At 38.3% G+C, this 267,497-nt stretch overlaps 5 protein-coding genes across 6 annotated transcripts; 2 read left to right on the forward strand and 3 right to left on the reverse strand.

Annotated features, from left to right (window-relative positions):
* Window positions 1-13,840: 13,840 nt before the first annotated feature.
* Window positions 13,841-16,862, forward strand: ADM (adrenomedullin). The gene is made up of 4 exons (XM_032220672.1): window positions 13,841-13,993; window positions 14,592-14,694; window positions 14,975-15,130; window positions 15,596-16,862. The coding sequence occupies exons 2-4, from the start codon at window positions 14,597-14,599 to the stop codon at window positions 15,786-15,788; spliced, it is 447 nt and encodes a 148-aa protein (XP_032076563.1). The 5' UTR covers window positions 13,841-13,993; window positions 14,592-14,596; the 3' UTR covers window positions 15,789-16,862.
* A 39,399-nt stretch (window positions 16,863-56,261) lies between these two features.
* AMPD3 (adenosine monophosphate deaminase 3) lies at window positions 56,262-117,967 on the forward strand. 2 transcript variants are annotated; one of them, XM_032233701.1, is made up of 16 exons: window positions 56,262-56,520; window positions 57,110-57,201; window positions 61,326-61,551; window positions 62,726-62,921; window positions 65,644-65,809; window positions 67,959-68,178; window positions 68,822-68,951; window positions 80,430-80,624; window positions 81,660-81,791; window positions 85,882-86,045; window positions 101,264-101,390; window positions 104,892-105,055; window positions 106,562-106,682; window positions 108,245-108,418; window positions 114,567-114,677; window positions 115,362-117,967. In XM_032233701.1, the coding sequence occupies exons 2-16, from the start codon at window positions 57,180-57,182 to the stop codon at window positions 115,536-115,538; spliced, it is 2,325 nt and encodes a 774-aa protein (XP_032089592.1). In that variant the 5' UTR covers window positions 56,262-56,520; window positions 57,110-57,179; the 3' UTR covers window positions 115,539-117,967. The 2 variants fall into 2 exon arrangements, with proteins under 2 accessions (XP_032089592.1, XP_032089600.1); XM_032233709.1 differs by having other exon boundaries at window positions 61,329-61,551.
* A 1,362-nt stretch (window positions 117,968-119,329) lies between these two features.
* RNF141 (ring finger protein 141) lies at window positions 119,330-137,868 on the reverse strand. The gene is made up of 6 exons (XM_032223277.1): window positions 137,766-137,868; window positions 130,891-131,093; window positions 129,547-129,655; window positions 125,592-125,773; window positions 124,691-124,798; window positions 119,330-122,422 (listed from the first exon to the last, which is right to left on the reverse strand). Exons 2-6 carry the CDS (start codon window positions 131,031-131,033, stop codon window positions 122,272-122,274), a joined length of 693 nt encoding a protein of 230 aa, XP_032079168.1. The 5' UTR covers window positions 131,034-131,093; window positions 137,766-137,868; the 3' UTR covers window positions 119,330-122,271.
* A 2,380-nt stretch (window positions 137,869-140,248) lies between these two features.
* LYVE1 (lymphatic vessel endothelial hyaluronan receptor 1) lies at window positions 140,249-159,674 on the reverse strand. The gene is made up of 6 exons (XM_032233976.1): window positions 159,278-159,674; window positions 157,478-157,646; window positions 155,440-155,579; window positions 147,340-147,612; window positions 142,511-142,589; window positions 140,249-141,427 (listed from the first exon to the last, which is right to left on the reverse strand). The coding sequence occupies exons 1-6, from the start codon at window positions 159,360-159,362 to the stop codon at window positions 141,250-141,252; spliced, it is 924 nt and encodes a 307-aa protein (XP_032089867.1). The 5' UTR covers window positions 159,363-159,674; the 3' UTR covers window positions 140,249-141,249.
* Window positions 159,675-166,272: 6,598 nt separating this feature from the next.
* Window positions 166,273-211,246, reverse strand: MRVI1 (murine retrovirus integration site 1 homolog). Its single transcript, XM_032209082.1, has 19 exons — window positions 211,085-211,246; window positions 206,144-206,244; window positions 204,197-204,267; window positions 203,339-203,512; window positions 202,450-202,527; window positions 201,588-201,634; window positions 198,437-199,036; window positions 194,817-194,895; window positions 192,683-192,803; window positions 190,764-190,794; window positions 189,331-189,471; window positions 184,393-184,524; window positions 183,108-183,249; window positions 182,138-182,187; window positions 180,613-180,711; window positions 179,953-180,017; window positions 174,975-175,094; window positions 168,926-169,048; window positions 166,273-167,892 (listed from the first exon to the last, which is right to left on the reverse strand). The coding sequence occupies exons 1-19, from the start codon at window positions 211,154-211,156 to the stop codon at window positions 167,652-167,654; spliced, it is 2,487 nt and encodes an 828-aa protein (XP_032064973.1). The 5' UTR covers window positions 211,157-211,246; the 3' UTR covers window positions 166,273-167,651.
* Between the last annotated feature and the right edge of the window lie 56,251 nt (window positions 211,247-267,497).

Below are 267,497 nucleotides of genomic sequence, written 5' to 3' on the forward strand. Positions count from 1 at the left end.
AGAAATTAATGTTTATAAAAAAATCTTACAATAAAGGCTTATCATATTCGAATCCCAAATTATCTTCATATTTTTAAGATTTTCAGTTGCATTGTTCTATTTGATATAAGGAACAAGAAATATAGATCCGTATATTCCTTAAAGTATTTTAAAACACCATTCACCGTTGTAGATAACTGGCATTATCTAAAGCAGCAAGTGCCAATCTTTGCAGCTTGGGGGCCCAGCTGTGGGGGGAGAGAGGGGAACCGGGCCGTGCTATCAGCTGGCCAAGCACGCATACAGATCCATTTGCATGAGAGCGTCACAAGAGCACACTGCTCATACGGTGTTGTGGCTTGTCAGCTGCCGGCCCCTCTAGCAGCCAAATCAGGAGGAAGAGGCATGGGAGTCAGGGTCAGCATCAAGGTAACCTGAGAGCTCCAAGGAGGAAGACAGAATGGAGCTGTAAGAGAGAGAGAGAGACAGACAGAGACAGAGGCGGAGACTGGGCTGTCCATCAGCCCTCAGATGAAGAGTCAACAGCCTCCAGGTTTCGAGATGGTTGATGAGGAGGAGGAATACCTGGGTCCAGTGCATGTGCAGAAGGCAGAGGAGGGGAAAGCAGTGGAAATCTGTGGGCCGATCCTTGGGACGAAAGAGTCACCGCTGCTAGCGAAGCCCCACCCTAGCTCTGGGGATAAAAAGCAGGGGGCAGAGATGAATAGATGTGGCAGACGACGATTCATCTCCCTACCAGAGAGACTTATTAGCCTGCATTGAGAGAGAAACTTTTTGCCAGGGCTGCTGGTGCTCCTAATATAGGAATCATTGATTTAGATAAAGAGGGTTTTTTGTGTTTGGGGAGCTGGGTCATAACATGCAGCCTGCTTTCAAATAGGACATGGCCAAGGGGTTGGGAACATGACCGAAACTAACCAGAATAAATCAAACTGAAAGTATTTAAAATAGTTTAAATAGCAATAGTTGTAGCACAAGCACTGATATACTGCTCCATAGGGCTTTATAGTACTTTCTGGGCGGTTTACAGTGTCAGCATATTGCCCCCAAATATTTTGGGTCCTCATTTTACTGACCTCTTAAGGATGGAAGGTTCAGTCAACCTTGAGACAGTCAAGATCGAGCTCTAGGCTGCGGACAGAGTTAGCTCGCAATACTGCATTCTAACCAGTGCACCACCATGGACTTTCATAGAAAGGCAAGCAGTATTTAGAGTATCTAGGTAAAACTCAGATCTTTTCATCTTGGGTTTAAAGATTTGTACTGACATTTGTAATGTGTATATGGTATGTCACAGTGCCAATACATATATTGTATACATTAGTTGAAATTACAAATGACTACTCCCATGAATTAAAGTTTTACAAAACTTTGTGGAAACACACTTATACAAGATCTCGAAATAATATTTATATGGATGTGTCTGGAACATACTCATTTTTTAAATCAGATCATTATGAACTTAGAACTATTAATACAAAAGTACTGATTTTGCCTAATGTAATCTTTGGAAGGCATATATTTATAAGTGTTTATAATATGTGTGCATCATTGCAATCTGTTTTTGCCTACAGATAGTAAAAAAAAGAAGAAGAGGTTTTTCCAGCCATGTGATTTATTTATTTTTATGGGGTTTAAGGGCTAAAAAATTTTTAGTGGGGAACTTAAAGACTCTAAGTTCAACAATTACCACAGAGCAATCTGTAATTATCATTTGGTTGAAACAGAAAGGATTGAGTAACACAAATTACAAATTATACAATACAGTTTCCCAGCAAAGAAGACAATGAACATTTTCTCCTCCGTTAAAATGTGGGCACTATGTGGGAATTTTTTCCCCAAACTGGCATAGCAAGGACACACTGTAATAGAATGGAAAATACAAGTGGCACTTAAGTAGGTAATGCATATTTATCACATTTAGCATCTGACCATGTCAGGCGGAATGGGAGAGTAAAGATTTAGCAAGGTCAAATGGCTCATAATAAAGTCCTTCATTTAATACATCTATGGAATGTACCAAAACCTATGCAATTTACCAACTTCCTATTATTTTTCAGAAGATGAAATATCTTTTCAACTCAAAACTAGCAGGATACAACTAATATTAGACCTTTTAACAGCCTTGTAAAGAACACATTGTTGGTATTTTGCATCTACATTCCTTTACAGTAGTTATGTATACCCAGTTTCACATTTTCAACTCACTGGAAAAAATGGCACCATTCTGACTACAGGAATAAAATAAAATTTGCTTCAGTTGTCTTAGCAAGAAACGCATTGCTTTGAAAATAAACTTCACTTCTGAATAGAATATATGTCCCTGAACATAGATACATGATAAAATAGCATTAATAACCACATTATGCCTGGCTGAAAAACTGATCACATCCCATTCATCATCATCTCCTTACTTATCAATCTATGGATTTGGAATTCTGGTCTTTATGGTCTTGGACTTCAGACCTGCAGTTCCATACTGGCTGCAGCAACAGGAAGAATTAACATTTTCCTTGCTTTTCTCTTCCTTACCTGCTCCCCACGATCCCAGCTCCAGAAACGTCCTCTTTTTCTCCTTTCTTATAGTCAACTATCTTAGTGATATTGTTTATATTCACTTGTTCAGTCACTAAGTAATGTCTGACTCTTCACAATTGCAATCCCATGGACCGGGGTAGGTTGCTGTGAGCATTACTGTCAGTTCGGTGCACACAGAAATTTTGTGCGCACTCCATGCACGTGCACATTTGCACATAAAAAGGTATGTGCATGAGCAAAATGTTAATTTTTTAAAAAAAAATTACATTTGTGCAATGAAAATTGTTCTGTTCATGCATAGAACCAAAAATCAAGATGGTGCCGCTGTAGGAAAACCGGGTCAGGGGTGTGGCAGGCTGGCGGTTCCAGAGACCCAGGCCGCCAAACCACAACCAGCTTGGCTGAACCAGTCTGAACCAGTAGGAACCCACCACTGCCATGGACCATAACATCCCAAACTCCCCAATCTTCCACTATCTCCCAGTTTGCTCAAATTCATGTTCATTGCATCAATGACACTCTAACCATCTCATCCTCTGCCATCGCCTTCTCCTTTTGCCTTCAATCTTTCAGAACACTGAGGTTTTTTCCAATGAGTTTTCTCTTTTGTTACATGACCAAAGTTCTTGAGCTTCATTTACATTCATACATCATGATAAACAAGAGTTTTAAAATCCTGTATGCTTTTTACTAAGCTATAACTTTTAGCTTTTTTACCCAATGAACCCAACCAAAAATGAACAAATCATGTTTTAGCCAAGGCTTCTATGGGCATGAGAGGACAAAAATTCTCAGTTATTTTTAGATACCACAATGACCATTCCCCAGAAGTAATTATTTCCTGGGACTTGACCAAACAAAGTGACACTAAACCCAGAAAAAATGGAAATTATATTGGTAAAAATTCCAGTTCTCCACATTTCAGCAGAATTTGAAAAAGTAGGATTTCTTCAAAAAATAGGACTTCTTTCATAAGTTCACTATTCGTTTTTAAAAGAAGTGTACTAAGCATGTACTAAACTAGTATTGGAAGTTACATCCAATGGTTTTTGTTCATTGATATCATAAAAATTAGTAAACTCCTCCTCTCTCTTGATGTACCCCCAGCCCAGGGGTGAAATCAACTTACCTTCACTACGCAAATGTGTGTGCACCCACCGGCTGAATTGCACCACTGCCCCAGCCCCACACTCTCTCTGTAGAGCTGGCAAATCCTCTGGTTCTAATTTGAAGACTATGGCAGGGAGAGTAGTGGCTAGTGTTAATAAGGCATCTCTTTAAGAGAGTTTGACAATGCTCATTGATCAAAATACAAAATCTGTCAAGAACTAAACAGTGTCTCATAATTCTTAGCTCAGCTGATAAATATTACCCCATTTTTTAAAAAAAAAATTAATTTAAGGGAATCCAAAATATGCTCCTCTTTCCTTTTATCTCCATGAGGTTTAAGAAAGAACTTTTATTTATAACGTTCTTCTTACTCCTCTCCTCTATTGACCAACAAATGCTGTTGCCATCCCAATAAACTTTCAAATTAACTCATAAAATTTATGAAATGTTTGGTGGCTGATTGTGGAGAAAACATTTTCTTCCTTATAAGTAAAAACAAAACAATATTTTGTATTAAGAATTACATAGTTAACACCAGTCATGTATTTGATACTCTATTTGAGCTACTCCACCTCCTTTTAGCAATAATATAGTAATTTTATTTTTATGTTTGTTTATTAAATTTATTGGCTGCCCATCTTACCACATGTTAACTTTTATATATCCATCTGGTGACGTCATTGTATTGAGGCATTGTTTTAGTTCTTTGAAGTCAGTGCTAGCTATGAAGAAATCGCTGGAAGAATGGTGGGATAGAATTTGTTAAGTCAGTCTCCTGTTTTATTTTGGTTTCCTAAGCCTTACAAGCCAACTATATTTCCTTCTTTCATTTTTCTAACTTTGTCACCAATGACAAGCAGCACATCTTCCTTGCATGTTCTATCGATTTCATATTGAATTTGATCACAGAAGTCATCAATCTCCTTTTTTTCTGTATCAATTGTTGAAGCACAGATTTACCAATCATCGTATTAAAAGAGTTTTCCATCCAGTCTAACTCATATTATTTTGGTGACTTGATTTCTCTGCAGCCAAGCACTGTACTCAATACTAAGAATTACAATGACAAGTTTTAGTTTTCCTCTGAGCTACTTCTGCATCATCTGTGTGATAAATGTATGTAAACCAGTAATTTAGTCTGAATGGTTAGACTGTTAGCGTACTGTAGGCGGTAAGAAAGATTAGATTGGTGAAGATATGCAAGGAATAATTTTTTAGGCAAAAGGGACTGAACATCTTTTCAAGTCTTGTGCCTTTCAAGTCCAGACCCACAAAATAACATTTCGAAATGTTAAATGCTAACCCTAATTCTTAATTCTCTAGAGTATAAAAAGAAGGATAATGTACAGAACAATCAGACTTATAAGATTCTTTTGTTATAATTAATTTTATTCAGAATAGATTTAGCTTTTCCCAGAGTTAATTTCCTGACCTTGTCTACCTAATGAAGATGACACCTATTAAGGTTCTATGGACACTTAAATATTTTGATTGGGCATGCATGACCAACAGCATGCATATATATATATATATATATATATATATATATATATATATATATATATATATATATATATATATATATATATATATATATATATATAAAATTTATGGGTTTTTTTTAATTAACCCAATGTTCTGTGTTGGCACAACTATACAGAACTATGAAAAAATCATTTAATATACAGTAGTTGTCCCAACAGAAGAGGACTATAATATACTTAGCTTGCATGATTCAGTGTGCAGTCCAAATAGTACAAAGGCTTATAATGGCACAGCAACAAAAGAGGAAACGATAGCTATCAGAAAACCTCTACACAGCCTGGGATATAACAGGTAGCTAAAATGACAATATCATCTTTAAAGTTTATTGAGGTAATGGAAATATGGTTTCCTATTGCCTTTTTCTAGAATATTTTTAATCTACCAATGTAGCTTAACACTTCATAAGCATTAACCATTTCCAACCTCTGCTTAGCTTTTCTAAGGTCAGCCAAGGTTGGCTAAATAGGGTTGCACACAACACACAGTGACTTGGACCAATTACATCTATGTATGCTTACTTTCAAGTCCTGTTTGATATATTAGTATTTAATATGGAGCTGAGATCCAGTTTGATGTAATGGTTAAGGCATCAGGCTAGAAACTAGGAGAACATGAGTCCTCGTCCCACTTTGGGCACAAAGCCAGTTGAGGGATGTTGGGCCAGTTGGTTCCTTTTAGTCTTTGGCAGGAGACAATGGAAATCACTTCCAAAAAACCTTGTCAAGGAAACTTCAGGGACTTTTGCCAGCCAGTTCTGAGAACTGGACATGATTGAATGAGGAAAAAAATGGAGCTAGGTCGTTCTAGATGCTGGTTAAAATTCTGGTAGAAGTTGGGGGTTTGCAAGCATTTGCGAGAATCTCTAGCTAAGATTCTGTGCAGTTCAGAGAACCCCCAAATCCCACTGCTGGCTGGCTTCATCCATGCGGCCCATTTTAGATGCAGATAAGTGCATAATGCAAGCAGAAGCTTGGGGAAGACAAAAACGGGCCTCCTGGAAGTTCAGGAAGGCCGGAAATGGGCCCATTTCTGGCCTCCACAGGGCCTCCAGAGCCTGGGGAAGCTGTTTTCACCCCCCCCTGAGGTTCAAGAGCCCCAGGAGGGCAAAAATGCCCCCCCTGTGGTGCAGGAGACTGACTAGGCCACACCCACCATGGTCACACCCACCCAGTAATCGGGCAGAGAACACCTCGCTAAAATGTTTGAAGCCCACCCTTGCACAGCTCCAACACACCAGGGGATACTATCAGGTTAGGAATTCCATTCATTAATTCCATTGGGTATCTTTGGATCAATCATCAATTTGAAGCAGAAACTACTTCACAAAATAATTGTGACTGTAAGAAGGCAGAATCATATGCACTGCCTTGTACATCTTTGCATAAGGCTGCGTAGAAATGTAAAATAGCAAATATTAATTGTTGTTTTGATTTTTAATATAGTTAAAAGAAATTAGGATTAGGATTAGGATTTATTTCATTTATATGCTGCCCTTTTCCCCGAAGGGGACTCAGGGCGGCTCACAACTCGGTCAAGGAAAGGAGGTACAAACAGGGGATAAAAAGACAAACAAACAATACACAATTTAAAACACACAACAACCATACCATTCGAGAAGGGGGGCAGAAGCTCTTTAGCCCCAGGCCTGCCGGAATAGCCAGGTTTTAAGGGCTTTGCGGAAGGCCTGGAGGGTGGTGAGAGTTCGAATCTCCACGGGGAGTTCGTTCCAGAGGGTTGGAGCAGCCACAGAGAAGGCTCTCCTCCGGGTAGTCGCCAGTCGGCATTGGCCGGCAGATGGAATTCGGAGGAGGCCTAATCTGTGGGATCTGATCGGTCTATTGGAGGTGATTGGCAGCAGGCGGTCTCTCAAGTACCCAGGTCCAATACCATGAAGGGCTTTATAAGTGACGACTAGCGCCTTGAAGAGTATCCGAAGACCAATAGGCAGCCAGTGCAGCTCGCGGAGGATAGGTGTTACGTGGGTGAACCGAGGTGCACCCACGATCACTGCATTCTGGACAAGCTGAAGTCTCCGAATGCTCTTCAAGGGCTGCCCCATGTAGAGCACGTTGCAGTAGTCCAGTCTAGAGGTCACAAGGGCAGATAACCGATGGTTAAAACATCCTCTTAAAAAGGGGGTATTCCTGGACAGAGAATTCTAACTTTATCTACTTGACAATATCATTTCTCTTCCTTTTATCCCTACGTGTGATGTGGCACACCTGCCCACACCCACATTAAGTGTAGTTTCTGGTAAGCAAACAATTGCTTTCCTCTGATGTAAAGCAAACCAACACTGCTTTGTCATAAAAGTTAATTAAGGTTTTATAATCCTGCACTTTTACAAGCTGATCAATGTTCCACCAGAGGCAGAAATGTCACGTTGTCTCACCTACCTTTCCTGCTTATTTCCTTCTTTTCCCACTTTCCCCACATTTTAGATTGTACAAAAATACCAACTAAAGTCTAAGTCCAGAATAAACATTCAGAAATGGGAAAAGTGTAGCAGTTATAGTTCCAAATTAAGTTAAATTTAAAATATCTGAAATCTGCCAAGTGTGTTCTGCTGGATGCACTGAAAATAGCATCAATAATTTGTACAATTCTTTAATTTATCTGGATAGTTCCTATTTATTGGAAACAGTGGGGATATTTCATTATAGTTTCGGTCCAGAAATTCATAGGTACTTTCCTGGATTTAGAGGAACATACTTCTTAACGGGAAGTTGGGGGTTTCCCCTTAAAAACTGCAAATATTCTGCTTCTGTAAGAATCGAATCTACATCTGCCTAGTTACAATAATACTAGAGTGCCTGATACTGCCAGGGATTTTCTCACTGGAAGTAACATTTATCTTGTTCAGTCACAAAGTGCATCTTCAAACTAAGGATTAGCTATTTTTCCATCTAATCATTGGAGTCCTCAAATGGAGACTGCCTGCTGCCAATTACCTCCACTAGACCGATTAGATCCCACAGATTAGGCCTCCTCCGAATTCCATCCGCCGGCCAGTGTCGACTGGCGACTACTTGGAGGAGAGCCTTCTCTGTGGCTGCTCCGACCCTCTGGAACGAACTCCCCGTGGAGATTCGAACCCTCACCACCCTCCAGGCCTTCCGCAAAGCCCTTAAAACCTGGCTGTTCCGACAGGCCTGGGGCTAAAGAACTGTTGCCCCCGTCTCAAATTGGTATGACTGTTGTGTTTTAATCATGCATTGTTTTTTTTATGTCGTTTTAAATTCTTGTTTGTATCCCCCTTCCCTGGTTGAGTTGTGAGACGCCCTGAGTCCCCTTTGGGGGGAAAGGGCAGCATATAAATAAAATCAACGTTCAACATACATTCAAATGTGTGTAATTTCTTTTTTATTATTATTACTGCATTTGCCATCAAGTTGATGTTGTTAAAGTCGTAGTTAGAACGGCTAACTACCTTGCCACTGGTCATCCTTTTCTTCTCTTTCCTTCCAGCATTAGAGTCCTTTCCAGAGACCGAAGTCTTTGCATAATGTGTTCAATAGACCCTGATCATTTGTGCTTCAAGTGAGAACTCTGGGTTATGATCCTTCGATTTATTCTCTTGATTGTCCACAGTATTCTCGTAAGTCTTCTCCAATACCAAAGTTCAAAGGTATCAATATTCTTCCTAATCTGCTTCCTGGAAGTCCAACTTTTACATCCATAGAGCATCACAGCCTTTGTGTCACACATGGTTTGTACAATTCTGTTCTTTGTATATACATATATTACAGTGTTTGATTCTGTTTTCCACTCTACCAAGTGCTGGTCTGCATGTATCTCTTCATTGCTGGTTTCTTTACTGTTCATAGTTGATCCTAAAAAGAGGGAGCTATCTACCCCTTTGGTATCTTCTTTGTCAACTGGCTAGTTGTTCTAACCCTAGTCCTAACACACACATACTTTTTTTGCATGTCTTGTTCTTCTTTGGTTTTCTTTATGTTTAATTTTAGCTCCATTTTTCACTGGGCTTCTTGATTTTTATTACTATAGCTTGTGGCTCCTTTGCATTGTTGGCAATTGGGACAGTGTTATCAGCATAACATATTATTGATGTTTCTTCCTCCAATTTTAAAACCATTCTCATCTTCTTCCAATCCAGCTTCTCTGAATATATATTGAGGTTGAACAAATACAAGTTGAGGAGCTTGTCTCATTCCTTTGCCAACCTGGAGCAATCTGTTTCACCCATAGTCTGACCATATTGTGGCTTCCTGACTTATGTTGGTTTCCCATGAGAACAATGAGATGTTCTGAGGTTCCATTTTTTCTGAACATTTTCCACAGCTTGACATGATTAAGATAATTGAAGGCCTTTCTATAATCAATATCAAGTATATATTTGCCACTTCTTTTTCCATTTGAGCTCTAAACTGTGTTGGATTACTCTAAGCGTTATTTTTCTAACATGAAATGAAGACTATTATACAATATTTGCACATTCTGTTAAATCTTTTTTTCAAGGTAGAGTGATCTCTTCCAATCCAATGTCCACTGTTCCTGTTTCATTTTGGTTTTCCTAGCAATACAAGGCAACTACAACTTCTTTCATTTTTCTAACTTTGGCATTCCACTCACCAATGACAAGCAGTACATCTTGCTCGTATGTTCTGTCAATTTGAATATGATTATTTATTTATTTAGTGTATGGCATCTATAGAAGCCATGAAATCATTGATATACAAATTTAGTTTAAATAAAGTGTTAGCATATGCAATTCTATGGCTCCACATGATTATGATATTATTAGAGTTTATCTTAATTTGATATTTGTCTGTCTGTATTTATATGTATATGTAAAATAAAATTGCAAAGGGATAGATGCTATAATTCAATATCTAAGGAAGCTAACCATCTGTTTCTGATTTGGCTGCGCCAATATCATGCCAAGTGCCTTGAAATTTCCTGAGAAGACATTCTTGAACCTTATGTGTTAATTTTGTTTCAGAGCATCACAGTCACATTATGGGCTCTCAGCCGTTCCCTACTTAAAAGAACTTTGTCTTAGTTTCTGGCATGGCCTGTCCCAATTCTATTCTGGTGATGCCATCTTTCAGGGCAACAGCATTCCTGGAAGTGGTTTTATTAGATAGGTGTGGTTTGTTTGGTTGTGATGATTAAAGGTCACTCATCCTAATTGCCATTCTTCATCTAGATCCTAAGACTGTGGTATGTTATCCCAAATTGGTTTTCTAGACTTGAATTTGATCGAATAAGTTATCAGTCTCCTCTTCTTTTGTATCAGTGATTAGAGCACAAATTTGATCATCATATTAAAGAGATTTCCATGTGGTCTGATATTATTTGTTCACTTTTTTTATTATATTCTTCCTAATTGTAAAAGCTGTTCGGTGTTTTTTTTCCAAGTCCTAAGTAATAAATGGTGGTATCTTCTGGTTGGAAGTATCCAGTCCATCTCAATTAGCAATGTCAATTATCAGTTCATTTCATCTTTCACTACATTGAGTGTTCCCATGCTCATGCTTCTTACATCCAGTGTTCCTATTGTGATTCTATTTTTGCAGCTTTGTTTTTCTTTTTCTGTACAGCACAATCAGTAACCAGACATCCTAAACACTTTAATCTGGCCATGTCATAAACAGCACTGGTACTCTGGAGGAACCACAGTTCTTCCTCAGTAGAATATTTATTTATATCCTATATTGATTTTATAAATAACTCAAGGCACCCACAATACTCCTTCATATTGCTTTCCTCACAATAAGAATCTTGTGAAGTGGGTTGGGCTGGGAAAGAGTGACTGGCCAAAGTCCCTGCCATCTTTCATGCATAAGGCAAGACTAGAACTCATAGTCTCGTAGCTTCCGACCTAGTGCCTACTAGACCAGATCTGGGCATTTTATAGCCTGTGGGTCATATCGAACCCTGTCTGGTGCACAGTGTGGTATCAGTGCATTGTCAGGAGAGGGGAGGCATGGGGGCCATTCACATCAGTTCAAGTTTCTCATGTGGTCCCTTGAAAAAATTAATTGCCCATCCCTCCACTAGACCAAACTGGTGCTCATTGATGTTGAGTGCTCTCCAGTCTAAAGGGACCATCATCTGGCACAATATCATCCATCATTTTATAGCTTCTACAGGTAGTCCTCAACGCACAACCACAATTGAGCCCAAAATGCATGTTGCTAAGCGAGACATTTGTTAAGTGAGTTTTACCCTATTTTACAATCCTTCTTGCCAGTTGTTGAATGAATCGTTGCAATTGTTCAATTAGCAACACGTTTGTTAAGTGAGTCTGGTTTAGCCATTGACTTTGCTGTCAGGTCGCAAAAGATGATGATCCCAGGACACTGCAACCATCATAAATATGAGTCAGTTGCCAAGCATCTGAATTTTGATCATGTGACCATGGAGATGCTGCAACAGTAGAATGGAAAATGGTCACTTTTTCGGTGATGTTGTAACTTTGAATAATAATTAAATGAAGTTTGTAAGTTGACAACTATCTGTATTGATATGGTTTCCTTAGTGAAAATTAGGTTTCCCACTGTCTTCTCCCACACAGTATAAGGCGGTGCCCTTGCCATTGTCAGTAAAGTAATTTCCTCCTCTGGCATCTTCCTACATCACTGCAGCCCAATATAGATGTCTGCTTGCTTTAGCTGGGCAGTGGGAATGACCTTCTCGCCTGGGGTGACCCTGCTGGGAATATATATTCATGGCATACACTCCTGAGGTTATTCGGTCATCTCACTCTGGAACACATATACACACCCAACTTGAAGCAACACAGCAGGATTTGGGGAGGGACAAATGTGTGTAGGTGCTCTCTCTCTCTCCTCCTCTATAGTGTGTGTGTGTATCTAATATACCTGTGTGTCCGTACATACCTACATGGTGTGTGTGTGTGTGTGTAGGTGTGTGTATGTATGTACACGCTCAAAAGCTGCTTCCCTAGAACCAGTCTCAGCCCTGAAAACTTCAGACTGCAGTTAATAGAAAACCCTGCTTGAAATTTTGCAATGCGGTCACCTCTCCCAGGCTTGACTGACGCCGGCAGACAGGCAAGAATGATTTAACCTCTACTGAATAAACTACCTTCTGCTGCGTTGGGCCAGCAAAACACTCCCTAGAGAACAACCCCCTTACAAACTCCAATGATCCGATCCGGGCAATCTCTTAAGCTCCAAGTAAAGGCACTTCATTTGAGTAGTTTTGCAAATTCCCAGAACTGGGGGGGGGGGGGGGGGGGAGAGGATTGATTCAGTTTGGGGCAAGCAAAAGTAACCCCTACAGGAGGAACCCAGATTCCTAAATCGGCGAGCGGTAAGCAGATACCGTGCGAGCGTATTCCTGCGGCTGCAGGATTTCTTCCCGACGGCTGCTGTCAATGGGACGCCCTCCCTTTTCTGCCCGAGTCACCCACTCGGCAGTCAAGGCAAGATTCGGTCGTTCCTCGCGCCTGCAAACCTCCGTTCCCGGCGCCAAATCGGCAACCGGCTCTTCTCTCGGCGCGCGGCTACTTTTTTCGCAGCCAGCCCAAGAGCGATCTCGGGAGAGAAAAAAAAAAAAAAGTCCCCGGGAATTTTAAATCTATTTTCGGTTCTTTGCAAAAGTCCTGGAAAACGGGGGATGGGTAGAGGGAGGGAAGGACGGGAGCCAGATAGAAGCCGCCGGCTCTTCTGATTTGCATAGCTTTGCACGTTCCCAGGAGGAGAGCCAGCTGGCGGAGAGGCTGCTCCGGCAGGCTACGTGTGCGAAAGAACGTAAGCTGGCGGCTGGAAAAGAGATCCCGCCGGGCGGGCGAAGGAGGTGCAGAGATAGCGGTTAAAAGGAAAGCTCACATGCAGCTGAGTAATGCGCTCTGGATTCCTCGCGGTGCATCAACTGCCCAGCACAAATAAATTGGTCCACGGTTTTTTTCCCTACATGCACACATATACATACGCTCACACCCATGTGCGCCTACACGCGCACGTACACACCCAGCCCTTCTTATTTTTCCCTTTTTTCAATTCCCAAGCTTTTAAGGTTTGTTGCAACAACTGCTGCGCGCCCTTCACGGTTGCGCGAGGTTTTCCCTTGAAATGGGGTTTGGGCTTTTTTTTTTTTTTTTTTTTTGCTAAACATCCTTTTCTCCTTTTGGCGTGAAGGCGCAGGCAGGAAGAAATGTAACCGCATCCAAGAGCGCTTTGCCCCCAATCAACCCACTTTTGAGTACATCGGGTTGATAAGCAAATGCCATTCCCCGCAATATTTTCCAAACGAGAGGGACCCTGCTAGCTGCAAAGGGAAGAGTGGTTAGCGGTCGGCGCGTTCCTAGACCCCGGATCGTTAGAATCCTGATTCCCAGGTCCTGGAGGGCCCGCGGCGGAAAAAAAAAGCCCGGCCGCTTTTCCAGGAGCCAAATCGTCTTTAAAAAAAAGAATCTGATCTGAATCTGATCTTCCCGGACCAGATTTACCTATATAGTTAAAGTTAGGAAGGCTCTCCTTAGGAGGTAAGCCCTGGAAGTTTCCTGACTTTCCTCAGGTCCATTAGATCTAATTTCAAATAGAGTTAAATAAAAATACTCCCTATTTTTCAACAGCCTGCCCCCCCTTCCCCTGTGACCTTAGTAAATAGCCCCGCCCCTTCCCCCCCCTTTTCCTCCTGCTGCTCTATAAAAAGGGCGAGCGGAGCGTGGAGAAGAGACAGTGGTAACTTCAGTGGCGCAAGCGAGGTAGACGCGGAGCCGAGCAGCTGTCGGGGTTATATTTTTTTTCCGCATTTATCTTACAGGAGGATTTGTGGGAACCCTCGGTTGGATTATCCTCGTTATCAGGTCTGCATTTTCTTCTTCTGAAGTGGGAAGTTTAAGGCGCGGGCGGGGGGGGGGCGAGGGAAAATAAAGGAGAAAGGGAGTCCTTCAACTGGAGCGCGTATGCACCGTGTGTAGCGCGGATTGTCAGGTGGCGGCGGCGGGTCTGAAAACGGGCGAGAGACGCTTGCTCCAGAGGCTGCCGGTCCTTAGGATCGGGGCTTCTTTTAGAAGTTCAAGGGAGGAGGCGAGCCTAAAAGTAGCGATGGACAGCATTCAGTTGCCTTGTGCAAAAGTGGGAGAGGGGAAAAGCAGAGATAGGAGGCAACGGGAGCCTGGCTTTAAAATGCTTTTACCTGGGGGGGCGGGTTGGGAGGGGGGGCTTTAACCTTCAGCCTTTCTAAGCAAACGGAAAGTGTGTCAGATGGGAGCCCTTGGACGCTGGGTATTGATCTTGCTGTAATGAATGATTAAGCGGACTCTTAGCGTTGCCTGGAAAGGTCCTCACTCACTTAGGAATGGGGAGAATGAGAGAAGACAGAGAAGGAGAAGAGGAGGGAGCCGCCAAGAAACTCTTGGAGAAGATCAGTCTTGTGTTGACCCTTTGCCCTTCTCTCCACAGACAAGATGAAAGCTCTTTCGCTTACCCTTCTCTACCTGGGTTCGGTGTTGTTCTTCGGAGTAGACGCAACCAAGCTGGATATTGCATCAAACTTCAAAAGGAAGTAAGTAGGCACCAACAGCACTTAGAATTGCGGTTAAGACTGGTGATCGAGAAAGACAGTCTTCCTATGGGATCTTCCCACCACCGGTGTTGTTTCCAAGTTTGGGGGGTCTTTGAAGAAGAACTCTAGGTCCCCCTTTGGCACCTCTTATTCCTCCTGCCAAAGGCAGACTGTCCTTCAACGGATCACTCCTTTCTCAAAGGAAAGGCAACTCGCTAGTTCTATACCACCAACGTAACACAGCATTGATCGCTTTTTCCTCTTTTGCCTCATTATCCAGGTGGGTCACAAAGTTGCTGAGCCGAGCCAGGCGGGACCTGCCAGCTCAGGTGGCTGCTGAAAGCTTGCATTGGAACCTGCCAAGGCAAGTGGCTGATCCAAGGGTGCCTTCTTTCATCCGCACCCAGGATGTGAAAGACATCCTGCAGCAGCCCAGGTAATTAACTCTTCTCACCTGAATGTTGTGACGCTCAGAACATTTGCAGGCAAAGGAGGGTGGGGGAATGGAAGGATGGGAGGTTTGAGCAAGAAAAGGAGAGAGCAAGAAAGGAGCCAGAGTTGGACTTGGCTCCAGCAAGGGAGGCACACACACTCCCCTTAGAGATGCCTCCCCATGATAGTTGAAAGTGGGCTCCTCTGGCACGTTGCGGTGAACTCTGTTAAGAAGATAAATGTCAGGTCTGCAGGTGCCAAAAGGAGATCAAAGTGCCTAAAGCTGGGGGGGGGGGTCATTCCCCAAAGGGCTCAAAACTGGACTCTTTGGGTAAAGAACCCTTCTTGGTTTGTTGCAGCTCTGCTCTGCACCTTGGTTACTTCCCTGGATTCTTGCCGGGGATTTGCGGATTCTCTGTCATCCTTCACTCACAACTTCTTTTGTCACTTTCCTTTTCCTCCATCTCAGCCTGGAGAGCAGACGCATCCGTGCGAAGAGAGAACCGGCTTGCAAGTTGTCGACATGTGTCACTCAGGACTTAGTCAAGCGGCTCAACCAGTGGACTGACAGTTCCAAGGACCTCTCTGCTCCTCCCAGGAAGCTCACCATCTCGGGCTACGGGCGCAGGCGGCGTTCTTTTGCTTTCTTCCTCCAAGGGTAGGAGTTCACGGCCAGTTTGATTGAGTCAGAGTCCACTTTGATGCAAATCTATGTGCTCCCAACCTTGGAGAGGATCAAAAGAGTTGCTGCAGCCCCCTGATGGCGAAAAGGGGGAACGGGCATATGCCCTCCAAGGACTCAGGCTTTAGGCTACGGCAGGAACAGGTGACCAAACTTTGCACCCCTCCCTAAGTATCTTGTGGAATAAAGACTGGATGGAAGCTACAGAAGGCACTCTTTCGTCAAGTTTTGGTGGTGATGGTGCTGCTGGTGGCTGGCTCTTCTCTACTTCGGGGTGACTGCCCTCCCTTTCTTCCCCACATGGCATGGAATTGGCAGGCCCTTCTCTCAGGAGGGGCGTCTTGATACTTGAATGATCCGGCCTGGCAAAGTGCAATGGACTATACAATGTGTGTGAGGTTATTTCTGCCTGTAATCAAATAAGGATGAGTGAGCGAGTGATTGCCGATGAGAGAAATCGATCCTATTTAAACAAGTGGTGTTCTGTTCTTGTATTCTTTTTAATGACAGAGATATTTTTATATTATATGTATAGACATAGATTATATTGCTTATGGGCATTATTTTTTTAATTCCCAAAAATTTCGTTTCCAACTTTTAGGATTTCATTGGTGGGATCGCCCGCTATAAAACAGTTTTAGGGGAGGAAAAGTGCTTTTTTAAAGAATTGGCAAGATGCGTTAAATTTCACAATGAAGAACTCTTTAAAATATTTCACATCCACAATGTTTAACCTAAGCATCTTTCCTCTAAATTAACCCCTCTTGCATTTTGGTGGAGGTGGCTTTCCTGCAAGGATCTGTAGGACTACAAGCCTTCGTTGTAATGTGTAGTTTTATGATTCAGTTATACTTTCTGTATGAAAAGTGCATTTTGTAAGCATCAAGGAGACCGATGGAAAACAAGCTACTTGTCAGGAGTGCATTGAAATGTGCATCCTGTAGTTTTCATTGTATTTATATTAGTCTGTTTGCCCCATTTGATGAAGTTATATTGCCAATCTCTCCAAGACCAATATGTGAAAGAAATAATAAATCTTATTGCAAAAAAATAATTCTCGGTTGATGTTTTAAGACAAGATGGGAAGACACGATGTTTCATGCTTAGCTTTAGAATTACATGGATCCTAACCTCCTCAGTTGCCATAGTTTTGTCATTGGCCAAAAAGCCAGCGTTGAGGCCAAAAGCCCTATAAACTTCAAGGTCCCGTTTCCTCACACATGTTTCTAAGTGAAGCTATAACATGCCAGAATTTGGTCTGTCTATTTATTTTATTGTATTTCTATTACTATTTTTGGCTGCAATTAATCATAGAACTGTCCTGTTCACGTTGCACAACTAAATTCAGAGATTTATGTAGGAGAAGAACATATTCTTAGAAAAAGGAAAATGGCCAAAATAGCTTCCAAGGTTAAAGGATTTCCTGGACCACAGTTCAGGTTTAATCCAGAGGATTGTTGTGGGCAAAAACACATTACAGCCAGTGACCAAAACACACATTTCATCAGTTTCTAGTCATAATGTCATTTAATGTAACAACAGCACCGGCTAGTGGCATAATTTATCATTATTCTGGTGCTGCTATTTGGTTTCTCAAGAATAGCCCCAAGACAGCGTGGCATATTTTTATTCCCAAGTAATGTTTTGGAATGCAGTACATGGATTTTTAAGAAACTTGAAAATAAAGTATTTTTTGCAGATCCTAGAATAATGTTTTTAAATTAAACTATTACGTTGGCTGGAAAATTCTCAAGGTGTACATTAGCTCAATTGCAATACTGATTTAAAACTAGTGAATTAATATGACCTGAAGACAAAGGATTGGCTAATACTAGGCAATAGTAACAATAACCAGAATAAAATAAAAAGGTTTATTTTTCTAGACATCAAAGCCATACTCTTGGGAAATACTTAGTCTAGTAAGACACTAGTCAAGTCAAGTTACCACATTGGTAGTTGTAACAACCAGATTAGAGTAACAGGGTCAGAAGTTGCATTTGGAATATGGTCTTCCTGCCCTCTTCCATAAATCAGGAAAGTCCTCGTAAGGTTTCATTGCCAGCCCTTTGCCTGTTGCCTGAGCAGATACCCCATTCCCTATGGCTTGGCCATTACAGCAACATTTGAAAGCATGTCCTTGCTGCTGATCTTGGCAGAGAGATCTCTAATAGAGAGGATGGCTTTCTCATCCTTTCCACAGCTGTTCCAGGCTGCGTGACCCAATGGGCAAAGTGGGGCAGTTGATGGCTCTGGCATTTTGGTGACCTGGATGAAACAGAGTTGGTTTAACTTTGTGCACAGCTGAGTCAGCTTCCCACAGCCTTAAGTGCTGTGGAATAGCATCCCTGTACATGAACATCTTTAACTCAATGTTCCTTATAGATAAGAATTTTAGATCCCAAAACCTAAAAAATGGGATTCAGCTTATCCACAGATGGGCTTATCTGCCAGTACATATAATAATACATTTTAAAAGTACCTGTATTTTCCATGTATGCATGTAGATAAAGCCATCCATAAATAATCTTACCTCAAATTTTCAACCAAAATAGCCACCTATGGGTGGCACATTGTCATGGTATTTTGGTTGAAAATTTGGTTGAAAAGTTTATATGCAGGTCTGTGTGTGTGTGTGTGTGTGTGTGTGTGTGTTTGATAATCTGATGGAGGGAGTATACAGTTCATGAAAGCAAGATTTTTGTTTTAGCACCAGCTGCCATAAAGCATTTTTCTGTTAAGTTTGGAATTGTTCATTCTTGATGGTCTCAGAGCTCTCCTCCATAAGTCCCTGAACAGCATCCTACACTGTGCTGGCTGGAGATACTGGAAATAATACCATACATTGGCCCTATATTTGATACTTTTACAAATAAAAATTCCAAGAATGTAAACTAATATTTTGCAAGTAAAATTGTATTCAGTTATTTTTATCCCCTCTTCATCATACAATAATATTCTAATTTTTTTGCATTAGCAATCTTACTGTAATCATAGACAGATTTACATGGTCCACAGACAGAGAATGAATGATGATGTTCATTAGTGTAAGTAAGTGTACTGTAAAATTACAAAACAATAATCTGGAACAAATTTGCTACCATGAATTTATTATAGAGAGCCTCATCTTTTAAGAGACAGTTTAGACTATCTGTGGACTGTCACTCTCATAACATACCTTTCCAGTCTTTAAAATATACCTGAGAGGACTTCCTGAAGGGATCTTGTTTATCAGTTATTAGGTGTGCAGGAGAGGGACTTTTCTTGTTTCATTTCCAGGCTGTGCCATATGAGGAATTGACAATTCTTGACACTTGGCTTCTAAACACGCATCTCTCAATTTCAAGCTCAAGCCCAAAGATGAGTCAGAGAGATCCAAGCAAGTCTGCACATAATGGGCAGAATACTTTGGCCACCTAATGAGAAGGATGGACTCACTGGAGAAGAGCCTAATGCTGGGAAACATTGAGGGCAAAAGAAAAAGGGGATGACAGGGGATGAGGTGGCTGGATGGAGTCACTGAAGCAGTAGGCGAGAGCTTAAATGGACACCAAAGGATGGTAGAGAACAGGAAGACCTGGAAGAACGTTGTCCATGGGGTCGCAATGGGTTGGATACGACTTCACAACTAACAACAACAACAATGGGCAGAATCTTGCCAAACTAAATCTATAATTTTCTAAACTACTAGATATATCCTCAAAGATTCTAAGGTGTAGCCAGCATGATCCTCTTCTCTTTCCTCTATCCAGCTTGGGGTTGCAAAGTCTCTTGAATGGGGCCTATTACCGGGAAAGCTGAGTTGGTAAAATCCTCCCCCTCTACTGCCACAGGTGCACATTCCATCACACTCATTAGGCTTTTAATGGTTATTATGTTTTGTGTTACTTTTAATTTATTTTTTCTTTAAAAAGTTGCTTCTGAATTCAATTATAGTTATCCATCTAGACAATTCATTTAAGTAGTAAGGTGGAATATAGCTGGAACAAACAAACAAACAAATAAATATTTTCAATCTAGTGATTTTATTTTTCAGAAAGCCAGTAAAGAAGGTATTGTATTGTATTGTATTATTTGTATGCCACCCTTCTCCGGGAGGACTCAGGGCGGCGAACAATTCAAGGTGGAAAAAGGGGGACATAAAAAGACAAAATACAAATAATAAAAGTAGACAACAGTCGCACAACCATACATGTCGAGAGGGGAGGGAACTCATCACTCCCAGGCCTGCTGGCAAAGCCAGGTTTTGACGGCTTTTCGGAAAGCCTGGAGAGAGGTGAGGGTCCGAATCCCTGCGGGGAGTTCGTTCCAGAGGGCCAGAGCTGCCACAGAGAAGGCCCTCCCCCAGGTAATAGCCAGGTGGCATTGGTTGGTAGATGGCACATGGAGGAGGTCAACCCTGTGAGATCTAATGGGTCTGTGGGAGGTAATTGGCAGCAGGCGGTCTCTCAAGGTCAGTTCAGAAGAATAATGGACAGCAAGTAAGGCAAAATAGGCTTCTCTATTCGTCTGCTAGGAGTTAGTTGTGATTTAGGTTGACACTTTTTTCTTGGAATACACAAGCGAGTTCTCATCTCATTTTAAGATCCCTACAATGCTAATGTTGCAACTTCTGTGGTATAGGATGTACTTATTCAAATATAACTGCTTGCCAAACACTCATTTGTCAGTTGTATTTATTGACTAATTTTGCATGTTTTACCAGAACTATTTATTATGTTGTCAGCAAGAGCTATACTTTGAGGTCTGGAATCACAATGATTGGAAAAGGATGATTTCCAGTTGCAATGCATTTAATTGTCAAACAATATACTCTTAGAGCTCTATATATTTAATGAAGAGATGTGTATTTTAATATATTGTTTATAACACTGTGAGACTGTAATAGCAGGATGTGGCAGGATTTGTAAATATCTATAAGGAATCCCGATTTTTCATTCTTTAGGGATTATCAGCTGAAATGTACTTCAAAGCAGGGCTAAAGTGTGCTTGTTTGCATACCAGCCACATGTAAAGGTTTTGCAAGCATTAGTTAACATTTCCTAACATGCTTAAAGCATTTTGCCTTTTTTGGCTGTATAGGACTATTTTGTCTCATAAAAAAAGAATGGTTAGCAGCAAATTGTTGTTTTTTAAAACAAAGATATTAGAAAGTAATCAGGAGTGACAAGGCCTTAGTTTGCACAATCAAATACTCTTAAGTGTGCTATGGAAGGCAATAAGAGATATTCCAGGAAAATAATATTAAGTGGGATTATATATATATTTTCCATTCAGGTTTTGCTGATTCCACACTCCACTATTTTTAGTTCTTTTCTTAGGTTGCTTCTAAATATTGCTATATTTCTGCAAACCTTGGAGTTTGAGGACTTGGTATCTCCCTCTTGAGCCAGAGTAAGCCTGGATAGAATAAGCCTCATAAAATGACTGGAGGAAATTAAAGAAACAATAAGGGGTACAATAAAAGGCAACTTCTGCAATCACACAACCAAAAACCAATGTTAGTGTTTGGAAGTGGCTATTTACTTAAAAGTGGACAACTGCTTCGGATAATGACATTCCAGCTCCCTGTTTTTTCCTTTTATTTACTCTTCTCATCTGTTTGCCAAATTCCTTTGATTTGAAACGATTTACGTCTTTGCCCTTGTGATTTCATTGCCCAGAATGTCAAAACTCAGAACACTTAAATTTCTGGCCTATTTGAATACAACTAGGAAAAGAAGGAAAAACTATAACTGTTGATGGTACTCTTGATTCTGGAGTTAGGGATGGAACTGGGGCAGACGTCAGTAAAAAGAAGAGGCAAGAGCACCATCTACTGAAATGAAAGTGACCAGCAGAAAGGCAACAGATTATGCTCTTCTCATTTCAATACAGATATGAAGTAAAACTAGGATGCATTTTTCCTCCCATGTGTTAGAAATCAACCAGAAATTATATGCAGACATATCTCAGCATCTCCTTTCCATGGATCAGCTGATATTTGATGAATACCAGAAGAGTGGGCCATTCTAAAAACATCTTGGAAGATACAAGGATGATTTTGTATTTTTGTCAATCCAAAGGAAATTTGCATTAGAACTGGTCATGTGTGTAGCAATGAAGGAATATGGCGTATTTTCCTACTTTTAATATCTCAGCTTCCTAACATTTTTCACTGCAGAAACTCACTAGGAAATTTGGAACTAGCTGGTCTCTCTCAACCAAACCTCACAGAATTGTTTGTTGGGGACAAAAATAAGAGGAGGGAGTTTAATGTGTGCCATCTTGAGCTCCAAAATTAAAGGTAGGATGTAAATCAAATAAGCAAAATAATGGGCAGAGTTTGTTTTCAAAGAGACTACTACCATTGCTTCTATGAATCCTGGAGTAATCTTCGGGATAGAAAAGGAAGGAATGGAGATTTTACAGCATCCTTCCCCTGCCATGCCCACCAACCCACACACCCACAGAACCAGTAGTAAAAAAAATTGAATCCCACCACTGAGTGAGGCCCATAGCTATAACTAAACTTGCATTTAGTAACCCTCCTTCATCCCCCTATCCAAACTGGGGGGGAAATCCTCTCAACTATGTTCTCAATTGAGGCTAATCCATGTAAAACAGGGATTTTTCAGCTGGGTTCCAAAACCAGTAGTTAAAAAATGTTTTAGAATGTCGGGACGTCCTACGCATGCATGGAGGTGGCATGCACGAGTGAATCGAGTGCACATGCTCTCACATTACTACCAAACCTGTAGCAGAGGTAAGTGGATTTCACCCCTGGATGAAGGGCAAAAAAGTGAAGGCTGCTTCAAATTCAACCAATCACCTTCTTTACCACTAGAGCTTCATCTCTTGATCAGAGGTTCCAATTTTTTTAACAAGTTTCCTTAAAAAAAAAGTTTGAAAACTCCTCTTGTAGAACTCTTATTAAGAATTAAGCCAGTCACTCACATCAGTCTGAGTGTAAATAGTGCATTTATTTTTTGTTTCTTAAAGACTAAGGAGATGGAGGCAAGCTGTAAGAAGGAACAGCTAATTCTGTCTCACTATCAATAACTTCAGTTACTTTTTCCAATGTACTCTTTACACACTGCTTAAGCAGTTAAGGGAAAGGGTGTGCTTCAGTCAGTGTTTCTCAATTTTGGCAACTTTACAATGCATGGACTTCAACTTCAGAATTCTTCTAGCTAGCTAGATGTGGGAGTTGATGTAAGGGAGTCCTTACATCTGGACTATGACTGCCCAGTGGATTGATTATCAGAAGAAGCTGAAGCAGCATGTTTTTATGATGTACGAACAAGAAAAGGGGGGCTAGAGGCAAAACAATTGTTTCATATCACAAAAACTAGAACTACTGTGTTAATACAGAACAGCTGGAAGGAACCTTGGAGTTTTTCTAGTTCAACCCTCTGCTCAAGCAGGAAACCCTATATACCATTTCAGACAAATAGTTTTCCAATCTTTTCTGAGAAACCTCTGGGGTTGGAGCATTCACAACTTCTGGAGGCAAGTCATTCCACTGATTAATTGTTGTAACTGTCAGGAAATGTCTCCTTAATTCAGGTTGCTTCTCTTTTTGACTAGTTTCCATGCATTGCTTCTTCTCCTGCCTTCAGGTGCCTTGGTGAATCACTTGACTCCCTCTTCTTTTTTGGCCCCTTAGATATTGGAACACTGCTATCATGTCACTGTATCCAGATCTGGGCTGTAAAAATAATGAATAACCCAACTCCATGATACGGATTCTCTAGATTTTTGCAGACTGCATCTAGTAGCCTAGATGCATACCAATGGTGGGTTGTAGGCAGTACGCCCCAGTACAGGTGTACCAGTGCCTGCTGGGAGCACCAGGTACCGTTCCGGTAGGGTGCTCCGGAGGGCCCGCCCACCCGCCCACCCACCTGCCCACCCTCCTTACCTGTATTTGAGCTCTTTGGTGCTTTCATGCACACGCATGGTGTGTATGGCGCCTGCGCAATGCTCCGCCGAGCAGCTGGAGCATCACGGACACATCGCAAGAGATAAGGACCCATGGGCGCGCTGCGCGTGTGCATGTGGGAGACACTGGGCTCTATTGCACCGTACCGGTTGAAACAGGATCCGGAACCCACCACTGATAAAGGCGACTTTCAATCTATGACTGGCATTGATTTTATACATGTGAGGCCATTTTAATGGCTTTATTAATTCTTCGTTTTCATCTGGAACAAGTAAGGGGAAGAAGAGACAGCAATCAACCTTAGCAAAACATATACAGATACATGCAAAGGGGAAAAATAATTCTAATTCCCCTTTGAATATTTACTTATGAGAAAATGACACTAAAAAGCTTTTTGATGGTCATGCTTTCCTGCAACTTTGGGCTTCCCAAGTGTCTGCCTTTCTGGGTATCTGATAAGCTAAAAGCTAAGTGGCAGTTTTGTCAGCAGTTCAAGGACAGCATGTGTCTCTGGGTGACAGATGACCTATGAAAATATTCAGTCACATGCTTCAAAACAAACTAGCAGCATCTGTTCATTAAATTCTTCAATTAAAATCAGAATATCATTTTCAAAGGCCTGTTCTGAGCCTGGTAGAACAAGAGATGTAAGCATACAGCTAAAAATGAAAAATGACTAGACTTTCCAGACCAAAGGGCTAAGACAAGTTAAAATTATAACAGAGACAAAAATGAAAAGAAAAACAAGAATTTCACAGAAAGGAAGTCATTCTTGTTCGCTGATCCATCCGAAAATATACTTTAAGGAAGGATTGCTTTCCAAACTGGTATGTGGCTGGTGATAGGCTGAAAGGCTTTGGCTTAACTAAAGAATCTGTTTTGGTTAAAAACATTTTTCCTTTCTTTGTTTGGCTTTGTTTTTGCTAAAAGACGTTGCTCAAAGGAATAGGGATGGAGCACATTAAGTTCTTGCAAGTCAATTTTATTATTCTTTAATAAAACTAAAGAATTGTTTATTTCCATCAGTTAATTTCTGAGCCTGAAATAACATGGGGAGTTTAGAGACACACTTCCTGCTTCCGTGCTTCTTGGATTTACTTATTCACCAGAACTGATGAATTTATCCAGAGATAGCAGCTTTTCCCATGAGTTGATTGTCACAATGTTAAACTGAAAGATGAAAAGATGGAGAAGGAAGAAAAAACAAAGTAAAGCGATACCTGGGCATGAATATATGTGCATGTTCAACAGTCATTTTTCATGCAGGAGCAATCTTCTAAGTAACTTGGAACCATTAGGGATTGTGATTGGTGTCACTGATTCTTTTTTTTTTCAATTAAATTTTAATTTGTTTATAATCTTTATGAAAATCAGTGCATGAATGGTGTGGTAATTGGGTAACATACATTTCAGTACACATAACTATAGTCTTATTATTCCTAAATATTACATTTCATTTCCATTATTTCATATTATTTATACATGCCTTTTATTATTACTTTTCACTTCTAAATGATCTTTCCGTCTTTTTGTATAACTGATTTAACTAAGGAAATATGAACAACAAAATAGGTGGAAAATATGTCTTTGAATATTATAGTGATATGAAAGTGGGGGAAGTTAAATAAGGATAGAAAATAGTGGGGAATAATTATAATTATATATTAATAGGTTAAGATATGCAAAAGGACAGAAAGTTGGTGTCACTGATTCTTGTGTGTCACTGACAAATGGAGATGTATTGAATCATTTGATCAATCCATGTTAGGCTATAAAGAATGTCCTAGTTTTTTCCCCTCCAAAATAACTGATCAAATAGCTATTATCAACTCCCTCCTGGATACTAATGTCCATTAACTCACACTTTAATCACTTATTACTAGGTCAAATTATCTAGTAATCGCAGAATTTCCAACCTTCTTTCTATTCCTGCTTGTGATCATCTGAGACACTCTTTCCCAGCTTCAATATCTCCAGATATATGGTCTTCAACTCCTAGAATTTCCCACCAGCATGGCTGACACTGAGAGTTCTTAGAGTTGTCCACACTTCTGGAAGTTGTCATAGTTGTAAACACTGACTTTTTTCTCTCTATGACAGAGACCCAAATGCCAAGTGAAACACAGGGTATGATTTTCAGATCCATCAGACTTTTTTTTTTTTAACAAAAATGATTACCTTCTTTTGACTGGTCTATTGAGTAAGAAATTTAGGAACCAGTGCTTTAAATCAGGGGAAATGATTTTTGTTTTAAGTTTTGAGAGACATATTTTCTTTCACATGTACATCTATAACAATCTCTCACATATATATCTACCAATACACATACTGTAGATATCTACTTTGTCCTATATAGATAATTTCTCCCTTTCCCCCACATATCCTTTCATACAATATACTGTACACATATGCACAGATATATTTTCCCTCTTCCTATGCATACTAAATCTTATAATATCACTTTGAGAAATGAGGGAAACATGAGCTTTATCCCTTCTTTCCTGAAAAATATAAGCCCAAAGCCAATGGATTTCAGGGCAGAGATGCTGGTTAATAACTGATTAGCTTCAAGGCCATGAAATACAAGTCAAAGCACTCATTGAACTGTAGGAAGGTAGTAAAAATAAGCAATGGATTTAAACTTCAGAAGTATAAGAGAGAAACTGCACCCTCACTGTGACAGAGGACAGTAACTTGTTCAATGAGAATTTATTGAAGTCTGAGAGTCCAAACACAACAGCCATGTTAGGCAGTGGTGGGATTCAAATAATTTAACAACCGGTTCTCTGTCGTAATGATTTCTTCCAACAACCAGTTCACCAAACTGCTCAGAAATCTAACAACCAGTTCTCCCGAAGTGGTGCGAACTGGCTGAATCCCACCACTGATGTTAAGAAGATTCAGATATAGTGTCAAGTCCTGATCCAGAGTCCTGATCCAGCTATGCAACTTGTGGAGTTGTTTTGCTAAGACTGAAAGAGCTCAGTATACTTGCTGCCAGTAGCAGAGGGGTGAATATAAAGGTTTCCCTCTCCCTCCATCAAAGGAAGTTAGCATTCTTGCCCAAAATAAATGGGTGAATGCTCATCTATGGGATGGCTTCACTCGGAGAAAAGGTGAAAGCCAAAGAGATCCAGTAGAAGAAATTATCTGTAGCACATCAGTCAATTGAGTATAATGGGCTATCTGGAATCATATGTGGCTAACAGTAGGGTTGGTGACATGCTTCACAAAGGAGTTTTGTGACCACAAGTGGCTCACAGATCATGGACTTTCTTTACAGCTTTATTCAATAAAGCCATATATGGAAGAATTGATATTTGTGATAGTGTAGGCTTTAAAGTAGAGGTGAACCATCTGCAGGGATCTATGGAATCCCCATTTTCTGATCCTGAAATATGACATCCCATTTTCCCACATTTTATGAAGGTAAGAAAACTGTGGAATAAATCCTTAAATTCATCCATCAGAGAGGAAGAGGAGGAAGAGGAGAAGAAGAAGAAGGAAGAAGAAGGAAGGAGAAGGAGGAGGAGGAGGAGGAGGAGGAGGAGGAGAAGAAGAAGAAGAAGAAGAAGAAGAAGAAGAAGAAGAAGAAGAAGAAGAAGAAGAAGAAGAAGAAGAAAACAAGTTGCAAAAGCTAATCTTGAAGCCCACTTTAAAGGAATCATTCTGTTTTGTAAGATACACTTTCTGAAAGTGAATAACCCATGTTTCCTTTCTTTTTCAGTCTGAGAGAGGATGTTTGCTTATTTCTTCTAAGAAGGTGGCTGTGATTTCTTCTATTTGGAGTCCCTCCCCCCAATAGGTCCCCTTAAACGGGACTGCAAAATGCCTTCCTTTTGTACAGGTATGGTTCCACAGAAATAGAAATCCTTCTCCTGAAGAACTAATTCTTTGCTCTCTTCCCAGTCAGCTGGCTTCCTTCCCCCTGAGTTTGGCTGTCAAAATAGGGCTATTTGTGGATGGTGCTGAGCTCATGCCGAGTACACTCACTCTGTGGAGGGCAGAGCAGTATTGGCCAGGTTGTATTTATAAGTGCTGTAGGAAGATTGATGTCATAGAAAGTTCACCGTTAACATATCAGAAAGAGTTCCTGATGCAGCGCTATTACTGTAGAAAGCTAGCACCTACCCCTCTCCTAGAAGAATATTTTGAGAAATATTAAAAAGGCAGAATATTATATTTCCTTACAGGAGAAATATGCTCTTGGAAAGTAGCCTCCCCTCTTTCTTAATAGCTAGGGCCAGCCTATCTACAAGACAAAAGACCTTCAGTTCCAAGGTGATGGGATTAAGACGTGGCCCTTCAGAACATAATAGGACCATTTAGCAGAAGACACAGAGCTCACTGCATTACACAATCTCCCAAGGACATTGCATCACTCAGCAAACTTCAACCAAACCAGGGGGCTCAGAAAAACATGACCCCATAGGAATCTGACAACAACCAATAGAATACATGTTCTTGCAAAGGAACAGGAAGCTCTAGTGCAAAGCCCAAGAGGTGGTGTTAAAAACCTATTCTCAACTCCATGTGTTCAGTTGCACCAGAACCACAAATATTACTTCTGTTCATCAATAAATGGACCCTCTTTCCAATCAGCCTCCATTTTGTCTCCAGTGCCTTTCCCCCAGCTTGGAATGGAACCAGATGGATATTTCTCTCAGCACTATATAGTAGCAACAGCCATATGCCTTCTCTGTCTTGGTCAATATCAGCAGCATTGCCATAAATATTGATCAGTGACTGTGGTGTTGCTATATTTTTCATTGTTTAAAATGTTTTGAGAATACAGCTATCATTTTCCCTCCACATTAACTATACAACTATGTTGGTGGTCGTACTTCAATTGTCTGGAGGGCTTCAGAAAACTTGGCCCCCTGAAGTAGCTGCCTGTGAAGCAAAAGTCAATGTTGTTCCTTTTTTCTTAGGAGTGATGTCTCAGAGTTATCTTGAGTCGGGTGGGTTCCAGCAGGCACTACTGCCAGTTTGCTTGTGTGTGCTTTGCACATGTGCACTTGATGTGCTCTGCACATGCATGCACAGTGCAATTAAAATTGTTCTGTGCATGCGCAGAACTGAAAAACAAGATGGCGCCACTGACAGCACCACCCGGGGAACGAGTTCAGAGACATGGCAGGCCTGTGTTGCTGCGGGTTCTAGCAAACCCAGGTGGCCAAACCAGTTTGGCCCAGTTAGGCTAAACTGAGACAAAGTGGTAGGGACCCACCACTGCCTTGAGTGGTGTGGTGGCCTAGAGATGGAGCTCTCGCCTCACAATCAGGAGGCTGTGAGTTCGATCCTAGGTAGAGGCAGATATTTTTCTCTCTGGGCACAATGAGACTATATATGCTGGGGGAAAAACTCCACTTTGGCGACAGGAAGGGCATCCGGCCAGTAAACACTCAGCTCCATTCAGTTGCCCAGATTCCACCCTGCAAGGGATTATGGGGTCATTAAAAGAAGAAGATGTCTCAGACCTACCTTCCCAGAGTTTAGACTCCTTCTGAGATGCCGCTTAGCTGATCCCTAATTCAGTCTGGGAAAGGTCAGTTCAAACTTAAGGTGTGGACAAATGAAGGGAAAATTAGGATTTCTTGTGGTCATGTCTACATTTCTTATAACTATGATATTTGGGAGTGCTCAGACTTAAAAATCTTCCTACCCACTCATTGTAGAGAACATATTTTTATATATCAACTTTCTGTGGGTTGGCCATGCTTTAGTCCTGCTATGCTACTGGCCTCTCTCGGCTAGATCTTAGATTTCACTTGGAACCCGATTCTAGTCCCTGCCACATGGTGGGACTCCCTGTGCTTGATGCTGCACTTAATTTTGGACTTTATTTCTTCTGTCCCAGTGGAGTTTCATGACAGTCCAGCCAGGACTGTTATGATGCCATTGGGCGGCTCTGCCTGTTCTTTCCATTCACTTGGCAAATCTCAGAGAACATAAGACTCTAAACAAGGCAGTCATTTACAGAAGCAGTCTGACCAAATGGTTTTGACATTATGCCTTTGTTTCTTAGCAGTGGGATATTTTGTCTCATTAATGCCCCAGTTACAAACCAAAAGACAAATGCAGATAATGTAGTTAATAATAGGTGACCACAATCTAATTTTGCCTGCTGAAAATTTATCCCAGATGATGAAGTACTTGTTACTTTTTAAAACTCTGCATTCTACCTAATCTGCACCAACCTGCATTGCCTTATCCATGTGTTGTCTGTCTTATATTTATGATGACCGTCCATTCTGTATTCAGTTTTGACCATCTGACTTCACTCTTGGTATATGTACAATATCCACAAAGCAAAGCATATGATTACATGATGCAGCATAAGCCTAAATTAGAAAAATTGCTGGTCACAGCCAACAGTGGCATTTTCTGACTCTTGGAGAACAGCCAGATAAGTTCTTTATTTACCAGTGCTGCTGACTGACAGACATTCTGCAGTGCTTAGGATAAAATATGAAAGACAATATTATTGCAGAAGGATGCCTAAAAGGTTTTCATCACATTGAGAGAGGAAAAAAAAACTGAGGAAGGGGGAAATTCTAATGGATATTTTTCTTTCTGGGTCAAATTCCAAAAGATTGGATGTCATAAGTAAACAATGGTTTATAAATATGTCTCTTCCAATGCATTTTCCATTTAGCATTACTTAACATTGTTCTTGCACATGAATATATGCAAAAAAGCAATACAAATCACTAACACCAGCTCTAAATCAGTTGTGTTTATTATATTAGAACATTTAATAAGGTTTTTATTCCCTAAATATTTTTAGAAGAGCTATTTGTTTCAGGAAATGATTAGTTTTAACTTTGAAGTAATTTCAACTTTTTGAACACACAAATACTTGGAACTGGGTCATACGTCCTGGAGTGAAGGGGGAAAAAAAGGTAATTATTTCATGAGTTGAAAGAACCTTGTTATATAAAGTTGTTTAAAAACATGAACTCTATCCTTTGACAGTGGTTTGTATCTGAGACAAAAAAGCAGTTATTAATTGGTGATTTCTTTTTCACTAATTGAATTTTTTTGTAGTTTTTGGTTTTAATTTTTTTTCTTCACAGCTCACAGTCTCAATATTGAGATGGACAGCCATATAAATTGAATATAAAAAATACTGTAGAATTGTTAATATAGGCTAACTACTTTTGGTTCAAAAGTTTAGATGACCACTAGAATGCTGCCTTCCAATGGCTATCCAGATTTGTACAGCCCAGATAAGGGAGTTGTATTTCATTGATTGATTGATTGATTGATTATATGCCATCAAGTCATTTTCATCTTGTAGAGATCGCACAGATAGATCCACCACCCCCATGATGATCTGTCCCTAACCTGGTTTTTCAGATCTTCCAATAGTAAACCCATCACTACTGTAACTGAGTCTGTCCATCTTGCTGCTGGTCATCCTCTACTTTCTTTTCCTTGCAACTTTTCCAGAATTATAACCTTTCCCAGAGGATTAGATCTTCACATAATGTGTCCAAGTAGGGTAATTTAAACCTGGTCATTTGTGAGCTTAGTGAGAACTTGATGCTGCTCAATGATTGGGTTGAGTTGCTCAATGATTCATGGGTTTGTTTTCCTGACAGTCCACAGTATTCTCAGAATTCTTCTCCAACACCAAAGTTTAAAAAACATCAATACTGTTCCTATTCTCTTCTTCAAAGTCCAACTTTTGCTTCCAGAGAGTGTCACGTGGAATACTGTAACTTGCACAATTCTGATCTTTATGGTTCTTTGGAGGTATCAAGCCATCGCAGCCTTTGAATATCTTTTCTAAGACTTTCAGGCTGCTCTACCAAGTACTAGTCTCTCACATATTTCTTAAGTGCTTGTTTCTTTTAGTATTAATAAAGGGAAGAAATTGTCTATCTTTATTATCAATTCGAAGGCTGGTTGTTCTAGCTGTTGTCATTAGTTTGGTCTTTTTTATATTTAATTTTAGTCCCATTTTTCATTGTGCTCTTGGACTTTCATTACTATAGCTTCCAGATCTATGCATTTTCAGCTATCATTTTCTTCCTCCCATTTTAAAGTCCTCCTCCTCCTCCTCCTCCACCTCTTCTTCTTCTTCTTCTTTTTCTTCTTCTTCTTCCTCTTCTTCATCTTCTTTGCATCCTCCCCCTCCTCCTTCTTCCAACCTTAGTATATATTCAGCATTGGTTGAATAAATAAGGGAAGAATACACAGTCTTGTAGTCCTTTGCCAATTTGCCTGAACGGTAAGTTCTTCACAGATAAAATGATATTTGACATGTGGATCATTTGTCGATGGCCATCATTCTGTGCACTAAACAGTCTTTCCCTACTTTATGACTTCTACTTGTGTTGCACTATGAATAGTGGGAAATATTATCCAAGAGATACAGAAGGCATCCAACCTGGACCGATTGCCTCTACTAGGCCTTTTCTTGGATCTGGTTTTCTGAATTAGGGTATCTGCATAGACAAAAAGCATAATATGGCACTCATATTTTTTTTGTTCTTTCTAGCATTTTTCCTAAAAATGCAGGAAAGGGGGTTTGCTTTTTTGGGGGGAGGGGGGGGAATCAACCAAGTGTTTGTTCCTTGGTTTTTCTAGATAGGTGCCTTACTACTAGACCAAACTGCTCTATACTCATAAATGTAACAAATACCTATACCTATATGCTTTTAAATGCTTGGCAATATAAATAAAAGTCAGGCAATCATCATAATTCAAGGGAATGTCTTATTATTATAATCATCATTTTAGAATACAGAAGCAGATGGAATGGTAATCCTGCTTATACAATAGATTATTGTGTGGAATTAATCATAGAAAAAAGAGTGGTATTTTCCCCCCCCTCCCCAGTGCATCCAAATCACATTGTGATGGCAGTCATCAGATACCATAGGACTATCCATGAAAGCTCCCAATACTAACAACTGCTCTCTACTCATAGAGAAGGAACCCTTTGTTGTGACCTAGAGAGCAAAAGTTAGACATAAGTGGCTCCCCACTTCTCGCATATTGAATTGGAAATAGATGACAGAACAGGACTAGAATTTACATGAATTGTTAGACTTCAATGATTCTTTTCCTTTTTCTACCAATGAATCCTTACCACTCTCAACATACCATCTCCCATTGCCACAATAGTAACAAGAGCTTGGCAATTGTGATCCAGATATAATTGAAGCCATCTGAAGGTTCATTCACAACTTTCCTTATGAAGAAAATGACATATTTTCTTCATGATTTTTTTTTATGTCTCAACATCTCTATTTTTAAAGACATAGTGCCAACAATAAAAACTTTAAAAAAAGAAAGGCTATACATAGCTGCTGTCAGACAAGAATGGAAACCTTGGTGAAAAGCATTATTTATGTCCTGACATTAGAGTCCTCACCTTTGTTATCTATTCCAAACACATTATAATTAAATTGCTATTTTTTGTCCCAATTTCAAGGGTGAACCAATATTATACAGACGAATTAAACCACAAACAGATAAATAAATCGCTATGGAAAATTAAATTTTCAGTGAAACTATAAATGTAAAAACTTTAATGAACAGTTGAAGGATAGAACAAATGTAATACAAATATTTTACTCATTTGAAAAAGTAAAGTCTGAAATGATTCATAGAAATATGAAATATTTTTCTTGGTTAAAAGGAAGGTATGTTTTTTTGCTATGGGATTTTGCTTGTTTAATTCCAGAGGTCAGTTCCACTAACTGCAGTAGGATTTATGGTAATCAAAGATAAAAACAGTTATGAGGTTTATATTTTTTTCCTTCATTAATATCAAATACCCAATTCATTCCTTTAAAGAAGTTTACAATGTTGGGTGTAACTCATAGATTTGAACAATAGATCATTAGTTTCTACATTGTGCATTGGAGAAAAAAATAATCCAATAATCTATTGTCCTGAGCTGTTCAGCTTAGAAATAAATCTTAACTGGGATTCTTTAGAATTCTATTTTCATCTGCCATGTGCTTTTTTTAATCTACATGTATTTAATGGCACAGATTAAATAGAGGGTGGAAGCTGATTTATCACCAACATACCACTTCTCCTTTTCATGTAATACAGGTTAAGATGTTGCTGTTTTGAATCAGGGCTTGAGAAAAGTCATAGACAGATGAAAGCTAATAAACTGGGACAGGATGGAGATACTGTTTGGGGGATGATTGTCTGAGTTGTAGATATTCTAAAGATGTGTTGAAGAAATAAGATTCTTAGTGGAAAGACAAGGCACATATTTGCACCCATCTTTTTCTAAAGGGTCAAATGAGTGGCCTCAGTAGCCTTTATTTTTACATTAGGTTGACATACTAGGACAAGATAAAGCCGCTTAGAATTATCTCAGCAAAGAGCATCACAATGTGGAGGAGACAGGATACTCTTCACACTTTGCATAGAGAAAGCACTTTCCATCACTTTCTTCTCTTCCACTCTGTCAATCAGAGGTGGCTCTGTGAAGGCGATGGAAGATTTAAAAGGGTGCTGTGGAAGAGAGTGTTGCTTCACAGCTTCCCTCAAGGTCTCCCACAGGGACAGCCAGAAGATTTTTTCCAGATCTTGCAACAGGCAGAAAGGGGTTGAGGAGGGGCTACATAAAACTGTAAAGCAATGAACTGTGTCTGCTTCAGAGGTGGGTTGCTGCTGGTTCAGCCCAGATCGGCTGAACTGGTACTGGCGGCAGAAGGCTCCTCCCACCTGCCCGGATATTTCTGCACATGCAAAGAAGTGTCGTGCACACGCGGGAGCATGCCCGAACTGGTAGTAAAAAAATTGGCACCCCACCTCTGATTTGCTTCTCCAAAATTCTTCATGAAACTGCTTCAGAGGAGTGTTTCATTGAAAATTTGCTTGAAGCAAGAGTCCTCAAGGATTTGCCCAGTTGTATAATATTTTAGCTGCAATTCTAGTTGAAGAAAAATAGCCTTGCAAAACTCATTTATACGCTGGCAACCTCTCTTTGAATAAGTGCAAGGTCTCATGTGCAATTTTTAAAAAGAAAATATTCATATAAATATAATTTAACTCAGCATAAGGCAGCTAACCGAAGATATTTCCACACAGCACTGTTTCCAGTTCCCTATTTCTTCAAAAAGGATTGAAGCTGGCTGTACAATGTGTTTGCCACATTACAGTAGATGGAGAACACTATGATCCAATCCATGCTACATACAACAGATAGGAGAGTAATAAAATTAGGAAGTCCATTATTTTTTTAACTACATAGCTAATGGAATAACACATGTACTCACTCTCAAGCCTCTCTCTGTAGAAAAGAAATAGAATGATCACCATCACTTCATACATTTTCAGTACATGATGAAAGTCTTGTAAATATTTAATACATATAATACATATCTGGTTGTTTTGCAAAACATTTGAGCTGTTGGTATAAGGAGTAATCTGTTGGCTGATAAAATGTTATTCTTTTTGCATATAATTCCTATTGAAAACCGTGACGAAGGGATGATATTGAAGTTTTGCATTCAGTTTTGTTACTTTCTCTAGCAGCTACAGTCATGGTTGTAAGATGTGTGGATAAGCTATGTGTATGTATTTTTATGAAGCAGTAATGATTTTTGCTTGGAGGACGGAAATAGGATGGGGTAGGAATTTAGTGCAAATTGCTTAGATAAGCAAGGACAATCAAACCTGTTGTTTCTCGCTGTGTGTGATTACAGGGCTTGTGAAATTGATCAAAAGGATTAAAATCAAGTCTATTGATGAAGCTGTGTATGAAATCTTTTAAGGAGCTTTGGATTCAGCTGCTGATAGGTAACATGACATGGGATTCCTGCAAATGGAAAAACAGTTCACCCACAAGATCCATAGAGTTCCAGCATAGCATATCACAAAATAGAAATTTTGCTATTTGTTCTATGCCACCACAGATTCAGAATAATCTGGCAATCAAAGAGGACAACATCTTAAGAACATAGTTCATAGGGCGCTAATGTCAAATTGATACATATACTGCTAAGGTGACTCACGACTCTGTTATATAATCTTATTGTGATCCTGCTTTAGAATCTACACTTACTGCTAGGGTTTTCAGCTGTTTTTCACTTTTAAAATTCTAAGCTATTAACAATGAAGCTCTTTTCATATTTACTAATCTAGATTACCTTGAAGAAGTTTCCCACTCCCTCCCTTTTATACTATGTGGTAGATAATTCTTTTGGCTCAGTGGCCGTGCTATTAATTTTGTAACCTTCTTCGGGATAGTGGGGCTACTGATCTCATGATCTCATCAGAGAGAATAGGATCACATTTGGGAACTGGAATGGGGAATGTTTTAAGGGATGAACTTGGTTCAATTTGCAACACACACACACGGTCATAGTTGTCCCACAGGTGCTTTTTCAAGAGGCAACTGGACTGGATGGTGGGGATGGTGGGGAATCGGAAAAGTTCAGGAGGATCTTCAGTCAACATAACATACACGCACACTTCAAACCCAAGAATACACTAAGGCAGAAGCTTGTCTAACCCAAGGATAAAACACCCAGACAGAAACTGAGCGATGTGGTACGTGCATTACAATGCAGTGAGCCATGTGCAGATCTGTGCATTGGGGAAACGAAACAACCACTTCATAAACGCATGGCACAACATAGGAGAACAAATACATCAGGACTAGATTCAGCCATCCATCTGCCACTTTTTTGAAGACAACAAAGTCCATATTTTTGATAAAGGATTTGCTGCTTTGAAAAAGGGCTTTAAAAGGCCATCTACATCATAATTGAACAGCAGAAGGAGAGGGATACAACATCATCTATCTCCAGTCTACAACACAGTCCTTTCAACATCGCATAGATTAGGATACGATCGCATAGATTAGGCCTCCTCCGAATTCCATCATCTAGCCAGTGTAGACTGGCAACTACCCGGAGGAGAGCCTTCTCGGTGGCTGCTCCGACCCTCTGGAATGAACTCCCCATGGAGATTCGGACCCTCACCACCCTCCAGTCCTTCCACGCCGCCCTAAAGATCTGGCTGTCCCGGCTGGCCTGGGGTTAAGACTCTAACCCCACTCGAATTGTGTGGCTGTTGTGTTTTTTAATATGTTGTATTGTCTGTATGTTGGAAACTGTTTGTCCTCCCCCCCCTTTTTTTGAACTGTGAGCCGCCCTGAGTCCCCCCAGGGAAAAGGGCGGCATACAAATAAAGGGAAAATGAAAAAAAAAATGAAATGAAACAGTTCCAAGAAGGCTCCACGCCAATTTGCACCACTCAGGTGACTATGACAACACAGTTAAATATCCAGGTAGCCTTAACAACCCGCTAAAAGAATGCAAATGACCAGCTGTCTGCAAGGAGTATAAATCCTTCCATTCCCCACCGCCCAGTCAGAGCTGAAGAAGCTTCTTGGATGAGAAGTGAAATGTGTTCAAAGAAAAACCAGGAAGTCACGTTGCCTCTTGAAAAAAGCACCTTTGGGACACAAACACACACACACACACACACACACACACACACACACACACACAGAAAGAGAGAGTGGGGGGGGAGAGAGAGAGAGAACAGGGGAAAAATCTTAAGTGCCTTATGTTTGGAATGTTGGAATGTTTATTTAATTTGTATGCCGCCCCACTCCCGAGGGACTCGGAGCGGCTAACAACCAAAGGTGGGAAGGAGGTACAAATAAGACAAACAGATTAAAAAACAACAACAGTAACAACATTTCAAGTGGGGCTGGAAATCCATCAGCCCCAGGCCTGCCGGAACAACCAGATCTTTGTGGCTTTGCGGAAAGCCTGGAAGGTGGTGAGGGTCCGATCTCCACGGGGAGATTGTTCCAGAGGGCCGGAGCAGCCACAGAGAAGGCCCACCCCCGGGGGTTTGCCAGTCGGCACTGGCTGGCAGATGGAATTCGGAGGAGGCCTAATCTGTGGGATCTAATCGGTCTTAGGGAGGTAATTGGCAGGAGGCGGTCTCTCAAATACCCAGGTCCGATACCATGTAGGGCTTTAAAAGTAACAACTAGCACCTTGATATGTCTCTATATCCCTGTAACATTTTAACATATTTTGATCTGTTTCACTTTAGAAGACTCCAAAGGCAGGAAACGAAGTCCCTGCGGAGGAGAAATGCAGTCAGCAGGATGTTGATTGCCACCCCTTTTCCAGAAGACGTGTAATATGGAATGTTCTTCTTTAACAGACTATCCAACATATAATGAAAAAAGACATATTATTTTAATCTTTCTCAAATTCAAATACTTTGGCTCATGTGCTGACTACTTTTGAAGGGATTCCAGCTTTCCAGTAGAAGTGGGGGTGTTGCATTATTTTTCTTTCTGAAAAAACTCAACCCAATGACAATGCCAAAGATAAGCATCACATGATCGGACACTTATGAAATTGTTTAAAGATGCCCTCCCGGCTAATTACTTGGCATGACTCAGATTTAACCATATTATACAATGAATGGAAAGAATAGTTATGTAATGTACCAAAACAAAAACATTAAAACTAGAGAAACCTAACACATCAGATTAATAATGAAGTCTCCAAGTTTCCTTTTTTATTTCATCTTTTTTCCTCTCATACAATGCTAATCAATATGACAGACAAAATACTTTATTAACTGAATTATCTTGTCATTATCTGAAACCTATAATTTTTAAAATTAGATCTACTTTAATACAATACTTTAAAAAAAGAAATGTATTAGGAATGCATGCCTTTTTAAAATTGTATTATTATTTTTTTAAATTGTTGATCATTTCTTAATTTTATTGTTATCAGTTTTTTATTCTGCACTGTTCAGTGTTCAATACATTTTGTGATATGGGAGGTTATATAAATGTAATGAATAAATAAACAAAAAACAAGCAGGTTAATGGGATTTTGGAATAAATGTTCATGAGATCTTGGAAAGCTAATGTCAGGTAGATAGAAATGGCAGGCCATTGGTAGCTGGAATGTAATAGAGGAAACTGAACAAAAAAGAAGGAAAAGATGGATTTGTGAGTTCTTCTATTTAAGAAGATGCTGATCCAAAATAACTTAAGTTGGGTAAAAATAGGAGGCAAGGCAAGGCGAGGAAAAGGTAAAAATGAGCATTGATTAAGAGCCAAGGTGGCGCAGTGGTTAAATGCAGCACTGCAGGCTACTGCTAGATCAGCAGGTTAGCGGTTCAAATCTCACCGGCTCAGGGTTGACTCAGCCTTCCATCCCTCCGAGGTGGGTAAAATGAGGACCCAGATTGTTGGGGGCAATATGCTGACTCTCTGTAAACCGCTTAGAGAGGCCTGAAAGGCCTATGAAGCGGTATATAAGTCTACTGCTATTGCTATTGCTATTATTTATTCTTCAATTTATTCTTCAAGATACAACAGGAATAGGAAATATTTGGGACTTCAACAGTTGGATGGCATTCCCATACAGCTCTCATTATTAACTATGGTAACTGGAGTTAGGTCAGTTGAAAGATAAGAATCTAATCTTTGGAAAGCCACAAGTGTTCCAATCTATATAGAAATGCAGTGGGAGTCTTAATAAAGAAATGCAAGATTTGTTAAGAGAACTGGTAAGAGAAAAGAAATAATAATTCAGTTCTGGGTGGAAAAGGAGTACAAAAAAAGAAGCTCAAAAGAACCCCATCTTAATTCTACTTTCTGTAAGGAGGGAAGCCACAGCAGGCTTTCAAGATTCTGTTCTTACATCTTACATCAATAAGGTCACATTTTTCTCTTTGGACTGTTCATACAGTATTAGATATCCTTGCAGCATTCAGTAACATCAACCATGGTGTTCTTCTAGACAACTATGAGGACAGGATGTGGGGGCATTGTTTACCATATTTCTACTCCCATCCATGTAGATGGCTCTAGTTGGTAGTAATGGGACATAAACCACTGAACATGTAACTACTCTAGCATGGAATGACACAAGGCTTGATTAGCATCTACATGAAATGCTGGAAAAGTGTCAAATACATCTTAAAGATACACACTTATATATCATTAACCTGAGATGCAGTGAATATTGGACGCAGTAAAGAATTGGATGGGGGAGAATAACTTGAAAGTGAATCATAGGAAGTTTAAGTTACCATTTGTCAAATAATGTCAGTTTTAGTGTTGGCCTGTATGGTAGTTCTCACTGAAAGAGCACAGTTATCATATACGATTTCTTTGAAATTCATGGCTTCTGCTTGAACATCACTTGGAATCTTCGGCCAATTGCAATTTTTCCCAAACTGAAAAAGATCAGCCATCCCACTCCTTAACTATGGACATAGAAAACCTGCCAGTATGGGTGCCAGCATTAACCTGTGGCTAATAGGGCTTGTATGTCATCTATAAGATGATCAATCCTGAAAAGGAAGGATTTGCAGCCTATAGACACAGCCCTTGTGCCATTTCCCTACGTGCAGCTTCCTTTTTGGGATATGATCCAAGGACTCCTCAGTGGCTTCAGAACAGATTGTGAAGGAGCTTCTTTACTACACCAAAACCTCTCCTTTGGCACGTTTTTGGGAAGCCCCCACATAATAGCCTACACAGTGACCTTCTTGGATTTCATTGACCTCATGGAAAATGCCCTTGTCAAAGATAAATTGCAAAGCCACTTGTGCCGGGGGGAGGGGGGTAAATAACAAGTTTTTTTTTAAAAAAGTAATTGCAACCTCTTTTAGTGTTTCAAAAGTAAACGTGGCCATCAGTCCATGCATTTGCTATATCCAAAGCAACACAGTTCAGAGCTGTGAAGGATGCATTCACACAATTCAGAGAAATAAAGAGCAGCCAGTTTGCCAAATTTCTAGCAACAAGTGCAGGCATTGGCAATGATTCCTGAAAAAAAGTTTGAAGAAACATTTCATTTGGATGAGTACATATTTTCAATTCCTGGCCAATCTACAATCTGTAAAAGGATAAAAACAGAGCCAGAATAAATACAGTCCTTCACAACATTTCCACAATTCTCATCTGTCCAACAAGTTTGCCAGTATCCTTGGCCCTTAAAAAAATACAGGCAATACATATAAATTATGTGAATAAACCTTTGGTGACCTTATTCTGATATGAAGATAAATTTTCTCTTTTAGTTTAGACATAGTCCATGAACTTATTTGATCTGACTCAATTTTTTATAATGAGAAATACATTGTGCTACAGAATCATTTTACTAAAATAAGTTTATGTCAAGAATAAAACAATATGGATGAGACCATTTGGAAGGTAATTCTCTCAATTCTGCGTGCACCATGAAAGCCTCATTACTGAAACATGTGATAATACAGAAACCTTTTAATACTCCTTTATTGCTAGGAATACCTACCCTATTGTTGAACCCAGCTAATCTGAAGTATTGTGGTAACACAAAAATATTATTTATGTATTATTAAATATTATTGGGTGGAAACTAATCAAGGAGAGAAGCAACTTAGAACTGAGGAGAAATTTCCTGACAGTTAGAACAATTAATCAATGGAACAGCTTGCTTCCAGAAGTTGTGAATGCCCCAACACTGGAAGTCTTTAAGAAGATGTTGGATAGATATTTGTCTGAAATGGTATAGAGTTTCCTGCCTAGGCAGGGGGTTGGACTAGAAGACCTCCAAGGTCCCTTCCAACTCTGCTATTATATTGTATTGTGTATGTGTGTGTGTGTGTGTGTGTATTCTATCCTCTTTCTTTGCAGAAAGTCAGGAACATTCATGGAGGCATCAACCCCCTGCTCCCTGAAGTCAACTATGAGCCTGCAATACGGTGCTCCGTCCCTTTCATACACTTTAATCACACTGTTAGGGTTCCAAGTTCTGACATACACATTTATGGCCCGCCTCTTCATTATTATTTTTTTGGCCTGCTCCTTGCCAACACCTCTGAAGATAGCAAAAACAATGAGAATGAACTACTGGGAACTAATGTCTACTGAGAGGACCTCTGTCACGCTCTGACTAAGGTTGAAGGAGAAATGGCTGACTGACTTCTATATTTCCACAAAGCCCTCTAACAATCTCCACGTTCCTGTATTGGACCAGCTAAAGGTCCTGCCTCAAAAAGGACTTATGGCTGTTATGAAAGTCATAAGAATCTACTCACATGGATTACCACTCCTGTTCGTTTTGTCCTAAATTGCTTTGATAGCATGGATATAAAGTTGCAAACTTTTGAATGACAATATTATGTCACAATTCTCTTGAAGCAACCCTCTTTTGAAGATGAACTCAAACAACCAACTGTGGGATCAGAATTCAAGAGTCCGGAACTCACACAATAGAGTTTTGATAATCAGAACTGGCAGTGGTGTCAAACTGGCAGCCAAATGCATCATCTGCAGGCCACGCCCACCCCAGCTGCCTAAGAGGAAAAAAAAACATTGATACGTACCGTGATGGCAACATGACGCCACAAGTTTGACACTCATGCTCTAGAGATTGCAAGTGGCAATGGGTTTAAGCTTAGTGATACAACTTACAACCATTTGTTTGAAGTTACAATGTCAGTGAAAAAAGTAACTTATAACTAACTAATTCTTACACCTACAACTGTCTCAGCATCTACACAATCACATCATCAAAACTTGGGTGCATGGAAACCAGAAATTTTGGTCCCAATTGTGATTGTAAGTTGAGGACTACCTAAGAAATGGATCTAACTATGAGAACAAACATAGGAATAGAAGTTAATGGTAGGAAGTTTAAGACTGGTCCTAAGAGCTTACAATCTCCCAATTTTTATCAGTTGAAATTGAAATAATATTTAGCTGTTAACTTTAGAATAATTAATTTGATTTCATCAATCAAATGTTGACTCCATCCCAGTTTCTGTAACTCCATATTCTGCTTTCAACAGCCTGTGAATTGCTAAATTTCTATGTTCTAGTCCCTCATCTTTGCAGCTTTTGTGTTTGGCTTGGAGAATAAATTGACTTTAGAATTTATAGCAGTATGACGCAGAATCCAATATGGAGTCCACAGTATAGTTTGATTTTTCCGAAGTCATGTTCCCCAAACCTGCCATCCTCCTCCTTCTTCTACTATTTCATCAGGTTAGAATACCTGATGAAAAGCTGACCATAGTTGTTTAGAAAATTATACGTGTTAAGTCCTCGGAGTTACAACGACGTCTGAAGCCTTGTCGGCTGCAAGAGTCTCCTGATTGGCTATGATGCAAACAGCCTTTCAGTGGGAAAACACAGCCTTCTGATTCGTCCACCCATCTGACAGTTCCTATATAAAAAGCTGTCAGATAGCCAATGTTGTTGTTTGGGAGTTGCCTTGCAATTTGCATTGTTAAGATGTTAGAATAAAGGTTGTTTTATTGCACAACCTGCCTTGCCTCAGTTCCTGCCTGCCTAGTTCTTCATACAGAGCAATAGGCAACAATAATGACTTGAATTGTTATTGTTATTATTTTTAGCCAGCAGTCAATATGCAGCCCTCCAACCTAACCGAGAGTAGTTTTCACTCATGCAACAATTGCTTATCTTTATAGCCACATTTCTGAATATAGTGCAGAGATTTTAGTGAAGCTTCAAGCACCCCAAGTAAGATATATCTTTCCTTTTTCTTCCTGATATATTTTCATCAATCCAGTCCCTACGTGAATCCTCTGATGCATCTGGAACTTAACCTATGACCTTGGTAAGAAAAGAAGAGAATGTCATCAGAAGGGCCATGCCCCGGTTCTTTTTGTAATAACTCTCTTGGCCATTGGATGCACTCTCAAAGCAAACAGAAAGGCCACTTTTGTAACTGAATCAAACTCAAATTTGGTCTGACAGCCAATTTTCCAGGCTTACTACTATTTGAAAAGGGCTGGAAACGTGGCAGAACACCAGCAGAGAGTATTCCAAGGGTTAGAAACCATCTCTCTGAGGGCCATGTTGTGACTCTGTTTCTCGGCAGCAGGGACAAACAGAAATTGAGGAAATGTTGTTATATACTTTTGGAGCTGAAGATCAACATCTGGAATAATACTGTCTGGAAAATAAAACAGATCCCAGGACAGTTGCTAGGGCATAATGTGATTATGACGCATCATTTCCTCTTTCTTACAGCAGTTAACCTCCATGAATGAATCCTTGGCATTATGAAATATGGAATATTCTTCCAGGTGTTGTTTTTTTAATCTTGATCTTATGTGGAATCCTAGTGTAGTAGCTCTTCTTCTCTTCTCTCTCCTCTCCATCAAAGGAGAATGCACACCTATACTTATTTTCCTGTGACTTATATACATGCTTTGTGTTGATTAATATCACTAGCTCATCTAGTACAATCCAGGTAGTCCTTGACTTTCAATAATTTGTTTCAAGTTACAAGGGCAGTGAAAAAGTGACTTATGGCCTGCAGTACACTTAAGACTGTCATAGCATCCCCATGGTCATGTGATCAAAATTTGGACACATGGAAACCAGTATATATTTAGGATGGTTGCAGCATCCTAAACCATCCTAGATGGTTGAGTCATGTGGTCACCATTTGTGACTTTCCCAATCAGCTTCCAACAAGTAAAGTCAATGGGGGTAGCTGGATTCACTTAATAACCATGTGATTCACTTAACTGCAGTGATTCACTTAACAATTGTGGCAAGAATGTCTGTAAAATTGGGTGCAACTCATTTAACATCCATCTTACTAAGCACAGAAATTATGGTCCCAATGGTCTTATGTCAAGGACTACTTGTAATGCTGTTTGGCCAGTGATAATTCTCCAAGGACTACAGCAAGACTTGCTTTTTCTCCAGCTTTGCTAGTGCCCAGGGGAGAAAAGATGGGACAAGGGACAGTGTTCAAAGAAGGTGATTCATCTGGATTCCTTCACCTCTGACAGACTGGAAAAGGAAAGGAAGTTTGTGTAAGAAAAGAACAATAAGCTTCCTTTTTTACAAAATAAGGCAGAGATAGGTAAGTTTAGGTATTGTATGAGCTATTGGCTCCCAATCCGGTTTTGCCTCAGGCCATATATAAATACACGTGTGGATTTAAATGTGGGATGAGGAATGTGTAGAATGGGGATGTGAAGAGCAAAAGGAACGATACTTTCAAACCTCTTTCTATTTACTTCAATGGTAATGGTGCCCCATTCTTCCTCTTATGTATTGTCCAGTTTTAGTTTTAATTTTTTGAAAATCAGCTGTAGCTGAGAATAGATTTTGGAGTGAACAAAATGCCTTGCAAATAATTTATAGTTATTAATAATAGTTATTTACAAAATGCAAATAACCTACGACCATACTGTAAAATTTACATTGTAAACAACCCACCAGTCTCTTCATGGAGGAGCTCATTATTGAGACCTAAAACCTGCTAAATGCTGCCTAGAGCTTTTCTTCATTCCATATTGCAATACAGTTAATTGCTTTCCTCTGGTTTCCCAGATTTATTATCTTTCCTGCTAAAGGCTTCTATTAACGTTGGCTGACCTGAGTGCTTCATTTGAACTGAAAAGTCATGTTATAAATGTCCTAGCAGTAGATTAAACAGTAATAGAAAAATGCTAAGTATGCTTGGGGTTGATTAGTGGTCAATGTATATTGACTGTTGGAAATCAAGATTCTGTTTTCTATCCATTCTGTTATTCTTGCTACCAAACACACCCCAAAGTCTTAATTTAATATTACATTGATCAACATATATGTGTTCCTTTAAAACCATTCAATCCAACAAAGAAAGGTGGTCATTTTTAGCAGCCCCATTTCTCTGCCTCTGTTTCAGTATCATTCCCTTTTTGTTACATTTAGCATAGCTGAAGTTGTAGGGAAAAATGTTTGATTTGGATTAATAACACAAATAGATCTTCATTTTGAAAATGTTCAGCCATCAGGTATAGAATGAAGGAAGAAACTGATGAAGGTAGATTAAAGATGGACAATGTAAGCCAATACTATTTGGTTTCATGCACGGAATTATACAATAACCATACCATTAAAAGTACACACACATAAAGAACTGCCTTCCTGGATTCATTTTCTATGCACAAAATGACCGTGTAAAGTCATTTTTAATTTGACCGCTAGGTGGCTCTATATACATGTTATTTATTGCACTTGAAGTCTTTCTATTCTCCCATGTAAGTGAAGTAATCACAAATATCCATTACATGCAGGTATAAAAAATTGATAAATTTATGCATAATCTAAATCCTGTTGCTTTAAAACCTGCCCAAGGTTACCCAGCTGGCTTTCATGCCTAAAACAGTAGACCAAACTACCCAAATAAAACATACAAACCTTAAAAAATGTATTTATGTGACCCTGAAATAAGTAAGAGATGGGTGTAAATCAACAGCTAATCTCAATACTCTGACACTAGCAAATAAACCTCATGTAAAGGGATCATTGACACACTACACACCATCAAAATAACAATGGTGGAGGCTGCCAGAAGTGCCACAACCAGAACTTTGTATCTCCTGTGACATCCAAAGCAGTAAAAGAGGAGGAGGAGGAGGGAGGAGGAGGAGGAATAATTACAATTCAGACAAAATGATGCCCAACATATAGTAGCTTTCATTCTTTGATCTTAGTAGAGCACATTAAGAGCTCTACTAAGGCAGGAAGTTGGAAATACATTTTCTCTGTTATTTTCATGGGAATTTCAACTTACTTCTGTCCCTTAACTTTTACTTAGGTTTCTTAATCAGCACATTGCTTGCGACTTCTGATACTGACATGGGGAATTTCCAATATGCTGGTCTTTTTTCTATATGAATGTGGTGCCTTTATACTAGGGGTGTCAAACTGAAGGCACGGGGGCCAGATCCGGCCAGTGAGGTGCTTAGATCTGGCCCGTGGCACTGCCCTGGAAACAGCAAAGGACCCCCCCCCCCGTGGTGTCCCCCCCAAGCTCTGTTTTCACTGGCAGCCCAAAACAGAGCTCAGGAATCCATTTTCACTGGCAGATTGCATAGACCAGGGGTGGGTTCCGGCAGTCATTACTGCTGGTTTGCTTGTGGCTATGCCACACATGCTTGATGTGCACTGCGTGCACTTTCACAGAACAAGAAATATTGTTCTGCGCATGCGCAGAAGCAAAAAACAAGATGGCAGCATTTATGGCGCTGCCCAGAAAGCCAGTTTGGGGGCAGGCCTGGGTCGCTGCAAGTTCCAGCGACCCAGGCCGCCAAACCACTACAGTTCGTCTGAACTGGTCCGAACTGGTAGAAACCCACCACTGGCATAGACCTATTTTAAGAGTATTAATTATGCTTATAACTCAGAATATTACCAGAGGATGTAGTTTATGATTAAAAATAACTATGTAACAAAGGTCTTTTAACTCATGCAATCATGGGCATTCAGACTTTTGTAGCACAAGTTACAACTCTGTTGCAGAGTGAGGAAATTTTGGTAAATACCCATTACTGGCATTTTTGAAACTTGGCATTATTGTTCTTCATCACAGCTAAAATTTCTCCTAAAATCAAATGAATTATCCTGGTGTTTTGATCCTGCTCATGGCATCAAATAATAGTTACAACAGTTAAGGAATTGTATTTTTTCTCCTTAGTGACACTAGATATTTGAACAACGCTGATTTGTTCTTCTCAGCATATTAGCATCATTGAAGGATATTCGGTGGAAAAGGACTAGAGTATCAACCCAAACATATAGTGAGCCAATTTGGTATACAGGTAGTCCTCGAGTTATAACAGTTCATTTAATGACCAAAGTTACAATGGCACTGAAAAAAGCGACTTATGGCCATTTTTTAGACTTACAACCATTGTAGTATTTGATCATGGCGACATGATCAAAATTTGGATGCTTGGCAACTGAGTCATATTTATGATGGTCCCAGGTAGCTTATAATCAAAAGAACCAGCCTGCTAATTTAGAATGTATAAATGATTATGTGCTTTTCCTCTTGCAATATTCCTGAGAGATAGCTCAGGAATAATGCTAGGAATGGAAAAAAGTATTTTTCCTCTTCTCTTGAGTCTGATGACATGAACTATACCCACCCAAAGCTTATACCTTTTTTAAAAAAAAAAAAATTGTTAGCCTGAAAAAAAGGCTACTAGATTCCTTCTGATTTACCTTCCCCTTTCATTCTTTTTTTTTGGCATTGGACTGCCAATAGCTCATTTTGCTTACTTGTTTCATATTAAAGAAGCCATACCATTCTTATAGAATATAAGCTTTCAACATAAATATTCAGGACTGGTTTGCTTTGTCCTTAAGCAGAAAAAGAGAAGTCACCCGGACCAGGGGTGTTAAACTCAGGTAGTCACATGACATTTCCCTCTTCGCTAAACCGGTGTAGCCAGTGAGTGACACATCCAGGCCGCAGGCCAGCAGTTTGACAGCCCTGCCCTAGCACACCTAGGGGCAGTCTGTTCTATGTGATTAAAACTAGTTGGCTATTTCTAGAAAGAGCAGGAAAATATCTTGCACTGCCTGCATTCCTGTTCCTTTTGCAGACGGTGTTGAGAAAGGAGCTCTCTCGTCCTTCACTACAAGAAGCGAAATGTTTCAGCTAGATCTCTCAGCTAAAAGTCTGGTGACAACCCTTTTGACTGCTGCTGACTAGATCCTCTTATGCAGAAGGAAGTCTCTTGTAAGGAAAGGGCAGGAAAGGAGAACTAGGAATGTATTGGTTTATTTCTTGAGGCTATTTCAGAGTTTTCAGCCAAGAATGGTCCTCCAAATTAATTTACAAACAAAGCATTACATTATATGAAGTTTGAAGTATAAAATTGCAAAAGTATAAGAGTATGAGGAAACCAAACTGCCAGTGAAAAATGAATAACAGAGTATGACATGTTGGAAAGTTAATGGAGAAGCCGCCCTGAGTCTCTCGAGAGTGGGCGGCATACAAATCCTAATAAACCGTAAACCGTAAGAAGTCTCTTTTAATAAAACAAGTTTCCATCATTGATCCATAACCCAAAACAATAGAGTAATATCTCTAACACTTAAAGCACACAGACCTTATTTGGAACTATATGCTGATATAATTTGCACTTTTGATTCTTTCTTGCCATTTACATGAACAGAAGCATTGGTGGGTTCCTACCAGTTCAGACCGGTTTGGCCAAACCAGAAGTGGTTTGGCGGCCAGCACCCCAGGCCTGCCACGCCCCCAAACTGGTTCCCTGGTGCCTTTGGTGCCGCCATCTTGTTTTTCAGTTCTGCACATGCGCAGAACAATTTTAATTGCACTGTGCATGCACGCACGCACGCAGCACACACACGCACACACATGAAGCCCGCATACACACACAAAACATGCACATGAGCGAACCAGCAGTAGTGCCAGCCAGAACCCACCCCTGAACAGAAGCCTCTGCCCCCAACTCTCTGTAATAAGAGTGAACATTAAAAGAAATCAAAGCAAGGCCAGGACAAAACCTGGCAGAAGAAGAAGGTTTAGAAATACAGTATCATCACACACACACAGTGTTCTCACCATTTTCTTTGAAGTCCCCTAACAAAAGTGATTACTGAAATTTTATTAAATGCATGTGCAAGATACAGTTTTGCTTTCTGACTGATGTTCATGTGATGAATTGATGTATATGTGTGTGTGCATGTGTGGAGGGGAGAAGCCCTATACTTTTATGCTGAAACTTGTGCCCAAAAGTTTCTAACCACATTGGCAGGAAGGTTTTATTGGCTGTTTGTACTTCCAGCCCTCACAAAGAGTTTGAAGCTGGCCAGCAGTTGTCTTCTTGAAAGACTTGAGAAGGATGAGCCAATCCAGAGAATTCCAAGAGATTCCATGGAAGAGATGCTGAAGCTCTGTGGGGAAGAAAAAAGCCAAGGGGGCAGGATGAAACAAGTTGCTGCCAATGAAAGAACAGACCACCCAAAAGCTTGGCAAAACTGCCTGGGGGAAAAAAGAGGTTTGCTCCCATGACAAATAACCTGGCACAGACCCAGACATAAGTTGACTTAGCTCCCCAGATCTGACAACACCGAGTAGTCAGGCAAGTCTAGAACAATTTCTGAAGTCCTACAAAGATAGGTAGCTGTGCTATCATTCAGGATCTGAGCTTGCTAAATGTATACCTCCAGAAACTGCTTTATCTTCCATATATGCTGGGGCTGCAATTATTATTCTTATTATATATAAAAAAACATAAAATTATAGCTATCAAGTACTATCTTTGTTCCCCCCCACCATATTTGTCTACTTCCATTTTGTCTGTTTAATTTCAAAGAGCACTTTAGCATCTCTCTTTTCTATTGCTTACTATTTTATAGTTCCACCAGTTTTTGCTTGTGGGTCAATGGTATTTCTTGTGAATATTCCAAGGCACCATTGTTATGTTTGTTCTTTATAGTCAGTCTGTGCAATCTTCTTGCAGTCGCTAACTATTATGCATTCATTTAATCCCAACTTTTTAATATGTAACTCAAAGCAATTGATGTACCTAATGTTCCTGCCACTTTATTTATCCTATAACTACTCTGTGTGTGGGTTTGGCTACTATTGCTAGTCCTAGCTTTATCATTCACCAGGCTCTTGGGTCATAAATAAATCCAGCAAGAACTAGAGAGAGATGAGAGCAAGAGATTGTGCATCGGCAAAGGACAGAATTATACAACTAAATATTCTGCCTTACCATTGCCATAGTGTTAAGCAGAAAACCAACTTAAGTTACAGTTTGATCCATAGGGTTGAACTGATTACATTGTTAACGGTAGAGTTTAATCCAAAAGCCAACTTTGCAAAGAAAGTAGGAAATCAGGAATTTGTTTAGACATTTGTAGAAGTGGTTCAGCATGCAAGTGAGGTATTTATAGCAACCTAGGCTTTCAAAGTCTACTATGTACGTGCTGACTTGAGTTGAATGCACTTAAAAGTCTGATGTCCAGATAGGGAAAAATAAAAAGTTGCCAACAAACAAGGGATGGTTGTAGAATACTTACAGTACTGTCCCAGGCAATATATTAGTATTCTGAAGAAAATACAAGGAGAAATCCTGAGTTTGTCTGATTGTTAATGTATACTAATCTAAAGTCCATCACATTACAGCCAATTTGACAGCGGAAGGAACTGTTTTCCGTTTTTTGTTTAGCAAACTGCTGAACTCCTCCTCCTTTAAGAGTAGTAACGGTAGCTTGTGGTAAAAAATCTTAAGACACTGCTGGAAATGAACATGGCAATCCCACTGAGACCTCAGAACATTTGTGTAATTACTGGCACTTCAATTCCCCAATCCATCAAAAGCATTGATCTGCAATTGTCTTCACACCTCTGCTAATCTGCAAACTGAGCAAAAGAAACAAAAAAACAACAACACACCTCTGCCCCAGTCACCCTTACTTTCTATAAAAATTAAATTTAACAACTGGTTCCAAAGACATTCCAGCCCACATATGTACAGTAGCTAATATTCAAGGCAAAACAAACTAATAAAAGTTTTAGCTGAAGGCAAATCAAACTAATGAAGTCCCAGTAGTTCTTGTGGGTGGGGAACTGAAACAGCTTCAAGCCATCTTGCCTCTGGAAAGATGTGAAGACCAGGAAATGATAAGAGCAAGACAGCGAGGGTTCCTGCAATTAGTGGAATGGATCACGCCACATCCACACTGCAGCATGTTTTGTTATTTATGAGTTTACTGCAGCTTCAAAGACATTGCAGCTGAGGCAGAAGGGTTTGAACATAGACAGTCTCATGGGATTAGAGAGGTTTCAGGTGGATGTTGAATTGGTGCAGCAAATATTCCCATAGACAATAATACAACCCTCTCTCCAGAGTGATGAGGCTGAATTCATTGTTTTTACTTTCTCCGGCCTTAGAACATGAGAAAGCAGTTTGCGGGTAGAACTTAGTAGGTAGGGAAAGCTTGTTTAGACTTCCTCAGTTGCAAACTACTTTAGCACACAAGTAGAGTTCTTCGTGGCACGACAAAACCACGGTCCACTAAAGTGCGCCCGATTAAAGCGCGTCGCTGACGTCATCAGCAGCGCGACAAATACGACCGTGGAGAAAAAAGGGCGCTTTAAAAAGCGCTTTTAAAGCAAGCCGATTCACGTAAAGGTAAGGGTTAGGTTTAGGTTTAGGTTAAGGGTTAGGATTAGGTTTAGGGTTACATTAAGCGTTAGGGTTAGGTTAAGGGTTAGGGTTAGGTTTAGCATTAGGTTAAGGGTTAGGTTTAGGTTTAGGGTTAGGTTTGGGGGGGGTTAGGTTTAGGTTTACGCATTAATTTCAGCTTTACCGCTCACAGCGTGCTTTTTTCGTCGCACTGTGATGACGTCATGTACGCGGTTTCGTCAAGCGCGCTTTAGTCCACCGCGGTTTTGTGGTGGAACCGAGTTCTTAAGCATTGTGTTTAAGAACTTACCTTATCTGAAGTGTTGTTTTTGGTGGGTTGCCCATTTGCAATTGTAAAAAAAAAAGTTTACAATATCTAAGAAAATCCTGAATTTGTAATTTTCTTTAGTGAACAGGAACAGTGGAGAACAGCTTTTCATACAAGGGCTATTTGGTGTAAAAATGGAGCTTTTTTTTTGCTTTCTTCCTTTCTTCAAACTCTGGAATATAGCAAATACAAGGAAATCTCTGAGATTTAAAACTAATAATTTAAAATCTATATGATTGCACAGATTTTATCCCATGCATGCCTGCTGTTTACATATTATTAGCAAGGTCATGGCAAATACGATGACAGCAAAATAAATGTTTTGGTTAAAATAAACGCGGGGCCATACATGTTTTAAACAAATGTGACATGAGAAATGTAGCCTTTTGACTAGTTTACACGGCTTGTGACTTTTGTCTACAATTCTTATATGACCTGTTTATATAAAGTTTATGACCTATCAGAAGTAGAGAGCATGGTGCCTATTGAATAATATTTATTAAGTGCATGAGTTCTCCAGATATACTGTCAATAAGGGTATAGCACAGCTAGAGAATGTTTAGCTCAGAGGAAGTCAGCTACAGTAAAATGATAAGGGGGATGGGGATAATGGAGCAGCTTCCCTTGAGGAAAGATGAAGACATTTGAGGTTTTTTAGTCTAAAGAAAAGGTGTAATGGGTTGTGAAAATAACCTTGGGAGACAGGAAGTGGAGGAGCTGCCCACAAGAGAGAAGAGGGGCAACCGAAAGGACCCTCTATAGTTTTCTGCAAAGTCAAAATAAAGGAGGGGAGAAATACTTTCGTACTTGCAAGATTTTGTTACTATAACCTTGCAATAAAGGTAGTATAACCTTGCAATAAAGGTAGACTTAATACTTATGGTTTCTGAGTATTTTTTTCTAGACTATTTTCAAGGGCTGACAGGATGCAACTGAGAGGAGACAAGCTTGAGGTGCACAAAATTACGCATGGTGTGAACAAGTTATTTTCCCCTTCCCATCACCCAATGAAACTGATCCTGAATCAGGCCATAGAAAAGGTTTTTTTTAAACAACAACAACAACATGTAATTAAAGTTTGGAATTTGCTCTCCTTGAGAGTGGATGGAGGCTACCAGCTGGCTGGCTTCAAGACAGGGGTCAATTTGTAGAAGTCATGGAGATCAATGCTGTTAAACTTAATGATAGGGAAGGATATCTGCTGGAAGATCTATTAGATTTCCTTATGCAGTCAGTTGGCCATTTTGGGAACAAATTCCTTGACTAAATGGGTGAGAGTACTGATCAGATTACTGCTTACGTGCTTATTCTATGTTATGATGGAAATTATTGAGTTTTGGTTTTCTTGCTATTGAAGCATTTTTTTTTTTTAAAAATGGACCAGAATCCAAGTTACTTTCACCAATCAAGAGAGATTTCAATGCAAGATTCCTGGCAAGCTTCTTTTAATGTGAGTTTCCAAAATAGTTTGCAATATGACACTGGGGCCAGCTTTTCAAATGGGGAAAAGGCTCCTGAATGAACTTCTGTTTGGGTCCTGGCCATACTCTAGAGTGGGGAAATATAAGATTAGTTGGTGATGAAAAGGAGGTATGTTCAGCATGTTATAGCAAGTAAATCTTCAATATATTTTCCATTTATATATAAAACTTACTTACTGATTTAAAATAAAATGATTTATTCTATTTTCATCAGGGGGAAATCAATCTAAGTAGTACAATATTGAACCTTGTCCCAGATTGATATAGAAATATTGGCAGGTTATGTAGTTTGGTTAACATCAACCTGGAAACCAAGGATGAAGTTTTAAAATTAAAACTTTTATTCACAGAAAGGAGAGTCACTCTTTTTAGGAAATATAGTTTTGTGGGATTTAGTAGGAGAGAGTAGACTGGGACAGCAGTTTGTTACAAGTTATTCAATCTTATATAAAATTACTTCATTTTATTAGTTTATTTTTGCTTTTTTATATTTTAGTCAAGGTTATTTTAGTTAACCATATGTTTTTTTTAAAAAAACTATGGCCTTTGCAAGAATCCAACCTAGTTTTTTACATTGTACTAAGCAGTGATTTATTTAATGTTGGCCACTGAATAAATAAAATGATTGTATTCATATATATATATCACATATTAAATCAAACAAAACAAAAAAAATTATCTGTCAAATTGATCTGTGACTCCAGTAAGTCTCACATTTGCTGTTTCTGTTCTAATATGTGCCAATGCCATCACTCTGTTCCTACGGGATTTATTTTACATATTCAGCGAGCATTTATGTTGACTCATTAATTTATTTTTTCAATTTGACAATACTGATGCTAGCGTGGCGAATCCCTTTGGCATAAAGAGGTGGTGTAATAAAACTATAAAATATATTTCTTTGGGACTGATGAGCAGAGGGATAAATTAGCTTGGATGAAATACAGAATGAGAAAAAACAATAATTTAGAATGAATATATTAATCTTACTGAAGCAGATATCTGCCCATTTTGCCCAGATATCTTCACATTAAGTTTTCTCCTAATAACATTGTTATTCAGGATCTCACATCCTTTTAAAGATCTTTTGGTCCATTGGGATGCAATTCACATCAGAATACAATGGATACATTCTTTCTTTCTCTCTCATCCCACATCACAATATCTCAACTGTGGCTTCCTTCCACGGAGTTGGAAGTTGTACTTTATTTCTAAATAGGGATTCTTAAATGCTTAAATACTGCAATTTTTAAACGCGACAAGGCAATTGTATAAAAAGTCCAATTAACTGTCTTGCCATTTATAGAACTATAGAACTCTAAGACCTTAGGCTTCAATATGTTTATTGATTGATTAAATGTATAGGTCATCTATAAATGACCTATACTCACCAGTGGTGGGTTGCCAAATTTTTTAGTACTGGTTTGGGTGCGCTCGCCCACAACACTTCTGCACATGTGCAGAAGCATCCGGACAGAGCCTCCCGCTGCCGCAACTACCAGTTTGCCTGATCCGGGCCGAACCGGGAGCAACTCACCTCTGATACTCACTCTCCAAAATGCTCAGGGAAGTTTTCAATACATGTTATTAAACTTTGGGCCTTACTATTTTGGGTTTGGATTGGAATACCCAGATAGAACAATCCTTTGTCTCTCTGTAGTACAGAATTAGTTTTCTTTGTCTTCAGATCCTGGTAATTGGTATCACATTATCTTCACATAGAGGTAGCCCTTGACTTATAACAGTTCATTTAATGACCGTTCAAAGTTACTGAAAAATGTGACTTAGGACCATTTTTCACTGTTACGACTCCCCGTGATCATGTGATCAAAATTCAGAGGCTTGGCCATTGGTCTATATTTATGGCCACTGCTTGTATCCCAGAGTCATGGGATCATCTTTTGTGACAAAGTCAATGGGGAAGCCAGATTCACTTAACAACTAGATTACTAACTTATCAACTGCAGTGATTCACTTAATAAGTGTGGCAAGAAAGGTCGTAAAATGGAACAACATTTATTAAACAAAAATGTCACCTAAGAACAGAAATGTTGGGCTCAATTGTGGTCCTAAGCTGAGGACTGTTGCATCCATACCACAAATTAATCTTCTTGTCCTTGATCACCTTCCTCACAGCAAAAACCATGGAGCATAATGGACCATCCTAGCATAGTGGCACAACCTTAAGTGCCACTGATTTCATCTGGAGAGATGCCAATGGCTGCATAGCTCTTCCCTTCCTCAATGTCTATAGAGATTCTCAGTCATCCAAGGCTGTCCCAAAGGTGCTTTTTCAAAAAGGCAACTGGATTTTCTGGTTTTTCTTTGAAGAAGTTTAGTTTTGCTTCTCATTCAAGAAGCTTCTTCAGTTCTGATCATCCAGTCAGAGCTGAAGAAGCTTCTTGGACAAGAAGAGAAACGTCTTCAGAGAAAAACCAGAAAGTCCAGTTGCTTCTTGAAAAAATCACCTTTGGGGCATCCTTCACTGTAAGTCCCCCCCCCCTAACTTTTCTTTAAGCAACTTGTCCTACCGCAGTCTCCACTTTATTGTGGCAAGAACACCCCTCAGACTCCGGATGCGGTCCGAAGACTTCCCTCCGAGAGCTGCTTTTAGTCCAGGAACCCCCTCTCCACACACACACAGCCTTTCCCCCTTTCCCTACATCTCGCGTGAGAGGGAAGCTTTCCCGCCGCTGGCCCCCGTCGTTCTTCAAGGGCCGTTGCGAAGCGCGCACTAGCCTGGCCTCCCAGCGATCACCTGCAGCCGGCCTGCGCTTTAACTCCAGCCAGGAGGCGCCCTCAGCCTTGGCCAAGACTCTTTCCTGCAAGGCGTGTCGCCGCCGCCGCGCCTCTCTTTTGCCTTTTCACCAGGGGGACCGAGCCGGCTTCGGTTCTTCGAAGTTTCCTCTTCAACGCGCCGGATTCAAGGAGAAGAGCTCCGGCTGGCGTCGCAGGGGAAGACGAGCCAGCCATCTCCCCCTCCAGACGCGGTCGCCCGAGAGAGAACCCGCCGAGAGGAACGCCGGCTGAGGTTAGAGGCTGCGGTACTCTCGTCCTTCCGCATTGTTACCCTGGAGAAAGAGAAACAGAGAGCGAGCGAGCGAGGGCTTGGTGGACTTTCAACGCCGGCAGAGGCGGTCCAGCCGGGCAGAGCAACGAGGGTGGAGGGAGACAAGGTAGCGTGGACAGAGGAGGAGAAGGGAAGCCGAGAGTCGGGCTTAACCCTCGCAGCGTTTGAGGTGGTGGTGGTGGATGTTGGGGGAAAGCATCTTGTAGGGGTCGCACGCACGTCCTCCAGAGGAGCGCGCGCGCATCTTTGGTGTCCGCCAGCATTCGGCGGTGCATGGGACGAGCCTCTCCGCATCCGGAAAGACTCGCAATGTTTGCATGGGAGACCTCTCCGGCCTGGCCTGTTGCCAAGCCCTTGGGAGAAGAAGAGAGGGTGGGGGCTGCAGCGGGAGGTTGGGGGGGGAGCGTCTTGACGGAGCAGGCGTCGTTGCTCCCGCTCCGGCCAACTGCTACGCTTTCTAGCCGGCCGCGGCAGCTGCGGCATCCGGGCGAGATGTATGCGGCAGCTTCTGACCGCGGCGGCTCCTCCCCCTTCTGCCTCCTTCCCACAGCAGGCCGACCGGCTGGTGTGAAACCTCCTTGCCCAGCAGCCAAAAGCAGCCCGGTGCCTCGAGCTCCAACATGACTGCCCCTGGGACGCTAGGTAAGTCTCTGCTGCGTCACTGCTCAAAGTAAGGCGGCTGGGCTTAAAGCGCAGAGCTGATTGGGGAAGGGCGGGAAGGGGCTGCGGCCACGCCGCTGTCCCCGGGACGGATGCAAACCGTGCTCGAGCACCTGCAGAACTGTTTAGCCGGACTGGGAGGTGGGTGGGAAGGTGGGATGGGATGGGAATCCCCTTCCCGGGCTGGGGCTCCCATCGCTTGGCTTGCGTTCTCCCAGTTGGTCTCCCCGCGCTCTCTCTGCACACCATCTTCCCCGCTTTTCTCCCTTTAATGGCTTGTAATATAAAATATTCAAGCCCTAGTATATCTCACTCCATAAATGGTCTCGACGTCTGGAAAGGAGAAAGGAGCCCGCCGACTCCGAAGAGATTAAACGAAGGACCAGCTCATCATCTTAACTTTGAAGGGGGAGAAAAAAGGCAAAAAATACAGCATATGCAGGCATTGTTTCTTAAAGGACAAGAGAAAAAGTAATTTGCGGCAAGCAGTTGGTTACATACTGTAATTTCAGGGCTCTTCCAGCATCTTGGCTTTCATTCCTTTTCACCTGCTATTATTAAGCAACTCCTTTCACTCCTGTTTTGAAGATTATACTTTGCAGATCATGAATTTGGTAAGCATATATAGGAGGAAGCAGATGCAGTGACATCATCTGATTTAGGCAGCTTCAGTGGTTCATGAGTACTGCACATCACAGCATGTCCTGAATTTCTCAGGGTTCACCAAATTTAATCTTGGAAATTGATTTGTGTGTAACAAAGTGTGTGGCCTGGAAATACCAGCTTCCTTCTTATTTTTTTTTTTAGCTAATAATAAGCCCAGTTATAGTGTTAGGGATATATATGTATGTGTACACATACACATACGTGATATAACTGCAGCAATAAAATCTCTTGTAACTGTGTAATGAAGTTTCTGTTCATTTAGTAAATAGAATGTATATGTATAATTCTATAGAGAACAAAGGATTGTACTTAAAGCTTGCATTGCTTGTACAGGATATTACTTTGAATGAGTGCTATTGGAAACTTTTTACAGAGATAAGAAACAGGAAATAAAATACAATAGGCCCATTATAAAGAAATATGAACGTTAAAATGCTTTCCTTCTTTACAAAGTATCAGAATATTTAATGTTAGGAACTGTTATTAGGATGAAATTAACCAAATTTCATGAATTTAATAAAATGCCCTTTGGCATTGTTAAACTCCAACTAAGGAAAAAAAATATCAGATCAAAACTATATTTGATTTTGCTTTTGTTTCCTTCTGAACAGATGACTCGAAGAATAATCCAATCAATGTTTAAAATCTATTTTAAAAATTCTATTGTCATTAGTCAGGGAAATTAAAAATCTCATTTAACTCTTTCATTGAAATGAATGAGACTTTCAATTCCTATTTTACATTCATTTAAGCCAAAGTAATCACTTTCGCTTAATATAATTTGAATATAATTCATTCATTATAATTAAATTGGATTGTAATCAAATTGAGTTATTGGTATTTGTTTCACCTGTTTCTTGCAACTCTTGAAGTATGGTGCTTGGCATATCAGTTCAAGTCCAAATGTTATATTTGACTCAAATAAGTTTGCATAGTTCTACTTTAGTAACAAGATGCTTTCATTCAGAACAAACTAAAGCCAGTCCTTGTGATAGTTGTTTGACATAATGAATACAATGAAAAAGAGTAGAAAAAAAAGATGGGCCTAGATTGCTAAATTTATGCTGCATCTTTCCTTCAGAGTTTGAGGTATTATTCTTACAACATAATACCTCTTTAAATTATGCTGGGTTAAGAACAATGGCTAAGCAAAAAGTAAGCATATGATTTTTTAGTTCTATTGTGTGTTCATTATATGGGTAAAGAAATCTCCTGGGGAGCAAGAGGGAATTAGGATTAATGATTAAAAATGCATGTCACGATGCAAACGTCATTCCTTAGGATATTGTGTGTGATATTGTGATGTTGAAGCTTGCGTAGTGATGTCATGATAAGTTTCATCATTTCATCATTGTGATAAGGAATGGATGCCTATGCATATTAGGTTGTTTATCCCAGGTCTTACAGCGTTTGAAGCACTGAACTAGAAACCAGGAGTTTGGGATTCCTAAATCTGCCTTGGATGCAAAGCCAGTCAATAACTCCTTTTCAAACTTTGAAGAAGATAATAACAAGCCAGTTCTGAAAAAAATATTGCCAACAATTGTGACTTTTTCACATTTGAAACACATCACCCCACTGACTTAAAAATACATCCTAACTGACTTAAAAATACATCTTCCCCAATTCCAAATCTTATTCTTGTCTATAGCCAAGTGGCTGCTGATGGGGTTTAAAGACAATAGAATTTCAAATCTGTAGCAAACTAATTCCAAATGTTAATGTCTCTTAAGTGCAAAATCGCAGTTGTTCTGGGATTACTAACCAAAGTGGTAAACCTAATTCAAGAACTGTACATGACAGCAGGTTAAAGTAATAGCTTGCAAATTGCTAATTGCATTGCTAATTGCAATTTTTGTCTTGTATGTCTTGGAGACATACACTTTGAATGACCCAAAATGCCCACTCAGTTTTTCAGCTGAGTTTAGCTTTGGGTTTTTGGTCCAAGGCAAATAGCCTTGAGTACGTTACCTTTAAAGTACTCTAATGGATTTTGTGCTGTGTCCTGATTCTTACTGCATATGGGTGTAAAACAAAGAAAACTAAATATACTTTATGCTGTTAAATATTTCATTGCATAAATATTTTATTAACTGTAGAAACAATGAAGCATTGAAATACTGAAATATCCATTGCAAATGTATGTAGAGTAATAAGGCGTCCTGGTTAAGATGTTGAGCTGGGACTTTACAATGTTGCGGTGGGGAAAAGTGGAAGACAGTATGTCAAATACATTGTCTGGAACTCCTGAAGGAAAGAGACAATACTATCAAACAAATAATTTATGTTGGATAGCCACCAAGATGTATTATTAATGCTGGTTTCAGTTTTTGAATCAAATTCTTAAGAAAAGTTGATTCACCAGAATAGTATGGCAGCACATAAAGTCAGCACTGAATTGTGGTTATTCAATGTAAATCTACATTCTTCTCAGTTGTTACATTTGGTATGGAAAAGGTCAATTGTATTAACTTTAATCACACACTGATTATGTTTCCACAGCATTGTTAATTTAGTCATGTCCTTTTTTTGAGTCTCTCTCTCTCTATATCTATCTATCTATCTATCTATCTATCTATCTATCTATCTATCTATCTAATCTTGCATACACACACACCCTGTGTGCAAACAGTACAGGGTTGGGGACAATTGAAACAGTTTTAAATTGCTTACTTTCTCAGCACTCCTCCCTGCTGCAATTTCCTGTTGTAATTTACCAATTCACAGTAGTGCAATCAGTATTGGCACCATCGTTCAGTGTTTGGGCATGATGGCAGCATTGGGAGGGGTTATCCACGCCCACTTGTCTGAGACCTTTTCCCATCCTCTTTTTGGTTTCATGGGAAGAATAAAGATTACAACAGACTAAGTCAGAGTTCACACAAGGGACACATTTTCCCAGGGACATTTTAAGGCTTTGAATTTGTCCAAGTATCAAGAAGGTACAGTTAAGCTTCTGGTAAGCAGCTTGCATGATAGAGTTGTTGGTGACAGAAGGTTACCTTAGTCCCAAATGGAGGCCTGTTTTGGACCTAGGATGGTCACATGACATGCTAACACCTCCCAGACCTAGATAAGCAGATCATACAAACAGGCATTCATCCTTTTTACATAACTGCAGAGGCTTTTTGAATTGCACCTAATACATTTAGGACTAAGAAATGAATATGGAAACTGGAAAGAAAACATTTCATTAGAAAATCTTTCACACGTATCGCACAGGAATATTTGAAGCTCACCTAATTTTAGCAATTCCTGCTGAGCTATTCAAGTCTTTAAAACTGGTTTACCCATATAAGAAAAGCTTGCTAGGATGACTAGAAAATGGAAGAATTTAAGGTAAAATGTGCTTTTTGTAAATTACTAGAGTGGTGTGAATTTATTACATTTTATATTAATAAAAGGAATAGCAGAATTAACACATTATGTGTTTTTCATAGCAGAGATGCCCAGACAATTCCCAAAGTTAAACATGTCTGAAGTTGACGAGTCAGTGCGAATCTTGGCTGAAAAAGTTTTTGCCAAGGTTCTTCGAGAAGAAGATAGCAAAGATGCCTTGTCCCTTTTCACTGTGCCTGAAGATTGTCCTATTGGGCAACAAGAGGCCAAAGAAAGAGAACTTCAGAAGGAATTGGCAGAACAGCAGTCTTTGGAAACTACCAAAAGGTAGGTTTGACAGAGTGGAAGAATTTTTAGTAAGGAGATTTGAGGTCTGCTAAGAACAGTTGTTTGATACCATCAGATATAATATGAAGTGTTGTAACTCTCTAATCCTGCCATTGGCTTTTATATGATTTTAGTCTTTTTGATGATGTATTCTTGATTGACTCATAATATGCCATCAAGTTGCAAATCCTATAAATATATTTTCTCCATGATGAAAGACCTTACACTGGTCTTTCAGATCTTTTTGACAGTACATCCATTGCCACGGTAACTGAGTTTATCCACTTTGATCCTGGTTGATCTGTTTTCTGTTAATTCTTCTTATTTATATGGATTCAGTGCCACCCACCTCTGATTTATTCAGTTAAACTGGAGGTAGGGAATGCCATTTAGAAATGAAATCAATTTATACAGAAATTTTTTAAAGTGAGTGAATCAGGAGTCCAGTTCATCTTACTACTTATACAGCTTATGTGCAAGTATGAGCCTACATAAAACCCAAGTTCATTCCCTGCAGATACCCATTTGGTAAATGCATATTCAGTTTTTTTTAATTGTTCACCCTTTGACTATTGTTGAAGTTCATACTTGTCCCTATGATTCTCTATCTTTCTCACCAGGAACAGAGGACAAGTAATCAATGAACAGCTGTAAATAGATGGCTGAGACATTTATACAAAAGATGTTTATGGGCATCACATAATCAGTTAAATGGTCCCTTCTAGTTATGTTCTCTTCTGTCAAAATATTTAGCAAGTTAATTAAACAAAAGTATTGCTTTTTAATATGGGGAAATAACTTCTAAATTCATTCAAACAACAGTGAAAAGGTTTACATTCTAATACTGTGAATCTTGAAATAAGTTTACAAATATTGCTCATTTGATAAACATTGTAAAATGAAGCATTTGTACTGAAGTCTCAAGAGACCATTTGTCTAACACTTTTTCAGGAGTCTGTATAGTACCATATTTTACAATCCTTAATATTTTTCATAAATACCTGTTTTGAATATTTCTAATGAGATTTCTACATGAGACAGAAGTAACATAGTGGATTCATGAAGTAGAAAAAAAGCCTTTTGAATAAAGAAATGTGTGTATTATTCTTTAGAAGAATTGTTGCCTTAAATTGATGTCTTGTTGACTTTATATTTGTGTGTTACGTATACTTAGGAAGAAAAGTTTCAAAATGATTCGATCCCAGTCCTTGTCATTACAAATTCCATTGCAAGACTGGAAGCCTCCATCAGCTACTCCTGCTGTGTCTCCTCCTACTCCAGTTCTTCCAGGTGCCTTTCAACCTATCCAAGGGACATATGATGTTCCAGAATTTCAAAGAGTTACAATTAGTGGGGATTACTGTGCTGGGGTAAGCAAACAGATAGATAATGGCAATGGGGTTTTTCCCCTTATAAATTAAATATTGTATATATAACATGACATTGAATTATTTGCTTATGCTTGTGTAGAATTGTGTAAGCAGCCATGGGAATTTTGTCATGGCCAATAGCTTTGTTGTACTGAAGAAAGATGTAATATACTGCTATAGAAATACAATATTCCAAATGATACATTTGGAGTACACAATTTGTCCTGTGGTATTCCTGTAGTAGTTAAAGACAATCATTAACTTCACTCTCTTCTTCATGTTAATCCTCAACTGGAGGCACGTACTGCTAAACAACATAACTAGACATTACCTAAAATAGGAAGTCGAAGCATATTTTCCATAGTGACATATATTGGCCTCATTCCATTTGCAGGATATTATTAGTAGGAATATGAATAGGTATGAAGTTGGAGTCAAATAACTTTGAGGGAAATGTCCAGTTGACCCTAGTTTCAGGTAACAAATAGGATATTACATCTTCACTTGTATGATGTGTTGATATGAAGTAATAGTGTTCATTAAACTGAAAGGATCCTTTCTAACAAGTCCTTTGAAATCAGATACAAGCCTAGATCTGAATATAATTTCTTGAACCATTAATTTCCAAAGCTCTGGAAATGTGTTTTGAATTTACTGAATTAGCTGAGGTCTTAATCACATTGTTTTACAAAGTTATATTTTAAATCATCTCTGATTTAAAATTTAAATATCTGGTCTCTATCTCTGATTCTCACTGAAGTGATAAATCTTAGCCAGACTGCAGATAGAAGTGGATAATTAAATACCCATCTGTACAACAATTTCACACAAGATACTTAATAAGGCATTAGTGAGAAGCATTCTGTCACAATTTTCTAGCTTTTTATATGCAGGGAATTCCTTTGAATGAAGGAGCATTCTGTGAATTGACTCCCACCTGCATTCTTGAATAATATAGGCTGCATGCAGACAGCTGCTTTCCCACCCCAGAGCTGGCAGGAAATCATGCCCACTCTAAATATTTATATCCCCTACAGTTGCACCCTTATTATGTGTCCCCAATATGACTGCGCTGCACTGTGTTCATTCAACTTTCACATGCAGTATTCTTTTTTAAATAAGCATTTTATTGTATTTCATGAACAAACATTAATATACAAACTAACAAAAAGGGAAAATAGCGAGGGGAATAATGGGACAAATTAAAAGTTGACAAAAATACATCAAATATTTTTAAAAAGTGACTTCCGACTTATTTCAGTACAAAGATAACAACTATTCTCTAATTGAAATGAATATTCAATATTTAAACTGCCTTAGAATGCTAATTATCACTAATCTAGAAAACTTCTCATAATTTTAATCTAACATATAATAAATGATCCAATATGTATAACCATATATTTAAGAAACTCATTAATGGCTGAAGGTTGGCCACCTCAATTGAAATTCCAGTCTTGCCTAATGTCATCCAGTATGTGAATTTATTTATTTGTTGTTCCCATTTATTGGTGTTGGCAGGTACAAATTGGTTACTTCATACACTGCAGGTTTTTTTTTTTACATTTTCTGTTCTACTGTTGACCAATTTAACTTTAAAGCATGTTTTGAAACTGTGAGTTGACTGATTAACTGGTTGGTTATGAATCACTAATTGGCAGGGGGAGTTTGGCTTTTTCCAAGATGGAAACAGATGGAATTTGAGAATTGGTTAGCTGTAAGGATAAGCATAGGAAGTATAAAGTATTCTTAGAATGTAAGAAGATGAAGCAATGAATCAGGAATAACTTGAGACCGCACAGAAAGGCAAGTCCCAACCCCACAGGCTACAGAAGTTCAAGAACTGAGCCTTTATACTGTCCACTAATGCTGTAAACTAGGATTTTGCACTCAGTTAATTGGTTGAAAAACATTTTTTTTTAAAAAAAAAAGGTAGATGCAAAAGTTCTGGTCTCTCTTGCTGCCAAAAGAGAAGTGGAACATGGGGAAGGCGTTCAGGGATGAAATGGGAAGGGATTATTCCATAGAAAACAGCAGAACTATTTGGAATCAGATCTAAAACAATTCACTATGGTCAACTCACCACAGCCAACTTGCCATGGCCAACTTAATGCAGGACAACTCCCTGCAGGACAAGAAATACACCAATATTAAAGAAATAATGGAATAGAATCATTAAAGAAAGAAGGGACGGAATGAAATGTGAATGGAAAAGAATTAAAATATTTTTAAATTTGTTTTAAATAATTAAATAGAATTGTTAAATTGTTCAGCAGTGAGTTGTCCCACAGTGAGTTCACTGTGGCAAGTTGTCTTGCAGTGAGTTGGCCACGGCAAATTGGCTGTAGCAAGTTGTCACATTCCGGTTGGAGTGACAATATTGCCGACCCAGAGCATGTAACTTCAGGCTACTTTTATGAAGTCCATCAACACTCTTTACGTTGTGTAGAAAGAGTGTCTTGAAGAGGGATGTTAGGGAAACACCACTTATAGAACATTTAGCTTAAGCCACTGTCCCCTGTGGGAAGATGGTGAGCTAGACACTCTGGTATGTCTTTGGAAAATGGTTAGAGGGCTGTTCTAGTCACTAGGCAAGGAGGCTATTGGGATTTTCCTATAGCCTGGCAGAGGTGTATTGCTTCAAAGAGAAACATTTCCAAGTACATTCATTTTGGATTAGGATTATACTTTTAATTAATAACTGTATAACCTCTCCCTTCAGGTTACAGTTGATGATTATGAACAAGCTGCTAGAAATTTAGCAAAAGCTTTACTTATTCGAGAGAAGTATTGCCGCTTTGCTTACCATCGTTTTCCAAGGACGACAGCACAATATTTGTGCAGTATGAAAAATGAAAAATGGAAAACTGAAGATGAAGTGCTCCCAGGTAAATTAGCTCTAATTATAAAAAAAATAATGCTTTGATTTCTGGCCAAGTCCCACCATTGAGCTAAGTTATGGCTTCCCTAAACTTGATTTGTTAAACTAAATGTCATGATCCAAATTGTATTTAACTTTTTAAAGCATGTCATTTCTTAAAACCATAATTGTACTCAATGACAACAAATGAAACTATTGATTTTTTTTTGCAGCATGTAAATCTAGCCAGAAGTATTTATTTACTTCTTTAAGTAAAATAAGCACTTAAAAAGTGGTAGAAGTTCTAAAAAAACACATGCTCATGTACAGTATTCTGAGTATATAAATTATAATACAGCAATCTGAAATCTGTCTCCATTACAATATTTAGTCCATGAAATAGCCATGATATATATGCAAAGCTTGTTCATTAAGTTGCAGTTGGATTACTGATTGTTTAAAGCTGTCAACTTTTTTATAGCCCACAGTCATGCAACAAGCTGAGCAAAAAGAAAACTAACAGATAATGGCTTAAAAAAGAAATAAAATGGTAACCTGGAATCAATTAAGTTTTTAAAATGTACCGTATTCAGTCTGATTTACACATGAAGACGACCGGTTGTATATTTTCTTCCTTTCAAATAGAATGAATTACAGGTTTCTAATTAACAATCACTCATCCATACAATTCCCTTTTAATTGATACTCACATAAAAATGCATGCTGATTTCTAAGCACATGGACACAGACCAATATAAATATTATATTTCAGTAAATATTCTATAGACAGCTATAGGCAATTGCTGTGCACTACATTTTTAGGTAATGCAGGAATTTCCTACAACAAAAATCAGTTTACTTGCTTTTAGTTTTTTTCCCTATGCATTAAGAAAGAGTTTGACATGCCAAAATAAAAGAATTAATGGTAGTTAATGTAAGCAAGAAAACCATCACCTGCTATATTAATGTGGAGATGCAATTGAAAGTATTAAAATAGGATATAAAGAAAAGATAGTTATCATTAACTGAGAGCATAACTCCCCTTTTAAAATCTTTGGAATAGTGAATAGTTTTTCTATATCCTAACCAGATCTGGTTGTTTGCCCATTCTTGGACTAAAAGGTGAAAAAGAATCTTAATTATTAGAAGTGTGTGTAGGCTGGGTCAAGTGAAAAGCACAAGCTCTGCTTTTACCATGTATCTGCCATGATGTCACACACATGTAGGAAAGGGTGGGGTTTATGTTACTAACATGTTGCTATCATTTTGCTACAAGTGCCAATGCCTCTTTAATTACTTTAAAAATTGCTCCTAAAATTGATTTGGGTTTAAAAAATATAGAGAAAATGGCTGTTTCATAGCTAACCCCCCCCCCCCCGAGATGTGTGCTTTTTGTCTTCCTTTCAATATATAAATACACTTTGTTGCATGGTAGAGTGTAGATAATAATAAACCAAATAAATGGCTTATGTACCTGCTGGGTGGTGGTACTACATATATTTTAATAAATATCCTTGCATCGCTTGGTGTGGAAGCAGAGTTACTCCCAAAGGTATAACCCGTATCAACCATTAGCACCAGTCAATGGTATTTGTGACACATCTTTAAATGTTCAATTGACTAAGTTTCATATTTAATGAATAAAGTTTATAATAATAATAGCCATGGTACCAAGTGCCCCGATTTCAAAACACATCAATAAATTGCAGCTTCCTGCAATAACACCAGTGGAACTGCAAAAAACTTCTGCTACTCCTGACATCATGTATTTGAAGAAGATACTTGATTGGTACCTAGGACGCTGGCAGCAACCCGTATCAACCATTAGCACCAGTCAATAGTATTTGTGACACATTTTTAAATGTTCACTTGGCTGAGTTTCATGTTTAATGAATAAAAGATAATCATCATGGATAAGAAGAGAAACGTCTTCAAAAGAAAAAACAGGATAGTCCAGTTGCCTCCTGAAAAAGCCCCTTTGGGACATCCATGACCTGGAGGACTGAGAATTTCTACCTACTTTAAACGGAGTTACTATTTCACAATAAGACCAGTATGAAATAGCATACAGGGTTTTTTAGAAAAACTGTTGTTTACTAACAATTTAATTTCCAGCTATGATAGAATGAGTCTGTATTTTAAATGATGCTAGAATGTCTGACATTGATATTTTACAGATTTCCACCCACCACTGAAAGAACTGCAGGATCCTTACAATCTTGATGATTCTCCAGGGAACTTGGACTATGTTGTAAAGATGAAGGATGGCATCTTCTTAGTTTTTGAAAACGAAGAAAAGATGGAACTTAATGAACCACAAAGTTTGCCTTATCCTGATCGGCATACCTACACCCTTGACCTCAGCCATGTGTTGGCTCTTATTGCCAATGGCCCAACGTATGGTTCTTTTTAACTTTAAGAATTCTATAAGGCTAGGATATTAAATGCTTTATTAATCATAATGCTATAGTTGTTCTTCAGCCACTTCTGTTTGATGAAGTTCTAGAATCCTAATCCTATACAAGTTTATTTAGAAATAGATTTTGTCTGAAAATACAGATAAAGACAGTGGCAGAATAGTATGTTTATGAGTTGTAGTGGCTTAGGTTAACTCCCCGCATTTTCTGAAAATTATGGTAATATAAATAGATATTCCTTAATCAGAAGAATGGAAATGACCCATTGAATTAGAAACAGTTGTTTTAGTGTGAAATAGTACATTTTAATCTGAAATGGAATGCTTCACATTTAAAACCGTTCTAGTTCAAAGTTATTTGTACCAGGGTTCCTTGGGGTATGTCAAAAAGATAAGATGCTTCACACAACTGTGAGATCAGTCCTGCCCCTTTTTTACATACAAGTGACACATATTAAAAAGGACTTGTGTGCTCACAACTGTCTTATTTACATTTTGACCTCCCTAATGCAGAGGTCCCTGGCCAGTAATAATGCCCAGCAGGTATCTGTTATTTAACGTAAAACAATTCTTTTCTATATAGTATAAAAGTATAATTAACCAATGATGATTCATTTTTCACAGAAAAACATATTGCCACAAGCGGCTTAATTTTCTAGGATCTAAGTTTGGTTTACATGAAATGCTAAATGAGATGTCTGAATTAAAAGAACTGAAAAGTAACCCTCATCGAGATTTTTATAATGTAAGAAAGGTAAGTGAAAGCAATTATTCTTCATTTTTTTACACCTAGTCTCCCCAATCATTCAAACCGTCTTATTGTATATTGAAAATTTGAAATGTCAAAATTTTTCAACTTTCAATTTCCAATCATTACGGGTGCTCAAAAATTGTGACATGCCTTGGGGATTGTAAAGATTTTGGTTACTTTAATATAATGTAGATGTGCTTTGTAAGTAACTACATAAATATGATAACTTTTTAACATTTTGTTCTTTCAGTGGTATGTCTTGTAATCAATCTCACTTCTTAAAGCCATTTGGTGTATGGATAACCATATCTAAAGTTTGAATCTGGTGGCAGGAACACAGATTGTGAACACTGAAGGAATAGAACACTAAGGGCTTATCGCTTCAATTATTTTTCAGCTAGTTTAAGAGTGTAACTGACGTGGAAGTATGGAATATGTAGCAGCAAAACATTGAAAGCAAATGTGCTTATCTAAAGATCTGTAGAAAGAGGCTGTAATACAGATCTTTGCATGTGAGAGATCTAAAGTGAGCAGTTGATACTTTAATTTTTATTCCAATTTTACTTTTATGTAATGCAAAAGTCATAACTACTAGTATATTTAGGATAAGGTGGAAATTGTTATTGTTCTTATTCAGTACAGTGTAATATATATTTGGACATCTTAAACATCTTTTTTCAATTTATTTTCTCATCTTATTTACTTAGACGACTTTCTTTCAATTTATTCAAAATTTTATAGCTCAAACAATTTACACTTTTTGTAGAGAATGAATTTATTATATAAATAAATCCGGCCTAGTGCATATTAAGATGTGAAATTGAATAATAAATAAACCAGTGAATAGAATGTTAGAATAGCAATAGCAATAGCAGTAGACTTATATACCGCTTCATAGGCCTTTCAGGCCTCTCTAAGCGGTTTACAGAGAGTCAGCATATTGCCCCCAACAATCTGGGTCCTCATTTTACCCACCTCGGAAGGATGGAAGGCTGAGTCAACCCTGAGCCGGTGAGATTTGAACCGCTGACCTGCTGATCTAGCAGTAGCCTGCAGTGCTGCATTTAACCACTGCGCCACCTTGGCTCTTAAAAAATCTGGAAAAACCAGATTCAAATTCTTGTTTAACCAGTAGCTTTTGGCAAATTGCATAATATATGGACTCAAAAGGAAACACAATCCAATAAAATCCAGAAAAGTCTGAGGATTTATAAATACACTCCCAATTCATTCTCTTCCTAGTTTTTAGCTGATCATTGGTTGCGGCTGGGCATTTTCTCATCTACTGGATACTCTCAGAATTGTTTTCTAGTAATAATGTCTTCTAGTAATCTAACAGATTCCTCACTGGGTCTAATACTCAGGGAAGAGAATGGGAGATCATAGAAAGGCTCCTATATATGATTGAAAGGGTTGTGGGGAGAGGGGATGTGAAAAGAGTTGTTGTTGTTAGTTGCGACAATGTGTCTGACCTATCATGACCTCATGGACAAATTTCCTCAGGACTTCCTGTCCTCTACCATCCTCTGGACTCCATTTAAGCTCACGCCTACTGCTTCAGTGACTCCATCCAGCCACCTCATTCCCTGTCACTCCCTTCTTCTTTTGCCCTCAATCATTCCCAGAATTAGGCTCTTCTCCAGTGAGTCCTTCCTTCTCATTAGGTGGCCAAAATATTTGAGTTTCAACTTCAGGTTCTGGCCTTTAAAAGAGCAGTCAGGGTTGATCTCCTCTAGGACTGACCGGTTTGATAGCCTTGTAGTCAAAGGGACTCGCAGGAGTCTTCTCTAGCATCATAATTCAAAGGCCTCAATTCTTTGGCACTCAACCTTTCTTACAGTCCAATCTTCACAGTCATACAGTGCAACTGGAAAAAAATATAGCCTTGACTATGCACACTTTTGTTGGCATGGTGATGTCTCTGCTTTTTAGTATGCTGTCTAGATTTGCTATTTGAAAAGAGTTAGTCTCTGTTTTACTTATATCGGTTCCTTCAGATCTTCTGTGAAAGAGGCAGAAACTCTCCTCATGAGCTTTTTCAGGTTCCCTCTTATATACAATTTGGACAGTGAATTAGAGAACTAACAACAGGTTTGCCTAATTTTTCTTCCTCCAGTCATTTCCCCATTTGACAGACTTCAGTAACTCAGGCCAAATGTAGAAATCTAAAAAAAAAAAAAAAAGTCACGAGAAATAGTTGATATCAGTGGAGAAAGGGGGAGGTGCAAAGATAAGTAAAATAAAGCATTTTATGTAATATTTTTTATGCTTAATGTATTTTTATATTTTATTTTATTTACATCAGGTGAACAGAATTGCTGATTGTAGTGAGGAGAATTAAAGACTAAGAATAAGGGAAATAGGCAAAAGCATTTTCCCCCTTCCAACAAAACAGTATGGAATAGTGAATTCTGCAGGCACTAAAAGAGATTCTTATATCTTAAAATATCTCTGTTAAGCCTCTTTCAGGGCTGGCCCAGATGGTGTGCAGTTTCATGTTTATTGACTATCACAAGAGGCTAATAATGTTTAGCACAAGCATTGCATATGAGCAGAAAGGACAGTGTGACCTTGCTTGGGAAGGAATGATATAAACATAGCCCTCATAAAATTACTCTGAATTCTATGAAGTCCTTATTGTGACTGATGTACAAGCAAGTTATAAGAAAAGTGCAGAATAAACTATCCATAAAACATCCAATAATAAACTGCTCATCAAGTATTTCAGATTGCTGTATTGATTTAGACTATGTAGATGTAACAATTCCCCCCCCCCCGAGTTGAAAGCAAAATAATACATCTAAAAATGTGTTATGGATTGAAATGCTATTGTAGATAACTTTCAGATTTCAAAACAAATTATTATAACATACAACAAGTACAAAATACAGGTAGTCCTCAATTTACAACCAGTTGTTTAGTGAGTGTTTAATGACAGCATTGAAAAATGTGACTTATGACCGTTTTTCACATTTATGACCACTATAGCATCCCTTTGGTCACATAATCAGTTTTCAGGCAGTTGTTAACTGGCATGTGCTTATGACAGTTGCACTGTCATGTGATCATGTGATCTTCCCAGTTGGCTTGTGACAAAGTCAATTTGGGGAAGCCAGATTCACTTAACGACCACATAGTTCACTTAACTGCAGTGATTCAGTTAGCAACTGTGACAAAAAGGTTATACAATGGAGGAACATTCACTTAATATCTGCCTTGCTTAGCAATGGAAATTTTGGACTCAGTTGTGGTCATAAATTGAGGATTACCTATAAAATAGTCCTCAGTTAAACCAATAATTAAGCAACTCTGAACCTGGAAAAGAGAAATCTTTTGTTTTCTTTTGCTTCTGTTGCTAACCTGACAATATATGTCAAATGTGAAATGAATGGACATCTTCAGTCTTCAGAATCCTGCTATGAAGGATTAGAAGACCTTTTAATAATAATAAGAAGAAGAATGTGATAGTTTTGTTATATGGACCAATTGAAAGCTTTCACCATAGCTTGCTTCCTCCCTCCCTCCTCCTTAAATTTTTATGCTGTCCATTTCACTGATATTAACTCTGGGCACCTTACAAATATAATGAAAAATTAAAAAGTGTCATACAAGGAAATTAAAATTAGGAGAGTAAAATAAGAAAGCTAAAAACCCAGACAGTAGGCGACCTGGGAGTAGGGATCTTCCCTACCCTCCACCCTCAATACATGGCTCTGTTGGGCATCCCAAGCCAGATAGCAGAGCCAAATGTGTCCTTTGGAAGGCCAGGAGTGTGGGAGTAGACCTCACATCCAATGGGAGAATAATCGAGAGAGCAGGAGTCACAGCAGAAAGACTCTTCTCTTAGACCCCCACTCCAACCATCTTCCACCCAAAATTCCTTGGTTGATGGGATCCGAAGTAGATCTATTTCAGTGACATGAGTGGGGACCCATGCAATAAAGAGCTTTAAAGGTAATGACCAAAACTTTGAGTTGGACATGGAAGGAAATTGGTAACCAGTACAACTTGTGTAACAGCGTTGTCACATGTGCTACATGAAGGACCTCCAGAACCTTCTGCACCACTGCATTCTGTACCAGTTGTAGTTTCAAGGGTAGCCCGATGTAGAGCACATTGCAGTAATCCAACAGAGAAATGGCCAGGGCATGAGTGACTATGCAGAGCCTCATGATCCAGGAAAGGGCAAAATTGGCACACAACACAAAGTTGTGCAAAGACTTTCCTACTCACAGCTGCCACCTGCTCTTTGAACAGGAGTCGCGAGCCTAGGAGAATTCCCAGATCCGGGGTAATGCAACCTTATCCAGAATTTAAAATGATAAACCAACAGATCCCCAGGCCACATAAACCCACAGCCACTCTGTCTTACAGGATTCAACTAAAGAGCCGAGGTGGCGCAGTGGTTAAATGCAGCACTGCAGGCTACTGCTAGATCAGCAGTTCAGCGGTTCAAATCTCACCGGCTCAGGGTTGACTCAGCCTTCCATCCTTCCGAGGTGGGTAAAATGAGGACCCGGATTGTTGGGGGCAATATGCTGACTCTCTGTAAACCGCTTAGAGAGGGCTGAAAGCCCTATGAAGCGGTATATAAGTCTACTGCTATAAAGTCTGCTGTTCTCCATCCAGACCACCACAGCTTCCAGGCACTGTGAGAGGGTAGCTATATAATCACTTGGATCACCAGGAATGGAGATAAAAAGTTGGGATAAGGTATTTCTGATACCTTATCCCATGGTGTTGGATGATCTCACCCAGAGGTTTCGTGTAGATGTTATAAAGGAATGGATAAAGCACCAATTCTTGCGGCACACCAGAAAGAAACAATCATGTAGAGGACTTCCATTCCCTATCAACACTGATTGGGATTGTTCTTGAAGAAAGGAGCTGAACCAGTGTAACACTGCACCACCCAGCCCAAACCCCATAGCTTGCTAAAAGTTTACCATACTTTTTCCATCATCTTCTTCCTCCCTTCCTCCCTGTATAATGCTGGCACTGTATAATCTTTTAGAAGTGATTGATTGTGTCATGACCCCAAAAGCACAGTTCCTAAGCAGTGTTGCCAGTAACCATAATGCTAGGATTCATTATACAAAATGAGGGAGACTAGGGGAACTGGGATTGTTTAGTCCTGAGAATACAATACCACCCACAAATATCCCAAAAAGATGTATTATTCAGAAGAAAAAAGAATAATCTCCAGGTACAGGAAGACACATTTTAATTGAATCTTAAAAAAAGAAAAATGGGAGCAAATCAGCAAGAAACGAATGATTGACAAGATGGTGAGCTTCTCTTTGCTGAATATTTTCAGTTCAATTTGGATTCCTGCTGTGACAGGTTGTTGGACTTGATAACTTAAAGCTCTGTGATTCAGTGACATTTGGAGAGCACTTGATTGCTTCCACCTATCCTGAAGTGTAGTTGATGAAATGAAATTACATGATTTTCATTTTGCTCAGGGGATATTAGCTTAGTTGGAGGGAAAATTAGTCTGAGCAAGCAATCAGTTAAATATGAGTTTCTATACTTTGGTTTTTCTTTGTATAGCAACTATTGTTATCCAACCCAAGAATTTGAATATTCAGTATTGTTATTTATTTATGAATTATATTGATTTTAAGGTAAAGGTTCCCCTCGCACCTACGTGCTAGTTGTTCCCAACTCTAAGGGGCGGTGTTCATCTCTCTTTCAAAGCTGAAGAGCCATCACTGTCCGAAGACGTCTCGATGGTCATGTGGCTGGCCTGAGTAAATGCCAAAGATGCATGGAACGCTGTTTCCTTCCCACCAAAGGTGGTTCCTATTTTTCTACTTGCATTTTTATATGCTTTCCCACTGCTAGGTTGGCAGAAGCTGAGACAAAGAACAGGAGCTCACTCCGTTATGCGGTACTAGGGATTTGAACCGCCGAACTGCCGACCTTTCTGATCGACGCACTCAGAGTCTTAGCCACTGAACCACCGCTTCTCCAATATATTGATTATATAGCCACCTATTTCACAATTGCGCCTCTGAGAGTGAAAAGATTTCCAACCAACCAACAAATAAAAAAACAAGTAACAATTAAGCAACCATAATTCAGAAATATTAAATAAATTATGGGCAATATGTTCAAATCAAAGCTATATTTATTAGGGTCTCTGCCATGGTTATTCAACCTTCTATGAAAACTAGTAGTATTAACAGAATTGATATTATATTTTGGGACACCTCGGGTAACCTTGACTGAAGCACCAGAAAGTCATCTATCACTACTATGTACATAAACTGCTGGAGACAATGATAGAATTACCGACTCTTCTAAATATAGAATATTTATCTATCTTGATGACAGATTTAATACATGTGTGTACATAAAACTCTCAAGAGCCACCTCCCTCATCAGAATGTTGGAGGGTGTCAGAATTGTTTAGTATTCTGTAAACTTAGCAGTGCCTTCAATGACCCCGTTGATGGAAGAGGCCAAAAAGAAGGATAGTTGGGTGCCAAGGATAAGAAAGTAAGAGGAAAAAGGAGAGAAATAATAGTGTATCAGATATGTTTACCATGTTTCCCCGAAAATACGACATGTCCTGATAATAAGGCCATGTCACATTTTTCTGGTGGGCAAAAATATAACCTGTACCTCCACAAATTAAATTTTATTCTGATTTAGTAGACCTTGATTTAAAAAAAAACATATGTGATGGACCAGATTTGCACAGCAATATACATATATATTTTTGCTGTGCTAATTATGTAAATAATACAAATGGATGAAAATTATGTAATTTTTTATTTAGCAGATATTCATGAATAACTGACATCCCTTGCCCAATTAGTTTATTAAAATGAGGTTTCACTGTATCCTTAACAATAAATCAGTCTAGTACTAAAATCTAGTAGATTTTCTGATTAGTACAAACTGGCTATTATTGCTTCCCAAAAAGTGTCCTAACACAATAAATAGCAAAGGAAAATGTACGCTCCAAACAAATACTTTTGGCTTTTTATATTCTGTTAATTTTTGCCAGATATCTTTTCTTTTTAGCATCTCTATATGGCAGTGTTTTGTATTGTTTTTAGTCTGTATGCGGTCAGAATGATAATGGAGTCAGGCAGCTTATAAGCAAAATAAATACATAAATAAATTGTGCATTCTAACTGAAGAACATAAAACATTTTAACTGTGTGCTAAAGTCATGGGAATTCATAGGAAGTATGTAAAGACTTTGCTGTTTATTGAGAAAAGAAAATCTTACTGTGAGGGATTTTTCTCAGACATTTAAAAATCTTTAATAAATTAAAGTGGTCTTTCTACCACAAGTAGGAAAGGGTTATAATCATAAATAAACAAAGAGTAAAGACAAGTAAAGAGTAAATAAATACAAAAGACTTCAGCATCGTCCATCTAAGATCATTTTGTTTTTTGAAGCCTTCAGTGAAAAGAAGGTGATGGAAGTTAGATTCCATGAATCCTTCTGTCCTGCATGATTCCCTGTGATCTCCTAATATTTTTTTTATTATATGGTGAGGAAAAATATATTCTAACTGAATTCCCTTTTCAAAGAATATTATGCATATAGAAGAATAGTAGTGGATTATATCTTCATAGATAGATGTGCTCAATAGGTCATTGCTGGATGACTCAATAGAATATACATTCATATACATGTAGCCTTTGTTTATATGTAATTGACTGTAATATTCATGCTGTAAATCAGTGTAATCTATCACCACAATTATGGAGTGGTTCACATACTTTTATGTTTTGATTATAGAACCTGTGGTTGTTAATTGCCCTGAAACCTCTCTTTTGCTTCATCTGAATGGTCCATTTTCCCATGCAGCCATAAATTGATGACCACATGAATGGCATCAGCACTATTTGTGGCTCTTTTTCAACCAGTGCAATAAATACTTCTGAATAACATTTTTAAAAAATGAACTTTCTTCTTTACCTTATTACTGTGCTGTGCTGATTTCAAACATGATTTCAAAGAACTGTGTTGTATCAACAGTAACATCTTTTTTCCAGCATCATCTGCTCAAAAAAGAAAAAAAAAAGCTGCTTTAATGAATCCTTAAAGCAACATAATCATTTTTCAGGTTTTCAATAGTCTGAAAGAGGACTTGGCTGACTTAATCTGTAGCAGAGAAGTGCTGAGTTCACATGAGATCTGAAGCATCTTTCTGAATCATGATTGAAAGATGCCCAGCCTTACAGACTAGTGGGCAATCTGAAACCACAGGGACCATTTATAACATCCTCAAACCTTCCCACAGCTTTTGTGAAAATTGTTACCAGCCCATAATTTTTAATGTAAACAAAGGGAACATGAAATGCATAGAGGGTAATAATATTATGTTTAATTAATTGAATTATTAGTTATTAAATTTACACCCCCCCCCCCATTTTAACCCCTTGTTATATTGTAAGATGCCTTGACCTACCTTTGGCCAAAATAGATTGCATCCTGAGCAATTCAAGAATGACTCAGCTTTCCATCTTTTCAAGAATAGTAAAATGTGGACCTAGATTGTTAGGTCACTCTGCAAACTACTTACAGAGTAAGTGCTGTAATGCACAATGAAGCGGCATATAGGTGCTATTGATATTGCTACGTTTAAGAGATAATTGCTGCTATTTTCTATCTTAGGACCTGATTTATATATGCAAAATAAGTATCTTTTTCAATAGCAGTATTTTGAAGAAGCAATGGAGGGTATCATAGACACAAAAATCTATTTGTGTTTCCAAAACATCTTTTTGAATCAGGATGTGACTTACTAAATGTACTTTTGTCATTTTGACTTTGACTGAGTTGATTAGTCAATGGAACAATCAAGACACTCCTTGTTGAGTATACTAGAATCTTCTGCTTGCCTCTTAACAAATTTCTAAATAGTTGGATAGGCATACAGTATATGGTCAACTGAAATTCATTTCGTTCTCTCTTGCCATGTTCATTAAATAATGTTCCTCAGGTCTAAAAGAGCCATACTGAAAATTCTCATTTTGCTGAATTGAAGCATTATTTTGTTTCATCATGATTATGGAAAATAAAATAGACAGCATCTTAAATAAATACCTCTTGATTAAGCTTCAGTAGTTATGATTAAAGACCACAGAAAAAGCATGGAGGATTGAATGAAGTTGAAGGATATTTTTTAATCATTGCGGAGGCTGAATTATTTTTGCAACTGAAATGAAATTAATAAGGATTGTTCAACTTCATCTATTCAGTGAAGAGCTTATCCACCCTGATCTCCCTTGATAGGAGCAGTATATCATATCACCTTAAATTCTTAATAACAATATTTGTGAGCTGAAATAAAATGTGGTCTGTTGCTTGATCTAAAAAAAGACATTTCCATTCGCTTCTGCAAATAGTCAGAAGTGCAATTGCTTTGGAGAAGAATCTGATAATAATTTGGACTCTGCAGGCATAAAACCTCTTTTCTATTTCAGTCGTCTCTTTTCTAGCTTGTACTCAGTTCTCAAATCCGAAAGAAAGTTTACAGATCTAACTGTATTTTTCTTTGTGACAGTAGCATAAAAGTGTTGGTTCATTTAGATAAGGGGTGTCAAACTCACATCATCATGACATATTTGGACTTTTCTCCCCTTTGCTAAACTGGGCAGGGCCAGCATGTGACACATCCATGTTACTAGCTTAACAGCTGTGCCGAGGTGGCGCAGTGGTTAAATGCAACACTGCAGGCTACTTCAGCTGACTGCAGTTCTGTAGTTTGGCTGTTCAAATCTCACCGGCTCAAGGTTGACTCAGCCTTCCATCCTTCTGAGGTGGGTAAAATGAGGACCCAGATTGTTGGGGGCGATATGCTGATGCTGTAAACCACTTAGAGAGGGCTGAAAGCCCTATGAAGCGGTATATAAGTCTAACTGCTATTACTATTGCTATCCAGCCTGCAGGCCCTGAATTTGACAGCCCTGATATAGATCTTGAAAGTGGAGAAAATGTCATCAATCCCTGAGAAAATAAGACACATGGGATATGTTTTAAAATACTAAATATTTTTGAGTAAAAATCATTAAACAGCCTTATAGGTTAATAAGATGTACTGTTCTTTCATGACTTGGCTAACACTGTTGGCTGTGGTTCAGATATGCTGAAAATAAGGGAGTAAATTAAAATTGGCAGAAAAAGGGAAAATATGTATGTCATGAAGAAAAGTACTGAACAAAATGTATAGCCAAATCTGTCTGTCTGTCTGTCTGTCTAATCTTCTATCTCTATCTCTTTCTCTCTCCCCGTATACACACAATCTGTGTCTCTCGCACACACATGACTATAAACTATTCATGAAATGTTGTTACCTTCCACTAAAATGGTACCTATTTATCTATTTGTTTTTACATACTTTTGAACTCCTAGTGGGCAGGAGCTGCAGCAAGTAACAGGAACCTACTCTGTCATGCAGTCTTAAACCTGGGCTATCAGTTTTTCAGCAGACAAGCTCAAATGTCTTTAACCCCTGAGCTACCGCATCCTCTAATCACGCTCTCTTTTGCTGCTTTGGGCAACAACTCAAAAGTCCTTCAGGGCTATAAAGGTATAGGTGAGGTGGAAAGAGCCCCGTCTCTTCTGTTGATGGACCAAATATTAGGATTAAAACTGATTACAACTGATTAGGATGAAAGACAGGCTTCTACCAACAATGGTAGAAGACATATGTCATTCACAAGGCTGTCAAGTTCTACATTTGTGTCCAAACAGTAAGTAACAGCTATAAATGTTCTGTTCAAAGGGACAATTGTCTATATCATTTGGAAATGCTTTCCAGTCTTCTTCCATTTTAATTTAGGAACTTTCTTATCCTAAGGGCTAAACAAAAGAAATCTGCGATCCTTCACCAACCCTCAAAGTGGATTTGTTTGTGATCTAGTTCAGTTTTATTAGAGGCGTGGTTTTGGGTGAATTCAAGATTATCTTTCTTACCTTACTTACTGTCTGATATCTGTGAAAATGTGTTTTGTAATATTACATTAACAGTATCGCATTAACAGATAAACTACAAGTACTCCTCAACTTATAACCATTCATTTAGTGACTGTTTGAAGTTAGCACAGCACTGAAAAAAGTGACTTATGACCGTTTTTCACTCTTATAACCATTGCAGCATCCTCAAGGTCACATGACTAAAATTCAGACACTGACTCGTATATGACACTTGGGATAGATTATGGGATAATGTGATCACTTTTTGTGACCCTCAGACAAGCCAAGGCAATGGGAAAGCCAGATTCACTTAACAACCACGTTACTAGCTTAACAACTGCAGTGATTCACTTGACAGCTATGGCAAGAAAGGTTGTAAAATGGGACAAAACTCATTGAACAACTACCTTGCTTAGCAACAATAATTTGAGGCTCAATTATTATCTGTAATGTCTTTAACTTAAATTTGTGGAACAGAGATAGTAATAAAATAGCTTCAGCTGGGGGAAATCGCTACTTTTTTATGATTTCAGGTTGATACCCACATCCACGCTGCTGCTTGCATGAATCAGAAACATCTACTGAGGTTCATTAAGCACACTTATCAAACTGAATCCAACAGGATAGTTGGGGAAAGAAAAGACAAGAAGCTGACTTTGAAGCAGGTGTTTGAAAGCCTACACATGGACCCCTATGACCTCACTGTGGACTCACTAGATGTCCATGCAGTAAGTGCATTTTAAATAAAGATCACATCAGAATAATTATCAAGGTTGTGTAAATTGCTCAGCCATGGAAAGAGAAAGAAACCTTGGGTTGACAAACTCTTGTGCCCTATGTGTATTTACTGTGCTAGTAGTTATAGTCTGAATTCAAGTTACCTTTTTGTAGGTTCATATTTTTTTTAAAAAAATGTATTATGAATATGCATCCAGTTTTGGTCACCACACTATAAAAATGATGTTGGGACTCTAGAAAAGGTCCAGAGAAGAGCAACCAGGATGATTAGGGGACTGGAGATGGAAACATGCGAAGATGGTTACAGGAACTGGGCATGACTAGTCTAGTGAAGAGCAGGACCAGGGGAGACCTGATAGCAGTGTTCCAATACTTGAGGGGTTGCCATAGAGAGGAGCGGGTCAAGCTATGTTCCAAAGCACCTGAAGACCAGACAAGGAATAATGAATGGAAACTGGCCAAGGAAAGATTCAACCTAGAAATAAGGAGAAACTTTCTAACAGTGAGAACAATCAACCAATGGAACAGCTTGCCTTCGGAAAGTTGTGGGAGCTTTATCACTGGAGGCTTTCAGGAAGAGATTGGACTGCCATTTGTTGGAAATGGTGTAGATCTCATGCTTGAGCGTGGTGTTGGACTAGATGACCTATAAGATCCCTTCCAACTCTGTTAATCTGTAAATCCTTCCATTCCCCACCATCCTGTCAGAGCTGAAGAAGCTTCTTGGATGAGAAGCGAAACATCTTTAAAGAAAAAATAAGAAAGTCCAGTTGCCTCCTGAAAAAGCACCTTTGGGACAACCATGGATGACTTTTTGTGGGGTGGGGACAACCTGGATGATTGAGAATTTCTACAGACTTTTAGCTATCCAATTTGAGATGAATACCCTTGGAATGGTGTGTGAATAGGAATGGATTTCCAGAGCAGGGGGAAATATGTGTGTTACTGAAATTAATATCCAGTGATAAATAATATAAACCTACGAATATAACAAATCTATTTTTTTCAATCCCTGCTTTTCTTAGGATCGCCAGACATTTCACCGGTTTGATAAATTTAACTCCAAATATAATCCAGTTGGTGCAAGTGAGTTGAGGGACTTATACTTGAAAACAGAAAACTATCTCGGTGGTGAATATTTTGCTCGGATGGTGAAGGTAAGCAGCTTTTCAGTCAATCATGTCTTAGCTTGAGTGTCTTCCAAGTTAATGTGGAGCCATCCCTGAAGGCTTCTTGGCAGGTTTTTCAGAAGTGACTTTCCATTGCCTTCTTTCTAGACCTGGGAGAGCCTGACCATTATATATTTATTTGTTCTGGTCCAAAGCCATCCAATACATCTAGTTAGAATGTGAGTTCTTTTATATGCCAAATAAAATCAGGAGAAGTTACATCTGCTCTGAAAGATTTTAGGCGGTCCATTCAGTTACAATGAATGGAAAACTCTGTAGGACCATGCCATCATGTAACCATTTTAAATAGGTTACTAATAACCAAAATATAAAAGCGAAACAAGAATTCAATCTATGTAGATACTTGTTTTTCTGAAGACCCTTGCATTCATTTTCCCCCCAATCTAATGACTTCATTAGAGTCTCTTAACTTACTAAGTTTCCTGAGTCTTTTCCCCACATTTCAGCTTATTGAATTGATTTGCCTGTGTAAAATCTCTATTGTGGGAGCTGCATTGCTTGCCAGTCAATTTCTGGATGAAATTCAAGGTCTCAGGTGTCACCTTTAAACCTCTTATAGTGCAAAGGTTTGTGGATATCTCTGAGATCGTCTGCCCAGGGTTGAATTTCTTTAGGAAAAGACCACTGAAGATCTTACCCACTAAGGGGATATCATATGCAGGTACCCCATTGTTAAACTTTCTCTGTGATGGCTGTCCTACTCTGGAACAGCCTAGCCCTGGATATTTAAACGATCCCTTGCTGATAATATTTTCAAAGAGCGGTAAAAAATGTACCTCTTTTGAAACACTTTGGACCTGGCATGAAATCTTCTTTTCTTCACTATCGTTTCGGGACCAGGAGCTCATTCATGGCACTTCTGCGCATGTGCAGAGCATCCGTGATGACATCTGGGTGGGTGGGTGGAACCTCCTGCCGCCGCCGCTACCAATTCGCCTGAACCCGGGTGAATCAACAGAATAGCACCTCTGCTTTGGACTCAAATGAATGAGGACCATCTATGCCAGAGGTGTGGCCTATCAGTTATTGTACATTTGTTTTAACCATTGTTTTCACTCTGCTTTGCATTTGTTACTGCTCAGAGTCTTTATGAAGGAAGCAGTATATAAACCAGAATAATAATTCATCCTAGATACAGTTCCATTGTTATAAGGCTTTGAAGCCTTCTTCCATTAGCGTTCTTTTAAAGTCCTGAAATTTTCTGTTCCAAAAGCTAAATCCTGTAACTATGCCATGGGCTGATGTCTTGCATAGACCATTTACCTACATATCTTAATGTGAACTATTCTGACTGATGAATTTCTCATCAGTTTTTTCCCCCTTGTTGTAGATAGTAATGAATTGTTTTAATCATGAAAATAAGCTTTCTAATCCAATTGTATCAATCTCTAGATACTACTGAGGGTTTATTAATCTTAAATGTTTTTATTTGAAAGAGAAATACAATTTAGCATTAATATAAATCAAATTTTTTATCAAAATGTATTATAAATACAAATACTTTTTGTGTGCATAAATTAGGGTTAATATGCATGGGATTGGAATCGAATGACATCTTTGACCTACTGTAAATATTTGAATAAAGAGAAATGATCTACATTTATGTGCAATATATATGAATCCTACATAAAATGTTTATAAAGCTTGAATTGTACACCATTTTACATTATTCTGGTATAAAAGAGTTACCCAAAGCACAAGAAATGATTGGGAATATCTGATTAATCTGTTCAATTCTTCAAAATTATTTTGATATTAGTCTTTAAAGGTTAATCCCATTTAAATCTCATTTGCAACAGTGAAAATGTGTGTGCTTTTTTTCTGTGAATTTTGGATTACTGAAATGTTTCATTTCATAAATTTGTGGACATTTGTGAATGCAATTAGAAGACAAAATTGGACATCCTGCCTCCATTAGGAAAACCAGACTGAATGCAACAGTAATTACATGAATGCTATTTCATTCATATATTAGCAGCATATCTGTTCAATATTAATTAACAAAGATGCTATTAATTATGTGGATGACATTTATGAAATAATGGAAGAGCATGTAGAGTAAAACAAAGACGGGATGACTTCAATTTCATATTTTTTATTACTCTTAATTAGAATACATATAGTTCATAGCTAATGTTTTGGATTTTATAGCTGGTACGCACTGCTGAGGGAGGCGTTTTCCTACAGTGCCTATTTGTTCAGGTCATGGAGGAACCACATCAACTGGGCCTGAAGAATTGGAGTATCATGTCCAAATTGGTGTAGGAAAAAAGATTAGATCTAATCAGTTACCCAAAGAGGTGGGGATTCCCCTTCACTGGATACTGCTTCTACAGTCAAGTGGGAAGCACCACTTTTCTTCAGGATTGAAAGGATTGAACAGCGACATCACTGTTGCCCAGGGAATGCCAAATTTGGGGCTCCTTTATCCCCATTAAATTGCCCTGATGGGCACTGAAATGGTACCCATTTATTTACTCACAGCTACTTGATTTTGAACTGCTGGGTTGGCAGGAGCTACAGCATGTGATGGGAGCTTACCCAGTCTTACACAGCAGCAACCGGGTCTCGAACACGAGCCTGCTGATCATCAGACCAGTGTCTAATCTAATGAGCCACTGCACTCTTCACTGGATGCATTGGATAGCCATTATGTTGGGACAGATGCATCTGCAAGGACAAAGGGGCAAGTAGTGTCAACTCCACAACACAATTCTTCCCTTTTTGTGCACATGTCATGATAATTGAATACACATGTGAAAGGAATGGAATTGTGTTGCAATGGTGCAAGATTGCTTTGGTCATTTTGATGAAAGCACTGGGTTTTGTGGATGCCTCTGATACAGAATGCTTTAAGAAGAATTAGGGGTGACATGATAGCAGTATTCCAGTATTTGAGGGGCTGCCACAAAGAAGAAGGGGTCAAATTATTCTCCAAAGCACCAGAGGGTAGGACAAGAAACAATGGCTGGAAACTAATCAAAGCGAGAAGCAACCTGGAATTAAGGAGAAACCTCCTAACAGCGCAGACAATTAACCAGTGGAAGAGCTTGCCTTCAGAAGTTGTAGGTGCTTCATCACTGAAGGTTTTTAAGAAGAGACTGGATAGTCACTTGTCTGAAATGGTATAGATTCTCCTGCTTGAACCAGGGGAGGGGGAGGCTGGACTAGATGCCCTTCCAGATCATTGTATTCTATTCGAATTCGAATTCTAAATGGGATTCCTACACTGAAATGGACTGGATGGCATCTTCCTATACTTAAGTGGTTTTATTGATAAAGGAGTGTTTTTATTGATAAACAGATCCTGGAGGATACAATAGAAACTACTCAGTATAGTTTCCATGTACTGTTGCTTAATTTTATTGTTAACATGATCACTGAATTTGCAAGTCTCAAACAGTTCACTCTGTCGTTTCACAGTTATAGATGCAATCAAGTATTAACTTTGTTATGTAGAGAGTATATACATCAACGTTTCTGGATCTCCTTATCACCATCTAGTGGTCATCTAGCAGTACCGGTGGAATAATTATTCATTCAGACATTCATGATTGGGGTGAATGTTAAGCAGGATGCAACATCTGTAGCTAATAATATGATCTATGCTCCTCCCCATCAGATTTCAGCAAAACCCTGATATCCATGTCTAAGAGAGATGAGTTCCTCACCTCTTCCAATTAGGTTTCTATGGTGGAGGGAATATTTCTGTCTTCACAAAGTTTAGAAATACTTAGAGGAACAAATTTAAAGGCCTTTTCCCATATTCCTCACATTTCTGAATTTCATTGTACTGCATCAGAAGAATGCTGAAGTATATAAAATTTCTAACCCTGTGGTAAATATTATGTGGCAGGAAGTTCTATAATTTGCAAAATTAAAAACAATCCTAAATGGTATCATTATAAACACTTGGGGAATTTGAGATGTGGAATACAAAATCCATTGTGATTAATGGTCAGTAGGTGTATTTCTAAATTAGGCTCTGCATGCAAGACTTTTTTGATGAAATGTGTTTGTTCTAAACAGAAAAGTAATAATGGCTTATTTTGAATAGGAAGTTGCCCGTGAACTAGAAGAAAGTAAATACCAGTACACAGAACCTCGGCTGTCTATTTATGGGCGTTCTCCAGATGAGTGGCAGAATTTGGCTAAATGGTTCATAAGGCACAAAGTTTATTCACCTCACATGCGCTGGATGATTCAGGTCCCAAGAATCTAGTAAGTAAAAGAATCAATAAATAATTGCATTAGTGGAAATGGTTTCATTTTTCTTTTTTCCAGTTCTTTTAAAGAGAGTGAGGTTTAAAATATGCTGAAGTATAAGAAGTAAGAACTTCCCTTATAGCAATGTGGAAATTTGACTTTTTTTTTCCTTCCACAATTGTGGTTAAGTAAGTAATCTTGCACCATGACTGTTACCACACTTATTAAGTGAAGCCATCTGGAGAGTTCAACAGCTTCAATTAATTTGCCTGTAAGAATCAAGCATGTTGCTTTAAAAAGCTGCCGAGGACAATATTTCAGAAACCACAATGATTTGGGAGCTAAAAGGACTAAAGAAAGCTAGGCAGTGACATGGCATTGCTAAAATGGGTGGTACCAGGAAGTTTCTATTTTAGAAGAGTTGGTATGACTTATGTTGTGTCCTGATGTGGGAATAACACAGGAGCCATGGATAGCCAGTAAGATGTTTATTAGCACCAGATGACAAGCGATTCAAAGATTTCCCTTCAACTGTCAGTGTATTTATACTCGAGCCCGAAGCAACTGTCAAGCCCAACTGTCACGAGGCCAGCCAATCAGATGCTGTGCCTTGACCAACCAATTAGAACGCAACACAGGTTGTTGCTGGGTTATAACACTCCTTCCCCCCAGTTATTTGTATAATAACCATTCAATTGTACATTATACATTTGCCCTTCTGTGTTGTACAATTCATTCACATTTTTGTCTTCCTGTTTTACCATTTGCAATTGTGTTCTCTCCTTCCCCCCAGTCAACCTGATAACTGTAACCACTTGTAACCACTTTAATGTAATGCTTAACTTTGTAACAGAAGTAGAAATTTAGCAACTCTGTCCAGGAACATTCTGGGACTAGTAGCTTCAATTAGTTTAGTAAAATTCTTTCAGTTTATTTTTTTCTATTTTCCTTACCACCCAGTGCCTATTCACATTTTATTTCTTTATTTACATTTTTTTTTTCTATTTTTCCCTCACAACTATTTTTCCCTCACATTCCTGCGCATGCCCAATGAATTCCCCAGTCCAGGCTCGTTGAAGGCCTCGAGCAGTGTGGGAAGCAGGTTTGTATCTTAGGAGACAGGCAGGACAGGAGAGTAGGCCCTGCTAGAAACGAAACGGAGCGGAGGCAGGAGGTGAGTTCGATGGCGCGGAGGGCGAGCCGGCAGCGTGGTCCTGGAGAACGGAGGCCGGTGATTAGTCCGAGCTCGGCTCTCGGCTTCTGCAGCAAGTAGAGGCAGCTTCCCTGGAGGTTGACAGGCTGTCTTCTCGGGTAAAGAGGCAGGCAGGCGTTGCAGGCCGGCAGAGTGGACAGACGGATCCGTGAGGCGCACGGACAACCCAATGACCTCGGGCCCAGACAGTTGACTAGAAACTGGTTTAGCTGGGCGCATGCTGGCCTCGGGTCCCAGCGGTCCTTCACGTGCTGTGCTCCGCGGGTACAATGCTCGTCCTTGCGCACTGGCAAGTTGGCTGAAACGGGCGGTGGCCACAACTGCTGCTGCTGGAAGGTAGCCTTGGGTAGCCTCTGAATCTCTGCTAGGCAGAGGTGGCTGCGACTGGCTGTTTTTCTTGATCCAGGCCCTGTGGGAATCGCAAATCCCATCCTCGTCGCCAGTTGTTGTGTCCTGATGTGGGAATAACACAGGAGCCATGGATATCCAGTAAGATGTTTATTAGCACCAGATGACAAGCGATTCAAAGATTTCCCTTCAACTGTCAGTGTATTTATACTCGAGCCCGAAGCAACTGTCAAGCCCAACTGTCACGAGGCCAGCCAATCAGATGCTGTGCCTTGACCAACCAATTAGAACGCAACACAGGTTGTTGCTGGGTTATAACAACTTACTTCCTCCTTCCCTTCCTTTCTTTTTTTTTTTTTTTAAATATATATTTTATTATGTTTTCATTCTATACAATCACATATTCACTGTGCTTAATCAGGGCATATAACATTGAATAATAAACACGGCCCTCACTTATATAGAAAATGCCCTCTACAATACAAACCCAGTATACCACCTTAGCCTGCCATACACCCTCTTTCAACCCCCTCCAACTTTCATTCTTCCTTCTCACACACCCCTCTACGCCTACTTCCCCTCCCCTTCTTTCTAACCTTAACCCTATCACTCCCTCTCCATTCCCTCCCTCCCTTCTCCTCCTCCTCTCTCTCACCCTCTCCACCCTCCTCCTTCTTTCACTCGACTCTTTCCTTCGGTATCTATTACCTTCCAGTATATTCGGTTTGTTCTATTTTCGCACTAACATTGAAAAGCCACAGTATACAAATACAATCATGGAATTTAACACATATTGTATTTCCCCCCTCCCCCCTCCCCCTAAATCCCCACCTCCCTTCCCTCCCCCCGACTTCCCAAAGACCATACGTGGTATAATTTTTGAACAATCACAGTCTAAAATATCTCTACATTGAACTCAGCTTCTTACTGTTACCCAAATTTTAAACAATTTAAATTATTACTGATACTAAGCATAAGCTATCTGGAGTTTCTTAGTCCCATATTTACTTTTTATGTAATCAATCCACTTTTTCCAGTCTCGTTTATATCTCTCGTTTGAATGTTCTTTGAGATATGCTGAGATTTTGGCCATTTCGGCTAAGTTCATAACTTTCAAAGTCCATTCTTGAATTGTAGGTAAATCTTTCTTCTTCCAATACTGCGCCACCAAGAGTCTTGCTGCCGTTATTAAATACAGAATCAAATTAGTCTCTGTTACTGTAAAATCAATACATATACCCAGTAAAAACAACTGGGGGGTAAATTTTATCCTTCTTTTAAAGATGTTTTGCAGGATCCACCATATTTTTATCCAGAATGCCTTAACATTACGACATGTCCACCATATATGAAAATATGTAGCATCACAAGAACCACATCTCCAACATTTAGGTTGAACATTTGGATACATAGAGGCAAGCTTTTTAGGATCTAGGTGCCATCTATAAAACATCTTATAAAAATTTTCTCTCAAGTTTTGTGCTTGTGTAAATTTCACATTTCTTACCCAGATTCTTTCCCATGTTTCAAGCATTATTGGTTCCTCGATATTCTGAGCCCATTTTATCATACAATCCTTAATCAGTTCCGTTTCAGAATCCATCTGTACTAATACATTATATATCCTCTTTATATGCATTGAGCTTTGATCTCTTATTTGTTTAAACAAATTATCCTCAACTTTTACAAAGCCAATTTTTTGATCTGTTTTCCACCTAGCCTGTAGTTGACCATACTGAAACCACGTTTGAACTACCTTCTCTTCTTTAAGTACCTCTAAAGATTTTAGTTCCATCACCCCTCTTTCTGAGATAAGAAGTTGTCTATAGGTGGTTCTATCGTGTTTTTGTTCTACATTCATATTTTCAATTGCATGTCTAGGAATTGCCCACATGGGCACTTTATCATTTAGTTTATGTTGATATTTTTTCCAAACCCGCAATAAAGCATTTCTTAAGATGTGATTTTTAAATTTCTTATCCGTTTTTTTGTTAAATAACAGGTAAGCATGCCAACCATATAACAAGTCATATCCCTCGATATTCAAAATTCTGTCATTAGTTAGATGAATCCAATCACTAATTGCAGATAATGCCACTGCATCATAGTATAATTTTAAGTTAGGTAATTTCAATCCTCCTCTTTCACGTGCATCTTGCATTATTTTCATCTTTACCCTTGGCTTCTTTCCTGCCCACACAAATTTATTGATACCCTTCTGCCATTCTAAAAGATTCGCATCTCTTTTAAGTATTGGTAACATTTGAAAAAGAAATAAAAATTTTGGTAAAATGTTCATTTTTACTGCCGCTATTCTACCCAGCAAGGACAAATGCAGATTTTCCCACCTTTTCAACTCCAACTGTGTACTATGCCAAAGTGATTCATAATTATACTTGTATAATTTCCCATTTGAGATTAAAATATTAACTCCAAGATATTTAACTTTTTTAACTACCTCACATCTTAGCATCGCCCCCAGTTCTTCCTTCTGTTTGGTAGTCATATTTATAGCTATTATTTTGGTTTTTCCTAGATTTATTTTAAATCCTGAGACTTGACCATATTGATTGATCGTATTCAGTAATACCCTACTAGTTTCCTGCGGTTGTTCCAATATTATAACCAGATCATCCGCAAATGCACGGACTCTATATTCTTGCTGTCTAATTTTAATCCCTTTTAGACCGCCCAGGCCCCGTATCTTATTCAACAATATTTCCAAAGTTATAATAAACAATAATGGGGACAGAGGACAGCCCTGTCTTGTACCTTTTTCAATTTGAAAGGAGTCTGTCAGATTTCCATTGACAATGATCTGGGCTGCTTGCTGCTGATATATTGCACCAATTGACCGTAAAAAGCCATCTCCTATCTGCATTTTTTGCAATGTCTTCAGCAGGAATTGCCAATTAACTCGATCAAAGGCTTTCTCCGCATCCAAAAATATGAATGCGGCCGGGATTTGATTGTTCTTTCCCAGGTATTCTAAAGCGTTGATAATTAATCTAACGTTGTCCTTCATCTGTCTGCCCTGTATAAAACCAGCTTGATCGGTATGTATCAGTTGCTGAATTACCCCCATTAGCCTATTTGCTAATATTTTAGTAAAAATTTTATAATCTACATTGAGTAATGAAATAGGTCTATAATTTTTTGGTTGGGTAAGGTCTTGATCTTCTTTGGGTATCAACGATATGAACGCAGTCTTCCACGAAGGAGGCACTTTCCCTCCCGATTGAATTTTATTGAATAATTCTCTGAGGGGTTCTACCATTTCTAACTGTAGATTTTTATAATAAACAGCTGTTAAACCATCTGTGCCTGGTGCTTTCCCTAACTTTAATTGTTTAATTGCCTGCAAAATTTCCCCAGAGGTTATAGGTTGATTCAGCTTATGCCTATGTTCTTCTCTAACTAGGGGGATTTTCTCTTTATCTAGGAATTTGTCTATATCTCCGTCCTTAATTTTATCCCCTTTATACAACTCTGTAAAAAATTCCCGAAATACCTTTTGAATCTCTTCCTGTTGAAACACTTCCCTCCCTCTGTAACACAATTTGGATACATTTCGAGCTTTCCTTTTTTTTTCTAATCTGATAAGCCAACCACCTACCGGGTTTATTTGCATTGCAGAAAGTATTATGTTTAGCATATAATAAACTAGTAGCTACCTGGTCAGAGATCAGCATATCAAACTGAGATTTTAATATAGCAATTGTTTCCCTAATCTTTGTATCTCCTGGATTCAATGTTAACTCTGACTCTTTCCCTTTAATTTCCTCTTCCAATTCTTTTCGTTTTTGCCCTTGTTTGTGTCTATGTATTTTGTTTATATTCATTAATACTCCTCTCATATACGCTTTGCTTGCATCCCATACATATTCCAAAGATGTACCCTTGTTCATATTGAGAACAAAATATTCCGATAGCAATTTTTTACAATCATTAACATACTTTTCATATCTAAATAAGTTTTCATTCAACCTCCAGGACCTTCTTGGCTGGGCTACCCTTCCCAATTCCATCCAGACTGGATTATGGTCTGAAAGAACTCTCGCCATAATCTTTGTCTTCTTCACCCTACAAAGTAAATCATTTGTAATTAGTATAAAATCAATCCTTGAAAGAGATTGATGTCTATTGGAAAAAAAGGTAAAGTCATGTTCTTCTGCATGCCTCTCGCGCCAAGCGTCTCGCAATTCAAAGTCGTCCAGCATGTCAAAAAAGGCTTGGGGTAACTTAGCTCGAAATTTGGTATTCGGGCGAGCTGTCTTCTTATCTCTTTTGGTGTCGATCACGCCATTCCAGTCACCCAATAATATACAAGACTCAAAGTCCCACTGTACTAATTTAGCGTGGAGATTTCTATAAAATCCATCTTGTTGTTGATTAGGAGCATAAATTCCCAAAAGTAACGTCTTTTTCCCTTCTATGATTAAATCTAATGCAATATATCTTCCAAAGGGATCTGCTTCAATTAGCTCAGCTTTAATATCTTTTCTTAAATATACTACTATGCCATTTTTCTTTTCCATGGCTGAGGTCGCAAAATGTTGGCCCAGTTTGGGGTTAAACAAATATTTTTGATCGGTTGATTTGATATGAGTTTCTTGCAAGCAAATTATGTCATTCTTAAACTGTTTGAGATAATGAAATATTTTCTTTCTTTTCTGTGGAGAGTTCAGTCCGTTAACATTCCATGTCAAAATCTTAGTTGTCATTTTTGGTTGCCTGAAGCTTTTTTAGAGCCTCCCGCAAGGCCTGTCTCACCTTTGGTTTAGCTCCTCCCACAGCTTCTGAGCTTGTTGCAGTAGCTCCTTGATCAGTGGCCAACGATTGTTGAGATTGTTGCATAGTAGCTTGTTTATCCGTTTGTCTGGTGGTCTTACGGTTGGATCTTTTTTCCTTGACTCCTTGCCCTTCCGGAAGAGGGAGATGATACATTTTATCTGATGGTTGTGTGGTTTGCTGTTTATCTTGTTCGTCTCGTGGTTTTTCACCATATCCCGAAGGTTCAGGGTATCCCATCTTCAGAATCTTATGATAGAAATCACGAGCTTTCCATACAGAGCTGAGACGATATCTTTGTTTGTCCATTGTAACTATAATACCGAATGGGGCATCCCATCTGTACTGTATCTGACGCTTTCTGAGCTCTTCCACCAGAAAAGCATAATCTCTTCTGGCTCTTAGCATCTGAGGTGGTATTTCTTTCAAAACAATCAGGTCCTGTCCACCAATTTGAAGCTTAGTATTGTAAGACTCTTGTAGTATCATATTTCTAGATTCTCTTGTAACAAAGTATATTACTACGTCTCGGGGAAGTTGCCTTTGTTTTGCCGCCCATGAGTTAACACGAAAAATCCTGTCAATCTGCCAATCAAAATTGGATCCCGTTTTTCCCACCAGACGGTCAAAAGCTTCAGAAAACATTTGCTTTAAGTTCTCCTGCTTTTCTTCACGCAGCCCCCTCACTCTTAATGCAAGCTCCATCTGCTTATACTGTATCATAATAATTTGTTTTTCAGCATTGTCAATTTTTTGTTCCACCACTTCAGTTTTGGATATCAGGTTAGTTTTAGCTTCATTGAGAGTTTCTAAATTATCTTCCATTCCAGAAATATATTCTGTTATCACATTTACAATTCCCATCATATTATCATTCGTTTTAGTGACCCTGGTATCGAATTTGTCATATAGAACTTCCATCTCATTCCTTATTTCATCTTTGAATTCTTTGAGCATTTCTAGATTCTGTTCTCTGAATTCTTTAAACATTTCTAAGTTCTGTTCTCTGGATTCTTTGAACATTTCCAGAAAAAATTCTTTTGTTAGTACATCTCCACTAGGGGGCATAGATGGTGGGGGCTGTAGCTTTGTACCAGGTATGGGAGACGTTTTCGGAGGTAATTTGACAGAGGTTGATTTAGATGCCATTATATTTTAGTTTTAATTATTTATTCTAAATTACTAATCCACTGTGCTATGTGGAGAAAAAGAAATTCCTCCCCCCCCCTTTTTTTTCCTTCTTTTTTTTTTTTTTTTTTCAAGGGGTTTTACGGAGGATTTCAAAAGAGAAAGTCCGTTTGGAATGTTTGGAATGTCCCTGTTTCAACAACAAAGAGTCTTGAAAGCTTTAAGGGAGTAGCTCTAATTAAATTATAAGAGATTGTTTCTTTAATTCTGTAGCAGGAAGCCGGAGATAACAAATGCAGAAGCTGTAAACGCCATTTTGAAGACAATTAAACAAAAGAGGTTTTTATAACATTGAAGCTGGTATTTCAGATAGAGAAAGGTTTTCAAAGTTCACAAGTTTGGTCTTTGCTCGTATTGATTTTTAATAGTCTCTTTTCTAAAGATTGTCCTGAGGGGGAGGGGTTCTGTCTAGTGCTGTGAATAACAGCTGCGAAGTTCAGGTCGGAGTTGAATGACTCAGCTATGGGTTGATCCTCCCCCTCCGTCCACAGCTCACAAAAAAACAAACTGTGAACTTCAAAGAAGATTCTTACCAGCTGAGATTCCTCACTGCTTTTTTCTTGTCTGAAAAAAGAGTTATCTTGTTGATATTAAGTAGATAACGAACCTGAATTCTGGGGGCAGCTCTGTTAAGCTGCCGACGGCGACAGGCCACTCCCCGGAAGCCCCCTGGCACTGGCAAGTTGGCTGAAACGGGCGGTGGCCACAACTGCTGCTGCTGGAAGGTAGCCTTGGGTAGCCTCTGAATCTCTGCTAGGCAGAGGTGGCTGCGACTGGCTGTTTTTCTTGATCCAGGCCCTGTGGGAATCGCAAATCCCATCCTCGTCGCCAGTTGTTGTGTCCTGATGTGGGAATAACACAGGAGCCATGGATATCCAGTAAGATGTTTATTAGCACCAGATGACAAGCGATTCAAAGATTTCCCTTCAACTGTCAGTGTATTTATACTCGAGCCCGAAGCAACTGTCAAGCCCAACTGTCACGAGGCCAGCCAATCAGATGCTGTGCCTTGACCAACCAATTAGAACGCAACACAGGTTGTTGCTGGGTTATAACAACTTACTTCCTCCTTCCCTTCCTTTCTGATATGTCAAACCTGGGAGATTAGCACAAAACTAGCAGCATCTTAGTAGGTTGCTTCCATAGTTTGATGAGCTGATTTCTAATGAATATAAAAGAGAGACTTGAGAGCCATCTGCAGCTCCATCCTTCCATTTTCCAATAAAAATTGGCTTATCGTGCAATATTATGATAAATGTGTAAAAGCAATCCATGTAAACTGCAATGTAATTGAAATTGAAATTTATAAGTTTATACAGGGGAAGCAAAGATGCATCTCTCAAATCTCTTCCTATATTTAAATTGCCCTTGTTATTCAGTTGCTTCCACAAATATTGCAAAAATGACTCATGTGGGAGATTTGAAGAACAAGCCAGGTTGATACAATTTGGGGTTGCCAATATGGCTCTTGCTCAAAGGACAAGTGGCAGCTATGACTCAGGTGATCTTTGCACAAATCTACCTTGTACTACTGCCGTCTCATGGTCACTCAAGCCTTGATGACCTATTGCTTGAATGACTGCAATGCACTCCCTAAGGGCCTGTCCTTAAAGGCCACTCAGAAGCTTTATCTGGTCCAGAATGCAGTTCTGCAATATGAATAATTATAGGAGCATTTGGGTTCTCCTATGCAATATCACTGTTTCACGAATTATTCCGGCCACCAGTAAGCTTTAGGGTGCAATCCAAGGTATTAGTTATTAGATACAAAGCCTTTGTTGCACAAGAATTGGTTATATATGAGGCTCCCTATCTGTGATTACTTCTATGTATCTGATACATCTGCCAGGTGGGACATGCTCCAGTCCTGTTACTTCATCTTGAGGAACCGAAGAAATGTGTTTTCTCTGTTGCCACATTTCCCCTATGAAAAGCTTTCCCCCTGAAATTTGGATGGTCACAATCTGCCTACTGTTCAGAAGACTGAAGAGTGGCTTTTCCCCCAGGCACAGAGATAGGAGGTTATGGGCCTATCTTGATTGTATTTCTTGTTTTTAGTTGTTTTGAAATTGTCTCTGGCACTGGCACAGTATGTTTTATTTAATGTTTTTATTACTATTTGATGTTTTTAATTTGTATGATGCTCTGAGCTGTACTTTGATTGGACAGCTATATAAATTGATCTAATAAATATGGTATATAAATAACCATATGCAATGCCTTAGGGTTTTGTTGAAAGGCTCTGTTTGCATAGGAATGGGATTGTATGATAACTTTTATCAATTTTTCCCATTATTTTAGATTAAAGATTACAGATGGGTAACAGTAACATAATATGTTATATAATAATAATAATAATAATAATAATAATAATAATAATAATAATAATAATAAAAACAAAAGCTGAACTGAATTTATTAATTGAAAGCACAAAATAATTTAGCCAAGACATTGGTATGCAGTTTGGAATTGACAAATGTGCAACAATGGCAACCAAAGCAGGCAATAATATAATGTAATAGTCACTAATGAACTAGGCATTAAAATTAAAGTACCTAGTCACACAACAGAAAAAGCATCAAAGCCAAAGTGGAAAATCCGTTTAGAACAAAAAATCAAAAAATTAAGGGCAGATGCTAGTAATTTAAAGAACATGCATGAGCAACGGCTTAAAAACAACAAAATCATAGATTGGCTAATCAGAAGATATAGATTGGATACAAGAAACATCAATGAAGCTGTAGAGATTGTAAAACAGCAGATAACAGCAACAGCTAGAAAAATTGAAAGATATGAGGCACGAATCATCCAATATAAACAAAATCAGCAATTTCGATCAGACCAACGGCATTTTTATCAAAGTCTTAATGTGAATGGTGACACCAAAAGTGAAAAACCAGAAAAACAGGCCACAGTTGAATTCTGGAAAGAATTGTGGGAAAATGCAAAGGACTACAACAAGGAAGCAAAGTGGATACATGACTTTGAGAAAAGCATTGGCAACAAACAAATGCAAGTATTGGAAATAACAACTGAGATGGTCAAAAATCGAGTTAAAAAGGTAAAGAATTGGACATCACCTGGAAAGGACCAATTACATGGTTTCTGGCTCAAATATCTGACCAGTTTACATGCAATATTGGCCAGGAAACTGAATGAAATTTTACAAAAGGGCCAAATTGATGAATGGTTGACAACTGGAAAAACATACTTGATTCAGAAAGATGCAACTAAAGCAACAACACCTGAAAACTACAGACCAATAACATGCTTGCCAACAACCTTCAAATTACTCACAGGCATTATTGCAGATAACATGATGGATTATTTGGAAACAAACAACATCTTGCCAGTAGAGCAAAAAGGCAACAAAAGAAGGAGCAGGGGCACAAAAGATCAGCTTCTAATTGATAAAATGATATTAGAAAATTGTAAGAACAGAAAAACGAACTTGAATATGGTCTGGATTGATTACAAAAAGGCATTTGACTCACTGCCACATAGTTGGATCATAAAATGCTTAGAAACAACTGGCATTAGCAAAAATATTACATCCTTTACTGAAAAGGCGATGAAACAATGGAGAACTGAGTTGGCAGTAGGGAATGAGATCTACGGAATGGTTAATATCAAGCGAGGAATTTTCCAGGGTGATTCACTTTCACCTCTTCTCTTCATCATCGCAATGATCCCACTATCAGTAATCTTAAAAAAATGAAATTAGGCTACCAAACAGCCAAAGAAGCTGAAAAAAATTCGCATTTACTATATATGGATGATTTGAAACTCTATGGAAAGTCAGAAATAGAAATCCAATCATTGACAAACACAGTCCGAGTATTCAGCACCGATATTTCAATGCAGTTTGGCATGGAAAAATGCGCCACTGTATCCATAAAAAGGGGCAAAATCACTGCATGTGAGGGAATTGAAATGCCCAATGGCCAATTAATTAAATGCAAAGAAAATGAAGCCTACAAATACTTAGGCATTCTGCAGTTGGATAACATCAAGCATGGAGAAGTAAAAACTATTGTCAGGCGAGAGTACACCAATAGAGTTAGGAAAATTTTGAAATCTAAATTGAATGGTGGAAATACAATCAAGGCCATAAATACCTGGGCAATACCAGTTATAAGATACACAGCTGGTATAGTTAACTGGACACAAGCTGATTTGGACCTTTTGGACCGAAAAACCAGGAAACTAATGACAATGCACTACAGTTTACATCCACGTGGTGATACTGATAGACTCTATCTGCCCCGAAAATCAGGTGGCAGAGGATTATTACAAGTGAAGCAAACAGTTGAAGAAGAAAAACATGCACTGGCTGATTATTTAAAAGAAAGTCAAGAACATCTATTAATCGAAGTAAAGAACAAAAATCTACTGAAGGCCCAACAGACGAAATAAGAATACAGAAAAGATGCGATAAAATCAAGAATGGAGAGTTGGCAGAACAAAGCACTGCATGGCCAATTTCTGGAAAAAATAAAAGATAAAGTGGACAGTGAACAAACTTGGTTATGGTTAACAACAGGTACATTAAAGAAAGAAACAGAGTCACTAATCCTGGCTGCGCAAGAACAAGCTATCCGCACAAATGCCATTAAGGCCAAAATTGAAAAATCCTCTGATGATGCCAAATGCAGACTTTGCAAAGAAGCTGATGAAACTGTTGATCACATACTCAGCTGCTGTAAAAAAATCGCGCAGACTGATTATAAATTGCGGCACAATTCAGTAGCACAAGTGATCCATTGGAATTTGTGCAAAAATTATAATATTAAAACAGCAACAAACTGGTGGAAACATCAGCCTGAAAAAGTCACCGAAAATCAGATGGTCAAGATCTTGTGGGATTTCCGTATACAAACCGACAAAATACTGGCGCATAATACACCAGACATCACACTGGTTGAGAAAAATAAGGTCACAATCATAGACATCGCAATACCAGGTGATAGCAGGGTCGCCGAGAAGGAACATGAAAAAATCGCAAGATACCAGGACTTAAAAATCGAAATTCAACGACTATGGCACAAACCAGCAGTGATAATTCCAGTGGTAATTGGCACACTGGGTGCTATACCAAAAGCACTGGAATTACATTTAAAACAGTTAAAAATTGACAAAATCACCATCAGTCAAATGCAAAAAGCCGCACTGCTTGGATCTGCACGCATATTACGAAAATACGTTACGACGTCCTAGGCCCCTGGGTGGGGCCCGACTAGTAACCAATGCCAAATCCGGCGAAACAACTGGCCGCTGTGATACAATTGTATAATAAAAACAAAAGCTGAACTGAATTTATTAATTGAAAGCACAAAATAATTTAGCCAAGACATTGGTATGCAGTTTGAAATTGACAAATGTGCAACAATGGCAACCAAAGCAGGCAAGGTCATAGAAGATGATGGAATAGAACTTGAGAATGAAGAAATGAAAAAGGCAGTAAAGCTAGAAGAAGGCTACAAGTACTTGGGGATTTTAGAGGCCTCTGACCTAATGCATAATAAAGTCAAGGAATTAACTTCAGCCAAGTACATTTGACGAATTCACAAGATATTAAAGTCCAAATTGAGTGGAGGAAACATCATAAAAGTCATAAATACCTGGACTATACCTGTGATTCGATACTCTGCAGGAATTATTGACTGGACTCAGATGGAGTTGGACAATTTGGACAGAAAAACAAGGAAGCTTATGACAAAGAATCATGCTTTGCACCCTAAAAGTGATGTTGACCGATTATATCTACCAAGAGCAGAGGATGGTCGAGGACTCCTACAAGTAAAACAGACTGTGGAAGAAGAAAAACACAGCTTGAATGATTACATCCAGAAAAGTGAAGAACCAATGATTAAGGAAATAAATAAAGGAGGCCTTTTAAAGACAACGGAGTCAAAAGCTGAATATAAGAAATAAGTAATTGAGAAGCGAGCTGAAAATTGGAAAAACAAAGCCATGCATCGCCAATACTTGAAAAATATTGAAGGCAAAGCTGACCAAAAGCTAACCTGGAACTGGTTAAGATCAGGAGCACTGAAAAAAGAAACAGAAGGCTTTATTTTGGCAGCTCAAGAACAAGCCTTAGCCACAAACTGCATGAAGGCAAAAATTCAACATGTTTCCACCAACAGCAAATGTTGCCTCTGTAATGAGAAAGACGAGACAGTCGACCACTTGATCAGTGGGTGCAGCAATATTTCACAAACTGACTACCTACAACGCCATGACCATGTTCGAGGTTCAAGGTTCATTTTATTTATATGCCGCCCTATTCCCAGCGGGATCCAGAGATGGCTTCTTCAGGAGGGGTCTCACCACCGTTATCTTCAATGGCGGAGGAAAGAAGCCCTCCCAAGGGGAGGCATTCACTATCGCCTGGATCCAGCCCCGCGTCACCTCCTTGCTGTTTGCGACCAGCCAGGAGGGGCACGGGTCCAGTACACACATGGTGGCACTCACCGCTACCATGGCCTTGTCCACTTCATCAGGAGCAACAAGTTGAAAGTCAGTCCAGAGATGTCGCTCAAGACCCTCCCCCGGTCCCCGGCTGGCTCTGCACAATTGGAGTCCAGGTCCATCCGAAGCCGAGCAACTTTGTCCGCAAGGAACTGGACATACTCCTCCGCTCTACCTCGTAAGGGATTATCCGCAACCCTCCCATTCAGGAGGGAGCGGGTTACCCTAAACAAGGCGGCAGGGCGCGACTCAGCGGACACAATCAGAGTGGCAATATAGGTGTTCTTAGCTGTCCGTATTGCCGAAAGGTATGCTCCGATACAAGCTTTTAATAGTGCTCGGTCTGACTCGGATTTACTGGACGTCCAGCGGCGCTCTAGGCGTCTCTTTTGGCTAAGATCATTCACTGGAAATTGTGCCAAAAGTTTGGATTTGAATGCAGCAAAAACCACTGGGAACATCAGGTTCAGAAGGTTTTAGAGAATGAGAAAGTCAAGATCTTGTGGGACTTCAGAATTCAGACTGACAGGCACTTGGCCCACAACACACCTGACATAACAATTGTTGAAAAGAAAAAAAGTATGGTTCATTGACATTGCAATACCTGGAGATGCACGAATTGAAGATAAACACCAAGAAAAAATCACAAAATACCGGGACTTGCAAATTGAAGTTGAGCAACTGTGGAAAAATAAATCGTGTGTTGTCCCAATTGTAATTGGAGCCCTTGGAGCAATACCTAAAGGGCTACCTCGCTATTTGGAAATTTTAAATTTATCAGACTTGAAGATTCTGATTCTACAAAAAACCATCCTACTTGGAACAGCTCACATCCTCCGATGTTACCTTAACAGTTCCTAGGTCCTTGGTTAGGACTCAAGCTGTTGAGCTACCAACCAGCCCCAAAGGCTGTGAATCTCACCAAAGATTAATCACATCATAATAATAATAAGAATTAATAATAGCAGCAGCAGCATTTGGAAGGTAAAGCTAGAATATTCAGAGTATTTTCATGTTACATAATTCAAGTATTGTTTGGTTTTTTGTTATGTACTTTAAAGTGATTGAACTGAAGTTGCTTAAGGGTCTTTTTTACAGCCAAAATTCAACTGAGATCTTGGGGGCGGGGGGAAGTTGGATAAGAATACCTATTGCTAAAGTAGACCATATCCCAAGTAAGCACAATAAAAATGTTCGAATATTTGTTTTTTTTCCCCAGTGATATATTTAAGGCAAAAAACATTCTGCCTAACTTTGGAAAAATGCTGGAAAACATATTCTTACCTCTGTTTGAAGCAACCATCAACCCCTTGGATCATAAAGAATTACATCTTTTTCTTAAATTTGTAAGTATTTGACTGTCCTAGACTGCATATATCTAGTGGTTGTATCACTGCATTCTTTTATGTGTTTTTAGAAGCAAGTTCAAACTACAGAAAAAGGCTTTAAATGTTTGGCCAATAACTAGTGACATTGCGAGATTGAGGAAAGTGGACTAAGATTTTTAGTGAAAATGCACCAGTCCCTTGAAATATGTTATTAAAGTATAATTGTCTCATTCTAATTTACTGAGGTATATTGTGGGACTGGGCAGTTAATTTAATTATTTCCATATATTTCAGTTTGGATGGATTATATAAACTGGCTCTCCTTTTGATGTAAAAGAGAATTTGGTTGAACAATTTCAAAATCTGATATAAAAGAAGACATTTTCTAAGCTCAAACTAAATCAGCTAGCAACTTACTAGCATGTTAATAATATATAACCAATTCAGTATCAACTAATGCAAAAGTGCTTTTTCTAAACAGAGAAATAAAAATATGAATCTATAGTATGGTATGATATTAAATGAATCATTACTGACTAGTGTTAAAATTGGTGTCTAGACAGGTAAAATAAACTCTTGTCTGGTTTCAGTATTTACAACTAACAAACTCACTGAAGGATAAATTGGAATTCTCATATTAATTGAGAAAATTAACTACTTAGCATCAAACAGAATGGGAAATCTAAAAGTGATGATGAGAAATAATTATAATCTTTTAAGAATTTTTTATGATAAAAGAAAATTACAAGGTATTAGAGAAATATTTAGACAAAGTAAAATCTGAACAAATTTGTTCTATAAATATCTATTAATCCTACAAAATACAATATGAATTGCTTTTTAATCAGGGCATTTATTCTGGATACAGGATTTAAATTTGGAAATGTAGAGCTAAAGTCTCCAAATATTTGATTCTGTATATGGTGGGACTATAATAATTTTTTATGTCTCATTTTACATATATCTTACACCCACACACTTTTTAATAGTTTTTGTAATGTAAGTAGTTTAATTGTTATCAGGAAGCTTTGGCAGAAAATTCCCCATCTTATTACTCCCAATTCTAAAGGAGGAAAGCTGAGGCAGCAGTTGTTTGGTAACCTCAATGACCCTGAAACAGGTTGCTTAGTGTCTTGCTGAGATATCATAGCAAGTTGGACCTGTTATCGTAGATAGATGGGAGAATATTTGCCACAAGCAGTGCTCCACTATTCCTTCCAGCTTTAAGTCCTTAAAGGTGTTGCTAACGAGCAGAAGTTCTAGGATGTCAAACATCTGCTTTTTATTTGACAAGCATGCTCAGACTCTTAGCAGATTTAGTACCATCTTCTCTCAGTAGTGAATTCTACATCTTTCTAAGATTTTGCGGGGGGGGGGGGGGGGCGGGATTACCACTGACTGATCCCATTCAGGATTTATAATTAATCTTTTACTGCTGGATCTGTAAAATAGGCAACACCCCGTTCTGTTATAGAATTCTGTTATAGAATTTCCTGGACTTGGAGAATTATAATAACCTCCTGAGATGTGAACAAGTGATATACTATCAATTCCATCACCTACAATGGAATATGTGCTCTCTAACCACATATATTTGATTTTCAGTTGTGAACTGAAATGAAGAGACCAATAAAAGAGGGACTATCAGGTGAAATATCACACACACATATTTTGCAGGCAACCTGGAGACTTTCAGTGTATTAATCTAATCCATCTTGAGTATCAGTCAAGTGTTTGACAAAATGTGAGAGGGTAAGGGTAGGAAACCTATAGATGCCACTCTTCTTTCTTATTTTTGCCTCTGTACAAATATTTGTATATAGACTGTGCAAATTGAATCTGTGCAGCTGGGAACCAGCAGAGCTCCATTAAATATTGCCAGGACATGGAAGGTCTGGATTTATATAGTGGTGGTTCTAATTAATTTGAATATAACTCCCTCTTTGAAGCAACAACTAAATGTATTTGAAAAGGGGGATATTTTATAAGGAAATCTAATCTTTTGGAAAACAAATATGTTACAGTCTCAGGGAGATTGGGATATCCAGGAATGAAGTATTGCCCAGACATGTGACAAGATTCCCCATAATCATTTCCTGAGAAAGGCAATAGTTAGCTCTAGTAAACTTGAGTGTATCAGCAACATAGCAATGCATGCATGTTTTTCTCACTTAACTATTGATTCCCTGCTTCAATTGAAAGGACTAATGCCCAGCTCTTATTCTTAGGAGTCATATCTGTGCATACTGCATTAGAGAATTTTTGAGAAAGAAAATCAGACAATTTACAGAGACTCCAGCTTAACATACTCACTAAGAAGTGAAGGCTGGAATGCGTTAAATCTGATTCACACAAGATTCTATGTGAAATTTGATTTTTGATATTGCATTACTGTTAAATTATTTTGACAATTTTATGTATTTTCTCTGTAAATTTTTCAATGGTCTTGTAAATTGACTGCCTTTAGACTCAAATATGTACATTTATTGGGACTATGATAACATAATTTTAATTGTCCCAGCATGCAAGTATTATAATCTCATAGTCCCTCCATTAGAATCCCACAGCAGGAGCTGTGAGATCTTGTTGTTAGAGCTCAGATTCCCACAAAACACCTTTACTAGATTATCTGCCTGTTATTCTTCACCACAAATGCTCCAATTTTGTTTCTTAATTTAGAAGAATGGATCATTGTAGTTCATGATTGTTGGTTCTGAATTTTATAATATTTTAAAGATAGCTACCGTCTTCTATCTTTCCTGAATTTTTTAAATATTTGCAGAAAGCTTACAATTTTTACCACATTAAATCTCATGAGAGCTTCAGATTTAATTTACATAAAAGAAGAGAACAAATTTCCTGATTGCTTATTTGTACCCTATGACTAACATTAAGTGTTGTACCTTATGATTTTGATGAATGTGTCTTTTTATGTACATTGAGAGCATATGCACCAAAGACAAATTCCTTGTGTGTCCAATCACACTTGGCCAATAAGGAATTCTATTCTATTCTATATTTAACTGCGTTGATTCTTCTTAAGGAAACTTTGAACACACAATAATGCCTTTTGGCCTCTAGATGGTGCCAACAATTCTAGTCTGCATTCTAAAATATGGTTATCCAGTGCACCTTTTCTTTTTGCTTATGGTGTTCTTATTCATTTGGCTATATGTGTGAACATTCACTTAATTTTCAAGAGATAACCAATAAAAAGTTATTTTGTATAATAGATTTAAGGCAGCATTAGGTTTTGTAGTACCAACAACATACTATACAATTGTACAACATACAATTATGTAGATGCAAATTAATCACCTTGTGATGGTTACCCTATAATGGCTTGCATTATTATCACCATCATTTATATGCCATTTAACTCCCAGAAACATTTCAAAAAGCAGTTGAGACCTTATGATCATAGCAGTTTAAATTTTAATTTGTAGCAATTAAGTTAGATAATTCAGAAAACCATACACACATTATTCATACAAAAATCTGTTTTTATTGAATTCTTAGGTGACAGGGTTTGATAGTGTGGATGATGAATCAAAACATAGTGATCACATGTTCTCTGAAAGGAGCCCCCATCCTGATTTTTGGATTAATGAAAAAAATCCTCCATATAGCTATTATTTGTATTATATGTATGCAAACATCATGGTTCTCAACAACCTTAGAAAGTAAGTAGTAACATTTCTATTTTCATGTTTCTATAAGTTTGGTAGAAAGGTATGACAAGGAATTTACATCATGGTTTCGTAAGATAAACAAAAATGCATATAATTTATCTCCCTTTTAAAATTTATTTTGCCTCCTATTTAATTATACAATGAAGACATGCTGGAGTTCTACACATTAAGCAAACATTGTCCTAATAATAAATTCCATTACATCATCTTTTGGAGGTAGACAAACAAAAAGTTGGCTATCTTATAATTCTAAACAAGTCTTTCTTAACCTATGATGTTCTTGGGTTACGATTTGTGTCATCTGTGAGTTTGATGGGGAAATTGAGAGATTTTGATTATAGTCTGAGAAACATCAATGCAGAACCTGTTTGTTTGTTTGTTTGTTTGTTTGTTTGTTTTGGACAAAGTTCCTTTTGCTAGGTAAGGAGAGGATAACTTTCCAGATTGAAGATCATCAGTACTTGAAATATGCATTCTAATTTTCATTTTAACCTCTTTTGTGATCTCTACATGGAATCATTTTATCAGCTTTAGCAATGAAGTGGTAGCAGAAGCTCAAATTTCGGCATTACTTGTGACAGCGTAGAGTCACTTTCAGTATTATTTCTGCAGCAGAAATGCTTAAAATTGTAATTACTAATCTGTAGAATCATGTCCGTGACTTCACAAGTGACATTCCTCTGCCTTGCCTGGAGCCCTTTGTAGTTAAATTATCACAGTGAACCTGTAACCTGCACAAATAGTACAGATTATCCATTCTCTCACAGACGTTTGTTTGTTTACAAATCTGTTCGCCTACTAATCTTCATATTAAGCACAAAATCGGATTGCAAACACAGAGCAGCCGGCTGGTGTAGACTGATTTCAGCTGGAGAGAAAGGGTGAAATTAAGAAATTTAAAATGAGAAAACAAAGTAGTCAAGACTTTCAAAGCGTGTTACGTATAGCGTATTTAGAGAGTAGCATTTAAGCCTTGGTAAAATATAATATAAAATAAAACTAAGTTTCAAGAATTGAGACAGAGCTGTGGTCACAATATAATATTTGAAGTAATTTAATCTCTACTGGTGCCACGAAAGTTAGCCCACTGGCAGAATTATCCTGCAATGAGTTATTTGAGCTGCAATCACAAATGCCTATCTAATAAAATGGAGCACTTATCTTTGAACAATTGGATAAAGTCAGCCTAAACCATTTTTAATCTGAAGCCCAGCAGCCACTGAGCCCCTTCCTACCCCCTTAGTTGAAATGAGTGTGTGTGTGAGTATCTTTAAGTCAGGCTAGGTTATGGGACTGTCCCTGATAGAGGAGGACTTACCTCAGAATAATTTAGTATACATATTGTGGTCCATTGTCACATGTATATTTTTGTATATATGTATGTATATGTATATTTTTGCACTTCCCAACAGCTGATGTGAGATGTATCATTATGATTGGACTTGGGATTTCAGAATGGCAAGATATGACGCTAATTATATTTTAAATTGTTTATAGGGAGAGAGGCATGAGCACGTTCTTGTTTCGACCTCATTGTGGAGAAGCTGGATCAATAACTCACCTGGTGTCCTCCTTTTTAACTGCAGACAATATTTCCCATGGATTGCTCCTGAAGAAGGTATAGTAATGGTTCTATTGCAGCCTCCACCAATCTGTTGCCCTCCTGATAAATGAATTCTGCTATCCTAGAATTGTCTGGGACTTCTGAAACTGAACTCATACCTTCGAGAGTCATCAGAGCACTGGAAAACTCTTAATAGAGTTTAATTTATGGTACTTTAGGCTAGGTATATTTATACAGGTAGTCCTCTACTTATGAACATAGTTGGAACCAGAACTTATTCATAAATAATGCAGTCATTAAGTGAGTCACACCCAGTTAAGCAAATAATGTGGTACTTAAGTGAATCATGCAGTCTTTAAGTGAATCTCACTTTCCTGATTGATTTTTTTCTGGTCTGAAGCCCCCTGGGAAGGTTGCAAATGGCAATCACTTAACTTCACTCACTGCAACTGTTATAAATACATGCTAATTGCCAAGCTCTCAAATTCTGGTCACTTGCCTTTGGGAATATTACAATGATTGTAAATGCGAGGACCAGTTATAAATCACTTTCTTCATTGTGTTCATATTTCAAAGGATTGTTAAATGAATGGCTGTAACTTGAGGACTACCTATTTACATCATGGGAGTATCTGGGATCTATAGATCCCCATCTTCAAGTTTGATATAAACAAAGAAAGATCCTTATTATCTGCAAAGCATACTGTTCTGCATTTTAGGATTGTTGCCTTTTTAAAAAGATCTGAAATCAGGAGTCTCCAACCTTGGCAAGCTTTGCTGGTTGAGGAATTCTTGGAGTTGAAGTCCACAAGTCTTAAAGTTGCCAAGATTGGAGACCCCCGCCTTAAAGGACTCACAAGGCTTACAAGATACGGTTCTTAGGGAAAGCACCTCAGGTATAACTCTCATAGGACCACCCTGACTAAATCCATGTGGGCTTATTGCTGAGCGAATATATGTGTCTGATTATTACAAATGGGAAGCTTAAAGGACATACTTACTTTTATGTGGTTGAAATCAATGGGATTTATAAAAAGCTTACTTTCAGTTGGATTTGTGTTTGTGTTTGTAAAGCAATTCTCCACTGGGTGGCAGATTTCAATATAATTCTGACACAAGCTGTTCTAATTGAGAAATATTCTATTTTATTGGACCGCAAACATGAGCTTCCTTAAGGACTTTTTCCAGACAGTTGTATTTCAAATAATAAACACATAACTGCAACAGTGTTCTGGTTTCTCATTGATAAATAGATTGAACAGGAAGATCAAAAGCTGGCTTTGGAAGAGGTAGCTTGTACTAAAGGCACAACTCAATCATCACAGACAGAAAACGACCTTTTATTTCCCACTTCAGCTAATGCAATGTGTGTTTTAACATCTCAAATCTCTGTTTAATTTTTTCATCATAAAAATACATTTTAAAAAACAATCAAAATACATCAATGCAATGCAAAATAAGGGTGTATAGTTGTATATATAACAACTTAACTTGTATAATGCCAGAGGGCCGGGATCAAGCTGTAAAAATGGTTTTCCATTTCCTCTGGCTGAATGTTTCCTTTCCTGTTATCTCTGTGTAAATGAATAATGATTTTGGGTGTTGTTTTTGTACAGAGTCCAGTCCTCCAGTATCTTTATTATCTTGCACAAATCCCCATTGCCATGTCTCCTCTTAGCAACAACAGCTTATTCCTGGAGTATTCAAAAAACCCACTGCGAGAATTCTTGCACAAGGGACTGCGTGTTTCTCTGTCCACAGATGACCCCCTGCAATTCCACTATACCAAGGTAATTTGCATGAAAGCAGCTTAAGTTTTATTTCCATCTGAAATGTCAGTTGGTCTTACCTGAACTGCATGTCTCGAAGATGGTGTGGGAGAAGTCACAACTGGATATTAACACTGCCCATTTGCCCAGAGACTGAGGTAGAATTTGAGGCCACTCCTTCTACTCCACCTTCTGACTCGCCAGATTAACCAATGGTCCAGTTGAAGTAGAACCTGGGAAGGAAGGGGACAGGAAAACACCCAACTCCTTCCCCAGTCCCTGACTGACCAGTAACTAACCAACTCAGGCCCCCCATGCGCCGGGACGCACCTAATGAGCAGGATGTGACTCCTCCCACGCCATCTTCGAGACATGCAGTTCAGGTAAGACCAACTGACAGTCTCCGAAGTGGGCATGGGAGGAGTCACAACTGGGACATACCAAAGCTAGATGTCCAGGGGAGGGAATCATTGGGCCTGAGGCCCCTGAGTGACCAGCACTCTTAGAAGAACCCTCCTGCCAAAGGATGCCTCTGTGAAGGCGTAAGCATCCATCTGGTAGTGTCTGATGAAGGGCGAGGGCGAAGACCAGGTGGCCGCTCTACATATATCCTCGATGGGTGCCTGGGTGGCCTAGGCCGCGGAGGTGGCCGCACCCCTGGTGGAGTGAGCAGTGATGCCCTCAGGCACCGGGAGCCCGTGCACCTTGTAGGCCTTGGAGATGGCTAGCCAAATCCATCTGCTGATGGTGCCCGGAGATACTTTCACCACTCGGGTCGATGGCTGAAAAGGGACAAAAAGTGCCTCCGACTGCCTGAGGGAGGCGTGCGTTTGAGATAAATACGCAGTCCCCATCTTACGTCTAGGCGGTGCAGGATCTTTCCCTTCCCCGGCAGGTGCTGGACAGAAGTCCAGAAGAACCACCTCTTGAGCCCTATGGAAGGGGGAGTTGACCTTGGGTAGAAAGGCTGGATCAAGCCTGAGCATGACCCCGTTGTTGTGAAAGGTGCAGAGGTCCATCCTGGCGGACAGGTCGTTGAGCTCGGACACTGTCCTGGCAGAGGTGATTGCTAGGAGGAAGACCACCTTGAGGGTCAAGAACTGTAGGCTCACCTCCCTCAGGGACTCGAAAGGTGCCTCCATTAGCACCTGGAACACCGTGGGAAGATCCCAGGTGGGGAATCTATGGACGACAGGGGACCGGAGATTGACTGCCCCTCTGAGGAACCTCTTTATGACCGGGTGCTGGGATAAAGGTTGGGCTCCCCCCCCCAAGTTTGTGGCTAGGGCTGAGACCTGTCTCCTGAGGGTACTGTGGGCCAGACCCTTCTCCAGGCCATCTTGGAGAAAGTCCAGCACTGGAGGAACTGACGCCAATGTCTGGTCTACCTGTGCAGAACAACACCAGGCTGCAAAGGAGACCCAGGTCGCATCTTAGATGCGGGTGGTAGATCTCTGTCTAGAGGCCTCAATGGTCCTGATGACCCTGGTGGAGAATTGGGTCTCCCTTAGCTGCTCCCGCTCAAGCGCCAAGTGGTCAGATGGAGCCACTCTGGGTCCGGACGCTTCAGAGTTCCCTGGCGCAGAGCCACCTCCTCCCGGGGAATCCTCCAATGGGGGAGAACCGACAGGCCCACTAGGTCTGCGAACCAGGGATGGCTTGGCCAATGAGGTGCCACCAGGATGACTTCTGCCCTCTCTAGCACTAACTTCCTCAGAGCCACAGGAAGAAGGGGAAGGGAGGAAAGGTGTAGAGAAGTCCCAATGGCCATCTGCAACGTAGGGCGTTGATGTCCACCGCTCCTTGAATCGGGAATCACGAGATGAACCTCGGAAGCTGTGTGTTCGACGGAGAGGCAAAGAGATCCACTGTCGGCCAACCGAATCTGGCAAATCCACTCAAAGATGCTGGGATGAAGCTGCCACTCTCCGTGGTCTACTGTCTCCCTGCTGAGCCAGTCCGCTTGTAGGTTTTCCATGCTGGAGATGTGTTCTGCCCGGATCAACAGGAGATTCCGTTCCACCCAGATCCCCAGGCTCACTGCTTTGTCACGTAGTGCCATGGAATGGGTGCCTTGGCCGCCACGTTGTCCATCAGAACTAGGATGTGCTGTTTGGTGCCTTGAAGTGTTGAAGGGCTAGGTGGATTGCTCTGAGCTCTAGATGTTCCTCCATAGGTCTGAGGGTGTCCATCGGCCCTGGGCTAGCTGAGACTCCAGGTGTTCCCCCCAGCTGAACAGACTTGTGTCTGTCATAAGGACCAACTTGTCTGGTTCTCTGAACAGGGAACCCTTGGCCTGTGCCGAGGACATCCACCAGGGGAGGGAGAGAAGGACCTTGGGTGTCATGAAGACCTTGAAGCTTGCATCGCTTGTCCCATTCCTCTGGTGTGGAAGCAGGAACCACTGTAGCTCTCTGGCATGCAGGCGGGCCCATGGCACTATCCCGATGCAGGAGATGAATTTCCTGAGGGGCCTGGAAAGAAGAGCTACGAGTCTTGCGAATCTCTCGAATCAACTCCACAATACCACAATACTGTCCCTATGCTTCTGAGACAGGAACACCTCGCACTCCACCAAGTCAATGATGGTCCCCAAGTGTTGGAGCCTGGTGGTGGGAACCAGGTGGTTTTTCTCGAGGTTGATTGAAAACCCCAGGGTCTGCAGAGTGGAGATAGTGAGACCCAGATCCCCCTCGGCCCGGTAAGCTTATGTGGCTAGGACGAGGATGTCATCAAGGTAGCAATGTAACCGGACCAAAATGGATTGGAGGTGAGCTGCTGCCATGGCTAGAACCTTGGTGAAGGTCCTGGGAGCAGATGCTAACCAGAAGGGAGGGCCCTGTATTGATAGTGGGTACCCCCATATGAGAACCTAAGGAACCTACGATGATCTGGGGCAATCATGATGTGGAGATAAGCCTCCGTGAGATCAATGGAGGCTAAGAAGTCCCCCTGCCTGATTCCCTCCAGGATGGACTTGAGGGAGGCCATCTTAAATTTACAGTAGACCAGCCTGGAGTTTAGAAGCTTGAGATCCAAGATAACCCTCCATCCCCCTGAGCTCTTGGGAACGACAAACAGGTTGGAATAAAATCCTGACTCTTTCTTGCCCCCCCCCCCCCGAACCAGCTCCACTGCCTTGATATCCAGCAGGTGCCGGATGGCCTTGCGCATGAGGGAGCGCTTGGCCAGGTTCTTGGAGGGGGGGAAGATCAGGAATCTATTCGGGGGATGGGAGCAGAAGTCCAGTCGTAACCCAAATCTAACAGTCTGCAGAACCCACACATCAGAGGTGATGCGATCCTAGCGGTCCGCAAATAAGGTAAGGCAGCCGCCAATCGGGTGATCCGAGCTTGAATCACTTGTTTCTGCAGAAGGGGCACCACTAGAGCATCCACAGAAGGAACCTGTAGGGCTTGGGTGAAGGAAGCATTAAGAATGTAAAATCTGCGATCATTCCTCCCCAGAGTGGGGAAAGTACCTGGTTTAGCCCACTGAGACTTAAGCACCTCCAGGAAGAGGTCTGGGGTAGGAATCTCCTCCTTCTCAACCTGAGGCCTGTGGACAGGCCCCTTCTTGGTCCCCCCACTGTTGTTAGGAGCAGCAGCCTGGTTAGGATCTGGTGTGCTGTCCAGATCTGCCATGGCTTTGGCCTTGTGCAGCAAGGAGCTGAATAGGGGGAAGGGAAGCTCCGTTATAGTAGGTGCCTCAGGAATCTGAGGGTCCTCATCTTCAGAGAAGCCAATGTCCTTCTGCTACTCCTCTTCCAAGCCAGACCCTTCACTGGCCATGGAGGGGGAGGCTGATCTGTGCTCTCTGGAAACCTCGGAACCGGGTTGGTCTGGATGACCTCGTGGTGTACCAAGAGAAGACTTTCACCTAGACGCCTGAAATTGGTGTTGCATGCCCGTGGCAATATCCTGGGCAATGGCTTGGGCAATAATATCCTGAAAACTCAGGAAGCTCTGGAAAGGCAGGGATGAGGCTGGGGGGCTCCAAGCTGAGGCTGCAAATTGAGGTGCTAGACATTGTCTGGAGGAGCTGCCAGGCCTGTGGCCAAAAGGATCCCCCAAGGCCCCTGCAGAGTGATCAGACGATAGAGGGGGATAAGGGGCTACCCCCCTTCTAAGACTATGGGGGAAGCCTGGGGAACCAGGAGGGGCCTTGGCCATGGGAGAGATCCTGCAGGGAGAGCGTGACCTAGGAGGAGAAGGGCTGATGCTATTCCTGCTCTGTCTGCCAGCAGCCCTGGTGGTGCAAGCCTCCCTGCTGGGGATTTTCCTTGCAGATTTTGAGTTGCTCTTCTTAGAGGTGGACCTCCCCCTGGTTACTGGGTTAACCCCCTGGGAGGTCCCCTCGCCCGGATCGGAATTGCCTGGTGATCTAGGGACCACCACTCCCCCACTCCTTGTGGCATCTGCCATTGCTTTCCTACTCATGATTCATTGCCTCACCACCTCCTCTTTTGATTCTCACCGGCCTGAGGGCTGCTGCGTGGATTGGACTTCCTTCGGTTCCACATGCTCCGCAGCCAAGCTGCCGATCCGTGGCACGAAAAACCGGCCCACCGCTAAACAGCTGGGGCCCTCCCTGGATCTCTGGTGAAGTACTGGCCAAGGGTGCCCCTCCTAGGCACTGGCGGTGGTCTTGAGTTCCTGCGGCCTCTAAAACCGGAGCACCAATCCTTGCTCTCCTCCACATGCGCTTCTCAACAATGGCCGCCGTCCAAGGTGGCGACCGCTGATCACGCGGTCTGGTCACCTGAGCCACTGTCTTCAAGTCTGGTCCCACGATCTACACTGAAACAGAAAGTGCGAGGTAGTGCCAAGCGGCGTGCAGGCTGGAGCCCCCACACACTGCCGACCAGCGGCTCGGGAGCTCCCACTAACACAGCAAGCACAGCCTGTGACAATGCGGGAATACCAGAGGCACAGGAGAGAGGGGTGAGAGGAAAGGGCTTAAGGAAATCAAGGTAGCTTAAAGGAATCGTCTGGTACCAAATGGAGAGCCAATGAAAAGAACTCCTTCTGGGCCGAAGACTGAGGTTAATCTGGAGAGTCAGAAGGTAGAGCAGAGGGAGTGGTCTCAAATTCTACCTCAATCTCCAGGCAAATGGGCCATCTTAATACCCAGTTGTGACTCCTCCCACGCCCATTTCAGAGACCCATATTAATTTAAATGTTTTCTTATTAACTTCAGCAGCAGCTCTCCAATCTTACATATATTTATTTGAAAGCAATAGTTTTCAGTTATCATTTCACTTCATTTAGGATGGCATAGAATTATATTCACAATTTAATCATTTACTATGTTTGAATCCTAAATGTTGAATCCTGGAACACTTGTAATGCTCATAATGCTTTTGTTTCTCAAGTTATTCTTCCTTATCCCATCTGCTGTGTACTGAACCATGGAGTATGGACTCCAGTCCCCTAAGTCCTTTCTTTCATGTCATTTCACCATTAAAAACTAGAATGTCTGAGTCTTTCTACTCTCAAGTTTTCTTTGCCGTTTGTTTTCCGCTTCTCTGAAATGTTCCAAGGTTGATCCAGCATGTCATTAGCATCAGTCCTGCAGCTGGACTGTGGAGTGCACATGTGAGCGTGTGGTCTGGTTTGGGTATAACCAATCCATGAAAATCTAAGAAAGAAAATGATCAATTTTCAAAAAGCACAGTGCTTGCAGAAATAAATTTCACTGTGTAGTGGCTGGAGTTTCCACCACTCTCAGCAGGCTACTCAACTCTGAAACTATAAAAGTTGGATCTTGCCAACTATGATGAGAGACATCTGCTGATAAAAGGGTGAGATGAAATTTCTCCAAATTTTCTCTGAACACTTAGTCCTGCTTCCACTATTCTTGTGGAGTTACCAATTCCCTAGAGCATGAGTGTCAAACACGTCTTGTCACATTGCTGTCATGTGACATATCACGATGTTTTCCCCTTCACGGAACTGGGATGGGCGTGGCCTGTCAGTTTGACGCCCCTGCCCTACAGAAAGTGTTCAGGGAACATAGAATACAGCAAGGGAAGAAGAAAATAGAAGAGCTCTGCAAAATTAGTTTCCTTTTACTAGAAATGGTCCCTTTGATTTCAAGCTTTATTTTGGTGCAAAATAAATGAATGTATTTGATAGCAAATCATATATTTTTGTATGTATAATTGAAGGAAGCACTGATGGAGGAATATGCCATAGCAGCCCAAGTATGGAAACTGAGTACTTGTGACTTATGTGAAATTGCAAGAAACAGTGTACTACAAAGCGGCTTGTCACACAAGGTAAATTTACTTGGTTTCTGTAAGCACCAGAAATTTGAAGATGTATGGGACAAACTAGGTGGTGCATTTAATATATTTTATTTTTATTTATAAAGCCACCAGAGGCCCTTATCATCGCACATAATAGGAACATTTTAGCTAATGACATTTTTCTGTAATGGTGTTTTTCCTCAAAGGACAAATAACTAGGCTGCATAATTTTGATGAATATGTGGGATAGAAGTGATTAAATTCTGATCCCTTGAGCTTTGTTTACAGCATTGATTCACTTTTGCTGCTGTATGAAACAGAAAAGTTGACATGAATTTACAGATGGGGCATTGCGGGAGGGGAGGAAGTAGAAAAGTCCCATAGTCATGATTGCCATCTAGACTTTTTTCACACTTCCTGTAGATGCCGTTGTTTACATATAGGCTTAACGTGTCCTTGATTTCTATCAGACTTGTCCAATTTACTGCATTTCAGATCTGTTAGCCCACTCAGAATTCCCATCCGGCTTCATCAAAGGCTATCTGGAAATTTGGGGAGTTTTGGTCCAATATATTTGAAGGCATAGTTTGGGGAAGGTAGAGTTTCACTGATCTCTAGTTAATTTTTTAGTGTATTGCTGCAGAATAAAATCATGCCTGTTAGAAGCTGCTACATGAAGTTGCAAATAGTATCTTCTTTTCTCTGTTTCTCTAGGAAAAACAGAAATGCATAGGTCTAAATTACTGTGCTGAAGGGCCAGAAGGAAATGATATTAGAAAGACAAATGTTGCACAAATTCGAATGGCTTACAGATATGAGACTTTATGCAATGAACTGAGCTTTCTGTCTGATGCGATGAAGACAGAAGAGATTACAGCACTGTCAAAATAGCCACAACCAACAAGTCTGAAGAAGAGAGAATGTGAGCTTTTGCAGGACAGAAAGTCATCTGATCACCTGAATTCTTAGGTGACACCAGAATTGCTGCAAAACCAGTTTCTGCAAGTGCTTACCTTAAATAGGACTGTTGTAGATGCAAGATGCAGGCTTCTAGCTATGTTGTTTATACATTTAAAAGTACATTCTAACTCTATTCATTATAGGTTTGCATCTCAAGATACATAACATTCTGCTTTGAAAAAAGGGAGACAGGACAGCAGCTTTTAGTAGCACACACGGACCAGTTTTCTCACAATTTTTCTCATATTGGATTGATGGCACTTTAAACATTAACTTCTGTTTAGATTTCAGGTTCTGATTGTACACAGTACTGTAGTGTCCGTTAGTTAACAAAGACTATCCTGGATTTAGAAACTAAAATCTAATATAACCAAAGATCAGCACATCACTCATAGATGTTTAGTGGACATACAAATACTTGGCTTTTCCAGATGGGCCCTTTAATTGAAGTGTAATTCGATATGGTAACTTCCTGAGGCATCCAGGTATAAGCCAGATACCTGAAAAATGCAAATCAGATGTTGATATATCCACCAGGATTTGCTACATGATACAGTGGAGCTTTTTCAACATATTCATATCAACATTCCACTTTATTCACCATTGAGACTTATTCCACACCTTAATTCTTTTGATATAGAAGATTAATAACTTTCTTATCTATGTATTAGGAAGTATATTTACTTGCTAATATGCATTCATTCACATTGGATTATCAACATTGGCTAGATTTACTTTTTTTTAAATTAAACAGGTTTGTTCTAAAAATTGTTTGTTGAATAAGCCAGTGACTTTGACATAAAGCACTAAGTTTTAAAGCATGGTTTATACTTACATCAGCAAGATTAATTAATCTTGTTAACCAAAACCAAACCAATCATAATTTGGTATAATGTGAGGTGTGAATGAAGCTGATAGAACAGAAAGCTGACATGCATAGATTTAACTTGCATTTTGTAGTTTGTATTAAATGCACTAAAAATAAGATGTTTGATAGCTTAATATGCCATGTAATGTAAGGAGTAGATTTCGTTGCTACTTCATTACTATGATGTAAAAGTGTGGGAACTAGAATTTAATGATTTATCAACTGCTGTAGGTAGTGTTAAAATTTTTATATGGAGTTTATTTTGAATATTCAGACTTGAAAATGAACTATTAGAAGCAAGTTTTGAGTTCTGGAAAGCAGTTATATTTAATTACTGTTATTGGTGGTAGTTACCTGTTAGCCTTTTGAAATACAGTAAATTAATAATTCTAAAAAGGGAAGATAGAAAGTAAAATTTGTCACAAATTCTAAACTTCTTAGGCAAAAAGGGAGGAGTAATAAATTTATCTCCCTGCACTTACACTTTTTCTAATTTAAGTATTACTGTATTGTGAAAAAAAGTTGTACATGTTTTAATGCAAATTGGTTGGAAAGATATTTCAATTTCATAAGTGCAAAGTTATTTTCATTTTTTTCTATCCAGAAGAATGACTATCCTATCCAGGTTTACTTCACATCTGTCCAAATTTAGCTCTCCCAATCCAATAAATGCAATTTGTTCACAGAAGCAGGGGCACAGGAATCTTTCCACAAAATAATTATAAAGGCAGCTCCTGTATTTGGAACTTGGCATTCTATTCTGGGATACTGTAGCAGATGAATAGATACTTTCAGCTTTGACCAAAGATGACCAGGACAAATTACATCTTTATCTTTGTTGGCTAATAACAATTCAGGTTCAGAACTTGACCTTATAGCCTAGTTTATCAATGCTTGACAGATAATCTAAATTTCATTTCACTTGAAAAGTGATCTATTTTGGTACTAGAAAATCTCCATTATATAATTAAAGAACACATCTGAAAGTTTTAGTTTTCTTCAGTACTTCTGAGTTTTCCTTTTATACCATTATTCACATTAAATTGAAAATTGTTTATAAATGTATTAATTGCAATCGCTGGTTACTTTTTTTTCCGTCTCACAAATTAGCTGGAGTTGGTGAAGCAAAGAGAGAAGGTTTTTCAAAAAAAGGAAACCTTGGATTCCACATTGTTTTTGTTTTAAAACTTTACAAAATTTAAAAAAACACACTGCTTTAATAAAAAGCAGTTTAAAGCACACTCACTATGGCAAAGTATTATGCAATTGTAATGCTTGTACAACAGGAATGGCTAGTCCTAACTACACAGAAATCCTGTGTTTTCAGTATGACCAGCCCTACTGCTGGCAAATTCTCCAGTATCTGCTCTGGGCATGGACAATCGCTTTGGAAGCTGTTCAAGAGTTCTTCATTTGTTTATCTGCACAGCTGATTCAAATAAATCAGTTCTGTGTATGCATATTTATGTAGACAGCTAAGAGCAATTATGAATAACACAAGTGGAAAAGACATAACTGGTTCAATAAGTTGAGATGTTACGCTCAGTAGGAACTCCTGCATATTTGGAAATAGCTTATTTGCAAATTCTAGTGAGCACCAAGTGATTTTAACAACATCAAAACCAGATATGGTTTCTACCATTCTTATTGAGATGTATGAGATTAATGAGCCTTAAAGTAAATTCTACTGAATTTACAAGGGTTTAAAATTGCACTATTATTGCGAGTTCTTGAAATATTTTGGTAAGCTTTATTCCTTAATTATGGTACCACTTTCCTTGAATTATCACTGAAGGCCAGATATTTTCTTGAAGGGAATTATCTATTATGCTTTTTGATGGCTTAGACTCTATGGGTGAAAGTTTAGCTGTCAATTTTGTTTACTTGCACTAATTATTTTATATAATTAAAATAATTGTATTGTTTCTACATGGAACTTTTGGATGCTAGAATGCTAACATGACCTGATTAGCATTCAAAGAAATTCTTGCTAGTTTAAGAGGGATTATGGGAATTAAGTCCAACTTAAACAAGATAAATGGTTTGAGTTACACATGTACACTATGTATTTTGTTGTCTAAAATATTCAGAGATATGTGTAGCATGAAGAAGCTTAATAAATGGAAATGTTAAACATTTATAAATATATTCATTGATGTTTGTCCTTTTCTATAACCCTAAATGAAGTCACTTTTGGCTGATTATTACTGCCATACATATTACTGTGTTACAAGTATAGAAAAACAAGTATAGAGTTGTATGGGGCCTTGGAGGTCTTCTAGCCCAACTCCCTGCTTAGGCAGGAAGCCCTACACCACTTCAGACAAATGGTTATCCAACATCTTAAAAACTTCCAGAGTATGAAGCTCACTAACCCACAAATTCTATGTAGCTATGTATGTATGTGTATGATTAAAAAAACAACGCAATGCAATGCAATACAATACAAGAAACACAGTGTGAGTAGTATTTTTCTGGTTAGCCATGTAGCTAGCTACTGCTTTCCTCTCAATTTTCCATTTCCAATCATCCAGTAACCAATAGCAAGAGGAAGACCAGTCCCTGCTGCTAGAAAAACTAGGTGGTAAAATGTTGGGGGAGGAAGGGAATTCTGTCATAAGCCCAAAAACAGGCCCAATAGAACCCCAGAACAGCACTCAATATAGAAACTAGTCTCTCAAAACACGTTTTGTTTCAAGCGCAAAACAAACTGAATATAAGGTCAAAATGATTTGCACATCTCTGGCTAGGAATCTATAAAATCATAAGTACTTTCTTGAAATTATTTTGGATGTATACACTCTTGAATTCAAATGCCTAAGAGAAGGTATCTCATTGAGTATTACACAAAAGATAAATAATTCAAATGTTTATTGCTCAAAACTCATAATACATTAAATTGCTTATAGTTATTAACAGTCTTATATAAAACCACTACGAAAAGTTCACATCCACACAAAAGAACTAAGGAATGCATCTTCACAGTAATTCATCTCTTGAACATGTCTTTTAAAAACCTTTTTTAAGTTTGTCGATTTTTATCAGGTTCAATGCTAGAAGAATAACTCAACTGGGCTGCAGTTTTACACAATGTAACACACTTATTACTTGTGATAGGCTTCAAGTTTGCCATATGCTTATTATGGTAGTGTATGTGTCAAAAGGCATGAGTAAACAACTTGTAGTAATCTCTTCTTCCATGTCTTTAGGTGTTATAGCTTCTCCTATAGTCTTCAAACTAGACTAAAAGTCCTTTAGTAAGAAGCATAGCTTCACAACACAAGGGAAACAGAAAAGACAGCAAATGATCCATAATATGTAAAACACCGTGTGTGTGTGTTATATATTTACTGTGGATCAATATATCTATATATATAACGCTTGTACTAATTGTATATTTAAAAAGATAGAAACACTATGTAATTCACATTTTCACTTTACATGTATTTACAAGTTACTGAACCTATAATTTCATGCCCCCTCTGTGGACTGCATACCCATATTTTAAAGCTTCCATCTCTCAAGATTTGGAGTACAATTCTTATACTCATGACAGGAAAAAAAAATAAAAGCAATATCAGGATTTAATGACCTACAGCTTACACTTCAAATATTTGTGCTATCAATCAAACCTTATATGAAAAAGAAAAAAAGAATGACTTATTGTTTCTACCATGTCAGTATAAAATATTGGGCACTTTAATCGCAGCACTGCAAGTCCAAATATATCTAGGGGAAAATCAAATCCATGATCAGTTTTATAACAAGTGACAAACACATCAAAACAAAAACAAGAAAACATTTTGTTTATGTTCTGAATTTTAAAGGCCACTTAAAATCAAGTCTCAGAAATAATACTTGCAATATCTGAATTTCTCTATATCAAACTTTCTTAATTAACCAATAAGAGTTGCTCTTTGAATCTTCATTTTAGCACATCATATTAAAAAAAGAGGAAAAACACTAATTACTCAATTTTACTAATTTAAGCAGAATTTGATAATCTCTCAAAAAACATGCTTGCCATATTCTGAAGTGGTAAGGTTCAATACTTGGATGTGATTTATAGAAATCGTTTAGCTACTAGTCTAAGTTTACAATTTAATTAGTGTAACCTATATTTATGTGCAACATTTCAGCAACAATAGAAAACAATTTTATTATACATATTTACCAGGCCATTCCAAATAAGGCCATAAACCCTTCATGATATTTAACTATTAACTCATCTTTCCTTGGGTGGTACCAAATCTATTCCATGAATAATAATTATAATAATAGCAGTTGTGAAAAATATAAAATCCAAAATCAGTACCACATCAATTTGGGGATTTGTGTTGACTGATTCTGCCTAGGGCCATAATGGTGAACCTATGGCATGTGTGCTGAAAGTGGCACACAGAGCCATCTCACCGGGCACGCCAGCCTTTGCCCATTGCTCTCCCGGTTTCCAGCATGCCTCCTGGTTTCCATGCGTGCCAGCTACCTGGTCTTTGTGAATGCACAGCTTCCTGGCACATGCATGTGCGCTGGGGAACTGCTTTTCTGGTTTCTGGTGTGTGCACCCTGGGGAGCTGCTCTTCCGGTTTCTGGCGCTCCTCCCGCGCATGTACTTCCAAAAAAGGTTTGCCAACATTGGCCTAGGGACTTAATTGGTGGGGGGTTAGGACATTTTAAGCTGCCATTTGAAATAATTTTGTAAAACTCACTCAGCACCAATTTTGTGGATTGGAAAATGGTAGATTTCTGGCATCTATTAATGTGACCTGGTAAAGTAACAACTCAGGATACATTTGTCATACCTCACACCAATACTCGATTACAACATGCATACTACGTCAAAGCAAAGTGATCACACACAAAAAGATAGATTCCTTTTTTTGCTTCATATTGCACGTACAAGAAAAGAAAATAAGAATCTATGCGCTTTACCGTCTCATTTCATAGCAAAAGCACATTTTACAAACTGGTAAATAGAAGGCTATATAAAACAAAACAAATAACGAACACATTTCAGCCAGATTTTGTAATTAACATGTAATTAAGATGAAGCATTTGCGAAGAAACAGAACAGAATATAGAATATTTTTTTTTACTATCCGCACTATGTTTCAGAGATTCACTGTTTTGGAGAGTCTAGCCCAGTTCAAGGCATGTAGGAAATGAAGAGATGGGAGAAAGAGAATAAAGTTTGCTGTCTGCTACATTAGAAGCCTTCTACTGATAGAGAAATTACTGGGAGAAACTTCGTTGGATCCATCCATGATACTGCATAGACAAACTTGAAGTAATAAATACTGATTTAGAAAATTAACTTTGAGTAGAAATGAAAAAGTCAATCATTTATTTTTAAAAAAATCTGCTTTCATAAAAGATTCCATAAAAGGAATGTTTCTTATTTAATCAAACGCAGAACAGAACAGAAACTACCATTTTAATTCCCATTTAAGCATTAGAACATTGTTTTTAGACAGTGTTGGACAACAGGACTTGCGAATCATCCCCATTCTTCAACTGAGACAATGAAGTTTTAACAAACACTTAACAGCTTTACTAGAACTAAAATATTTCCTACTGCAGGTACCTCATAAAATATCAGAAAATTCATAGTGTATTGACTGTAAATGTTATCAGAGTAATTCAGGAAAGTAATTATTACAAAATATGCTTTCCCAGAACTAGTCCTTTTTAAAAAATAATGATTTAGCTTCTAGAAACCAATGTAATGAATAAAGAAATGAAAAATAATGAGAACGATATCTTGTGAGATGTTAAGACTGAATGTTAAGACTAACATCAGGGTATATGGGGCTGGCCTGCCTCGTCCACCAAGTTGAGTATGTAAGAGGCAATATCTTCCTTCGTAGGTGCATCAGATACAACCCAAGAATCATTTGCAGCGGTCACTTGTAGGCGGCATACAGGGCAATTCCTGTGATGACCACGCCTGCAAAGGAAGTCAGAAGAAACCGTCATTGCTTTTCAGATTTTGTACTGACAATGCACATGACTACTTTTGCTCTAATGGTAAAATATAATAGAATCTTGGACAAAAGGCTAAAAGATGAGTTTTATCTATGAGACCAAGCTAAAAATAACAGTGAAAATATCACCAACATAGATTGTGCAGACCTCTTTTTGAAAGCCACCAGGCAATGAGATCTCAAACCTTCAAAGAAAAACAATCTGTTGTTTTTTTAATTGGAAAAATTTACATTATCCCAAATGTTTATAATTTAAAGTAATTGGTTGCTCTATCAAAAATACAGACTGCATTCACTATCACTTGGCTGAGGATACAGAACACCCTATCAGTATCACAGAATGGCATGATGGCTGAAATTTTCAGATCTGTTTTGGCTTTTTTATGAGGTTGGGGACTGTATTAAGAGGCAAAATATTTAGAGAACCCATTTAAATCCTCAACTATCTTCCAAACAATTCTCAAATCTGGGAAGCACTGATGTGTGCAAGTTATTCTACCTCTGTGCAACAGTTGTTTAGTTCAGTAATTTTGACTTAATGTGACATGTGGATGGATTGTTGATTTTTGGTTTATGTATTTTATAGTTTATTGTGTAAGCTGTTCAACATCAGTTTGTCATGAAATGCTTTGCACAATGTACAAACATACAGAAACATTTTTAATTAATTTCCTTCCACAACACATATAGCTTAAGCAATAAATGGAGCAGAGAAATTGAAATATAACTAGGCTGAATTCTTCTGCTGAGAATGTCTACCCCACTGCTCAAACTTCTTTAGTTTTACACGTGACTATCTTAAAAGCAGCGGAAAACAATGTATTGGTAGTTCTTGCTTAATAACTGCTCCAAGTTACATTTTGTTCCAACAAAATTGAAATGCCTCAGATTTTATTCGCTTTTAAGTGAAATTGGCAGCTCTTTGAAATCAAGGTACACTACCAGAATGCTTTGTTATTTTAAAAAGGCACAATTTTACTTCTGAAATATAAAGCAAAGCCAGATTACGTAACTTACTACACGGTGACTATTTGTTAAAATTTAGCTTTGAATAGTGTCAAACTGAATTAGCTTTGCGCCACACAAGCATAGAAGATTTGTTCAAATTAGCACAGCTAGCCAAGAAGCACCATTTCTTATTTAAAAGAAGTATATAATTCTCAAATAAGGAATCGTTACCTAAAATATTGGCACTGGTTTTGTTCAAAAAAAAAAGACAAGTTCTTTCACCTACATTGTTATCTTTGAAGTAGAGATGGTACTGGAAAAGGGACCTACTTTCAGCTCACTGAGAGCTAGAACTCTGAAAAATGCTCAAGGATGGCCTCCTCTATTCTTGATTCCAGCTTCCACTACCCCCTATTTCATTGTGGACAACTGTATGAGGAAAATATATGAGGAAAATAATTACAGTGGTACCTTGGTATTCAACTGCTTTAAAACTCATCAAATTTGGTACTCAATGCATTTTGATATGAAAATGTTGTCCTAGTACTCATTGTTTGTTTACTATTCAATGCAAAAGCTAGAGCTTGTTGGTGTTGGCCACCTTGTGATTCATTACATTATTCATTATGGGAAAAATCTGTTTGGTACTCAATGTTTTTGGTACACACTGCACCTCCTGGACCCAATTAGCAATGAGTACAGAGGTACCACTGTACTTATTTTTCCCCTTCCATAGTCAGATGCCTTTTTCCTTTGTCTGATGTCTCCATCCAACTTTGCCCCGCTCCCACCTCTGGCTTCACTCTCCATTACTCTATCCCATCATCAAGCCTCCCTTCAGTTTTGTTTCATTTTATTTTTGCTGGTTTTGCTGGAAAGGAGAGGCATATGTGTGAATGTAAATGAGCTTCTGTGTTTCTGAGAAAAGTGTGTGTGTGTGTGTGTGTGTGTGTTTGCACACGCACGCACACATACATACAAAAGCAAGACTATCTTCTTACAGGGGTTTAAATTAAAAGAATATTAACTAATATTAATTTATTTACTTTGTGCTGGCATGTCTCTTGAAGTAAGGTTTTTGAGCAACATGTATATAAGCATATTATAAACATAAACTCAAATATGCAAGCATGTAAAATACACATATTTGCTTGCATGTGAAATCCCAAGGATTAGTTTCAGCTGAACTTGGAAATCTGAGGTGGCCTTGAAAAGAAGAGTTCATTTCCTTTCTTCATTAAACATGGTATAATTTGTTTGTGAGATTTAACTACACGACTTACCATTTATCAATGCATTTCTGACAAAAGCTGTGGGCACATGGCAAGATCAGATCAGCACGTCCATCCATACAAATGCAACATTCTTCCTCATCAGTAAGCTGTTTCACTCTACAGTGCAAATATATTATTTATTCACAATCAAAGATTTCCAGAACTGTAATTGTGTATGTAGTATACATATTAAATCACGTATCTTGTTAAATATTTTATTATGAATAATTTTAATCTTCTAACCCCTAGTTCATCACTAAAACAATGTCACATTCAACTTGCAAGAAACTATATGGGTTTTGTGCTAAGAAAGGAGGAAGGAGGCCATTATTATATATAAAAATTGGTGTTCTATAAACAAAACTTATGACACACATTAAAAATGTTAAAAAGTGTTTAAAAATAATAATCGTAGACGAATAAGAAAAGTTTGTTATTTGATTCTTCAACATGTACACAATTACTAAGGATTGTATACTCTTGTGCATGAACAGACTTTTTTTACACACACACACACCACAGATTGTTGTATATAATGGCAAATAGCTATTCCCATTATTTAAGTGCCTATTTCCAATAGTTTTCTAGCACAGAAGTAATTTAATGTTCTTTCAGCTCTCTGAATAATCTCAAATTTTCCAGAATGAGGAAAATTAATATGAATGGTAGATTACTTCTTTTTCAAAATCAATCTTCATCACTTAAAGGATGCCTCTCTGCAAGAGGATACCTCTTTTTCAGAAAAGTTGACATATATATTTTAGTAGGAAAAAACGTAGACTAAATAACTAAGCATTGCACATTTTTATAATAAATGGCAACCTTTACCTAAATTGAATCAAGTTTACAAAACTCATTGCTGGAGCAAGAAACTAGACAGATTCAAACATTTTTAGAGTATTTCAAATACCTTCCCATCCAAAGGCTAGCCTGACAAGAGTCAACAGATGACAGATCTTCTGCTGTTTCTTCTGAGGGAGCATTCTGTAAAAGAACCTGTGATGCCTGATTTGTAATATCTTTATAAAGTTGAATGAACTGATACAAGTTCATGATTCTTGAAGCTTCCACCATCCCATTTGTCTTGTTTATCTATAACACAGAGAGCAGCATTATCATTTTTCTTGAATATCTCACCATTTATTCTAATTTTATTTTTAGAGAAGTGTAATTCAAGAGTTCCCAAAACTCAGAAATTTGACATTATGAGATGCTATAAATGCCTTTATAATGTTCAGAATGGCAAATGGCACATTAATAATGGCACATTAGTACAATTATGACAAGCAAAACATTATAAACAGAGCAAACTACATAGTTTTAATAAGTTATGAAAATGTGGCGGACTTCCTGGGGGCGTGGCCTGTTGCCGAGGAGGGCTCCACCGAGCTCCTCAGAGATCTGGTCTGTATATCTAAATAAGATCATAGATAGCACCCCTTTTTGGCTAAGAAAGGGGCAGGGAGGGTAGCTCCGTAGACTAGGGTCTATTCGTAAGCCACAGCCTTTTTCTTTTTTTGGCTGTGGAAGAGATTAGATCCAGCCGAAGCGGAGCTTTTATCTCCGGCCAGTTCTTCTCAGCTGCCTTTTTTTTTTTGGCAGCCCCAGACAGGCTAGCCCCCCCCAGGACAAAACAAAGTTTTTTTCAAGCTAGATTTGATACGGGAGGGTACCACCCCTGTGAGATTTATGCTTTTATTACTATCTTAAATACCAGCACCATTCGTCTTAAAGACTTCTTTGTTTAAATAGACTTCAAAATGGCGATTTCTCTCCGTGGATGATTACTGGATGTACTTAGCCGGGCTTATCTTCCTGCAGACCGCTCCTTAACAAAATAAACTCTTTTTCTTTGGAAATAGAGGGGAGCGAAGCGCTGCTTACTTGTTTATTTATTATGGCACCCAGATCAAAGAAGCGTCTTGCTACAAATGTGTCTAAAGAATTTAAAGAATCTTTTTTGGAAATACAGCCTTTGTCTCCTACGCCCTCTACTGGAGAAGTTTTAACACAGGAATATCTCTTTAAAATCTTTGATGCCTTTAAGCAAGAACTTAAGGAATTTGTATTGCAACTTTATGATGATCTAAAATCTAAAGTTAATCAAATGAAGGCGAATACGTTTGCAGCCGTGTCTGCCCTGTCGGATTACTCTGCTGAAATAGAGAACAAATTGGAAAGTCTGGAGAAGGCTAATTTTGATTTGACTACCAATATTCAAATTTTACAAGAAAAAATTAGAAATAACGAAGAACAGCTTATGATGCTAAATTTTGATAGGAAGGCATTTTCAATAAGAGTCAGAGGATTCCGTGAAAAGGAGCAAGAGAATTTGAAACAGACCTTTGCTGAAGCCTTCAGCCATGCGCTGGGAAGCCCGGGACTTAACTTTGATTGGCAGATTCGGAAAATCTATCGCCAGAACTCATTGATAGCGGAACAGCGACAGCTCCCGAGGGATATAATTATACATTTCTCTACAAAAGAATCTAGAAACGCGATTGTGCAAAAGTTTCATAATAACAGTCTCCGAGTTGATGACCAGGACGTGATTGTCTTCAAAGATATACCTTCCCAGATGTTGAAAGCAAGAAGGGACTACACCTTTTTAACTAAAGAGCTTAGGAGTCAACAGATTCGATACAGATGGGAGGCCCCTGCCGGCATCACGGTTACATTTGAGAATCAAAGATTTCGTCTTAACTCTGTTTCAGAGGCTCAAGATTTCTATTGTAGGATTCTGAAGGCGGGACTTCCTGATGCGCTTGGAAGAGAGGAGAGACAAGCGGAAGGAGAAAGCAAACGGCTGGCCATGCGGCTGCAAGATGGAGGGGGTAGCCCCTCCTCCCTCGGAGAAGCAGAAGAACGCAGATCGAGAATTTAGATACTTCAAAAGACTTCCTAAAGTTGAGGACTGAATGGGGGTTTGAGACCTCTCTCCGGTAGAAAAAGTGGACTAATTTTTATCAGAAGGGAAAGCTGGGTGAAACTACTTTGAGCTAGATTCTAAAGTAACGTTAGCATAAATTTGATAGTGGTTAAAAGAATGCGGAATGATTTATGTTGTTTAAACTTTGTTAGATGGGACTATTTTAAAATAGAAGGTTAACTGACTCCTGCTGAAAGTATTATTTGAATATGATCCATGCTATTTAACTTTTATTTGAAGGGAAAGTTGGTTGTAATAGTTTTGAGTTACATTTCAAATAAACGCTAGTATAAATTTGATAGTGGTAAATATTAGACAAGCAAGAGATGAGGGTAAAATGCATGTGGAATGAACTACGTTATTTGAGGTAAATACCAGACAAGCAAGGGAAGAGGGCAAAATTTATGTTGTTTAAAGCTTATTAGAATAGGAAGCCGCTTGGGATTATCTTAAGATAACTGTAAAAAGAATGCGGAATGATTTATGTTGTTTAAACTTTGTTAGAAGCGACTACCTTAAAATAGAAGGTTAACTGACTCTTGCTGAAAGTATTATTGGAATATGTGGAATGATTTATGCTACAAATCGCTCTGAGTTATATTTTAAACAAATGGTAGTATAAATTTGATAGTGGTAAATATCAGACAAGTGGGGGATGAGGGTAAAATACATGTGGAATGAACTAAGTTATTTAAATCCTATTAGAAGGGGAAGTCAGTTGGAATTATCTTAAGATAGAAATTGATTCCTGTGTAAAGTAATATCTGATCTACGCTGCTTAACTTTACTAAGAAGGGGAAATCTGGTTAGATTATTTTGAATTACTGTTTGAAAAAGGGGTAAAGAAAGATCATTTACGTTGTTTAAATTTTACTAGAAGGGAAAGTTTGATTACTTGTCTGTAAAGTTATATTTGAATATATGGCATGAACCACGCTGCTTAAATCTTATTGGAAGGGATCATGAGGTTTAGGAAGGGAACGGGAGAGCCTACAGAAGGTCGGGGTAAATAGCAAAGAAGTAAGAGATGAGAATAAAATATAGATAGAATGATTTATACTATTTAAGCATAGATAAAGATGGGGGGCTGAGATCAACACGAAGAGTGGTTTCTTTTTTTTTCTTTTTTCTCTTTTCTCTTTTCTTTTTTTCCTTTTTTTTTTTTTTCTTTCTCTGCTTTTCTTTTTTTTTTTTGATATATTACTTTTATTCTTTAATCCATATGTATACAAGATATTTTAGACAGAAGGTAGTGCCAGGTGTGGGCCCTGGGAAGTCGGGAGGATTAGGGATGGGGATTGTGGGGGGTGGGGTGGGGGGGGTGTTAATATAGTTTTAATAAGAACAAGAATGTATTTATATACGGTGGTTCTTTTTTTTATTATTATTATTATTATTATTATTATTATTATTTTCCTTGGTTCACTTTACTTTTATCAGATCAAACAATACTCGAATAAAGGCATACACCAAGGAGGGAGGTAGAGGGAAGGAAGAGGGAGGAGTAAGGAAGGAGTAAGGGGAATGTAAGGAGTAAGGGGAATGTAAGGAGGGTGTCTGGGGAGTAAGGGGAGAAGGAAGGGTTGAGGGGAAAGGGAAGTAGGAGGGGAGTGTTAGAGGGAGAAAGGAAAGTTGGAGGGGGTAGATGGGGTGTATGGAGGATGCAAGGGTTAGGTGGGGTTGTGAATGATGAGTTGTGTTTCCTTTTTATTTGTTCGTTTTATTCCCTTTTTCTTTTTTTTCTTTTCTTATAGTAAATACCCTGTATATAAATGATTGCAAATGGAATGTGAAAATTGAATAAAATATTTTATACAAAAAAAAAAAAAAAAATGTGGCATTTTTTCTAATTAACTAGGAACATTCACAAAATTTATCCTTAGTATGCATTATATGTTGCTATGAATTAGATGATTTAAGATTCTGATGAACTTACTTTAGTGCAAACTATCCGAACAGCCACCTTCCATAAAGCTGTAGCATCAGACCCTGGCTGCACTTCAAATAACAGGTGCTTGCTCTGGCCAGAAGCTAAGTGTGCAGTTCTGGAAATATTTAACATTTATTTAACATTCTATACATGTAGCACAAGAGAATACAAATTGCAAGCAAATATATTTTCAAACATAGCATTGGATCCAAATAAGGTGTGGAATAGGTTTGGTGGAAATTGGTTTTCCCACTTCCCAAGCTGCTTTCATGAAAAGACTTGTTAATATCATCTTTATCTAGTTTGGAAGAATCTTGCTAAGAGCCAACACCATTCATCTAAAAGCCTTTGATCCTGGAAGACTGTTTCCAGAGGATTGGTAGGAGAACAAATCAAGGAAGTCATTTCCAGCCCAGTGCTTATAATACAAACATTCATTCTTCTTTGAATTGGCTTCCTGGGAATATAAGTATTCTTTCTCTGGTTCATCTTCATTTGTGGTTCTGCAGGAGGATAACTTTAAAATAATTATGTGTTATGATTCCAACCAAAATGCTGGAAAACTTGTATTTTACACAAATGTGTGTTTATATAAAGCATGTGTTTTCATGCAACTTCTGATTTTAAGAAATGTACATAAGTGATTGGTATATGATTTACACATAAAAGATCTCAGGCTTAATTCCTTCATAACCAGATAAAGAAAATGTCAGATACACTGGAGAGACATTACTAATCATCATAGATAATTGCTGAGTTAGGTATATCAATTATCTGACTCAGTATAAAGCAACATTATTATGTTTGCAACTACAGTATTTTTAGGGTGTTTATTTTCCTCCTAAATCATAATTGGAAAATGCAGTCATGAGATTCAATTTTAGGACACATTTTAATAGATAATTACAAAGAGAGTAAAGTATTTTCCAAGTAGTTCAATATTAAGCCATGGTTTAGGAGGTTTGCATTGATTTGTTTAACTGCCATTGTTAAGTTTCAATGAACGAGTACTAGATTTATTTTTATTGCTCTTATGTAATTTATTATGGTGCCTTTAATAAGGGAAATAAGCTTCTCTCATATCTACTCGTTTCAATTTGAAAAAAAAAATTACAATATACATCTGATAAAGTCCTGATCGCAAAGATTTGTTGCGGTTTAGGATATGACTGAACACATCCCGAGAAACTAAATATTATGTCACACCATGTAATGCAACTGTCCCATTTTTATTAGAAATTAAGCAGCCATATACAGTATATTTTGCTAATAATTCATTCTCAAATGCCTTAAGCAGGTTCCTGTTTAATACTTAAACTATTCCATGTATAAAGAAAAAAAAAGTCTCACGTATCATTAAGTTCAGCCACTCTTCCCAAAAATTCTTCATATGTCAAGAAACCACTTTCTCGAACAAGAGAGACATGCTTGGCAACTTTTTCTGGCAGCTTATTTATAACTGTCTGTGTTTGGCTTGAGAGTTGCTGTCCCATGATAGACTGCTTTAGATCAGGTCCCAAGATGAAATACTGCTTTCCACATTTGGAGAATTTCTAATAAATATATTTTAAAACACTGTATTAGAATAAATAATCATCATTGCATTCAATTCACAATGCATAAATTGCAGCTATACAGCTGGAGTAGCTTTATAAAGCTGGTTAGCTTTATATAGAGCTAACCAGATATGAAGTCAGATTAAATCCAATTCTATTGACACCTAAGTCAAGCATATCCTCAATATGGAAATTAACGTCCTGTGAATTGACATTTTTATTAAAAATGCAGTAACTCCTATTTTAGTAACTCCTAAAATACAAAATATGATGACTGACAATTGAAGTTTATGTTTAAAACTCTGAAGACTGAAGTACTTTTTAAATGGAGAGAGAATAACATTCATTCAGGTGAAACCATGCAGAAAATAACAGTACACAGCAAAATTTAGTTTAGTTAAGGAGAAGAACATATTAGACATGCAAAAAAACTCTAAAATTAAACTTATGGTGCAGAAAGAGCTATAATTTAAAGACTGTAATTTATTTTATGCTCTAATTTGCCAGTCTACATTCTACTAAATATATTTTAATCTATCCAATAGTTGGAGTTTTCTGAGTATATTACAAAGTAATTATCTTAAATCTTTAAAAAACCAAAGAAAAATTGTAAAACTGTAATGTCTATTAATAGACATTAATTTAAAAACAATATACAAGATACATTATCACAATTATGAAAGATTTAAAAAGTAATATTAAAGTCAGGGAAATGTAATGCCTGTTATAAAATAACTGTTGCTCAGAGGGTTGCGTGGAACTTCCCAAGAGTAAATAAATCGAGGCTTGAAAATTGAAAGCATTTAATTTCTAAAATGAACATTTGAACATAAACATTAAAAAATTCCTAAATTTTACAGTTTGAAATGTAATTTAAATTATAACTGTATTGTTTAGTAGAAGCACTTTTCAGAATTACAGCAACCTGTTTTAATAGGCCATCATTTTGCAGAGTTGTCTCCCAAAATTGAGATACAGGAAATCCTCAACTTGCAACAGTTCATTTAGTGATAATTCAGTTATAACACCACTGGAAAAAGTGATTTATGACCATTTTCACACTTATGACCATTACAGCATTCTCATGGTCACATGATCAAAATTTGGATGGTTGGCAACTGATTCATATTTATGATGGCTGCCGTGTCCTGGAGTCATGTGAATGCCTTTTGTGACCTTCATACAAGAAAAGTCAATGAGGAAAATAGATTCCCTTAACGTTGTTACTCTTTCAACAACTATGGCAGGGAGGACCGGGGGGCGGAGTCTGTTGCCGAGGAGAGCTCAACCGAGCTCCTCTCAGAGATCTGGTCTGTATATCTAATTAAGATCATAGATATCACCCCTTTTTGGCTAAGAAAGGGGCAGGAAGTAGCTCTGTGTGCTAGGGTCTATTCGTAATTCACAGCCTTTCTCCTTTTTTTTGGCTGTGGACAGAGATTAGATCCAGCGTGAGCGGAGCTTTTATCTCCAGCCAGTTCTTCTCAGCTGCCTTTTTTTGCAGCCCCAGACAGGCGACCCCCCCCCCAGGACAAAGCAAAGTTGTTTGAAGCTAGGATTAATACGGGCGGGTCCCACTCCTGTGAGATTTATGCTTTTATTACTATCTTAAATACCAGCACCATTCGTCTTATAGGCTTCTTTGTTTAAACGGACTTCAAAATGGCGATTTCTCTCCGTTGGTGACTGATAGGGGATGTACGTAACCGGTTTTACCTTCCTGCAGACCGCTCCTTAACAAAATAATTTTTTTTTTGTTTTTTTTGGAAACAGAGGGGAGCGAAAGCACTGTTTATTTGTTGATTTATAATGGCACCCAGGTCAAAATCGAAGCGTCTCTCTACAAATGTGCCTAAAGAATCTGTGAAGGAATTTAAAGAATTTATACTGGAATCGCAGCCCTTGTAGCCTACGCCCTCTACTGGAGAATTCTTAACACAGGAATTTTTTTTTCAAATCTTTAATGATTTTAAACAAGAAATTAAGGAATTTGTATTCAAGCTATATGGTGATTTAAAGTCTAAAATTGACCAAATGAAGGCGAATACGTTTGCAGCCGTGTCTGCCCTGTCAGATTATACCGCTGAAATAGAGAATAAATTGGAAAGTTTGGAGGAGGCTAATTCTAATTTGACTACTAATATTCAAATTTTACAACAAAAAATTAGAGACACTCAGGAACAGCTCGTTATGATAAACTTTAATAAGAAGGCATTCGCAATAAGAGTCAGAGGATTTCGCGAAAAGGAGCGAGAGAATTTGAAACAGACCTTTGTTGAAGCCCTCAGCCATGCGGTGGGAAGCCCGGGACTTAACCTTGATTGGCAGATTCGGAAAATCTATCGCCAGAATTCGTTGGTAGCGGAACAGCGACAGCTCCCGAGGGACATAATTATATATTTCTCCACAAAAGAATCCAGAAACGCGATCGTGCAAAAATTTTACAATAATAGTTTGAGAATTGATAGCCAGAACTTGATTGTCTTCAAAGAAATACCTTTCCAGATGTTAAAGGCAAGAAGGGACTATACCTTCTTAACTAAAGAGCTTAGAAATCAACAGATTCAATATAGATGGGATGCCCCAGCCGGCATTACGGTTACATTTGAGAATCAAAAACTTCGTCTTAATTCTGTTTCGGAGGCTCGAGATTTCTATTACAAGACTTTGAAGGCGGGACTTCCTGATTCACTTGGAAAAGAGGAGAGACAAGCCGAAGGAGAAGGCAAGCAACAGACCACATGGCTGCAAGATGGAGGGGGTAGCTCCCCCTCCCTCGGAGAAGCAGAAAAGCGGAGTTTGAGGATTTAGACATTCTAAAATATTCACCAAAGTTGTGGATTGAATGGGGGTTTGCGACCTCTCTCCGGCAGAAAAAGGGGAACTTATTGGTGGGGTGATACTGAATGTATATATGTAAAATGCATGCAGAATGATTTATGCTGTTTAAATCTTGTTAGAAGGGAAAGTTTGAAGAGATTATTTTAAAATAGAAGGTAAACTGATTTTTGTTGAAACTAATTATTTTGAGCTAGATTTTAAACTAATGCTTGCATAAATTTGATAGTGGCAAATATTAGAGAAGCAAGGGATGAGGGTAAAATGCATGCGGAATGATTTACGTATATTGGTGGGGTGATACTGAATGTATATATGTAAAATGAATGCAGAATGATTTATGTTAAATTCTGTTAGAAGGGAAAGCTGGATGAGATAATTTTAAAACGGAAGGTAAACTGATTTTTGTTGAAAGTATTATTTGAATATGTGGAATGATCTATGCTATCTAATTTTTATTAGAAGGGAAAGCTTGGTGAAATTATTTTATAAATTTGGATAAATGTTTATCTGAATACAAGGTTAAGGAAGAGGAACGGGAGAGTCTACAGGAGGTCGGGGTAAATAACAAAGAAGCAAGAGACGAGAATAAAATATAGATAGAATGATTTACACTATTTAAGCATAGATAAAGATGGGGGCTGAGCTTAACACAGAGTTTCTTTTTTTTTTCTTTTTTTCTTTGTTGTTTTCTTTCTTTTTTTTTTTTTTGGTTTTTTTTTTCTTTAATATATTATTTTTATTTTTAATCCATATGAATATAAGATACTTTAGATAGAAGGCAGTGCCAGGTGTGGGCCCTGGGAAGTCAGGAGGAGTAGGGATGGGGATTTTTGGGGGGTGGGTGGGTGGGTGTTAACATAGTCTCAATAAGAACAAGAATGCACTTATATACGGTTGTTCTTTTTTTTTCTCCTTTTTTTTTTTTTACTCTTTTCTTTCTTTAAAATTTTTTTTTCCCCTTGGTTTATTTTACTTTTTATCAGATTATAATAAACAACACTTGAATAAAGGAATACACCAAGGAGGGAGGTAGAGGGAAAGAGGAGGGAGGAGTAAGGAAGGAGTAAGGGGAATGTAAGGAGGGCGTGTTGGGAGTAAGGGGAGAAGGAAGGTTTGAGGGGAAAGGGAAGTAGGAGGGGAGCGTTAGAGGGAGGAAAGGAAAGTTGGAGGGGGTAGATGGGGTGTATGGAGGATGGAAGTGTCAGGTGGGGTTGTGAATGATGAGTTGTGTTTTCTTTTTCTTTTATTTTTTTTTATTTTTATTTTTTTCTTATAGCAAATACTCTGTATATAAGTGATTGTAAAATGGAATGTGAAAATGAATAAAATATATTTTAAAAAAAAAAAACAACTATGGCAAGAAAGATAGTAAAATGGGGCAAAATTCACTTAACAAAGGTTTAGCTTACTAACAGAAATTTTGGACTAATTGTGGATGTAAACTGAGGACTACCTGTATTCCAGTTATTATTGTACCCAAAATTGGTTACTTGAATCCAAACTCTCTTACTGGAAAAGGAGACACTAATTTTTAAATTCTCTTCAAGTATGGTTACTCCTCAACATGCGACCACAATTGAGCCCAACATTTATGTTGTTAAGTGAAAATTTGTTAAGTCAATTTGTTGCATTTTATGACTTTTCTTGCCACATTTGCTAAGTGAATCACTGCCATTCTTAAATTAGTAACATGGTTGTTAAGTGAATCTGGGTTCTCCATTGACTTTGCTTGTCAGAAGGTCGCAAAATGACTCCTCAACACTACAACCCCTCATAAATGTGAGTCAGTTGTCAAACATATGAATGTAAACCACGTCACTACGGGATGCTGCCATGGTCAAAAGTGTAAAAATGGTCATAAGACACTGTTTTCAGCGCCGTTGCAACTTCAAGCAGTCACTAAATGAACTGCTGTAAGTTGGGAACTACCACTACCTATGTTTTAGAAGCATCCACACATCCTCCCGAGCTCCATTTTTGCTGGCAGAGGGCTAGTAGAACAAACTAAAAGCAAAACAAAAACGAAAGGAGAAATGTTTCCCCTTTTGCAGGTGCCCCCAACACAAGTGTTGTCAAGCTGGCCACGACCAGCCTTGCCCCCCCTCCCAAGCTCAAACACAACTCTGATGCGGCCCTCAATGAAATCAAGTTTGACATCCCCTCCTCTAAACCAACACTGATGTTGCTGTATGGGTAATATAGTCGCCTTCAAGTTCTGCTCGGCTGCTGATGTAACTGCACTAAAACATAAGTTTTCCACTCCTTATTTCTGAGACAGGTTTTCCAACTCTTTGGTTAAACAAACCTACAGGCCCCAATCTTAACCCAATCCAGTCTAGCTCTAGTGAAGCTTTTGGGTTTACACAAGGTGGGTCAGGTGCTGCCACCTGCTGAGTCACCAAGAAATGTTAGGTTATCTATCAAAGTCCCTTGGGGCATTACAAACATTGGATTAACAACTGTAAATGAATTGATTCCTGCAGAGGCTGCTGAACTAAGCGGTCCTTGATGCTCTCTGAGCTGGGTTGTTTCCTTGCAGACGTTTCATTACCAACACTAGGTAAAATCATCAGCACTAGTCCTGGATAGTCCTGAACTACTCAGAAAAAGTGCTTCTCTATTCACAAAACTCAAAAAACTCCATTATACTTGACTAGCTCGCTCAGAAGAGCTAACAGCAAAGCAACACACAGGGAAGGCTGGTCCTCTTGAGCTTAATCGTAGCAAAAAACAACAAGTCCCAAACCTCCATGTGGGGAACTTGGTCTGTTGTCCCTAAAACTCAAGCACCTTGAGTTGAGAGCCTGCAGCTGGAAAGAAACCAAGTCCCTGAATTTGAGAGAGAGAGAAACAACCAATTTTCTTGCAAAGTAAACCCCTCTTATTACAAGTACTTCAGGCATCGCCCCCCCCCCCCAAAAAGAAGCCTTTATTAAGGGGGGTCTTTTAATTTCTACTTTCCAGGATTACAAAAATATAATCGCTGTAAGTATACTTATTTACTAACTTATAAAAGTTATTTTATAGTTATAACATAATTGTCCTCATTCTATAATCTATCCTGTCTACTCATCAAAATATTTAAAAAATCTCAATGCCAAATCTTTCCTTCTTTATGGGTATATGATAATTTCGCTGCAGTTATCAAGTACAAAGTTCCATCATGAAACTTTTACAGAAAAAGACTCAGAAACACAGGGGATGCTGGACTGCCTATTAAAGTGTTTTCCTCCAAACTGTGAGTACATCCCCAATCACTCAAGGTACAGCTGTGATTATCTATCATCAAGTTGATGTCAACTCTAAGCAACCACAAAGAGAGATTTATAGTCAAATATTTTATATTTGTATCGAATATTTATATTTATATTTAGACAGAATGTCACGATCCTCTGAAATTAGTAGAAGAATCCCTAGCAAGATCCACCTGATTGCTATGGAGCCATTAGACAAGGGTTACAATACACGCGATGGGCGTGAGAAAAGGCGGACACCTTTAAAATACGTTGTATCTCCTACATTTCAGCAGTTCAACGCAGTTGCTAAAAGTGCCAGTTTTTACATATCGAAGGAAATGGGAGAAGGGTGGGGGGGGACATGCTAAACCCTAATACAACCTTCATTAAAATGTCCATAATAACATGTCAACATTTTACGCAACCACTTCGTTATGGGTCACGCCACGACCGCCTCCGCCCCCCAGTCCCCTTTTTTCTTTTGTTGTTGTCGAGCTCTAGTCTCAAAGGAAGAGACACCACCATCCCCGCCCCTTCTCCTCCTCCCGAGTTCAAGGCCCGTAACAAGCCAAACTCTTCAAGGTAGCCTCACCGCTGACGCTCCAACATCCTGCTCCGAACTCGCAGCGACAGCCTCCGACCGCCAGCAATGGCTCCGCCTCCCCGCTCCCCCCACTTCGGCCGCCGAATCTACCTACCCGCTCCGCCTGCCCAGTAGAGTGCATGACGTCAGGACATTAACGGGCCAGGGTGGGTCCCGTCGCGCTCAGCTGACGTCTTGAAGCTTTGCTTCCCGATTTGCCTTGCCAGGACGTCGAAAACAGCCGAACTGCTGTGAGGTTTTCGAGAGTGACTTACCGAGAATGGTTCGTCACCATTTGGTGCTTTTTTTTTTTTTAACAAACCTGCAAAACGTTTTCAAAATATAAGTGTGTGTTGGGGGGAGGGGAGTTAAGAGTCGGACTATTGATCGTTCGTGATCTTCCGGGAGGATTCCTTGAAAGGATTGTCATTGCCTAGATGTCTATGGAGATTCTCAGTCATGCGGGTCATGGTTGTCCCAAACGTTGTGTGTGTCACAAAGGTGCTTTTTCAAAGAGGAAAGTGGACTTTCGTGTATGTGCTTGTGTGTATGTGTTTGAAGACGTTTCGTTTCTCATCCAGAGTTGAAAAAGCTGCTGGGATGAGAAGCGAAATTTCTTCAAAGAAAAACAACTCCAGTTGCCTCTTGAAAAAGCACCTTTGGGTCATTGCATACAATGAGCGCCAATACAATCCTACAATACACGCTTATTGGAGACAATGTGGTGAGAAAAGCAGGCAAAAGATTAATTTCGGATTCTTGGAAGCCTCATCATTTTATAGGATCCAAGTGTGCCACTGTCAAATAATTTCCAGTTTGTATACATGCATCAACCCTAACCTTGATCTGAGCGTTTTTACACCAACAAATGAATGCCACAAAAGTGCCTCTAAAACTCACATCACTTTGCTTTTGCATGATTTTTTAAAGAAGTCCTTATAAACCAACATTAAATCATATGCCCCTTCCGTATTAGCGGTGAGCTCTCATGGATCCAAAGGTTTTGATATTAGATCTGATCCTTAGATTTTATACAGGATTCACCTAAAATCACATTTTTTCATCAGTCTGGCTGATCTGACAGCTTTTGGTATATCCGTGGTGCAAGAAACACAGTTTTGATTTCCTATGATTTTGTACAAAGATTATATCATCCTATCCATCACAATCATGGATCCAATTCAAGATATAAGTTTTATTGACAGAACTGAAACAGCTAGGAAGAACAATAAACATTCTTTTCTGGCCTTTTCTCATAGAAAGCTTTTAATTCATTTCCACTTGGCCCATAAATGTGTGGAACTGTTCCTTTCCTGGCACAAAAACTTGAATCTTACCATTGATTATTCACGCTAATTATTTTAATATGGGATGAAGAATTATTTACCTGAACCAATACAGGTAGTCCTCCACATACTACCACAATTAAGCCCAAAATTTCTGTTGTTAAGTGAGATATTTGTTAAGTGAGTTTTGCCCTATTTTACTATCTTTCTTGTCACAGTTGTTAAGTAAATCACCACAGTTGTTAGTTGTTAGCTCTTTATTGTAACAGAACAAGTATGTACAATCCAGCAAAGATTCAGTCTGACAGCAGCCCTTTTATAGGGAGCTGTCAGACCCTTCGACCAATGAGATTAAACCTCTGTTCCTGCTGGAACAGAGGACCTTGGTGGAAACCATAATAACAGTTGCTAATATCTAACATTAGTAACGAAGTTGTTAAGTGAATCTGGCTTCTCCATTGACTTTGCTTGTCTGAAGGCCAAAAAAGGTGATCACATAACCACAGGATATTGCAACTGTCATAAATATGAACCAGTTGCCATGTATCTGAATTTTGATCATGTGACCATGGGGATGCTGCAATGGTCATATGTCAAAATGGTCATAAGTTACTTTTTTCAGTGCTGTTGTAACTTTGAATGGCCATTAAATGAATTATTATAAGTTGAGGACTACCTGTAATGTTTCTTTAATTGCTCCAGATATTTTCTGCCTATGATTGTTTCTGAGCAAATATATTAAAGCAGATTGATTTCAATAAGCATTTTTTCTTTCAGACAGATCTGACTACTAGCCCTGGCTACTCACTTAAATTTACATTATTAATAAATAATGTAAAAGAAATAAAAACTTTTTGGTAGGCTACATAAAAAGGAATGTTAGCAGCACAGTCCCTATAATATATCCCCTACAGGCCATGTACCTATGAATTTCTTGGGTAAGCATAGCCAATAAATTCATTTCATGTTTTTTATAAATATCCAAATCCAATTCAATAAGTATGGTGTATCTAAAGCAGTAACATTTAGGCTTTTTAAACCTAAAATCTTAAAACACTAATTTAGAGAGCAAGTCCTATTGAACCCCACTGTACTTACAGTACTTGAAATAAATATACTTGTAATATAAGTAGAAAATGAAATGATTTGTCAAGGCATGTAGTTAAAAGCATGAATGTGGTGTTTTGTATATTTATAGAAGTTCTCCATATATGGTAATATCAAATTTATTTCTATAGTTTTTCAGCTGAATCTGTCCATCATTGGAAAGTAATTATGAACAAATTCAGCTGTTGGAAATATGCAATTTTTGTATCAGTTTACAGTATTAAATAATTATGGAATTTTTGTTTATTTCAATTAAATCCTGATAAATTATTTGCATGTATAGTAACAGCCACAACAATCAATTTACAGAGATATTTTATATAGTAGTTTTGAATGGTAAGTTCGGGAAATAGAATGGAACATATTTCTAAGTAAACATGCATATAATTGGGCTGTTAAATATTTTTGAAATAAACATGACTATAGCATGCATGGAAAAAAGAAATATAATTAATAGATTTTGTTGCTATCATATTTTTTTATCTTTTTCCCATATTTAAAATTGATAGTTTGTGATTTGTTAGATTTCTGGAAATAATATAGGAAGAGACACAGAGACTGGAATCTTAAGAAACACATATTTTTTATGGCTATGTAACAATTTGTGCTGGATTCTTCTGCACGTGAATCAGACCTTTTTCCCTTTGTTCTTTTCCATCACTCTTTATGTTTTTGAACTTCTGTGATAACCTCTCGATAAAGACGTATTTTAAAGTTACCATCATTTGAAAAATACAGGAGCAGTTTCTCTGTTAAATCTAGTTCACATATTCAAGTTTCTCCATGAAATCCTTTGTATAATAAACAAAAATATAATTCCATTTTTATTTGTTTGTTTGAGTTGCAGGTCTGAATTGCAGGTCATGTTTTGGAAAAATATTGTCGCTTCCTTGTAACAAAACTAAAAATATGAGTTGTATAGGTGTTATTGTAAGGCAGATCATTCCTATATTGACAATGTATAAGCTAGCATATATGAGGTGTGAAATGTTTGTATGACAGGCCTGATACTCATTTTGGCAATATATACAATTATCAATGTCTAAAAACTGTTAGTTTCCATTTGTTCATGTGGCATTTGTTCATTGAGATACTCTGCCTCAAACTTCTGCTTCCAAACATTTTACTTGTGGCTCAGACTTGACTTCCACTTCTTCCTTTTCTCCATTCTTTAGGCTCTGCTCTGCAGGTTGGTTTTTTGCATTTAGTTCTTTGAGGGTCTTGGTTTCTATTTCATCTTTCTTCTCCTTGCTTGAAAATAGAGATGTTTTCTTGTATCTTTCATCAAATTGAAAAACAAAGTTGATTAATAATTAATCGCCATACAGACATTCTAGAAATGAAAGCCATTATTGTATCTTGAACTGCACTTACTTGAAAGGCTGTATCAGGTGTCAGTAATGTATTTATTTATTGAGCATATGGCATATACAAAGCTCATGCAATCACACAAATTACTCATATTTAGTTTAAATAAAGCATCAGCATATAGCTATATATCTCTATCTCTATATAGGTGGAGGCTTGATTTTACAGACACACACACACACATATAAACATGTATGTGTTTTATACAGTATAGGAGACACCATAATATATTAAATTACTAGTTCATAACCTCTATTTATTTATTCCAATCCTCGTTCCATGAACTTCACCACAATTTCTAATGTTGGATTTTCCCCCTTACCAGAGGGAGCCCCCTTGTGGAGTACTGTGAAGCAGTTACCATGGCAACTCCACAGCGCTGTACAGTAGGAGCCATTTAAGGCACAACAGGCTGTATCTTAACAGAACATACACCCCGAGAAGTGTTAGGGGTGTCTTATCCCCACAGTATTTGTTTCTAGAGAGTAAGTAATCTATGTACCAAGTTTGGTTGAAACTGTTTGAGGTGTTCCAGAATTATGCTGGAACACACACCCACATCCACACCCACCCCCACACACACACAAACGATAAAACCATGTGTCAGTAATTGATGTTTCAGTAACATTTTTCTGAAAGCCTTTTCATCTGCTATGAAGAAACAAGGTTTTACCATAAACCACTTTGATTTTTTTTAATTAGGAGATGTAGAAAAAATATTTACTCACTGCCACTGCACTATTGCCAATTTGAAGATTTTTCTACCTGAACATACGTTATACATTCATATATGAGTATGTCTTACTTATGTTTATGCTGCATCAAGAAGGCATGAATATTTAATGATTAAAACTACCAGTCTAATTGGTTATTTAGAACATTCTCTATACAGTGAGAAGAATACCCAAGTCCTGTTACATATGAAAAGATAGCATTAGCATTTACATATATGTTGTTGATAGAAATGCATGCAAAGCAACAGGTTTCACTTACTTTTTGATATAGCAGACAGCTAAAACCATTGCAGCTGTGCAGAAGAAGAGGGCAAGCACCAGAAGCACGATAGGTACAGCTGGAAAGAAGAAAGAGGCAACTTTGAAATCTTGGAGATTAAACAATTTTTAAAAAAAATTCTGGTGGCAGTATTAATGTTTTCTGAGGGGGGGGGGGAAATCAAAATGCCTTTTTTTTTCTCCAGTGTTCATAGATGGGACTCAAATGGCAGAAGAATTTACACCATTCTCCACAATTGGTTGGATGCTGCAGTGGAATTCCTTTGCAGAATTTTAGGCCTTGAGCAGCTGGATTTTTCTTTCAATATGTTTCTGCCTCACTCTCTGTACGAGCCCACAAACAAGAAGAAACTAGCAAGTAAACATGGAGGGAAGTATGTAGTGGGATACCGCAAGGCTCTGTCTTAGGCCCAGTACTCTTCAATATCTTCATCAGTGATTTAGATGAGGGGATAGATGGGGAACTCATCAAATTTGCTGATGACACCAAGCTGGTGGGAATAGCCGACACTCCAGAAGATTGGCTTAAGATACAGAAGGATCTTGACAGAATTGAACATTGGGTCCTATCTAATAAAATGAAATTCAGTGGTGAAAAAAAATAAGGATCTACATTTAGGCAAAGAAAAACCAAATGCACAGGTATAGAATAGGTGGTACCTGGCTCAATAGTAGTAATTGTAAGAGGGATCTTAGACTCCTAGTGGACAATCACTTAAATATGAACCAATAGTGTACTGCAGCTGCCAAAAAAGCTAATGCAGTCCTACACTGCATTAATAAGAGTACTAGAATCAAGATCACATGAAGTGTTAATAACACTTTATAATGCCTTGGTAAGACCGTACTTGGAATAGTGCATCCAGTTTTGGTCACCACAATGTAAAAAAATGCTGAGAGGAGAAAGGGTACAGAGAAGAGCAACAAAGATGATTAAGGACCTGGAAGCTAAAACAAAAAAAGAATGATTGCTGAAATTGTATATGTCTAGTTTAATGAAAAGAAGGACTAGGGGTGATATGGTAGTAGTGTTCCAATATCTCAGGGCCTACCACAAAGAAGAGGGAGTCAAGCTATTCTCCTGAAGGCAGGACAAGAAGCAATGGATGGAATGTGAGAAGCAACTAGAACTAAGGAGAAATTTCCTGATAGTTAGAACAATTAATCAATGAAACAACCCGCCTCCAGAAGTTGTTAATGCTCCAACACTGGAAGTTTTTAAGAAGAGATTGGACAATCATTTGTCTGAAATATTATAGGGTTGCCTGCCTGAGCAGGCGGCTGGACTAGAAGAGCTTCAGGGTCCCTTTCAATTCTGTTTTTGTGTTAAGCATAATTTCTTACTGGATCTGAACTGGGATTAAATCTAATTGTTCTGGTTTCAAGATTAGCTTTGTGTCCTTGTTTATTGATCAACAATTAAACACAGACCAAATTTGGTTTTATGTTGCATTGGACAACATTGCCACAATTTAGTTGTGAATGTACTTGCCAACCCCTCCGCCCTCATGGCATGGATGCACATCTCCATTCAATTATTTGTTCTTAGCTAACTGTATTGTCTGATTGCAGTTACTAGTTGGAACATTCCTGCTGTTGGTGTTTATTTTCACCAAGTGAATTTTTAATTTTAGATTTTTTTAATACTAGAATTTAGAGAGGCAGCTACTAGTATTAGTATTATAGCTATTACTTTAAAAAAAAATACTTTGGAACTGTTAATTTTGTGCAGAGTCTTGGATGAAAAAAAGACAAATATTTTTATGGCTTAGAAGGTTCCCTCTGCTTTAGACAGAATTGCTTACTGTGAAAAAACTAATAACAAAACATTTCTTTTCTGAAGACAAATTGGTGAGGCTAATATCAGTGTAACCTGCTGAAAAAACTAAGATAGTGGAATAGATTGTTTGCATTTCAGTGTCCAAAGGTATTCTTTTCAACATGTGCAACACAAAAACCAACCTACAGCTTATAAATCCATACCCATCTCTAAATAGGACAAGAGAACAATTGCTCCTATTTTCAATAATCAGAGTCCTCAGTTACAGAGTCAGTTTGGTGTAGTGGTGCAAGCACCAGGCTAGAAGCCAGAGGACTGTGAGTTCTAGTCCCACCTGAGGATTGAAAACCAGATGTCAGCCTCTGCTTTGCTGCTGCTTTGGCTGCCATTGAAACGGGGAGGGGGGGGCATGGTATTTGGGAGGGGAATCATTGATGTGTTGGAGGAAGTTTCTAGACGCTGAATTGACCACCTTACTGCGCATGTGGAGGAAGGGAGTTTCCCGCCAAGGCCAACGGTCCAGCATTCCATCCTGGTGATGCCTTTTGAAGTTATCTCACACCTGACATTTGGGGGCAATATGATTGGACTGTGCACAGGGATGCCAAGGGGAGGGGAATGAATTATACATTATATTATTAGCTTTCACACCTAATTAACCAGACTCAGCTTTGCTTTGCAACTGTTCATTTATAATTAGTAAAAGTACACTTGATTTCAATTCAAATGGAGTCGAGTGGTTTCTTTCCTGATTACTGAATGAAGTCAATGCTGACACCAATTGAGTGACCTTAGACCAGTCACTCTCTCTCAGCAGTAGAAAGCAGGCTATGGCAAACTACCCTGTTTCCCTGAAAATAAGCCCTCCCTGGATAATAAGCCCAATCGGGCTTTTGAGCGCATGTGCTAAAATAAGCCTTCCCCTCTAAAATAAGACCACCTCGAAAATATTGCATCACAGCAGCAGCCATGAGGTGACCATGCTCGCCATCTCTGCACTTCAAAAATAATAAGACCTCCCCAAAAATAAGGCCACGTGCTTATTTCGAGGGTCAAAAGAAAATAAGTCACTGTCTTATTTTTGGGGAAACACAGTACTTCTGAATTCTTGCTAAGAAAACTGTAGGGATTTGTCCATATAGTCGCCAGGAGTCAACATGCTGACTAAAAGGCATTCTTCCTCCTCTCCATGCCCCCTATTATGCCAGAGCTCTTTCTTGCACTTTCTAAAATACTTTTGAGGTTTTTCAGCTGTACAGACTCATTGTGTGTTGCTCACTAATTTCCATTTTCTGAATGTATTCAGAGCATTCTTAGAAATGAAACTGGTAGAGGAGGCTGACTAAGGAGCAGTGACGTGCGGTGAGGTTTATGGCTGGTGAGGCAGCAATTTTTTTAGACTTGTGGACTTCAACTCCCAGAATTCCACAGCCAGGCATGCTCAGTTCCGATTTAAAGTGACAGCATTTGTTTTTCTCCTTTGCTAAATAAATTTCCTTCTTTATTTTTCTTCTCCCTTCCTCCCTCTCTCCCTCCCTCCCCCCTCTGTCAAACACACACACACACACACACACACACACACAATGTTGCACCAGGATTCAGAAAATTTAGGTTTTCCTCCTCAGCCCATGTTAGCAATGCCACTAGCAGCATTTTGGCTGGCAGGTGTAAGTAGAAGTGGAAATTCATTCTACTGAAAACATTGTTTTTGCTTATGATTGGATAATTAAAATTTCAGAAGACCCAAAGGCATAGTATTAGAGTGTTACATAGTGCATAAACTAAAGAACTGTCTCAGTATGCTCCCTCCCCCTCTCAAACACACACTCTCTCTCTCACACACACACACATACACACACACACAAAGTTGCACCAGGAGGATGAAGTTTGAATTCCTCCCCCTCCCTCTGACCCACACATACCTTTTCCAGCTGTTTCAGAGAGGATTTCAACTCTGCTCTTGCCTGCCATCATGAAAAGAAAAAAAAATGTAAAAGGAAAAAGGAGAGACCTGAGGTCAGGCTGAGCTAGTTGCTGCCAGAGTCACCATGAATGACTCTGCTTAGTGCTTAACTGTTTAAAAAAGTCTCTAACAAAGCACCCTCTACAGGAGGAGGCAGGAGAACGATGTGCGTCATCTATGTCAGGAATTTTTCGGCTTTTAAGCCTTGCTTAACTCTGCTCAAGTGACCATAAAATGCCAGACTAGATGAGGCACGTCGTTCTCCTGCTGCCTCCTGTAGAGGGCACTTTTTTGAGGCTTTTTTAAACAGTTAAGCACTAAGCAGAGTCATCCACGGTGACTCTGGCAGCAACTAGCTCAGCCTGACCTCAGCTCTTGCCTTTTTCCTTTTATATATATTTTTTCTTTTCATGATGATAGTGGTGAGGCTCTGCCTCCCCTGCCTGCACGTCCCTGCTAAGGAGTCACTTAACCCATATGGGCTACCAGTTTAGTATTAATAGTAAGTAGTAGGAGTGATAGAAGTGGCAGTAATAACATGGCCCAAATAAAAAAATTATCTTAGATTTTAGACCTTTTTTATGTAGACCTAATTGAATTATAAAGAGTTTTCTAGTTGAGAAGATGAATAAAATCTAACTAATAACATTTTCTTGTACTACTTTGGTATATTTAAAGCTCTTCATGTACATTGTCTACATATAATTCCTACCAAATATGTATCTTGTAAGTCAGGTAGCTGGAAGGTAGGGAAGAGAAATGTTGAAGCCTGAGAGAAAGCAGCAACCTAGTGCATCCAGATTTAAGATTTGGAGTAGCAACTCTCTAGCCACTACATTAGAGCAGCTCTCCATTGCCTTATTTGGACTGTAGAATTGGTGGCTTAAAACAAGTCAAAAGGAAAAGACTACATTTCTGGTTATAATGGTTTGATTCATCTTACCACCTTATAAACCACACTTTTTAAGTTCCCCACTAAGCCACCAAAATTGTAAACCTGAGCTGTTCTTTTGTCCTCTCTCTAACATAAAACCATAAAACTCAAAGCACCCCGTATGGCTATTACCTCCAAATGGGACACCTTCATTTTTAAAGGCAGTTCGTTTATCAGTGAAAATCAAATTTTCCTTCTTGGGAGTAGGTTCGGAATCGGGAGACAAAGTTTCTGTTACACATATGATGCGATACTTTGGGGGCTTTTGAGTTTGTTGTAACTGAGTTGTGTCAACCACTGTGGAGGTATCCTGAAACGAGGCTGTTAAAGTGGAGTTCATCTCGGTGGAACTCTCTGGTAATGAAACTGTGCTTTCTTCCGGGATGCATGAATTAATCCACGTATCTGAAAAGAGGACAAGAAAACAGTGCAGTGAAATTTGTTGATGTGCATTCTTAAAAAATAACAGAATGCAGGAGACATCTTACTAAGGGTTATTCTAAAGAGCTAAAATGTACTACTGCAGAGTAATATACCGATCATATTAGATTGCTCAAAGATATCTGATATTAAAGTATTTGTCAGACTTAACTCTTCGCTTGATTTATACCAGTAAGATTGATTTTTGAAAGAAGCTGCTGTCATCATTCTTCGTCCCTGTTCCACTGACTATTTCTAAATGGGGTTCATTTAGATCACTATAAAGTAATTTCGTTTAATTTCTGGATATGGTAGATATCCAGATGTTGGTTGAATTCATCCCAGTGATATTTTCTAAACAAACCTTATGCTCAAACTTTCTTACACTTAGGTCCAGTAGTTTCATTTTTCTTTTGATGATTTAGATGAGGGGACAGAAAGGGAATTCATCAGATTTGCAGACGACACCAAACTGGCAGGAATAGCCAACACTCCAGAAGGACCTTGATAGACTTGAGCACTAGGCCTTATCTAGCAAAATGACACTCAATGGTGAGAAAAGTAAGGTTCTACATTTAGGGAAGAAAAACAAAACAAATGCAGAGGTATAGAATAGTCCCATTAGTAGTAACTGCAAGTTGTATTCTTGGAACCCTAGTAGAATATGAGCCAGCAGTATGCTGCAGCTGCCAAAAAAGCCAATGCAGTCTTAAGTTGCATTAACAAAGTAATAGACTCAAGATCATGTGAAGTATTAATACCACTTTATAATGCCCCGTTAAGACCACACCTGAAATATTGCATCCAGTTTTAGTTGTCACGATATAAAAAAAATGAGAGCAGAGTATAGAGAAGAGCAATAAAGATGATTAGGGGACTGGAAGCTAAAACATATGAAGAATAGTTGCAGGAATTGGATGTATCTAATTTAATGAAAAGAAGGGAAGACATAGTAGTAATGTGTTCCAATATCTAAGCAGTGTTCCAAAGAAAGGGGGGGGGGGGGTTAACCTATTCTCCAAAGCACCTAAAGTCAGGATAAAAAGCCATGGATGGAAACTAATCAAGGAGAGAAGCAACCTAGAACTAAGGGGAGATTTCCTGACAGAACAATTAATCAGTGGAAAGACTTTCCTCCAGAAATTATGGGTGCTCCAACACTGGAGATTTTTAAAAAGAGACTGGACAACCATTTGTCTGAAATGATATAGGGTTTCCTGCTTGAGCAGGGGGTTGAAGTAGAAGACCTCCAAGGTTCCTTCCAAATATGTTATTCTATTATTCATTTACATTCGCAATTTTTATTGTTGGGCTTTTTCGATATTGGAAAGACAATGAAACATCATATCTATCTATCTATTTATATACACACATACATACACATGCACATACATACAAATTCTCTCTCTCTCTCTCTCTATATATATATACATATATATATATATATATATATATATATATTTATATATATATGTATGTATGTATGTATGTATGTATGTATGTATGTATACATACATACACACACACACACACACACACACACATACACATACATCAGAGGTGGGTTCCTACCAGTTCGCACCTATTCGGTAGAACCAGTTCATCAAATCCACTGAACAGGTTAGAAGAAGTTCCACCAGTGGACCCGGAAAGCAGTCCACATCTACAGAAGAGGTTCCAAAATTTTTTGAACCCACCACTGGTCCTTGGATATGATTATTCTACACTATCATGCTCATATTTATAAAACTCAGTGCTTCTATGAAAGGTAAGGATGACTACTGTGTTTGTGGTGCAATCAGAACATTGCGTGTGTTGAAGTTGTTTTAACGCAAACCAAAGATGCCTTTTAAAAAACAAGTTTACATCATATTCTTATGCATGCCAGTACTGTGTGTGAGGTAATTCAAGGTGGTTCTGACAAGTGTCGTTGGCATCTTCATATCCGGTCACATGGGCGGCAAGCTACTCGCATCCGGTCACATGGGTGGCAAGCCACTCCCACAAAGGAGGCCACACCCACAGAGTAGGTTCGAACAATTTTTGAAACCCACCCCTGACATACATACACACACACACAATATATATCTCCCTCCCCCCTCCCTCCCTCCCCCTCCCCTCTCCCCCACACCACATACACACACACGTTTGATTGTCTTTCCAATATCAAAAAAGCCCAACAATGAACACACAGACACACACCAGTGTTTCACTTTGTTGCTTTTACCATACAAAATTCAGTAGGTAAGTGTTGGTAAGATTAGAAAATTGAGGGGGAAGCTATCAGAAAAAAAAGAAGCATCATCAACAAGTAAAAAAAAGATAATGGTCACAATTATATGTTCAAAGCCCCCACCTCACCAGTACATAATAAAAGAAAGAGGGTTTTGATCATACGGGGCAGCCACTATATTGATTTTTTTTAAATTCTCTCTGTGGTTGTCAAAATAACACAATAAACTAGTGATTCTGCCTCCTTCCCCAAAAAGGTAAATAAAAACTAAGCATACTTTCTCCAGACCATAGAAAGCTAAATGGCTTTGTCTGGTATGTTTGTCTTGGTGCCTTGTTTCCTTTCTTAAAATATGCAATTAATCTGACTAGTAGGAAAATTCAGCTGTGAGGTTGAAGATCAGAGTGATTTCCTACGTAAATAAGAGAAGATCTCTTATACTTCCTAGGTTCTACCCTGTAGTCTTGATGACAAATGTATATACAGGAGAATAGAATCATGAACATTAATGGCATCAGCACAATTAACAGTGCATTTAATTTGATCCTCTAGTCAGGAAACATAGTGATTCCAAAGTTATCGATAGCATTGGTAGAAAAATCTTGATTTAAATGATCTTGTTGTTACGTATATCCCAATATACTGGGTATAAAGGACTACTGAGATTAAATAATTAGAAACTGGTGATTATTGATTGACTGGTGAGACCCCAAAAAGAATTAGACAGATTAAACAGTTCCTATTTTAAAGATCAAACTTCAATTCTCTATATTAGCAATAGCAATAGCACTTAGATTTATATATCGCCTCAGAGTCTTTTTACAGCCCTCTCTAAGCAGTTTACAGAGTCAGCATATTGCCTCCAACAATCTGGGTTTGTCAATCTCATTTTACCCATTTTGGAAGGACGGAAGGCTGAGTCAACCTTGAGCTGGTGAGATTTGAACTACCAACTGCAGATAACAATCAACTGAAGTAGCCTGCAGTACTGCACTCTAAACACTGCGCCACCTCAGCTACATATTGCTTGAAAACTATTATAATACCAAGAAATAGGAGAAGAGGGGGTAAAAGAGGGCACAAATGAGGAGCAAGAAGATAAGATGTAAGAAATAAAATTTGAAAATAAAATGCAGACAGATGATTTCAGTGGGATTTATAGTTACAAAGAAAAAACAGACAAAGGGGAAGATCCCCCCCAAAAGAAACCACAAGGGAAGAGAACAGGGAAAACCATGGAGAAAGGTACTAGAATAATAAAATTGAATAATCTGAAGAAAAGATACTACAACCATAAAACAGGAAAAAGAAAAAGAAGAAGTTAGGAGAAAGGGGGAGAAGAAGAAAAATGATTAAAAGTGGAGTTCGTTAGAGCCCAAGAGAAAATGGATAAAAGAGGAAGAAGGGGAAAAGGAGTTGTATAGGTAGATTAAAGGGAATAGTAGTATGATTGGCATTGTTATGCAACTAATTAAGAAAAAGTATAGTACATTGTTAATTGTAGAAAAAATTGAAAAATGTTCTCTATATCAAAACATAACTAGAGGATCTATATTGTTTATCGTAAAATAGACCAATAGAGAAATATGAAATGATAATTTTGTTCAATTTTTGAAGGGGCAATTGAAGATATTGTTTAGGTACTAAGAAAATATGAGTTTAAGAAAATGGGAAATAATGGAAGAAAATAATTTGGCTGAAAGTGAAAACCAAGCTATAATGTAACATGGATTGTGTAAATGAGAGGATGTAAAAGGGAGGATCCAGTCAACACTTTGTTTCTATAATAGTGTAAAGTTGTATGAAAAATAAAAAACTTTTTAAAAACTTTTATAATACCAAAATGACTATGCTATCTTAATATTTGCAGTGACAGGGGGAAACGCCCCTTGCACCGTTCTTGATGACAGTTTCTGACAGGAAATGTGATGACACATTTTAATGAACTGACTAGGATGTAAATGACAGCTGTATTGTGATATTGCCATGAGTTTCTGTGAAAAAGCCAAAAGGATAATTGGGTTCTGCATTATATTATAAATATGCCTGTTACCATGAGCAGCCATGACAAAAACATAACTGTTTGCTTGTTATTAAATCAGACTCCTTAAAATAGAATAGAGTTGGGAGAGACCTTATAGGCCATCTAGTCCAGTGGTAGGATTACATTTATATACGGTTAGACTTATATACTGCTTCATAGGGCTTTCAGCCCTCTCTAAGCGGTTTACAGAGTCAGCATATTGCCCCCACAGTCTGGGTCCTCATTTCACCCACCTCGGAAGGATGGAAGGCTGAGTCAACCTTGAGCCGGTGAGATTAGAACCGCTGAACTGCAGATAGCAGTCAGCTGAAGTGGCCTGCAGTACTGCACCCTAACCACTGCGCCACCTCGGCTCTTACTCTTCTTTTACTACCAGTTCGGTGGGCATGGCAGGGGAAGAATACTGTAAAATCTTCATTCCCCCCACTCCAGAGCAAGATGGAGGCGGGGGCCAGTCAGAGATGGTATTTACCAGTTCTCCAGAAATGGTCAGAACCTGCTGAATACCACCTCTGATCTAGTCCAACTCCTGCTCAAGCAGGAGACCCTATAGCATTTCTGACAGATGACTGTCCAGTTTCTTCTTGAAAACTTCCAGTGATGGAGCACTCCCAACCTCTGAAGGCAAGCTGTTCCATTGGTTGATTGTTCTCACTGTCAGAAAATTTATCTTTATTTCTAGGTTGAATCTCTCCTTGATCAGTTTCCATCCATTATTCCTTGTCTGGCCTTCAGGTGCTTTGGAAAATAGGTTGACTCCTTGCTCTCTGTGACAACCCCTCAAATATTGGAACACTGCTATCATGCCTCCCCTGGTCCTTCTCTTCACTAAACTAGCCAAGAACAGTTCCTGCAATCGTTCACCATGTGGTTTAGCCTCCAGTCCTCTAATCATCCTGGTTGCTCTTTGCACTCTTTCTGGAGTCTCAACATCCTTTTTTTATAGTATGGGGACCAAAATTGGATATTATGTCTCCTTAAAAGACAACTTATAGTGTAAAGATTAGTATTAAGATCATGTCTAGGTTGCCCCTTTAAGATAGACAGATGAAAACATTCAGTACTCCAATATTGAATCATTTTCTACACATCCTTCCCTATAAGAGTTCTTAGGAGAACAAGGCTAGGCATATGTACGAGGGGTGAAGTACTACTGGTTTGGACCAGTTTGCCTGAACTGGTAGTAAAAATGCTACTGGTTCAGCCAAACCGGTAGTAAAAAAAATGAAACCGGTTCAGGTGAACCGGTTTTTCCAACAATCAGCTGTGACACGTGATTTATATTAGCTAGAAAGCAGGATTTTCTGCTTTCTAGCTAATATAAATCGTATGGCAGAGCGGATTTTCTTCCCCCTCGCTGTTTGCTTACCTTTGCAGGTGTGCTCAGTAACAGGCTCCGCCCACCTACCCGGTCACGCATGCTCTCATTGCTACCGAACCGTTAGCAAAGGTAAGTGGATTTCACCCTTGATATATACTATGAATGAAATTATGGCCTACCTTCCAATTTTCTAGTGGCATATCTTTTGTGTTTCAAGCAAGTGCCATCTAATAAAACTCTTTATGGTTTTTCATAAACTTTATTTGGAGTCAAACATAAATAGATTTGAGGGTTTTTTTAATGCTTCCTGAGATCTCAGAAAGTACATTACAACCAGTGGTGGGTTCTGGATCCCATCGCAACCGGTATGCTGCAACATGGCTGGGCGTCCACAACGTGCAAGCACGCTGTGCGCACATGTGCACCACCGCCCATGACAATCCAGCTGCTCGGTGGAGCGTCGCACAGACGTCATACACTCCGTGCATGTGCGCAAATGGCCCAGTTGGGTCAAATACAGGTAAGGAAAGTGGGCGGAGAGGCAGGCCCTCTGTAGCACCGTATCGGAATAGTACCTGGTGCTCCCAGCAGGTACCGGTATGCCCGTACCGGTGCGTACCAGCTGTAACTCACCACTGATTGCCACCCTAGATTGTCCAAGTGACCAAATCTCCAGAGAGATACTATATAATCATTTCTGATGAAGAGATGTACTTCTCCATCAATTGATGCCACTGAGATACCATAAGTTATGGGGAGAATTCCAGATGACAACATAGGAACTCCAGGTTCCTTGCAAGTATAAATGAGATTACAGTACTCTTTATTCTGGTCCATTTTGATTATTTTAAAGGGCAAATCGTTCTGCAGTTTTCTTCTTTTTGTAATGCTCTTTCAAAGGATTTCTTTATTTCCTTGATTTAAAATCCATTCTTCTAGGTAAAGCAATGAATATTTGAAAAAATATACTACTGTAATGAAACTAATGATTAGCAAGCCCTGTGGTAGAGATGCTATGTGTCTTTACAGGTTTTGTATCTCTGAGAGAGTGTGGACAAATGCAGATCCCCCAGAAAGTGCAACCCATAAGTTGGGAGCCAAGCAGATGAAGGATCACCCCCATAAACAGGTCATCTTCCCAGCAGGAGAAGTCAACTTCAGAAGACTTTCCTGCAAATATTAATGGTGACCCATCCCTAACCATAATACAATACAGGTAGTCGTCAACTTACAACAGTTCACTTACAACAACATGTATATGACTATTACAACAGCACTGAACAACAAACAACGAAGTTACAACAGCATTGAAAAAAAGTGACCTATGGCCATTTTTCACACTTATGACCATTGAAGCATTTTCATGGTCACATGATCAAAATTTGGATGCTTGGCAACTGATTCATATTTATGACGGTTGCCGTGTCCTGGGGTCATATGATCACTTTTTGTGACCTTCTGGAAAGCAAAGGCAATGGGGAAGCCAGGTTCACTTAATGTTACTAATTTAACAACTGCAGTGATTCATTTAACAACCGCAGCAAGGAGCCAAGGTGGCGCAGTGGTTAAATGCAGCACTGCAGGCTGACTGCTAGATCAGCAGTTCAGCGGTTCAAATCTCACCTGCTCAGGGTTGACTCAGCCTTCCATCCTTCCGAGGTGGGTAAAATGAGGACCCGGATTGTTGTTGGGGGCAATATGCTGACTCTGTAAACCGCTTAGAGAGGGCTGAAAGCCCTATGAAGCGGTATATAAGTCCACTGTTATTGCTATTATTGCTATTAAAAGTTGTAAAAAATGGGGGGAAACTTATTTAACAAATTTCTCACTTAGCAACATAAATTTTGGGCTCAATTGTGGCTGTAAGTTGAGGACTATCTGTATAACTTTTTAAATCAGAAAACAGTATATTTTGGTCACATTTAAAGCAATTTAAATTTCATAATGCTCTTCCATGCTACAAACTTTGACTAAGGGAAAAAAACAGGTAAACTTGTCAACAGTGGCTTAGCTGACTTGTTAATAGTTTAACTGGCAATTTCTGAGTTTCTCAGGCTTCCCAGGAAGTTATTGTATCCTGAACCTGTGTACATTGGAAGTTGGCCACAATCTTCTAGCAGTATGGAAATCTCTACAATTATTATTACCTTAACTCTTTTAGGAGGGATTCTCTGATATTAAATATTATTATAATCCATATCTCATCCCACTTACCTGAAGAATTGTAACAATAGACACGAGCTTTCTTTTCTACATCCGTTCTCCAGATGGCAATCCCAGTTTTATTCTTCCCACATTTTTCATTTGGAGTTATCCGGGGAATTACAACATAGCCTTCTGCTACCCAGCCAAAACTAGAGTGAAAAGCATTTTTTTTTATGTTAGATACATGACCCTAGCAACAACGAAGTGTCACTTTCAAAGTTTATATATATACTACTGTATAGAACAGTGTTTCTCAGCCTTAGAAGCTTGGAGATTTGTGGACTTCAATTCCCAGAATTCCCCAATATTATTCTTTGGTTTTATGATTTGTGCAAAAATTAAAAAAAATTAAAAAAATGTTCAGGTTAGGTGCTGTGAAAAGCAACCCTCAATGACACAGGATTATTCATCCTTTGGAAAACTGAGGAAAATTTCAAGAGGTTTGTGATAGGCATAGACCAGGGGTGTCAAACTCACGTCATCACAGCAGTATCACATGATGTATTGGAACTCCCCCCCCCTCCCGCTAAACTGGGCATAACCAGCATGTCACACATCCGGCCGGTGGGCTGGGAGTTTGACAGCCCTGGCATAGACAGTTTTTGTTTCAAGTTTCAAGGAAGCAAAAGTTGCACATTATTAGATATACATTTAAGTGAAGTTTATGATTCCATCTTCCTTGTTCAGTCCTGAAGCTAACAATATCATATTTGCAGAGGTGGGTTTCTGCTGGTTCCCCCCTGATCGGGCGAACTGGTAGTGGAGGTGGCGGGAGACTCTACCCCCCCCCCGCCTGGATGCTTCTCGGCACATGCAGAAGTGTTGCGCATGTGAGCGCGAGCAAACCATTAGTAAAATAAATTGAAACCCACAACGACATTTTTGAGGTTACTTTCTTAGACGACTCTTATTTACTCAGAAGGAAATGAAGTTAAAGTTTGGCGTCTACAGTCAGAAGTTTGGCTATGGTCTTCATAGTCTCTCCAAAAGTTATAGGTTCTAATGCAGGGGTAGTCAACCTTTTTATACCTACCACCCACTTTTATATCTCTGTTAGTAGTAAAATTTTCTAATCGCCCACTGGTTCCACAGTAATAGTGATTTATAAAGTAGGGAAGTAACTTTACTTTATAAAATTTATAAACCAGAGTTACCGCAAACCCCTACCGCCCACCATGAAAGCTGGAACGCCCACTAGTGGGCGGTAGGGACCAGGTTGACTACCACTGTTCTAATGTTTCAAAAGGGGAAAGCTATGAAATACATGGTAAATAATTAGTGCTATTAATTTTAATTTAATTTAAATTAAAGTCAATAGATGTTTCTTTTTGTCTTGACAATTGATTTTCATTTGGGGGAGTTTGCATGGGGTCACTCTACTCAAATGCCAAGTGTAATCCACAGCTTGAATCATTTGTGCAAAAATTTAAAAAAATCAAAAATGTTCAGGTTAGGTGCTATGAAAATAACCCCAAATGACCCAGGATTATTCATCCTTTGGGAAACTGAGGAAAAATTCAAAAGGTTTGTGATAGGCATAGACCAGGGGTGTCAAACTCACGTCGTCACAGCAGCGTCACATGACATATTGGGACTTTACCCGCCTTCGCTAAATTGGGCATGGGCAGCACGTGATGCATCTGGCCTGAGGGCCGGGAGTTCGACAACCCTGGCATAGACAGTTTCTGTTTCAAGTTTCAAGGAAGCAAAAGTTGCACATTATTAGGTATACATTTAAGTGAACTTCAAGCGCTAATATGAAGCCACACTCATTCGTATTTATATATAAGTAATATATATAATGGTTCTATGTATATGATCCTGTGGAGAAAAAAGGGAATAAATTTAATTTGGGAATAAATAATCACCTTTTTCTGCTTTAAGAATAAGGGGCTATTTAATTTTTAATTGTTTCTTGCTTCTAATCTTGATTTATTTCTTAAGTAATAATAATGATATTTTATTTTTAAAATGGCATTAAAAAGGTTATCTGTACATATGTTAGCATAAAACATTTATAAGTAAATGTTGGAAAGATTTTTTGTACCTGCAAGTTTCAAAGCCATGTTTCAAAGCAGCTTCAATCTTGGATTTGTGTGCTAGCATTAATCCCAGCTGCCTGCAAACTGGTTCTGCTTCAGCAAAATTAAAATTAATATTAGCCGTATCTACAACAAGTGTTACACCCACAATTCTGCAGTTTGACATCCGAATATCTGCAAATAAGCAGAAATATATCAAAATGATTACTAATGATATTTAATATTTATATATTTATTTGCATTACAAAATATGACTAAATGGAATTCGTGACCCGTCAAAACCGCACTCAACTAAACCGCGCCCGATTAAACCGTGTCGCTGACGTCATCAACAGGGCGACAACAGCCAGCGCGGAGAAAGAAGGGCGCTTTAAATAGCGCTTTGAAAGCAAGCCGATTCAACTTAAGGTAAGGGTTAGCTTTAGGGTTAGCTTTAGGGTTAGGTTTAGGGTTAGGTTAAGGGTTAGGGATAGTTTAGGGTTAGGTTAAGGGTTAGGGTTAGGGTTAGGGTTAGGTTAAGGGTTAGGATTAGGTTTAGGGTTAGGTTAAGGGTTAGGATTAGGTTTAGGGTTAGGTTAAGGGTTAGGTTTAGGGTTAGGTTTAGGATTAGGTTTAGTAGGATTAGGTTTAGGTTTAGGGGTTAATTTTAGGTTTAGGGTTTACAGCGTGCTTCTGTCTCCGCGCTGTTGTCGCCCTGTTGACGTCAGCGACGCGGTTTAGTTGGACGCGGTTTAGTTGAGCGCGGTTTTGTGGTGGAACCAATGGAATTTGCTGACAGCAAGAAAATAATAATGAGTTTAGGCTTTCTAATACTTAAATATCTTAACACAAAGGCATTCACAACAGCGGTGATACCTGTAAACTAAAACCACCCCTCAAAATACCAGCACTAAATGTATCCCACAAGAATAGATCAAAAGGTGTGATGATTGAGACAAATTCTGAATGTAGGAAGAAGCAGACTTTTTAATGCAAGAAGCATTCTTTTTAAAAGTAAGTTGCTAATACTTCCTATACAAAACCAAAACATCCAAAAAGGTCCTTACTGTTCTCACCCTTAGCATTCTGTATATATACGTATTTTTCATTTCACTATAGGATGGAACTACGATGTATCACTTAGCAGAACGCACATTCTAAATATCCAAAGTACTTGTTTTTGTAATATGGTATGTTATTATTTGGGAAGTGCTCAGGGCAGAAAGTTTTTTTTCAGAATGTTTTTGTTTGACACTCTATCCATGCCTCCTCTCCCCTCTATGCCTCCTAATTTACCACATTCCTTCAACCACATGACAAAATTAGCTCTAGTCCATGAAAATTCCATCCTTATCTTAAACGGACATATTTTTGTTAGACAGGAAACACTATACCAACCAGCCTTTTGAATCAGCAAAAATTACATGAATTAAATAAAATTCATTCTGCACATTGCAACTACGCTTTGCTTGTTTGCACAGCATCTTCTTCCTAACTACGATTTGTCAATTTGAGAAACAAAAAATGACTTGTGATCTTTGTCATCTGAACAGATTGAGGATCATTTGCTACAACTTTGCTGGAACTTTGGCCATTAAACTTTCCTTAGACTTTAAGGTGCCCTAAGTTTTATTTAATGTTTCATGCTATAAACAAATAAATAAATAAAAATAAATAAACAAACCAACAAAAGACCAACACTGCTGTTCCTGGAAATAACTGTGTTCCCTTCTCTACCTTATAATATTGCAATTTTTGTTTAAAATATACCCCTCCTTGGTACAAGACAGAATATGTTGAAAAACTAGCAGTTTATGGTAACATACCTTTCGGAAGAATTGTACGTTGTGCCATGAAATTTGCCATCCAGATTGAGAAGAAAAAGGACACAGTTCTACTATGGAATGCCATCGTTAGTAACACCAAAGGGCTGAGAGCTTCAGGCAAATTGCTCCTCTTCCTCCAATGTTGGTAAAGCAGTGTGATGCTATTTCACCCTTTGGAGACTTCCAATATGTTTTTTTTTTCCTCATGAGTTGCTAACAGCTTCTTCTCCTTCTTTATTTCCTTTTTTACCACTTTAAGTGTCAAGGATGCTAAATAGCCACTGGCTATTTTACAAGTGTAGCTGAACTTGTTGTTCTGCTGAAAAGCCATTCGCTGACTAAGGTCAGTATCTGGAAACATATGACAGCTTCCCCCGCCCCTTCCCAACCTGTCATGGGCAGTCTGGAAAATACAATGAGTGCTGACTCAGAAAATGTACATCTGAGGAAGAGAGATAACATAGTGCAATAATCTTGTTCTTATAAACAGTGGGAAGATTTCCCAGTGTACCTCAGGTGGTCATCCTGTAATAGTTCCTGTTTAGCCACTTGCTATTTCTTCATCCACCTCATGCAGCTATTTACAAGAGAAAAGATGTAACATGGATTGGTTATTTGTGATGGAAGAATTTATCTACTCGCTGAATCCAGAAGTCTAAACTATTTTCAAAATGAATATATGGTTGAAAGATGAAATGAATTTAAGGATTTCAAGGAATATGTGTTCCCATGTTCTGGGACCTTAAGATGCCACAACAAAAGGAAGCAAGAGGGTGCCTACTTCAGAAAAGGTCTTTCCAAGTGTGGAATGCTATCTTCAGAAAGGTTTGCCTGATACCCACATTGTCATCTTTAAGTGTGAGATTAACCTCTACATTTTTGCTTAAATGATGCATTTTGTTTTTTGCTATTACTTTTATTCTGGATGTGTTATATGCTGATATTTTTATCTCTTTTTGTAGCCATTTTACAAAACTGTCTAAGAGATCTCCTTCTTCATAGAAAATTGCAGCTACTCATGCCCTTGAGTCAAACACAGCTCCTAGGACAGTGGCTCTTAAACTGTTTGACCAAAGCACCCTCTTTTTTTTAGTGTTGAATGTCATTAAATGTCGCCAAACCAGACTGTTATTTCACACAAGCATTTCAGTAGCAGCAGTCCAAAACTCAATTCTTTAATTTACAAACAAGCAAATAAAATAGTTCTCTTTACCTCCAGGATACACCCAAATTTAAGGGGTGTCAAACTCAAGGCCCAAGTAGGGGTGTCAAACTCAAGGCCTGGAGGCCGGATCCGGATCATGGGGTGCTTAGATCTGGCCCTTGGGGCTGCCTTGGAAACAGCAAAGGATCGGCCCGCAGTACCTCTGCCAGAGGAAATGGAGTTCTAGTTTTGCTAGCAAAGGGTTGCAGGAGGTCATCACAGCTGGAAACGGAGCTTGGAAACCCATTTTGGCTGGCAGAGCACTTGGGCCACCAAAGGCACCCCTGACATGAGTGATGTTGACTTGGCCATGCCCATCATGGCCACGCCCACCATGCCCCCCCAAGGTCAAACACAACCATGATGCGACCCTCAATGAAATCGAGTTTGACACCCCTGCCTTAGAGCTAACTACCCCTAGTTTTAAGAACTACTGGCCTGGGGCCTGCATGAAACCTACATGTTGTTCTCTTAACAAGAATACGGAAGTGGTTTTCCATTGTTTGATGCTGGAAGTCTTTTTGACTTTCTAGCTTAACATACAGCTAGTCTGCCAAACAGGAAGAACCCTACTTACCATTTTTCTGAATCAGCCAAGGTCAACTAGGTGCCCTATCTACTGAGACAGAAAGCATAAATAAGAAACTTTAAAACAGATGGGAAAATTATAGTTGTGTACTGTGGATGATACTTGCTACAATTTCCAGCAGCCAAGACCCTACAAAGCCAATGAGGAAGATTACTGGCAGCAGTGGGGAAACGTCAGGATACTCTAAAGTTTAAACCAACATACCCTGACCTAGTGAGCACCAGATATGCATGCTACATTACTTACTATTTCCCATCATATAAGTTGGTCTTAAGATTTAACCCCCCCCCCCCAAATAGGCCTGTCAATTGTGCAGATTCCAAAAAGGGGGAAATATATACTTAGGAAACTGCATTGATGATATTCATTCATTCATTTAACCAACCAAACAACCAACCAACCAACCAACCAACCAATTTCTATAGCCACCCATCTCTGACAATGGCTCTGAGTGGCTTACAATTTTAAAAATATGTGACAATTAAAAATCTAAAACATTTTAAAACCATAAAACACTAAAAACATCCAAATTATGGGCTTACCGGAATGGAAAACATATCATCAAGCAGCAACAACTATGTGGATAAAAGAATGGGTAATGTTAGCTAATAAAAGAATCTTAACAATAGAGGGCCACGACCTGCAATACGGGTGGCACAACTACTTATGGTGCGAGGGAAATAAAATCCACAATTACTTTAGTAGACACCATTTAAGGGGGGTATTAATTAAGGACTGGCTGGAAATTAGAAGGAGATACTACACGCAACTACCTAAATGGATATCTCCGACGGAAGCCCTGATATACCCGAATTTGATAAATCTGGATAAAATTGTTACCTACCAACAGTTGCTAGACGACCAAAACAAACTAAATCCCAGGGAAAATTTGGCTGATAAGGGAATAAACATCGATTGGTGGCCATATCTTCAAATTCAGAACAAACACAAATTCGATCTAGCACAACCCGGCTTCCAGAACAAGAACCAGGAATTAGATAAAATTTTAATTGGCCCAGATGAGAAACTAATTTCAAAAATATACATCTGCTTACTGATTCGAAAAATGGAAGCAGAAAGAGTAAAAGAAGTCATGGTAACCTGGGCCCAAAACATCGGCCACACAATAGACCTAGACGACTGGGAAAGAGTCTGGGAATGGAACCTAAAATTGACAAAATCGACGGCCTATAAAGAAAATATATATAAAATGTTCTAACGCTGGCATCTCCCACCGACGAGACTGGCGAAAATGTCTTCAAAAGTTTCGGCCATATGCTGGAAATGTAAAACAGTGCTGGGCACGTTCTACCATATGTGGTGGACGTGTCCGGTTGCCAAAGCGTATTGGAAGCAAATACTAGGATGGCTGAATGGAATCTTGTCAATTAAACTATGTCTTAAGCCGGAAACTTTCTTATTAGGGATAATAGATCAAAAAATATGCAAATCTAATCAATACCTCCTAGTCCATATTCTGACAGCGTCAAGGATTGTTTACGCACAGTGCTGGAAGAGTGAAAATGCCCCCACCAACACTATGGTGATGAATAAAATTTTAGAACTAGCAGAAATGAACAGATTGACGATGCGAATTAACGACAAAGAAGATACAGACTTTTATACAGTCTGGGAGAAGCTGTACAAATGGCTTGATGAGTCAGTGAAGACTTAGACACAAAAAGAGATAGCTGACTAACCTAATACGATTAAACCAATAACTCAAATGAACAATATACAACAACTGAGAGATAAGCGAAAGGAGAAATGTATTAGGGGTGAGAACCCACTGTCGAGCAATTTGGTTAGACCACAATGTTGGGAAAACTTAAAAAAGCTGATAGGAAATCCGCTATAACTACCTGCTTGGAATTAGCAATTAAACTTCATTTTAGATGAGGCGAGAGGATTTACAATCCTTGCCTCCTTAAGCAAGGAAAGGAAAAGAGAACCAGGTTGTCCTCAGCAGAGGAAAATATGTTAATGTAACAAAGGTTAGAGGGGAGGGAAGGAGGATAGTAGGGAAGTCAGGATGGAGAGGAGAAAGGAGAGGAACAGGAAAGGCAGAAGAAGGGGGGAAGGATAAGGAGGAGGAAGAGAAAGAAGAGAAGGGAAAGAAGGTGGGAAGAAAGAAGGAGAGAAGAAAGAGAAGAAACCAGGGGAGGAAGGAGGGAGGGAAGAGGAGAGGGTAGTAAAGAGGGAAAGAGGGACGGAAAGAAAGAGAGAAGGAGAGTTGAAAGGAAGGAAGGAAGGAGGGAGGAAAGGAGGGAGATTAAGAGAAAAGGAAGGAGGAGGGAAAGAGGAAGGGAAGGAGGAAAGGTATGTGAGAAGGAGGGGGGGACCGAGGGAGGGAAAGGAGGGGGAAGGAAAGGAGGAAAGGAGAAAAGAAAGGAGGGAAGGCAGGGGAGAAGGAAGTAAGGGGGGGGAGGGAAGAAAAGGGTATGGAAAAGAAGAAATGAGGGAAGAGAAGAGGGAGGGAAGGAATAAGATACCTAACCTTTGATGTTTATAATGATTTGATAGTATGGGAATATCTCGAAATGTAGTTGTATTGTTTTTTACAAGTTATGGATGTTGTATTTTCGTTTTACCAATAAAATCTTTTTTAAAAATTAAAAAAAAAAACATCCAAATTAAATACACATACTTGTATATGCCAGTTTTAGTTGCTCCTCCCAGAATTAAGAAATTGCCAAAGAAGAGATCCTCCATTTCTTGTGAAGCCCAAAATCTGTACCTAAGGTGAGCTTTTAATTTCCCAAGTCCCATCTGTTTTAATACCCTATCTGTTATCAATAGAATTATATGTATTTTAGCTATATTTAAGTTAGATAATTAATGTTTTTGTTATTTTTCAGTAGACAGGTGTGCTAAAAAATCTATTTTATGTGTCTCTTACCAGACAGTCTGTTCTCCACACTATGCTACTTGACCACATTCTAAAATTTCTAAAATTTGGGAGTCCTATCAACTTTAACTATTAGTATTTGATACCATTATGTAGCTTAAGACTGGAGAAACAATGCTTCCAGGGGTTATTTAACCACAAATCCCAGCTTCTGTCACCATTCTAGTTGAGGGAGTTCTGATTGAGCAACATTTAATCATATCATTTCCCAAATGCATTAAGTCAAAGTAATTTTGAATATAGTAGGGATCAAAAGTAATGTTTGGTCGGTTTTCTGACCTCTTTTCCAAAATTGCCTTAAGTATGGTGTATCCTGTGGAAGGAGATACCACTTGCTTTGCCTCAGACAACAAAATGTTCTTTAAAACACAAAGGAAGTCTGAAAATGAATAATCATCATTTTTTGCTTCCTTGTCGGTTTATGGGCAAGGCTCCTATCTATGAAGACAGAACAATTGTAAACTTCAGTGTTTATTCTATGCTAATAAAGCAGAATCTGGCAGAATTAAGATCTTAGCATGTTCATACTAAAAATTTTCTGTGTCATACATGTGTGTGTATGTGGATATAAGCATAATGGTTATCTAATGGTTTGAGAGCTGAATGCAATGCAATGAAATTTCATTTTAATGTATGCTGATTAGTGTACATTTAAAGTGACACTAAATTTTCTATTCTATTCTACTCTATTCTTCTATTCTAAATGTGTTCTCTACAGGAATTGCTATTATATGAACAAACACCAAATGTATAAATCACATACGAGTAACTCAAAGGATTCTGAAACAATGTCTTTATTTCCAAAACTCAAGTATGTGATGCTATACAGTACAATACTAGCACACCTGTGCAAAGTCTTACAAGTTTTAAACAAAAAAATAATGACTCTTGAATTCGTCCTACTTAAAATACCAATGCTGTGCACAAGAAACAAATGTGTCTTGTTAAAGCCAAATAAATAAATATTGCACTTCAGGAAAAATACCCCCAACCAACCAAACCTTGAAATAGCACTTATTCGGTGCAAATGGAGTAAGTTGATCTAGTCAATTATGTGTATAAATCCTATAAATTTGAAAATATAAAAAGTCTATGTTCTGATGTAGTACTGAAACTAAGGATCTGGTTTTTAAAAAAAATCACAAAAGAGGGTTACTTATTTGTTTCTCATTCTTCCAATAACCACCAATGAACTAATTTTAAGCATTATAATTATAGGTGACTTCAAATCATATTAATGAAAAAGTAATAGTCTGGAGACAGCTGAAGAAAAAAACTATCTCAGTACTTTGCCTTGTAAAGACAATCATTCACTTTGCATATAATATTCTACTCTCTAGGATGAATCAATTATTCCAACATTTTTTAATTTGTCCATTAATTCTCAATTTGAGTAAACATGCTTAACATTTTGTGTATAAAGCATTTCATGATCTTTTTTGTTACATGAAATGAAAACTGCATTGTAGATATATCTTATTAGTGAAGTTACTTAATTCAAAGGACAGCAGTTGGTTTTGATTCCTTAGCCTCTTTCATTCGCTCTTCCAGTTTGACAGTCAATAATACACATTCTCACTAGCCTTACTGAACATGCTTAATGCCATTATTTTATTTACCTATGGCCATTTAGAGATTGATCCAATGCTAAAATTATACACCAAGTTGTGTTGATCATCAGTGGTAGCCACTTCACTTATTAACCTCTAGGTATTGAAAACTACTTAACATAAAACTTACAAATTATATTTTGGAGAAGCTTCTACTTCAAACAATTTCATACCTATTTCCTGCTTATTATATTGAAGGACAGATGTCCAGTAATCTAGGGTGAAATTTCACTCTGGACTCTGCATTTTTGTACTTCTCAAGGTGTAGAATAGAATGGTACATTTTGTTTTTCCCATATGGGATCTCTGTTTTGTGATGTGCTTCAACCTGAATTTTGCAGAGATATTCTGACAACATTGTGGGTGACACAATTGCACAATTGTTTGTTTGTTTGTTGAAATTTGGAAAATGTGAAGATCTAAATAAGTACTTTTAATAAGTACTTTTAAGCCTTAAAGAGATTTGTCATATCCATTTAGCAGCTATGGGGCAAAACAAAGCCTTCCCCCAAATGCTGCTGGAACTTGCCTGATTTTTCATGCTGGATTGATGGCACCATCTAGGGCAAGGGTGTCAAACTCACAGCCCGTGGGGCAGATGTGTCATGCGCTGGCCATGCCCCCCCCCCGGTTTAGCAAAGGGGGGGAAAGTCGTGATACGTCATGTGATGATGACATGATGACACAAGTTTGACATTCCTGATCTAGGGGATTCTGGAGACTACAAACTGCCTATTAGCCCTGGACCACAAGTCACTTACATCAAATCACGTGAGGTAGGACAGAACCTCACCCTCATACATACTTCAAAGAAAAGTTCATATCCTGAATGTTTTTGTCAAATGGCCCCTTTCAAACACTAAATAATTCAAGTAAATTTGTGAGAAGAGCTAAAGCAACATGCTCTCAGCAGGCATAATGCTTTTGCCAATAAACAATTTTACAAATTAGTAAAAAATATGCTCTGGGGCTTCTTTGCATTCCAGTAGCTGAAATGAACCAGAAAGGAATGCCCGAACTGTGAGCCATTCTTTCACTCTGATCTTTAACCACTTCTATTTGTGCTACTCAGTTGACTTTTACTTAATGCGTGGTTATGCCTGCAATTTGATGTTTCCTAACTTTGAATTGTGTCAGGAAATCTATTTATACTTTCAGGAACAAAAATCCTCTCTTCTGATTCCAAGGAGCAGAAAGCACATACCACACAGCATCTCCTGCCAACTTACTAGAAGCTGTCTTTTGTTCCAGACATTTAGATTTAATTGTGCATGTTAATGTTCACTACAGAATATGAAGGAGTTTTGCTGTTGAGGTGTTAACAGCATTTTCACACGATTTTTTTAAAAAAATGTTTATTCAATAAAATGCAATAAAATAAATATGGATTAGTATGATCTGTGAGCCTATTACTACAATATTATTTCATATTATTGGAACATGGTAGAACTTTACAGATGTAGTTTTTGTAAAGTTTCACTTTAAAAAAATAATTAACAAAAATACATGCCCCCAGCCTACATTTCACCTATTTTTGTGGTGAGGTAGCAAGGGTCTTGTCTCATAAGTATGGAATCGACCTATAAGAAAACATTTCAGTGTTTTGCAGTTTTAGCATTAGCTCATCTGTGTGATTGTGAAATCAAATTCAGACCTCTAAGATGTTAGTGAGCAGGAGCCAAACTGAAATTTATAGGAAGAATTAATCCTAACATTTATATAGCAGGAAGTCTGTTGTGACATTCCGTAGAAGGAATGGACTTTACATTCCACTGACTGCTATTTTTGTATTTCCCATATAATTTTTCTAATATTAGGCATATCAATCAAATAACAATTACCATAACAGAGAAAACAAGATTTATTGGCTGGCGTGGCTGGATAATTAAAAAACACAATGCATTCACAAAACTGATGACATAAAAGAAAGCAGTGGGTTGTTGATTACATATACTCATCACAGGAGCGACAGCAATCTGCATTGTTCATCTCAAGTTTTGAAAAGGGTTATTCCTGGTGTCTCTTCAATGGGTTCTTCCCCCCCCCCCCCAGGTATGATTTTATTACTGGTCATGTTGCAGTCCTGAATTTCCCCAAGAATACCGATGGGCAGCAGAACAGGCAGGTTTCACTTGGGCTCCATCTGATTTCTCCGTATAGGAGAAGAAGTAATTGTATAAACAGGAGGTCCCCAGCACTACAGCAAAAACTGTAATAATGGCTGCTACAATCCAGAGCACATTCCAGTGTTTATGCAGTTTGGGATACAGTATCTGTACATAATGGATAACAACTTCAAGTTTGCTGTAAAACAGGGGGGGGGGGGTAAATAAAAATGATAAAATGAGTTTTTTGGAAGCATTCCGAATCACAATGTTTCTACTGCCTACAATGCTACCATCTCCTTTAAGACTCTGACTTAATATTTGATTTATTGAGTCTTGTGCTGAATATGGGTGGTCTGCATTATGGCAGCAATTCTTTGTTATCCATTTGGATTCTCTTGTTTGCTCAAATCTAAGGTTTATATAATCTACAAGTCTCTTTCTAATGTTTAGATTAATGGCATTAGAAAGAAGAACAAAGTAGCAATATAAACAGCAAATACAGAACCTGTGCTACAGTCAAAAATTGTTACTACATACTCAAATCCACCAAAGTTCTCAATGGCTATAATCACTTTATAATTTAAAAAAAATCAGAGTACAGAATAAAAGAGTTAAAAATATCTTTGAAGGTCTTGTAGTCCAACCCCCTGCTCTAGCAGGAGACCCAAACCCAACATTCATTTTATTTCACAAAAACATATATAGAAATCCATAGACTACCAGGAGCCTAACACAATATCACAAAAACTACATAAACATACTCCCTTCCTCCCAATGATTATATGAACTAAAAGATTTCTCAGATTTTTTTTTTAGCAGTGTTTGACCAAGAATCATGCATTTCTTCTTCAGGAATGCCCCTTCTACCAAATCTTTTTTCTAAGTAACCTGTTATGTTTTGTTTTTAAAGTAACAGATGAATGATCTGCAAAAGGAATTAGCCTGTCTTGTCACACAGAATTATTTCTGTATAAATTTCTGTAACATTTATACCAAACCTTCTGTTTTACAAATGCAAAAAAAAGGGTTGGCATGTTTTGTTTTAGTCTAGTATTTAAAAAAAACAGTAACAGAAAATAAACTACAGTACTTTAATCCTAATCATGATCTATTCAATAAATCAGGATCAGGATTAAAGTACTATTCAATTGTTGGACATTCCACATAGGAATAGCTGTTTAATCAGAAAAAAAAGTCTCCTTTACATTATGAATAAGCAATGTCCTTACCTCTGTGGCTTGCTAATCTTATCATTTTCCATGGGCAAAAAATCCTTGATTTTTTCATGGATTTTCTCTTCACTCTCTTTCAACTCTTCACTTTCCTTGTTTTTCTTTAGACCTTCCTGATAGCTGTAAGTATAGATTCATGATAAGATTAGAGCTGAAAGAACTTCTCTGAAATCAATAGCTTAACTGATTGGGGAGGGGCAGTTCAGATCTTTCCTAAAAGAACTAAAAGGAGACAATTTGGATATTTTCAGGGACAAGGAAACAGTTTAATGAACATTTTAAACCTCCCTAATTTTATAAAAAATAATATAGCGATGGCTAGTATGTTACTGGTGAGATGAAAATTGAATGCAGCTTGGGAAACCACAATTCAGTTCAGCTCTATTCTTTTGTGCCACCAAATCCATTGGCAAACTCAGAATTTTATTTCCTTAAAAGAAAAGAAAAAGACCACAGAAAAACAGAATCAATTTCTTAATTGTATTATGTGTCGTTTCTGTTTTAGGACCCCCTGTCCATAAATTATTGACTTCCAGAACATTGAAATTCTTGATATATGGAAGGTCACATTTATTACTTGGTCCATGGGGTTGCGAAGAGTCAGACACGACTTGGTAACTGAACAACAAATGTATTCATTCCTGATGTATGGATTCATGGACCAGAATAAGGAAGTGTACACTTTTAGGAACAAAAGCAACAGTGAGGATTCAGTTTATTTTTATGATGCCTGCATCCAGAATATTGATGGAAATATGAAGTCCCTAAAATCTAATCTGATTTTAGATCTGGGGTTGAAGAAAAGATTTAAAATGTATTGCCCCTCTCTAAATTTGAATTGTTCTCAATTACTTGAATTATACATCGTGAATAATATATTTACCGTATATACTCAAGTATAAGCCGAGTTTTTCAGCCCACTTTTTGGGCTGAAAAAAGCTGCCTCGGCTTATACTCGAGTCAGTGAAAAATTTGCCCGAAATGGAGGAGAAAAAGGGGTGGGGCCATGCCGCTGGGTGACGCTCGTGAATGGCCCGGCGCCCCTGTGAGTTTCCCCTCTGTGTCAGTTTGCTGCGCAGCGCGCACCGCACCATCCCCCCTCCTCACGTTCTAATGTAATGCAGGGCTGTCTCACGATTCCCCTTCCTCCCCCTCCTGCCACTCTGCAACAATGTCCCACCTCCTCCTTGTTATGGCAAGCAGCCACATAGCGATGTCCACCTCCTCTGGTACAGTGATCCAATGATAGGAATCACTGTGCCATGTGTCATAGGAGGCGGGACATCGCTCCCGCGGCTGCACGGGACATCATTACCGGTAGCTGCTGCATTTCCCACCCTAGGCTTATACTCGAGTCAATAACTTTTCCAGTTTTTTGTGGTAAAATTAGGTGCCTCGGCTTATATTCGGGTCGGCCTATACTCGAGTATATACGGTATATATATCCTGATATATTTGGGCATACCAGGGGTTGTGACTTTAAATATATACCTTTCACCCTGGCTTGGCTGATAAGGAATTGAGCCCTGTAGCTCAGTGGTTAACACATCTGCCTAACAGGCAATACAGCACAGGTTCGATTCCCAATAAGGGTATGGCTAGCTGATGAGAGCTAAATAGCTTGAAATAGATCTATACTAGTCTTCCTTTATTTATTTATCAGCACAAATACAAATATATATATATCCTATTTCTCAGAAAATAAGACCTCCCCGGATAACAAGCCCAATCAGGCTTTTGAGCTCATGCGCATGTACATTGTTCTGTACATTGTTAGCAGAACTGTTAAGTTTATAGACAAGGCAATTCAGCTAAGAATCAATTTTAGTAAACAGATTGGTATATTAAACACAGGTATTTATCTGAGCACTGATTTTTGTATTTAGCACAAATGTATCTATTTTTTTAAATAAAAATTTTATTTTCAAACAAACACAAACACACAACACATATAACATAAAAGCCTCTTCAACTACATATAGTGTGTCGATTGGTTACAAGATCTTTTTGCGTCCTTTCCATAGTCATCACTTGAATTTTATCAAAATTCACATATTGTCAATCAAGATATATTTGTATACATTGTTATTATGCTTCCTTTGTTTGATTGTCACTATTGCTCTCCATTTTAGACAAGGTATTCTAAATATGTAACCATTAATATTATAATGATTCATTATATCATCTTCAATATATCCAATAATAAAGAGTTATTTTTTATCCTATTCTAAGTCATTCTATTATTTTAGCATTGATAACATTCTCTAATAATTTTCAATTCCATGTTTTTTCCCATTATTAGTATCATCAATCTATTATACATGTATACAAATTGTTACAATTATTATTCAACATCCATAAAGCCTAGCTATTATTACATCCTTTCAACATAAGGCATATTAAATTTGAAGTAAATTTATATTATGACATTTCATTACATAACCCTGAAATCATCCAATGATATTACATCTTTATATTCTATTCTATATAGAATTGTTTATCTTTTATAAAAAGACTTTTCAACATCATCTCCATAATCCCCACTTACAGTTTGTATAAAATTTCATATTATCAATATTATCAATCTAGTGTGCTTTGTTATCATTATTAATCATTTATTTGACTATAGATATTATTACATTGTACATAGCACTCAAAGTTTTACTACATTTAACTAAATTTTATTGTGACATTTCATTTCATCATCCTGTATCCTTCCAGAAATAGTGTAGTCCAATATCTCTTGCCATTTGTAAAGTCTGTATTCTAAGTGTTTTCTTGATAAGTCTTATGTGGACTTCTCTTAAGAACTTGTTGTTCATTGCATGTTTTATTAGCTTAGCTTTTGTTATCATTAGTGCTTCTGCTGAGATTACTCTCATTATTTCTGCCAAATTTTCTCTCCTTTCTTCATCTGAAATAAAGTTCCGGTTCATCGATCTCTCCTTTCCATATTTCACACTTGTCATTTCCCTCCACTCTCAGTTTGCTGTCAGTGTCAACAATTTTCTTATCACTTTCATATGTCTTTGTGATTTTTTGAGCTCTGTCGTCAAACTTCATCACTGTCCCCGTACTTTCTGTATTTTGATCTATAATTTCAAGTCTCTTTTCAATTCTCTCTGTGATTATTTAAACTTTTTAAATTTCTACTAAAATTCTTTGCAAAGCTAGTGCCTTTTCTTCTTCACATTGTGCCATTTTCCAGGTTATAAACACTGCCAAAACATCTGAGACTTTTTAGGTTTCAAACAAATTCAGTGGAGTTTTTCAAATCAAAGCTTTCTCTTTCTTTCAAAGGAACACCAGTATAAACAAAATGTTTTCCACTGATCCTTTCAGTAAATAAAGCCTATAGCTTTGTTATATCAGATATTGCCAAGCCTCTAGCCAGTAGATGGCAGTGTTACCTCTTTTCCATCTGTTTTTGCCTCTCTCTGTAAACTCCAAGCTCCGGAAGAGGAAAAAAATGTTTAAAAATTACGCTCTGACCAAGCCTTAGGAGAGAAGAAACTTTTAATCCACGAATACAAAAAATGGAAAAAGTATAGAAGGAAAAAAAGAGACCAGTCCAATTTAAAAATAAGAGGCATTTGTAAAAAGTCTATCCATAGAAAACAAACAAAGTTAAGGTAGAAAAGATAACACAATAGTTTTAAACCAGGGTTGATTCGCCATTTAGTTTCTTCTGTCTTCAATTTTATGTTAAACTCCAAGTCTTTTGGGTTTTTCCTTCTTTAATAATAATTTTTTTCTCACCATTTCGACACACTGTCTTCCTGTACTGCTTCTGTTTCAGGGGCTTGTCCCAACCTTCTGCAGCTATTTTGGTGCTTCTCTTGTAGCTGGAAAAAAGAGCTTTTTCCTGGATCAATTAGGGACTTTGCGATGTCCCTGAGATCAGCAGGACATGCTCTTCTCTATCACTGTTCCTTCAGAACAGTTTAGGTCCAAAAGGACCGTCCAGGAACAGAGATATCGACAGCAATACTGGAGCCCCAAGATTGCATGTTGTGTCATTGCGATGTCAAGAACCGCCTTCTCAAATGTATCTATTCTTGTATTTTCTTTTCCCTGTTTTACCTTGGAAATAGACGTATTTTACTTTTATTTTCTTTGATACGATTGTAAGATGAATCCATCAATAAATTATCTAATTATCATTTGATTTGCCTTGGTAAATACCAAATAACAACACAGGGTAAACCAAATGAAATGCAGATGTACTCAAATATTTATGCATCATGACAAATGGGCATATAAGAAAGGAAAAGCATAGGCTTTTATTCACATGCAGTAATGGCTAAATGAAACAAAAGATCTTGAAACTATGCCCTTATTAGGCCATCACATTTGTTAAATCTTCCATGGAATGCAAAATGAATTATACTGGCTATTAAGTGGCCTGACAGTATATAGATACTGACAGCTATATAGGCTTTTTCCCCACCCCCCGGCATCACTGATGTTGTAAACCAATTACATTATTTCTTAGTTTAGCCACAGTCTAAAATCATATTGACTCTTCAAAGTCCTGTAGAAAGTCACCGCCTACCCCTTCTAGAAGAATGAAATATTTTGGGAAATATTTAAAAAGTCAGAATATTATATTTTCCCAAAGGGAAAAATGGAGAAACATGGGGGCGGGGCTTGAGGCAGAAAACAGCCCCCACTTTCCTTAATAGCCACAACAAATGTCAGCACTAAAGAGATAAAGAGCTTATTGAAAGAGGAAGACAAATATTTAGATAGTTCTATTCATAGGCAAAGCAAAGACTTCAAGCAGAAATCCATTCAAGATAGGATATTTTGAAACTCCCTGCAGCAAAGTCTGAAGAAAGGCAGAATGGTAGGATTAGAAGCAGCCCCTTCACTCAAGATCCAACACGGGACGAAAGCCATTAAGCCCAATAGGAATTGCCCAACCCCTTCCAGAACCCAAGCCCCTTCATTGCACCATCCCAGAGCAGCCCAAATTTCACCTGGGAGCTCAAATAAACAATAAGCCAGGGCCTGACCAGATTAGCTCAGACAAATACCTAGGATTTGCATGTCCTCTTTTGCCTATAGAGCCAGCTATGACCCCTACATAACCCCTACATGACCCTATAGGAATCAGACAATAGCCAATAAAATAGGAAACTCAAGTGCAAAGCCCAAAGAAGGTATAAACCACTCTGTCTGAACTGCATTTTTTCAGCTGCCCAGAACCACAAACTCATGTGGTTCTGCTTCATCAATAAACCTTCTTTCCAATCAGCCTCCATGTTTCCAGTGTCTTTCTCCCAGCTTGAAACTGAACCAGATGGATATTTCTTCCCACAGTCTGAATCAGTTTGAGACTGGTTTAAATATTTAAATATTTTACTTTTGTATTTTATTAATCTCAGTAAGCATCTTACTTTGGAAATAACTCCTTAACACAATAAATATGAGCTAACGTCACAAATGACTCATATATGTTTAGTCATACTTCAATTGTACAGTACTTGGTTTTTGTAATTTGATTGATATTACCTTGGACATTATATATATTATACCCTTTTAAGAGAGAGGCATAATTGCTATGGCAACAAGTATTGATGATAAACAAATGGCAATCATTTCAGTAAAGTGCCTTCTATTTCTCTATTCTTGGAGAGAACGCTTTGACATCACAAAATTGTTGAGTTTCAAACCAAGGTAATTTGTATTTTCTTCTTGTATTTATGGTATAATGTGTAGGTGGTGATGAATGACCATAGCAACTAAAATGTTTGTGCACCGAGTTCTCCAAAAGAAAAAATGGTACTTTGATAATTAACTTCCACTGAACAAGAGGCAGTGCAAATTAAATTTTTAACTGTGACCATTTGAGTAGAAATTGCCTCCCTCTGAAAATGGCAACTTTAAAGTAAGGAGAAAGAAGACAATGAAGATGTTTCTGCAAAACCTTATTTTGTACATTGTAATGAAATCAAGTAGATCCATTTACATTTGCAGCAGAGAGTTAACAAAAAGGGTCAACAATGCCCAGTCCTACTATAGCAAAGACATAAGTTCTCACCCTTTATTATAAGCTTCCTCTTCTATTTTGGCTTTTGCTTCTGGGCTGATCTCTTCCAAGCTAGTTTCTGTTGATGCTGAAGGACGGTGTTCACAATCCAGGTCGCTGTTTGGTTTTCCACTAAAAGGTTTAAAAGAAAAATGATGCATCATTATTTAGGTTGCATATTAGGAGCATGTGGCAGAGGTGGGTTGCTCCCGGTTTGGCCTGGATCAGGCGAACCATTGATAGCAGCAGCGGGTAGTAAAAAAAAATGTAAACCCACCACTGGTGTGTGGTATCTTTCTCCTCCCTCCCTCCCTCCCTTCATATGTTTAACCATCTTTGGGATTGAAAGGCTAAGGCTACCTTATCTGAATGGTTACCACAGGGCAGCAAAAAGGCAGAGTTTTCTATACCTATTTCCTGCTGTTTTGCAGCCCAGATATAGTACTCCTAGGAAAGGCTAATTTCTTAAGTCTTCACATAACATTACAAAAACACTACCCAGGCCAATCAAAATTGGAGAAAATGATGTATTTTACAGTTTTGATTAGATAGAGCACAATTCAGCAAACATTACATGCCTTGTACTCTTTGAGCAAAATTAGACAAGATGCCCCCATATAGATCAGGACTGCAACTGGATGATTGGGGAGAATTCACTTTAACCCATTTCTGCAAATTGTCCAAGTAATAGTCCCCCAAAAATGATGTATAATTTATGCTTTTCTCCCAGAACAAGTAACTCATTCAGCTCTTATTTAAAAAGAAGTTTAAAAAAAACCCCACAGGAACACAATCTAGTTGTTTCTCATCTTGTCTGATTTATTTATGATTGTACCAAATATATCATATCCCAGCTTCATGGGCCCTCTGTTTCCTGGAAGCATCTATAAGAAAGCAAAAAATTCCTGGAAAACACTATAAAAATCACACTGCTTTTCCTGGGAAAGTCTTTTCTTTACATTTAGGAGTTTAAACATTATTTAGGCAACAAATTTCCTCTCTAATTTTCTTTCAGTTCCTCCTCCTCCATCAGGTGTCAGCCAGTTCTGAAAAGATACCTACTTTATATTACTCATCTCACCTGGCCTACTGTGCTTCGTACCAACATACAAAAATAACTGCACCCCCTCTTCAAATAATAACGAACACTATTGACATGCTTCAAATGAAACACACCCCAAATTACTGTATACCAGGCTGATTGCTGCTTGAAGAAAAGGGAAAGAGAGACTGGGATTATTCAGGTCATTCTGCCACCATAAAACAAACAGAGAATCTTAAAATGTCTTGCTGTTATTATCCTCTGTCTCTGACTGAAGACAGTTGAGTCACACCATTGCAGGAATGCATAAAGTATGATATGGGAACTGCAGACTGCAGAAGATGGCCATTGAAACCAATTCATCATCCTCCCCTTTCTTAGCTAAGGGAGCCAATGTTGTCCGAAGATGCTTCGGTGGTCACGAGGCCAGCATGAGTATATACTGAAGCACATGGAACATTGTTCCCTTCTTTACCTTTTATCTTCTGCTTTCAAACTGCTAGGTGGGCACTGGGCAGGAACTGGGGTAGGAACAGGAGCTCACCCTGTTGCCCAGCTTTTGGGTCTCAGTGTTTTTAACTACTGAGCCATCGTGCCCGCCTATTGTTTCCTTAAAATTTTCAGATCATCTTTGTTTGATAGACAGTTGCTCGTTGTTTGTTCAGATTTAAATCACTTCCCGTAGTCCTTATTTTTGGAGCTAGAAGCTCCCACTAAGAACATGAAGTATTGCCTCAATGTGTACATTCTTAATAAGTTCCCGCTATAGTTTTTGAATTACCATTCTTCACACAAAGTCCAGTATACAAGCACTTACAGTTCATCAATCACCCCGTTAACTTGAAGGAATTTCTTAGAAGTAGCTACACAATCATCCCAATAGTTATTACTATACTGTTGCTTTGTTTGCTGAAAACAATTATTACTCATAAGTAACCCAGGCTTTGCCAAGGCCCAATTGTTGTTTCTTATTTACTGAAACAACTTACCCTATAGGTTCCCCAACTATTGCTTATATTTAAAAATAGAGGGGAAAAAATAAAAACAAGAAATTATAAGTGACCCAAGGGAAAATGTAAAAACAGAACTGGTATTTAGCCAGTTCTGACAGGTTCTGGAGAGCGGAGAGCGGAAATTTTGAGGTGGGGAGGGAATGGAGATTTTGCATGACGCCTACAAAGTCACGCCCATAGAACTGGTAATAACATTTTTTGAATCCCACCACTGACTTCCACCCTCCCCACCCCATAGGTGCTTGCAGTTTATTTATATTTATATTTATATTATTTATATTTATATTATTTATATTTATATTTATATTATTTATATTTATATTATTATTTATATTTATATTTATATTTATATTTATATTTATATTTATATTTATATTTATATTTATATTTATATTTATATTTATATTTATATTTATATTTATATTTATATTTATATTTATATTTATATTTATATTTATATTTATATTTATATTATTATTTATATTTATATTATTTATATTTATATTTATATTATTTATATTTATATTATTTATATTTATATTTATTTGGGGGGAAGCAGGATTTTTTTCAGATTCCAGTATTTCTTTTCCTTCTAACTGAAACTTGTCTTTAAAAAGAAACTCCAGAACTTGTCATGGAGATAAAGAATTACAGTAGACATATAGCACTTTAATAGGCTCCTTTTAAGCATTATTTTATACTAGTTTACAAATCACTACTCATAATTCCAAAATGTCAGCAGAATCTTTTTTTCCCCCAAATGTGCTGTATTTCCTGAAGATGACAAATTCTTTGTCCGGGGAAAATAGCAGCCAATATGATACAGGCTTTCTAGGAAATACGTTCATGCACTGTTCCAAAACATAGAACATCCTGTATTCCTAACAGTATTCTTTTGACAAAACATGACACTATTGGCTTGGCTTGGCTATGTTTTGGAAATGAAGGAAATAAAAATATTTAAGCATCTTTATTCAGGAGTACAGTAAACTACTGTATCATTCATATTATCTTGGAATGATTACAAATGAGACTTAATGTTATATTATATCGCTGATATTATCAGTGATGTAGTTTGTTTATTTGTTTATTTGGCTTGGCTATGTTTTGGAAATGAAGGAAATAAAAATATTTAAGCATCTTTATTCAGGAGTACAGTAAGCTACTGTATCATTCATATTATCTTGGAATGATTACAAATGAGACTTAATGTTATATTATATCGCTGATATTATCAGTGATGTAGTTTGTTTATTTAAATGTCCCACCATTAAATAAGTGGTCCTAATCAATTCAGCTTAGCAGCTACACACACCCACACACCTAATCAGATACCAAAAAATGAAAAGACCTTTAGCCACAAGAGGAAAGCATTATCTTGTCTTAAATACTCATCAATGGAGATAGTGGACCTCTACATGGGCAAAAGTTGGTCTCACAAAGACTTCTGAACAACCAGATATTGTGGCACATCAGAAACTTAAGAAACTTCCTGGTTTTGCTTGTATTACTTGGATTTTGTCCATGTGGGTAAGTCATGGTTTTAAATCATAGCAAATATATGTAGGACTGCTTCCAACATGGCAGGATTTAATCTATGCACTGGTTTATTGAATGAGTGGATTGAGCCTTTGCAAATCTGATTGAAGTTCATGCTTTAAAGTTTGGCTTTGTTCTGGAAAGCATCTCCTCTCCTCTCCTCCTCCCATGCTCCCCTTTCCACTTTCAACTTCTCACCCACCCACCCATCCATCCATCCTCTTTTCTTCTAGGTCAAAATTTTGATTTGTGTTTAAAAAGCTGCTGAAGAAAAGTGAAATAGCTGGAAAAGCAAGGAATATATCAAATGAAGAAACAAATAGAAACCTAAAATCTGTTCATTACATCTGCAACTTCCAGGAAGGTGGTCAAGTTTATCTTTCATCAAAAAAAAATCTAATGACAGTTTTTACAAAATTATTATAGGATAAGCTTTCACTGGACCTGATGAGGTCACTGACAAAATTTTCTGAGTTGACTGTTGATATCTGAGTGTTTTTTTAAATGTCAGATTTGCGATTATGTGTGTTTTTGCACAGAAGATGGTTGGTTTGTGTAATATAAGGTCTAGTAAGCACTAGAAAATGAGAAGCCAGTATGGACTGCTTTGTAAAAATATGGTAAAAGGAATTGATGGAAAAGAGCATATTTGGCATCTGAATATAGTGTAGGATTTAATTAACTTCTCTGTATTTCTACTACTGTTGCTAGTTAATAGAGGATCTAAATGATGACTACCTGTAGTGTAGATGTACTCCATTAAACTCCAACAATCAATCAGAAGCTGGAAAGCCATCTGTGGAGATTTTTAAAGTTGGATTTCTGTTCTGAGCAAAATATGTGATCGAATTAAATGAGCCTTTTATGTATGGGAGGTAGCAAGTAAGAAACAGATACAATCAATGCTGACTTTGGGTCCCATCACAGCTTGAAGCTATAATCTTATATAAATTTATTGAATAGTTAATTCCCAATGAGCTCAATTTCTCTCTAAAATACAAGGTTTTCATGCTTATAACATTACTTTATTCCCCATTTTTAAGGATTCCATCTTACATGCCTTTTTGTTTTGGCAAAGTTAGCCTTATTTCTGAACATTCCGGCAAGGAAACAGGTATGTAAGCCCAACCATATTCTTTTCCTATAATCCAAGTGCAAAAAGAATACTCCACCAAAAAGATAATTATATTTATTCCTCAAAATATATATTTAAGAATAGTAATACAGTTGAATCCTTGCTGTATTACTATTTACTATATTACTATATTTATTACTGTATTACTACCGGTATATGTATTATTGAGCTGTATTATATTGCCTTGCTTTTTTTTGAAAAAGGAGATTTTTTTAATGCCAGTTATAATTGTAACTCTTAAATAAATATTCATGTACTCACTTCTCTGTAACTACAGGTAAGACTGGAGTTGATGTCAAATTGCTTCTTCCATTTGATGATTCAGACTGTAAATAAAGATATCCATTTACTGTCATTCAAACATTAAGAACATAAACTGCATTTAAATATATACCCTGATAACATGAAAAATATAATCTGTGTATTTTCCAAATAATTAATTTATCCAATAGACAACAATTTCACTATAAACTGGAAGATTGATAAGTACTTCCTTCAGAGTTTTAAGACACTTTTTCACTTCCAGCTGCATACTAATGACATGTGGAGTATAATTATAATCATTAGTTTATATTTATATGAATCTTTATATATGCCAGATTTAGAATATATGGAATTTTTAAATAATTGAAATCAAAGTTTTATTCTTTAAAATAGAAGAGAAGAGAATTCTTTATTGGCCAAGTGTGATTGGACACACAAGGAATTTGTCTTTAGTGGATATGCTCTCAGTGTACATAAAAGAAAGATTTTTATGACAAAGATTTTTCCTCAAGAATCATAAGGTACAACACTTAATGATAGTCATAGGGTACAATTAAGCAATCAAATCATACTAGAAAACAATCAATATAAATCATAGCAACAAAGTTACAGTCATAAAAATGTATTTATATACAATTTTCCAAGTTTAAATTTTACCAGGGTAGATGACACCAAGGGTATAGGTGACTGGCTAGGTGACTGGCCTGGGAGCTCAAACTTTGAAACAACAGCAACACTGACTCTCCTTCGAGGCAACTAAAACAAAAAAGTGTGTTATATTTCAATTTAGACATTGCTGATAGTTTCATGGGAAATACAATTAAACAGATTAGAGCAAAACATGCAGAAAGGAAACCATGGGACTTCAGGATCCAGTTGCTGTACAACTCCACCAAATTTACAAAGTAATTTTATTGTAACTTTCAAACAGCGGCAATAGTTTCTGCAGCTCCATAACACTTCTGTAAAAGAATCTAACAGAATGCAAAGTGCAGGATAATGTTATACATGTTTACTCAGAAGCAAACTTCATTGCCTCCAGTGGAGTTGATTCCCTATTGGTGCCTCAGGTCTGCTGTCTCTCATTTCATTTCATTTCATTTCATTTCATTTCATTTGGTTTGTATGCCGCCCTATTCCCTGAAGACTCAGGGCGGCTAACAATAAAAAGGGAAGGGGATACAAAGATAAAAATAGAAACAACAATTTAAAATTCAACAACAGTCGTAACCTCGAATGGGGTTGGATAATTCAACAGCCGGAACAGCCAGGTCTTAGTTGCTTTGCGGAAGGCCGGAAGGGTAGTAAGGGTCCGGATCTCAATGGGGAGATCGTTCCATAGGGCTGGAGCAGCCACAGAGAAGGCCCTCCCCCGAGGAGTCGCCAGCCGACATTGGCCAGCAGATGGAATTCGGAGGAAACCTAGTCTGTGGGATCTAATAGGTCTTTGGGAGATGACTGGCAGGAGGCGGTCTCTCAAGTCTCTGATAACTAAGTTCTTAATGTAGTGGCTTCCTAAGGGCCAAATTATATATTATGTTAAATTTATGTTTTCTTTGAAACACTTCACTATTTCCGTTTCTCAATCATTCAAACTCAGTCCTGCCTCACCCGGTTGCAGCAGTAAAAATGTCATGTCTCCACCCAAAACAATTTTGCACAAAAAGCAAAAACAAACAAACTCAAAAGTCTAAACAGCCTCGTGCTTTGTACATGGCTCATCTCCTGCCTAAGACACAGGGGGAAGTGACAGTGTATCAGCAGTTTTACTTCAATCACTTTATGTGAGCTACTGAGGGGGAGAATATAATTATCATGCCAACATTTCCCTCATGCTAATATTCCAGAATTGAGAGGAAGGATGAGACAGCAATTCTCTCAAATGGGGAAACTATCTTCCCACATTTTGGAGATCTCCTGCATTTTCAAATAAAAATCAGCTCCATGGAATCTTCCTTCTGCATTGTAGCTAACCTGGAAATAAGATCACAAACTGGCTTGGGAGTGTTGTAAGCTACCTAGATATCCTACCTAGGACACCATGAATGATAAGTCTTCTCTTAAGTAGTTGCCTGATTCATCTCATGGGTGAAGAAGAGCACAGGTTTAGTTAAAAGATTTTCCAGAATGGATACTTATGCAAATAGCACATTAAGCAGGTTATTAAAATTTGGAAAAATACCTTTCCAATAGAAAGAGACATGGATCTTGATGTCCGAGGTACACCATCATCTGTTCCAAAGTATGAAACAAAATCGAATGGGAAAAATGGTGGTAGAAAAGACAAAATACATTATTTAACCAGTCTGTTTTATATTGAAAAGAAGGCTCATATCAAGCAACATTAAATATTATTATAAACTTTGATACAATATTGTTATGATGATCTATATGGAACATCATTTTGGTTGAATCCAAAGGTGCTTTTTCAAGAAGTAATGAGACTTTCTGTTTTTTCTTTGAAGATGTTTCACTTCTCATCCAAGAAGCTTCTTCAGCTCTGACTGGATGGTGGGGACCATCCATTCAGCACTGAACTGAAGAAGCTTCTTGAATGACAGGCAAAACCAGAGAATGCCCAGTTGGCTCTTGAAAAAGCACCTTTGGGACAACCAAGACTTGGATGACTGAGAATCTCCATAGATATTTTGGTTGAATGTGTTCCAATCTCATAGTTTTTCTGAAGATACTTAAATCAAGATTTTTTTAAAAAAAAATACAGTGTTACGTAAGTGGGGTTTGATTCCAGGTGACTTCATAGCTACGGCCACAATTCAATAACAGCTTTATCACAGCCTTCTTTCCACATTGTTTTTCAGTTCTCATTTTAGCTCTGAGCTCTGGAATTCTCTAGTAATCCATAAAACAGGTACAAAGCAAGCCTGTTTGCACTTAGTTTTTAAGCTTTGGGCTGCCTCCTGCTAAGCCTAAATCAAGATGCACAATTTCATTCAATAAATAAATATTATATTTATTTATAAATAGATATTTTATATGCACAAGATGTCCCAAAAGTTTCAATGCAGTTTTAAGCTTCCTAAAAAATATGGTAAGAGTTTTGGGACACCCCATATTATCTATAATTATGTGGGAGAGCAAATAAAGGTTTTACAGCAATACAAAGGTGTGTTTAAAATCTCAGGACATTTTACCTGGAGAACCGTAGCTTCTGCTAGAATTCTGATTAGCAAGTTTCTTATACTCCATGAGCTCAGCATGGTCCTTTTCATATGTTCTTTTTAAATTCTCTACATACTGCATCATAACTTCAGTGGCCTTTGACATACGTTTTTCCTGGAAGAAATAGATAAAAACAACGCACATAAAGGTATATTTTAGATATCAAGGAAACAGTAGTATATAACAGTATTTAGCTATATTATTTTACTCATAAGGAGATCCTGCCAATTTGGCGCATATTGTAATGAGTATGCCATAGAGAATGTCATTTTTTTGTTACTAATATTCAGATAAATGTTCCAGGGAATGACAGTATCCAAATTCTTTTAATCTACGACCCATTAAGGGCAGAAGCTATGATACTATTCAAGGTGATTTCCTGGATGCATTATGAACCCAAGGACTCTTAAAGTATCAGATATTCTGAGATCCTCCATTTTGAAGGCTAGATCCTCAAAATCAACATATGTTTATGCCAACTAAACCACATTTTTTAAACCTTACTATTGTGTACATTTTTCTTGAAAACTACTAATTAGTTTACCTTATTTTATCTATTTATTCTGTGTGAAACTTCATTTACATTTCCACCACATTAGTAAATTGAACGCCTTCAGTCCAAGGTTGCTTAAACTGTAAAGTTATTGTGTATTGTAAGAAAATTTTAGAGCGATATTCTCACAAGGCTGGAAAAAACAGCTGCCTGGAACCTCAAGAGTGGTACTGGTATGTTAAAAAATAGGAAGAGAGAGAGAGATGGGGAGAAAGAGAAAGAAAGGAAGACAAAAAGAAAGAGAGAGAGAGAAAGAAAGGGAAAGAGAGACAGGGGAGTGAGTGAGAAAGAGAAATGGGGAGGGAGGGAGACAGAGACAGACAGAGACAGACAGAGACAGACAGAGAGACACAGAGAGACAGACAAAGAGAGAGAGAGAGAGAGGGAGGGAGAGAGAGAGGGAGAGAGGGAGAGAGGGAGAGAGGGAGAGAGGGAGAGAGGGAGAGAGGGAGAGGGAGAGAGAGAGAGAGAGAGAGAGAGAGAGAGAGAGAGAGAGAGAGAGAGAGAGAGAGAGAGAGAGAAGGAACTAGCCTAGATGGACCAAAAATCCAGTTTAGGGTGTTCAGACTTTTGGATATTATTTTAGAATCATGCCTGTTATCTGGGTTTCAGTCTCTTTTTTTAGCTAGAATTAGTCATGTATTGACCAATAATCAAGTCAGAGTGAGAATATATAGTTAACCAGCAGTTTTAATAGTTTTTACCTGACGAACAGCGCCAACCATTTCAGCCCGACTGGATAGTCTTGAAGCCAAACGATGAAGTACAGCAATGTCTTCCAATAACCTTTGGTACATCTCTCTATGTTCAGAGTGATGCCATAGGGAAGCTGAAGACTAAAACAGAGTATATCCATAACATAACAGAAACAGAGCACAACAATGGTGAGAACTATATTGAATGCATTTGGGTCAATATTAAAGGTTTGGGGGGAAATGACATTGCCATAGGTCTATACTACAGGCCACCCAACCAACCAGAGGGAGTAGATGAACTTTTTGCTAGTCAGCTAACTAAGGTATGTAGGAAGCACACCACAATAGTAATGGGGGATTTTAACTACCCTGACATCAACTGGGAAACAAACTCTGCACCAAGTGGAAGATCCAACCGGTTCCTAACAAACCTAGCAGACAACTTTGTTTCTCAAAAAGTAGAGAAGGGAACAAGGGGATCAGCCATATTGGACGTAATTCTCACTAATAGAGAGGAAATGATAGAAGGTGTTGAAGCCACAGGAACCCTGGAGGCAAGTGACCATGCAATATTGGAATTCAACATTATGCAAACCCAAATAGTAGAACAAAGTGAAACTAGAGTCTTGGACTTTAAGAGAGCTAATTTCAATAAACTTAGAGAGAGCTTGGGAAACATTCCTTGGATGAGAATCCTCAAGGGGAAAACAACTCAAGAAGCTTGGGAAATTTTGAAAAATGAGATTACAAAAGCCCAGTCTCATACAATACCAATGAAGAAGAAAAATAACAGCTCCCAAAAGAAATCAGCATGGCTGCATAAAGAACTCTCTGACAAATTGAAAGACAAAAAAGATAAGTATAAAAAGTGTAAAGGGGGGGGGGATATAACTAAGGCAGAATATCAGCAAATAGCCCGAGCATGTAAAGATGAAGTGAGGAAAGCTAAGGCTCACAATGAAGAAAGGCTTGCCACAAAAGTAAAAAATAACAAAAAAAAAGCTTCTTCCAACATGTTTAAAACAAGAAAAAAGTTAAGAAAACAATTGGTCCATTGCTGGGAGAAAGTGGCAAGAAGGTGACAAGCAACAGGGAGAAAGCAGAACTATTTAACTCATGTTTTGCATCTGTCTTTACACAAAGGGATGAAACAGTCCAACCTATCAAAATCAGCACCACAAAAATCAGATTAGGAACACAAATTGAAATAAGGAAGAAAATGGTAAGTGAGCACCTGCCTAACCTAGATGAGTTCAAATCACCAGGACTGGATGGATTACACCCCAGGGTTCTGAAGGAACTGGCAGATGAGATCTCAGAACCACTGAACTATATCTTTCAGAGATCCTGGAGCACCGGGGAATTACCAGAGGATTGGAAAAGAGCTGATGTGGTTCCTATCTTCAAAAAAAGAAAAAAAAAAACAGATCCAGGAAACCTCAGACCTATCAGCCTGACCTCAATAGCAGGAAAGATTCTGGAAAAGATAATCAAGCAACGAATTAGCGAACACCTAGAAGCAAACAAAGTAATAGCCAAAAGCCAACATGGGTTTGTCAAAAACAGGTCATGCCAGACTAATCTTACTGCATTCTTTGTTAATGTGACAAAATTAGTGGACCAGAGGAATGCTGTCGATATAGTTTACTTGGACTTCAGTAAGGCATTTGATAAGGTAGACAATAACCTACTACTAGATAAAGTAGAAGAATGTGGGTTAGACAGCATCACCACCAGATGGATTTGTAACTGGCTGACCAACCGCACTCAAAGTGTAGTCCTCAATGCAACTGCATCTTCATGGAGGGAAGTATGCAGTGGAGTACCCCAAGGCTCTGTTTTGGGCCCAGTACTCTTCAACACCTTCATCAATGATCTGGATAAGGAAATAAATGGGGAGCTCATCAAATTTGCAGATGACACCAAGCTGTTAGGAATAGCCAACACTCCAGAAGAAAGGCTAAAGATACAGAAGGATCTTGACACACTTGAACATTGGGCACTATCTAATAAAATGAAATTCAATGGTGAAAAGTGTAAGGTTCTACATTTAGGCAACAAAAATGAAATGCACAGTATAGGTGGTACCTTGCTCAACAGTAGTAACTGTGAGAGGGATCTTGGAGTCCTAGTGGACAACCATTTAAATATGAGCCAGCAGTGTGCAGCAGCTGCAAAAAAGCCAAGACAGTTCTAGGCTGCTAAACAGAGGGATAGAATCAAGATCACGTGAAGTGTTAATACCACTTTATAATGCCTTGGTAAGGCCACACTTGGAATACTGCATTCAGTTTTGGTCACCATGATGTAGAAAAGATGTGGAGACTCTAGAAAGTGTGCAGTGAAGAGCAACAAAGATGATTAGGGGACTGGAGACTAAAACATATGAAGAACGGTTGCAGGAACTGGGTATGTCTAGTTTAATGAAAAGAAGGACTAGGGGAGACATGATAGCAGTGTTCCAATATCTCAGGGTTGCCACAAAGAAGAGGGAGTCAAACTAATCTCCAAGGCACCTGAGGGTAGAACAAAAAGCAATGGGTGGAAACTAATCAAAGAGTGAAGCAACTTAGAATTGAGGAGGAATTTCCTGACAGTTAGAACAATTAACCAGTGGAACAACTTTCCTCCAGAAGATGTGAATGCCCCAACACTGGAAGTCTAAGAAGATGTTGAATAGCCATTTGTCTGAAACGGTATAGGGTTTCCTACCTAGGCAGGGGATTGGACTAGAAGACCTCCAAGGTCCCTTCCAACTCTGCTATTGTATTATTATTGTATTGTATATCATGGTGACCAAAACCAGATGCAATATTCCAAATGTGGTCTTACCCAGGCATCATAAAGTGGTAAAGAAAGAGGAAGTCAAACTATTTTCCAAGGCACCTGAGGGTAGAACAAGAAGCAATGGGTGGAAACTAATCAAGGAGGGAACTGAGGAGAAATTTCCTGCCAGTTAGAACAATTAATCAGTGGAACAGCTTGCCTCCAGAGGTTGTGAATGCCCCAACACTGGAAGTCATTAAGAAGATGTTGGATAGCTATTTGTCTGAAACGGTATAAGGTTCCCTGCCTAGGCAGGGGGTTGGACTAGAAGACCTCCAAGGTCCCTTCCAACTCTGCTATTGTATTGTATATTAACTATATCATAAATTAAAAATATTATTATTTTAATCTGAAAAGTCAAAGGGCAATAAAGCCATAAAAGGATAATTTGCCATAAACATAATAAAATGGCACCACAGAGTAAGTTTTCATCTGTTTCTAAAAATCTAAAAACTTAAAAATATAATATAACATGAAAGGATATTATTTTATTCTAGACATACTGTTGACAGTCAACATCCAAATAACTACTTAAGGGATTAGTCAAGAGCAGGCTTTTATCATCCATTTCTCTGTCTCTCACTCAGAAAAGCATAAAGAATAATAATCATCTTCTAACTATAATCTACTTGTATTTTGCACTTGTTCCATCAATCCACTATTAACGTGGAAAATATAAAATACCTGAGCAATATACTGTGTTTTTCGTTTACTGTTAGAATTTTTTTTATCTTGAAGAGATAAAAGATAGGTCTTCATAATTAGAATTTAAAATGTTCTTATATTTTACCAAAAGCTAGATAGACAGAAAAGTCAGAAAATGTGTAGACACCCTGATTCCAGTCAGGAAAATGCATGCTTTGATGAATTAATTGTTTAGCAGTACTTCTTATTAATAGTTATTGTTAACTCCAAATATTTGAATTCTTAGGCTCTTTTTTTTATACATAAAAATGAACATAGCCAAAGTTTGGATCCAAAATTTAGAAAATGGTTTCACTGTGTCATGTTTTCATAATTGAGAATTTCTTAAAAGTTTGAGTGGGATCTGTTAATCAGAAACTGTCAGCCTCTGTTTCGCTACTTGCTTTCGGCTGCCATTGAAACGGGGAGGGAGAGGCCTGGTATTTGGGAAGAGAAGTTTTAATTACAGGAGAGATTGTGTAAAGGGAGTTTTGTTCTCACCATCTACTACGCAAGCTGGAGATAGTGATGGGAGGCCAACTGTACTGCATACCAACCTGATGATGCTTTTTGAAGATGGAACTCACATGACACGTAAGGGGTTTGCAGATTGGACTAGGGATGGGGTTACTGGAGGGAGGGGGTTGGGTCACATATTGATATCTATGATTTCACGCGATTTGCCTCAGATCTTGCTTTGCTTAGCTGCTATCTTTTCATAACCAGTAAAAGTACTCTTAATTCTGCGAAATGGAGTTAAGTGGTTTCTTTTTTGGTTACTTGAGGGAGGCTGGCTTGACAGAAACCATGGAAACTTTTAATATACTATGTCAATTATTATCACTGCCAGTACAATTAACTTTCTTAAAAATGGATACTACTTCAAAATGATGGTAGTTGGCTTTCAAGAAATCATTATCCAAAACAACTCAGATGGATGGATGGACAGATAGATAGATGGATGGACAAATGGATAATTGGGTGGGTGGGTTTAATAGATAGAGGAATAGACAGACAAACAGATAGAGAGACAGAAAGTAAGCTGTCTATTCCGCCCATGTACCTCTTTTCATTGAAGGCCATTTCTGACCTTACACAAATTATAGTGATAATATGTTCATGATGGAAGAAAAAGTCTTCAGAATTTTAAATATTCAAGCTTCCTACTGTTTTGAATTTGAAATGGGCTGTTCTGATTATTTCCAAAATGTTTGGATTTTGGAGTTTGAGTCCATCATGGAAGCTCCTTGCATGACAATTACTATCTTAGACCAACTCACCTCACAGTGTTGAAATTCATAGAAGAAGAAATTCTATGTACCCTGCCTTGAGCTTCTATAAAAAAAAGCCAGGACAGAAATCTAACAAGTAACCTATTGAAAATTTAAAAATACATAACACAGAACATTCTGTGGTTCCCAGCATGTTTTGTCTTACCGTAACTGCTCCCCTGAAGTTGTCTAATTCCTTCTCTGTATTTTCTTCAGCAAGATTCCTTTCCCTTTCAGCCTGATTAATTCTTGATTCCAATGTATAGCTATCATTTCTGAATGCCAATGAAAGTTGTACAAATACATTCTGTTGCAGGGAAATAAAAATTAATTGATTCTTTTCATTAATCCTAAAGAAGATGAACGAAGGAATTAATTTCCACCAGCAAACTCTTACATATTAGCTTTTGAGGGGAGTAATGTTCCCTGCTCAAAAAAATTCTACCTGTATAACTAGAAATGGGCTTAAGGTACCTACAACAACATGTACATAACACTTGCTTTATATTAGGAGTATCAAACTCAAGGCCCCTGGGCTGGATCTGGTCCGCAGGGTGGTTAGATCTGGCCCTGTGGGGCTGCTCTGGAAAAAGCGAAGGACCAACCCACAGTGTCTCTGCCAGGGAAAATGGAGCTCAGGAAGGCCACATCACAGCTGGAAATTCCAGATTGGGAAAACTAGTTAGATAAAGTATCTTCCAATTGAGAAAAACTGTTGATGGTTTCATCGACAAGTCTGTGTAGTTCCTTTAATTACCCAAGAAATGATTGACTGTTTTCATATTCTGGGATGTTTTTCTCCCTGATTCCCCAGTCTAATTTGTATTAAGATTTCTTAATGACCTTCCATTCAAATGCTAAAACTTAGTTGTTGAAGCTGAAGTCAATTTTTAATTGCCAATTCTTTCTTTGTAGAAATGAATAGAAAGTCTGAGTAAGAAATTGCCCTGAGAGATATATTCTTTAAAAGGCTTTTTGGGGAAAACCAAAAACCAGCTTTGTGCTTTTTGATGTGATAATTCTTAGGCACCAGTCTCTTGAGCACTATAGTTTTAAAAGCTTCTTGTAAAAGAAAAGGTGAGTAAACTTAGGTTTATGTGGGCTGTGAACCTCTGCATATCTAGGAATTTTTACATTGTGGCTATCTGATAAGGTGAGTGTTTCTAAATTAATGCTAGATATAGAAAGTAACAGTTAAAATAACTTTGTGCCGGCTTTTCTCAGCAAAAGTATACAAAGTTTTGATTCTATCATGGTTTCTTGATTTTTGTTTCTTGAAAATCCTGATCACAGATCCAATTAAGTTTAATTCCTGTTCCATAACTCAGTACTGGCAGCTAAATAGAATTCTTCTGTTACCTCTTGATCTAATCTGGTATGTTCAAATATGTTATTATAAGAGACACATTTTATATTCTATTTATTGTAAATGAAGTTTTGAGAACATTCTTCAAATATATTTTCATCAAGTCTTTAACTGAAAATTATAGCATTCCCGGAAAGCAAGTAAAGCTTCTCAACAAAACAATGATCAGCATCAGAATTATGTGACACACAAAACTTGATTGCTTTTGTGCTGTTTAGATTAAAAACACTTACCTCAACCTCTCGTTCAGTAAGTGGTGGAGCACTGCAATAAGAACAGGAATAACCTATATGTTACATTAAAAAGCCATTTATTCTGTATACTTAATCAGCATCTAACAGGCCATTTTCTTAATTGGATAATAATCAGCTAACTGCATATATGCTGTAATTAGGGAATGAAAAAATATACTATGACATGTCTTACTCAAAATCAAGCACATTTAATTCATATTTTATCATTTTAAATTTCATTATTAATGTCAGGGTTCCAAGTAACACCCCCTAAAAAAAGAAGACTCTGAGGCCTGAGTTTCCTCAAAGTTCCATTTTATTAGAGATGTCATATTGGCACATCTGGGGAAACCCGAATCTGAAAGCTTCCAGGTTTTTCCCACCCAGATGAAAGTTCAAGTCCCTGCCCAACATCCACATGTCCATCACATGATCCAATCAGGCACCGTCCCAACTGGAGATGCCTTCCAGTCATACCACTCCAAGTGCAGAGCAAGATGTCATTGATTCTCCGAGAAAGGAATGTTATTTTGACTATATCTCTCACACTCTATATAACCCCTCCTCCCATTTTTTTTAAATGTGGCAGGCCTGAAGGCCCAATGTAAAAGATGGCTTCCAGGTCTAACAATTACATTGTAAGATACAGAATCTTGGTTCCTTAAAAAGAAAAGGTTGTCCACCCAGAACCCGCATCATTATTGTGGCTGTCAGTTGAGCATTTCATGAGGTTATAGAATGTGAATCATGTTTCTCTAGAGTTCAATGACAACAGTAGTGGGATTCAGCCAGTTCACACCTATTCAGGAGAACCGCTTGTTAACTTTCTAAACAGTTTGGAAAACCAGTTGTTGGAAGAAATCTTATTTTGTTTTTTTCCACTTTAAAGGTCTAATCCTGTAAGGAAGGCAGGAAGGAAACATTCTGGTGTTGTTTCTAACCTAATCTTTATTGTTCTCCCTTACAGAAACTGCTTTTCCAGTTAACCCTATTACATTTTAACAGCTAAGATGAAGCGCCCATCAATGTGAGTGATGTTGAGTTGGCCACGACCACCCAGTCACATAACCACCAAGCCATGCCTGCACAGCTGGTCATTAGGGCAGAGAACTGGTTGTTAAATTATTTGAATCCCACCACTGAATGACAAGCATACTAAAATATAATGAATAACCATATTACTTGTAATAATTGATTATATGCCCTTGATATTATAGGATTATGAAATGACAGAGCTCAAGGTGACATATAATATTTTATTTTGGAATAACTTTGGAAAATTTGAAAGTCATGATTGGCTCAGGGTCTCTCATAGTTGAGTGAGAAGAAAACCCTGTGTCAACTTCAAAACAGATCAGGCCTTCCGCAGTCATCTTTCCGTTTCTCAGATTGCCACACAGAAAGGGAGGGGGGAGAGGTTTGGAATGTCAGACCAGATAATAAAAACAGAACATTCCCATCCCATGGTAACCAAGGTCATCTCAACAGGTGCTGCCCAGAGACTAGAAGGAGTTGCCAAGGAGATGCCAGAAAGCCTAATTGGACAATGTGACCTGTGACAATGAGGGAGGGAATTATCTATTATTTAATTATACTGAAACTGCAGGAAATAGTTAAATATAAACAATAGTTTTGTTTTTATCCATGACAAAATGATGTACTCAGTAAATCAGTTCTTTGAGAAAGCTGTATGTCTCAGAGTGCTGAATTGGTTGGATTCATTAGTCGGAAGGTTGACACCCTTGTCACCATAGTCTTAATTCTGTAAAATTGTATTACTTTACATTCCTTACATTATGGTCTTCTAGACAAAAGTGGATTGAGAATCTCCACCTCTTCCCAATTCGCTTTAATGAGATTAAATACTTCTTTCATTACATATGTTCAGACAGTAAAACACCACTCACAGATGGATTTACCTTCCTGAAAATGGTGTTTGTACACCAAGTTTTCGTAAAAGTATGTCAGGAATGTTGGGCATGGCATCACATCTATTCTTTGACTCCTCCTCCTCCACTAAGAAAGGGATTGGTGAAGACCCTAAAGGAAAAAAAAACATTTCATTACTAAAACAGAAACAACCAGACAACTGAAGAATATTACCGTATTTATCGGCGTATAACACGCAGTTTTAAAACTAAAATTGCAAGCTTAAACCCTGCCTGCGTGTTATACGCCGATACTCCGGGTGGCAGAAGCCCCGGGACCCAGTCAAATTCGCTGCGCAAGGTGAAACGGCCGGCAGCAGCCCTGCTCTCCTGCTGCGGCTTCTGTTTCAATAGGGAAGAAAACTTCCTTTCGCTTCCCGGGCTTCTGCCGCCCGGCAGAAGCCCCGGGACCCAGTCAAATTCGGGAAGCGAAAGGAAGTTTTCTTCCCTACTGAAACAGAAGCCGCAGCAGGAGAGCGAGGCTGCTGCCGGCCGTTTCACTTTGCGCAGCGAATTTGACTGGGTCCCGGGCTTCTGCCACCCGGCAGAAGCCCCGGGACCCAGTCAAATTCGCTGCGCAAGGTGAAACGGCTGGCAACAGCCTCGCTCTCCTGCGGCCAGCGTCCGTTTCAGTCGCTTCCCTTGTCCGTCTTGATTGCTGGAAGCAGTAACAAACGGCGCGTCCGCTCCGCATCGCCCTGACAACCACCCCAGCCGGCGGCTGCCAGGCCTCGCTGGAGTCAATTGCAAAGCTGCGTTCAGCGCTTTGAGGACCTGAGGCATCTTGGGAAATGTAGTTCCCTATCAGAAAGAATGGAGTAGCTGCGAATTTGTAACAACATAATATAACTTGGTGCTTCGCAGGTTACGAAAATCTCGTTTGATTTGCACACTGTTTTTTAAAAGTTAGATAAAGAAATTATGCTGTGAAAGCGACTAGATAGCCCCCCTCCCCTTCCTGTGTGTGAGAAAGGGAAGGAGAGGAAGGAAGGAGGGAGGGGGGAGGAAAAGAAGAAGGGAGGGGGGGAGAAGATGGAAGGAGAAAAGATGGATGGAAGGAGAAAGAATGGAAGGAGAAGGAGGAAGATGGAAGAAGAAAGGAAGAAAAAGAAGAAGGGAGGGAGAAGGAAGGAGGTAGGAAGAAAAGGGGAAGAGAGGGAAAGAGCAGAAAGACAAAGAGGATGAAGTTGATAGGCAAGAGGAAGGGGGAAGGAAGGGAAAAAAGAGGGAGAGAGTGAAGATGAGGAAGAGGTTTTTGGTTTTCCAAAAAGCAGTGATTCTGATTAAGTTTTTTTGCTCAAAGAGGTGTTTTTTCATTTCATATTTGCCTTTTAAGAGGAGTTAATGTTATAATTCATGTTCTAATGTTATAAATTTTAATCCAACATTAAGTTCCGAGCTTCCAAGTCATTTATTTTTAATGAAAAAAATTTTTACTCAAATTTTTGTGTTAAAATGGGGGGTGCGTGTTATACGCCGGTGCATGTTATACGCCGATAAATACGGTAAGTATCACACTCTGATAGTTCAAATATTGTGGGAAGTTGGATGGGGGGGGGGGGGCATTTCTGCTCTAAGCAACCAATTTCAGAATAGATTTAATTTTAAAAAATCTATTCCTGCATTACTGATTAAAATAAAACTCAAATACTCCAAGGGATGATCAAAGAATATTCCATTATTCAAAAAATAAGCAGACTTTTATTTTTCAGCAAATGCATAATCAGTCCCTATATTCTGCTTGATAGGTTGTCTGGTAATAGTTCTAATGATCTCAAATATCATTGTAATCAACTGAATATAACTGTATTTAAGACCACGGGTCCACTGTAGAGTCATTTGCAAATTTTCTACACAGCACATGTACAATACACACTTGTATAGTTTCCATAATAGTGGAACCCTTTCATTACAATAATGGTGAACTTATAGTTCTCTAACTGTTATTGGATGCCAACTCCCATGAGTTTCACTCATGTCCTATACTCATTTAGAGGGAGATTACAAATTAAGTCATCCTTACTAAGATTTTTAGCAAAAAGCTCAAGGTTAGAAAAGTGGCGTGGCTACCAAAGTCATGCCACTTCCCTTTTAATCATATATAATATATTTAGTTGTATTTCACCTCTTTCCTGTTCAGCAGCTTCACTTAGATCAGGAAGTTTAAGTCCAGCTAAATTTTGATTTCTCATTAATATATGTTCCTGGTGGAGGAAAAAATCTTGAATTATTTCTTAATACTTTTATTTTAAAAATAACTTTTCAATAACAGAATAAAGTCTACTAAATACAGTATTATAAATACATATAAAGCTGACAGTAATCTAGGAATTGCTTGATTTAGTAACAAGAATATTGAGTCTAAATTCTATCCTTCACTGTACAACATTCCCAACATGATTCCCAACTTTAAAAATGATACCAATATATGTAGCTGAGGGTTGAAATGAGGGGTCCTTGGGGCTCTCTAAGCTTGCTTGTTTTCTTGCAGACATTTCATTACCCAAACTAGGTAATACAGTATCATCAGTGATTTGCGTAATGAAACATCTGCAAGAAAATAATCAAGTTCAAAGAGCACAAAGGATCCCTTATAAAAATAATACCTGAAAAATATTAAAAGGATAAAATATTGTTAAAATAATACTGGTGGGAATAACTAAAGAGCTAGGAAAAGAAGAAGAAGGTGCTAGGACAGCCAATTTCATTACATGACATCACTATCAAGTACGATAGTCTCACTAGTTGCCACCAGTCCCTTTTCATCTCAATTCATAAATAGCACAGAGCTTTTAAAAATGAGCCACATTCTGAACTGTATCCACAAATGGATTGGGAAACAGTAAAACAAAGTATTCTAAATCTATCTATTAAAAAGCACAGTAGATACAGTATGTCTCAAAATAGCTCTAGTATTAAAAACTTTTAAAATTACCAAGCTACAGTATCACTTCTTTGCTGTTTTAATTACTATATTTATATAGTTGCCAACAACATATTAACTGAGCAGCTTATTTATAGTAAATTATATATTAATGCACAATAAAATAGTAAAATGCAATTTAAATTCATGTCTCTTACGATAAAGTATTTAAAAAAAACAACAACACTAATCTCCCAAATGCCCCCAGTAGTCTTATATACACTGAAGAGTTTTTCTTAAAATTAACTAATGAACCTAAAGTTCACACAAGTTTTCTAATGGTGTATGTGGTATTACCAGTAGGGTTTCTCCCCACTAATATAATAGTGGATTTGTCACTAATTGTTATGTGGGGAGGCAGGAAATTCCAATTAGCTTTTCCTCCTAGCATTAATACTATAGCAATGACAAATTTGCCATATAAACTGTTATTAGCTAGACAGAAAGATATTTTCTTTTAAGTTCATGGCCAAAAAGACTGCAAACTCTGTTAAATCAACCTCCCATGTGTGCAATTAAACTTTTAAACCCAATATTCTTTCTACTGATACACCAAACTACTGTATTGCAAAGGCATTTTCTTGTCATATGCATTTGTAAACTACCATCCATAAACTTCTTAATGTTTCCATTAAACTATAAGAGCTGAAACATTCCTAACATACTAGCACTACAGCAAGTGACTTGGTGGTTTATATTTTACATTATACATTACATTTACATTATAAGCTATTAGGCTATGTTTAAAAAACCCATTCACTTGATCTGTGCTCATATCCCTCTGAAACCGATTTAAAATAATATTAAATATTATTTAAACATTTGAAGATTAAAGGATAAGTGCTTGTTAATATACAGTATATTGTCGTGTAAGACTTAAGAGTATATTTACTGACATAAGAAGGGACATCACTGATTTCCTTAAACAAAGTTAATAAAATGTTCAACATAATTTCTAAATGGCTGTATTTAGCGTTTGTCTCTGATCTATTCAAATTGTACTGGTTATGAGCTATTAATTTTTGCACTGTTACCCTAGTGCAGGGTTGTTGATTTTTGCCTTTATGTTGCTCCATTTTAGAGAGACTATGTGCAAAAGTGGTTCTCTTGAGATCAGTTTAGTGAAAAACAATATATAAAAGCAACGGAAACACATTTATAGCAGAAACTCTTAAAGGAACATTACAGATTTATATGCAATGATGTAACTCCAGAAAGAAAGGAAGATTTTTTTTTGGCTGTGAAGAAATAAAATGGTTTATTTCATGCATAAATATTACTTTCTAACATGACAGGACAATTTGTCAGCTTCTTCCTGCCTACTGTCTTACATAACTAGCCCAAAGCTACAATGCTGTACCATCATTTATGTTCATTTTCCGAATGGAAGCTAGTTATGTTTTCTAAATGCAATAATAATTTTAAAGGTATTGATTCTTCATATGAGAAATGAAACTGAATCTCCACTTTATGAATCTGAAGCTAGAATGGAAGGCCATGTTATCTAGCCACCTTCAACTATCCGTCCTTGATACCAATCTTTTTGGGAAGGAAGGAAGACAGCCCCTTCTTCCAGGAAGTAGAAAGGGAGTAACTGCTTCCAGCCCTCACAAAGGAGCAGGCTACCTGTCTCTGAATATGAAGGAAAAAGGCCTCCCTCTTGCTGAGGCATAAAAAAAAAACAGACAGAAATTGCTTCCCATCTTTACCTGCAAATGTTAAGATCTGCTATAATAGCCCTTTTAATTCTGAGAAACAGAATAATTATGAACTTCTAATCATGTTGCAAATATTAAGACTATAAAAACAGCTTCCCAGATCAGACCAAATCCTTATCTAGTCCAAAACTCTGTTCTTGCAGTAACCAATCAAAAGCCTGCAGGAAGTCATAGTCCGGATACGCCTAGGAACATCCTTCCACTTAGGTTCCCCAGAAATAAGAGTCATATTGCCAGTGATAAACTGGAGGTAATAAATATAACCACTGTGACTGTTAATGCACAGGAAAATAAGCTCTTCCCACAGGAAACATAATGTCTTAGATATTTCATTTCAGTTGACAGTTTGCTATAATTTTGGGGACGCAAATATTAAAAATCATTTTTTGAAAAGTAAAAAAGTAACCGCATGAAAGGACAAGATGATAACCACAATCCAAAATTGCACAAATACCATTGAACAGACTTTTGGAGAGGCTACAAAAAATGATGGGGACTATAGTCACAATCTCCAGAGTCTAAGCCCTACAAAAATAAAATCAAGGGCTGTCTTTCTGGCTACCAGCTTGGCTGGCTTCAAAAAATGCTGGATCAGTTAATGGAAGTCATAGAGATCAATGGCTATTTGAGCAGATGGCAGTATAGCTGCCTGTGAAAGTAACATGTGGGGAAATTAATAGGCTTCCTTGTGCAGTTGGTTGACCACTTGTGAGAACAGATTGCTGGACCATATGGGTCAGGGGTCTGATCCAGCAGACACTGATTACACTCTATATTATAACTCAGCATGATAGGTAGAAGGGAAGTCTATCACATCAAGGTAGAGGCATTTATTTTGTGCAATTGATTTGAATGAATTCCCAAAAGTCTGGCTAGGTTCGTTTGTTCCGTCCTTACAGACTACTCATTTTACCCATCTTCCACATTTCAAATAATAAACTGTACATTTCTGGTATAATAAACTATGGAAGCAAAATAATATTTTTCCAGGTTTAAAATATAATTTACATCATTATACAGTAATGCTATTCAATTACATAAGACTGAAACAAATACTGTATAGTTTACGCAGAACTTCCCCATATCAAACTTATCAAAACTCACCTCTCTGAGCTTTGTCAGTTTCTGCATTCGAATTGGCTGAACTTGTATGTGAAGGTCTTTGAATGGTGGAAGCTTAGTTACTATATTACCAGCTGCTATATTACCAGCAGAGTTTTTAATACCTTCAGATGGTCTGAAAGGTGCTTTTTCTACATTACATGGTTCAGGATGATCCCATGACATAGCTTGTAGTAGAGGAGAGCGGTTACTAGATGCATTAAATTCAGTTTTATTAGAAACTTTGGAATCCTTCAGTAGTGGTGCTGAGCCCTTTAACTTCGGGCCTGGTGCAATCATTCCTGGTCCAGGTAAATGACCTTTGAAAGAAAAGTCGTTTCCTTTAATTTTTTTAGGGAATTCTTTCCCTAATTCAGTTTCATAGAAGTTCTTGCTGCTACTAAGAGATATTTTGCCAGTGTTGGAATCTGAAGTGCAGAATTGAGGCAGATTATCCATATGTTTATATGAATCAAAGTTCTCCTTTTGTTCAGACACCTTCTCCTTTGGACTTTCCAAACCAGTTATGTGAGGAACCATTCTTCCCTGAGAATCTTTTCTTTGTTCATTCTCCTTTTGATTAGGCATTCCTTTTGTGGGATTCTGAAATTAAACAAACTAACTTAAAATCAGTTTCTCTTAGGCATTATATTTTCTAAGCCCCTGCTTCTCTATTGAAGGCACCAGCAACAATATTTCAGTGGTAGAAGCAATCTTGTCAATATTTCTTACTTCAGAAAAAATGGTTGTTTTTGAATTCTAGAAAACAAATGTTTCCCTCAAGAAGCATTTATATTCAACCAGAACACAGCACTGCTATCTATCCAATTTCTTTATAGATACAGTATAGTATACAGGCGCTATACTGAGTCTCCATAGAGACTTACCAACATTATTTTTGAAATACAAAAGTTCATAAATAAACAATTTGAATGGACTATTTGTATGCAGAGAACCTGGATCCACCCTATGTAAGGCTTTATAGGTTAAAACTAGCACTTTGAATTGCATCCAGAAAAACCCGGGCAACCAGTACAATACCTTTGATGCAAATGTTCTATGATCAGAGATCTTAATAGAATAACAGAGTTGGAAGGGACCTTGGAGATCTTCTAGTCCAACCCCTCATGCAGGAAACCCTATACCATTTCAGACAAATGATTATCCAATCTCTTCTTTAAAATCTCCAATGTTGGAGAACCCGCAACCTCTGGAGGCAAGCAATTGCACTGATTAATTGTTTTGTCAGGAAATTTATCCTTAGTTTTAAGTTGGTTCTGTCCTTGATTAGTTACCATTCATTGCTTCTTGTCCTGCTTTCAGGATAATAGATTGATTCCCCCCTTCCTTGTAGCAGCCCCTCAAATATTGGAACACTGCTATCATGTCATCCTTACTCCTTCTTTTCATTAAACTAGACATACCCGATTCCAACAACTGTTCTTTATATGTTTTAGCCTACAGTTCCCTAATAATTTTTGTTGCTCTTCTCTGCACTCTTTCTAGAGTCTCAACATCTTTTTTATATCAGAAGGATCTTGACAAACTTGAACATTGGGCACTATCTAATAAAATGAAATTCAATGCTGAAAAGAGTAAAATTCTACATTTAGGCAAGAAAAATGAAATGCACAGTATAGGTGGTATCTTGCTCAATAGTAGTAACTGTGAGAGGGATTTTGGAGTCCTAGTGGACAACCATTTAAATATGAGCGAGCAGTGTGCAGCAGCTGTCAAAAAAAGCCAACACAATTCTTGGCTACATAAACAGAGGGATAGAATCAAGATCACATGAAGTGTTAATACCACTTTATAATGCCTTGGTAAGGCCACACTTGGAATACTGCATTCAGTTTTGGTCACTACGATGTAGAAAAGATGTGGAGACTCTAGAAAGAGTGCAGAGAAGAGCAACAAAGATGATTAGGGGACTGGAGACTAAAACATATGAAGAACGGTTGCAGGAACTGGGTATGTCTAATTTAATGAAAAGAAGGACTAGGGGAGACATGATAGCAGTGTTCCACTATCTCAGGGGTTGCCACAAAGAAGAGGGAATCAAACTATTCTCCAAGGCACCTGAGGGTAGAACAAAAAGCAATGGGTGGAAACTAATCAAAGAGTGAAGCAACTTAGAATTGAGGAGGAATTTCCTGACAGTTAGAACAATTAACCAGTGGAACAACTTTCCTCCAGAAGATGTGAATGCCCCAACACTGGAAGTCTTTAAGAAGATGATGAATAGCCATTTGTCTGAAACGGTATAGGGTTTCCTACCTAGGCAGGGGATTGGACAAGAAGACCTCCAAGGTCCCTTCCAACTCTGCTATTGTATTATTATTGTATTGTATATCATGGTGACCAAAACCAGATGCAATATTCCAAATGTGGTCTTACCCAGGCATCATAAAGTGGTATTAACACTTCATATGTTCTTGATTCTATCCCTCTGTTAATGTAACCTAGGACTGCATTAGCTTTTTTGGCAGCTGTAGCATACTGCTGACTCATATTTAAGTGCTTGTCCACTAGGACACTAGGCAAGAAAAATCAAATGCACTATTTAGTACTAGTAAGTGTGAGAGGACTCTTGTGCTCACAGTTACTACTACTGAGTAGTGCATTTGATTTTTCTTGCCTAAATGTAGAACCTTATTTTTAAATCAACATTGGATTTCATTTTGTTAGATAGGGATTTCCTTCACCAACTGGTTGGCTACTGAAGTTTGAACTAATTGCAGTTTTTAAGTGATGCAAATTCATGTAATGGCTGGACTACTGACTGAAGCATCAATCACCCTTGACAGCACTCCCTGCTCCAAGAGGCTAAATTTACACACCCCAAACTAGACATTTCAATTGTATTAACAATACAAACTGGATAAGGAGAGGGTTAAAAGCACTAGCTCTTCTCAATAGAAAAAAATATGTTAAACTGCTCACTCATTCACCAAGGGTTCCTTCCAAGTGACCTTTCATAGTGTTTTTGAGTCTGTTCTCTCACATTGGATTCTGACCACATGCCCAGATTTGGTGATGCAATCACTCAGCGTAGCATAGCTAAGCTAGTTACTGCCCATATAATTCCATTTCTCAAAATAACATTGTTTATCTGATTATATTAAATGAACAAAGAATATTAAAGCATATTCACCTGCAATGGAGACACCGACTCAACACTTGACGTGCATATATCAGAATCTATAATATGAAAAATATGCGATGAAAGTATTTACCTTGTTTGAAACATATCAGACATTAAAGAGAGGCATGACAATTTCAAGAAAATCACTGCACACCTTAGAAATTCTCTTATGAGCCAATCCATTTGAACACCTATAACCTGCTGCTGAGAATGCGCTACTCTGGATCTTGTTGTATGAGGAGCCTTTCTCTGAAGTCATGAAACATCCTCGCAAAGAAAAGTTATTAATTTCCCTGATAATTTTTACCTAATTCATATTCTCTCTGAAAATTAAACCCAGATCTATATGACTTGTTTCAGATCTTCCTGCATTCCTTATTTTGTTTGTTAAGATTATTTTATCAAATATATTCAGTGCATGTTAAGAATAGCCTTCCCCAATCTAGTGCCAGGATAGTGGCAGTTCTAAGGGCATTTGATATCTGGAAGGCACCAGGTTAGTAAAAAGAGTTTTAAAAGTGATCAAAATAGACAAATTTGTGGATATCACCTAATTATGAGCAGATGATAGATCCAATTGAACCCTCAGGGTCAAAACCAAAATGCCAATAAGTACAACCTTGAAGGTAACAGTGTTGCGTTCTCTATTCAGCTTTCCTTCTTGAGTTGCTGGTTTGATTGACCATTATGAGAAACATAATGTTTTTTATTTTAACTCCCTGCTGCAAAATAACTCCTATTAAATTTTTGAAGGAAACCTCTATGTAAATATATTTACAATGCCTCTTAATAGTCAACTTTATGGAGCATGGAGGTATAAACCAACACAAAAGCATTATTCTTTATTAGAATGTTGCACTAGTGATTTTACCTGTTGGATCTGGAAGAGTTAACGAGTTGCTCCGAGATGAAGCAGGTGAAACACTGGGGCTTAGTGATGGGGATAAAGCTGCATTAAATAAAGATGTCACTTGTGAGGCATTTAAATAAATTTTCTATAAAGGTGAAGTTAAACTCAAATCATGTATTAAAATTACACTATAAAATCAGTGTTACAGACATCAAAACACAGAAGGGGTAAAAGAGTTTAGTTCAACATTGTGGTATAGTGGTATCTCGGTACTCATTGTCAATTGATTCTGGGATGTGTGATGAGTAGCTTATATGTTGAGTACTAAACAAATAATGAGTACAGGGACAAACTGTGTCAAAATGTGTTATCAAATTTGATGAGTTTCAAAGCATTTGAGTACCAAGGTACCAATGTACTTCTTAAACATCGTTCTGTATGGGATGGAACAGTCAGAAAGGATCATCCCCAAAAGCATTTTATAAAATCAGTGATTTTTTCCCAGAGCCATTATGATATAGTGTTTAGGATGCTAGATTTGCAGCAGGTCTAGGAACAGGGAGATCACAGTAAGATTTTAGTAGATCTGAACATAGCAATTCCAGAACAAAATTGTTCTATTTCTGTCAAACTGTGGCCAGTCTGGGATGATTGAATAGAACCTCTATGGTAAACTATCTGGAATTGGGGGAAGCTGGATAATTCAAGTAAGTAAGAAAGTAAGTAAATAAATAATGAACAGTTGGAATACAGAGCATTTATAGCATCAGTGTTGAAATGAAACACATTTTCTGTTTTGTGTACTCCTCTACACATGAGTCTTGGAATAAAAGATCATAGTTGTCGTAGGTCAGATAACCATGAGTTCCATTTGCACAGAGTCTGAAAGATGGTATTTTGGAATACATACCTGTGGGTGATTCTGAAAGGCTGCTTCTTGATTTTCTTCCTCTACGTGTGAGGAACCTCTCACTCACCTTCTTTGCTTCTTCTAATAGTTCAAAGTTCTTCTTTTTATCTTCATCAGATATTTGTATATCTGGCAGTTGGTCATGTAGGAGATCAATTACATGACCTTCATTATCTAAATAGGAAAGTACTGCATTAACAATGAATGCATAACATAACTGCACATTTGAAGTATTTCTTCTTGACTGCTGTAATGAGTGTATTACATACAAACTATTGGTAAATGTCTACTACAACTGACCAGCTAAACGAGGGCAAGTACTGTAGTTCTCTATTCTGTAATGTATTTTTACTATCTGTAAATAAATGTATTATAATTGAGCCTGTAGGTAGCGTCATATTAGTGTTTAGTTTTTGTGTGAGGCAACGTTGGTTACAATAGCACATAAAATTGTCAGAAGTTAAGATAGTATTTGGCATCTACAAGGTTAGGTAGTGATATATTTCTTTGTTCTTTGACATTTACAGGAATGTGACATTCCTGTAAACATTCAGGATTACATCAATGGATTCTCTTGGTAAGGGTGTGAAGGATATGTTTGTAAGGGTATGAAGCCCAAAAGACGTTGAAGTGATATATATTTCTTCTATTTTCTTAACCATCTTATATATTCTCTGACTATAATATATACAAAATAAGATCAAAAATTTTTGTACTGCATACAATATAAGGGGCCATACAATATTTTAGAACAGAATCAATGTTATGGAAGCAAATGAAGCAACATTTGAAATTCTGCCAATTTGTTTGTATAAATAATTTGAAATAAAAAGTAAGGCAACAAGATATGATTCTTACCTACAGAAGTCAAAGAGCTCCCTGATTTTCTAGCATTTCTGTTAGAATGTCGCAGATGAGGGCTAACAGGCCTAAAGGGAAAGACCCATATTGAAAACTGTTAAAATGTAAAAACAATATGTGTGAGCAGGTATGTACATCTATGTATTAATGCATCTATGGGCATGACAATGTTTCCATGAATCTATTCATATTTATTTTGTGCTGTGAACAAAATATTGATTATTTTCTGTATTTATTGTTAAATTAGTAAATTGTGATCTATAAATACAGGCCAAAATTAAGATGCCATCCAAATGCTGCTGCTATGTACTCATTCATTTGAATGCATTGAGCTAGTGGGAACTACCATGTTTCCCCGAAAATAAGGCAAGGTCTTATTTTCTTTTGACCACCAAAATAAGCATTTGACCTTATTTTTGGGGAGGTCTTATTATTTTTGAGGTGCAGGAGGTGGCGAGAGAGGTCACCTTATGGCTGCTGCTGTGTTGCAATATTTTCGAGGAGGGCTTATTTTTTGGGGGGAGCTTATTTTAGTGAATGCACTCAAAAGCCTGATTGGGCTTATTATCCAGGGAGGTCTTATTTGGGGGAAACAGGGTAGCCTTTACATCTTTATTAGATTTTTTAATCTCTCTTTTATATCATAAGTAACCAAAGACAGTGAATATACATAATACTTCTTCCTCCTCCTCCTATTGAGTTGAACTTTGCCTTGCAACCTAGAAAAATGGTTTATGAACTATATATTTCCAAATTATTAAACTTATCTGAATTCAAAAGCATTCTGAATTATTATTTAAAAATATCATAGTGGTTCTTATGGAAACAAACTGAAATAATAAAGATCATAAGGAATAAGTACTTTCCTACATAATGAAGGTCATGTACTATGTATGTAGGAAAAGATTTTGGATTATTACAGTCCAGTTTTTTTTTAAAAAAAGCAATTCAATTAAATATTCTATTTCCATTAAAAGTAAGATAAATAATGTCCTTTAAAAAAACAAAGTTAACAATAGGTGGGACATAAATTAAAAATTGTGGCACAATGAGTATCAGCTACTATTAGGTTGAAAACTGGCTGACAGTCCTATTTTCTGTTTTCAGCTACCTACCGATGCAAAAATAGTTAAAGCAAGTAGTAAAAAGATGAAAAAGAGAACATGGAAAAGCAGTAGGGAAGGGGAAGGAGTAGAGGGGACGATAGAGGATGGGATGATGGGTAAGGAACTGGATAATGGGCAGATGAGGAGGAAGATAACTGTTCCACTATGAAAAGTACAATTGTCCAAAGGTGCTGGTATCTATCTTTATTCAAAAGATGAGGCTCTACTTCCTTTGAACTTTAAATCCTTACTTTAAGTTCTCCTTTTAAATCCATGCGTTCTAAAATTATGTTATTCTTGAAAAAAAATGTGTATTTTGCTTCATATGAATAGCCTTTATCTCTATGAGGCAAGAGTCTATCTCATTAGTTGCAACGACTGCAGCATTCCTACAGTCGTGTGATTGTAGCATGGATGCATGGCAACCAACTCCCAATTATACATCTTCTGGTCATGATTGCTACTTGTGTCCTTCCTTGCTAATTTTCCACAAGCAAAGTCAATGGGAAAATAGGCAGAAGTTAGCAAATGAGGATCACATAATATTATGCCTAACACCCATGTGGAATTCTTGTAACAACTATAGCTGGAACTGTTGCAATTGCCATCATAAAATTGGTGTGATCGTGTGATTTTTATGCTTTACACCCGCATAGCTTAGCAACAGAAATTCCTTTTCTTTTATCCCACTTTTTTTTTCTTTCCACATAAGTGTAGATTAACATTTTTTGTCAAGCAAAAGCTTCCTTTTTGTGTGACAAATGTATATGCCTGCCCATCTCACCAAAGGTGACAATTAATGATCATGGAAATAAAATGGCACGCATGCATTAATTACCTGAGAGGTACATGTGTGTCTCTTTCTGTAACTGGTCTAACGGCACATTCCGGAAGAATTATTGAAGGTGTGTTGCATGTAGCTGTTTCAGCAGAGGTCTCCTGAACAAGAGAAGTATATCTCATTCAAACAGAATAAAATATCCCATTATTCTTACATGAAAACTTAAAGTTTACTCTCCACAAGTTTGGCACAAGTATTCTATTTAACAAAAGAAGCTTCCTGAAGCTAAGATAGTTTCCTCCAAAAGATAAGATCAGGTAAAACTCATCTGCTTCTATTCCTACATTCCAGCTAAACTTTGAAAAGACAGTTCTATTTTTTAAAAAAAATATTTTTGAGGAAAAAAATGTTTTCCCTTTCGATAACATGTGTAAAGATATGTAGATATCACAAGGGAATTATCTAATTCTTGATTTGTAAGTGTGTACAGTTTTACAAGATCTTTCAACCCTGCCCTGAAACTAACTAAAGACTAACTAAAAACTAATTACAGACTTCAACTAAAGATGAATTATACAATTACTTTCATTAATAACAAGAGCAAATTTTATAAATGATGGATTACAAATTCCAGCCTATCCTAATGGTAAGGGCTTGAACAAAGAAACATTATGTTCGATGTTAATATATCAACCACTTAGCTTGTATAACAGTAAAAACAAAATAGAATGAGATGTGATGGGCATATACAAATACAGGACAGTAAGAAATTGTACGTATATAAACAGATTTGCATATTTGTTTTTGCTCTCTCTTAAGCTTGTCAATTGTATATCTTAAGGAGAATGCAAACTATCCTCTCTGGATTTTTATGTGATTACTCTTATTAACAACAACCTTCAGGGAACAAGAACTTGATCACGATTACTGTCTTTAGTGAAACATCTTAAGCTATAAATCAATTCTAAATATTTATACAGCCTTGGAAAAGCATCCTATTTTTACAACATTAAAACATTCTCCCTGACGGATGTTTACTGAGCAAACAGAAACCGATCTTGTGATACCTAGAAATACATTTATACACTCACTGTAAAATATTATTTTGTAGACCAGTGTCTACATCATTAGATTAGTAAGACAACTTATTCTGTAGGTGTATCAATCACATATCACAGTTTTAGAGAGTTAAGAGAAAATGCTGAATGATATTTTGACAGATGATGCACTTAATTTAAAAGCTTAGGATGTAGAAATGACTATACTTCTACATTTGTCAAAGTTGCTTCATTTCTTGTGTCAGTACAGCAGATCAGGCTGACATAACAAGGATTTGAATCTAATAACTTAAAACAGAACCCTACATGTATGTAATTATGACAACACATATTTGAGCTATACTTTTCTTCTAAAGTGTGTAAGGTGGGGTGGAAAGGATACCTTGACTGTGAACCGTCTCCACAAGGAGGGGTTACATATTTGTGTACCACAAGAGACATGGTACTCATAGAAGGAATACTCCATGTGAGAATGTTCTAGTAGTTTTGATGTAAGGGTTTCTAGAGATCTTTCTCATTTTCAAAGTATACGCAACAATTTCACTTCATGTACTTTAGTGTTTCAGGGTCCACAGTAGCCGAAATATCATTTAACAATTTATCTGGGATTAATGGAACTCAAGAGACTGTTTCTTCCCAAAATTTGGAAGACTGACAAGCTGAGCTTCCACTTGTAATACCAGCAAGCAATCATTCTGGAGTTTTTTCTTTCACTTTAAATCCACCTAATATTTTGAGAAATAGGAGACTCCTAGCTATAACAGAATAAGTGAAATGCAGAAGTAGTCAGGGACCAGAAGTTGGAAAATTCCTCACAACCATTTTAGGCATATAAACCAAATGGAAGACAAAAGGCATGAAAATATCTTTTTTGACGTATGCTGTATGCTTTCCATCTGACTGCTTACTAAATTCACATATAACTGACTTGTTTATCTTCCACCAGGAAACTAGCTGTTAACACAAAGGTGTAATTGTGTCAGAAAGCATGACAAATCACTTAAGGGTTCAACTTTTTCCTATGAAACTAAAGGAAAAGTAGCGGATGTTTTCATCCAGATGTAGAATACCATGTCCTAGGTTTGGAAGACAATGATAAAAACAAAACTGAATGTGCCAGATATACATTGGTCTTAAAGGTTTTCAACACATCTCAGAGAACATAATGATAATTTTTAAAAGGTCAGTTAACTAAGTAAGTCCTGACATTGCAGATATTTAGTCTTCTAAGTCACTGAATGCATGAACTCATCATTGTACATTAATGACAGTTTCTCGTTTTAAACAATCCACGTACATCACTTCGTTTTTGTACTTTATGTTCCCAAAAATATTTTTCAGGGGAAATTAGAAAGCAATGACGTTCATCAGTACACTATGAAACACACACACACAATTTTGACAGGATAATGCAGCATGCCCTACTGTTATTTGTTTTTTTAAAAATCACAGACTGGTAAGAAGAAAGAACAGTGATAGTTAAAAAGGAAATCTGTATGGTGTATTTCAGTTTCCAGCAGTAACTACTATTGGCTGTCCAGTTTCTCCTTTAATACATGAAGAGGAGCCTATGATTTTTCTGATAACTGGTTCCACTATCAAACTGCTCTTAGCAATAAGAAGTTTTATGCAGCATTCAAATGATAGAATGCTTTTCATACATTGAACCTGCAGGCTGACAATTTACTGTATATACTCGAGTATAAGCCTAGTTTTTCAGCCCACTTTTTGGGCTGAAAAAAGCCGCCTCGGCTTATACTCGAGTAAGTGAAAAATTTGCCCGAAATGGAGAAGAAAAAGGGGCGGGGCCATGCTGCTGGGTGACACTCGTGAATGGCCCAGTGCCCCTGTGAGTTTCCCCTCCCTCTATGTCAGTTTGCCGCGCAGCGCGCACCGCACCATCCCCCCTCCTCACGTTCTAATGTAATGCAGGGCTGTCTTACGATTCCCCTTCCTCCCCCTCCTGCCGCTCTGCAACAATGTCCCACCTCCTCCTTGTTATGGCAAGCAGCCACATAGCGATGTCCCACCTCCTCTGGTACAGTGATCCAATGATAGGAATCACTGTGCCGTGTGTCATAGGAGGCGGGACATCGCTCCCGCGGCTGCACGGGACATCATCATCACAGCGGGACATCAGCATCATGAGGTGAGTGAAGTATTTCATTGAATACACCGCTAGTTTACTGTTTTTCTTTGAAATAAATATTCAAAAACATTATTGGTATCTATTTTTATTTTTGAAATTTACCGGTAGCTGCTGCATTTCCCACCCTAGGCTTATACTCGAGTCAATAACTTTTCCAGTTTTTTGTGGTAAAGTTAGGTGCCTCGGCTTATATTCGGGTCGGCCTATACTCGAGTATATACGGTAGGTAAATGTGAGGGTGAAAAATTATAATACAAATTACAGGTAGTCCTCAACCATTCAGTTAGTGACCATTCAAATTTACAACGGCACTGACTTAGGAGCCTCTTTCACTTTTACGACCATTGCAGCCTCCCCATAGTCATGTGATCAAAATTCGAACACTTGGCAACTGGCATGTATTTGTGACTGTTGCAGTATCCCGGAGTTATGTAATCAACTTTTGCAATCTTTTGCCAAGCAAAGTTAATGGGGAAGACTAATTCACATGAGTTACTAATTTAACAACTACAGTGTTCCACTTAACAACTGTAGTAAGAAAGATCATAAAATAGAACAACACTGATTTAACAAATGTCTCACTTAGCAACATAAATTTTAGGCTCAATTGTGATCATAAGTCAAGGGCCACCTGCAGTAGGATCCAATGTGTCAGAAAATATTTTTTTGTCTTCCTTAGCAATGTAAATCTTGACTCAATTATGGCCATAAGTCAAGAACTACCTCTAATCCATCCATACAACTGAAATCTCTCAATGTAGGAATTTCCCAATCCCAAATCTAATTATTGCCTAATATTCCAATTCTATCCAGTTCGCTAGAAAAGTGACAGAAGCTTCAAATATAATGTAAACAGTGGAAAAGATCATTGCTAGGCCCCATGCCTAGCAATATTTAAGAAGATTAAAGAGAATGGGTGTAGTATTTTTTTTTCCAAATAAAATTTGATACAATATGGTGTTAGCATAAGGTGCACTGTAATGAAATTTGAGTATATAGCTATATTCAGTAAATTGGGGACGTGGTGGCTCAGTGGCTAAGATGCTGAGCTTGTCAATCAGAAGGTCAGCAGTTCAGCAGTTCGAATCCCTAGCACCACATAATGGAGTGAGCTCCCGTTACTTGTCCCAGCTTCTACCAACCTAGCAGTTTGAAAGCATGTAAAAATGCAAGTAGAAAATATAGGAACCACCTTTGGTGGGAAGGTAACAGCTCTCCATACGCCTTCGGCATTTAGTCATGCCAGCTACATGACCACCGAGATGTCTTCAGACAGTGCTGGCTCTTTGGCTTTGAAATTGAGATGAGCACCGCCCCCTAGAATTGGGAACGACTAGCACATATGTGCAAGGGGATCCTTTACTTTTACCTACATTCAATAATGCAGTTATAACTCAATAATATACCAGACTGTAGTCAGAAATGCTTCAACTAGAGACAAACTAGAAAAAATATTAAAAGAACAGTTATCAAAACAAAGTGTGGTGGAAGATAGATTGTCTATGCTTCTTCTTTCCTTACCATCAAGTTTATGTTAATTGATTATTATTTTATTAAGTTTATGTTATGTTAGTTTGAAGTTTGTATTAATATTTTATTTATTTGCCCAGCAAAATCATAATGTGGACATAAAGAATAATATCACAAAGAGCTGAATTAGAAAACAGCAGCCGTAAATATCTAAGCATGGTTCAGATATACATCTGCAGAGATATTCATACACCTTGTAAAAGAAGTAATACCTCTTGTAAAAGATTCAAGATAACACATAAATAAAGATAACTTACTTACTTTGACAAGAGAGGGCAAATTTGAATGCTGTGTCTCAGTTGGCTGTCTAACATCTTCAGGTACGGTTGGCATGATGGGGAGGTGAAGGACACGTTGACACGCAATGCAGATTAAAGAGCACTGATGGGAAAGTCTGTTTCAAGTTAACCTCTGAAGATATGTACTGTGGGTGGTTATGATCCCAGGACTAGAGTAAGTGCCAAAAATAAAATAAAATCCATTTAAAGTCCAGACTGTTAACATTGGGATCAGTTTATAATAACAAGCAGCAATAAGGTTTAAAGTAATGACTTATGCTTCTCCCCAAGTTTTATTAAGTATGTCTTTCAAGATCTAATGAAACATAATAGCATCATTAAGACAAATTTGCTCAACATTCCATGAATAATTGCACGAATGGGTTTTCTGGCGAGTTTGAGAATGCACTCTCTTTTCCAACTGAACTAGACTGATCCCTTAGTTGTTCCTAAAAACTTAGGAAGAATTTTGGATATTGTATCGCAATTATATCAATGGCATAACTTCATAAATGATATAAAGTCAGTGTTGATATTACCTCTTGTACACAAAGGACTTCATATAAATATATTTCAGCAATGAACCTATTCTAAATGAGTATTTGTTCCATTCCCAAAATATATTATATTTTTTTCTAGATTGGTTGAACTACTATTTTCAATTTAGAGGGAAATCAAGCTTGCTTGGCAGTTATTGGCAGATTCTGGCCAATCATTAATAATGTCATTGGCCAGAGAAGTCCATCATACAAGGCAGATGATCTGACTTCCTTGGGGATTTGTAAAACTTCTTAACCCTTCTTTTCTCTTGAATAGGTTAAGATTTGCTCCAAGTTTGATACCCTTTAAACTAAATTCCAATTCAGAATTAAGAGAGGACTCTTATGTCCTTTCATTATAAAGATACCTTTCAGTATTCTAACACAAGAAAAGATCTTAGGATCTTTTGCCTATAACAGTGGCTTCCTCTGGAAATTTGTATGAATGTAATTGATTCAAATGGAAAGAACTGACAATAGAAGCAGAAAACATTTAACAGCCTTATATCATCAAACCCATTTATGTGATATATTTCCTTACTACACACAAGGCAAGGCAACATTTATTACAGTCAATGACCAGAGCAAGTTAAAAACACTCAAGGAATATCCTGTTAAAAATTATAGAATAAAATAATAAGTAAAATCTATATTAAAATCATAATTTGGCATCCAATATGTCAGTTGCATGCAAACAAAAACAGCATGACCTAACTATAATATAATATCAGTCCTTAAAGTGTGAGGCCCATAGTCATAAATAAATACAACGAAATTGTATTAGATTCATTAGAATACTAAAATGCAAGAGACAAATAATGCAAAAGGATTTACTGCACTGTGAAAAATAGCTATGATGGATTAATCACTTGGTTCTACATTCATGATCATTATTTATCTAAATGTGTTTTTTTACTTTCAATGATAAATGAATTATTTTTTGATCACATGAACTGATTATGTCAGCTGATGGGTTAAATGTTTTTAAAAATGTATTCCTATTGCATCAATCTTTTTATTTAATGAAACAAAAAAATCCGTCTGAACTAAAATGATAGAAAAATAAGAGGAAGATAGCAATAAAGGAGAGAGAGAGAAAAGGAAAGAGAATAATAAAAGAAGCAAAGTAGTAACATCCCACACAGATGTAAAGAAATGTATGTTTTAGGAATGTACTGATCACAACTTCAATAATGCTTCAGAAGTATTTTCTATCCTACGTGTGTGGGAGTGCAGCACTTCGCAACTAATCATTAGCCTTATTTTCAATTTGTCTTTTTAAAAAGAGTTACATCACTGCAAGAGTCACACACAAGCAGAGAGCAGTTATGCTCTTGTCAGACTGCAGCATTTCTTCTGAAGCATTTTTGAAGCATGTATTGCCCAGTATTGATCTTACATCTTTACAACTACTGTATTTTTCAGAGTATAAGATGCACCAAGATTTTGAAGAGGCAAATTTTTAAAAAAAGTTTTACACTCTGCAGATCTCCCCAAAATGGCCTGTTTTTTTTTTTTTTTTTTTGCAAAAAATGGCATCAATAATCTTTAGGAGGCTTTTAGAGTGCTCCTGAGAGTATGCCCCCCCCCAAGCAAGCAAATAATGGCCCATTTTTAGGAGCACTCTACAAAATTCTTAAAGGCTGTGCATGGCCATTTTGGTGAAGGGGCGGGGTTTTAGGAGGCAAAAAATGCTGTATTCAATGTATAAGAGGCACCCAGTTTTTCAGCCTTTTTTTTTTGAGGGGAATAGGTGTGTCTTATACTTTGAAAAATACAGTAGGTGGTATGCTTATTTTTGACTGATCCCAATATGTTAAGAAGAGTCAGAGATGTTTAGGCCTTGGATAGGAGACCATATAAATCCCAGGGCTGCAGACTGAGTAGGATGCTGAGTAGGATGCTGAAGGGCAACAATGAAAATATCTTCCATGTAACTACCAAAGAGTCTTTGTTATTCCAAAATTTATAAGCCCATTTAGGAGATGAGATAGAAAGTTGAATAATGTCTATAACAGGGGTGTCACATCATCATGGCATCGTCATGTGACGTATCGCAACTTTTCCCCCCTTCGCTAAACTGGGTGTGGGCATGGCCACTGTGTGATGCATCTGGCCCACAGGCCACGAGTTTGACATCCCTGCTATATAACACCCTAGAAATCACTACTGAAAATTTTACTACCATATTTTTTGGAGTATAAGATGCACCTTTTTCCCCTCAAAAAAGAGGCTGAAAATCTGGGTGTGTCTTATACCCTGAATACAGCATTTTTTCCTCCTAAAACACCGCCCCTTCACCAAAATGGCTGTGCATAGCTTTTAGGAGGCTTTCAGAGAGTTCCTGGGAGCTGTGGAGGGCAGAAATGAGCAAATAATGGGCTATTTTTTGTTCATTTTAGGCCCCTCAGCCCCCAGGACCACTCTATAAGCCTCCTAAAGGCTATTCATGCCATTTTTTTTTGAAAAAAGGGCCCATTTTCACAAAAAAAACGGGCCATTTTGGGGAGGTTTGCAGAGTGCAAAAACTTTTTTTAAAAATTGCCTCTTCAAAACCTTGGTGCATCTTATACTCTGGTGCATCTTATACTCTGAAAAATACGGTACTTATATTGTAAAATAGGCCAAACTGAAAGCCTTCTCCTACCCCTATTCAGTTCTAGAAATGGTTCTAGAAATGCTCCCTCAGAATTACCAATGAATGCACTAGCTTCTTTCTTCTTTTGCCTTTCCTTAATTAAAACATATATCATTGTGAGGAGTAGCCTACAGGCTGTATTCAACAATTGGGGCCAAAAGAGATTATGCTGCAGCAATTCAGAGGAAAGCCACTGAATAAGCCAACAGTGACAGAAAACAGGAATCTGGCAAGTGAATTGAAAGGTGCAGGAGAGATAGAAAGAACCAAGAAGGGAAATGTCTGCTGACTATTTGCTGCTGAAAACCTGGCTGTTAACTGTTGCTACTGACAATTTCCTGAGTTTTATTGCTTGGTTGTTGTGTCCAATTTGAGCCTTGCTCTTCCTGACTTGGCTGAAGCAAGCCAAGAGGACATATTAGGAATCTGACTTTCAGAGAGAGGAACTCAAAAGATCCTTTTTTATTTCCTCCTTTTTTATTGGCCTCCAACCAATTCATCAAGAGATACAACTTCTGGGAACTCAAGATCAGATTATCAGTGTGTGGATTTGATTAGGACAATAGGTGGGGGGAATCTCCAAGCAAGCATAAACAAGTGAAGAAACCACTATTGTGATCTTCAAGGTGTGGGTGCAATGTTTTTTGTCTTCTTGCCTGAAAATTATACTTTCTGTTATTGATGTTGGAGAGAAGAGAATGGAGATGGAGAAATGAAGAAGTCGTAGACAATAGGAAAAAAATCTCTTTAGCAAAGGCAAACGTTTGGAAGCATATGACCCAAAGAAGTAAGAAGTGCAGAAGGATGCTTGATTTCATTGGAGCTGCCAGGCTGGCATCAGGCTCTTTTAGCGGATAATCCACAATCACTTGAATAAACCTTGCTCTAGATCACTATGGAAGAAAGTTTTAACTGCCATGGATCAAAAATAAAATCCAAGAGCCATCTTGAGAAAGAATAGTTATGTCATGGTGGCAGGTGAGGTGATTGCTGCCGAGAGGAAGTGAAGTAGATCAGTGCAGTCCCATGACAATAATGTGGTTTCCTGTAACAAGAGCATGGTGGAGACTGTATCAAGACTATTCATACTTCTTGACAAGTATTCATTTTGATACACAGGGAGACAAATGATATAATCACAGAGACCTTGAAAGAATCTAGAACAGAAGAGCTAATTATTCCATTTTAATCTCCCTGGCCAGACTTTATTTGGAACAATGTGTCTAGTTACGGGCACTATAGTTCAAAAAAGACAGTGACATATTGGAGTGCATTCAAAGGAAGGCCACCAAGATAGTGAGGGTCTAAAAATAAAGTCTCATTAAGGTTGATTAAAATATCTGGGTATATTTTAAGTGCAGAAATGTAGTTAAACTAAATATACTGTTGTAGTTTTAACTACAGGAATGAAATATAACAGCGGTTTTCTGATATCTGTAAAAGTAGGTTGGAATAGATGATTCTCAATATCCTTTCAAACTCCAGGATCCATTTCTTTTTTATTGTTTTTTTTATTATTTTAAAATGTTTTACTGTTTTAATTGAGGTATGTTATTTTGAATTCTAAGCCACTCAGTATCATTGATTGAGATAGGCAGCCGTACACACTGAATAAAGAAACAAACATATGGCTGACTGTGTGACCAATCCTTAAGATAAGAACAAATAAGATAAGAACAAATCTCAAGAACAAATGCACACAAACCCAGAATTGAGAAGACAGCAAATGCTGCACTGGAATACCTACAAAAATATCGTTTGCCTGCAAGCAAGAACAGGTGGGACCACAAAATACTTTAAAATTCAAACAGACAAGCACCTGCCACACAACACCCCAGACATAACAGCTGTCAATAAGAAAGCCAGGGAAAAAGGCTGGATAGTGGATGTGGCAGTATCTGGAAAGGGGAGAAGAGAAAGAACAGGAGAAAATAAATATAAGCAAAATGGCTATGACACAAGAAATCAAAGATAGTACCAATAGTAATAGGTACAAACATAAAACATCTGGAGCACTATTGGCATCTTAAAAATCACCATCAGTCAATTGCAAAAGGCAGCTTTATTTTCAACAGCTTGCATCCTACCAATTTACCTTTATCACCATTATCACCTGCCTATCCCAGGTCCTTGGGAAGAACTTGACAGGTGGATAAAAATGCCAAATCCAATCTAAACATCTGACCATGTTCAGTGACCAAGGAAATAAACCATGTTCACCTGAAATTTCCTCACTACTTATGTAGCATAAATGGTCTGGACTGGTACACAGGAGACACAAACTTTCTGTCTTTCTGAAGTATACCATCCAATCCCAGAATAGGAGCCTAGGGATCATATATACAGAATTAAAAAGTGTATTGTTTATTCTCAAATAAGCTACACTATTCTCTTAAAGAGATACAAAGTACAAAATTTCTTCCAGTTGTCCTGCTATGCATAAAATGAAGAGCAACACTATGGGGAAAGGACTGACTTCTAGTTCAGATGACATTCAGACATGTTTAGCAAAGCCAGGTACACATACTGTAATGCTCAAAGAGATAGATTTTTAAAATTAAAAACCTTTCCACAGCTATTAGTTCTCTTTAAGACAAGTGTATTATATAAGTTCTATATTGAGTAGGTAATTGGTGCTTTTTAAAAAGAAGATTATGTTAATGTAGACTAGAAAATTAGATTTTTTTCTCCTGCAGTAGATTCTCATTCTGGAATTTCATTGTTCACCCATTATAATCATTTGGAAATTCTCTTCCCCACCCTCTCTCTCCCTTTCTCCCTCTCTCCCTGTGTGTTTGTGTGTGTGTAAGGAACTTGCAAGTTGTTCTACTTATATCTATTATCAGTAATATCGGTTCTCCAAGATATCTTTTCAGTGATATTCTGAATCACAATTTCTACACCATTAAATTCTAGCAACTCTCTAGGATTCTTAATTATGAATTATTTATGCTATGAAATACTGAATTAAATAATATTCCATGCAACTATTCATTTTCAGTATTTAGTTCTGAAATTAAAATATTAATGGAATAAATGCTTATTAATTGTGACTTTATTCAAATTTGGTTCTAGCATGCTTTCTGCACAAATTCCAGTTTGTATGGCATCCATTGCCTATTGGGATTTAAGATATTTTTAGCTGTCTTCCTGGAAAAAAAAACAGTTTCAGGAAACTTTTAAAACATAATAATTAAAAACATTCATTCCTAGGAGACATGCATTGTAATTTTAATGCCTGGGAAATTGCTCTCATTGGCAGTGCCATTAAGTTGACTCTTTAAATATAAATGTTTACAGAAACACATTAATGTAGACTGAATACAAAGTAATAATTTAATCATAAGCAGAATTACAGAAAAGTAAGTACTGTATTTTGTGGTAAATTGGTATCTGATAAAAGTCATGTGAGGATAAAGTGGAGGACTTCTTGGTGAAAAGGTAGAATATATATTAAATATGTAACAGCCTTGAATTGAGATTAAGTTCCACATTTCATGTTGTAAATCTTATAGAAATGGACAAAAATGAAGCAAGATTTAAAGAGTTGGTCATAGCTTCCAGTGAAATTGTATAATGAGCTAACAGGGAGAGCTAATATAAATTTTCTAGGTGATTTCAGTAAAAAGAGAAGAGAATGACCAGAGTGGCAATAATATTAGTGGGATGGGAGAGGGGGAGGGTTCACAAGAGCAAAGATGACAGCTGTGACATCACAAATGAAACCCCTTCTCTTTCAACTATCCACCACACATTTGTACAAAAAGGGTGAAAGTTGCATATGGTGTGAGAATCACCATCTTGCCTTTTTAAAAATTTGCCTCCATGAATACTGTTACTGCTGCAGCAGATAAATTGTGTTTTGCAAGACTGTATCCTCAGGTTAGGGCAGTGTTTCTCGACCTTGGCAGCTTGAAAATGTGTGCAAGCTGGCTGAGGAATCCTGGGAGTTGAAGTCCATACATCTTCCAAGCTGCCAAGACTGAGGAACACTGGATTAGAAGAATGAAAAACATCTCTGGAATATCTTCTGACTGCAAAGATTATGTCCCGAGAGCTGTTTATTGTCTACTCTGGGGTAATTACCTGTTTTCAAGCTGATTTGCAAGAGATCTGTAAGAAAGCTAGGTTTCAGGGCACAAGCCAGTGAACTGTGGAAAGCTAACAGGAGTTTGACAGAGGAGATTATGGGAGAATCTATAACTTTAAAAATAAAGAAAGAAATTAGATTTCTTCTTAGCTAACATGAAGATCTGACAAGAAGAAATAGAAGCTTTTCTACCAGTGGAAGAACCAAAGTGAAACTGAATCAACAGGAATCTGCAATTGTGATCTGAAATGCTTGTGGAATGTTTGTCTTCCCACCTAAAAGCAACCTCTAAAGTATATTTTTCAACTGTGCAAACCTACAATTCAGTTGATAAGAAAAGGTAAGGACTTATCAGTGGAAATAAAAGCAGAAGCTGAGGTGGAAAGAACTCCTTAAGTAAGACAAATAGAGGGGCAAGCCCAGTGAATCTGAATAACAAAAAAGAAACACGGAAAATATTGTGGATCACAGGAAGATCAAAACAGTTCTCAGGCTCTTGCAGATAATGGAGGTTCTGAGCTTCCACATGAAGGTACACTGAATAGAGAAACAGAAAAACAGTGGAAGGTAGATTCTGACTAAACATTAGAAAAAGTTTCCTAACAATAAGGAACAATGGAACATTCCTCAATGAAACCAAATTCTTCATTGAATGTGTTCATATTGCAGCTAGATATCCATCTATTTAGGATGCTTTAATTTGGATTCTTGCACTAACCAGAGAATGGAACTTAGTGCTATAAATTGCCCCTTTAATCTTTATGATTCATTGGATTGGAGTGCAAGGCACATCAAGACCTCATTAACTGTATAATACTATTGTACAAAGGTACTTGCCAGAAATTAAAAGAACAAGCTCCTCAAACTGAATTGGGCAGCAGTATTGACACTCATCATGAGGGTTAATTCTCACACACCAGAGAAAAGCAAACATATATTAAAAACTGCACCTCTGTCCAAACTATTCTATTTTAGACTAGACTATTCTGTTGCTAGCTGGGAGAAAGAGGCACAAACATTTGAACACTGATTTTTATTATACATAGGAACTGCATTTGCCACACACCAATCATTGGAATTCTTTTGCAATTGATAATTAGCTTTTCTACAATAAATCTACTCATTAGAAATGTACAACTAGTCTTGTCTATTAGAATCCTTTACCATTACAAACCTTTATCCTTCACAACAACTTGTATCAAGAAAATACCACAACATGTCAGATAGCAAAATACCCAACTTGGAATAATAAAAGGAGGCCTTAAAAGCTTTGCAGAATAATTTTAGCTAACTCTTTAAACTTGTGCCAAATGGACAAAAGCATGGAGGTTGCTGAACTCATTTAGGAAGAACATGCTGTAATTGGGCAAAAGGGCACTCAACAAGAACAACATCTTCCTCAGAGCCACTCTCAGAGGGCTTAAGGCCCAGTTAAGAACACTGCCTGAACTGAGTTTTTATAGAACAAAAGACACATTTTATACGTAGCTCAAAATGTAATGAAAAGTCAATGAAAAGCAAAAAGAAGGAATGATGCGCTTCCATCTTGTTCAGGTAGAATTCTTGTTATTTTCTGCAATAGTTCATGTGTAATCTCTAGCATTCTATATGGAGTCCATATGTAGGTTATGAAGCCAGATTATCTGTATCTCAGGTAGATCCATCCCAACATAGCTTAGAGTCAGTGTGTTATGGTGTTTAAGATGTTGGGTGTGTCCTGGGAAGTCACAGGTTCTCTCCCTCTCCCTCTCCCTCTCTCCCTCTCTCCCTCTCCCTCTCTCTCCCTCCCTCCCTCCTCAAATTATCTTTGTTACATAACATTGGTAATTGTAAAGGAAAAAGAAGATGGAAGATATTCATGATGGATATAAATCAAATAAATAAAACTCAGGGGGTACTTCAAATATAAATGACTGATGATCTTGTAAACTGGTCAAAAATAGATGAGGCAGAACAATGCAAATATTATTCTACAAGATAATTAAGACCATTTCAGTAGAAAACTAGACAATCCCTCATGGAAATACAGCCAAAAATGAGATCTCTTTTGAAAACAAACAGCTTTCTATGGCTGCTTTCGCCTTTTAAACTTGTTGGATGATATCTAAAGGGCTTCTTCTCCATTAAATAAACATGAAATCATATTGAATATTAGATAATAACTGTTTGTAAATTCCAACATTACTATTCAAAAATGTGGAAAAAAAATAAAGCTGGAGAAAGAAAATGCAATTTACTGAAGATTACTCATCAAGAATTTTAAGAAAAAAGTACATAGATTTAAAATAAAATTCAGAAGTTGGCAGAGGTAGAACATGCTAATTTGCATGGCTGTAATGAGCTTGCATTGCACTAAGGAAGAAGCCCCTTCTATTAGCTCATAAAATTCAGGGAATAAAACATTCAGCCTTTAGAGCAGAATAGATTGTATAATTAAGAATTTTATAAAATACAGTATATAAAACTGGTACAAAATCATGAATATTGTAAATTACTTCAAATCCAAAAACCCACCGCGCACTACATTCTGATGTTCCAATCGTATCCAATTTAATATAAATAGGTTTTGTTTAGATGATTCATGTTTTGGAATTTCACTGCTTAAAATAGAGAGACAGAATATTAATCTTTACCCTAAAGCTCAGATCTCAAAATTGGTTGCAAAGAAGTTTCTTGAATTGCTGAACAGTTTAGAGAATATAACATGCAGGAAGTGATGTTCTAGGAGTTCTATTCCATAAAAGGAAAAAGTATTTAGAAACGCTTGGCTTTCAAATCCGTTATGTCCTTGCAGCTCATTTAACCACAGTAGGAAAGTTGAATACAAATAATCAGTAAACTTGCCTGACTCATGCCTAAATCTCTTGGCAGATGAAGGTGATTTACTCCATTTTCATAGCTAATTTGAGTGGTGACCGTAAAGAATCTATTTTACCATGGCAAATAAAAAGAGGAAAATATAAGAATACAAAGAATTTTAAAATGATTGCAAAGTTATATCAACAGTTTAATATATCTTGGGTGTGACATATAAATCTCACAGTTTTATCTCATTATCCTCCTACTATGGTATAACCAGTTTTACACATAAACTCTAAATATTCACTTAAGGATGTGTTGCCAGATCTAAATATATTTGGATGGGACAAAGAAGTCCTATGCCTTTTATTTTTCAGGTTGGTTCCCTTAATAAGGATTGTGACAGACATGATTTGGCTAAAAAGGTGAGGAAATGGAACTGGAAAATAGGTCTTGATGATTTTGTTGAATGTTTCTTTCATACTTGCTCTAATGCAAGTACTCTACTAAAATAGTCTTCCGTGTTATATAGTTTTTTATTCTTTCCAATCCAACTGAATGTTAGAAAGAAATGATGCAAAGAGCTCAGGACTTTGTCCAAACCCAAAAGAAAGATATTTCACTGACACCTGAATAGAATGAGACTCAATTTGATATAATGGGGGAAGTCAAGAAAAAACAGATAAATTTGAAAATGGGCTGGATCCAACTGGCAGTAGTCGAGAAAAAAAATTGAGAATAAATTTCTTAGATGAAGCCCTTTAAGAGTGAAAGTTGAGCGGCAGCCCCCTCCCCTCTCTCCTGAAAGGGAAGGGGCTTTTGAAACCTGCCCCGTGCTTTCGAGTGTACATGTATGCACAAACGCACAGAGATGTTACACAAAGGGAAAGCAGAAGCAATTGTGCTTTGTACACAGAAGAAAATGCAGATGTTACTTATGGCCACTGCTGGTTCAGAGTCTAGAAAGAATTCTAGAAGCCACCTTTGCTATGTTTCCTTTACTTCATTGTTAAACAGATATGCAGGGGGAAATGAAGATTCACAGAAACCCCGATAACAAATTACATTAAGTTCAATTGGTATTTTTCTTGCTAATCGATAATTACAGGCTGCCCAAGTAATGAACAGCTTGCTAAAACAATTTATGCATTTGAATAAATACAATTGCAGCAAAGCTGAACTGCCTATCATCTTTATGGTATAAGGCTTGCTATCTTTAAAATATCATTCATAAACAAAGAAGTGTTATTCTCTTGAGCAGAACTCTCAATGTGAAAATATTGCAAGGCCAGAATTATTTTCAAAAGATTAACATTCTAAAATAGATTGCATTCAAATTATCATGCAAAACATGTTTCTGTGGTTTATTGGGCAATTTATTTACTTTACCTGTTTAAAGAAAGGGTAAATCGTACTGCACTAGTATGATCTGATTAGAGATATGGAACGCAAATGTGGAATAATGCAGGGAACCAAAAATTGATCATGCGCTGTAACATGCAATACATCTAAAATTGTGGATTACTATCCTAGATAAACTTTAGTTTATTCAATGGTAGTGTGCAAAATATAGCAAGTAACAAACCAAATTATGTGTAAAATTCAGCCATGATGCTCAATATTCTGAATACTGTGTTCCTATTTCATAACAAGTTCATACAACTGCTGGAAGCATAGAATATATTCCAGATGCAGAATCTGCCAGTCCTTCAACAATATAAACTCTTTGGAGTAAAGCTTTAGTATTACTATTCTAAAAATATTGCACAAATTTTGTCTCTTCTCTTCCTTGAGGGATTTATTTTCTGGAAGGGAAACCATCAACTGAAGTGGAGTAAGAAGACTACGAATTGAAGACAATAAAAATCCTGCTGCCCTGTTTCTCAGTTTAAATTATTTTATATGATTTCTCATTCAAAGTATCATCTGCCCTAGATTACTTTAAATTACCCTAAAGTTTAAGTTCTAGCTCCATCAGCACTCCTAGCTTTAGGGCTGTTTCTCTTACAATGGAAATTATTAACAAGAAGCTTTTCTCAAATCCAGTAATGCTACTGGGATTAAGATAGGAGGGATTATGTTGTGAGAATCATAGTTGAAACTTTATAGGCTTTAGCTTCCCTTTGTTATTTTGAGCATTTTTACAAAGGAACGGTCTCAGTTTCATTATTATATATCACAGAGTTTACTGGACAATCTATATTAATAATTTAATCTGTAGCAATTGACTATGCAGATTAAAAAATTCTTCTATAAAGATTTCCACCCAGTCTTGAGATTATATAAATTTATAATAAACTTTATAAGAGAGATACCAGTTAAACTATTACTATGTGTGCAAGCTACTTGCTTAAAAATCCAGATTCTTATGCTGATATTTAAATAAAGCATGCATTTATCAAGAATCAGACTAGCAATATAAAATTTCTTCCTTCCACTACTGCATTTAAAAACTACCATACCAAGCCCAAATGCTAACAGACAATAATAGGGCTGCTCTTTGTTATATATTCCCATGATCTCTTCCCTAAATTCCAAGATGTTAGACTCCTCAAGCACAATGCATGATAGCGTTCAAATTAAGAACTGTCTACAGCAAGATGCCTATAGTTATTTTTAAAAAAGAGCAATACTTGTACAATATAAATCTATATTTTATTGGATTTTATTGGAAATTTATATGCCGCCCTTTTCCCTGAGGGGACTCAGGGCGGCTTACAACAGTGAAGGGAAGGGAGTGCAAGACAAGACTTAAAAAGAAAAGAATCGTGATTAAAAGAAAATTAATCATAAAAACACAACATTCACTCAACATTCGGGCGGGGTGAGAGTAATCCTATCCCCAGGCCTGACGGGATAGCCAGTTCTTAAGGGCTGTGCGGAAGGCCTGGACTGTGGTGAGGGTACGGATCTCCACTGGGAGGTTGTTCCATAATGTCGGAGCAGCAACTGAGAAGGCTCTCCTCCGCGTAGTCGCCAGTCGGCACTGACTGGCGGATGGAATTCGGAGGAGGCCTACTCTGTGCGATCTGATGGGACGCAGGGAGGTAATTGGCAGGAGGCGGTCTCTCAAATAGTCAGATCCACTACCATGGAGCGCTTTATAGGTGGTAAGTAAGACCTTGAAGTGCACCCGACGATCAACAGGTAGCCAGCGCAGCTCACGGAGGATTGGTGTTATATGGGCGAACCGTGGTGCGCCCATGATCACTCACGCGGCCGCGTTCTGGACTAGCTGAAGTCGCCGGATGCTCTTCAAGGGCAGCCCCATGTAGAGCACATTGCAGTATTCCAGCCTATAGATATAAATCTATATGTCCTATTGGTTTTCTAATACATACATAAATTATTATTACTCTTTTTATTTATACACCAGTCTTGTGAACAATCAAGTAGTTTACAAAGGATGTGTGTTTGTGTGTGTAGTATGTGTTTTAAAGCAGAGTAAAATAAGTTCAAAATAATAATGAAAATACTAAAAAGATAAAATACTAAAATCTTCTAACTTAAAAGCTTGGCAAAGGGACGTAACTATATATTTTCTGAACACTGAGAAATGGGGTCAGTTCAGCTTTTCAGAAGGTCCATTTGCTAGGGAACAATGTAGGAGAAAACCCTATCTTCACCCCCAAAATACAAACCTATTTATAGCAAGGCAAGGCTGCCTTTAGGCTGGGCGACGATGCTCAGAGGATGCCAATACTGCCCTCCTTCTGAATTATTCTAAATATGTAAATCTTTGCATCACTGGCATTGGTGCCATCAGTCAATGTGACTTAGGGAGTGACTATACAGATAGTGTTGTCTATCACTATCCCTGGCTCTTGGAATTCTTGCACAGCTTTTAAAAATATATCATGAGAACCACATTGTGATCTTGAGCAAAGTTGAGAACTCCCCCTCCTCCAAAAATATTACTGAAATTTCAAGAGAACACCAAGTTCCTCAAGATTACAGCATTCTTACTGATATCCCATTGAATTTGTCCTTTTCATGAGATTGTGGTAAATTTTATTATTGTATGGTTGTTTTAGATTTTCTTTATTTGTTCTGATGAGTATACTATATTGTTGTTTAATAATTTCTTGAGTGACAATTCCTACTTAAGCTCTTTGATTTAAACTTCAAATCCTAAACTGTATAATTAAACTGACCACTGTACCACTTGCTTTTAAAAAAACCAACACTCCAGTACTTTAATAATCTTTTTCCAAGTAAGTTTATAATTTAATTTTGTTTGTTGCAAGCAAGAACTGAATGATTTTTAAAATAGCAACAGCAATAGCACTTAGACTTATATACCGCTTCACGGTTCTTTACAGCCTTCTCTAAGTGGTTTTCAGAGTCAGCCTATTGCCTGCAATAATCTGGATCCTCATTTTACCCACCTCAGAAGGATGGAAGGCTGAGTCAACCTTGAGCCGGTGAAATTTGAACTGCTGAACCGCAGCTAGCAGTCAGCTGAAGTAGCCTGCAGTACTGCACTCTAACCACTGTGCCATCTCAGCTCACTAAATAAAATAAAAGTTTAAAAAAAACATTTTCCTTACTGTCCCATTTGCACCAAGTACATCAAGAACACATCACAACCTCTGGATGCAACATCCATTTACATCATTGGTCAAGTTTATGTTTTGAAAAATTTACAGAATTGCACTTTTCATAAAAAAGTAAAGCTATTTCTAAAATCAAATGGCTTGGAAATATTCTGTTTCTATTCTCTTATTTGTGGTCTCCTTAGCCATTCATACATTTTTAAAAAAACCTCTGTATTTTCTTACTGGTTCTTCAATATACTGGATATCTTTTTTAAATAAAGGCTGTGGGACAGTGGTGCAATTAAGCTGGTTCGGGCAAACTGGTAGTGGTGGTGGCGGGAGGCTCCACCCACCAGCCCGGACATCATCACGTCCTGTTTTTGACGCTCTGTGCATGCACACACTCATATTTATGAACCAGTAGCGAAGATAAGTTGATTTCACCCCTGCTGTGGGACAATATGCAGATATTCTCAAGTGAATCTCAGTTGGATCTTCACCGTGTCTAAATTTCCGGGGGTGATACTATGCAACTCAAACAAATGGCAAAAAAACCATATCCAAATTGTGGGAAAGAATTCTGACTTCACCCTGTTACTCCGGTTCTCTTTGCTTAGTGGTGTCATCAGAGTGCCAGGAAAAACTTGCTATCACTTCAGCATGGGGCGGCTTTGTAAATCCCAAGTTTCCTATCATTTGTTTCCTTGCTGCAGAAACAAATGACGTGGGCCAACGATGAGGGGGAGGAAATTGCCTGGATGCTGATGTTTGTACTCTTTTTTAGTTAGCCAGAGAGAGTGATAATTAACTTGTGGGAGTACTGAGCGTAGTTAAGATGACATTGCGGGTGCTGGGTATGAGATACTTTTTCTGGATTTTGGGTGAAGATAATAACGAGGGACAAATGCCCTGATCAAATACTGCATTATCTTCCTATTCTAAAACAGACAAATTTCCTCTAGAATTTTGGTGCTGTATTCAGCAGGCATGACAAACATTCTTTTTCAATAGCATCCTTGTTACTGGAGTGTTTAGTTTATAGAAGATGGGCACGTTTGTCTTTGATTTGATCTCTGCTCTTATTTTACTATTTCTCAGTTGAAATGAACCCGAGAGATTTAAACAGGAAAAGTTATGTGGGTGCATTTGAGGACACGGAGGTGGTTAAATCTGTTCCCTGCCCTTGGTGACCTACAAGAATAATTCAAAAGGTTGGGGGGGAGAGTTACTTTCCATTTGTCAAGGGAACAGAAATCTGCCTGCATGGAGTTTTTTTTTGGGGGGGGGGGTTGGTACTGTTCTCTAAATCTTACTGAAAATACTTAGAAAAAGCCTTCTCTCAACCAGTGCTCTAGGTCTTAGGTCTACTATCTCCAGAAATCCCAGCATTAACAACCAACATGAATTTTGGAAGTTTTACAATTGGAGGGCATTTATAAGGTGTTAATTCTGACCAGCTTTACAAATTTCCTTATACTGACAATCTAACATTTTGATCACCTGCAAAATTTCATTTCTCCATATCCTGCTGATTATTGTTCAGTCAGGAACAACTCTACAGTTAAAGCTAATAAAAATGAATGTAAACTAAACAAAGATTTTCTGAACAAGAATCCATTGGACCTAGATGACTATAATACATAAAAAATAAGCAAGATGGGATAAGTTACAGACTTAATAATTATTACACCTCAGTATCCATTGAATTTGTAAACCTAATTCTGACAATTTGGTTTGTTTTAACATATTCACTTCCAATTTGCATATATATATATATATATATATATATATATATATACATATACATATACATATACATATACATATACATATACATATACATATACATATACATATACACATATACACATATACACATATACACATATACACATATACACATATACACATATATATATATATATATATATATATATATATATATATATATATATATATGTGGGGGGGGGGTTATTTGTGCTGATAAATAAATAAAGGGAGACTAGTATAGATCTATTTCAAGCTATTTAGCTCTCATCAGCTAGCCATACCCTTACTGGGATTTGAATGTGAAACTAATAAATGTAGTCAGTTTATTCACATTCAATTTATTCACAAAGGTTTTGAATTTAAATGAACAAATGGCAGCAAATGTCCGAAAGTCTGAAAGTACAAATCTTTCACCATCTCTTTTTGTAGCCTAAAAAATTAGGAAGTTTCCTTTCTGAGTTTTTCTCTGCTCATTTTGCTTTTGTGAGCTGCATCCGCTTTTATCTGACTGTTTTCTAGGTAGCATCTCCCCTCCCTTGAAAGTCATTCCATATACCATCACAAATTGGCAATACCAATATTCAAACAACTTTTAACTGTACATTTGCAATGCCAATTAAAATAGAAAAGAGCACAGGTGTAAATACTTTCCTCAGAAAAGATAGGCTCCATTGATTATTTTTTTAAAACATGGCCAATTTACTGTGGCAATAGAATCTAAATATACATATTTTTATCTAACAGTCAACATTTGGTTGCATAATTAGTTACCATAGGAACTTTGTTAGGGTTACATTCAATGTTCCAGATTCACAACATACTTTAAGAAGAAACAGAAAGATAGGAAAATATGATGCCTCTTTACATTTGTCATACTAGCTTACTTTGTTTTTCAAAAGCCCACTGACTTACTTTGCTAAATCAACTTCTTATTTCATCCTGTTTTTTTTCCTTTCTATTTCTTTTAAAACATTACCCAATGAGAAATTCTAGTAAGTTTAATAACTCTTTTAAACTAAACAACTTTTAAGGGAATTAACAGCACCTTCTAATAATGGTTTTATTGAAAAAGTATTTTATAAGACGTTTTATAAAGACAGTCCTTATGTAAAAAATAGGCTTACTTTACCTTGGATTGTTCTGCCCATACTCAGTTTTAGTGGGATGCCGTTTGCTGTTTAAGAGTTTTTCTTTGAATTCCCATCTTTGACCGAAGAAGAACTGATTAGGAAACGTCCAACAACATCTCTTCTGAGAGTGAAATATATTCTAAATTCAGTGCATCTATGATTAATACATAATATCCAAAGATGAGAAACTAAGAGTCAACACTGTATTATGTAATTTGCAAATGCTTTTGCTGTAAAGCTTAAAGTTGCACTAACAAAAAAAATCCGTTACAGCTTATTTTAAAAGTACATGTTAAATTCAGTGTAATGCAACCTGACATACTAGATAAACAGCAAGCTGAAGCTTATTTAGAGAGAGAAAGGGAGAGGGAGGGAAGATTATTTTAAGGAATAATTCTGAAAATAAGTTTAGACCTTATTTTAAAAGTCGGAAAAGTTTGCTTGTACTTTTGATCTATGGATGGAGGGAGTCAAGGACCACCAGTAAAAAATAAGTTTCAGGGAAGAAATTATACCTGTTAATAATATATATTCTTCCAGCTATTATGCCACTTTTAACTTATTATAAATTATGTACCTTTTCAATTGATTAAATCCACAGGTGAGCCAGAAAAATTATCTTGCCAGCTAACTACAAAGTTACCTGCATATTAATCAATTCAGAGCTTTGATTGGGAAAATATCTCATTGGTGAAGTCTTCCCTTTTCCAAATTAGTTACTCACTCAACTGATTTAACTGTATATTCTTTGGTACAGCATCATCATTATCTATCTATTCCTAGTACTATTTATTAGTCTTCCACGATACCATAGTCTTTTGAGACTGAGGGATGCCAATATACTATTAGTCTTCATAGAATTATCTAATTAATGTAGACAGTCCCCCTAACTCATTGATTAGTTGTAATTCAAGTATCAAGATCCTTTTATCCAATATCTTCCTGAATACAGATTAGAAAACAGATGTATCCATTCTCTACTTGCTATACCATCACCAACCATGCAGCTCTCAATAGATTCTTCTTGAGATACTGTATCTCTCAACAGAAACAAGGTGCTTATCCTTGTGCTAAGGGCAGGATACATTAATAAAGCCATTTAATAATGTAACTCTGGACTTGAATGATTGAAATTATTCCCCTAGAAATAGCTCCTTCTCTCTTTTTGGAATACCATGTAAATCTTTTGTTTACATGTGAAATCTCAAGAAATAATTGCTCACAAATCAACCTCCACTGATACACTTTCAGATGTGAGGGTGTACATTAAAGGTTACCACACTAGAAATCAGTCAGCACTATCATTCAAAGAGAGGTGCTGAATTTTCAGTCAAAAGGATTGGACACCAGAGCAGAATACAACAAGTCTTGGTCAAAATAGACACCTGAAGTGATTATTCATTATATTTTCCCTTTCTTTTTAAGGCGTACCAAAGTTCAACAATTTGTATCACAACAATTGTTTGAAGGATAAAATGAAAAGATCTGAGCCCATCTGGTATCAGGAAGGATAAAATGAAAAGATCTGGTATCACATGGAATATTTTTTCTACACACAGGTAATCTTTGACTAACAACCATTATTTAGTGACTGTTCAAAGTCACAACGTAAAAGTGATTTACGATAATTTTTCACATTTACAACCACTGCAACATCCCCATAGTCATGTGATCAAAATTTGAAGGCTTGGGAATTGGTTCATAGTTATGACGGTCGCAGTGTCCCAAGGTCATGTGATCACTTTTTGCCACCTTCTGACAAGCAAAGTCAATGGTAAAACCAGGTTCATTTAACAGCCGTGTTATTAATTTAACAATTATAGATGCACTTAACAACTGTGTGAGAAAGGTCATAAAATGGGTCAAAACTCATTTAACAACTGCCTCACTTAGCAACAGAAATGTTTGGATCAATTATGGCAGTAAGTTAAGGACTACTTGTACAAGAAAGTGACAGCGCATATACAAATAAAAAAACAATGCATGTAACTGAGAAAGGGAAAGACTATCATGTTGGATTACAGTTTTGTAGCATTAAATTTAGTAAATAAATCAAAGCCCCAGCCTACATTAAATTAATTCTATTATTTTGCAAAAACTGGTGTAAAAACCAAAAAAAAAAAAAAAAAAACCCACAGAGGAAAGAAAATTACCTAAGATGCACTTTTAAATCTATAAAAATGAATTTTAACTTGGATATTAATTTAAATACTAACATTAATTCCAGAACATAATACAGTGCAATTAAATGATGAGGAAACACAATGAATACAACAAGTCTCAGATGGTGTAAAACTGACATTCAGTTCAGTCTTGCTAAACTTGGGCAATGTGTTCAGTTCCATTCCATAACCAGATTTAGCTATTGCTGAGAATTCTGGTTGCTGAAGTCCACACGAAAGATTGAAATAACTGATATTTTTGATACCAAACCATTGTGCTAAGATCCAGTTTGTGAAGTTTTAATTTATTTATTTATATATATATATATATATATATATATATATATATATATATATATATATATATATATATATATATATAATTTTTTCACAAGATTTTTACAACCCTTGGTAAGCCCCAATTATGGGAGGAAGCTAACTGCTTCCATCATCTGTCAATCGGCTTGTCACAAGAGTCCATCACGACAGAAACCCAATATTTTTACTGTTGCCTTTGTTATATTTGTGTTTTTTTATTTGTCCTTTATTTATTTATCAGCACAAATAAACACACACACACACATATATGAAATTGGTAAGCTCCTAATTAATTTGTATACTTTCATATGAAAATGGAAAACAAAGAAACCAAGAACTTATAAAAAGCCAATTATGTAATCAAATAGCCCTTCATGATTTCACTGCAAAGAAACACCAAATAAATGAACTACTGCATATACGGGATAATGATGGTGTCAGTGACGTGCGGTGAGGTTTATGGCTGGTGAGGCAGCAATTTTTTTAGACTTGTGGACTTCAACTCCCAGAATTCCACAGCCAGGCATGCTCAGTTCTGATTTAAAGTGACAGCATTTGTTTTTCTCCTTTGCTAAATAAGTTTCTTCATTCTTTTTCATCTCCCTTCCCCACCTTACTCCCTCTCTCCCTCCCTCCCCCTTCTCAAACACACACACACACACACACACACACACACACAGAAGTTGGATTGGACTATCTCTCCTACCCCCTTCCCTCTCTCATTCAAACAAACTCTCTCTCAAACAAGCACACACACACACACAAACACATACACAAAGTTGGATTGGATGGAGTCAGGGAGACCACAGGAGGAGGCAGGAAGCCAGTCCAAGAGCCATACTGGAGTGCACACATACTTTCCCGTTCTCCCGCCTCCTCCTGTAGAGGGCACCTTTTTAGAGGCTTTTTTAAACAGTTAAGCACTAAGCAGAGTCATCCATGGTGACTCTGGCAGCAACTAGCTTAGCCTGACCTCAGCTCTTGCCTTTTTCCTTTTACATTTTTTTTTCTTTTCATGATGACAGTGGTGAGGCTCTGCCTCCCCTGCCTCCCCTGACTGCACATCCCTGGATGGTGTTATCCATTCAGTCATGTCCAAATATTGGCAATTATATAGACAGGTCTCTCCCCGTCTTCTGATCTTGCACTACTTCTTTAAGGGGACACAGGGACAGGCCAAAGGGGACATAGGATGGTTTTGGAAGAGCATTCCAACAGACTTGAGACATGTGTTAACAAAATAGAATTAGTAGAATACTTTATTTGACCAAGTGTGATTAGGCACACAAGGAATTTGTCTTTGGTGAAGAAGCTGTTAGTGTACATGAAAAGCAATACAGCAATAATAATCATAACAATTATACCAATAATATAGGGCAGGAGAGGACGTGAGAAGGATAATAATACTACAGTCATGCAACATGGGTGAATATACCTCGACATACACAGTATTATGAGGATTAAGTGTTCAGCAGAGTGATGGCATGAGGGAAAAAACTGTCCATGTCTAGTTGTTTTGGTACATAATGTCCTATAGCAGCGTCATTGCTTTAGATGTTACACCTACCCAGATGAATATGATGATTAAAGATTTTTTTTAAAAGATTTTTATGGCTCCATATTGCTCCATATTTTTTTAAAAATGTGGCAGAAATAATATGGTTGCCAGAAAGAACCTCATCTTTCATTGCTGCTAATTAATTCTTACACTCAGTTCCAAGTATAGATAAAGAAACGATGGAAATGAGCACAGCAAACCACATTTTGTAGCTTGGAAAATCAATTTACTACTGAGGCTGCAGCAGTGGTGGGTTCCTACTGGTTTGGACTGGTTCAGCCGAACAGGTAGTGGTTTGTCTGGAACCGGCAGTGCCCCTGAAATGGTTCTCCAGGTTCGCCACCATCTTCTTTTTTGCTTCTGCGAAACAGTGAATTTTAATTGCACTGTGCATGTGCACATGAGCGAACCGTAAATACTGTGTTTCCCCGAAAATAAGACAACTATAGAGTGTATGCCCAGAGCGGCCAATGCTGAAAGACTCGGTTTGGAAGCCGCCAAAAAGTTATGCTGGGATGGTGGTGGCGGTGGCGGTGGCGGTGGCGGCGGCAGCAGAGGTGCCCTGGCTCTGCAGGGAGAGCTGGGCCAGGGCATCGTGAGGCTGGGAGGCGTGTGAGCGAGAGCGGAACAGCTACTCGCGCAGCCCCCCTCTCCAGCTGTGCAGAGTGCCATTCACTGGCATTTCGAAGGCGCCAAGCCGCGGGAGCCGGGCGGCGGCTCATGCAGCTTGGCGATATCCCATAGTCAGTGAATGGCACTGTGCCTGGCTGGAAAGGGGGATTGCCGGGTGGCTGCTCGTGAGCGTGGTCGCTTCATGGCTGTTGTGTTGCACTGCTGCGACAGCGCAACATAGCCATTCACCCATGAACCTTCCTGGTTCCTGCGGCTTGGTACCTTTGGGATACTGCTAGGTTGGTGAGCAGCACTCTGCCTGGCCGGAGGTGGGGGGTTGTCCAGGGGGCTTATTTGTGGGGGAGGGCTTATATTTTTGCCCACCAGAAAAATGTGGCATGGCCTTATTATCAGGACATGTCGTATTTTCGGGAAAACATGGTAGTGCCTGCCAGAATCTACCCCTGGGCTGCAGTAACATCTTTAGGAAACACAGCAGGGGTGGGTTGCTGCCAGTTTTACTACCAGTTTGCTTTGAGCGTGGTTTGCAAGAACAATTTACAGTGAACTGCGCATGTGCGATCACTACAAAACAATGTGGCAGCGACATCAACGGTGGCAAGGGAACCAATTTGGGGGCATGGCAAGCCTGGGTCGCTGCCAGTTTTGTAACCCAGGCAAAATGCCAAAACCATTTTGGTCAAACCAGGCCAAACCAAGAGGAATCTGTCTCTGACACACAGCATATAAAAAATATGGGGACACAGAAAGGCCTAAATGTTTCAAGTCTTAATTATGTGAATGAGTCTCTCCTCTCTTCTGTGAATATCCCTAGCATTTAAGAGAAATAGAAATAGCCAGTTAGAAATTCTGATACTAAAAACAAGGAAACAAATTCAGGGTAGAGAACTCTTCATAATACTCCAATTAGGTATTTTTTAGGAAGAAAGGCATAAACTCTATGACTATTGATTTATGATGGAGCAAAGCAATGCCATTTCTTACATTTTTTAAAATATTTTTTTAACTTAAAAATCAGGACTTTGCCAAAAAGTACATTCATTTACACAGAAGGAAGCCTACACAAAACTGGAAATAACAATTTGAGAGATCTGCCTATATAAGAACATGCAATTTGGCTAGCTGCCCATGGGTCCGGACACTCAAGAATACCACTGGGATTATAATGAAAATGTTAAAATAGTTATCCCACATTGCCTATTTATTTTTAGTACCATTAATTCTAGTTCACCCAAAGATTCTTTGACTACAGGCCTGTTTACAAAAAGTTTGGGCTGTTTGCATGACAAATTGCTTGATTCATTCTGTACCAACACAAAAGATTCACAAAGTATTTTAGTCACAATTTTTTTGTCTATTTTCTCTATAAGCAATGTGAGCTCATGTATATTGGAAGAACAAAACTGCATTCTGTTCCTTTCTCTTAGTTTTTATTAAAAAAATCTAAATATATTTTTGATAGACAAGGAAATCCAAAGTTGCTGATAGGAGGAAAGAATTCCAAAGTACATAGAAAGTACATAGAAAATATACTTTCTGGTACATTGGATCCTACTGCAGGTAGTCCTTGACTTATGACCACAATTGAGCCTAAAAATTATGTTGCTACTGAGACATTTGTTAAGTGAGTTTTGCCTCATTTTACAACCTTTCTTGCCACAGTTGTTAAGTGAATCACTGCAGTTGTTAAGTTAGTAACTGAATCTGACTTCCCCATTGACTTTGCTTGTCAGAAGGTCACAAAAGATGATCACATGACCCTGGGACACTGTAATTGTCAAAAATATGAGTCAATTGTGAAGCATCTGAATTTTGATCACGTGGCTTTAGAAATGCTGCAATGGTGGTAACTGTGGGAAATGGTCATAAGTCACTTTTTCAGTGCCATTGTCACTAAATCAACTGTTGCAAATTGAGGATTACCTGTATTTGAAGAAAATGAGAGTACAGGCAATAAAGCCATTTAGTAACTCATGAAAGTAAATTTCTCACATTTCAGTTTTACTGTTTAAAAGAGGGCTTTCTGCACTCTCAAATCAACCATGATTCAGCAATTATTTGGGGCAGGAGGAAAGCCTTTATGTGGAAACAAGATGCTCAATGTTCCGCAAAAAATGCCTCCCTGCCTCACCATCACATGCATCTATCTAACAGTTAAATATTTCTCATGCACACATAATATGGTCAGTTTATATTTCAGCTGGACAACATATTGTTCCACAAAGAAAGCCATGATTAATACGGCACTGCAATGACAGCCTGATCCCAAGCACCAGTGGTTATCAGCACCAGCACCATTTACAACTTGTTGTGCTTAGTCCTTTAGCATTCTAGCAAGCTCTTCCGATTTGATGGAGTAGCTTTTATACGTGTAGAAAATCTAATGAAGCCTGAGTAAATGATGTTCTTTTTAGGGTGCCAAGTACCATCATATCAAGATGCCCTTGAGTTAAACTTGACTCTGGGTAGCTCCCCAGACACAATCATATGATTTTCTTGGCAATAACATGGATGACTTGCCAATGACTTCTTCCATGATGGTTTTCAAGTTTTACTCTAGATCAGGGGTGTCAAACTCAAGGGCCATGGGGTGCTTAGTTCTGGCCCATGGGACCGCCCTGGAGACAGCAAAGAACTGGCCCGCAGTGGCTCTGCCAGCAAAAACAGTTTTTTTTGCTGGTAGAGGGTTGCAGGAGCAGTTGCTAGAAATGGAGCCCACGGGGCCTCCCATGCGCCATTTTCCCTGGCAGAAGGTTGCAGGAGGCAGTCACAACTGGAAACAGAGCTCAGAAGCCTGTTTTTGCTGGCAGAGCACTTGGGCCATCACAGGTGCCCCCAACATGAGTGACATTGAGCTGGCCATGCCCACTTGGGCCACATCCACCCTGGCCCCCTGACATCAAACACAATCCTGTTGTGGCCTTCAATGAAATTGAGTTTGACACCCTTGCTCTAGACTATAACTTGGGTGTTCCTGGAGATACAGTATTTCAAACAAGTACTAGCAAAGCCTGATCTTAGCCAACCACAGACAAAATTTATTTGTGTTTGTCTGCACCTCCAGTTACAGTACCTTGATTTGTTTTAAAATAGCTGGAGATCTAATCATATCTACCTTACAAAGCCTATTTTTTTCACATATTTCTTGTTGCTCAGGGCATTGGGGATGGGTTTTTGCGTTAGAAAAACAAGAATATTTTTTAAGCAGACTGAAGGCAAGTGAATACTAATAAACACAGACAGAAATCCAAGAGCAAAATACTGTACATTTGGCCCAATTCATTTCAAATATACCGTATTTTCACGACTATAAGCCGCACTGAAAATCCTAAAATTTGATCCAAAACCGGCAGTGCGGCTTATAACCCGGTGCGCTTTATATGTGGAAAAAGATCTCCCAGCTGCTTTCGGGGCTTCCTGGAGCGCCAAGAACCTTCGCGCTGTTCTCCGCTCCTCACGACTGCAATAGATGTCCAGAAGCAGCTTTTGGGGCTAATGGGGATTGGATTTCCAGCTCGATAGCCCCTGCCGCTTCTGGACGTCTATTGCAGTTGTGAGGAGCCGAGGAGAGTGCGGAGAACAGCGCGAAGGTTCTTGGCGCTCCAGGAAGCCCCGAAAGCAGCTGGGGGAGGCGCACGGCTTGGTTTCTCCTCCCTGGGCGTCGCAGCAGCAGCCCCAAGCGCACGAAAAACACAGAGATCGGTGCGCTTGGGGCTGCTGCTGCGACGTCCAGGGAGGAGAAACCAAGCCGTGCGCCTCCCCCAGCTGCTTTCGGGGCTTCCTGGAGCGCCAAGAACCTTCGCGCTGTTCTCCGCACTCTCCTCGGCTCCTCACAACTGCAATAGACGTCCAGAAGCGGCAGGGGCTATCGAGCTGGAAATCCAATCCCCATTAGCCCCAAAAGCCGCTTCTGGACATCTATTGCAGTCGTGAGGAGCGGAGAACAGCGCGAAGGTTCTTGGTGCTCCAGGAAGCTACGAAAGCAGCTGGGGGAGGCGCACGGCTTGGTTTCTCCTCCCTGGACGTCGCGTCGCAGCAGCAGCCCCAAGCGCACCGAACTCTGTGTTTTTCGCATCGGGGCATGCTCTTGCAGCACACCCCGATGCGAAAAACTCTGAGATCGGTGAGTTTGGGGCTGCTGCTGTGACGTCCAGGGAGGAGAAACCAAGCCGTGCGCCTCTCCCAACTGCTTTCGTAGCTTCCTGGAGCGCCAAGAACCTTCGCGCTGTTCTCCGCTCCTCCTCGCGACTGCAACAGATGTCCAGAAGCGTCGGGAAACGTGCGGCTTATAACCCGGTGCACTTTATATGTGGAAAAAGTTTGAAAAATTAACGTTAATTGATACTGCGGCTTTTAATCCGGTGCGGCTTTTGGTCGTGAAAATACGGTATAACAATCTGCTCTTGAAATAGTATTTGTATATTACTGAGGCAGTGGTGGGTTCCTGCCAGTTCTAACCTCTTCTATAGAAGATGTTCCACAAATCTACCGTGCCGTTTAGAACCGGTTCCAGCTCCCTCCCCTCGCCCGTCCACACATAATCAAGATGAAGAGTGAGAGGAGGAATTCTGGGAGTTGAACGCCACAAGTCTTAAAGCTGTCAAGTTTGAACACCTCCGGGTTTTTTTTTCTCTAAAGGATTAGGGGTGCAAGGGTCTTGTAACTTGACAGCTTTAAGACTTGCGTGCTTCAAATGCCAGAGTTTCTGAGCCAACATTTTGGTTGCTAAGCAAGAGCGTTGTTAAGTGAGTTTCACCACATTTTACAAGTTGACCATGCCCACCCAATCACATGATTGTCAAGACAATCCCACTCGGTCACATGGCTGGCAAGCCACTCCCACCCGGTCACATGGCCAGCAAGCCACTCCCACAAAGGAGGCCACACCTACAGAAGAGGTTCTAAAAAATTTTGAAACCCACCACTGCCTAGCACCTGCAATGTGTTTTACACATATTCACACTTTGAACCTAAATGCAATCTATGACATTTCAGGCAAAATGTTTTTGGAAAATACAGTCCTAATATGATGGATGGGGCTAGTCTCCTTGAAGTAATCAGAGACATGGCAGGGAACTGTTGTCAATTCTCACATCAGTTAAAGAATGTAATTGCCATAGTAACCGTGGAGGCATTTAAACAGAGCAGACGACTTTTTATAGCATCTTTTTGCTTGTTAAACTGGCATGTGCTTTTATATTCAGAGCAGATACAAGATGGCTTTTAAGGCAAACATGAATGGAAGGAATTAAAGAAGGTCCATAGAGAGGGTACATGATGTGCAAACTCTTGGGAGCATTAAGAGTCTTTAGTGTGATCATTTATATTGTATGTATTAAAATAAAGAATGACTAGTATTCAGAAAAACCATTAGAAAATTCTCACCTGGCCCAAAGTTTCTACCAAAGTAGCATTTTCAGTTTGCTCTCAAATTCAGATCTTCTAAGCTCTTTCTGAGAAAACATTGTGTATTTCTATAGTGTCCCTAGTAATAGCAAGTCACGTCTGCAATGGAGGCCTATTCACAGATTGAGAAGTAGCGAAAGAAGGGTACTTTACATTTGCTGAGACTTGTTTATGCCGATTGTTGCTTCATAGTTTACAGAGCTGAGTGTTGCTTCTGAGTTGGCAAGATTATAAAAGAAAATCCTAGCTCTTATTCAGTTTACAAGACCTATATAGGAAAACGCTTTAAAAGCTGCCACAGCAATAAGCACGACAGGATCCCATTTGTTTGGGTCAACATGGAAGTGAATTAGGATATAGAGCCAGGTCTGAACAGGGATGTTTCTAAGGGAATAGTTTCTGACTTATATATCATCTGACAGTTTAATGAGCTATCCAAACTTTAATCAGCAATATGGGTTTCATGCAGTTGAAGTTCTTCCCATGACTGATTTTGAGTCAATCTACTGTATGTGAATTAGAGAAATCAATAGTGATGTGCAAATACTATTATTTTTATTTTATACTGTATTGTTGCAGAATATAATGTATTACAGTTTTACAAAGAATTATATTGCTATTTTTATTGTTTAAGGAATTTATACAGCAGAGACGGCCAGGCTCAGATTACCATATTTTGGATGCTTTATGCAAAAATCTAGTTCTCTGGAGAAGGTTCTAATGGAAATGGAAGAAAAGACAACCAACAGCAAGATGGCTGGGCTCACCATAGGGTATACCTATGGAAGTCCTAAAGCACTAAGTTAGGAACAGATTGTCCCAAAGAATATCTGTGTGGCTGCTAAAGGTTGACATCAAAGTAAGGACACATAATCAATAGGAAGATGAAAGAGTCAAATGTTAATATTATACACAATGGTTATTTCTGCAGTATGAGGAAGTAGGCTTCATTATAGGATAGCCCATGTTTCTCCACATATTGCTTTATTATGTCTTCTATTGTGCTTTACTATGAAAATACAATGCTATTTTCTTTTATTATATACTTATTTGAACAGAAAAAAAACATTTCCCTCACAATAAAATATATAAGATGACTAAATGGGTAGGAGTTCTTTAGACATTTCAGACAGACATTTATTACAATTTATAGGCCGCCCTTCTCCCTGAGGGGACTCAGGGCGGCTTACAATCACGGGAAGGGGGTGCAATAATACAAGACAAACAGTGAGTAAACAAGATAGATAATAAAACACCAACTTGCATTCAACAGTCAACCAACACTCGGGCGGGTAATTTAAAAACTTATCCCCAGGCCTGCTGGGAGAGCCAGGTCTTAAGGGCCGTGCGGAAGGTCTGGATGGTGGTGAGGGTACGAATCTCAACGGGGAGATCGTTCCACAGGGTCGGAGCTGCAACAGAAAAGGCTCTCCTCCGTGTAGTCGCCAGTCGGCATTGACTGGCGGATGGAATCCGGAGGAGGCCCAATCTGTGCGATCTAATCGGTCGAAGGGAGGTAATCGGCAGAAGGCGGTCTCTCAAGTACCCAGATCCACTACCATGGAGTGCTTTAAAGGTGGTCATCAATACCCTGAAGCGCACCCGGAGACCGACAGGTAGCCAGTGCAGCTCGCGGAGGATGGGTGTAATGTGGGCGAACCACGGTGCGCCCACTATCACTCGCGCGGCTGCATTCTGGACTAACTGCAGTCGCCGGATGCACTTCAAGGGCAACCCCATGTAGAGCCCATTGCAGTATTCCAGCCTGGAGATCACAAGGGCTCGAGTGACTGTCGTGAGAGCCTCCCGGTTCAGGTAGGGCCGTAACTGGCAGACCAGGCGAACCTGGGCAAATGCCCCCCTGGTCACAGCCGACAACTGATGGTTAAAAGTCAGCTGTGGATCCAGGAGGACTCCTAGATTACGGACCCTATCTGAGGGGTATAAAATTTGACCCCCCAGCCTGAGTGTTGGAATGTCAGCCAAATTGTTGGGAGGGAAACACAACAGCCACTCGGTCTTGTCCGGGTTGAGTACCAGTTTGTTAGCGCTCATCCAGTCCTTAACGGCCTCAAGGCCCCGGTTCATCACGTCCACCGCTTCATTGAGTTGGCACGGGGCGGACAGATACAGTTGTGTATCGTCCGCATATTGATGGTATTTTATCCCGTGCCTCCGGATGATCTCGCCCAGCAGTTTCATGTAAATGTTAAATAGTAGGGGGGATAAGACCGAACCCTGCGGCACCCCATATGTTAGGGGCCTCATGGTCGATCTCTGCCCCCCGACCAACACCGACTGCGACCTGTCCGAGAGGTAGGAGGAGAACCACTGCAAAACAGTGCCTCCCACCCCCACCTCCTGCAGTCTTCGCAGAAGGATACCATGGTCGATGGTATCGAAAGCCGCTGAGAGGTCAAGGAGAACCAGGATGGACGCATGGCCTCCATCTCTGGCCCTCCAGAGATCATCGGTCAATGCGACCAAAGCGGTTTCAGTGCTGTAGCCGGGTCTGAAGCCGGACTGGAAGGGGTCAAGATAGCTAGCTTCCTCCAAGGCCCGTTGAAGCTGGAAGGCCACCACCTTCTCGACAACCTTTAAAACATGTTATTAATAAATTTGATCCAAACTCTTCTCACCATACAGTGTAATGGTGTGAGCTGATAGTATCAATAATTTGTAGCCATTAATTAGTTTATTTCAATTCACTCTTTCATATTATGGTTTTTAGCACAGGCTTCCCTGAAATTTCAGTTAGGGTTTTGTTTTGAAAGTTGTGTGTGTAATAGCTCCCTGAGTAGAACATGACAGTGTCCTTCTATCAACAATCTGGACCACTCTATCTCATCCCCACTCCCCAAAGAAAGTTTTTTGAGAGATTAGAACAAAATAAAGGCCTTGGGAGATATAAAAACAAGTGATTTTACTGCCTGCATCTGGCTGATTCCATTGTGTCATGGATTAAATCTCATCATTGTGATTCCTCTTGAATGGACTATTTAACATTTTATACAGGGAAGAAGGTTTGCGCAAAAGCATATGCATTTTTTAAATAGTCACATTTTTGAAAAGAATCCTTTTAAAATAAGGATGGACTGGGAAACACCTCCATTCAGAGTGTCAACCCTCTTATTGTCATAGGAAAGACTGATGCTCAACAGTACCATTTTAAAAGGAAAATAAGATCTAATTAAGGCCAAAGCCCAAATAAAGGCAGAAGGATAACACATACATTACATGTTCTGGCAAGACATCTTCTCAATCAAAAATCAATGGATGGTGTGTTATCAAAGTAAGTTAATTGTTTGTACATCAGGATTTAGAGGTGACAGATGGTTAAATTCAGGTATTTCTCTGCCCAAACACTTTTTAAATCTTGAGCTCTTCCACAAAATACTAGTTTATATCATTAAGCCTTCACTTATATGTTCCTAAAAATAAGATCCAAAGCAAATATTCCTGTTTAAAAAGCATTAAGTTACCTTTCTATAGTTCTTGTTAAAACTCACAAATTAATATAGGTTTCTTGAATGAAAATAAGTGCAATTTGAATGTTTTCATATTCAGCATTCTAGAATGTCACACCTGAACTGCTATACTTTAATACTAGCATTATAAGCTATAGACTGTAGTTGATTATAGTACTTGCTATAAATATTAAGAACATCCTCTGTTTTCCTGAATGATTTAAAACTTGTTTAAATTGTATATCATCCAGCCCTTGAGATGTGAAAGCAAAATGATACCCTGATGATCTTTCAGGAGTAACATACAATGAAGTCAACCAAGTTCTTATAGTAAATATTTAGGCTCCTAATCCTATTGTGCTCTGCATTCTGTCTCACCCATTCACATACATAAAAGCAGGGATGTTGAAATGTGAGCATTAAAGTCTGACATTTCCTGCTTTCATTTTTTGGTTTAGAAAGTGATGTCAAACATATCAAAAGTATTCAGGAATAGTTTGGCCCTGAATCTCAAAATGCTATTTTCTGATCCTTAGAGATTACAACTAACTCAAACTCTTGAATATACAAGAATAAGGCAAAAAACAAAGAAAAACAAATATAGCATGCATTCCAGCAGAGCAGTAAATTAAGGGAGAAATGTACATAAAAAATTAAGAACACCAGAAAGCCCAGATATGGGAGCTTAACATATACAAAGGAGATCAGTCAGAAGGAATAGAAATAATGTATTCTATTGGAAATAGCATAGTGCTGCTCAACGTATTTGCTGTAAAATGCTGTAATGCCATGCAAAATACATATTTTTTCAGACAAGCTATAGTTATTGAAAAGGGCTAGGTTATCAACTATTACAAATATGCAATAAATATTTCCAGAAGTTAGAATTCTTGACAAATTTTAATAAAATAGTACAATGGAATACTTTTAAACCAGCCCAGGTTTGCTTGTATAAATATATTATCCCCATAATCTTTCAGTTTATGGTAGCCAACAAACCTGAACAGAGATATCAGAATACCTAATATACTTTAAAACAATTATTTATAAACAAATGCTAATTACCTGCAAAGCAATTGCAATCCAATCTTCAGTAAGGTTTTTTAAAAAGTTCATTTACACTTAATTTTAGAAATCCTTGAAGAAATCTCTTTACTTATACGTGGTTTTTTTTAAAAGAAAAAGAAATGAAGAATCACCATTCTAATGTCACAGTTTTGGAGACATATTCTGAAAAGACAGGTTCCAAAGTCAAGTAGATTTTCCATCAAAGCAGGCAATTTGACTCTATATGCTATTAAGTGAGCACGTAGCGCAGAAGCCCATACAGTTGTACATTAGTGCTAGAATGCTTATTTTAATCATCTCAGAGCGCTGTACTTAGCAATTAACATAAAGTCACAATTTACAGATAAAATTAATTGGTTTAAACATCAGCTGACATTTCTTGAGCATGGTTTTATATGTACTTTCAAAATAGCACAGGAGAAGGAAGTGAACTAAGTACTTTACAAAGATACCCCTGCTTATGAAGCTGAATTCCAAGACAATCAATAAGACTTCACTAAAGCATAATAATGTGGTACTGTACCTTTAAGGTAGAAAAAGGTTCCTTGGCTGTAGAAAGTGCTTTACTCTTGGTTCCCAGTGACCACTTACCTAAAACTGAGCAATTCCTAATTTTCCCCATTCAGCAAAGCTTCTCTCTCTCTCTCTCCTTCTCTCTCTCTCTCTCTCTCCTATTGACTCTGGGAGCTTTTACCATTTAAGGTCAATGTGTAACATCTGGCTCCCTTAACAAAACTAAAGCACTTGCTAGGCTTAGCCAAGCTTCTAACATTAAAAATGCATTTTAAGAAACTATTCAGAAAGCTAAGTGAACGCTTTCCTCTATTTTAGCAGGAATGCTGTGGGGGGGGGGAGCAGATCCCTATTAGCATTCTCTCACAGTTTATAACACGAGGACATTACTCATTTCTGAATAACTAAATTTAAAATGGGCAGATAGAAAACAGATGAAATCTCAAGATTGTGTTAACTCTTAATGCAGGTGTATGTATTAGCAAAGGCATTTTTTTCTGGGATCTTCTTTTCACACTATTTGTAAACAAAGCTTTCAACAACATATTAACTACACCTACACATTTTGGAAAAACCTCTGACCCAGTTCAGATTAAGACTGTATTCTCCTACTTAAAAATGTTAGCTAAAAATTCATATCCAAAACGATGCTATTTACATCTACTTGCATCTTACATAATAATAGGAGAGACAAGCAGTCGTTTATTTTTATACCATGAATCTCATCTAGCACAAATCTGATTTTAAAATTTGGACTCTCAAAGTTACTTGTAGCCATAAACTCCTAGTTTTTATGGCCTTAGACAGAATAGTGAAATCTTCTATCATTTATCATATCACAGACTCAAAAATGGAATTAGTACATCAATCCTGTTAATATGGCTGTTTTTTTACTTTTAAGCAAATTGGATAAATACCAAATTGAGCTTTTAATGAAGAACAAAAAAAACTTTATGACATTTATGCTGGGATTGTACTGTCTGGAGATTCATACCTTCCCACCATTAACACTACCTAATTTGCCTTTATGACCTTTTTTCATGATTGTCTATGGTAGGTATGTCAAACTCATGTTGTCACGTTGTCGTCACGTGATGTATCATGACTCCCCCCTTTCGCTAAACTGAGGGTGGGCATGGGCAGCGTGCGATGCATCCAGCCCGTGGGCCACGAGTTTGACACCCCTGGTCTATAGAGATCCTCAATCTTCCAGATCATGGTTATCTCAAAGGGGTTTTTCAAAGGGCAACTGGACTTTGTTTTTCCTTGAAGATGTTTCACTTCTCATCCAAGAAGCTTCTTCAGGTTTTTCATGACCTATTCTGAAGACATTACTTAAAACACTTGATGTGTTTTCTGCCTCTCCCCCCCTCTTTTTGTTTTCTGGTGAACTTAATCATTTTGTCATGAATAGCAATAGCAATAGCACTTAGACTTATATACTGCTTCATAGGGCTTTCAGCCCTCTCTAAGCAGTTTACAGAGTCAGCATATTGCCCCCAACAATCCGGGTCCTCATTTTACCCACCTCAGAAAGATGGGAGGCTGAGTCAACCTTGAGCCTGGTGAGATTCGAACAGCCGAACTGCAGAACTGCAGTCAGCTGAAGTAGCCTGCAGTGCTGCATTTAACCACTGCGCCACCTCAGCTCTATGAAACAGTTCTGGGTGATTTTTGCACTATTTTGTAAACAATTTGTCAATTTGATAAAGATGATGCCTTAGTACAAATTCTGGGTTCCTGGAATCCTAGAGCAAGAATCAGTTTGCTATAGTGGTTAAGTCATCAGATGGGAAACTTGTGAGTTCTAGTCTTGCCTGGGTCACAAAGCCAGCTGGACGACCCTGGAACAGTCATTCCCTCTCAGCCTTAGGAAGCAGCAGAAGTGGGTTCCTACCAGTTCGCACCAGTTCGGTAGAACCAGTTCGTCAAATCTACTGAACCGGTTAGAAGAGGTTCCACCAGTGGACCCGGAAAGCAGGCCACACCTACAGAAGAGGTTCCAAAAATTTTTGAAACCCACCACTGACACACACACACACACACACAGAGTCAGACTCACACAGAGAGAGAAAGAGAAAGAAAGGAAGAAAGAAATAAAGAAAAAAAGAAAAAAGAAAGAAAAAGTGAGAGATGAAAGAAAAAAAGGAAAAAGGGACAGAGAGACAAAAGGAAGGAAAGAGAGAGAGAGAGAGAGAGAGAGAGAAAACACATGGCCGGCAAGCCACTCCCACCAGGTCACATGGCTGGCAAGCCACTCCCACAAAGGGGGCCACACCCACAGAGTAGGTTCGAAAAAATTTTTAAACCCACCACTGGGAAGCAGGTAAAAAGCCTTGGGAGGAAAACTGCAGGAACTACAGGGCTGCAGGAACTGCATGGCTGTCTTGGAAGCTGAAAAGGCATTCTGGAGGTGGGCAAATATAGTAATGTCCACAGTCTGTTTGTGGTGTGCGGTGGTCAAAAAAAGCAAGAGGTCAGATACAGTATTACAATACAACATCCACTGCCTCCAACAAAAAAGTTGGAACTTGCATTGCAGTGACCCATTTATCATCTTGCCTGTTTTGATGCTGCCTACAGACATGCACAGTTATCAGGAAAACTGCACAATCATGACTATGAAATCACCAGGAATCAAAACGAATCTTAGAGGGAATCTTCTGTGACCAATATTGTTGACTTTGCTTTTTACATAATTCATATTGGTACAGGTGCTTTCTGAATTGTTTTTTTTTAATTATTCAAGTTTCTTAGGGAGCTTTATTCAATAAACACAGTGGGAATAAGAATGGTAGCATGAGTGTAATGGGCTTCTCTCTCTCCATAAAATATTAATTGCATGGGAGAAAATACTTAGCCACCACAGTCCTAGCATGGATGCTCTTTGACCATTTTCTGGAAGATGTTGAAGACTGAGCATTTTGCATTATGATGCCTCTTTGTTTCGTATCTGTCTGATCAACATAGCCACAATTAACAAGAAGCTTCTGAATAATAGCAGGGGGAATATTAGCATCTTCTTACATTTTATATAAACACAAACATTAAATGCAGCAGTGCATCAAGAAGTATGAGTGATAATTAAATACAAGAAGGGTTAAGAATGTATTGGATTACTGCTGAGCAAATAACAAAAGTGATTGATTTTTTTATGGTTTATCCATGCTGCATAGACAAAATCATTTATATTTATATATATATAATCAAGACAACGGAGACAGGATGGCAGTCCACCACTGAAAGCAATTCTTCACCATATCTGGTATAGAGAGCTTAAACTGAGAGACTGATGTCAGCTAATCCTGAACTGATTATACTAGTAATAGCAGTTAGACTTATATACCGCTTCATAGGGCTTTCAGCCCTCTCTAAGCGGTTTACAGAGTCAGCATATTGCCCCCAACAACAATCCAGGTTCTCATTTTACCCACCTCGGAAGGATGGAAGGCTGAGTCAACCCTAAGCCGGTGAGATTTGAACAGCCGAACTGCAGAACTGCAGTCAGCTGAAGTAGCCTGCAGTGCTGCATTTAACCACTGCGCCACCTCGGCTCTACTAGGATTGCACAAATGCTGTAACCATTTGGGTGAAAAGAATAAGCAGAGCACGAAGCACACTGATATTTGGATGTACAAAAGATTTTGGGAAACAAGGCTATCTATACTATGGAATAGAAGATGGAAGAAAGTCCTTTCTCGGGATTCATAAGAATTTGCTCCAATAAAAGTAAACACTTAGAAAAGGTAAAGGTTCACCTTGCACTTATGTTCTGGTCATTCCTGACTCTAGGGGGCAATGCTCATCTCCATTTCAAAGCCGAAAAGCCAGAGCTGTCCGAAGACATCTCTGTGGTCATGTTGCAGCCATGACTAAACGGTGAAGGTGCACAGAGCACTCTTACCTTCCCACCAAGGTGGTCCCTATTTTTCTATTTGCATTTTTTACGTGTTTTCGAAGTGCTAGGTTCGCAGAAGCTGGGACAAGTAATGGGAGCTCATGCCATCATGGGGTGCTAGGGAATCAAACAACTGAACTGCCAACCTTTCTGATTGACAAGCTCAGCATCTTAGCCACGAACCACCACGTCCCTCCCTGGAAAAGGTAATTCACTGTAAACCAGAAATCCTCAGTGACAAATTGAAGATAGTGCTTCAAATCTCAATAGCGGCAAAAACAATAACCCCATATGGGTTGTCTCCTATGCCTTGTAAATGGAGATAGGCTGTCAGTGGTGTATTGCATTTCAAAAGGAAATGCAGGATATCAGCCAATCCAGCAGCCCTGAATCACTAGGACTAATATTTCAGGACTTATTTACAGAGTAAGAAAACACATTTCATTGAAAACCTAGAAGAAATAAACCAAGTACCTTAGGGAGGAAAATTTACTGCAAAGGAGAAAGAATCAAGAATCTGACAAGTTTTCAGAGTTCAAAACATGAAAAGATGCCTAGAATACCAAATCCTTAAAAAGTTATGGCACTCTAAAATACATACGGTAGTGGACAGAAAGAATATGAGGTCATTTCAAGATATTATATTGCAAAACATTGATATTAAAATTCCTACAGTAAATCACGTCCTTAATTTTATTCAAGTCTGTTAGAAGTTCTTTCTACTCAATCTTATATTAATGTTACTATTTCACTTTAAAATATTTCACACATATGTCAACAATTAGTAACCTTAATATTTAACTGGTCCCAACTTTATGTTAAAAATATTACAGTAATCCTTGACTTACATTCACAATTGGGACCACAATTTCCATTGCTACGCAAAGTGGTTATTAAGTAACTCATGTTCAATTTTATGACCTTTTTGCCTGAGTTGTTAAGTGAATCGCTGCAATTGTTAAATGAATCATGTATTTATTAAACAAATCTGGCTTCCCCTATTGACTTTGTTTGTTGGAAGTTGGTTGAGAAGGTTGCAAATGGGGATCACATAACCCTGGGACATTGCAACCATTGTAAATATACTGTATGTTGAAGCTCCCGAATATATGCGACCATGGAGATTCTGTGATGGTTGTAAGTGCAACCATCTACAAGTCTGGCTGTAAGTCACTTTTTTCAGTGTCATTTTAATTTCAAACAATCACTACTAATAGTTGTAAGTTCAGGACTATTTTTAATGCAATTTGTAATTTAAGACTGTCAACACAGTAAATCCTCTGTCTTTTTACTGCTGTATCTTCTACACAGCCAATTCTGTTTATTACTGCAGTAATTTCAAGCTATTTGTACCAATGAAGACTCTTTCAATTTTTTTGTTTACTAGGGTATTAATTTAGCTCTCCTCCTAAGCCAGTGATGGCGAACCTATGACACGCGTGTCAGTGCTGACACGCATAGCCATTTGGGGTGACACGCACAGGATTTCATGCGATTCATCCTCGGCTCCTGCACGGCCGCCGAGGATGAAAGAATCTGTGCTGGAGGAACGGGGGGGCGGGACGTGTGATCTCCCCCACCCACACTCACTTACTGTATCGCCGCCGCCCCTTTCTGAGCGCAGGGGCTGCTGGTAAGGCGTGCGTGCCGTGCGCACACACGTCATCAGTGCGGGGAGGGAGGACCCGCAGGAGAGGAGCGCGGGAACAGTGCGCGCCTCTCTCCAGTCAGGCCAGCACAGAGAGTTCATATTCTTCGCCCTCGCGTCACTAGGAATATTCATAGCAGGGGCGGGCTGGAGCAGCATGTTGATGAGGACGTGGAGCTGGAAGCAGCCGACTCCACAGCCCTGGTTCACGGCACCCCAAACAAGTTCAATAATATCAAGGGCAACATACGAAATCGACTGATGAACAAAGAAGTTACTAAGCAGGTATGTTAAATAATTTGTTTTTGGTTTATTAAATACAATTATATATTGCAATTATACATTTTTGTAGTTTAAACTATAAATTGCGCAAAATTATGTTTTTGTCGAAGTGACACACAACGCGAGTTATGCTCGATTTTTTGCCGATTTTTGACACACCACGCCAAAAAGGTTGCCCATCACTGTCCTAAGCCATTTATAAAACTATTGCAGAATGCAAGGCTTAGCTACGAAGCTCACTCAATTCAATTCATTTTAATTTGTTGCCATACTGCCAATAAACACTCTGAGAGTGAGTTCAAGCTATACAATTGTCTTTCATTCTAGATTTGCCGCTTGCACTAGTTTTCCTTATTAGAATCTTGTTAATACTATACAATTTGTTAAAACAGGAAAAAATCCAGTAGAAAATTGTCCATAGGTGCCTAGAAAGTACATTCTAACACTAAAGTGAGCTCTGCAATGAAATCCTATTTTAAAAGCACAAGCATAAACAAATCTGGTTCTCAATCTGCCCTGAGAAATTCTAATTTTACACAAGGTTTCTTGAAGATGTTATTCTTAGTATAACTCGTGGAGGCCAAGACCACTCTTCACCGTTCATTAGCAAGAACATTTATTCCCAGGGAAAAGTCATGCCAGTTGAATTACAAATGTCACTCCAAAGCTAAAACTCCAGTTAAATAGCTTAAAACAGCTAACTTTTTTATTTTTTAAAAAATCTTGATATGAGGAATCTTGGATGATTTTACTGTATATTAATAAAGTAGGAACAATCAGTTATCATTGACCAGGCTGTTACCGTATTTTTCAGACTATAAGACACACCGGAGTATAAGGCGCACCAAGATTTTGAAAAGGTAAATTAAAACAAAAGTTTTTGCACTCTGCAGGCCTCCCAAACCCTCTGCATGCCTCGTTTTTTGTGAAAAACAAGGCATGCAGAGAGTTTGAGAGACCTGCAAAGTGCTCTGGGGGCGGGGGCAGGGCAAAAACAAGCAAAAAAACATGGCTTGCATAGGCTTTGGGAGGCCTGCAAAGTGCTCATGGTGGCTGGGGTGGGGGCAGAAATGGGCAAAAAATGGCCCTGTTTTTGCCCTTCCCAGCCCCCAGGAGCACTTTGCAAGCTTCCCAAAATAGCAATAGCAGTTAGACTTATATACCGCTTCATAGGGCTTTCAGCCCTCTCTAAGCGGTTTACAGAGTCAGCATATCGCCCCCACAGTCTGGGTCCTCATTTCACCCACCTCGGAAGGATGGAAGGCTGAGTCTACCTTGAGCCGGTGAGATTAGAACCACTGAACTGCAGATAACAGTCAGCTGAAGTGGCCTGCAGTACTGCACCCTAACCACTGCGCCACCTCGGCTCCTCATATCCATTTTTGTGAAGGAGGTGCGGTTTTGGGAGGCCAAAAATGCTGTATTCAGTGTATAAGAGGCACCCAGATTTTCACCCACTTTTTTGGGGGGAAAGGTGCATCTTATAGTCTAAAAAATACGATAATTTTGTAATCACACTTTAGATGAAGAAGATTATATACCTCATACTGGGATTGCATTTTGGTTTTAAAATAAGACAGAAGCAGTTTTTGTCAATGCTAAAAAGAGCAGGGTCGGGGTTAGCGAGATGGGATAAAAATTTCCATTGGACTCAAAGTTACATACATTCTCTGAAGTTATCCAGGGGTGGGCTGCTATTGGTTTGCCCAGGCTCGGGAGACCCGTAGCTAAAGTTATGGCCGATTCGGAGAACCTCCAAATCCCACCCCTGGCTGGCCTCACCCACCTTGGCCCTCCCAGGAGTCTCCACATGGCCCATTTTGGATGCGAGATAAGTGCAGGGCCTGCACAGAGGCTCTGGGAGGGGGGGAAAGGGCCGCCCAGAAGGCTTCTGGAGCCCGGGGGAGGCAGTTTTCACTCTCCCAGAGGCTCAAGGAAAGCCTCTGGAGTCTGGGGAAGGCAAAAACACCCCCACTATGATGTAGGAGGTTGACTAGGCCATGTCCATCATGGCCATGCCCACCCAGCAACCAGGCAGAGTACCCGTTGCTGAAATTTTGGAAGCCTACCCTGAAATTATCTAATTCGGAACCATACTAAAAACTCTGGGTGTGATCTACAGGATACCAACAGAGTTTCCTGGGTGCAATATGCGGGTTCGAACACTGCAAACAAGGTAGTGATACTTGAATTAATTTGCAGGGCTATTATTAAGATTACTTTCATACTTTATAGTTGCTCAGGCTTTTTTTTTACCTCCAACAATCTGGCTCTATTTTTGCTTAACTCTCATTACCATACACCACAATCCCTTTCAGATATTCTTTGTTGAGTTTTGCGGATCACCCATTAAATTAATCTACCATCTAGAAATTATAGCTAAATAGCTTACTTTTAAAAATGCTAAAATAAGGTTATGTGATATGAGAACTTACTCTAGAGTAAATGAAAGATGGAAAATAAATCTAAAAATTCAATGTGATTGAATCAAGGTTATTTTTCCCTTTCTTTCCTCCCCCCACCCGCCGCCAAATGATTCTACGAAACAACCGGGAAATTCTAGGTGATCTGACCAGTTTCAACTATAAACAAACTGCAATTTTGCTTAGAGTCTGGAACCTGCATTTTGAATTCTCATATCTTATTCTACATGGTTCTAAAGGATGACTAGACAAAACTGATCCCTGCCTTGCATAAATTTTCTACTAAATTTTTCACCAGATGGAACATATATTTGTTTTGTTTTTATGCCTGATTATTCATTACTTGGCATTTTGTTAATCACAAATTCTAGTGATTTCTGATTTAACCTCCCAATTTGGCCTTTGATCCAGGCATCTCCTGGATCTTAGTTTCTGGCTTTCTCTCTATCTCCTAGTCAGAGGAGGGTTCCTACCAGTTCGCACCTATTTGGTAGAACCAGTTCGTCAAATCTACCGAACTGGTTAGAAGGGGTTCCACCAGTGGACCCGGAAAGCAGGCCACACCTACAGAAGAGGTTCCAAATTTTTTTGAAACCCACCACTGGTCCTTGGATATGATTATTCTACACTATCATGCTCATATTTATAAAACTCAGTGCTTCTGTGAAAGGTAAGGATGACTACGGCGTTTGTGGTGCAATCAGAACATGTGTTGAAGTTATTTTAACGCAAACCAAAGATGCCTTTTAAAAAACAAGTTCTTATCATCATATTCTTATGCGTGCCAGTGCTGTGTGTGAGGTAATTTAAGGTGGTTCTGACAAGTGTCGTCAGCATCTTCATATCCGGTCCTATGGGCGGCAAGCCACTCCCATCCGGTCACATGGGCGGCAAGCCACTCCCACAAAGGAGGCCACACCCACAGAGTAGGTTCGAACAATTTTTGAAACCCACCACTGCTCCTAGTTCAACTCCTAATCTAGAGCCCCGAGTGACTATTTAATTATTTCTAATCATCATCACACATGGTTGGTATATATTAAATTCCATGGTTCCCATACAAGAGTGATTTCTACTTCTGTATCTTTTAATATATTTATTGCCAAAATCTCCAGGGAAAAAAGTAGAAATGCACAATTCCTGTAGTAGGAACTGTAGTAATATAAATGAAATCTATGCCTATCCAATAACAATTTCTGCAAATCATCAAACATTCCTATTGATAATGACACTTGTATAATCAGTCACTTTATAGAATGCACATCCAACCATTTCCTACTAAGTATTAGAGTATAAGACTTCTGGAACATCATCATCTCTGAGATGAGAGCAGGGTGGGCTTCAAAATTTTTAGCAAGGGGTTCTCTGCCTGGTTATTGGGTGGGTGTGGCCATGGTGGGCATGGCCTAGTCAGCCTCCTGCACCACAGCCAGGGGGGTTGCCTCCCTGGGTTCCAGAGGCTTTCCTCGAGCTTCTGGCAGAGGTGGGTTCCTACCAGTACAGTTCGGCTGAGTAGGTAGTAACTTCAACACGTAGTTCTATCCTCGGCAGCACCATCTTGATTTTCTGTTCTGCACATGCACAGAACAATCTTCATTGAAAAAATACAAATTTTGGGGGGGTGCAAAATTTTTCGAGCACCAAACTGGTAGTAATGGCGGCAGGAACCCACTCGGCCTCCGGGAGGGTGAAAACAGGCTCCCCGGGTTCCAAAGGCCCTATGGAGGCCAGAAACGGGCCCGTTTCCAGCCTTCCAGACTTTTGGTAGCCCTGTTTTTCCCTCCCCAAGCCTCCGTGCACACCCTGCACTTACCTGCATCCAAAATAGGCCACATGGGGACTCCTGGGAGGGGCAGAGTGGGCGGGGCCAGCCAGGAGTGGGATTTGGGGGTTCTCCAAACTGCACAGAATCTTACAGGTTCTCCCAAACCCCAGCAGCCCACCCCTGGATGAGAGTATTCCTCAAAACATGCTCCCCTCCCATCAGTTCTGGGGATCCCCCGGCAGAAAAGATCCTACACATGTGCTGTGTGCTGCCCAGAGTCACCTTGTAGAAGATGTGCAGCCATATAAATTTGAAAATTAAATAAATAAACAAATAGCATAGCTATTATCTCCAAATAGTTTCTTATTGGATACTGCCTACTCCGTAGTGTCATCCAACCTGATAACCTTATTTGCCGTTAAGGCTGTGTTATGAATTTCATAAATTGCTGTTAAATTTTATTTTTTAAAAAATAAACCTTACAACATGTATTACTATCAACATCAAGAAATCATTTCAGATATATTACAAATCATTATATAAGAATAATTTGGTACCCAAGTTGTAATTTTTAAACAATCCTGATTCCTCTAGAAATGCAGATAATCCCATTCTAGAAAAAATTAGGCTGCCTTACAGTATAATTAATATAAATACGTTCTAATATATAATGCCATTAGATTATTTTAGTCTTACCTTCTTATCTTATTGAATATTTTGGTTTTCATAAGCAATAAGACTTCTTTCTGTAAAGAATATCTGTCATCTTCTCATACCAAGGTAATTCAAAAATGTGAGAGAAAAATGATTAAAACAATAAATGCAAGAAACCAAACAACATTGTAGAAATCGTGCCAGTACCATCTTTACAACAATACTGATTTGGCATTTATCTTCTTATAGTTCACACAATAGCCTGGCAACCAAAACCTTCAGAAGAAATCCAACAATCCAGTCTGATTATACCTAGCAACAGTTTCACTCATCTTCCTACTCAGATAATTGAAACTGATTATAAAAGTGCTGGGTTACAATTCAGTAAAATTTAGAGGGCTAAAGATTCTTTATTCTTGCAGTGGGAATTGAAGATTCTACTCTACTACATTATGGAATCATGTCATACTCATTTCTTCAACTTATGATCATTTGTTCAGCAACCGTTTGAAGCTACAGTGGTGCTGAACAAAGGGAGTTATATAATCTGTAACCATAGTTAAGGCTATTGCATAGAAGTGGGTTGCTCCTGGTTCTGTCCAGATCGGACAAATCAGTAGTAGCGGCAGTGGCTATGCCTACCCGCCCGGATGCACTCTCATAGGCGGGAAGTATCATCACGTTTATTCATGTTGTGGGGGGATTTCTCTATTTTGATAGCTTCCATAATTATTCTCTTGTTTTTTATGGCCTGGGTGGTGAGTAGGGCTCATTTGTTGACTAGGGTTGGTTTCCAGATGTGCAAGCTCTCGAAATAGAAAAACACCCCCACAACATGAATAAACGTGACGATACCGCCCGCCTACCAGACATCTGGAAACCAGCCCTAGTCAACAAATGAGCCCCACCCACCACCCAGGCCATTACAACACAAAACAACAATGGACACACAGCCAGCACCAATCAGCACCAATCTACCAATCATGATACAACCACACAGCCAATCAATCCACTTACTGAAACAAAGCCAGCACTCCAAACACTCCTGCCAAGATTTATAGAAAGATGTCAGCTCCGACCACGCTTCAAATGAAAAACACCAGCCTGAAGATGGTGAGTGAGACCTCGCCAAAACGTTGCCAAGACAATCTCAATCTTACACAGGAAAAGACCCAAATACAAGACCAACATAAATACATACATATATACATATACATACATATGTATGTATGTATATGTGTGTGTGTGTGTGTGTGTGTGTCTGTGTGTCTGTCTGTGTGTGTGTGTGTGTGTGTGTCAGTGGTGGGTTCCCACTCTCCAGCGACACCTCCAGCTGCTTGGTGGAACATCGCACAGGCACTGTACATGCTATGTTCGTGTGCGGAAGCGCCAGAGTTTAAAGACAGGTAAGGACAGCAGACAGGTGGGCCCTCCGGAGCACTGTACCAGAACGGTACCCGGTGCTCCAGGCAGGCACTGGTATGCCCATACCTGGGTGTACCTCCTGCAACCCACCACTGGGCTGTGTTCATGTGTATGTTCCAGCATAACTCTGGAATGCCTCAAGCAATTTCAACCAAACTTGGTACATAGATGACTTACTCTATAGAAAAAAATACTGTGGGGGTAAGACACCCCTAAAACCTCTCGGGGGGGGGTGTTCTGTTAAGATACAGACTGTTTCCCTTAAAATGGCTTCTACTGTATTGCCGAAAAATGGCTTCTACTATACAGCACAGTGGAGTTGCCATGGTAATGGCTTCACAGTACTCCACAAGGGGGGGTCCCACTGGTAAGGGGGAAAATCCAACATTAGAAATTACGTTTAGTCTGAACATTTTCCCTTTATAAATATATACCTGGACAATGCTGGTTATCAGCTAGTCCTGAATATAAAAGCCATGTGGAAAGAGAAGAGGACAACATCTGCTCTCTCTATATTGATGTACTAACACACCGAGCATTTTGGATCACTGTCCATGCAAGATGGGCTGGTGATGAGTTTTTCATCTTCATCTGAAGGCTCTCTATCTCTATAAATTGGTTTTTTTTTTCAATGAGAAGGGGAAGATAGCTGAACAATAGTTTTCCCATGAAAAAATGAAATCTATCTAGCAGTCAAGAAAACATTGAGAGACCTGTCCCACGCTCCCAGAATCCAGCGTCACTCTGAAAAGGATTAAGACTTAAATAGGTCACAGACTACCTAAGCCTCCTCGTCTAACCTTAGAAACATCCCATCCTAGCATCAAGCTCCACAGATGACCTCCTCATCCCTACAGTTTTTTCCTATTACAGTGACATAAAACGCTTCAGAAACAGCCACAAGCCCTTTAAGAATTACCATCAGTATCTCTCAAGGGTGAAACCAGTGGAAAACCATATTTTGTTAACCTTTAAAAGACGTCAGTTGTCTGCAGGGCCAGCTCTTGATAAGCCTAATTGCTACTTGCTGCAATTCATTGGAAAGTGAATTCACTTGTTTTATCTGATGTTATCTAATTAAGGTTTCCACCAATAGCAGACTTATTACTCTGGAGCAGACCTACTTACCGGTAGTTCAGAACTATTTGCTTTAAATTGTAGGAAGTTATCACCCAGCCTTCTCCCAGAAAAATGAAATATCCTAGGAAATATTGAAAAGGCAGAATATTTCTCTGGATGTGAAAAGAAAGAAACGTGTTTTAAAAGACAGAATAGCTGCCTGTAGCTTCCTGCCCATCCCCCACTTGGTCAATGGGCCATCAAGAAGGCCAGGCTAGTCCACTTTACATAATAAAGACTTCTCCACTTCAGCTGCAGGGGGTTGGGATTAAAGCATGATAATGGCCCTTTACTCAACTGACCACATGGCATTTGAGAACTCAACCAAACCTGGATTCAAAACACAGCCTAGAGAGTAGCCCCTGCATGGCCCCATGGGAGTCTGACAACCAATCAGAATACATTTCTTACACAGGAACAGGAAACAGAGAGGTGGGACTGAACAGGTTATAAAAAGCCTAGCAAGCCCCTCCTTCAGCCCTTCTCTTCTTCTCCACCAACATTGAAGCATGTGATCACCTTTTCTGTTCAGGACTCGCCATGTGGTCCTGTCCAACAATAAACCATCTTTCCAAGCAGCCTCCATGTCTCCAGTGCCTTTTTCCCCACTTGGAGCCAAACTCAGAAGGACATTTCTTTCATCAAAATTAAGCAGGGCGAGGTGGGAGTCCTAGATGATCAGGCTAATGGTTGAATGTGCAGGTGTGTGTGTGTGTGTGTCTGGGCAGCAGCTACGGAGTTCAGGCAGGTGCACAGTTGCCATGGGGGAGAAGTGCCATAAGGAGACACTATGCAGAGTGGATGGGCGAAAAAGCAGCAGGAAAGGAAGTTACTTTTGATTTCCTGCCGACTTTTAAATAATAATTTTAAATATTAATTTGAAACAATAATTGCATGATATTGTATCTTTTCTTTTGAAATAGGATTTAATATTTTCTTAAAACAGAAACTATCCTTTTACTTTCAGAAATCTGAATTGAAGTGTTTTCAGAAACTCTTGAATATTTCACTATTTCCAATTGTCTCACAGAAGTATTTCATTAATTATACAAGCCAATTCTTTCAAATATTATAGCAGCAACCAGATTTTCCTTTTACAACTGTTTTATTTTTATATTTAACTAATGCAACAGTTCTTTCTCATGCCAGTTCTTAACAATTTCTGATGTGATTTAATGTCTTTCCCCTTTTTTATTATCGGTTTTCTCAGATATATCAACTGTTTCTCAGATTTGGTCTTTTTCTTAGGTTGAATTAACATTTGCATTCATGTTTACAAAACTGTTTTGCTTAAATAAGGCTCAAGATGGTATTTGGGAACACCCGCATTGCGCTCTCAAACAGCCAGGATAGCAATTTACCATATAGTTGGGAAAAGTTTTCATCTTTGCTTTAAATGAATTTTGTTCCACGTGTACTTCTGTTTCATTCATTTGTTCTGTCTCTTGGTGTTCAATATTAAGACTAAAAACAAGTTATATCAAGATTAGTGTTAATGGTTTTACTACAAGAGTTGAATTTACTATATTTATTACAAGTGTTGAATGGGCTTCAGTTTGTCACATTGTTAAAGCATTTTGGGGTTAAAGTCAAAGGTCCTAATAATATGGACAATTTCATACATGTAAGATCACAACTAGACTAGAAGTGTTTGAAATGTGGATTTACAGGCAGCTATTACGTATACATTGACAAAATCAGAAATGAGCAGATGATAAGCCTGGGAAAGCCAAGGGAAATACCATAAAAAAGCGAAAGTTAGAATATTTTGGACATGTGATGCAACACCCAGAAAAATACGGCATACTTCACTTAATCCTCCAAGGAAAGATTGAAGGCAAATGAGGTCCAGGCAGAAGAACATCATGGCTTCAAAATCTAAGGGACTGGTTTTGACAAAACTCAGCAGCACTTTTTCATAATAAAAATAGGATCGCCAACATGATCGCCAATGTCCGATGATGGATATGGCACAAGAAGAAGATCATAACTAACAACACTACCTTATTTCATCAGTAAATTGTTCTATGTAGAGTCATTAATGCCACAATGAATCAACCCAAGAGAATAGCACTAAGAAATGACCTTTCAAATTAGAAAGTGCACTCTCATTCACATTTTTTTTGTATTTTAAAAATAGATTCTCTTTCCAATGAATTATGCTCAGTGCTAGGCAAACATGCAACTCAAAAACAATATAATAAAGATAACACAAGCCTTGGAAAGATGAAAAATATATATTTGGTTAAGTGTTCCCGGATGGATGGGTTTATCTTTTCGCTATTGTTTATGTTCTTCCTATTTCCTATTTTACTTAACCACTGAAACATGAAAAAATTACTTTTTTAAAAAAAAAGTAAATATTCTAAAAATATGCTATGTAACTTTTAAATTGTTTTAAAAGGAATGTTTTTTATTATAAATAGCTGCCCTTAATTCTAAAGTCAGAGAAACAAGAGTGGTTTAAACACTATTTTGGCTCAATCTGAAACATAAGTTGCTCTTTAAAATCTCTGGCGTCTAGTCTAGTTTACTTAAGTTCAGCCTGCCTGTTTCTTTCTAGTTTGTTATATAAACAGTTCATTTTCAATCAATTCGTTTAAATTGAATAGTTAATAGATGAATCAATACCAATCTGGAATTATTAGCCCAAATAGAAATTACCAACTCCAAATTAAAAGAGTCTCAGCAAATAGTCATTCAAACATTACCTTTCTGATTATTGCCAATAGTCTTGATTGCCAACTGGCAATAGTTTCCCCCTCTCCAAATGCCTATAGAGAATCTCAGTCATCCAGGTCATGGTTGTCCCAAAGGTGCTTTTTCAAGAGGCAACTGGACTTTCTGGTTTTTGCTTTGAAGACATTTCACTTCTCATCCAAGAAGCTTCTTCAGCTCTTACTGGATGGTGGGGAATGGAAGGATTTATATTCCTTGAAGAAGGTTGGTCATTTGTATTCTTTTAGCCACTTGGCTTGCCCTCTAGGATGACGAAAAACAAGTTTGAACTTGATTCTCTGCACCCTCTTTTTAAATATTTAAAGTATTTGTCATTATATCCAAACATATTTACCTCTTTTCAATCAGGCATTTGAGATTTTAAAACTCTTTTTCTGTAGGTTCAGGCTGATTTTGTGACTTACAACCCAGTGGTGGGATTCAAGAATGTTTATTACCGGTTCTGTGGGCATGGTTTTGTGGGCATGGCAGTGGAAGGATACTGCAAAATTCCCATTCTCTCCCCACCCCATTAACCTGCTTTCCGGCTCAGTTCTCCTGTTCAGGGCAACAAAAGATGATGAGCTGGGAGGCTCGGAAGCAGTGGGGCAGTGGTGGGTTGCAGGCAGTATGCCCCGGTACGGGCGTACCAGAGCCTGCCCGGAGCACTAGATACTGTTCCGGTACGGTGCTCCGGAGGACCCACCCACTCACCCGAGCTCCTTACCTGTCTTTTAAGACTTCCACGCTTCTGTGCAGGCGCATGGCTTGTACAGCGCATGCGCAATGTTCTGCGGAGCATCTGGAGCATTGCGGAGGCACTAAGATGCATGTGCGTGCTGCGCGCATGGATGTGAACACTGCTGGGCCCGTTCCAACCGTACCGGTTGGAACGGGATCCAGAACCCACTACTGCAGTAGGGGTGGGACCAGCCTATTTTCCAGTTCTTTGAACTACTCCAAATTTCTGCTACCGGTTCTCCAGAACCTGTCAGAATTAGCTGAATACCACCTCTGCTACAATCCTCCTTATCAGCCTGGACATTGTGTAGAATCAAAAATAAAAAGTACCCAGATTTCCCTGCCTGCGCAATTTAGTGAGCCACGCAATACAATCAAGCAATATAATTGAAATCATCAGCAGTTAAGATTAGGGATGCCAACTAGTGTCTCTGAACAACCAGATAAATTATCTTGTTGTCTTCTACTAGATACTTAAGGATAACAGGAGTACACACACACACACACACACTGGAGATAATACCATAAGAGCCAGTTTTGTCTAGTGGTTAAGCCATTAAGATAGAAATGGGAAGAACATGAGTTTGAATCCTGCCTTAGCTATGAAAGCCAGCTGGGTAACCTAGGGCCAGTCATTCTCTCTCAGCCCTCACACAGGAAGGTGTGTTGGATATGATATGTTCGCTGCCTTGAGTTATTTGTAAAAATAATAAAGACAGGCTGCAAATAAATATTAAATATAATAAACAGAATAAATCTGTTTTCCATACTATGCATTTCGCTTCAGATTGATATAAATCATGACTTTGTAAATAAACATTAGACCATTGGAAATGAGTGGCTTATGCATTCAAATAAATGATAAAATAATTGTCATAATAAACTTCATTTCCTTTGCTTACCTTGCACCATAAATATAATTAAGCTGTGGTATGGATTATGAGTCTCCGCAACAGGATTTAAGACCATACTAACCCCAAAACACCCAATACAATAATTTTATTATGACTTGGCACGGTGTGCAAACATTGACAAATCAGGTTCTTCATGTCAAAGTTGCTGTTTCCAGTCACTTATATAAAATTGCTTATATTTAAAACACTACTTACATAAAACAAAGCATGCCAAGATACTTTTGTCGAATACTGTGAACATTCCAAAAAGATTTCTAATCGCTGTAGGACTTTTTTTTCCAGATCTTGATGAATGGGCATTAGTTGGCCAGTATCTGTAATATAAGTGCAAGCAAGTGACCTGTAAAAAAACATGTTATGCAAAAAATACAGAATAACCTAGTTGGAAGGGATCTTGGAGGTCTTCTAGTCCAACCCCTGCTCAAGCAGGAGACCTGATACTATTTCAGACAAATGGTTGTCCAATCTCTTCTTAAAAACCTCCAGTGTTGAAGCACCCATAACTTCTACAAACATGTCACTCCACTGATCAATTGTTTTGTAGGAAATTTCTCCTTAGTTCTAGATTGATTCTCTCCCTGATTAGTTTCTATCCACTGCTTCTTGTCTTGTCTTCAGTTTGGAGAAAAAAAAATACTATAATGTCTATTTAAAAAATCCTTTGGAGACAAAAAAATACTGTGGTTTTTTAAAAAGTTTATTTGTACTGATTTATGTGGCCACACATCTCACAAATGTGACTCTGGGCAGTTGACAAAGATTAAAAAAATAAAAACCTTTACAATGTAAAAATACATTCCACAACCAACTGCAACACAATTGGTAATTGGGCTCAATTACTGTTCCAACCTCCATGCTTGGGAAAACAACAGCTCTTCAGTCTCCTAAAAGGTGAGCAGAATTAGGCCAGTTTAATCTCAAGCACTATGGTTTCAGAGAGCAGGTGCAGTACAATGATTAACCATGTCTTTGAATGTAATCTTGGAGCCAAGACTTCTTTGTTGATTCTGTGCCCTCTGAAACATCATCCTTCCAGAGGCTTGTCTGGCCCCAATTCTGCTCTTTCAGAAAAGCTATAAAAAACTGGCTTTTCAAACAGGCCAGAGCAGAAAATGATTTGTGATCTTGACTTGTGGGTGATGTATAATTGATATTTGTCCCTACTTTTCTTCCCAATTCATTGCAAGTAGTTTTATATTGCAAGTTTTAAGTTAAGTTTAATTTTATATCATAGTGGTTTTTAATTTGGTTGCCTATAAATGTATATTAATAAAGCTCTTTCCTTTTGTAGGAAGTGTAACAGGATTCTAGTTTTAGTGTTAATTACATTAATTGGTTATTAGATTAAATTTCCCTGGTAAATTTAATCTATTTGGGGTTAAAGCTTAAATGGCCAGACACAAGATACTTTAAAAAGAAACTGTTTTTATTTTGACAGTAGAACTGCTGCCCCCTTCTGACACAATTTACATGGTTTTTTTTTTTACAATTTTAAACTTTATTTCAATCATTTTGTCACATCTCATAACATGCACTTATACTTATTATTCCAGCCAAACCTCAAGTTAAAAATTTTAAATGAAACATGAAATATTTCAGTTTAAGTCTAGTTAGGCAGAGTTTAAAAAGGACCGAGACAAGAGAGGAGAATGAATGTTAAATGCTTAATATTCCTCACTTTATGTAATGCCAAGAAAGATACCGTACTTGGTATTCCTATTTAACTTCTAGTTTGGTCTAAAAGAATGCTTATTATTGTATTTCTTCCATAAGTACTTGAATATAAGTTCTCTCTCTCATATTTTATTATGTCTGTTTTTTTAAAGATATTCTTGAAAGTTTCCCATATAGTTTGAAATAATAAAGCTTCAAATGGTGAAAAGAGTAAGGTTCTACATTTAGGCAAGAAAAATGAAATGCACAGGTACAGTATAGGTGGTACCTTGCTCAACAGTAGTAACTGTGAAAGGGATCTTGGAGTCCTAGTGGACAACCATTTAAATATGAGCCAGCAGTGTGCAGCAGCTGCCAAAACAGCCAACACAGTTCTCGGCTGTATAAACAGAGGGATAGAATCAAGATCACGTGAAGTGTTAATACCACTTTATAATGCCTTGGTAAGGCCACACTTGGAATACTGCATTGATTTTTGGTCACCACGATGTAGAAAAGACGTGGAGACTCTAGAAGGAGTGCAGAGAAGAGCAACAAAGATGATTAGGGGACTGGAGACTAAAACACATGAAGAACGGTTGCAGGAACTGGGTATGTCTAGTTTAACAGAAAGGACTAGGGGAGACATAAGAGCAGTGTTCCAATATCTCAGGGGTTGCCACAAAGAGGAGGGAGTCAAACTATTTTCCAAGGCACCTGAGGGTAGAACAGGAAGCAATGGGTGGAAACTAATCAAGGAGAGAAGCAACTTAGAACTGAGGAGCAATTTCCTGACAGAACAATTAATCAGTGGAACAGCTTGCCTCCAGAAGTTGTGAATGCCCCAACACTGGAAGTCTTTAAGATGTTGGATAGCCATTTGTCTGGAACAGTATAGGGTTTCCTGCCTAGGCAGGGGGTTGGACTAGAAGACCTCCAAGGTCCCTTTCAACTCTGCTATTGTATTATTGTATTAAATACAAAAGCATGTTTTCCCAGGAACATTTATATTCTAATTGAAGAGACAAATTAATTCTGATTACCAAAAGGAAATATTAACATAAAGTACTATTGAAAGAAATGTCCTTCTGGGTTCGGCTCCAAGGGGGGGAAAAGACACTGGAGAAATGGAGGCTGCTTGGAAAGATGGTTTAATGGTGGACAGGATCACATGGCTTGAATCCTGAACAGAAAGGTGATCGCATGCTTCAATGTTGGGGAGAAGAAGAGAAGGCAGGGCTGAGATGCTGAGTCCCTGGTTTTATGCCCTCTCTGGCCTTTGATCTTGAGCTTGTATTCTGATTGGTTGTCAGACTTCCATGGAGCCATGCAGGGGCAACTCTCTAGGCTGCGTTTTGAATCCAAGTTTGGTTGAGTTCTCAGATGCCATGTGGCAAGTTGGATAAAGGGCCAATATTATGATACCTTAATCCCATCCCCCTGGAGTTGAAGGGGAGAACTCTTTTATTATGTAAAAGGACTGGCTTGGTCACCTTAATGGCCCATTGACAAAGTGGGTGGGAGCAGGAAGCTACAGGGCCCTATTCTCTCTTTAAAACATGTTTCTTCCTTTTCACATCCAGGGAAATATAATATTCTGCCTTTTCAATATTTCCTAGGATATTTCATTTTTCTGGGAGAGGGCTGGGTGATAACTTTCCACAGTACAATATGTACAATTATGTATGCATATGCATATATAGTGTTCCCCATGATAAGCAGATGTAATTTCCCAGAAAAAATATATACAACAGTCCAAAATAATGTCCAATTCCAATTTAGATACAACATCCTATTAACAAGCATCTTTCATTAGTAGAGTGAATCTTCAAATTATGTATCTCACCAGATCGTTATTTTTTACTTTATCTACCAAATGTTGAAAAATTCAAAATAAGATTTTAAAAAGGATAAAAACAGGAGGAAATTTTCTGAAGATTATGGTTTATATAGAATACAAAATGAAAATGTATTAGTTCCTTGAATGGAGTGTTGAAAAATAAATCCGGTCTGGTTCCAATCTGGGAGAAAGACCCTGGAAATAAAATGGAGGCTGGCTGCAGGAAAGAAGGTCTCTTTTTGGGGGGATGCCAGAAATTTCAGTGACAGCAATATGTTTCTGGGGTGGCTGACAAAATGGGATGGGGAGTGGGTGGATTTTTATATATTCTTTGGGGCTTTGTGATTGAGATGCCTGTTCCTGTGTAAGAATGTGTCCTTTAATATTTTATTGGCTGTTGTCAGATTCCCATACGTCATATACATAGCTGGCTCTACATGGAAAAGGGGAAATGCGAATCCTGTTTGTCTGAGCTAATCTTGTCAGTTTTGGCTTGCCTAATTAAGCTGCTTATTTGGAATATCTTTGTTTATGAATAAATTGGCCCAGTCTTTCTGAATGGATACAAAATCTGCATTCCTAAAGATCAGCCTGTTCAAGTTTCTGCTTGAGGCAGAAGACTGGGGCTGCTTTCTGCCTTTGTTAAGATTCCCCCCACCCCTTCTCCTTTAGAGGAAATATTCTATCCTGCTTCCTTTTAATATTAAGAATAAAGAATATTTTAAAGGATGCGATACAGGGGTATTTCTTATTTTTTTGATTGTTTGTCTTGTGGGAAGTTATCATCCAGCCCTCTCCCAGAAAAATGAAATATCCTAGGAAATATTGAAAAGGCAGAATATTTCTCTGGATGTGAAAAGGAAGAAACATGTTTTAAGAGACAGAATAGTTGCCTGTAGCTTCCTGCCCATCCCCACTGTTAATGGGCCATTGAGAAGGCCAGGCTAGTCCCTTTTACATAATAAAGACTTATCCACTACAGCTGTGGGGGGGGGGGAATGTTGGAACTTTACTCAACTGACCTCAATTTTAAAATCTGGTCACTTTAACTTTACATAATAAATACTTCTCCACTTCAGATGCAGGGGGGGATGGGATTAAAGCATGATAATGGCCCTTTACCCAACTGACCACATGGCATCTGAGAACTGATCCATACCTGGATTCAAAACACAGCCTAGAGAGTAGCCCCTGCATGGCCCCATGGGAGTCTGACAACCAATCAGAATACATTTCTTACACAGGAACAGGAAACAGAGAGGTGGGACTGAACAGGTTATAAAAAGCCTAGCAAGCCCCTCCTTCAGCCCTTCTCTTCTTCTCCACCAACATTGAAGCATGTGATCACCTTTTCTGTTCAGGGTTCAAGCCATGTGGCCCTGTCCAACAATAAACCATCTTTTTCCTCACTTGGAGCTGAACCCAGAAGGACATTTCTTTCATCAGTCTGATGTTAATCTATGCTTGCTGGTGGGGAAGTGTTTTGTTCTTTTATTCTTCTGAATCTTCACATCTGATTAATTCCCTTAATTATTTAATAATTGCTCATTCGTTCAACGTGGGAAAACCACTTTAATCACATTGTTATTATTCACTAGTTCTACTATCTACAACAGGGATGTCAAACTCCCGCCCCACGGGCTGGATGTGTCACATGCTGGCCATGCCCATGCCCAGTTTAGCAAAGGGTAAAAAAGTCCTGATACATCACGTGATGTCACCATGACGTGAGTTTGACATCCCTGATCTAGAATGAAAAAAACCTAGTCACTAGATACCTGCAAGGCATAAAGAGTTTTATATCTATTTGTGCAGCTCACAATTATCTACAAGTTTTTGCAGATTCTAATTAGACAACAATCCAATTTTCCAACATTTGAACTGAATGTAATACTTTATTTGGCCAAGTGTGATTAAATACATAAGGAATTTGTGTCCAATATAAAAGCACATAGTGTATATGAAAAGCAACAGAATAATAGTAATACCAGTTGAAGGGGGAGTAAAGAAGATAATTACAAGGATAAATAATACTACAACTACACTACATGGGTTAATAGATAATTTCAAGATACAAATAGGAATATGATATACTACAAAATAATTCCTATTTTCAATCAGGGATTAGTTTTTGAGTAATTACCACTCTTTTCAAATATTAGTGAGGGCAACTGCAATAACCAATCCTACACAGCTTTGGAAACAATATGTGAAGCATGTTGTTCAGAAGGATATTTATGAATCAACTGCTCCACCAACAAAGTTATGCAATTTTAACTCCAACAAATGCAGAATTTACAAAGAATAGAAATAGTTTAGTTTGATTCATTCCATATTTTTTTTAATTGTTGTGTACATTTTTCTTACAAGCAACTGTGGAAAAGCGCACCATCTATACACCTGAACATATTGCTACATACATTAAGATGGCTAATCCAAAGTTTACAAGTTACTAATAAAGAATATTTGTAGCTCAGGGTTGAAATGAGTGCTCTCTGAGCTTGCTTATTTTTTTAGACATTTCATTAACAAAGTAACATCATCAGTGCTAGTAAGTTATTCTAAAACACAGCTTTTGTTTTTAAATCATTTTATGGCCCCTTTCATTTATTCATTCAGCAGCAGGGAAATAATACCTATTGTTCGGAGGTAAGCAATGTCTAATTTCTAGTGTATATATATATACA

This window comes from Thamnophis elegans, chromosome 1, assembly GCF_009769535.1.
Source record: "Thamnophis elegans isolate rThaEle1 chromosome 1, rThaEle1.pri, whole genome shotgun sequence".
In the NCBI taxonomy this organism is placed as follows: Eukaryota; Metazoa; Chordata; class Lepidosauria; order Squamata; family Colubridae; genus Thamnophis; species Thamnophis elegans.

What these genes read in the sequence shown, in the direction of transcription:
- ADM (XM_032220672.1), top strand. Translation starts at nt 14,597, where the DNA reads ATGAAAGCTCTTTCGCTTACCCTTCTCTACCTGGGTTCGGTGTTGTTC. An exon ending in GCATCAAACTTCAAAAGGAA is followed by an intron (nt 14,695 to 14,974) that starts GTAAGTAGGCAC and finishes CTCATTATCCAG; the next exon opens with GTGGGTCACAAAGTTGCTGA. An exon ending in GACATCCTGCAGCAGCCCAG is followed by an intron (nt 15,131 to 15,595) that starts GTAATTAACTCT and finishes CCTCCATCTCAG; the next exon opens with CCTGGAGAGCAGACGCATCC.
- AMPD3 (XM_032233701.1), top strand. Translation starts at nt 57,180, where the DNA reads ATGACTGCCCCTGGGACGCTAG. An exon ending in TCTTTGGAAACTACCAAAAG is followed by an intron (nt 61,552 to 62,725) that starts GTAGGTTTGACA and finishes ACGTATACTTAG; the next exon opens with GAAGAAAAGTTTCAAAATGA. An exon ending in GTGGGGATTACTGTGCTGGG is followed by an intron (nt 62,922 to 65,643) that starts GTAAGCAAACAG and finishes CTCTCCCTTCAG; the next exon opens with GTTACAGTTGATGATTATGA.
- RNF141 (XM_032223277.1), bottom strand. Translation starts at nt 131,033, where the DNA reads ATGGGACAGCAACTCTCAAGCCAAACACAGACAGTTATAAATAAGCTG. An exon ending in GCTAGCCTTTGGATGGGAAG is followed by an intron (nt 124,799 to 125,591) that starts GTATTTGAAATA and finishes TTTGCACTGTAG; the next exon opens with AGTGAAACAGCTTACTGATG. An exon ending in CAGAAATGCATTGATAAATG is followed by an intron (nt 122,423 to 124,690) that starts GTAAGTCGTGTA and finishes CTTCCTTTGCAG; the next exon opens with GCGTGGTCATCACAGGAATT.
- LYVE1 (XM_032233976.1), bottom strand. Translation starts at nt 159,362, where the DNA reads ATGGCATTCCATAGTAGAACTGTGTCCTTTTTCTTCTCAATCTGGATG. An exon ending in CATGGCTTTGAAACTTGCAG is followed by an intron (nt 155,580 to 157,477) that starts GTACAAAAAATC and finishes TTTTCACTCTAG; the next exon opens with TTTTGGCTGGGTAGCAGAAG. An exon ending in TGAAGGTGTCCCATTTGGAG is followed by an intron (nt 142,590 to 147,339) that starts GTAATAGCCATA and finishes TCTTCTTTCCAG; the next exon opens with CTGTACCTATCGTGCTTCTG.
- MRVI1 (XM_032209082.1), bottom strand. Translation starts at nt 211,156, where the DNA reads ATGCCAACCGTACCTGAAGATGTTAGACAGCCAACTGAGACACAGCAT. An exon ending in GAGCTCTTTGACTTCTGTAG is followed by an intron (nt 203,513 to 204,196) that starts GTAAGAATCATA and finishes TTTCCTATTTAG; the next exon opens with ATAATGAAGGTCATGTAATT. An exon ending in AGCTGCTGAACAGGAAAGAG is followed by an intron (nt 192,804 to 194,816) that starts GTGAAATACAAC and finishes TTTTTCCTTTAG; the next exon opens with GGTCTTCACCAATCCCTTTC.